The following is a 288,358-nucleotide window of genomic DNA, read 5'->3' on the forward strand; positions in this document are numbered from 1 at the left end:
AGGGGGACCATTGGTGGTGTTGGGGGTACCCTGGTTGGTGCAGCAAAAACCCCAAATAAACTGGGTTTACCGAACTATCATGTTTAGGGATGGGTTTTATCAAGCGGCAGAGGGGAAGGGTGCCCCAGAGGAGATGGTGGGGGTTGCGGCAGCTGCGACTCCGCCTTACCCGACCTCTCCTCTGGAGGGCTTGCCGGCCGAGTACAGGATGTTTGCTGATGTATTCGGTGAAAAGGAAGCTGACCAGTTGCCCCCCCATCGAAAGACGGACTGTGCCATAGAACTGCTGCCCAACACCCAATTGCCTAAACCAAAAATTTATTCCATGACGCAGAAGGAACTGACTCTGTTGAGGGACTTTGTAGACAAAAATCTGGCGCGCGGATTTATTGAGCCGGCGAATTCACCCGTGGGGGCGCCGGTTCTTTTTCGCCCAAAAAAGGACGGGACATTGAGACTTTGTACGGATTTCCGCGGATTAAATGCCGTCTCAATTTCCAACAAATATCCCTTGCCATTGATAAAGGACATGTTGTCACATCTGGCCAAGGGAAAGATCTTCTCTAAGCTTGATTTAAGAGAAGCCTACTATCGTGTACGAATCAAGGAGGGGGATGAGTGGAAAACTGCATTCAATTGCCCGTTGGGAGCCTTCCAGTATAAGGTGTTGCCGTTTGGGTTGGCTGGGGCCCCTGGGGTATTTATGCAATTAATCAATGAAGTTTTGCATGAACATCTGTTCAAAGGTGTACTGGTGTATTTGGATGATGTGTTGATTTATACTGAAACCATGAAAGAGCATGTAGCTCTGGTAAAGAAAGTATTGTGTAAACTCAGATCTGCTGAATTGTATGCCAAGCTGTCGAAATGTGCCTTTCATCAGACCCAAATTGACTACTTGGGGTATAGGATTTCAGATAAAGGCATAGAAATGGACCCTGCCAAGGTGCAGGCTATCATGGACTGGGAGAGTCCCCGCACCCGCAGGCAACTTCAAAGTTTTTTGGGGTTCAGCAACTACTACAGATTGTTCATAAGGGGGTTCGCTGAGATTGCCTTGCCCCTAACTGAGCTGCTTCGAACAAAAGGGGTGGGAGATACTAGGAGAGTCAAGAATCCCGGAGCGTTGTTGAGGTGGACGCCTGCTTGTCAAACGGCGTTTGAGCGGCTGAAAGCAGCTTTCGTCAAAGAGCCCATTTTACAGCATCCTGATCCCTCAAAGCCTTTTGTTGTACAGGCAGATGCCTCCGATTATTCTATTGGGGCATTGTTGATGCAAAAAGACGAGGCAGGATGCCTCAAGCCCTGTGCCTACTTATCCCGCAAATTCTCTGAGACTGAGAGGCGTTGGCATGTTTGGGAAAAGGAGGCATTTGCAGTAAAAGCTGCATTAGAAGCTTGGCGGCATCTGTTGGAAGGGGCAAATCATCCCTTTGAAGTATGGACTGATCATAAAAACTTGGAGGCTCTTGGTACCCCTCGAAAACTGAGCCCCAAACAGGTTCGTTGGGCTCAATTTTTCAATCGATTCAATTTTCAGTTCAAATTTATTCCGGGGAAAAAGAACTTCTTGGCTGATGCCTTGTCAAGGCAACCTCAGGACTCTGGGGCAGCGCCCGATGTGGTAAGCACCCTATGGACGGCGCCCCAATTGGGCATGCAGGCTGTGACGCGAAGCCAAACGCGCGCGCAGCAGCCGCCCACCACAAGCGCTGTTCAGCCAAGCACTTTGTCAATTCCCTCCCAGTTGCAACAAAAGTTTCTAAAAGAACTGAAAACGGATACTTGGTTGCTTGCGAATAAAGACAATGTTACGTTTGACAGAGGCTTCGCTTGGAAATCCGACCGCCTCTACGTTCCTGAAAACCTCAGAAAAGAGGTGTTACTACGTTCACACGATGACAAACTCGCAGGTCACTTCGGGTTTGTAAAAACCTTGCACCTCGTTCGGAGGCAATTCTGGTGGCCCACATTACGTAAAGATGTCAAAGACTACATTGCCTCCTGCACTGTTTGTGCAATGTCCAAGCGCAAGGTGGGCAAGCCCCAAGGACTGCTGCAGCCGGTGGCAGCCCCTTCTTCCCCTTGGGAGGAAATCTCCATGGACTTTATTGTAGAGCTACCACCCAGCCAACGCAAAACGGTCATTTGGGTGGTCAAAGACTATTTCTCCAAACAGGCTCACTTCATCCCTTGCGTGTCCATTCCGTCGGCACGTCAATTGGCTCGCCTATTCCTTGTACACGTGTACAGGCTACACGGATGTCCCTCCCGCTTGATTTCGGACAGAGGTACACAATTTACCTCGCAATTTTGGCGGGCGTTTCTCAAGCTGTTAGGCACGAAGCAAGCCCTGTCCACGGCTTGGCATCCTCAGACGGACGGGGCCACTGAGGCGGTTAACTCTACTCTAGAGCAGTACCTTCGAGCTTTTGTGAATTATCAGCAGGACAATTGGGTAGACCTCCTACCGTTTGCTGAAGTGGCTTACAACAATGCAGTGCATCAAAGCACTGGCCAAACCCCATTTCGGGTGGCTCAGGGTAAAGACTTTGTACCTATCCCTGATCTACCGCAACCTCCTGCAGGTGCAGTCACTACAGATGATTGGACAACACAACTGGCTGACTCCTGGCCAATGATTCAAAAGGCATTGGCTGATGCACAAGCGGATTATAAATTGTATGCTGATAAGAAGCGGGCCCCCCAACCTGCATTCCAAGTTGGGGACTCGGTTTACCTTTCTACCAAGTTTATCAAGTCATCACAACCTTCAAAGAAACTTGCGCCTAAATTTGTGGGTCCTTTCCCGATTATCGCTCAAATTAACCCTGTGACTTTTAAACTTGACTTGCCTCATAACCTTAAACGCTTACACCCTGTTTTTCATTGCAGCTTACTCAAACCGACTATTCCTTCTGACCGCTGGCATCGCCAACCTCCACCTCCCACCCCCATCATGATTGATGGTCAGCAACACTTCGAAGTTAAAGAAATTCTGGACTCTAGACGCCTTCGAAATACTTTGCAACCACCCACCACACTTAATTAAAGGAAACTGCAATTCCTTTTACTTGTATGCTGCAACTCCCTTGGATATAGCCACCCAATTTTTGACTTTGTTTCTTTGTGTGCCCCAGTTCATGTATTGAAGATGTGAGAGTAATAATAAAGGGAAGGTATCTTTGAGAATCTGCAGGATGACCCACTCTTGGTCTCAGGTAAGCACATCCTAAATAAGCTGGGTCAGGACACGTGCCAAGTGCAAGAGTCCTATGTTCTGTTTCCTACCACTAATTTCCAAAGGCTATTCATTGTTGCATCCAAATCCTTATCTAGAGTACTCCTTTTGTATTTCCCACAAGCTTCCTCCATAAAATAGGGATGCCAGCTTTCCAGCCAGCAACTGTAATTGTGTCTCTTTGTGGCTTGTCAAGCAATGAGCAGTTGATATTTTAGCCATGCTGTGAAAAACAACAACCACTTTTGCTTGCTGATTTCTGACCATCAAGCTGCAAAGGGAAGTATAATTTCACACTATCTAGGTATTTTCCTCCACTAAGGGTCAACCTGTACAGCAAAAAGCTGTATGGTTCCCCTCCAACCCCCTCACAAAGTTGCCTGTCTTTGCAGCTTGCTCCCCAAGGTATTTATACTATTTTTAATGTATGCATTTCTATATGTATTTAAAACAAAAATGCAGTAAAACAAAATCCTACATCTTTTACAAAAGCACAAAGAATAAAAGGGAAACAAAGGCAAAAGATGGGCATAAAAATGTAATTATACTGCTTTGTATGAATAGAGGCAAGTTGGGAAGTAGTCCCTGTGTTTTAAATCAGTATGTAACACATCTCATCCTAGTTGGGGAAGACAGTGACCGGTGACTTGTATACTGTCCAATTGTAAATGGCCACTTTTAAAGCATTCTGGTGTTTCTTCTCTTTCAACTGGATTTACACTATACTTTCACATAAAGTATGTTTTCAAATATAGGACTATTCTCTGTACAGTAGAATGAATGACTACTGTAACAGAGGAATAAAATAAAAAAGAGATAAAATCATAACATAATACAGGTAATCCTCTGTTAATGACTGCCGTGTTTAGTGACTGTTCAAACTTATGACAGCACTAAAAAAGTAGCTTTATGACTAGTCCTCAAACTTAGAGCTCTTACAGCGTCCCCACGGTCACATGATTGCCATTTGCAAGCTTCACAGCCAGCTTCTGACAAGCAAAGTCAATGGAGAAGCCAGCAGTAAGTTGCAAGTCATGGTCATGTGATGTCACGCTTAACGACTGTGGGTGATTCGCTTAACAACCACAGCAGAACTGATGTCATAAGTCTGGCGTGGTCACGTGATATTTCACTTAACAACTGTGTTGCTTAGCAGCAGTGTTGCCTGTTCCAATTGTGGTCATTAAGTGAGGATTACCTGTATTTATTCTCCACCAACCCATGTGAGAAGATGCCACATCTTCCCAGGGATAAAATAATCAATACTATTCCCTCGCTGCAGTTGTTACAAAACATAAATTAGGAATGTTCTCCATTTTGAAAAGAGGGAATAGAAGAGGCAATGGAAGAGGCAAAAGCAGAAGCTGAAACAACCATCTTACTGGAGTAGAATAACTAAGTCCTGGGGCCTGGACCTCTTCCATCATGGTCTTATCTGAGCATTTTGAAGTCACCTCTGCCTTTCAAAATTCTTGTTGGGTCATTATGTTCACTTTTTTCCAGCTGCCGTAGGATCCTATCATCAGGCAGGGCAAAAATATTTTAAATAAATAAATGGCCTGGAGAAATAAAAAGTTCTTCACCTGGTACTGATATAAATATCTGCAGGGAAAAATGGATGTACCCTGATTTATTCTGAAACTTGGGACAACTGGGATTCCAAAATGCATGGAAAGCTTAAATATGGAATCTACCACATCATTGAAAAGCCCAGATCAGCTACGTTGTAATCTGAGCAAGGACAGAGTGCCTTTTATTTCCTTGTGAGCAATCAGGGACTGCTCCATGCTTCTGGGATCACAGAGGAGATGTTCACAAGCAAGGGGCCATTTCCATGCAGTTTTAAGCTCTGCTTCCAGCTTTCCATATTATTCACATTAAGGTCTGGAATCAGAGTGCACTTTCAGATGCTGCTTTCAAATCTAGGAATGACCCTGGAATGTAATAATAATAATAATAATAACCAAGATACTCATGGTTTTTCATTGTGAAGGTGAAAGATTGGTTTCATACCAATTGCTAATCTGTTTAGGAACTTCAAGATGAGGGTGCTGTTGTTCCCTACTTGCAAGGGAACATGGTTTTACTGTACGTAGTTTTTGAGACCTTCACTTCCATTATCACTAGTACAAATTGGGAAAGGCCAATCTGAATCATACTTGTAACATTCCTGTAAGGGTAAATCTGAAAAAAAATCATATTGATTAAGATGACTTTGTAGATTCATGGCTACCCTGAAGTGTATGGTTTAGCATGAATGCATATTAGAACAAAACACAATTGAGTAAATCCTGTGGAGTCCTTGATTGTCTCTGAGCTTGGTTGTTTGCTTGCAGATGTTTCATTACCCAACTAGGTAACATCATGATCATACCAAGTTGGGTAATGAAACATCTGCAGGCCAACAACCAAGCTCAGACACAGTCAAGGACTCCACAGTTCAACCCTGAGCTACATATATTCTCTTCTATTGAGTAAACCCTGGCTAGCTTAGTACAATGGTGAACTCAGCCATGTTACTATCTTTCTCTTCCTTTCTGAAGGTGAGCATTAGAATAGGATGAGCAGAGTTCATATTCTTTTAATAGCTTTATGAAAGAGGGAAAATTGGCAGGCCAAATGTTGAATAAACTGTGATTTATTCATCATGCTAAGCCATAAATCAGAGTGACAAACCACAGTGGCTGGATTTGTACAGTCCAAACCTGAGGAAAACGTATTTTGTCTTAGTGTACTCTGGGAGCTCAGTCATTAGTGAAAACGTTGATCAGGGCCCACAGATTAGACAGAGTGAGTCTCATTATTCATGATGATTTTGGTGTCACTTTAAAAAAACGTTTTAACTTATAATTATAGGGGGTTGTTGTTGTTGTTACTCCCAGAGACTTTTTCATGGGATTGCTGCCTCAGGCAGTAAAATAAATGGGTCAATCCTGTGTTTTAACTCCCTTAATAAGGGAGAGAAGGAATATGACTGTTGCTGTTGGCTTCAGACACACAGTGTCTTGGATCAGCCTTGCTCAAGGTGCCAGAAGTGAATGGACAGATCATTAAGGAAATGGTATCCTTATGATGAGCAAGAGTTGAGTGAGATTGCTTTGTTACTATAGCCAGTTTGGTCTAGTGGTTAAGGTGCTGGCCTAGAATCCAGGAGACTGTGAGTTCTAGTCCTGCCCTTAGGCATGAAAGCCGGCTGGGTGACTTGGGGCCAGTCACTCTCTCTCAACCCAATTCACCTCACAGGGTTGTTGTTGTGGGGAAAATAGGTGGAGGAAGGACTGTTTCATATGTTTGCTGCCTTGAGTTATTTATAAAAATAATAATGGTGGGATATTAAATAAATAAATAAATAAATAGTCCAGTGTTTCTCGACCTTGGCTGTTTTAAGATATGTGGACTTCAACTCCCAGAATTCCCCAGCCAGCTTTAAGAAGTCCACACATCTTAAAATGGTCAAGATTGAGAAACACTGCTATAGTTCATTACCACCTGGAGAGTCTCGCCCCTCCCCCTCTTCAGGAGGGAACACCTGAGCAACCACATGTTGGTGTCAACTTTCTCTCCACATATCATTTCCACCTCCTTGGCCTTCTGGGAGAATTTGTGGCTTGTGTCATGGGACTCCCAGCCTTATATACCCCACTGCCTTTGCTTCAGAGAAGCATCCTTTCTTATAATAAATCGGATTCAAAGCTCTGCAGAGAAATTGCACTTTCTGTCTCTTTCTAGCCTGCTACCTGTCAAAACAGTAAGAAAAAAAAAGCTTTCTCTACTCCCACAGTTTCCTGTCCACATGGAGGAAGGCATGAGTCAGACCTGAAATGTGCAATGTTTAACCACAGTTTTAACCTGCTGTGTCATGTGAACCAGTGGAAATAATTTTTAAAGCTAGTTTTTATTAAAGAAGGTACAACATACTAAGAACTCAATTGTGCAGATCAAACAACAGATAAACGAATGGTTTAACTACTTAGAAACACATGATCATATTTACAGCGTAGGATTATTCTGACTGAAAGAATGTTATATTTTGCAGAGTTTCTTATACACTTCTGGTATTAACATTTTATCTTTTTTCTAAATCATATATTCTATAGATGACGATGAGGTCCACTCCTCCTCATTGGTGCCACTGGAAACTGCCCTCCTGCAAGGGTGGCCCTGAGCTGAACATGGACCAACCGACGTCAGGCTCAGGCAACAAGCCGGTCAGTCAATTCCTGTCTCAACCAATGGATCAACAGCCATATGAAATGCCGTTCGTTGATCACAAAAGTGGACCCTGCACCTGCGGGAAAACACAAGGAAGAGGAAGAGGAAGAGGAAGAGGAAGAGGAAGAAGAAGAAGAGGAAGAGGAAGAGGAAGAGGAAGAGGAAGAGATATTCTATAGATACCTCCCGCAGTCTCTTGAAATGGTTCTTAACTTGACCATCAGTATTTAGTCTGATGTCATATGTAGATTTTCAAGAAGAGCTACAAACCATATCTTGATGCATCATGTGTCTAAAGAAATATCTTCTAACTTCCAAGATTTGTCAATCAGTGTTCTTGCTGCAGAAAGTCTGTTATGAGAACTTTATGATTCAATGACTTATTAGAGAAAAGGAATAAGTTATAAAGCATTAATTGTGGTTCTTTACCTTTTTAAAATTTTTGCTTGGTAATCGTACTTATTTCCTCAATTACCTGATCTCCAAAGATGTTATCCTACTGCTTTTGGACATCTATGCTAATTTTAGTATCTATTAATCATTTGTAGGTTGACTTCTATCTTTGCACTGAAATCGATTGAAGTGATCTGACATCCCTAATCTTGTTCGTGCAACTCTGATCCCCAACCTACAGTCCATACAGCAGAATGAATCATCTTTATTAGAGCTACAGTACTGTATATTTAATAAAACTTTATATATTTTAGAAATAATACTTTTTAATGTGATAGAACTAATATTAATTGTTCACATTCAATTAATTCATTGTTACCCAAACAAATATTTTTATTTGATAAGAAATATGATAACTGATACCAAAACAACCATGATATTTAGGTTAATTGCATTTTTTAAATTTTATCTTTTGCACTGGAATACAGAATGTTTATTTTTTATAGAAATCTCTTAGTTGGAATAGGCTGCTTTGTTTCCATATAAAAATAAAACCTTCACTTTTTTTATTATTGATCACTATATTACTTATTTATTTATCTTCTAACTCTATCCATTAATAAATCCAAATTGTGATGCTTCATAATACAGCCAAAGGCTGGCTATACCCCATTCTCCTATACTAATCCTGTTGGGATAACAAGGAAAATTTTAGAAGGCGCGTCCTGTTGAAAATAGATGAAAGCAAAAGTTTTTGCCAATTCATAAACTGAGGTGGTGAGATCCAGCATGGCAAAGTACAATATAAATATGCAAATTCTGGCAATTCCATTTCTTTTCACTGCTGTTTTTCTGCTTGATAGTGTAAGATGAAATTTAGTCTTTTTCCCCAAATCCTGCTTGATTTTCAATTTTAAATGTTTGGTGGGGTCAATTTAAGGAAAGCAGGGGCCCAGTGCAGCAGCAGTGCAGCACCACACGTGTAGGCCCCCATATATTGCCCCAGATTAACGTTGCAGACTCCTTCAAAATGTGATGGGGAGAGCAGGAAGAGACAGTAAGTTTTGGAGAAATAGCCTCTGCACTGATGAAAAGATGTAGGACAGAACCGTGGGACTCACTATGTGGTAAAATACTGCTTAGGAGAATGACCCTGTTTGTCTAATCTACCTGTTGGCTAATATGGAGCTGTGTTAGCCTATGGGTGCACATAGCACCCCCCAAATGCCCTCAGCCAGTATAGCCATTGGCTAACAATGAGCCGCATTAGACAGTGGTAGACCAGCCCACTCAGAAATGCCATTGGACCTATCTTTGTAAGTCTATGAGTGTTCCTGCCTGCCCAAAAATCTCTTTGACCCAAGGAGGAGTTATTTCAGGGGTGGAGCAATGAAGACAGGCAGCCACAGCCTCTTCACTTTCACACCCACAGGTCACTTGCCCATAGCCACTGCCCAATGAAACTGTCTACTTTGAAGGTTGTAATTAGCCACCTGCAACCTATTAAGGTGTTTAGTGATTTGTGCATCCAAATATCTAATTTGTTAATTTCCAGCTGGAATATTCAAGAAGCTTTTAAATTCATTTTGTTTATTTGGAGGAAGATGGAAGCACATAATCTCTGAGACTGATTTTTCATTATTAATTTGGAGACCAAAGATACTACTGAAGGAATCCAATTCTGTTGCTGCTTCCTCCTCCTAAGCATTTAGAAGATAATATTTTTCTTAGATTGGTGCTCCAGTTATTTGCTGATGACCTCCTAATTTTATTGATAGAGGCTATAAAGCAAAGATAAAAAAGGAGAGGCAAGAGATAGCAGCCTTGTTTTGTTCCTGAAAATATCTCAAATGTATCTGTACATTACTGATTAAGATAGCAACCATAGATGACTGATATATATAGTAGATGTAATTGCCTCTTTGGTTTATAAAACCGGTTCCAAATTTATTAGTAATAGTAAGCAGTTCGAAAACATGCAAATGTGAGTAGATTAATAGGTACCGCTTCGATGGGCAGGTAACAGCGTTCCGTGTAGTCATGCCAGCCACATGACCACGGAGGAAGTGTCTATGGACAAACGCCGGCTCTTCGGCTTTGAAACAGAGATGAGCACCACCCCCTAGAGTCGGACACGATTGGACTTAATGTCAAGGGAAACCTTTATCTTTACCTAAATAGGTCCAGTCATCAAAAAAGTCATCAAAAGCCATCCAGAAAATATGGCTAAAGAGTCACACTGAGTTTTACAGTAATATAGTAAGTAGTAGACAGATTGGATGATATGTGCTCATTAAACATAGACATAAGGCCAGCTTGATCTTTATGTACCTATGTATGTATATACTGTATGTGTATAAATTCTGAATACTTGTGATTATTACAGGGTTTAGCCAATGAACTATTCTAGATTATTTCCATTTTCAGGCTTATTATGCTCCTCCCTCCTTCCCTTCTGTATATGGCTGCCCATCTTAAGCATATATTTCTGGACAGCTAAAAAAATCAGAAATGACAGAACCTTGAACTATCCTGGAAAATTTTGATGTAAACCCATCTGATCTGGGTGATTTATTATACTGACGTCTACTTTTTGGCTAAGAGTTTTGATACGTTATTACTATGTTCATAATACTTCTATTTTCCATATCATTTATTTTATTGTTGTGGCATTTAAATCCTATAGTTCTAACCTCTTTCTCTTCACTTCAATTATTTTGCATATTTTCAAAGAACTTGGTTGTTTTTAAAAAAAAAACTGATTTCTCTTTCTAGTTTACCAATACTCTTTTTTGCCTTTCCTACAGTGTTGGAGTTTTTTATACAGGCCTTCTGCATCACAGCTTTTAAGGCCTCCCAATGTATCTGGGTCATAGTCATAATCACAATTGTTTATTAAATAATTATTCAAACTCTCATATAAATATTTGCAATATATTTGGCTTAACAGGAAATGAAAATTAGCCTTCTTAATAGAGGTAGATAAACTAATGGAAACTGGAGCATGCTCCATAATTTTAATTAGATCAATTAAGGTTTCATCAAAACATAACAGCTATTACGCTATAGAAATTATGCTATTATGTGCTTTGGGGGGAAAAAGTAAAATTGTTCTCATCTTGATAATGTGTCTTTCAAATATGTAGATATTCATATCACATTTTGCTTATCTTTATTCTTTTTAATTCTCTTTAGAACCTGTCTTCCTTATTTATCTTTTTAATTATTTTAAAAATTTATCTCCTTCTGTTTCCATCCACTTGTCCCTATGGAAGGCCATTTTAGATTCCTGATCTATATTGGCATGCTTTACCAAAGCCTTTCACTTCTGAAATATAATGACAGAACTTTTTTTGTTGTCCTTTTTAATAATTGGGTGAGGTATCACTACATCTTAGATCCAAAACCGTTCTTAATTATTTTAAGGAAGACCTTGACTTTAATATTTACATGCCCTTGTTAGCAGTTTCCACGCCAAGTCCTCAAGCAAAGTAAAGAAAGCAACTTTTCTTTCATATCAGAAGTTGTCTGGAAATACTAGCTGGGGAACCAGGAAAGGCCCATCAGTGTTGCCTTTTAAAAGCAAAAAAAAATTGAAAAACTGTCTTCACCTGTATAAGGAAGACTTTTTCTAGTTTATATTTGGAAAACCACGGAGTCAGGGAATTTTAAAACATTTTTTTTCTTCAAAGCTAAAGATTCATTCTTGAGGAAATCAGGAATGCCATTATCTTCAAAAGGGTGTTCTTAGTCTCAGAAGTGTAAATGTTCTACAAACAGGTCAAATTTGGGCTAGACTAAGTTGGGTAAAAACATTTTGCTGCCAGAAATGCTACCTCAAACCCACTCACAGCAAAGGCATCTGCAATGAGGAGAAAAGGGGAGCTTGTGACAAAACATGTGTCATGATGTCATGATGCACAATCTGTGAGTTCTTACATCAGGTATCAGAACACGAGTAGGTAAGGGCAGGATCTGTGTTATGTCACTGTATAAGTCATCATTTTAAACTATTCTGAGTTTGCTTGAGGATGCCTCTGGTCCTGGGTCAAGGTGTTTGTATGTAAATTAGTTTGGTATCTGTGTCAGAGAAGTGCATAAGTACTTCTCCCTGAGAGTAAAAATATGATATAATGATATGATGATATGATATGATATTTATTTAAATACTTTTATACTGCTTACCAAAATCATTTGAAATTCAGCTGCTCTACATAAATACCAATCACACTGGTTAAGTAAGTTTATTGTATTGTATTATATTGTATTGTATTTTTCCCTTCGAGTCAGTGTTTTGAGTCCTGGCAACTGCCTGGACAAGTCCCTGCAGTTTTCTTGGCAAGGATCTTCAGAAGTGGTTTGCCATTGCCTCCTTCCTAGGGCTGACAGAGTGACTGGCCCAAGGTCACCCAGCTGGCTTCGTGCCTAAAGTGGGACTAGAACTCACAGTCTTCTGTTTTCTAACTTGATGCCTTAACCACTACACCAGACTGGCTCTCTAAGTTCATGCAGCATAGAAAAAGGATCTCATTAATTCTATCTAGCCACAACTGTGAGTCTTCCTCTTCCTCTCAACCCATTCTTCCTTCAAATATTAGTTTTGCAATTCGATCCACATTCATTCCAAGTCCAAACCACCTTAACATACTTCTTTCATACTGGCTGTTCACTTTTGTATTCAATCCACATTAATAAGCATCCATTTATTCTTTTTTTAATACGGATTTTATTAAGTTTCAAGCAAAGATAAAAGCTACAAAAAAAAGAACTACAGAAAAGAGAAAAAAACTAAAAAGGTGTGAAAACACAAGAGAAAATTTTTTCAAAGTTACAAAAAGAGGTGACTTCCAACTTTTAACAGCAAGGATATATAAAAATTTTTCCATTATCAATCCCTTACTCTATATTAAACCAAAACCACATTATTTCTATTCCACATTGGCACAATATAAAATCACTAAGTACAGTTACTACCTCCCCTTATGTTAAAAGAAAAAAAAGAAAAAATCATATAAACCTCCCAAACAACTTCCCCCTCCCCAAAGATAACGTTTCTTTAATTATTCCCTTCCTACTACTGTTCTATACATTTCTATCTACTGTAATAAAAATCAAACTAAAAAGCAGATAAATTGTCTGCCATTATACTTAATACTACAACATTTTTAATTATCTTAATCTTAACAAACCCAAAACCATCCAAACAGACATTTTAAATACCTTATTAATCTTAATGCAGATCGTTAAAGATAAATGAAATCAGCCAAACCCTAAAAGAAGTCCAGATAAATATTCTTTAACTCTTATCCCACTTCAAAATAAACCAGAGCATTTACATATCCCCACAATGTACAGAGTGCTTTTTTCTTGAAAAAATTGAACAGCCCAACTGCCCCCCTCAAAAACTCTGACTTCTCTTCAGAAAACCTCCCATACATAACAACCCCTTCTTTTTCATGGCATTCCTCCAGAAGATCACTTTCACTTGTGGCTTGCAAATCTCTCTCTTCCTTAAATTTCTCCAACTCCACTATCCAATCTTCATCCAGCATCTCAATAGAAATCCCGATCCCGAAGAAACTTTTCTATCACTGTTGAATTCCTCAATTTCATCCATGACATCCCCAACCGGATGACACATTTTGGACCTCATATTTTCACAATGTCCTGAATGTCTTGCATAAAAACTTGGTAGGAGTCAGAAAGAATCTGTTTAAAATCTTGGTGGAAGTCAGAGAATATCTCTTTAAAATCTTCCATGTCTCACGCAGTAGATTTGGCACCCCCTAGGAGCTTAACCAGCAAAAGTCAAAGATATGGAAGAGTTCCGCAATGTGTTTACACAAGCGAAAGTGAGATATGCAGACAGTTCCCAAAAGAAAGTAAAAACAGAAAGCTGAAGGTTCAAATCAGCTGATTCAGCGTGTAGGAAAATGCTAATATCTTCAAACTTAGTACAAAAATAATAACAGGGAGACAATTACTACTCTCAATCCTTCTTAATGTTTGGAGGGAAAACAAAATCCAAAACTTAAATATATTTTTAAAAAAAAAACAATCCCAAAAATAATAATAAGCACCAAGAGAGCCTGCTTCTCCTTGCTGTAGAAAGCCTCTCTTAGGGTACACATACTTTAAAAAATATATAAATTGAGTGAGTTAGAAATGGGGTGGCCAGTCTTAATGTCCCTTTAAGGCTACAATGCAGCTTGGAAAATGGTGACATCCCAGCCTCCCAGCTAGCTTTTACCAGTTGAATGCAAAATGCTGTTTGCAATCTTCTGGCTGCAAGAAGCTGTCCGGAGGACAGATGGGGTGATTCCAGGTCTTTTCCTTTTTTCCGGAGGACACTCCTGGGCTTCAGGAAAACCTGCCTGAGCACAAAAAAAACTGTGGCATTGTCAGTTCTGCCCGCTGAGCCTGTGGGCACAGCTGTTCTGTCCCCACCAGAAGTCCAAGCATCCATTTATTCTTGACGGTATCTCTTTTTGTTTTGCCATTGCATTCAACTTATTTATATATTTGTCTTGACACACAACCAAGTGGGCAGAAGCATGCTCTTCTACATACCCATTTTCACTTCATCATTCATTCTTTGCAACAGCATTTGAATACCTTAAAATCTCAATTTCCTACCTTTATTAGACATTCTACCCAGGTACACAAATTCATCTAGTTGCTCTAGGATTTGACATGTATGTATAACTTACATTCATTCCATTTTCTCTGTTAAACATAATGATCTTGGCCTCTAATACATTTGTTTCCAAATCCATATTCTTCACTGCAAATCTAACAAAACTATAATCTATCAAACTGCAGATCATTCAGGTTCAGCCAACAACACATACAAAAATACATGCACATTCACACACCCCAACCTACAAATCTCTAACATCAACACAAAAATTCCTTATTTATATTAATTATATTATTTATATTATATATTACATTACATTTTCTTTATCCATAAATACGTTAAACAATCATAGGGACATTATACACCCTTGTTTTACTCTCTGTTCAATGTTAGACCATTTATTAAGTGTTCCATCTATTCTCACACATGCTTGCTTCCATTATATACTGCTCTTACCTCATTCATCTCATTTGCTCATAATTCAAGCTATTCACTTCACCATTCACATTCATTTTCTCTAAATCAACAAACATACAATAAGCATTTATACATTTTTCAATGACCTACTGAAAGAGAAATAAGCTGGACTGAATACTTCTTGCCCGTCACTCTACATTTCCTAAATCTTCCTTATGGACTCCCCTTGGGCACTTCCAATCACAGTTCTGCCATGCACATTTAAACTAGACCCTTTTAGTGTCTGTATTCACTTTTGTTATCTTTCCATTTGTTCAGGGAACACTAAGAGCATTCTTCCAAACATCAAGCAGAAATTCAGTCTTCATGTGCATGTTAAACAGGTCACACATCCACTCTGTAAGAAAACCATATCCACATTTTAACATTTCTCCAATTACACCATCTACATGTGCAACCTAAATAATTTTTCAACATTCTCACAGCATTTATTTTTTAAAAATAAATTTATTGAAGGCTACATATACAGATAAAACTAATACAAACTATGAAAACTAAAAAGGTAAAAGAAAAAAAGTGCAGAGAAAAAAAGAAAAGAAAAAAAGTAAGAAAAAGAAAAAAAGTAACTTTCTCCTTCATCCCAGCCAGTATAAGCAACTTTAACAACTTATCACCATCTCTTAAAATACAACAAACAATCTCTTCATCCCATATTTCATCTCATTCTCTATAAACAAATCTTTAAAACCTCATCATCCATCTAATCAGCAAAAGTCCATTAAGGATTACCAGAAATAACAACCTATTATAAACTTGATCTAATAAACCCACTTGAATGCCTTCCTTTTACATTTATATCTTATTTTCTATAATTAAACAAATTCCCCAAACCTCATCATTCAGATCTAGACAGTACAAATCTAATAAAAGTTACAAGAGATAACAATGTAACTATTTTAACCATAATCAGATAAATTTAAAATAAACAAATGAACTCTTTCCCATAAAAGTCTTACCTGTAAACAAAACCTTAGAACATTGTCATCCAGTCCTGGTCAAAGAAAATCCATTAAAATTTTTCAGAAATAATAACCTATCTATTTTATCCTTGGTCAGATAAGCCAACTTTATATTCCTTCCCCTTGCTCCCAACAATCTTAATGTTTAGTACCTTCAAATAGTATCCAAATGGTTTCTTTCCATTTTCTCTTTGTCTCTTCTCACAAAATCACTGACAACCTTAACCTTTTGTAAATCCAATATAATAAGGTTATCTAAAACACTCTTGTGGTCTATTATTTTTAGTTATTAGAACATCAGCCGGTTTCATTTGTATATTCAGTATTTCATCTTTTTTCCACATCCTCTTGTAACTTGTCATTCTTAAGTCCACATTTAAATCAATTTCAGTCTTGTCCAGTAAAATCTGTTCTCCTTCCATAGCATGATCTAGTCTATCAATAATGGCAGAGAACTTTAAAACTAATTTCTGAGTCCATCGTTCACAAATTATCAATGCATCCATTGTTTTATTTCCTTCTGGTGCCCTTTAGTGTCCAATCTTCAAAGTCTCATCATGTTGTTTTTCCTCTGAATACAAAAACATGAATAGTTTTCTACGGGAAGGATTCTTATAATCAATTTCCAAATTTTATTAAATCCATCTGGACCCTTAGTCTGTTTATAACTTTCTAAAAACAACACTCTAATCACCCTTTTGCTATTAATTCCCTCCCCCCAATTTTTAAAAATAAATCCTTAAATATACTTAAAATGTCTTTCATAGTGGATTGAAGGAAGCTCACACAGTTAAGTCCACAAAAACTTGCCATTCCAGAGGTTCTTAATATTAAAAAGCAATAAAAAGTTAATTCCAAAGGGATTAAGATAGAACTTTGAGTCCTTAAAGGCTACATTACAATTATGAGCTTAGATGTAATCCCTCGATTCCCAGCCGCTTGACTCATGAGCCGACTGAAAAAACCTCCATTCCAGCAGTTTACTCACAAGGAGCAGCTGTCTGGAGCGTGTGTCTCCCATTCTCTCCTTTCTCCAGAGAGAGTTCACCAGTCCGGATCCTGCATCTGGCCATGGATTTCAGCTGTAACATCGTCCCCATTTTTTCAGGGATGTCTTCAGTTTGCCATGTCCTCACTGGAAGTCCAACATTCTAACAGCATTTATGACTCCCTTTTCATCAATTTTTTTTCTTGGAGACTAATATTGAGTATTCTTGCTCTCTTTGATACATTATTTAGCATTTTTTTTCTTTTTATACACATTATATAATATCTTTCTCTCATTTCATTTCTTGCAGCAATCATTCTCTTACAAGCATTTTTCTATCCACAGCATCTTCTACTTCAACATTCCACTAAACATGCTTTACTTTACACTTCCCATTAGTGTAATTTCACACTTCTTTCCATTCTGTACCATCTCTTCTTTCTTTATGCCTTTTTTCCATTCTTTCTGTTGAGACATTAATCTATCTTCTAACACTATTTCATGCAGTTTGAAAGTCATCCTATTTTCACTCTAATTTATTTCACTATTTTTCTGAAGTTCAACTCTGAGAACATCAAAAAGGGATTTGTCTCATGCTGAAAGCTTTCATCACCCTTGTATCCCTCAATAATTCTCTCCCACCTTTAATGTTTCACATAAATCTTTTAGTAAGATGGAGAAGGTATAGATTAAATTACCAGTGTTAATGATAACCCTTTCAAAGGGCAACCAAAGTCCAGTTTTATCCCAAGCATGTGCACTGTATTTTATGCAAGCTAAGATTGCTAATCAACAGTGTATTCTGCAAGCTAACACTGTTGCTTTCATCCAACAACTAGAAAGAATGTACAAGATACTGACTCAGGATGCACTATAGTACAATATTTTTTTCCATTTCAAATACAATGCAATATGTAAAGCAGTGGATAAATTAAAATAAAACATAAATCAGTGGCCATGTAGACAAGCTGTATTGTGTTGAGGTATAAAATACTGAGGTGAATAGAAATGTGTTGAGGTGAATAGAAATGTTTCAGCACATATTTGAACCTTCAGAGGCTGGTACATACTTTATCTCTTTGGGACCATCATTCAAGAGAGGGAGCACAACAGTAAAAAACAATAATAGGGGCTGAATCAAAGCACAGAAGTAAATGTACCCCTTCTTAATTCCAAGTCAAGGCAGGCAGAACCCAAAGGAACCAAATTATTTGGGTAGGGATCCTCTGTATGTCCCTTCCTGAGATTAAAAATGCATCAATCGCTGTTAAAGAAATGACAGTTTTCTGCCTATGACTCTTGGTTCAATTGCCCAAAGCTTCTGTGATGGCAGTGCTGATCTTCATAGGACATACAAGGTGCTGGAATCATCAGCTGCAAGGAAGCAGTGGAAAACAGCCATACAATACAGCTTTTTAATGTGAAAATTCCTGCCCTTAAGAAATGGTCCTTATTATGTTTGCAAACCCTGTAGTTAAGCTGAAGTGAGAATAAGAGCTATGGCTTCCTATGTTGCACAAATAGCCTACATCTATTTCTTAATCCACTTCTTTAATGAGGGCCAATCTCACATCTGCCCTTTCCCCCAAACCCTCATGGGATATATGCTGCAGTCAGAAAGTTGGGGCATCATGGCACCTTGGGGGTCCCATCCCTCTGAAAAAGTATCAAAATTTTCTAACTCCTTCCACAGTCTCAGAAAGGCTTACAACAATCTAAAAATGAAAATGGCACAATCAAAATTTCTTCATGCAATGATAAACACTGTTGAATCTATCTATCTATCTATCTATCTATCTATCTATCTATCTATCTATCTATCTATCTATCTATCTATCTATCATCTGTATGTATCTGTATCTGTATCTGTATCTGTATCTGTATCTGTATCTGTATCTGTATCTATCTACCTAACATCTACCAATCTTGCAAAACACAATGTATGGCTTCCATTCTGTAGTAAATATCTTTTGAATCACATACATTTTATAATTCCCATATAAGGCCAAGAGAAATGCAGTGCTGTGGGTGAATGTTAAGACAACTTTGTGGTCATAACACTAAATTCACAACTTAAGAAGTCTTTCCTCCAAACAGTGTAAATCTGCCAGTATCTCTAAGTGGCAATGTAAATAGATGCATGGAAAAAATTTTGCAAGCAAATTTCAAGTAATAAGGATCTATGCAATACAATATATTTCTCAGGCTTGGGTTTGTTTGGCTTTGCTTTTTTGTAAGATCATTTGAGAAAACATTTCCCCTCTTTTGGTGGGATTTATTTATCTAGCATTTATTATTGTTCAGAATCTTCAAAGACAAGAACCTCTATCATGACACTATATTTGGATGCCTCTTAAGATGATGAACCCTGGAGCACAAAGAATGGGGGAAGGAGCTACATGAATCTCTGTTTCTCCTCCTTTCTCTTACTCAGAATCACAGCTCCCATCCATCACCCTTCCCATTCTTAATGTGAGAAAACAGAACGTGTTTCTCCTATTATCACCTTCTAGGTGATGATGAGCCTCTAGGGACAGCAGGAAAGTGGAAGAAGAGAACAGAGGAGGAGGCACAGCCAAGACCCACTGCAGGAGACAGCACACCCTCCTTGTCACAATGCATCATATACTTGATACTCAACTGCAGTGCTAAGCTCCCTTTAAGCACCAGTAGGCCAGAGGGAGACCAGAAGAAAAGACTTGGTTGATCTAACAAAAGAAGTCATTAAATTGTTCAGTTTGCATGTGAGATGAGGAAGGAAGCAGTGTAGGCTAATGAGATGAAATGAAGAGAAAAGTCCTTCCCTGAGATAAAATGGAGAATCAACCAAGCTAATCAGGAGACGCTGAAAAAGACAACCAAAAGACTTCAGTATTAAAGATTGTCATGCAGAATCCATCTGAGACATCTCTTGCACAGGTCCCACTGAGTTATGCAAGACTACATTTCCACTGGGAGCATTGGGTTTCACCAAGTATTTAGTATGTTTGGACTAACCATCCTCAGCTTGGTGCTGTATATGCTGGGGTTTCACAATTACCACTGAGGCATGCCTAATTTCACTGAGATAATTTTGCTGGCTTACAACACTGATACTGATCTGTTAATGGATTCCCACGTAGATCTTCTTGGATTGTTGGGCCTTGATGCCAAGTTTCTCCAGCCAGGTGACCACTAAACATTGGGGGCAGGCTAGAGTTCCCAGACTTCTGAGTGAAAGAATTCTAGCAGGGCATTATGAGTGTTGTAGTGCCAACACATTTGAAGGATGGCTGGCTGGCTGGGAAAAGCTACGTAAGAAAAATGCTTCCCTCCCTCTCTTAAAACTCTGCCTGCTTCTACTTGGTACAGCCATGGCTCTCTCTGATATTTTGAATTCAGAGCAACCAAGGTGATAAGGAATCTGGAGGGAAATTTTTTACAAGGAATGGTTGGAGGTTTGAGATATGTTTAGCCTACAGAAGGAAAGACTGCAGAGAGACATGATAGCTGTCTTGAAGTATCTAAAGCAGTGTTTTTCAACCTTAGCACGTCAATTCTGGGAGTTGGATGTCAACTCCCAGAATTCCCCAGCCAGTCAGTTCTGGGAGTTGAAGTCTACACCGCTGATCTAAAGGAATGCCATGTAGCAGACTAGACAGAATTTTTCAGAATTCCACAAGCCAGGACAAAAAGCAATTATCTAAATCACAAGGAAGCAGATTTCAGCTGGACGTCAGGAAGAATTTCCTAATGCTAAGAGTTGTTCAACAATGGAAGGTGGTGGCCTCTCCTTTGCTGGAAATGTTTGAACAGAAGCGGGAAGGCCATCTGTCAGGAATGCTTTAGTAGTGGATTGGTACACTGGGCAGGGGGTTGGATTAGATCATCTTCAGTCTTTACATTCTATCCTTCTTAAGGTATTTCTTTGCCTCTCTCTGCTTATGGTAGATGTTTGCTGGCCTTTTAACCATACAAGCACCTTGTAACGGAGATGTGGAAGTATTTTGGAAACAGGAGACAGCCTCTCTCACCACAAATTGTGCCTGGGGCTCGTAACAGCCCTTTTCATTTCCCTGTCCCCAGTAACTGACCCCAGAGCAAGAGCAATTTCCTTTCAGAATACCGAACATTGTCAGCCTTAATCCTCAATCCCAACTGCCAATGCTTTGCTGCATATCCTGACAAAATATCAACTTGTGCCAAAGCTCAAAGGCTGGTGACCCCAAATTAAATGTGTAGACAGGCTTGGGTTGACATCCATATAGGTCTCTCCCAGATCAGAAGATGCAAGTGGCAACAGTCATGACAAGACACAGCTTTGGGGCAATGACACGTTTGGGCTTTCTTTAGTTCGTAGCAAAACGTTCTGGTTTAGGCGTGTGTGTAAATACTCAAGACGTGGAGCGTGTGGAGGGGCTGCAGGGCAAGTGATCTCTCTGTCAGGAGTTGACAGAAGTGAACTTCCTATGACATTACTATATATGACTCTTCTCCCCGCTTGGATCTCCCCTCTTCCTTTTCCTTCTCTGCTGCAGACCGTGCTTCAGCAAACCCAGCCAAGGGGGCACAGCTCAGCTGCCAGAGTTGATCAACGTTGGGGGTAATATTTTCCAAAGCGGTAAGTGGGGTTAAATTTGGGGTCATAAATATCACACATCAAGGGATGTTTGTTTCCCGGTCCGGCCTCTTCCCCTCAACCCCACTCGTCTCGCAATTTCCACTCTCCGATTAAGCTCCTGGCATCCTTTTCCTTACGCTTCTCCATCCCTAAATTGATCTGAGGCTTCTGCCCCCGTGAACTTCAGCCACACTGGCTTGCACACATGTCTCCTTGGCTGGTTGCAGGCCAGTGGCTCTGGGAAGGGAGACAGGGCCTACGGGGGCAATGCCTTTGGCAATCACCAACAGGGCATGGGATATAAAATTGCCCTACCACCACCAGCTTCCTTTCTAACAACTTTCAGTAGCATGATGCCCTTTGGCAACCAGATATACCGGCTGCTGATTTTAATGTTATTAGACCATTGCTGATACACGCCTACATTTTATCACAAGCGATCAGAAAGATAGGAGGATCAGCTTCTGAGAGGAAATAAGGCTAATTTCTTTGTTAGAGCCAGTTTGGTCTAGTGGTTAAGGCACCAGGCTAGAAACCAGGAGACCGAGAGTTCTAGTCCCACCTTAGGCATGAAAGCCGGCTGGATGACCTTGGGCCAGGCACTCTCTCTCAGCCCAACCCACCTCACAGGGTTGTTGTTGTGGGGAAATAGGAGGAGGAAGGAGTATTAGGTATGTTTGTCGCCTTGAGTTATTTATAAAAATAATAAAGACGGGATAAAAATGAATAAATAAAATGGTAATGGGATTCTATCCACACTATAGCATTGTTTTATTTTTTTAATAAGATGTATTAACCTATTTCTCCTTCAGTGCAACATGATTCTCTCCAAAGGCTTATGTCTGAGAAACAGTTTAGTTTTTAGAGCTAAGAGTTTAGATTAGCACTGGGGAATTCCAAGTTCATTATGTTGATTTTGTATTTTTAAATTTTGATTACTGATTTCCTGGTTGATGTTAAACCAGGTATGATCTCTCAGCCTAACCTATTTACAGAGTGGCTGTAAAGATAACATTGAAAAGAGAGTATTACATATTGTATTACTTGTGGATCTGGTGTCTTTCCATCATATAACTGAGTTTTATTTTATTTTTATATATTTCTTTCCATAACCACGGGTAGGATAACAATGATGCTATCAAACTTCAAAGAAATTATTTTGCTTATCCCGTCACCTTATTTGGAAAGTTGCTTTTTCTATCAGTGTGATGCACCACACTTTTGGGTACCGTGAGTCTATAGTTACAACCATGCCTTTTTCATGTTTTGCCAGATCAAGAGTAGCATATCTGCTGTAATCTAAAAGAGGATTATTCCCTTATGCATTTAGTTTTTCATCAAAACATGTGGTGGAGCTATGCTTGGGCAATTCAGTGCCTATTGCATAAAACAATGGCTGACAGTTCTTGGACAACTTTTTCCCCAAAAGAGTTGAGGGAGTACTGAGTCTTCAACTGAGTTCACACTTCAGTTCATAAAGCTTCTAAATCTTGTAAAAGCTCTACTGGATTAGAACAGCTTTCTTTCTCTGGCCAAATTCACATCAATGTATACTTAATTCACCTGGCCCATGGACTTGTTCATCAGACTAGATAAACCAATTTCTTACTTCCTGCTCTACAGGTTGGTGATCAGGCAGCCTCCATTGGTTGTTTCTCCAGTATGACCCTGGAGAAGAATTCTCATTAGTGAAGGACCAAGGATCTATGACAGTACATATTTTGGTGTGAGGAAGGGAATATCCTCCCCAAGGAGGCTGGCTCCCAAATTTAAGCCTTTAGAACTGGCTTTCAGTATTCAAAATGAATGAATGCTGAAAACGAATTTTGCACATGTTCAAATGCACTATTTTCTCACCAGTTCTAAGGCTGAAACTTTAAGGGAGTTCCAGGGATAAGCAAGGTTCAGATTAAAAAAATATATATTTGACCCAACCAAACAATTCAGTGAGAAAAAAGCAGTATTTTATCTCAGCTTTTAAAAAACCATTGTATGTAAATCTATCCCAGTATATTCAACTGCATTTCTGACTGTGAAAGGTGAAAAGTCCCCTGTGCAAGCACCGAGTCATGTCTGACCCTTTGGGGGAATACCGCTTTCGTGACGTTTTCTTGGCAGACTATAGAGGGGTGATTTGCCGTTGCCTTCCCCAGTCGTCACCTTCCCCAGCAAGCTGGGTGCTCATTTCACTGACCTCGGAAGGATAGAAGGCTGAGTCGACCTGAGCCGGCTACCTGAGAGAGAATCCAGCTTCCGCTGGGATCGAATTTGGGTCATGGGGAGAGTTTCGGTTGCAATGCTGCCGCCTACCCCTCTGTGCCACACGAGGCTCTGCATTTCTGACTACATCTTCCTAATTTGAAATAGATTCAGAATCCAACACTTCTGGCTAAGAATCTGAAGATCTGGACAAAAAAAAAATGTTTCTGTGGAGGTGTCAAAATTGAAATTTTGTGAAATGGATTGGAGTGCTGTGCATTTGTTGTCTTTGCTTAGCTCAGTTGCCCTTGAGTGCAAATATTGGGTCTCACCTGGAGCATATAAATCTTCATCCATTGCACTAGTGATCAGTGAGTGAGCTGAGCTGTCCAGAAACAAGTTTTTTTTTAGTAAGAGCATTGCAAGGCATTATTTGCCAATAGACAGTGTGAAGTGGAGGGGTGTTTAACGTGCATGATTAGCAGAATTACCTCGTGTAATATTGAATAATTATATTGCACACTGAATAAAGAGATGTGATACATCCATCTTGCATCACAAATGAAAATGGTCTCAAATTTTCCAGAAGTTGTCTGATCCCCCTAAATCCCCAGTTCATCCCCATCACAAAGGGAGTTCTTTTGCACTCTCCCAAAAGGCAAAGAAAGCTGTTTTAGTCCATAGGAATAATTCCAAAATTCATGGTTAGGTAATACAGTGTCATTACAGTATAAGCACTGACCCAAATGTCACAAAACAGTAAGCGAAAGTGCCAAATTCCGGAAAGAAGAGCATGTTCTAGCTTACAGGGCTGACCCTAGGCAGTGGATGCCCCAGGCGGTAGATAAAGTGTGGGGGGACTGCCAGCAAGATATTGAGGCTGAAGCTTTGTGTGCCACGGTGCCTAAGGAGAGAGTCCACAACTTCTGTCGGCTTGAGAAGTTAATACTTCATTTCTGGAGTTTCCTTTTTAAAAAATAAAATGTTAGTCAAAACATGAGTAACCTTTTTTCTTCTGTAAGCCACAGGTTTTTTATTATTAAGAAATTTTCAGTCCCCTTTCATTTTTGCTTGTGGGAATTTGCTTGTTATTCCCTTTAAATAAAAAATTAAAATATATACAAATTTCGTTGGTTCAGCACTGAGTTTTAGTACCATAATCTAGGTGGACTTTGGGCTGAGGATTCTATGTAGGCCATGAATTATGGATTAACCACTTCTGGACCAGTCAAGCTCACAATTTTAATTTAAAAGGGCACTATTCTCTGACATACACTATCTCACACTCTAAATAATTTTTCTACAGCTATTTTATCAAGTTTATTTGTTTGCTTATTATATATGAATGCTGCCAAATCCAACAGACCCCAGCTTAGAGAAAATCTAAAATTAAGCATCAATAGTAGTAGCATAATAAAACAGCCACAATATTCACTCATTCACATGTATTTCACATTTATGATGTAAAGCAGCTTACAGCATAACACAAGCACAAATAAAAATGAAAACTATAAATAAACTTATTATGAATAAAATCATATCAACCCAAAAACAATACAACTCCCTATCTGAACAATAGTCATTGGTGATGTTGCACACTTTATTCTGCAAGATTATATGCTAGAATTCTATTAATTTAATTTGAGACAATACTTTAGTTCAAATATTTCAGATCTGTCTTATTTTTCAAGTTTTATGTAAGAAAGAGCATTAATGAATATTTTTAAACCCTAGCCTTTCCCTCCTATTTAAGTAAATGTCTTTATGTGTAGGTTTACATGATTGGCAAAAGTTTTCTCTTTTCTTCAAGAGATTTTAACAGCTCACTTGTGGTGATTTTATGTCAACTATATTTGCATCTTTTTTGGATTTGGTCTTTCTTGACCTGGAAGAAACTACTAGGTTCTTTTAAAAACAAACCTGTACGGAGGGAATCGTAGCAGCAAAGAATTTAAAAACTGTCTTTCAGGATTGGCTGTTTGAAGCAGAACAGCAACATTTAAGAGATGCAACCTGAAAAAATGAATTACACTATAACCCTTAAATAAGAGCACCCACTCAGATATATTGGGATTATTATAGCTGTTGGATTTGTCTATTTCTGGCCACAGAATCATATTTTGACATAGCAGCTGTTCTTGATGTTGTGTGCCCCAGCCTGCATTACTGAACTTGACCCTCATTATAGCTGTCTTTTAAAACTGTCTGCCATGACAAGCCTGATGGTGAATGCTGAAACTGCCCCAAATTGGGAAGACCTACATTAAATAGCACTGAAGAGATACCCATGACAATAATCTTGGTCTGATCTTATCCCCAAACGTCTTTGATAATGACTTTGAGTCAAGTTCGGTTGCAGGGACAGCCTGTAACTGGGCAGAATGGGATGCACGTGGCTGAAGGGTTGAGCTATGGGAGCCCTAATTGTGCCCCTTGAATAAGACTGTGATGTCCTTCCGATATGGTGAAGGACATCACAGTCCCATCCTATCACCAGTGTGGAAACAAAGTGCAACTGTTTCTGTTCATGGAATGTATTTGAGGCTACCTTGCTTTTCTCTTTGGACAGCGACACATCTTGCAGACCAGAAGATCTCACAGTTCCTGATCTGCCAGATTGTCATAATGATCGCATGACACCCTGAACCACAACTACTCAACCACATTTTAGTCTGTGTGGTTAGTTTATTGTCCTTTACGCTATACAAATCCAAATAAATAAATAAATAAAATAAAAGATTAAGTGAACTGCCTTTCCATTAACAACCCAATCATTTTTTTCTGGATTTGTATAACCTAAGGGACAATAAACAAACCACACAAACTAAAATGTGGTTGAGTAATTGTGGTTCAGTGTGTCATGTGATCATTGTCACTCTACAACTAGGCTACGCTTCAGTTAACAATGAGTTGTTAACTGAAGCATAGCCTAGTTGTAGAGTCTGCTGAGAAACTCCTCAACGATTTCTCTAGAAGGATGGTTAATACACTCTGAAATTGGAATGGGAATTTGGCATCTTGATCCTGCTGGAGATGGAAGAGGACACCCTCTAAAGCTGTTGACAATTCAATTGGAATAGTCTTCAAGGCAGAGCATTACTCTTTATATCTCCTTTTAGCATTTCTTGGACAACCATCAGACTGGCTCAGAGATACCAGGACTTGGTTTAATATTTGATTTTGCAGGGTAAATTAATGGCTTCTCTGGAGAAGCAAGTTCTTAAAGTCAAGAGGTTCTAATCTAGGGAGAGCAACCTGTGGCTGTAGAACTACTTGCAGCCACCAGCCTACATTTAACAGTGCTCTGTATTCAGTTAATTCAGATCTCTGGAAAGAAATTTGTCCCTTCCCTGGCAGCCTGCTTTGTGGGAAGGAAGGTGTCAGAAAAAGAGAGAAGTAGAAAGGAGTGCCAGATAAAGGGGAAAAAAGATATTTGAAAGACCAAAGACCTAATGTTGGCATACAGTGCTGCTCCTAAAAGATTACAAAAGCTGTACTTCTGGGAGTACAGCCTTAATATTTAAAAAAGGCTGTTCAACCATCTGTTTATAGATATTAGTAGCTGTTGTTGACCTAGCCCTAAATTTCCCACAGATCCCAGTCAAGGTAATAGTACCCAGAGTCTGCAAGTTTACTCTGGCCTATTAAACAGCATATCCCACAAGCACTTTTCCATTCCTGATTTTTAAAATACAAGAACTAATGAAATAATAAACCAGTTGCTGCGCTTTTATAACATGAAATGTTGGCGGTGATGAAGCAGTTGCCTTATTCTGCCTGGTGGCACAACTGGTCCTGAGCAAGTTGAGTGGACTGGTAACAGTAGTCCACTGGGGTGGGGTGACTTCTTAGTTGAGTTTGGCTTAATTTGGAACAGAGTCATCTCTTGTTTATTTCTCCCATTTCAAACGCCAGTAAAGAAGTATTGGGAGAAGGCAGGCAAGTAGGTGGATGTACTAAGACAGGCAGAAGATCAGGTCAGCTAGCAGCAGAAAGAGATTGGTGGGTATGCTCTTTTATGAATGAACGAAGAGACTAAGGGCTCTTCCACATGGCAGCCTTAAACTGCTTGTCTTCTATGCTGCAAATGACGTAGGTTAAGAAAACACTCTCCAGATTACAAACTTTGGCGGTGATGCTGGCTAGGTCTTCTGTCCAGATGGTAATTACCACCGACCTGGATAGGTGAATTTTCCTGTTTTCTTTCCCTTCTCATCCATGCATGAATTGTGCTCCTTTCCTGTGGCTGGAACTTTAAAGATGCATGGCTTCCATTTATAGGCCTTTTCCATGAGTCCCCTCTGTTGACTCTTCTAATGCTTGAAATTTTTGAATTTATCTGTTCCATCTAGCAGCTTCCTTAGGGGTGCTGGACATTGTCTGCTCAGGAGAGTTTCACTGGTCCACCAATGGAGGAAAAACAACCTCGTCTAGCTTTGAACCAATGCATCCATACACTGGTCCATCCAAAGGGAGCTCACATTCAGCATCACACCAGTCCACCACAGAATTATCAACATTCTTGGACAAAAGTTTTCCTGTCTTAAAGAAGACTGATAGGCAGTTTTTCTGTTGTTCCTGTCCCTTAGGCTAGAATGAGAAATTGGCACACCTCTTGTCAGTTTCATCCCAGTTCCCAAATATCCCAAACCAATTAAGTATTGTAAAGAAATGCTGGCATTGACTCAAACAAACATTGTGGAAGAGAGTGATTCCAAGTGTCAAAGAGATGCATGAGTGCAAGGGTTCAATCCCCTCTTCATGCAAGCTTTCTCAGAGGGTCTCTCTTTCAGTATTGTAGTTGAGCTGTGGAAACAAGATTACTGACAGAAGATCAGGACTCTTTCCAGAATGTTTAATATTCTGCACTAATTAAGATTCTAGTGTTAAATTGTTTCTCCTAGCTGTGATTGGACAGGTAGACATCCTTCCCTAATCTGGGTGCTCTTCAATATCTGGACCTCAACCCCCAGAACTCCAAACCAGCGTGGCCTTTGATTAGAATTCTAGGGTTTGATTCCATGCAGTTCAAGGGGAATATATGTTAAGTATGACTTCTATTCTAACTAGAGACTGGTTTGGGAGGAGGATCACAGAACCCTGGTTCATATCTTCATTCAGCACAAAACCTTTTAAGCCAAACACCCTTTCCCAGCCTAGCCTGCCTCGCAGGATTTTTGTGAGGATAAAATTGGGACACACACAATGTAAGTCATCTTCAGCTCCAGGAAGGAAAGGCAAAATGTAAATAAAACATTAATCAATTAATTACATAATAGATGGAGAACAGTAGTTTATCTGCTTTAGCCTACCGTACTTAAATATAATCTTTTTCAGTGTTTATTATATTGAAGTTCCCTTAAGTACAAACTCTTCTGGGGATTGGAAAAGAAGCAGAATGCACAGTTTTAAATAACTAGCACTGCCAATCTGTCTCTTTCTCTCTCTCTTTCTCCTGCTGCCCCCTAAATATAGCCCATGCCTGGCAGGTTTCAGGAGCCAGATGCCTCAATATGAAGAAAAGGTATTTCTATTCCTCTGAACTTACAGCCCTTCTGAGGCTTGTCAGGGTGGCTGACAATCAGATGAGTGCTGTGCAATCAAGAGGGTTAAATCTCTGAACTTAATAAATGAATTTAAATGCACATGCTATATTTCCAGATACAGCAGTACATTAAATCATCAGATTTACCCCCAGCCTAAGGCTGCAAACCTCTATGAATTTATCTGGAAGTAACTCTTACAGCAGGTAAGATATCTTTCTGAATAAGTGTCTGTAGCACTGCAATGTAAAAAGTATGTTGGCATATATGATTGGCATGTAAACCTAACCCCTTTTTTTACTAATAAGCATAAGATGCAGAGGAGATGTTCTACTCACAAGTCCCACTGAAATGTATAGGAGCTTTTATACCGACTGCATTTATCTTTGGGGACTACCACCACCACCACCACACCACCACCATCACCACTGTGATCTTCCAAGCAGGCTAGTGGGTTAGAACAATGAAAATCTTATGGAAATTTAAATTCATGCTAGGCATCATTGCCCATTTGGACAGTGTGCTCTGCACTGTCTTGTTTCCCATGTACTTGGAGATAACTGAAATAATGTAGAAACAGAAGTAACCAGTGTAACCAACATACAACAGCAACATGACCAACAAGTATGGGTTTATTGCAACCTTCTTCACCAGTCCCTAAGAGTTGTTGTGGGAGCTCATCCAATACATGCAGAGGGCACCAGGGCAAGATCTACACTTGACTACACTTCTTTACATGAGATTCTGCAAATGCTCTGAGTAGGCATGTAACGGCATTGCACTAAAATGTAATATTCACTGTGCTTAGGAAGCAAACATGAAACAGTGCAACATCTGCTGCTGAAATTGCTGCCATCTTTTCTTGCTTGCTCTTTGTGGTCCAGATTTATTCCCACAAATATGCATAGGTTCAAACCACCCTTCATTGATCCTTAGCCTTTGAAGGAGGTGGAGAAGCAGCAGCAGCTCACCATTCCCCTGGGGGAGCATAGATTATGACAGTGTCACTTCCTTCCCACTATCTTCTTGATGCTTTGCCATTCTCTATTAAATTCCACAATCCACTTTTATCAAAGAACCCAGTCTAGTCAATTTCATAATCCCTTAGTCCAGTTTCCTACTCCAGGCTAGATTGTCCCTGTTTCTATATGAAGAGTGCACCCTCCCTAGCAGTAACTCATAAATAAAACTGATAGCACTGCAATTTTGAAATAAATGGTTCTTGGCAGTGCACAGAGGATGTGATCACTTGAAAGCTGCATCTTAAAAGTAATCAGTTTTTTTAAAACAGCAAATAGTGTCTGGTCAGAGCATGCATCGTGTGTTCTGTGAGGGAAACCAAAATCAGACGGATGATGAATTGCAATGCAGGGATAGCTCTTCTTCAGATCGGGGTGGGGGTAGGGTGCTGCACTGCAACTTCCGAAGCCTTTAAATGGCCTCTGGCTATACAAGCAGCATTCTTTAAACTGGAGCACAGCTTATCCCAAGGTTATGTCTGGTCACCTGGCATCTCTCCACCTTTTCTTCTCTGAGAATCTCACAAGTCTTACCATATGCCCTGAGTGTCTGAATTTCATAGCACATTTAGATCAGCCTATTTTATCTCTTGCCAGCAAACCTAGTCAATATTTTTAATCAGGTGATGCTCTCTAGGCTCACCATGCAGAGTTTTGTCACTAGAAGAGCAGAGAGATTGGAAGTGTAAGGGGTGAGTGTGGAACTTCATTGAATTACAGTTGAAATTAAAACTGCTTTTACTTCCTTCCTTCTGACCTATTTCCCGACTTGAGCATTAGTTATCCTTTCTTCTCCCCTTCCCCTCTCATCTTCCCCCCAACTTACAATGTCAGCCCAGTGCCACATCAATTAAAGCACAGAACCCATCATTTGTCACTTTGAATTTTAAGAAGCTCTTTTCCTGACATGAAGTAAAATGCCTCTCCATTTCAATTTCAAATAGAGATTAAAATCTGAATGAATCAGTCACTAGTAAACATGGCACACCTCAGATTCTTCTTAGCATTAGAGGACCGGGAAGCAATCACCATAGCTTGAGTGTTAAGCTCTGATGAAGTGATAGCTAATGGTTTGCAAGCCTTTAAAAAGGATGAGTTCAAAGAAGATGAATCTTTTAGGATTATTGGTAAGGCAGGTCACTGGAACCTTCATTTATAGAATGACATACCCTTGAATACTTGATGCAGTGAGCACAAATAAAAGGAAAAGGCATTCTATAACTTCTTCGACTTATGCTCTCATTGGACTTTCATACAACACACTCGCTTCATAATGATGGAACATAATCATCCAAACAAACCTGGATTATTTTATATCCACGCAACTGTTCCCATCAACATAAACAAAAGGAGCTAAATTCAAATAGGAAAGATTTTCCCCTGCTCTTCAGCAGGGAATTAGTTAGACTGCAAAGTCCCAGTGCAAAAAGATTTGTATCTTGTTTGTCAGATGTCTTACACCAATGTTTGCTGATCTAATAATCCTGAAGGTCAAGATCCTAGTCCATAATCCTCTAACCTTTCTGTTTCACCTGTCCAGGACCACTCCTCATTTTGGGGGTAAAAAAGAGCTGTGCTTGTCTATTCTAAACTCAGAGGTTTCTGGGTCAGATCTTTAACCTGATCTGGTCCCTCCCACCACCAAAATGCAGATCAGCCTTTCCCATTCTGAGCCAGCATAGCCGCATCTTCCTTACTACTATTCTCATTGCTAAATCACACTGAGTTATATTTCCTCTTCCCAGCAAGATTTGGGAGAGCCCCTAGTACAACATAACACCCTACTTAAGAAGGTCAAATTTGGGGGTTGAAAAATCTCAGTTTTTTACCTGGTACAAATGTGTCTTGAGGATCAGTCTTATTCACCATCCCCTTTTTTCCTGGCTTTGAACTATCTTCCCTGATGGTTAGAAAAGTTATTGTGAACTGCTGAGAGATTTAAATAGTCAGCTATTAAAAGTCAAATGAATAAATAAGTGGGAAATACATGTTTTATGAAACTTCAGTTGGTGTAACAAAAGCATTGCCCTACCTCTATGGAATTTGGTTTTTTATTTGCCTTCTGACTGAGTATAGCTTTTTCCAGGCAAGCTACTAGTAATGCATCTTTGTCAGATGCTTCCGACTTAAGTATATCAGTTTACTCAGAGGTTGAGGATCACAGTGTAGATTCTCATTCTCTCTGTGGTGCAGTACAGTCTTTTCAACTACTGGATACAATAATTGGAGAAAATCTAAAACATGCCCCTGGGAAGCAGCTTCCAACAGGCTTTCTGCACTAGAGTTTCTATGCAGGAACTGATCAGAGCTAATTTGGAAGTTCAGCAACTGTATAGATGACTATTCGTAATTCATTCAGTTAGAAAGAAGGGATGGAGAGCTGGGTGTCTACCAAGGGATCTGAAATGTTTGACACTGAGCCAACACCAGAGATAAGAGACTACCTACTTTTCATTAGTCAGATTCAATTCATTTAAACCAAATCAGTTGGCTCAAATTAGCTGGTTTAACCAATATAAAATGGATCATTCTAACTGAAATTAGAAATGAAATAGCTACTGAGTGCATGGAGAATAATTCCTTAAGTGAAAATGAGGCAGCGACCCATTCTGATGAACCAAAGCCAAAGGTTGCTTTTCATACTCTACTGTTTCCTTCCCATTCCTTTTTTTCAAGGTGATCAAATAGTACTGCATCCATTCATATGGAAAATACAGTCTTTTCAAATGTAGTTGCAAATTATGCATCTCAGGATGAATCTACCAGCTTTTGAATTGATGTAGAATAACTCACCTCCACCAAATTCCATTTTGATTTGGGACTATGGTCCATCAGGTCAGCTGGTAACTTCTGAATGGAACGTGAAGTGATCCGTCATGCTGTTTTATGCAGTAATGTTGATGGAAGCAAAAAAGGTGAAAATTAGAATCCACTATCCTCCTTTCTGTTTCCTAACTTCAATTCTTTCTTCTTATTCTATTCAGGAACCATTTCATTTCCATCCAGTTTATCTTTAAGAGTTTAGAACAGTTTAAAACAAATTAGAAACCTCAACTTTTGTCAGATTAAAAGCTCTTGTGGCATTTTCACAATAACATGTGGCTAGTTATCACATGTGCCAGGCAAAGCATGCACTGGGGAGTTCATATTTGGAATAGAGCAATTCTAACCTCACCTGCTCTGGAATTAAACATTCTTTGGTGGTAAAGAAGATAATACCAGCCTTCCCCAATCTGATATATAAATGTAATATCAAAATTCCCAGCTGCCCTAGCCAAGTCCATCTCAGTTTAAGTCATATTCCTTGTGTTCAAGTTATCCTGAACAAAATAAGGTGAAATTAAGGACAATTATCATTGAAATTTAATATTCTGGTCTCTTTCTCACTAAAATGATAACATTGAAGCTGTATTATTCCAATCCAATCTGCAAGTGATGGATTATATGAAAATAGTTGTTTTAAATTTAAAATTTCCCTTGAATATACAGTAGAAACCAGGGGAGAGTTTAATAGAACATCCCCAGCAACATTTTTTACATAAAGCAGGGGTTTTGTATGTATGTTTGTTTGTTTTAAATTTGGGAGAGTAGGGAAATCTTTGCCACATGTAGTCACTCTAAATCTTGGGTATGGCTTTCCAGAGCCGCTCTAAGATATGTCACCAATAGTAATGATTTAATATACAGAGGGGAAATTAATATATGGAGAGTGATTGTGTTAACTGCATTTCATTCACTTTATTTGCTTATAATTAAATGCAATGCCAAAGAATATCAAAAAGAAGTCAATATGTGCTTCATTGATTATACAGGTAGTCCTCGACTTACGACCATTCATTCAGCAACCGTTTGAAGTTACAGTGGCACTGAACTAGGACTGGTCCCCAAAGTTATGTCCGTTGCATCGCCCCCATGATCACATGGTCAAAACTCAGGCACTTGGCAGCCCTCCAGCACTTACAACCGCAGGGGTGCTTCAACTTCCCCCTCACCTGTCTCCCCCTCATCTATGCCCTTTTGGCCCCCTGTGCTCTGCAGCCCCTGCTGCCCTAGCTGCCCTTTGCCATCTTCTTGCTCCTGATGCTGACCAAGCATGCCTGCCCCGGCCCTTCAGCAGCAGGAGCAAGAAGATGGCAAAGGTCAGCTGGGGTGGCAGAGTTCAGGGTGGCAGGGGTCTTGGAATGCAGGACAGTGAGGGTGGCTGGGCTGGGGCAGCTGTGGCTTCCAGGGGCATCTAGGGCTTTGCAGCACACTCCTGGGCTGTGGCTTTGCACCGCAGTGCTGGGCTGTGGCTTTGCGCTGTGCTGCTGGTGTGGCTGAGGCTTCCAGAGGCAGCTGTGGCTTCACACTGCGCAACAGCTCAGGGGCCTCTTGCAGCCCCAGAGCCACAGTGCGCCAAGAAGCCCCTGAGCTGCAGCGTGGCAAGCAGCCCCAAAGCCATGCAGGGGAAATAGGGGGGGGGGGAGTTGAAGAGGAGTTCCTTACCTCACCAAGGCTTGGGGCTGGGAGGAACCAAGCCTGGAATGGCTGGGATTGGGGTATGTCCTTGGCTAATGAATGGTGGAATTTGGTTAACGACAGTAATGGGGAGTGCCAGGATTGCTAAGCATGTCATCATGGGATGTCACACTTTATGACTGCATCACTTAGTCACAGAAATTCCAGTCCCAATTGTGGTCATAACCACAATTGGACTACCTGTATTTATTCAACCTATATGCTGAATATATATTGTGGAAACCTGGTTTGGAAGAAAATTAGTGTGGTTTCAAAATTAGAGGAAGAAACATTAATAACCCACACTGTGATGATGACGATATTCTTATTGCTGAAAGTCCAAATGGTCTGGAAGCTTTAGTAATGGAAGTCAAGGAGCACAATGGGATTTCTGGTGGGGACATGGAGGACTGAACAGCTGTGCCCGTGGACTCAATGGGCAGAACGGACAATGCAGCAGTTTTTTCGGGCTCAGGCAGGTTTTTCCTGAAGCCCAGGAGTGTTTTCCAGAAAAAGGAAAACACCTGGAATCACCCCATCTGTCCTCTGGACAGCTGCTTGCAGCCAGAAGATCACAAACAGCGTTTGAGCTTGACTGGTAAGAGCTAGCCGGGAGGCTGGGATGTCACCATTTCCAAGCCACACTGTAGCCTTAAAGGGACACTAAGACTGGCCACCCCATCTCTAAATCACCCAATTTATATTTCTTTTAAGTATTCATACCCTAAGAGAGGCTTTCTACAGCAAGGAGAAGCGGGTTCTCTTGGTGCTTCTTGTTATTTTTTGGATCACTTTTTAAAAAAAAATCTTAAGTTTTAGACTTTGTTTTCCATCCAAATATTAAGGAGGATTGAAAGTAAATAATTGCCTCCCTGTTATTATTGTTGTACTAAATTTGAAGATATTAGCATTTTCCTACATGTTGAATTGCTTTTTTGAACTTTCAGCTTTCTGCTTCTACTTTCCCTGGGGAAGTGTCTGCATATCTCACTTTCACTTGTATAAACACATTCCAGAATTCTTTCATATCTTCAACATTTGCTGGTTAAGCTCCTAGGGGGTGCCATAATCTACTGCTTGAGACATGGAGGATTTTAAACAGACTTTCTCTGACTTCCAACAAGATTTTAAACAGATTCTTTCTGATTCCTACCAAGTTTTTATGCAAGGCAGTCAGGACATTGTGGAAAATATGAGGTCTAAAATGTGTCATCTGGTTGGGGATGTCATGGGTGAAACTGAGGAATTTAACAGCAACAGAAATGTCTCTCCTAAGAGTGAGATCGGGACTTCTGTTGAAATGCTGGATGAAGATTGAAGTCAAGTTGAAGAAATTTTAAGGGAGAGATTGGGTTGTAACCCATAAGTGAACTTGATCGTCTGATGGAACACCATGGAAAAGAAGGGGTTATTATGTATGGGAGGTCTCCTGAAGAGAAGTCGGAGTTTTTGAGGAGAGTAGTTGGGCTGTTCGATTTTTTTAAAGAAAAAAGCTCTGTGCACATTGTGGGGATATGTAAATGCTTAGGTTTTTTTTGAAGTGGGATAAGGGTTTAAGAATATTGATGTCATGAGTAAGGATGGCGAGCAGGGGGCTCCCATCCAGACTGTTAAGCGCATGCGTAGCACTGAGGAATTGGGCAGCCATTCAAAGAGACACAGATCGGGACCGCCTTAACTTTTGGGGTTTATATGTCTGGGTTTTTCCCACGCTTCTTCAGTTTGTTAGGATTCCTGTTATGTACAAGCAATAAAACATTAGAGACCAGTTCCTTGTCTCAGTGTGGTTCCTGGCTGTTAGGACAATTTATCTGGATTGCTTGTAGGGTTTGGCTGATTTCGTTTATCTTTAATGATTTGGATTAAGATAATTAAGGTAGAAATAAAAAAATAATAAATGTCTGGTTTTGGGTTTAATATGATTAAGATTATTAAAATTGTTGTATTATCAAATACAATGGCAGACAATTTATATGTTTTTTAGTTTGATCTTTATTATAGTAGACAGGAATGTATAGAATAGTAGTAGGAAGGAAATAATTAAATAAATGTCATTTTTAGGGGGGACGTTGATTAGGATATATATATTATTTTAATATAAGGGGAGGGAGCAACTGTATTTAGTGATTTTTATAATGTGCCAATGGAATGATTTATAGAAATAATGTGATTTTGGTTTAATATAGAGTAAGGGATTGATTATGGAAAATTGTTGTATATCCTTGCTGTTAAAAGTCAGAAGTCACCTCTTTTTGTAATTTTGAAAATTTTTCTCTTGTGTGTCTACACTTTTTTAGTTTTTTTTCTTTGTATTTTTTAGTTTTTCTGTAGCTTTTATGTTTGCTTGAAACTTAATAAAATTCTTATTAAAAAAAAAGAAAGTCAAGGAGCACAATGAAAAAATAGGACTTAAGATTAAATATAAAAAAGACCAAACTCATGACAACAGGTACAGGAACCTGCCTTAAAGTTGATAATGAAGTTATTGAAGAGGTGGATAATTTCTGCCTTTTAGGATCAGCTATCAACAGTAAAAGAATCAGCAATGAAGAAATATACAGCAGACTAGCACTCAGTAGAGTTGCCATGAACACCTTGGTAAAAAATATTCAGATGCCAGAATGTCTCTTTACTTACAAAGATCAGAATCATGCAAACAATGGTTGGAGTTTGAAGAAGCAGGTAGAAAGAGTATTGATGCTTTTGTACATTGGTGTTGGAGAAGAGTTCTGAGAATACTGTGGATAGCCAAGAAAACAAACCAATGGATCATCAAATAAATCAATCCAATATTCTCACTCAAGGCAAAAATGACCAGGCATAAATTATTATATTTTGGGCACATTATGTGAAGACCTGGCTCTCTGGAGAAAGCTCTAATGCTAGGAAAGGTGGAAAGAAAGAGAAGAAGAGGGTGACCAGCAGCAATGTGGATGGACTCAGTTATAGTAGCAATGGGTTCACCATTGGAAAATCTGAAGGACCAGGATGAAGACAGATCATTCTGGAGGAAATCTATTTATGTAGTCACTAAGAATCAACATTGACTTGATGGCACATAATCATCAATCATCATCACATGCAAATGTACTGTAAATTAAATTAAATCAAATCAAATGTAATTTTTTTTCTGGCTTTCTCCTATTGCTGTGTCCTGGCTCTATTTTCTGTACTTTTTGGAATACAGCTTCTGCACTTTAATCAAAGGACAAGTGTAACTTTGGCTTTAAGTAGTTGCATAGTCTGGTGTAGAAGAGAATGTATCCTGCCAGCCTCCATCACCACCACCTAGCAGTGATACAGCTTGGAAAAAAATTACCAGCTCTGGGGAAATAGCGTTTCAGAGAATTTATCTTTGATCATCCCATTTCTACTTCAACAAAGAATTGGGAGCCCTGTACATTGAGGGCCTTCCATTTTATCCCCATCATGGTCCTGTTTGGAAGGTAATGCAGAGAAAGGATGATTGATCCAATGGCATCCCTGAGTAAACATCATAACTAGGCATAAATATGAAATTTGGATTTTTCTGGTCCATCTGAGGCTCTTTGGTCCATTATACCAGAGAAAGAGAATCAGTGCTTTGTGAACTTTAGTCCTATCCATCATGGCCAATAGTCAGGGGTGATGGTAGATGTAGTCCATTCATATCTGGAAGACAGCAGAATTCCCCATCCTTACATTAAATCATGCTCCCCCTCCCCATGTTTCTGCCTTCTTTTTTCTGTTTATGCATAAAAATAATTCCCTGTAACTTTTTTTTTCAGAAGAGGTTTCTATGGCCCATAATGCCTGAGGGAGCCTGGCCTATGTGAGGCCCTTTTAGGCTACCTGCTGTCTTCTCATCTCTCCTTTCTGTGTCACTTTTCTGCTCTTGCCTCAGCTTTGACTTGCTGCACAGACATAAAGCAGAACTGACCACAAGTCGTCCATCCCAACACAGAAGCCCGAAGGACTGGTGTTCCCTGTCAGCTGCCCAAAGCCCTCAATGGCTACTTTGCAGCTTGAGAGGAGCTCTCCATGGTACTGATTCCTTGAAAAATGCAAAGAACTTGTTTCTTCACCTTCCAAGACCCTCTGATTATTAAAGTAACATTCCAGTTATGTGGAACTGCAATTCTCCTCATCCCTAGACAGTATGGGACCTATCTGGAAGGTGCCAGCTGGAAAGGTGCTTTAAACAAAATATGTTTATTTGAGCAAAGGATTTCTGGTCCCTCACATGACTTCAACCTTTCTCTTTTGTTGCCATTACGTGTAGAATTTCCTTTCAGGAAGCCTTAGTAAAGGCACTTTTCACTTTCTTTAAAAATCTCCTGAAAACCCATATTTGGTTGTAAATGGCTTGTCACAGCAATCCTGCTATACCTCAGTTAAAGGATGTTCAACTGCTACACAGTCATCGATCTGTGCCTGGTTTACTCTGCATTTCCTCCCCTTCCTTTCTTCTGTTGTCTCCCTTTTCTCACTTTCAGGTTGATTTCAAAACTCAATTCACATCAGTTTCAGCATAGTCAATGACAAGGGACTATGTGGGCACTGTAGTCCAACATAAGTGCCCTGCCCCAAGTATAATCTACTTTGAGGAAAAGGCCTGCCCTCTCACATTCTGTAGAGTTTCTCTGTTTTGATGGGGAACCTGCAACCAGTGTGTAGCTTAGATTGAGGCTTGGGGGCAAAGTCCAGCACACTGAATCCAAGAGACCCCAAGTGATGAACCAACGAACTGACAAGGGAGTAGCAAAGGTATAGCATAGCCTAGCAGGGTCACAACAGCTCACAGCTGCATTGTTTCTTCCTACCCACCCTCCCCCTGACATGGATTTTATAGATAGGGGCACCTGACCAGGTACATGCAGAGTTATAGATATATTTATTTATTTATTAATCACATCAATATAGCTGCCCATCTCACTAAAAGTGACTCTGGGCAGCGAATAGATGCTAATAAATTAGTTTTACAAAACAAAAGAATAAAAGGATTCCTTTTCCCCAAATAAGTTTGCTGATCAAAAGCATGTTGTGAGAGTCACTTAGGTGAGATGACCAACTATACAAATTGGAGCAAATAAATAAATAATAGCCATTTTAGTGTGCTGGTGATGCCCTATTTTAAATTTAAAATGAAAAACTGCATTTGTTCAACATTTTTAGAACCAGATTTTAGATAGTGTTTTCTCTCTCTCCCTCCCCCACTGCTGTTGTAACAAGAATATAGAAATAGCTGAGCAAGTTCCATGGTGCCTGATCTACAAGCAGAGCAACACCCAGGGTCATATAAAGGAGTGAAACCCATATGGCCGTCATGGTCCAAAGCCTACAGGTACCTCTCTGCTCCTTTTCTGGCAACCCTTGCAGGTCTCCACATCCCCCAGCTCTGCAGATTCAATGAAGCCTGCTCTGGACTCTCCGTCTCCTCCCTGGGACTTGCTTTCTCTTTCACTTGCATTGGGCACGTGTGTGTATCTGTTTGTGGAGAGAAAGCGTAGAGACAATGAGAGAGTAAGAGTGATGCAATGCAGCAAATGCAGCTTACTTTGGGCTGTGGCTCTCAGTACCTTCAGTCAGCTGTGAAATCACTTCCCTTTGAGTTAATGGCCCTTCATGGGCTCTCCATTCATGCTCTGGATTGTCAGAGAGAGAAGAGGGCTGGAACAATCAGGGGCCTGAGGCTTCAGCACAAGACAGACCTCCCTATATGTCCATCTGCCTCTTGACTTTCTCATGAGGAAGAGCAGAAGGATGATTTCACTCCTTTAGTCATGTCTTCAGCCAGCTAACCACAGCAATCCACTCCTTGATTTCCATAATGGGAGATGAGGAGCCAGTTCTGCTATTGGGGGAGATCCCTAACAAGAAAAGGAAGTACAGACTCTAACACACATTTTGAAAGGCAAAAGGAAATCACATAGAATGCCCATAGAATCTTTAAGGATAGCAACTCAGGGCTTGAATTTTCTCTTCAGCTCTTTCAGCTTGAGAAATGCTGATCATTTTCTTCCTCTCTGATTTTCTAGCTCTAGATCTTTGCATATATCATCATAATATTTTTCCTTATCTTTTCGAGCTGCCCTTTGAAATTTTCTATTTAGCTCTCTTACTTCACTCTTTCTTCCATTAGCTTTAGCTACTCGGTGTTTAAGGGCAAGTTCCAGAATCTCATCTGACATCCATTTGGATCTTTTCCTTCTTTCCAGCCTTTTTAATGACCTTTCACTTTCTTCGCATATTATGTTCTTAACATCTTCCCACAACTCTTCTGGTCTTCGGTCACCAGTGTTTGGTGCATCAAATCTATTTTTGAGGTGATCTCTAAATTCAGGTGGGATGTTTTCTAGATCATACTTTGGCACTCTTGGACTTGATTTAATTTTCTTCAGCTTCAGCTTGAACTTGCACATGAGCAATTGATGATCTGTCCCGCAGTCAGCTCCTGGCTTTGTCTTAACTGATAGTATTGAGCTTCTCCATCTTCTCCTTCCACAGACATAATCAGTTTGACTTCTGTGTAATCCATCTGGCGAGGTCCATGTATATAGTTGTTGACTGTGTTGTTGGAAAAAAGTGTTGCAAATAAATAAATCATTGGCCTTACAGAATTCTATCATGCAATCTCCAGCATCGTTTCTGTCACCAAGGCCATATTTTCCAACTACTGATCCTTCTTCTTTGTTTCCAGTTTTTGCATTCCAGTCGCCAATAATTAACAGAGCATCTTGACTGCATGTTCGATCAATTTCAGATTGCAGCACTTCATAAGTTTTTACTTTCTTCATCTTCAGCATTGGTGGTTGGTGCATAAATTTGAATAATAGTAGTATTAACTGGTCTTCCTTGTAGGCATATAGATATTAGTCTATCGCTGGCAGCATTGTACTTTAGAATTGATCTTGAAATATTCTTCTTAATGATTAATGCCATGCCGTTCCTCTTTGATTTTTCATTCCCAGCATAGTATACCATATGATTGTCAGATTCAAAGTGACCAATGCCAGTCTACATCAGCTCACTAATGCCTAAGATGTCGATCTTTAGGTTTTCCATTTCATTCTTGACAACTTCCAATTTTTCTTGATTCATACTTTGTACATTCCACATCCCAATTATTAATGGATGTTTGTAGCTGTTACTTCTCATTTTGAGTTGTGCTACATCAGCAAATGAAGGTCCCGGAGGCTTTACTCCATCCGTGTCATTAAGGTCGGCTCTACTTTGAGAAGGCAGCTCTTCCCCAGTAGAATATTGAGTGCCTTCTGAGCTGAGGGGCTCATCTTCCAGCAATATATCACAAAATGTTCTGTTGTAATCCATAGGGTTTTCATTGGCACATTTTTGGGAGTAAATTGCCAGGTCTTGCTCCCTAGTCTGTTCTTTGTCTGGAAGCTCTGCTGAAACCTGTCCACCATAGGTGACCCTTTTGGTAGTAGAACTGTCTACTATAATAAAGATCGAACTAAAAAACATATAAATTGTCTGCCATTGTATTTGATAATACAACAATTTTAATAATCTTAATCATATTAAACCCAAAACCAGACATTTATTATTTTTTTATTTCTACCTTAATTATCTTAATCCAAATCATTAAAGATAAACGAAATCAGCCAAACCCTACAAGCAATCCAGATAAATTGTCCTAACAGCCAGGAACCACACTGAGACAAGGAACTGGTCTCTAATGTTTTATTGCTTGTACATAACAGGAATCCTAACAAACTGAAGAAGCGTGGGAAAAACCCAGACATATAAACCCCAAAAGTTAAGGCGGTCCCGATCTGTGTCTCTTTGAATGGCTGCCCAATTCCTCAGTGCTACGCATGCGCTTAACAGTCTGGATGGGAGCCCCCTGCTCGCCATCCTTACTCATGACATCAATATTCTTAAACCCTTATCCCACTTCAAAAAAAACCTAAGCATTTACATATCCCCACAATGTGCACAGAGCTTTTTTCTTTAAAAAAATCGAACAGCCCAACTACTCTCCTCAAAAACTCCGACTTCTCTTCAGGAGACCTCCCATACATAATAACCCCTTCTTTTCCATGGTGTTCCATCAGACGATCAAGTTCACTTATGGGTTACAACCCAATCTCTCCCTTAAAATTTCTTCAACTTGACTTCAATCTTCATCCAGCATTTCAACAGAAGTCCCGATCTCACTCTTAGGAGAGACATTTCTGTTGCTGTTAAATTCCTCAGTTTCACCCATGACATCCCCAACCAGATGACACATTTTAGACCTCATATTTTCCACAATGTCCTGACTGCCTTGCATAAAAACTTGGTAGGAATCAGAAAGAATCTGTTTAAAATCTTGTTGGAAGTCAGAGAAAGTCTGTTTAAAATCCTCCATGTCTCAAGCAGTAGATTATGGCACCCCCTAGGAGCTTAACCAGCAAATGTTGAAGATATGAAAGAATTCTGGAATGTGTTTATACAAGTGAAAGTGAGATATGCAGACACTTCCCCAGGGAAAGTAGAAGCAGAAAGCTGAAAGTTCAAAAAAGCAATTCAACATGTAGGAAAATGCTAATATCTTCAAATTTAATACAAAAATAATAATGGGGAGGTAATTATTTACTCTCAACCCTCCTTAATATTTGGATGGAAAACAAAGTCCAAAACTTAAAAAAATAATGATAAGCACCAAGTGACCCCACTTCTCCTTGCCGTAGAAAGCCATGTGCTTAAAAGAAATATAAATTGGGTGATTTAAAAATGGGGTGGCCGGTCTTAATGTCCCTTTAAGGCTACAGTGCGGCTTGGAAATGGTGATGTCCCAGCCTCCCAGCTAGCTTACCAGTCTTACCAGTCGAGTGCAAATGCTGTTTGCAATTTTCTGGCTGCAAGCAACCATCTGGAGGACAGATGGGGTGATTCCAGGTGTTTTCCTTTTTCTAGGGAACACTCCTGGGCTTCAGGAAAATCCTGCCTGAGCCCCCAAAAATTGCCACGTTGTCAGTTTTGCCTGCTGAGCCTGCGGGCACAGCTGTGCAGTCTGCCATGTCCCCACCGGAGGTCTCTGGCAACTCCATTGCTAAGTGACATGGTTGTTAAGTGAAACATTATGTGACCAGCCCAAATTACGACATCAGTTCCACTGCAGTCATTAAGTGAATCACTCAAAGTCATTAAGTGCAATGTCATGTGACTGTGACTTGAAACTTACTGCTGACTTCCTCATTGACTCTGCTTGTCGGAAGCTGGCTCTGAAGGTTGTAAATGGCATTCACATGACCATGGGATGCTGCAGTGGCCGTAAATTCAAGGACCAGTCATAAATCTACTTTTTCAGTGTTCTTGGTTGCTGAATGAGGCAGTCATTAAGCAAGGACTACCTCTATATTGTAACTATATCCTGCTGTGGCTTTCCTCTATAGAGCTCAAGATGACTTACTTGATTCTATCTCCTCCTATCCCCACAACAGGCTTGTCAGGTAAATTGGTCAGCAAGTAGAGAACTGTGAAAAGCTTCATGGATGAGTGAGGATCTGAAAGTGGCAGATCTAGTCCAAACCCCTATCAATAATCCTGTAAACTGTTGCTTACTCAAATGTAAGCAACACAAGAGAACTTGAACAGTCAAAATTGCAACAAATTTTGCAGTGATCAAATGGGTGGCAGATCTCATCCCTGTCCGCTTTCCGCCACCTGATTAAACTCCTACAATCCCCATAAATTCTCTACCAGCACATCACACACTTGGAGGATAAAAGGTTAAGGAAACAGGGAGATTGGGGTAGGTGAGTGTTAATCTAAAAAGTCAAGATGGTGTCTGCAACCACACAATCAAGGCTCCACCCCTGTCTGTGTCACACCCCTTTCTATGTTTTTTCTGTGCACCACACATAAAAAAGATAAGGGCTTTAGGTACATGGTTGCAGCTGCTGCCTTGACTTTTATGACCCCTCTGGACTCCCCAGGTAAGAACAACTACTTCCTAGTCACTATCTTTAGCAGACTGAATGCTGAGGCCTGACAAAAGGGACAAGGCTGATTGAGGAAAATGAGAATGGAATCCATAAGAGAAAACTGGAATGCCTTGGCTAGTCTTCTATGATGAAAAGGTAACTGCAGTCTTGACAGATCGGCTGGACTGGAGCCTAGTCTGAAAAGTGCCAAAATGCTGTTCATGGCTTATTAGGCCGAAAGGCAGAGGAGGTCTTTGAGATCCTCCCAGCTTAGGTACTTTGGTAATACCTGCCATTACCTAACCAACCATTGCCACTAGAGGGAGCTATATATCTATATGGGGGTGGGGGTTAGATTAAATAAATAACAGCAATATTTGTCCTGCCATATCTCAAACCAACTTTGCTTCTTATTCCAAACTGTCAGCATTAATTCCCTGTCTTCTCCAATTAGTTTTAGAATAAAAGAGTCATAGATCTAGAATTGTCCAACACCCTGCTCAGTTTAGGAACCCAAATTAAAGTATTCCTGACAGTTATCTGCCCACCTCTGCTTAAACACATTCAGTGAAGGGAGCCCACCACCAATCTGGATAACTGGATCCAGTGTTGAACTTTTCTTATTGTTCAATTTTTTTTCCCAACAACCAATCAGAATTTCCTTCGTGTAACTTTAGACAATCATTCAGTGTCCTGCCCTCTAGGATGATAGAGAAAGGTCTTGACCCCCTTCCATGTGATTTTGCTTTCAAGTATTTGAAAGCAAACAGCTATTGTGTCTCCCTCAGCCTTTTCTTCTCAAGGCTAATGAATCCCAGTTCTTCAGTCTCTGTTCATAGTCATTAGTCTCATATCCATTGATCATCCTCTTTGACCAGTTTCAATTTCTCTGAATCCTCCTTAAAATCTGGGGTCCAGAACTGAACACAATATTTGAGATGGGCTCTGACCTATGAAAAGTAAAAGGGGATGATAATCCCCTATGATTTAAGAACTATGTTCTCGTATAATTCGTAAGTGAATTTGTAATCTACTAAGAGTCTATCCTTCCGAGGTCGGTAAAATGAGCACCCAGCTTGCTGGGGAAGGTGACGACTGGGGGAGGCAATGGCAAACCACCCCGCTATAGTCTGCCAAGAAAACGTCGTGAAAGCGGCATCCCCCCAAAGGGTCAGGCATGACTCCGTGCTTGCACAGGGGACCTTTCACCTTTCACCAAGAGTCTGACCAGGTTAGAACTTATATGGGAATCTTCAGAAATATCAAATCTATGGGCTAAATGAGGACGTTTTTTTAAAAAAAAATTCCAGAAGAAGGCAGGAATACATTCTATACTGTTGCCTAGAAAGCAACATGAATTTGTTCATGAAGTTATCAGGAGTTGAACTTGACTTGGAGATCTGATTTTTTTAAAATGTCTTTTTCACAAGTAGTATTGCAAAGCCAGGATCCCTCTGCATTAGATTTGTCCTACTGTTCTATTTTCTTTACATTTGTTTCTACTAAGTTGCAGTATTATACTAGTTAGAGTCCTTTTCTCTAACCTATCAGAATGGTTTTTAATTTTATTTCTGTCTTTCAGTCTATTATGTACCCAATGATGTATCACCTGCAAATTTATTTAGTATTTCTTCTCCTTCTTCAACAGAGAAGGAAATGGTCCACTTCATGTTTTCCCATTTTTATAAACTATTCAGTAGGGTTTAATTTTCTCTTTATAACCCCTCTATCTCCTCCCCCATTCCTATGATTATGTATAGGCCAAGATGAGGTCAGTTGAGTAGCAATCCCTGAGTCTTACAGCTGCTACCCTTGGATTTTAGGTTTCCGCTCAGCTGGACTTCATTATTATTTTTAAACGTCAATGTTATTTAGAACATTTAGACACCCTTCCCCACCCCCACTGAATCTACTGTGTATTACATCAGCACAGTGATGCCTCTCAACACTGAAAAAGTCACATGCCCTCAAAAACCAAATAATCCACCAAGGAAAAATGATTATTTATATGAATCTGTGTGTGTAGAGTAATTGCTACATGTTTAGAAATATATATATATATTTCTGCAGCTACAATTAAGATCATGGTGTTGCAATATGTTTTAAGTGAGAAGTAGTTTTTGAGAGGGGGGGGAGGGAGGAGATACCCACTTCTCTGTTAATGCCACTTGTGGTCTTAGGTACTGTATTGGGCTTGCTTGTTCCAACCCTCTACTTTCAGCAGAGGATAGCCAAATGCCTCTGGAAAGTTAATAATGATTAGGCAGCACTAACTCCTGCTGTAGATCTTCATTAACCAATATTCAAGGTACAGTGTTTTTCAACATGGAGGCTTATTTAGCTGTCCTAACTGATGGAGTAGACTTCCATGGGCAAGGCTGGGGTGGATCATCAGAAGCCCTTTCAATATGCAGAGCAAGGTTTAACTGGTGTGGGGTATAGCGGAGTGTGTGCATGATCTCACGTGTGGGCTAAAGTGGATTGGGCCCTGATTCTAGGGTGGGTGGGGGAGGTCTGTAAACCCTCCACCCACAATACCGGGGAAAAGCTGACTTGTAATGCTGTCACTACCACTTTTCTGCAAGGACTCCTTTTCTGTCCTGATTTACTTGGGAAAGGCAAGTGGAGATCTTCAGGAGTTTGATCTGATTGAAGGATTTGTGCCAAAGGCTGGTTCCTGTCCTCAGCATGTGTGTCACTAACGCATTAAGCATTCACTTTCTTATGTATAGCAAGGTCAAAGACCCAGAAGGAAGTTGAAAGGCACAACAGGAGAAAGGGGGTGGGTGCATGGGAGAAATGACAATGACTTCTGAAGAGGTTGATTTCAGTCAGCTACTTCCTCAGCCCAGGATCTCCTGCAAACACACACAGAGCTCAGATCACTGTCCATAAATGAGAAGGGATTCTATCCTGCATCTAGCTTTCATTAGTTCCTAGCTGGCTGTACTCCAACCCAAATTTCTATGGATTGGGGCTTCCTTCCTTGACTGGTATCTGTCAGCCCTTGGGGAGAACTCTGGTGGGAAAAGAAAAGAAAACAGCCAAATGAAGCCATCCCCTCCTCTCTTCAAAGAGGAACCTTCTCACACTGACCTGTTTGGCTCTTCAGAGTTGGATTTTCACAGACTTCAAATATCTCTGCCTATTTACCTGGATTGGCAGGTTAGATTTTCCTCTAACTCTTTCAGTGTCTGAAGGTCTTAGAATGGGGTTTCCTCTTATTCATTACAGGGGCTGAATTGTCCCAGACTGTGAAGCCAGCTACCTTGACTCACGACAGTTGTTGTGCAAGCCAAAACCATACACTGAATGTAAAAGATGAGGTCTAATTTGAAAGCAGAGCCAGTTTGGTGTAGTGGTTAAGGCACCAGGCTAGAAACTGGGAGACAGTGAATTCTAGTCCTGCCTTGGACACAAAGCCAGTTGGGTGACCTTGGGCCAGTCACTTTCTCCCAGCCCTAGGAAGAAGTCAATGGCAAACCACTTCTGAAAAATCTACCCAGAAAACTGCAAGGACTTGTCCAGGCAGTCTCTGAGAATCAGACGTGATTGAATGGATTAAAAAAAAAATGAAATTGAAAAAAATGGTAAACAGGGCCTGTTAGGGACCCACATATCCCTGAGGAATGAAGTAGACAATGATGAGGTTGTCTTCTTCCCACTTGGGAGAAAAGGGGAGGGGCTTCAGTTATGCACCAATATATAGCTAACTGATTCTTGCAGGATTAAATGTGGCTTGATGGGAGGTAGGATAAACATGTCTCTGTGGTCCTTCCTTTTACACGATTGCACAGAATAAATCAGGATCCTTTTATCCCCTTCTTCTATTTAACCTAGTTCAGGTTTAAAAATTATTACTTTTGTGTTTGTTTATTTATTACCTTTCTGCAGTATGTAAAACTTAACTTTCAGTTTTTCATTGCTTATGTATGTATGTATGTTATATATGTATGTATACATCCTTGGAATAATCTGTCATATACCCCTACTTCTTTTTTTCTTTTTTCTTTTTTTGGTGCCTTTGAGTCAGTGTTGACTCCTGGTAATTGCCTGGAAAGTCCCTGCAATTTTCTTGGCAAGATTTTGGAAGTGGCTTGCCATTGCCTGCTTCTTCCTAGGGCTGAGAGAAACTGACTGGCCCGAAGTCACCAGCTAGCTTTATGCCTATGGCAGGACTGGAACTCAGTCTCCTGGTTTCTAGCCTAGTGCCTTAACTACTATACTATAAATGGGCATTGCTGGTGAAATTTGGCTTTCTTCCTCAAAAGTCCTACAGATGTGTGTTGTATAAACAAGCATCCTGGATCACTTCACAACCAGTGTAGGACCATAAAAATCTCTATTAGAAATAAGCCCTATTGACTTCCCAGTAAGCATACATAAGATTGTAGCCTCAAATTGAAAATCTTATTTAGAACAGAAAACTGCAAATGATCCAGGCTGGTCAATAATACTATTGGAGTGTCCTTGGAGGTGGGAAATTTATACAGTATCTCCCATGTTAGGTAAGTGGACCACAATAGGAATTTTTCCTGCACATCCCCATCTCTCCCTTAATCCCCCTCTTCTTTCTCTCTCCTCCCTACCTTTTTTTTTTCTCACTATCAATCTTAGTGTAACTCACCCCTTGCTGTATCAATATATGTATACTGGCTGGAATAATGATATGTTGTCATGATTCTTACTGCTGTCCTTAAGGGCTAACAGAATGTATTGCCCTCATCAGTAGCAGTGGGGGGTTATTCCAATGACTGATTAAACCTGGTGTGTGTGTATGTGCACAAGCGTGTATGCACACGCAATAGAATTGAGACAATATGGTTCTGGGGCAGCTGAAGCAGGAAGAACTTGCTTGTTCAATGGTACACGAAGGATTGGCATAAGATTATTTAAATAATTGGGATGAGATAAGGCTAGTTGCATGTGGTCATGGGAGAACATTGGGATTGCCAGAATCCTACGTCCAAAATAATCTGCCAGAATCCTACGTCCAAAATAATCTGCAAGTGAAGAAAGGCTTTCTGTCTTACAAAATTTAACCAAAGTCTTGTACCTGAGGTTACCACCTTGTCTTATTTTATTGTAGGGATTCCTCTGCATTCAAAAGGAATTGTAAACCTGCCTTGTGGGAGTTGAGGCAGGGAAGAAGAGCACGTGAATTGGTTTGGGGTGGCCCACAGTTTCTCTTGCATCCCTCCCTAGGACTTCTTGTGGGGATTCTGTATGTCGTGATTAGTTTCAGAGGAAATCAGATTGTGTCTGAAATCCAGCTTCCTCTTTTTCTATAGCTCCCGGGGTTCCTCCGAGCCCCGTCACTCCCACTTAGCGTTACTCTGGAAAGCAAAATCTGTAGATGGCTAGGGGGACTGTTGCTTTCATCAGAAGGATTAAAAGGCAGGAAGTGATGGGTGCTGACCGCTAAGAACAACTGAGTACTGTTACATGTGTTACAACTTCTGACCAAAAATAAAAAAGCAAAACGGCCTTGTCACATATAGATTTCTGTTTTCTAAGAAATGGATGCTAGTGAATTTGGGCAGGTGTGGAGTTAGAATCAAGCAGCAAGAGACAGAAATGGAGTGAATGTGGACAAGGAAGAACAGAGAAAGAAATGGGACTATAAAATGGGAAAGATCCATTTCAAGGAGTATCTGATGGTATTGGTGAATACCAACATCTTACTAAGCCTTGGTTTGTTTGCCTTTGATTTACTGAATATGTACTTTGCTGGGTTTGCTCAACCATTGTTTATAAACCACTATGCTGGTTCGTAACCACTAAATTTTGATTGAGTAAAAATAGTATGGCTTGGCATTAAGTGTGGGCCAGCAATCCATGGTGTTCTTTGAAAATACAGATTTAGTAACATGTGTGCAAACATGGAGTTTGTAGTGTGTATAGGATTCAAAATCGAAAATTCAAAACAGAGGATTCAAAACAGAGAATCTTAGTCACAGGCACATACTGCAGTGCAGTTTCAATATAAGAGTGAAACTAAGGAGGAGGGTGAAATCTTAGAAGCTGGAGATGATGTTGGCAGATTTCAGGGAAATAGTCAATGTGATGCAACGATGTCTCTGTTTATGAACAGCTAAAATAGAACTGCAAAAGCAGAGCATGGATGGCAGTTTGATTGATGCACAATTCAGGTTGCAGAAGGTAGCATTCTGCATTGGAAAAGTTGAATTGTTTTTAAGCAAGCAGTATACAGAGCATCTACTGTTATCCATGAGTGTATCTCCAGTTTAGCATGGGTTAATTGAACCCTGTTTGGAACTTGCTCCGAATGCCCAATATGCTCTGAAGTGTGTAGGATTAAGAAGAGCAAGAGCGCCTCCGTGTCTGCTAGGGCCTACTTTGCCCTCGCCAAGCAGTAAATTTCTCCTCTCTTTGTCTGTTGTTACACTAGGCTGAATACTGTGTGGAGTTCAAGAGCACCTCTTAACTGCATAATAAGGAATCATAGCAAGGATGGTACCTCTTTCAGGAAAAATCACAGGTACATAATGGTGAGTCTATTTGGACCAGCATCTACTCTATCCTGTAACATAGCAGTGGGCATCTACCAAGAGGTTAGAGGTTCTAACTCAACTTCTTGACCTTCTGGAGGGCTACAGGATCAAATTGAGTGCTTTGGTGATATTACCAGAAATGATGGGGTCAATGGATCTTGGCCTGTTTTGGTAGGGCTGCAGAAATCCTGATAAATCACTAGATGGCAGTAAAAAGTTAGTGTTCTGTTGCCATCTGAAAAAAGACCCCCAAACCACCCTTTTGCTTTAGGGAATGGAGAATCAGAAGGAGAATGAGATGTTCTGGGAGGCAAGTCACTACATGTCAGCCCTACAAAGTAGACCAGATCAAGAAACAGACACTGTGTAGGCCTAAAACTACTTTTATTAGAGTGGCTACAGTAACAGAATCTTGCAAATCTGAATGTGATTCCCCTCCTCCCTCTTTTATCTTTGTGGGAATTGGGGGGGCTCTCTCTTAGGTGTTTTGATAAATCTCTTTCTTCATATGGGTTTACCCCACATGTATCTGTTCTTTGCCTTGGTCATGGATCTTCCCTTTCTCCATCAAGGCCACCCTCTAAACCAGCCTTTCTCAACCTTTTGACCCTGGAGGAACCCATGAAATATTTTTCAGGTCTTGGGGAACCCCTGCACATTCAGGATCAAATATGGGCCAGAAGTTACAAAATTATCATATTTGTTTCATGTGTAGGCCTGTATATATGCATTAAGAGTATTCCTAAACTAAAAATAATGAAACTTACTTCTTTAATGTGAAGTTGCTCAAATTTAAAATAATTTTTTGATAAATCGTGATCTTCCAGGGAACCCCTAGTGACCTCTCACAGAACTCTAGGGTTCCATGGAATCCTGGTTGAGAAACCCTGCTGTATACTGTCTACATCACCATTCTCACTCCTAAATTCCCTTCTCTTCTACACTTTACAAAGGGTCTGAAATCATGGCATCAACATTTAGCCATTTGGCCAACAAAATTTGGTGGCATGATTTCAGGCTTCATAATGGGGGTCTAGGGACCTCATGTGGTCCACAGCTTGCAGTTTACCCACCCTGCTGCAGAGAATGAAGCCACCTACATCTGGTGGGGCCAAATCAAACGTGCTTGGTTCTGGAGACCTAGGGGATGTTTCTTCAGCTATTAGCCAAAAATCATGGTTCTCTTTCTGTGTGTAGAAAAGAAAAAAAAAAGATGAAAGAAATTATGTATATTAAGTTCTGTTTATTTATTTCAGACTGACCAGCAAAAATGTAAAATAGACAAAGCAAAATAATCCAGTAATAATTTAGTACTTTAAATGTACTAAAACTAGCTTAACTTATTTAACTATTTTTAACTAAAAAATTACTTGGTCCTAGTTCTAACCCTCACCCTGGCATAATACTGTATCAAATAAGATTAAAATAAGAATTATTTGTTATCTTTTTTTAAAAAAAAGTTTATGGTAATAACATTATATTCTAAGATCAAAATACAAATGTATCATATTCCAGGCCAGTTAAAACTTATTAGATTCCTAACTTTGGCTACATTATAAGTAATAGAAAAGTCATTGTCCAAAATCATTAAATAACTATAAAACTGGTTTGTACAACCTGGTATTCTTATGAGTAATGGATGAATGAGCAAAATGCAAATATCTCTAGAGTATATAGGAGGAAGAAGAATATGTCCTGTAGTTTCTACTTGGCCATCACTACACAGATACAAACAGTCCATAAAAAGGAGCCGCCTGTATTTTTTTTCTAGCCCAGCCAAGGGAGGGGAACTGAAACGTGCCATGGTATAGGCCCTTCTATATGTAGGCCCTTCTAACTATATTAGAGGCATTTGTTTTGTTTTGTTTTGTTTTGTTTTGTTTTGTTTTGTTTTGTTTTGTTTTGTTTTGGTGCCTTCAAATCAATCATGACTGCTGGTGACTACAGGGACAAGTCCCTGCAGTTTTCTTAGCAAGAGAAGCGGCTTGCCATTGCCTTCTTCTTAGGCCTGAGGGAGTGACTGGCCCTTTTTCTCTGCCCCTCAGCACTTTTACTTATCTTTGTACCTCATACAGTCTCATAAAATGAAACAAGAAAACAGTGAGCTTCAGTGGCATTTATTCCAATATTTAAATGCAGACTAAAATGTGACTCAAATACCAGGAGGCTTTCAATGGAATAACAAAGGAGATCATCTGAACATCTGTAAAGTGTCTTCCCCTAGCATCAAGCTAACTTGCCATCATCTGGTTATCTGAATGAGATTAAATGAAAAAGTTTCATGAATGGTTAATCCATAGTTAGTTTTTGCTCTTTGACACTGTAGAACCCTGTGTAAGCCATACTGCGGTTTGTTTGAACTATGATCTGTTGACTAAGCCATAGGAGCTGAATTCACAGATGATGTCAAACCATAAGCCTTGGTTTATAAACCACAACAGCTTATCACTTAGCCAAAGCAAAAAAACTACATTATGATTTAATCCAAAATGTGGACCTAACCTTTATCTCAGGTTCAGCTATTTTTTTGTTTGTCTGAAAATGCTAGGTCTACTCTAACCCCTGAAACCTAGGCACCTCTAAGCACAGGCTACAAAAAACAGTCCTAATTTTTGAAGTCAGGTCAGACCTAGTTAATACTTGGACAGAAAACCATCAGGATGTCCCCCATAGCTGTAGCCTAGAGTGTAAGTCAAAAAAGCATCCCAGAAGGAAGCAAACCATTTCCATATCATTGCCATGAAAACAACATGAATGTGTCTGTGTCACACCAAGAGTTAAGTTCCATTCAAGGGAGGCCTTATCTTTAAGAATGATTTCTCTTCTCTCTCCCTCTCTCTCTTCAAATCATTTAATATTTTTAAAGATTTTCTACCTTTCGTATTCCTCTTCAAGCAAAGATACCGGGTGGCCTGATTAGCCCACAATGGATGTCACAATGGCAATACACTTAACTAGAGCAGCTCACAGATCCAAGCAGGCCTGCAACTAGGGTCTGTGTCACCTGGGGCAAACATGGATTCTGCGCCCATTTTGGCGCCCACCCAGTGCTAATTTTGGCGTCCCGCCAGCGTAGCACCTGGGGCACATGCTCCGCTTGCCACCCCCCCCCCCCAGCTGCAGCCCTGGATCCAAGAGCCGCATTTATACCACATGCTAAATAGTACAGAACTTAACCAAAATGAGCACAAGCCAAGCTTAAATTTGTTTAGGTTAATTTATGGTCCAGTTTTCTGGATCCATTTTCTGGATCCAGAAAACAGGTTAATTCAGTAACCATGTTAAGCATGTCCTCTGAATGTACTCGTTACGGAAATGAGGAAACTTGTAACATGATTGCCAAAAATCAGAAGGAATCTGGTAGTACATTATAGGGAAAGTGGAAGGCAAAAGGAAGAGGGGCTGACCAAGGGCAAGATGGATAGATGATATTCTAGAGGTGACGGACTTGTCCCTGGGGGAGCTGGGGGTGTTGACGACCGACAGGAAGCTCTGGCGTGGGCTGGTCCATGAAGTCACGAAGAGACAGAAGCGACTGAACGAATAAACAACAAAGGAGTAACATGGTTAGAACTGTAGATAGATATTGTTTTAATACACATTCTGCACTGATTCTTAGAGTTCACCATAGAAGAAAGAAATAATCCAATTTGCTAATTTGGGAAAGGCAAATCAACAGAGGAAGTCCCTCCTCAAACAATGTATAATCAACCTGTGCAGTTCACAGCTGCAAAACATGCCATTGGCAGAGTCTTTCACGGGGGATTAAGCAAAGTCATGAAAGTTAGGTCTGTCATCACCTATCAGTCAGGAAAATTAAACAGAACCTCTATATTCAAAGGCAGCATACTGTACCTCCAAGTACCAGCTATTGGGGACAAAAGGCAGATGAAGGCCTGTATACATTTAAGGCTGAAGTAGGAACTGATCTGTCTGTCATGTTTCAAGTCTAACACTAGAGAAGGATCTGGCTGGAATGGGATTAACCCTTTGGAATCTTCCTTCTTCTTCCCGCCAGGCTTCAAGCTGTTTTTGGATGGCATTAGCTGAACTATGCTAATAGCTTTCCTTCCTGTTCCTCTCTGTTTACACTGACAAGTATCGGATTGTGCTGTTGAAATCAGAGCTCACTTCCTTCCAGAAGATTAAGGAACCCTCACTCGTAGCCTTCTGTCCTAGGTTGTTGACAGGAGCTAAAACTAATGATGCATTATCCCAGAACAGGTTCTCAGAATGTTGCGTTTTTCAATAGAGGCAAGTGTTCCTTCTGTTACTCTGGAATGGTGTCATGCAACCTTCCCCTTTTGGCTAAATGGAGTGTGAGGAGCACTGTGGATCTGAGAAATTTTTTGGCCTGTCTGTCTGGGATCCTTTAATTTCACACAGTTGTTTCTTATTTTAAAATGTCTGAAGAAGCCTCAGTGTTTGGTCCAGTTTCTTAGTCATTCCATCCAAAATTCTGATTAAAGGCAGGAACTTGTTCAGACTTCTCTAAACAACAAAGTAAAAAATAAAGGCTTTCTCAAGCTGCGTTCTACTCCTGGTGATTCCATGTCCATGCCGGTTTCTTGGCAGCAATAAAGAAATGGTTTGCCACTGCGTTCTTCTTGGATGTTTTTGGCCTTTCTAGGTGGCAACAAAGAGAATTTTCTGTATCTAGTGATCCTCTGGATTTTTTGCAGCTGAGATATGGTAGGCCTAGCTTAACTTTTCAAGAACAGCCCAGCATTTTATTTTATTTTATTTAAGCTAATAGGCTTAATGCACCTATTCTACTTTTGAATAATCTCACCCCAACTCCCAAAGTTTCAAAAGAGCTGAAAATACTATGAAAAGGAAGAAAAACTGCCAGGAGTCCTTTTGTTGATATACAAATTTTTATTTTATTTTATTTTTATCCTGCCTTTATTATTTTTATAAATAACTCAAGGTGGCGAATGTACTTAATACTCCTTCCTCCTCCTATTTTCCCCACAACAACAATCCTGTGAGGTGAGTTGGGCTGAGAGAGAGTGTCTAGCCCAAGGTCACCCATGCCTAAGGCAGGACTAGAACTCACAGCCTCCTGGTTTCTAGCCCAGCACCTTAACCACTAGACTAAACTGGCAATAAATGCAATAAAGAAGAGGAGAAATTTATGGTTCAGCCAGAACAAGGCTATTCATTATAAGTTTTGGCTAAAAGTGAATATACTAATATTTGGTGTGAGAGCCAGTTTGGTGTAGTGGTTAAGGCATCAGGCTATAAACCAGGAGACTGTGAGTTCTAGTCCTGCCTTAGGTACAAAGCCAGGTGGGTGACCTTGGGCCAGTCATTTTCTCTTAGCCCCAGGAAGGAGGCAATGGCCAACCACTTCTGAAAAACCTTGCCAAGGAAACTGCAGGGACCAGTCCAGGCAGTTGCCAGGAGTCAACACTGACTCAAGGGCACCAAACATCCATCCATCCATCCATCTATCCATCCATCCATCCTCTCTCTCTCTCTCTCTCTTCAGAGTCAACACAGCCTGCTGCTCTCCAACTTGTCCCTGTCTGTTTCCCCTCCTATCTGACTCCACCTTCAACCATTAGATTCTCCAGGATCCTCTAGGCCTAATTAAGTTCTGCCTTCCTGTCTCAGCCCTGTCTCCTACATGAAGGCTGCACACATTTTTCCAACTCAAGGGCTGCCCTTGACCTTTGAATGGCATGTCTGGGATGGCATTCCTAAAAGTAGTGGGTGGAATCACAACAAAATAAAATGTGGATTTCATTTCATTCATATTTACATTCAGTTAAAATGACACGTAGTTGATATGATCAAGCACATGCTTAGACATTTCATCCCATCTGTGATATTAAAAATTTCACCTTAGAAACATACTTTGGAGGATTCTTGGCTGCCTCCTCTGCTGCAGGAGGTTTGGGGTTGGATATTGCTGCTCTAGATCCTCCCTTGGTAGTGAGAGGAGAGAGAGTGTGGTTAGAACAAAGAAGGATATTATCTCAGTGTGAAAACTAGAAGCTTTTTACCTGATCTTCATTACTTCCTCCAGTCTAACTTCTTGCCTTAAATCAGTGCTTCTCAACCTCAGCAACTTTAAGATGTGTGGACTCCAACTCCCAGAATTCCCCAGCCAGCATGGAATTCTGGGAGTTGCACACATCTTAAAGTTGCTGAGGTTGAGAAATGCTGAGCTAAGTAATGAAGTTGAAAATGCCCTTAGCTTCTATCCTCTTTCCAGTTATCCTCTTCTTACAGTCCTCATCTCCCTGTAAATGCCTGAACACTCTGATCCTGTCACTGTCTTCTTTCCCCTTCTTAAGAAGCAAACAGGTAACTTCAAAGTTCTTCGTGAGCCAACAGCTTAGCTCTTTGGCATCCTGCAGGGCAGAAAAGAAAAGAAAAGCAAGAAGCAGAGAGAAGCAGTTGCAGAAAGAGAGGGAAGAAGAACAGTTGCAGAAGGAGAGAGAGAGGGAAGGAAGTGGATCATTTTCCCTCCATGGGTCTGCCCTGCCCAATGTTGGCCTTGACTCCTCACAAATTATTGCAAAGGAATCTGGTCTGATGCAGGAAAAACTGAGTTTCCACCAGTTTGTTTCTCCTAGAAGGCTGTCTCTACCACCAGCTGTGGCTGCTTGTTTTCTGTTGCAACCACTGTGGGTCCAGGCCACTTCATTTATTCTCTCTTCAGTCTCTTTCCTGCAAGGGAATCTTTATGTCAAGCACAGCTAGTCAACCTGTGGCTTGTCACCTGCATCAGCTACAGAAACACAGCCTACCACTGATGAGTGACCCTCTTTTTCCTACAGCTTGTGGAAAACAGAGAGCTGCTTTCCAAGCTTCTAATGGTGGCAGGAACCCAACTTCATTGATCTTGTTCATCTGCCTGGTGGAAAGTGAGCTTCAGGATTGTAGAGGCTGTGATGACTAGTTTCCTCCACTCTGTCAAATCCTAAAGCTGCCCCAAATGGTCTTGAATGGATGACTAAATGATGTCACAGGTGTCCCACCTGCAGCATCAGCTACACAACAAGGGGACAAGTTGTGGAAGAAAAAGTAGGCCTTCCTGTTGTGCTTGTTCTTCCATGCCTTGCCTGCTCCCTGCTTAAACAGACAAGGGATGGAGAGTGGAAAGAACTGGAAGGCGCAAAGGAATTAGTATAACTGGGATTATTTACCGTTCCCAAAGCAATAGAGAAATGGGGGAGGAAGATTACTCTGACAATTCTGGAAGATGGTTAGCAAGCCAGGCTGGCTTTCCCTTACTGGTGCTTTTGTGGTTGTGGCTGCTGGGATGAAGCTGGAGCAACAATAACAGTCCTTGGGCTTCAGGCTGGGGTAACTGGGGATAAGTGAAACATGGCCTGTCTTTTACAACAGACCATGGGAACAAAGCTCCCTGCAAACTTAAGTGACTGACAGCTAAGCTTCAGTTCTTCCTCTTGCTTGGAAGGGAGCATCTCTCATGATCCCCAGATTCTCTGGATAAGGGGAGGGCAGCCTGTGCAGGCATGTCACAAGTGAGATCTGCATTTTTGTGTCCCCTCCCAAAGATCACACTTGCAACATTTGTGATAAGTTGCCACATACTGGTGGTGGTGATTTCCTGCAGATTTTCAGAAGGAAAAGAGAGGACACTTCCTGATCGCCTCTCCTTCTACCCCAGTTCCTCAAAGGCAGTTTGGAGAAAACCCACAATCATCTTCCAAAATTTGGAAGTGCTCCTTCTCTTCTCTTCTCTTCTCTTCTCTTCTCTTCTCTTCTCTTCAACAAGAAGCAAAAATAACTGCCACAGCCCTCCTCACTTCCATTCTACACAAAAGTGAATTAAAATAAATTGCTTGCACTCCTCCAGCCCCCCTCCATATCCTTATTTCATGCTGTATGTGAATGACTGTATGAAAAAAAAAATCTCAGTGCTTCTTATGAGGAATAGCTGAAGAGGTATCAGGCCATCTTTCCCTTTGAAAGACCCTGAATCTCCAGAGCCAGAAAATGCAGTGAGGCAAGAATTCTTGCAAATGAGGAAATGTACTGATCACAAACTCTGCAGAACCACAGGTTTTTTTTTAATGCTACTTCCACTGTGGTTTCAAACATACCACCACTTAGCCAGAAACAAATGGGTTCAGCTGTCAGAGACAGGTGACATCATTGGGTCTGCTTTTGAACTTGCAGGGAGCATGTGGAAGCACCCAAAGAAATAATGTGTATTTAACTTTGTCAGGATAAATTAGAAACAGTAATATTGTGTGCGTGTGTCTCATGCTATAAACATTTAGCATATGTGTACACATACATTCACTTATAGTGATCCATAGCCTCTCACATCTCATTCAAATCTCTGGTTTCAGATAAATTGAGAGATATATGAGCCAAACCAAAATAGTTTTCTCATATGTACTCACAATTTGGAGGCGGTGGATAGTAAAGGCTACACTGGAAGCACTGATGCACAACCCCTGGTCTGCAGATTGTGCACCCATGATGTAATGGATCAGCAGTTACTCTGTTTCCTGCTTGTGGTGCACGTGTAATCAGGATTAGTGTGGTTTGAGGATGGGTAATCTGTGAGTAGTACATTCTTGGCAAGTGTACAAGTCAGGTGCTGACAGCCCTTTTGCCCCTTCCCACTTCTTCTTTTAATGGTCTGGATGAAATTCTGTATGGCAAAGCCTCCTGATTGGCAAGCAGCTTCCTCTGTCTCCCGGAGTGGCCCTTTCTTAGATGAGATGTGACAACTGTATCAAAGGCAGGAAAACAGCCAATATCTTGGGGCAAGTGTCTTGCAGGAAATGGTATTCGCACACAGACAAACAGGCGCTCCACCAAGACTGAATCAAGACATCAGGCCTGGAACGAAACAATTTGTCATTCCCTTAACCTTGTAATTAATGGGTGAGTCTTCTAAGTCGCACTGTGTGTATGTATGTGTTGCATGAATGCAGTCAAGGCAGAGGGAGGCATGTGCAGAAAGGAGGCTGTGTTAAGCTTGCTTGCAGGAGAACAGCTGCCTCGCTTAGGGATATATTGCACTGCATGTACAATGACTGTTCGCAGGCAGAAATGCAAGTCCATGGGGGACTGTGGAGAAGAAAGTAACTTGAACATGATGCTACAACAGATGGGAATGGGAGTGGATAGGGGAGGGGGGAAATTAACACTTCCTGTAGATCTAGTCACATGCTACTTCATGTGTAATGCAACTCAGGCACAAACTGGAAAGCTATCTGTAGAGATGTGGAAATTAAAGGTATTTCAGATTATTAACTTCCATGCTGATAGTATGCTAACCCAAGAGGGAACTTTTTGTTCATCATATCCAGTGGTGAAATAGTACAGACACTGAGATAGTCATAAAGCAATGGCCAAGCACCTTTTTGCAACGAGTGGGCTGCAAGCTTTGTTGCTACAGTCAGGAAGTTCTCTTTGGGACTACAGCCGATTGCAAAAAAGATGAATGTGTCTAATAGTTTTATGCTTTGAACTCAAATTTAATTAACTGAAGATGTCTGTATGTTTTTAATGCCATTTTTTTGAGTCATCTGTATATATACTAAAAAGGCCTCTGGCTAGAAGCAAATACATTTTGTCATCAAAGAACATAGCTCTCTCACTTAGTTCCAAGTTTAATGTCCCACCAGGAGATACTTTATCTTCCTGCTTTTTGTGACAGTGTTCCTGGAAAGTCTTGCTCCACCAATGATTCCAGTCCAATCAAGGCACTGAGCAAAGCTATATCCAGCACCAACGAATGGAGAATTCACAGGTAGCTCCTACGGAGTGTTGTTCTGGGCAGCAACGTGGAAGAAGTTTGTGATGGAGAAGATTTGTGAAGGCAGACCTCTTTTGAGCAGGATACACAGCCACCTACTTGCAAACCTTTCTGAGGCAGGCATCATGCAGTCCTATCTCTATACTGCCCATTAGATACTTAATTCTGAGAAGAGCTTCAGGGTTTGGGTTCCCTGGTCCCCAGCCCTTTCTAGCCTTAAATGTTAAGATCAGCACTTTGAATGACACAATAAAACAGACTAGGAGCTGGTTGGGAATCATTAGGGCAATATTCCTCAAGCTGGTACCCTTCAAGCTTGAAGAACATCAGCTTGAGGAAGGCTGCAATAGAAAATGAGTTAATGTCTGAATAAACACATTACCCAACAGTAAATTAGTTTTGTGTTCCTAGTAGTAGATGAAGAAGTATGGAGGAGATAAATACAAAGAAACATATAACCAATATGGATACATAACCAAATAGCTGTGTAATGGCTGTATTACTCAACCTGCCTTCAAATTCGATTCATATGTAACTATAGAGCGTAGTACATAGAACAGTGAAAAAGTTGCAAATGAAAGTTCCTGTGTTTTCCCCAAGTTAAACAACCGAACAAGTTCAAACCCCCTCCCTTTCTCAGGCATGCAGCCCCCCTCTTTGTGCCAGTCAGTTCAGTTCCATGTAGCTGTCTTCAATGACTCGGCAGCTTGACCTTGGGTACCAGAGATAGTCCAAACAAGATGCTTTCACACTCCTGGCATGTTCCCCCTCCCAATTCTACTGACCCACAAATCCCAACATGTGTTAACTCCATTCATGCAGGCGAGTCCAATCAGATGTTCTGGGGATGTTTGATCGGGGAACATGACAAGCTGTAAAGTTGTTCAACAGCATTTCAAAACAGTCCTCCACATTCTGATACCCTTCAGATGCGTTGGATTTTCTCTTCCATAGCTTCCTACTCATACGCCCAATACCTGTGCTTTCTGAAGATTATAAGACTGAAGATGCTGGCTGGGAGATTATAGAGTAGGTGGAAATCCTACTTATGTGTGCATGCGTGTGTGTGTGTGTATCCATATCTATATCTGCACACACTTAGTTGCCTTCAGGTTGCCAGTGTTTATAGTTGAAGTTTTTGCCAGTTAACAAGTTCTGCTTTCACTAGCCTCATGAGGTTAGTAGACCAAATTTGTATGTTAGGCCAAGGATACTTGGGAAAACCACATCCCTGTGACCTTGCCTTTGAAAAATCGAAGGCTGACAATTAGGTTATACTGTAGATATGGTTTCTGAATATATGGCAGCTAGAAATATAAGCTGCTGGACTCTTGTAGAGCAGGCTAATCTCAAACTGCTGGTAGTGGATATGAATGCTGATGTGCACCTGGGCAATGATCCGGCAGCTATTTGAGAGTGGCCAATGAGTTGGTTATTTCCCGAGGGGGTTGCCAGCTCTTTCAGAGAGAAGGTTTTGTCAGTGAACAGCATCTGCTTTCACACACCTCTATGCTTAGAAATGAGAACAGTTGGGTAAATTTTGATGCAAATGCTCCCATGTGGGTTGATTCTTCCCTCCTTTTGACTTCAAGACTCAGCTTAGTCATAGTTTGTTTGGTATTTTTAATAATGAAACAAAGAACTTAATTAAGAACTTCTTCTAAGAAGAAAAAGAGAAACACCTACAGTTTCCTTCACTTTCCCCTTCACTTAAGCTTACATTCCAATCTTTATGTTGATATTAAAATATGACTGAAAGAACTTCTCTAGCTTGTCTCTTTACTTATTTACTTATCTCAGCTAATTCCCCAAAGCTGCTTAGATAATCATAAACTCTGCATCCTGAAGGTATCGAAGAACAAGAAGGACCTATGCTATATGAATAATGCCTCCCCCCATCTCCAAATTGCCTCCCTTCATTATTTCTGACAGGAAAAAAAAAATAGGATAGCTACTTTTCCTCAAATTAATAAACCAATAGAATAATTATTGAAATATGCAAGGATTACTATATTTTTAACAAAAGCCTATTTTTACAAATGACAAAAATATTTCCATTAAAATCCATCCATAGTATCTTCCAGACATTACATTTCTATTATCCTGCAGCAGTAAAATTGGTGTCGCTGATACCAAGAATATTGAAGAAAACGTAAAAAGGAAAAGAAGCCATATAAATGGGGAAAAGGGAACTGGAAAAAGCAAGAGAAACCCAAACATTGTTTTCATCAAAACTAACTTTGTTACACTTAGGTTCCACTGCAATTAATAAAACCTAAGTTGGCCTGAGTTGACTCGTGGAAGACTCCCCTTCAGAAAAGGTGATGCTTCCAGAGGAAGAATTTGGGCCTGGCTGTGCTGGGGCTAACCTGGAGAACCTCAGCTGACTTAGGGAGACATAAATGGACCTGAATATGAAGAGTTCCTGGACTTCCAGGGGGAACATGGCTGACTGAGCAGCTGCGTCTGCGGATTCTGCGGGCAGAACCGACAATGCATGCTTTTTTGAGGGCTCAGGCAAGCTTTTTCCTGGAGCCCTGAGCTTTTTCATGAATAAAGAAAACACTCAGAATCACTCCATCTGCTCTCCTGAACTCAGTCTTGCAGCCAGAGAATCGCAGTGTTCGTGATGATCTGGTAAGAGATTATGGGAGGTGGGGATGGCACCATTTCCTAGCCGCGTTTGTAGCCTTAAAGGGACATTAGGTCGAGCCACTCCATTTCTAAATCACCCAATTTATATATTTTTTTAAGTTTATGAACCCCAAGAGAGGCTTTCTATATCTAGAAAAAGCGGAATCTCTTGGTGCTTATCGTTATTTCTGGATTAAATTTTAATTTTTAAAAAAGTTTTTACTTGTTTTCCTGTTTAAAGATTGAGGACTGAGAATAAATAATTGCCTTCCTGTTACCATTTTTGTACTGAATTTGAAGGATTGAATATTTTCCTACACGTTGGATTTGCCGTTTTGAATCTTCAGTTTTCTGTTCACTTTCTACGGGACCTGCTTGTTAAAGTACTTTCTCTTGTGCCAATTTCATTCAGAACTCCTCTATTAACTCATTAACTCCTATTTGCATGAGTCAAGTATCTAGGGGGTGCCATAATCTACTGCCTGAAACATGGAGGATTTCAAAGAGGATTTTTCAGAGTTTCGTCATGAGCTTAAGCAGACCTTCAAAGAGATCTTTTCAGAGTGCTGTCAAGCTATTCTGCAGAATATTTGTGATACTGGGGAAGAAATCATTTCTAAAGTGTGTCATCTGGCTGAAGATGTTATGGAGGAAGATGAGGATTTTGGTGAAGATAGAGATGTTTTTACTGACAGTGAGATCGAAGTAATGCCAGGCAAAGTCTATATTTTGGTGTTGAAGGGATTAAAGTGACAGTGTGACCTGCAGATTACAAAGAGAGTTGTTTTTCTGGGGGGATTGTTATGGCTTTCTGAAGGATTGTTATGGGAGGGAAGAGAATTTGTTTTGTGGGAGTTTTTTTGCTGAGAAGTCTGAGTTTTTAAGGGGGGCAATTGGGCTGTTTCTTAAATCCAGGAGAGGCTGTGGACAATGCTTTCCTCAAACAAATTAGACATTTCAGTGAAGCAAGAATTAGTAATAACCTTTCCTATCTATCTATCCATCCATCCATCCATCCATCCATCCATCCATCCATCCTATCATCATCTACTCCCGCAAAATCCTGATATGCCTAGCTGACAATTTTCTGTTTCAGAGAGGAAAGGATGAGGAAAACAGACAGCTATCCTTGTTTTGATTAATGAGATTAAGATAGCAGGAAATTTCAGGGAAATAACCATTGCTGGAAGCAATGACCTTGTGAAAACCCATAATTTTGGCATAGCTGTACTTTGGATTTTGATTTTCCAGGAGCTCAAAGGAACGTCAGGAAGGAATCTATGGCTAAAGGTGCATTGTGATGTGAACTTTCTTTCACACTGTTCCTCTCCTCCCCCCCCCCCATCTTTTCTGCTGCTTGCAGATTTGCAGTATGGTTTCCACATAATCTGTTTTTGTAAGTATTCCATTCTATTGCAAAGAATACGCTGTAAATGCCAATGGGCAGCACACAGACAGGATGTATCTGGACCTCTACAAACTTTCCCTCTTTGCTTCAGTTTTCTTCCCGTTTCACCTCTGCTCTCCATTCCGCTGAACAGGGCAGTAGCTATGAACACCCACTGGTATTTTCTATATCCAACACAAATCCTTTTCCAAACCAAATCAGAATTCTGTAACCATCCATTTATTCTCAAAGTCAAGGGTTCTCCTTGAACCATTCTACCATAATACAGTATTGTATTTCTATACTTTGTGGTGATGAAAGAAGCTACTAGTTGCACCCAACCCTTTAATATTAAAACTGATGAGAACACCAAACTTAGATTAACATGCTATGGAATTGTTCTGGGGAGAGCAAATGATAATTTCATGGAGAAAATCTATGTGGTCGCTAGGAGTTGAAAATGACGTGATGGCACTTAACCAAATGATAATTTGGATGGTATCTGCTACAACATTGAATGTGCAGGGAAAGTTGGAAGTGAGGAATCAAGATAATTTTAAAGTGGCAAAAATTGTAACACTTTGGAATTCTAGATTTCCAGTGGTTTAAAAAAAGTCATGCATAAGTTTGCAAAACATATGTGCACATGTTTACAACAACTGTGCTGTTCAGGGGATGTTACAGAAAGCCAAGATATTACAAAATATCTTGTTCATCTGCTAAAATGTAACAAAATAAAAAATAGTGATGGAAAGGTGGCAGAAAATTAAAAGTCTGATTTTTTTTTTTTTTACTATGAAATGCTTTCCCTTCCCCACCCTGCCTGGTGAAGAAATCTGGAAATTTGGAAAGTTTGAACACTTTTTTCTGAGTTAGCTGACAGTAAAGGTATTGCCTTAATATGGATTTTGGCATTTTTCTTACGACCAGTGTGGGCTTCTCCTCCTCCTTGGTTCTTCAGATGGAATGTGATCAGGTGAAACAAACTTTGAAGCAGAGGATAAAGGACACCAGACATTAGGCAGATCTCAGCAAGGCAAATACAGGTGGTCCTCACTTAGCAACCACTCATTCCCCAACTGTTCCAAGTTGTAATGACACTGAACGAGTGGTACTTATGACCAGTCCTCGAAGTTCTAGCCATCACACCACCCCATGATCAGTGTGGCAACCGGCTCGCATGATGGTTGCAGCGCCCCGCAGTCACGTGATCGCCATTTGCGACCTTCCCTGCCCGCTTCCCACAAGAAAAGTCAATGGAGAAACTGGCAGGGAAGATCGCAAGTCACTCTGGTAAGTCTCCCCCACCTGGCAGCAGCCACCCCTGTACCCGAAATGGCACGTGCGTGCCACTACAGCCATGCATGCATCCCCCCAGCCAGCAGCAGCCACCCCCGGGCCCAAAATCACCCTCGCGTGCCACTTATCTGTCTGCTGGCCTGCTTACCAGCTGTCTGGGACTTGCAACTTCCTGCTGGTTTCCCCACTAACTTTGGTTGTTGGAAGCCAGCAGGAAGTTGTGAGGAGGTCCTCATTTAATGGCCCATGTTCCTTGCTTAATGATGGCAATGGGGACTGCTGGGATTGCCATCATTAAGCAATGCGGTCATGTGACGTTGCACTTTATGACCATATCGCTTAGGTGACAGGAATTCTGGTCCCAATGACCATTGTTAAGCGAGGACTACCTTTGCTAGATACATACAGTTACACCAACTCTCACACAGTTAGAAATGCCTAGCCATAGGACAGCTTTCTCCCTTGTCTGCTGTCATATTCTTCCCTCTGTAGGTTTGGGTGGTAAATATAAAAATGTAGCATTGGCTGAAAGGCTCCACCCTTGTGAGCCTGAAGAGGTGAAAACCATGGAATGTGTACTTCTCCATTGGTCCTTTTACAGAGACGATCAAACTAGATTTATCCTCCCTTCAGTCAGCAGATCTCCAGATCGCCCAGACTCGTCTTATGCCCAGATGCTACTTACAGATGAACCGCCATTTATTACAGCATACACAGCTAGGTTTTGCACTGCAACATGTAAGACCTGCTGGACTTTGACAGCTCAACCTCCTGCTACATAGATGTATGCAATGCAAATTTAGGTACAGGTGCTCCTCACTTAATGACAGTAATCAGGACCGAGAACTCAGTTGCTAAGCAATAAGGTTGTAAAGCATGATGTTGTAAAGCATGACATTGTGTGAGCATGCCGTCTTACAACGTAGTTGTGGTAGTTCCAGTTGCCATTCGTTAGGCGAATCCTGCACAGCTGTTAAGTGTGACGTCACATGATTGCCATTTGCAACCTCCTGCCGGCTTCCCCATTGACTTCGTTTGTCAGAGGCCAGCAGTGAACGTCGCAAATGGCAATCATGTGACTGCGGGATGCTGTGGCATTGTAATTGCAAGCCAGTTGCCAAGCACCTGAATCACAATCATGTGACTGTGGGGATGCTGTGGAGACCAGTCGTAAGTCTCCTCATTCAGCACTGTTGTATCTTTGAAGAGTTGCTGAACAAGTGGTCACTGAACAAGGACTACCTGATATTGTCATATTTTGTGTAATCTTAGATATTATCACATTTACAGCCCAGACTTAGATTACCTTTGTTTGCCTTTCCTTATGAGTCTTAGGCTGCTTTATAGATGTATTTCAACTTTGGTAATGAATTTTTATCTACTAGTTTCTTAAGCTAGGCTGTTATAGGTGGTTATAGGCCACTTATGGACACATTTGTTATACTGGTCTGAGATCGCAGTAAAGACTGACTGATCAACACGGCTACCTTTTCTCTATGTATGAGGGTCTATTTTAAGATGGGAATTGTTTCTATTATATAGATGGGGATTTACCCAGGACTATAAGAATTTGTAGGAAATACACTAGAAGACACAGGGAAACCCTTCCCTGAGATTCTGGGATAGAGATGAAGATAAATCCATGTCTGTATAAAAAGATGTACAAACAGTAGTAAAACAATTACTCCTTGCTAATAGCTATAGAATTATGAGCGCTGTTTTGCTTTGCTTATATAAACATGTCCAGACCAGACTACCTTAGACCAGCTGGAGCAGGGAGAGGAGAATTTTAACTCTGAGATTCTTGTGGTTTACTTTCTTCCCTTCCTGGCTGGAAGGCTTGGTTACACAAGGTATTAATTACATTTATTTTTATTTTTATTTGCCAGGGAGAAAGTAAGACTAGAATGAATTAACACATTCTTACATGAAGGAACTTTGTGCTATCGCACTTTCCTCCTCTTCTTAATGAGTTCTCACAAACAAATTCTTCCCAAATAGGGCAGGAAATTTATGGAGAGTACATTATATCCTGATGCTAAACAGAATGTAAGAGACAGAAAGACCTTTTATTAGACCCCCGTGTCTTTAAAATATTGCAAGCAAACTTCTGAGTTACACCAGAGTCTTTTTATAGAGTTTGAGGTTGAGAAATTTTCTGAAAGAGCCAGTGTGGTATTGAGAACAGAGTTCAGGATGACTCAACGTTCTGCTCTCAGCCACGAAGTACAGTAACTGTGTGCCCACTACTTAATCTACTTGATAAGAATATTGTGGAGGATTATAAAGGCGGAAGAGGCATGAACAGCATCCTGCATTCTTCCAGAAAAGATACAAGGCAATAAAATAGAAAATATAAAAATAGGTTATCCTTTCTGAACCTTGGAACCACCAGTTACAATTCTCATCATCCTCAGAAAGTGGTTGCAGTGGCCACAAGTGGTGGATCAACAACATCAGGAAGTTCAAAGTCAGGAGACAGTTTTAGACTGAGAAGGAAAGAGAGTTCTATTATTCTTAAACCTAACTCATTAAACTTATGTACCTCTCTTCTGGAAACAGTGACTCATTCTGAGATGCAACAGACACCTACCTAGGGGTCTGGTCCTTCTTTTTTGGTTTTTACCTTTGTGCAGGTGGCTTGAGATTTACTATGCTAGCATGAATGAAGCTCTAAAACTTGCTTTTTTCTCCTGCACAATGGATTATGGGTCTAGCCAACCAGAATGTTGTATATGTGTGTGGGTTTAAATCCAAGTATATCAGATTTGCCAGAGATCCTCTAAAAGAAAAAAATGATGTTGATTTCAACTGAGCAGTGTCACCTTCTTTTGCTTGTAGCTCATAATCAAGAGAAAGCCACTGCAGTTTCATCTTAAGGTAGAAAAATACCTGCTAGTTATCAATGCAGATTAGAGATAGGAGAAGAACTTTAGAATTGTGCCCTTTCTTCTACCAGGGATAGGAAGCTGGGGGGAATAGCAGATTGGGAGCATTTTGTTTTTCATCTTACACTGGAGGAGCACATTGATGAGACAGCGTGAGAATGCATGCAGCCAAGAAGAACAGAGTGAAACAGGATTGCTGCTTTGATCACCTTTGTTGCCTGCAGAAGATAGGAGTGCAGGCAGCACAGCTACACCTACAGCCTGCTAGAAAACAGTGTTGTGGATGATGACTGACACCTGCTTTATTTAATATATATGCTACATGAAGGGACCTCACTCAAAGTAAGATGTAAACCCCAGGGCCATCTCAACAGTGCCATTGGAACTGAGAAAGGTATCAAGCAAGGCTGCATATTGGCCCCACTCTCATTCAATTTCTGTATCACCTCCTCAACACAAACTTTCTCCAAAACTTGCTGGAAGATACATCTCTGTTCTACTCTACGCAGGCAATGCAGCAATACTTTCAAGAGCACCTATTGGCCTTAAAAGAGCACTGAGAGCACTAACACGGTACTGCAAGGAAGACCAGCTAGAACTCAATTATCAGAAAACTAAAATCATGGCATTTGTGAAAAGGCCCATGAGCCACTTCTGGGACATAGGTGCCACAAGATTGAGCAGGTCTTCTGTTTCAAATACTGGGAGTAGTCCTTCATTCTCCTAGCAGTAGGAAAGCCCATGGGGACTACGTTGCTGAAAATGCACAGAGGAGCTCATCTGCTATTCTTAAATTCTTTAAGACAAGAGGTGGCCACTATATACATGCAGCACTCAAATTATTTGAAGCCAAGCCAATAGCACAACTTCTCTGTGGTGCCCGGCTGGACCCTTCTCCAAATTTGCACCATTAGAACTTGTACAATCCACATTTCTAAGATTGGCCCTTCAAGTCCCAAGATGTGTTTCTAATGCCACCTTGAGACTAGAGACAGGCCTCATGAAAGTGGAAGCTAGAGTATGAGTGACCGTGCTCAACTATTGGCTCAGACTATCCGTTTTTCCTCTTGGCCTTGCCCCATTAACTATGAGTAATGATTTTCAGTCCACGTGGAAATAGGCAGTAGCAACTAAAATTTCATCCTTGGTCTTCTCTTGAGGTCTTCTACTCAACATGGGATATGATCAGGCCAAAGCACTAATTAAACAGCATGTAGCAGACTCAAGGGACGCGGTGGCGCTGCGGGTTAAACCGCTGAGCTGTCGATCGGAAGGTCGGCGGTTCGAAACCGCGCGGCGGGGTGAGCTCCCGTTGCTCGTCCCAGCTTCTGCGCACCAAGCAGTTTGAAAACATGCAAATGTGAGTAGATTAATTGGTACCGCTTCGGCGGGAAGGTAACGGCGTTCCGTGAGTCATACTGGCCACATGACCCGGAAGTGTCTATGACAACGCCGGCTCCAAGGCTTTGAAACGGAGATGAGCACCGCCCCCTAGAGTCGGACACGACTGGACTTTACGTCAAGGGAAACCTTTACCTTTACCTAGCAGACTCAGAGCACCAATTGGACCTAGCCAGGACCCCAACCTTTATTGCCACTCGAAGTACCTCAACACCGGAGGGCCTTTACTCTGGCACGATGTCATGCCCTCCCCTGACCTGTCCTTGAAGGCCATACAGGAAGATTCCTTACCTGGAGAGACATGCCCCTGTGACTCTGGACACACAGAAACAACAGAGCCTGTGCTTCATCAGTGCCTGTATTACAGAGACATTCGTACTAGCCTTATCTCACCATTACTGCCTAAATACCCAGGGCATATAGGGCAATTCTATACCTCCCTACTGCTTTCAGATACAAACCCTACTACAACATAGCCAGGTTCTGTGAATCAGCACTTAAAATTTGTCAGATGATGACCTGTGCCATAAACTAGACCTAATGAGCATCTAGTTGGTCATACTAGAGTGCTCTATAATTTGATAGATATAGTCTGCCACATTATTATTAACCTTTATGCTCCCCTACACCATCTAATGCTCCTATCCCTCCTTTTAGATTCTTTTTAGACTCTTAGTTTTATATATACTTCTGTCTTATATCTTTTAGCTTTTCATTTATTTTAGCTTTTCATTATTATGTATTTTCCATGTTTTTTAATTGACTGTACCCCAACCTCCTTATGATAGTCTATGACTGTAATAAAGATTTGATTTGAGTGTTGTGGGCTGTCTGGGTAGGTGGTGAAGTGACCTGAGGGAGGAGCCATGTTCCTTCTTAGTAAGGATGTCCCAGCAGTCACTGTCCAACAGGAGACCACAAGATCCATAAAGGAAAAGCAACACTCATAGTGATGACAAGACTGCAGGATCTAATGGGATCCTTAATGATTAAGACATTTATTATGGCAAAAACTTTTAGAATCCACTCTCTCTGAGTCATTAAAAATCAGTTGGCAAGTTCACATGGATCAGAGGGGGAAGGAAATGCAAGCTATGGAATAACCTAGCAGAGAAAGGAAAAAGACAGAGACTGCAACAATTTGACTAAAGCACAAAGAAAGAACAAGGAGATTGGTCATAATAGCTGTGAAAAAACTTGTGTTTTCCCAGAGTGAAATACAGTTCTCTCATCCTCAATCCTCACTGAGATGAGTGGGAAGACATGTAAGGAATTATACCTCTGTCTATGAGATTGGGTATCTGAGTTTCTATAATAGTAATAGTAGTAATAATAATGCGAGTCAGTTTGGTGTAATGGTTAAAGGCACTGGCCTACAAACCAGGAGACTGTGAATTCCAGTCCTGCCTTAGCCATGAAGCCAGCTGGGTGACCTTGGGCCAGTCACTCTGTCTCTCTCTCTCTCAGTCCAAGGAAGAAAGCAATGACAAACAAAAAATGTTGTTAAGCAGACTTCAGGAACTTCTCCCAGTAGTCCCCAGAAGTCAAGACTCAAAAGCACCATCATCAACATCATCATCATCATCATCTAAACTAGAGATTATGTCAGGTTAAGAGTAGAGATATTATGTCCCAGATAAGGATCTACTGCACCTGGTCCACAAAAACCTATCCCTTAATAGGTTTCTTATTTTCCATTCAATTCTTGCTCAGTTGGGTGGTCCACCATTACATGGGACTTCAGTGGTCTTAATCTGCAGCGAGGGTAATCAAATGCCTTTTGTTTTGTGTTTCTTGTGACAGACTGAAACAACTCCCCCTCAGAAAAGAGAATAGACTAAGTGAGATGTATTACTTAAATAAATAAAGATTATTAAATAAATATCGCCTGTCTCCACATTTCATGGTTCAGATTTCACTGCTGCTTTGAGGTTGGTTTGGAGGGATTTTTTTTTTGTCTTTTGGGTTTTTTTTTCTGGTTTTGCACTTGACTTCTCCTTAAGATCTGAGAATAAAACAGTTGCTTTATTGTTTCCTATATCACTTTGGTTTCCTTTTCCAGATGCAAGAATCTTATGGAGCACTGTGGAGGTTGCAGGATGCCGGAAAGGAAGATTTTGCATTCAGGAGGAAAAGGGAGAAGAAACAGCTATAAACAATTGAAGCTGTGAATGGTCTGAGATGGCTGCTAAACTCTGTCTGATGAGACAATACACAGCTTCCCTGGGGGGACAACCTGGCCCATCAAGTCCGCTCTATTTGCAGTTTCACAGGGGGGCATCCCTTGGTTTACATAGATCCAGACAGACCTTCCTGCTGGTGATTTGGATGTCTGCAAGGATTTCCTGATCTAACCTTCAAAACAAATTGGTGATTAAAACAAACAGGTGATTGTGAAATCTGCTGCAGTAGTCAAAACTGCAGGAGAATCTTTGACTGCTGGGACAGTCTCCTGGGCTCTCCCCATAAAACAGGCAGAAACTCAGTAGGTGCAGCTTTGTTAATTGTAGAACTTAATAACCCTTAAGATATATCAGTTTCCACAATAATGGGAATCAGTTTCTGAAATTTTCTTGCACTTGGAGAATTTCTGCCTGATATGTGGGCCTCTGCACAATTGTGTGTATGTCTGTGTCTGTAGATGACCTAGTGTGCTTTGGATGATCTCAGAAAGAAACTGGGCACATGAGGTTCTGAGAAACAATAATAATTAACTTTTAAAACAGAAAAAAATAAAGGGGAGGAAATACATTCTTTATAACATGTAAGTAGAAAGGCATACTGTTACACCTTACTTAGATATTATTATTGCAAATGTTTATAAACAGGAATAATCTCTCTACTGGTTTACCAATGTGATTTGTAAAAAAAAATACTTCGTAAATACGGTACTATACTGTAAAAAATATTCTGAAATTCTTACCATTTTGTCAAGATCTCTCTCTCTCACACACACACACACACACCTGCATGTCAGCCTTGAAACTTTTTTCCCCTCCCTTTTGGTCAAGCCCACTCAAAACCTCTGTAACCTTGGATGTCATCCCCAGAGACCCCAAAATTGTAAAGGAAATGAAATGTAATTTTTATCCTGGCTATATCTATAATATTTTAGAGTATAACTCCAGCATACTTCTCAAAGGGCAAGGTCATCCTGGATCAAAAGAAAAAAAAATAATAGTGCAGTGTGAACTGTGTTCATTGGAAATGAGGATTTTTCAGAATTAATGCAGGAATAAAAGGAGAAAAGCTACATATTCCTTTCAAGCTGCAAAAAGTCAGGAGTGATAGATCATCCAAGATGTAAGCATTCCCTTCCTCTGATTGGTTACTAACTATATATACAAAACAATAGGATGCTTCAGACTAATTTATATGTACGTCGGTTTCATTGAAATCAATAAGAAAAGTTAGTAAGGAGTTATTTAGGTAATCTCATTTATTTCTGCTGAAGCTGAATGCTATTAATATAGGCTTCAATCCTATGCTTGTTTTTGTGAGAATCAATTCTACTGAAATTATTACTGAGAATTATTCATCATTTTACTGAACTGAATTTAGCCTGGAAATCAGTTTTTCAATGTCATAGACCAATCTAGAAGAAAGAAAGAAGGAAACTCAGAGCTCATGCAGAGTAGTTTTATCATATTACTGAGTAATACAAGTAACCTCATTCAAGCTTGTCTTGTGAGATGTTGAATGTAAGGCTTCTCACCTAAGTGTATTCCAATGTTTGAAGGGCGATTCTTTTGAAACTTTTTTCAGCTAAATTGAGTTGATCTGAATTATTTTTTGCAATTTGGCACTGAGGCATGTCTAACCAAATCTTTGGCAACGTGTAATGTAACCACAATAAATTGTGGTTACCAACTCTCCTTCCCATAACTACTTAAATCCAGCTTCTGCAATTGTGAAAGTTGAAAAAAAAATTAAAATGGCATGGACATTTTACAGTGACTGACAATGTCAATTTAAAAAGTGCCTGCCACCACTTATTGCTTCAACTCTTCTACTTCTAGATCAGCTTTTCTCAACCTTGGTGGCTTTAAGATGTGTGGCTGGGGAATTCTGGGAGTTGAAGTCCACACATCTTAAAGCCACCAAGGCTGAGAAACACTGTTCTAGATTGACTTTATTTTAAAAAGTGTGCAAAAAGCAAGAAAGAGATGATTTTTAAAAAAGATCTACATATATCCTTCACATTAAAATGGAATGCTTTTTAAATGGGGCCTGTCAAAGCATTATAAAATCAATCTTTTTTAGTATGTCTTTGATCTGACTTCCTTCAAAAGCAGCAGGAAACATCAAGTGGATTTCCTGGTCAGCCTTAACCCCTCCCCCCATTTAAAAAAATTATTACTGTTGTATCTTCTACCAATGAAAAATAACTGGTAGCAATCCACTTGATTATCACTTGATTTCAGGCGAGAAAAAATGTCCGAATAGGCTATTCTGTGAACACAAAGCTGGTCTACAGCTTCTCATGCCTTGATATTGGATTTCTTGCATTCAGACAACAGGTACTAATTCTCAGGACAGGTTGAGTAGCTGCCACACCCCCAGCCTTGTGTCCTCACAAGCACCCTGCACACAATTGTGCCCAGGCCATGCTGTCACTAGCAAGCGTGCATATACTACTATATCACAGGTGTGCAACAATTTCAGGGCAGGGGCCCTATTTGGTCTTTAAATAACATTCTGAAGGCTTTGTTGTTGTTTATTCGTTCAGTCGCTTCCGACTCTTCGTGACTTCATGGACCAGCCCACGCCAGAGCTTCCTGTCGGTCGTTAACATCCCCAGCTCCCCCAGGGACGAGTCCGTCACCTCTAGAATATCATCCATCCATCTTGCCCTTGGTCGGCCCCTCTTCCTTTTGCCTTCCACTCTCCCTAGCATCAGCATCTTCTCCAGGGTGTCCTGTCTTCTCATTATGTGGCCAAAGTATTTCAGTTTTGCCTTTAATACCATTCCCTCAAGTGAGCAGTCTGGCTTGATTTCCTGGAGGATGGACTGGTTTGATCTTCTTGCAGTCCAAGGCACTCTCAGAATTTTCCTCCAACACCACAGTTCCAAAGCATCAATCTTCCTTCTCTCAGCCTTCCTTATGGTCCAGCTCTCGCAGCCATATGTTACTACGGGGAACACCATTGCTTTAACTATTCTGAAGGCTGCATTTTAACAATTGGAGAGGGAATGGGATAAAATGTCAATGTAACTGAAATTAAAATTCATTGACTATTAAAGTGATCAACCTCCACATGTTTAATCCTTTTTCCCTCCTGTCCCATTAGAAAGTACAGCTCAGCAACTATGTTTGGAGGGGCTCTGGGGCTGTGAAAGGGAAGAACACACAGCTCAGAGCCTCCCATAGAGTCCCCTTTGTGATAATAGCATTGGTATTAAAATCACTCCTCTTATCTATACAGTGTCTACATCTTCTCCCTTTATTTCCATCCACCTGAGAGCTTTCATGAGAACAATATGATGCTGAATAAGAAAGCAGCTTGGACTTTACTTAAAGTTTGTGGATTCTGACTTTTGGATGGGGACGTAGGGTGAAGGCCTGTCCCAGTTCTTGATGAGAGGTTGCAACCCTTATGAAAGAAGAAATGCTGCGTAGGGATTGGCCAGAGCAGGGATAAGGGAAATTCAGATTCAAATCCTCATTCAGCAATCAAACCAATCACGAACAACAAGGAGTTTCCAATCTGTCATTGGCTGTCAAGGTTCTTGTGTGGCCCTTGAAATGGGGGTTGAGGAGAAAGCATCTAGGATGGTTGAACTCACCAGTGCAGTGTTTCTCAACCTTGGCGACTTTAAGATGTGTGGACTTCAACTCCCAGAATTCCCCAGCCAGCCAGGCTGGCTGGGGAATTCTGGGAGTTGAAGTCCACACATCTTAAAGTCGCCAAGGTTGAGAAACACTGCACTAGAGAAAAGGTGAGCTATACATGTATTAAATAAACACATTCAGCTTGCATTATACTACTTTTGACTGCAGGTGTAGTCCACAGCAGGATGCAATTTACCACTGTGGAAACAAGCAAAACGCAACCCCCTTGGCTGGTCGGAAGGGGAAAATCTTGCAGATCGGTTTTCTGCCTCACGATGGAAACGGGGACCGGCGGGCTGAGGGGACCCGGTCAAATCCTTCCAAGTACTAGCGCAGCTTGCCTTGGAGGGGGAAGGCAGAGCCAGAGGGGTGGGTCTTAAAAACTCTCCCAGCCAATGGAAGAGAAGCCGTTTGCCTTTCTTTTAATGGGAGGCATGTCGAGAGCGCAGTTTTCGGAGGCGGCGAGGATGGATTGGCGGAGTAGCGAAGAAGTGATTAGTGCAGGAAAAGCCCAGCCGAGTCTTCGGAAAAGTCCTAGGGAAGGAACCCGGCGCGAGCAACTGTGATCTTGACCCCGCCGTTGCCACGATCAACCGGAGCTTGACATAAACGCAGCAAAGTAGCGAAACTTCTCTCGCTCCTTCCCTGCGTTGTTAATGACGCTGGAGAAAGTCGGGCTTTTAAGAGCCAGCCGCGAAATTAACTAACTGGCCTCGGCGCTGTTGCAATTGACCGGGAAAGTGTGAGGGCGGGCGGTGATGCGCCTTTTCCAGTCTCGATGAGACTCTGAGCGCTCGAGCGCTTCCTCCGGACTTTTTACCTTCCGCCCCCCCCCCACCCCACCCCGCTTTGCTTTGCTGCCCACTCCCTCCCGCTTTCCACCCCCACCCGCCGCCCCAAGCTGCGAACCCGTCTCGTGAGTCGTCGTCTTCTTCAATGGGCGCCTTGGATTCAATCGCCGGAGGAACTGCCAACCCGACTGCCGCTGCCCTCACCATGCTGAACGGGGCAGAGAGCCAGAACTTTGCCAAGGAGCCTCCGGACCTCCAGGGAACCACGACCAAAGACACGGGCGGTGGGGGCGAGCTGAAAATGGGCGCCCCCCAGGACCGCTTCTACTACCCCGAGCCCCCTTCGCAGGAAGGCGGCTGCAACTTAGGGCTGACCTACGGAGGCCCGGTGGTGCAAAGCGCCTTTGGGGTGAGCGACCCGGCCCCGTCGGGCAGGTTTTTGGGGCCGGCTGTGAACAACTGCTCTTCCTACCGAGCCCAGCCTCCCCCGCCTGTCCCGGCCCTGCCGTCGACGGGCCCCGCGGGGAATCCTGGCTTCTCGGTCTCAGCTGGCGAGCTCTATCCCAGCGCTGGGGATCTGTATGCTAGCGCGCCCGCCGGGGAAGGCTGCTACTCGGCGGCGGTCCAGCACGTGTTCCCGCGGGCTCCTCTCTATCCTGTGCCGGGCTATCAGGTCTCCGGAAAGATCCAGGTGGTCCTCAACAACTACCCGCTCTGGGCCAAGTTCCACAAGCACCAGACGGAAATGATCATTACCAAGCAGGGCAGGTGAGCCGCGCGAGGAGACGCCACGACAGCCCGGCTAGTGGCTGGGGCTGGGGCGCGGGGGACGGAGGAGAAGCGGGAAGGGAGTTACTGGGGCTTCGGGAAAGGGGCAAGCAGGGCTCCGGCCACGAGGGAGGAGAAGGGGAGAAAGAGCCGCGTTCTTCCTTTCCCGTCCGCTGCAAACTTCGGCCCTCGACGGAGCGCCCGGAAGAGGAGTCTCCACGGAGAAGGCATAGTCGCTTGCGGGCACCAGCTGTCTGTGCGTGCGCTTGGCTGGAAAAACAGGTGGTTGGCTCTGGCAGTTTCTATCTAGGTCTCACCGGGCAGGGACCCCGAGGATGAGGATGATGACACTGATAATCTGCCCAGATGTTTGTAGCCAAGGAAGCATCAGTCAGACTATCCAGGTGGCATGTATGTATTTCAGAGAGAGAGAATGAACATTAAGATAAATATTTAAATATTTCAGTGGTGAATTCACACATTTGAAAGATCCCATCAGTTTAGATGCTTATCACTGCGGAAGTATCTGAGCTTCCTATAGAACTTATTTTTCCTAAACCTAGGTTATATGGGAAACTTGTATCCCAGGTGGCTGCTAGGTAGATTGTCAGCAGCCCCCCCCCCCCATTCGAAACGCGTACATCCGGGATTAATTTGCAATACTGTATTGGAAACACTGCTAACAAGTTTTGGGGTGGCAAATCTGATGTGTCTCATCCCTTTGAGCAACAAAGAATGAATGCAGAATGCAGGAGAGGTTAAAAGATGTGGCTGGTCTTCTGGGGCCCCAGACTGTAATTTGTAAGGCCAAATAGTAAGGTGCACTGATTTGCTGGTATTTAATAACAGAGTAACCAAGGAAAGAAAGCTTGTAACTTTTGTTTTGTTTTGTTTAACAAGCAGTAGTGCAACAGAAACTGAAAAGGGGGACGGCAAAGTCAGTTTGGCTTTTAGGAGAATATAGTTTTCGTTTAGTGGCTTAGATTTTTCTTTTCTTTTCTTTTCTTTACAAGCAGCACGTGGTGAGTTTCTTTTTTTCTTTTTTTGTCCCACCAGAACTTCCCAAGTTCTTCCCACATTCTTGTTCAGGCAAATTCTACATGATGTTTAAAAACTACATCATGTAGAATTTGCCTGAAGGAGAATGTGCATGTGTGTGTGTTTAAACAGTTCTCTTTTGCTTTCTATGAGGTGTAATTTTTAAAATCAATTTTAACTAGCACTTTAATCAACTGAAGGTTTAATTAATTGTTCTTGATAGTTTAAATCCTAGTTACAGATTTCTTTCCCTCCATTTCAGGGCATTTTTATGCTAGTTAAAAAAAGAAAGCTTTAGCTGATTAATCAGTGAGACCAATTTTAATGAGTGTCACTAAGAGTTAGAGGCACATCTGTTTATGTTTGTTTTCATGAGGCTATTTTAGTTCTAGTATGCTACTGTAAGAGGGAATTAAAATGAAATTAAAATGAAATGTGGATTTAGAGAGAAATTATTAAAGATGGCCTTATCTTACAACAAATGGTGCTGTTATTGCTTAATTTCTGAATTACCTTATACTTCTTTCAGTAACCAAAAATGACATTAAAAAAAGAACTCTCGTTAGTTTAGAAATCCATTAATTATAACTAACTGAAACTGCATCACTATACCTACTTCTCTGGGAAAGAGCACAACTGAACTAAATAAGGTAATTTCTGGACAGAAATGTATAGGACAGTTTTGTCGGCGAGCTAACGGTAGATGGTCAGATAACGAAAACAAAAGTGAACTGGATTGGCCACATAGTCTAGATTCTAGAAAAACATCCCTGATACCAGCATTGAAACTTCATTAAACCAGAGATTTTGAGTGTGTTGAGCACTGGATTCACCACATGACATTTTGGGCTCAGGATAAGGAAGAAGAAATACCCAGGCTTCTTAGACGTTTCTGCCATGCAGCAAAAAGGACACCCTAGTCATGGAACCACTCAGATCAGACATAGCATTGCAAATACAGAGGAAAATTTAAAGTATGGAAAATGCAAAGAACAGACGCCACAGTACATTTCCCATGGTCTGAGAAGCACTTTTATTTTATATGTGGAATCTTAATTAATTTTTGGCAGTCACCTCTCTGTGGACCATCTTTTTCAAAATAATTACTCAGTTGTCCATAGGTGGATGCAATTATGTATAGGTTGCTTTAAGTTATTTTGACTTCAGTAGCCTACCCTTCCTCCAAAAAGCTCAGAGCAAGTGATGCAGCTTATAACTACTGCAAAAAACCTTTAAAGATGGAGAAAGGCAGTCTATGAATTGACCAAGAGTTCTCAAATCACCAAATCCTGGTTTACACAGCTCTAGTTTCTGCATTTTCCCACTTGACATAAAAAGTATTACAGTTGCTTTCTTGTGGTGTTTGTGGGCACCTGTTTGTCAATGCACCATTTTAAACCTTGGTTGAACATGCAATTAACCAGTGTTCTCCCACCACAGAGCCAGGAAATGCAAAATATGTATATATTTTTTCTCATGTGAATATGCCAACTGGCTTTTCAGGATCAGTCAGAAAAGAGATCAAATTTGACTCTTAAGAGATATCTTGATTTTACAGAGAGCAAGGGGCCATGGCAATGTAGACAATAAAGAAGCGGCATATTTGTGATTACTTTATTTGAACTTGATTATGGAGAGACAAAGTTAGCTCAGCCTTGTGACCTGTTTTCAAAATCAGACTGTAACATTGGAATGTCTAAGGATCACATGCGTCTGAGGAGGTGCAGAATGTTCTGTGTTTCTTTCATCCTGAGGAACTGCAGAGGGAATGAAGGATGTACTGAAGGATGTACAGAAATCACTTTTTTCTAGAAATCAACCCCTGAAAATATTAACACTCACACATTTGCCTACCTATCTCACACCATTCCTCATATTTTCTCCAGGCGATTCACTGTCAGGTTAGCAAATCTTTAAGATCATCACTGCCACCTTCTTTTTTTCCCACCTCCCTCTGTTCATTTCTGCTGAAGTTCTCTGGATATTGATGGGGTGATAAGGCATTTTCAGCTGAGCTGCAAATCCCTAGAATCTAGCAGATCCTGGGGGAAGGGAGAAGAAACATCTCAATACACATCCTAAGGAAGAGTTTCCTCCCAACCACAGTCTCTTCAGTTTCTTCCTCTTCCTTTCTTCTAAGAAGGTACGAAAATAAAGGGCACAGCGCACTGCTTTTCATGCTTACCTCTATAATTTTTTCCCCTGCATACCAACTTATTCCAGAGTGTGCTTTACGTTGCATAGTAATCAATTAGGGGAAGAACAAATTAGGAAACAGAAATTAAATGGATTCATAGACCAACAAGGTCCCCATTGCCAGGCAATAGATGCCACACAGCCTACAGAAGAAGTTGAAGATGCTGCCTGCCTCTTCCAGGCCTTTTAAAAGCAATACTGCAAAATGATTGCTTTTCTGCATTTACAGATCTTTAATTCTTCAGCAAAGAACTAACAAGTTTCAATTCTATTTCTAACTGAGGACAAATTCTCACTTCACATTTTCTAATCTGATGATACAAAATTCACACCGTGAATAGGGAATGTGACTATTGAGGCTGAAGATTCCCATGCAAAGATCAGTCTACCCTTAGGTCCAGAACCTTTTCCCACCTGCTCCTAAACCACCTACAAACATCTTTTTTCTGCCAAGACTTTGCCCTGATCTCAGCCCAGCCCATGACCGAGACAGACTTAAGTCATCCTAAGTAGTCTCTTCCAACACTGTCTAAAGACCCGCTGAGGGTTGTCAGTCACTTCATTGTGAAGAAGTTAGGAGGCTGCACTGACTTGAAACAGAGGCAGAATAGACAGGATAAGGACTGGAAAAGAAGAGAACAAATTCTACGCCCCTATACTTTTTGGCCTGTTCAAGTGGGGCTAACTTAGGAACTTAGGAACAGGGAAAGGTCGGTAGTAAAGCAGTTGCCTTAGGCAGCTGTTTTGGGGTAGAATGAAAGAGCAGCAAACTCATTCTTTTTGTTTATTTATTTGTCAAATTTAGGTAATTGCCCATCTAACCATCAAAACTCTGGGCTGTGAACAAAAATAAAAACTTGGATATATTGCAAGGAGGGTTTCTTCAAAACACTTTTTTTAAAAATTAGATAAGGCTACCAGATCTGAGCTGCAAAACTCTGACAGACCATTAGAGGGCAGCAAAGAGTTGGCATTTTCTCTGCTTCCCTCTGACCACTGGATGAAGCCTACTTATTCTAGTCAAGGGAATATTATTTGTTCTTAAAACAGAATTTCAACCAGAGGAGAATTTGAATGAAATTCTCCTGGTTGGAGTATGGTGTCTTACATTTACTTAGTTAAGTAAATACAGGGGTATTTGAATGGCTTGTCTTGCATTATTCAGTCTCTCTACTTCCCATAGGAGATAAATCCCAAAGCAAACTGGCATCATGGAGATTTCCTCCCATTGTTTTTTTCTTCTGATTGGATGTGTGTGCAGCTTGGGGGTGGGGTGAGGTGGGTGGGCTTCAGAGTGAAAGAAATATGTGAAACAGAAAACAATTACACCCAACAGTAGTACCTTCTGCTGCCTTCAAGAAGAGAAATCCAGAACCAATTTGCAAGGATCTTGAACAGACCAAGCTAAATAAATAATACACAGGAAGTGGTAGGAAAAGGCCAGGCTCAAATATTTTCCTGCATTTCTATCAGACGAAATGCACAGTATTTAAGGCCTGTCTAGTTATTCTGGCTTCTGAGAAAGAATTTCACCTAAGCATCTGTTCATAGATCAAAACATCCTCATCACTGTCATCATCATAATGCCTATTGAATACTCTTTCATGACATTGTTTTCAGACTTCAGCGAATTGTAGGGTGGAAGTAGAACAGGGGGACGGGTTCCTGTGCACAAATTTTGTTTGTGCCTGTGTGTAAGGCAGAGACTGCACAGAAGAAAGGCTCTGCGGCCTGAAGAAACCAGAAAAGAAAAAGATGTCCCTTTTGAAGCACAGACTTGACAAGATGTTGGGGAGGGGAACATAAGGTGCTGAACGCATCAGAATTGTATTATTATTATTATTATTATTATTATTATATACACAACAATGTGAAATCACAGCTGCCAGTTCTTTAGCTGGTGCTGGCCTTCATTTATCAAGTTCTTCCCAAGAACCTAGGATGGCGTAATGTATCAGTGTAGTATATGTGTGGATCCAAGCAGTGTGGCCTTTTGTAACTGACACTGGAAATTTTGTTAATGTGCAGAGTGTGTTAATTTTGTCAACATGCAGAATTTCCTAAGTGCTGTCCAAGGTTTTTTGGTATAGCAACCAGTGTGCCGATAACCACTGGGACCACCACTGCCAATATATTATTATTATTATTTATTAATGAATGCCATCAATAAGTAGAGAAGCAACATTATTTTTTTACTGACTTTTCAGTATTTTAGTTTTCTTTTTTTATAAGAATTTTATTAAGTTTCAGATAAAAGCTACAGAAAAAACAAAAAGCTACAAAGAAAAAAAACTAAAAAGTATAAAAACACAAAAGAAAAAAAATGAAAGTTACAAAAAGAGATGACTTCCAACTTTTAACAGCAAGGATATACAACAATTCTCCCTAATCAATCCCTTATTCCATATTAAACCAAAATCACATTATTTCTTTAAATCACTCCATTGGCACATTATATAAATCACTAAATACAGTTGTTACATCCCCTTATATGAAAAGAGAGAGAAGATATGTGTTTGTGTGTGTGTCAGCGTCAGTGAGCCTTGTGTGGGGCAGAGTGGTAGGTGGCAGTATTGCAACCGAAACTCTCCCCACAACCCAAATTCAATCCCAGCGGAAGCTGGATTCTCAGGTAGCCGGCTCAGGTCGACTCAGCCTTCCATCTTTCCGAGGTCAGTGAAATGAGCACCCAGCTTGCTGGGGAAGATGATGACTGGGGAAAGCAATGGCAAACCACCCTGCCATAGTCTGCCAAGAAAATGTCACGAAAGTGGCATCCCCCCAAAGGATCAGACATGACTTGGTGCTTGCACAGGGGACCTTTCACCTTTCACACACACATACAGTATATATAAACCTCCTAATCAACTATCCCCTGCAGAATAACATTCATTTAATTACTTCCTTCCTACTACTAGTTCTACTTTTGTTTTAAGCAAAATCTCTTTGTGTGGCAGCAAAGAACATGCCCTGGTGCACTTATTCAGAATGGATTATGTATTAGAAATGATCAGTCTAGAGAATGCAGATTGTCCAGGCTTCCCCAATCTGGCACCATCCAGATGGGATAGACTACAACTCTTGGAATTCCTAGAAGACCACCACAGTGGTCTGGAATAGCAGCAGATTGGAGAGTTTTGAGATTGATTATTGATTGGAATCATGTTTTGCTAGTTATCTATGGCTTCAGTAGATGATGGGCCATTTCTGAGCACAATTCAGAGTGCTGCTACCTACTTTAAAAATACTACATAGATTAGACCAGTGTTTCTCAACCTTAGCAAGTTTAAGATGTGTGAACATCTCCACACAAACCACCTGGACATACTAATTTCAAGATGGTAGTATGTCCAAACCAGGGTTTCTCAACTTTAGCAACTTTTAAGATGTGTGGCCTTCAACTCCCAGAATTTCCAAGCAAGCAAGCAAGGCTGGGGAATTCTGGGAGTTGAAGGCCACACACCTTAAAGTTGCTAAATTTGAGAAACCCTGGTTTGGACATACTACCTTCTTCCACATGAACTTGCTCATTTAGTACAATTGTTTTCTAAGACTCATTTTGGACACGTCATTTAGAAATTAAGCAAGTAGCAACAAGAGAAAGAGATTTGTTAGTGGTAGTGCTTTGCCCTTCCTCCCCAGTACCTGGTGTGTGACCTTTGGGAGACAGGATAAATAGCTTTCTTTAGGCACCTAGATATTATTTTTTCATTTCATTTATTGCTTGCTTCATTGTTATTTTATGATTATTGATTTGGTTTGATTATTTTACTTTTCTGAAATTTTGATAGATACCCTGTGCTTTAAGTCATTTATGAATCCACATATAATTATTTTATGTTTTTGAAAGCAAATTGTTGGGAGAGTTGGGAAACAATTCGGCCCTGTTAATTTTTCATCTTTAAATCTACCAATATTAAGAGTTTTCTGGATAGATATAAAGCTATAATGAGGACTAAAACTAATCAATGGTCAGAATGGGTTAATTTGAGTTTTATATTTTCTTAGAATATGCAACTATTAAACAAAATGCTTTGAAATATGTGCAAGATTAATTTTCTCTCATAAATAATTACTGCACAGCTTTTCCCATGCAAACAAGAGTTTGGAAGGCACACTGTCACATACAGGGCTTTCTGGAAACTGTAGGTCCCAACATCATTTAGAAAAAATTGCCACTGATTTCGGGCAAACTTGTCATTTAACAAAGTTTATAAAGGTATTTATTAATATTGCAACATTTAGTCAACTAATCAGGCACATTTAAAAAAAAATAAATGAAATAGAGTCCTTGATGAATTGTAATATGTAGCAAAATTGTTTAGAATATTTTTAATAGCAGTACTTTAAAAAACCCTAGAAGCATAGAATTTAAAATCACCTCTGAAATACTTCTGCTGAAATAGTGTTAACTATGACAGATGTCTGCAAAATCTGAACAGCATACGGTTTTTTTCTTCCAAACACCTGCTTTCTATTTTCACAGACTAAGTAATACTTTTTAATTAAAAGCATAAATTAAACTCTTAGGTTAATTGATTATTAATAAATAATAAACTAATAACTAATTAATAACAGTTAATGGATCAACTATGTCTTTTTGAACATGGGATAGTGTTATAACTGTCAGCACACTGTGCCTACATGTTCTATTTTACTTATTGCCATATTTTTTAAATATATACATTTGTAAGTGTTGAACAGTAAAAACACTTCTGAAACTTTCTCATTTCTTCCTGAAGCTAATATTTTATGATGGGCAAGGAAATGTGAGGAAATGAAAGTCATGATACAACGGTATAGATTTTATTATTAAGCATTGTTAAGATTTCCTGAGTTTTTTCCACTCATCAGTGTCTTCCATGACATCATGCCATATTCCTTTTCAGATTTAAAAATAAGCTACATTTTGCACACTTATAAGGGATGGCAGAAATAATAAAGACAAGAGATAGCAGACTGGGTTAAATGGCAATAGTACTAAGTATCAGAAGATTGCATCTCTGAATACTTCACACGTGAATATTGAAAGCCAGCATCTCAGGGACAGCGTTCATCTAGGTTCCTCTTATGTGCTACTTCCTTAGCACAGGATGGATTCTTTTGCTATCACCACTAAGAGAATTCATATCTACCATCCCTTATCCTTGACTGCAAGAAATAGCTGCATTTATACATGACTTTGAATGGGTAGGAATCTGATTCTGGAACCGTCCCTTTGTAGAAAACCAAACCAAATAAATAGACACCCCCTCCCCACATATATGTGTGAAAGTATTACTTTTTTATGGGAGGAGGTAAAAATGTGAAAATTCAGCCAATAATCCATATATTTTTCCTATGTGGCATCTATTAAAATGGGCCAATCTACAACTTCTTCTGAAAGAAGAGGATCTTGCCTGCCTGCCTGCCTGCCTGCTTTCCCTCCTTCCTTCCTTCCTTCCTTCCTTCCTTCCTTCCTTCCTTCCTTCCTTCCTTCCTTCCTTCCTTCCTTCCTTTCTTTCTTTCTTTCTTTCTTTTCTTTCTTCTCATATACTGCTGTTATCTGAATTGGCTCCTGATCCAACCTTGGAACTCATTAAAGGTTATAAAGAAGAAGAGCATAGACATTTGTATCTTGTAAAGATGATGATGCAAAAGGTCCATAGCTGGCAAAGTGGTGGGTCATGGGTAGGAGGAGGACCTGGGGAGGAAGGGAATAAGAAATGATAAAAGCCTGAAAAATCAGTGATCCCATATGGTTAATCAAGTCTGTTAGAATGTAGTCAAAATATAATGACGCTTAACTGTAGACATTCCACTTAGTGTTCATGAATCCATTTAACATCTTTTTAAATAACTCTGCAATAGCTTGGTGGACAGGAGATTTAACCAGGGTGGGGCATAAACTGGACCCAAGAATGTCCCTTGGCCTGCAACTGATGTGTCGAGAGACATCTTGAAAGCTAGGGTTGTGTAGTGATTAAGGTGCTAGAATAGAAGCAGCAATACCTGGGTTCTAGTTCACCCTCAGCTTAAAAGCTCCCTGAGTGACTTTGAGCAAGCTACTTCACAGGGTTGCTGTGGGGGGAAGTGGGTGGAGGCAGCACTACATATGCCAAAACAAAACATGGCCATAGTGAGGAAAAAGTATTAAATTAATACAATTGATTTCTCTCTCCATTTATTTAATATATCTCTCCTTCTGTCACATTGAAGATTGCAATCCCCTAGCAATTTCTGAATGAGTTCTGGGGGACAGGATCTAAGTTTTCAGGTTGCACAGCCCTGGTTGAACTAGACTTTTTCTTTGAGAACTTTACCAAGAAGAGAAGGGGAGAAGGGCATAATAACACTCAGAAATTGAAAGAGGAACGCACAATCGCTTTATACCAGCATTTCTCAACCTTGGCAACTTTAAGATGTGCAAGGCTGGCTGGGGAATTCTGGCAGTTGAAGTCCACACATCTTAAAGTGGCTGACGATGAGAAACACTGCTTTATGCTATATCACTTAGAAAACTTTGGGTTTTGAAACCAGAAATAAACAGATCATAGACAAGATATGAAGAGGGTTATACTCTATTATTTCAGCCCTTAACACAGTTAATAACAAAATTAATCATTATTTTCTCTCCCAAATTGCCTTACCCCCATTTCTACATTCCTAATAAAGCAGTTTTTAAAATTGCCTATCTTAATAGAATCAACCATTAGTATGTAAATCATTATGATCACAGGAATAAAATTGGCAGAATGGATTTTGTTGGTTGTAAATAACAAGTACAGATGTTTAAAAAAAGTTAATCATAAAAATATACCTTTGTAATCATGAGTAGGCTCAGCCGGATAACTCCTCTATTGTTGTTGTTGTTGTCGTGGGCGTCATCATCATGATGTTACCAAGTCTGGGGCATCGGTAGCCAGCACAGGCACTGATGGTGCACCTGTTTGCTTCTGCCCCCCTCACTTGCGCCTCTCTGGATGACTATTTGGGGCTTGTGGACCTTACCTTTAACAGATTTTTTAGGCACGGGGGACACCTTTCAATACCCCTCAAATCCAGGCATATCCTTCTCCCTTACTGCAATCACAGCTTACCTGTACAGCAGAAGGCTCTCTTCCCAAAGTGTGATCTTCATACCATCCTACCTTCCATCCTTGGCCTTGGGTGAAAAGAAAGTGATTGGCAAACAGGATGGTTATGATCACCTTCCATTTCTTATCATTTGCTGATAGGGGGAGGTGGTCAGCTGCATTTTGTTGCCGTTGCTGTAAGGTGTATTTCAAAGTGTAGCTCCATGCATATGTGAATCATAAGAAAGGCAAGCGAACAGGAGAAATGCTTGTGGCAGGGGGGAGAAAGAGACGAACAGAGAAAAGGGAGGAAGATTGAGGAGAGGGTAAGCAATATCAGAGTCTACCATTGGCCCAGATAACAATTTGCATAACAGTCAGAAAGGTATTATAGATATTATAAAATACCTATAATATAGGTATGTATTATGAGCAGTCATCATTCAGTGACTGCATTGTTTAGCAACTGTTTACAGTTACGATGAGATGAAAAAGTAAATTTGCAACCAATCCTTACATTTACAATCTTCTCAGGTCTGTAAAACAAAGGAAAGGTGAATTAAGATCATAAGCACAGTCGTGGTTTCATGTAGCGACTGCTTTGCTTAATGTCTGAGTTGCGGGTCCCAGCTGTGGTCACTAAACAAGGACAACCTGTATAGGTATTATAAAATAGGTATTATAGGTTTAGAACCCAAAAGCATTTCTCTGAGGAGTGTCACCTGTACTGGCAAAAAAATTACAATGGGCTTCCTTGCAAAGCTGTAGGTAGGGCAGAAAAGAGGAGCTCTATTGGTGTTACATTAGATTGCAAGCTTTCCAGCAAGACTTTTATATGCACAAACATGGAAAGCTGAACAAATTCCCACAAGGGAAGAATGGATGGTTAAATTAATGGAACTGGTGCAAACGGCAACATTGACAGCATTGGTAAGAGAAAATACTGTGACTGGAGTTGTTTCTCCTTGGAAACAGCTTTTTGATTATTTGCTGGTAATGGGAAAAAAGGAAGTTTTGATTTTGGGTTGTGATGATTAAATTGTTTGTTTTTATAGAAATACTGTTAGCAAAAGTTTAACTAATGGTAAGAGATTAAATTTGTACAATAAGCATTTATATCTGTGTTGGAGAAGGTTGGAAATCACCTTCTTATATTTTTCTCCTATTTCTGCACTTCCTTAGTTTTTCTTTTTTTAGTTCTGTACTCTAGCTTCTCTGTACTCTACATTTTGTATTTTAACTTTATTTTGAAATTTTAATAAAGTTCTTATAAAAAAAATTAGATTGCAAGCATTCTACTAAAAACTGGTTAAAGGAAGTATATAAAGAATTACAACACAAACAAAACACTGCTAAAAGAGATGATTCTCAGGTTCCCATCCCCAAACCTGCTTTTAAAAAGGATGGTGGAAGGCATGAACCAAAGTGTGGAGAGGGGGGCACTCCTGCCATGGAGCACAGTAGCCAATTTGGGTGCAGGTATTTGCCTGTAATGAAATGGAGCACTGCTTGAGCCAGCACAAGTAAGACTCATCACCAAAAAAGGCAGGTAGAGGCTGCCCTCCCAGGGGGCTGGGAATGGGTAAGGAAGGCCCTTGTGGGTTCATGTCTTCCAGAAGCAGACAGTGGTCTGTACTTGCATCAGGGCAAGCTGGTCATGTGGATCAACCCAAAGTGATCAGGTACCAGACCCAAGGATGAAGACAAATGAATGCCTCACTCCAGTGTGAGGCATTCTGTGTTTTTAACACACTTAACATGATCCCCTTTCCTGCTGTTTAAGATGGCAAATCGGGCATTGCCAAAACAAGAGGAAAAGATTAATATAGCCTGTATTATTATTATTATTATTATTATTATTATTATTATTCAGTGAACTGCAAGTTAGCAGATGGACACTGTCTATATATGACTATTCTATGCTGGTCTATGACGGTAATAAAGATTTGATTTGGCTGACTGTTTAAATGTACAGATGGAAATTTAGACAGAATCAATATAATTTAGATTGAAGCTCAAGACTTCTCACCACTTGGATATTTCTATTAAGAAAAGTATAGAAATAGAAGACGGCTGGACAAAATGTGCGTCTCTTCTTACGTCTCTTTCTCTTTAAAGCAAGTATTAATACGGCCAACTTTCAAATAAAGAATTTTCATGGAAAAGGCAGTTTATGGTTACTTTCCTTCTGCTGGACTGAATTCATTCTCTATTTAGGTCTGTACAAATTTGGTTTTTTTAATACGATATTTATTGAAACTTAAAAGAAGTTAAAAACTAATCCAAACGAATATAAAGTAAGGAAGAAAAAAGAAAAAGGAAGAAAGCAAAAAGAAAGCAAAAAGTGCAAGAAAAGAATTTTTTTTTTAAGTAAAACAGAAAAGAAAGAAAAAAAGATACAAAGTGGCTTCTGATATTCTTCACAGCAGTTATAAGTACAATTATATTTTAACCTCTCTCTCTAAAATTACATCATAAAACTCTTCTTTCTATAATCTATCCTGTCTGATCATCAGAGCCATAAATCACAAGTTCATTTTTTTATTTTTATGCAATATGTCCATAAGAGGTGTCCAGTCACGAATAAGTATAGATAGTATCTTTTCTCTGATCAAATAAGTTAATTTATCCATCTCACCAAGATCTGTCAATTTCACCAACCATTCCTCCATAGTGGGTAGTGTTGAATCTTTCCATCTCTGTGCATATAATAATCTCGCCGCAGTAATCATATATTGAAATACTCTTCCATGGCTTTTTTCTAACTGTATCCATTAGTCCTAAAAGGAGAAGTTCTGGCTTCAATGGAATATTAAATCTTTAAAATCCTCTGTATCAAAGTATGTATTTGAATCCAAAATTTTCTAGCTTTTTCACATGTCCACCAACCATGATAAAATGTCTCTTCATGTTATTCACATTTCCAACATACATTTGAAATGCATTTATACATTCTAGATAATTTATCTGGTGTCATATACCAACAATACATAATTTTATAAAAATTCTTTGAAGATATAACAAAATGTAAATGTCAACCCTTTTAACAATGTATTTTCCTATTGGGCCATCTGTATCTTAAAACCAAAATTCTTAGCCCACTTTATCATACATTCTTTAACCTATTCTTCCTCTGTCAAATTTCAACAAACGTTTATATGTTTTAGCAATTATATGTTCATCATAGTACACAATTGTATTTCAAATTCTGTCTTACTTTGCTCCATACCATAAATCTTTTTGTCCATTTTGAATCTTTCTGATAACTGTAAATGGGAAAACCATTGACAGCTATAGCCTTGTGCTATTAATTGTTCTCTTGATTTAATTTTAAATTCCCCTTGATGGTTTTCCAATAATTTCCGATATGTCAACCATTTGTCCTTGTCTGCTGTTTCTCTTCTATGATATACTTCTTGTATATCTGAGCTGAGATCCGTAAGGGCGTTTCTGGGCACAACCTAGGTTTATATCTATTCTATATTCTCAATATAGCACATCTAATAAAATGATTTTCGAAATCCATATTAACTTTAACTTTATGTACCATAAATATCCATGCCATCCAAACTTTAGGTCATGATCTTCTAACTCTAAAAGTCTCTTGTTTCTCAACAACATCCATTCTTTCATCCAGACCAAACAACAAGTAGCGAAATAGCATTTCAAATCTGGTAAACCCAATCCTCCTCTTACTTTGCATCTTGTAACACTTTATTTATTTATTTATTTATTATTCAAATTTAATTACCGCCCATCTCCCCCAAAAGAGGGACTCTGGGTGGTTTACAATAAAATCAAACTACAGCTATAAATATTAAAATCTCATAAAAGTCAAACACATTACAATTATAAAATGCAATAAATAAATATCAAATCCAAGAGGCTATAAAATTCCAAGCTGGTGGGAGGGAGTCTAGGGTGCAAGCCACCCCCAAGAATGGTTACCCACTTTCCTGCCCCAGGTGAGACAGCAGAACCAAGTCTTCAGGGCCTTCCAGAAGGTCAGGAGTGAAGGGGCCTGCCTCACCTCCGGGGGCAAGATGTTCCAAAGGGCATATATTTAACTCATGGTTCTTTCCCTTGCCATATAAATTTTGGTATCATTTTGCCATTGTTGAAATGGTACCTCAGTTGTCAAAACAAGTATGGTCTGAAACAAAAACATCATTCTTGGCAAAAAAGTTCATTTTTATCACAGCGGTTCTCCCCACCAGTGACCATTTTAATTTCTCCCATCTTAACACATCCTTCTTAATTTCATTCCATGTCTTAACATAATTATTTTGAAATAACATACAATTCATATTTGGCATAGTAATACCCAAGTATTTTACTTTTTTCTCAATCTTTAATACTAATGAAATACTTTTTGCATATTTATGTTATCTATTATTGCAGTATTTCCTTCTTGTAACTTTAATATCACTTTCTTTTCTTTTTCTTTTCACAACTTATATGCCAACCATCTCCCTGGTTTATTTGCAAATTCAGAGTTTCTTTGTTGTGCATAGTTCATCTTTATTTCCATCTCTCTCACTGTTATAATTGCCTCTGTAGAAGCTTAATTTGGTGAGTAATAGCTGTCATCCCTGTGGATTTTTAAAACTGTTCTTCCTTTTTTTTAATCTCATCCAAAATCATTTGTATTTTCTCTTGCCTTTTCTTTTTAAATTCACTATTATGTTGTATGAAATATCCTCTTATAAAAGCTTTACTTGCATCTCAAACTATCCTTACTTCTGTGCCTTTATTAAGATTAGTCTCAAAAAATTCCTTTAACTTCTTTTTACAATCCTCCACCCCTGTTTCTTTTTGTAACAACACCTCATTCAATCTTCACCTAAAAGATTCTTTTTTCCCTTTAAATGTTAAAGTCACTGGATTGTGATCTGAAAAAGTCTTTGGTAATGTCTCCACTTTATAAACATTATTAGCCAAAATTTTAGAAAACCAAATCATATCTATTCTTGAAAAAGACCTGTGTCTTTCAGAAAAATAAGTATATTCTTTTGAATCACCATTTTTCTATCTCCATGCATCAACAATTATCCATTAAATTAAAAAAATCTTTGATAATTTACCCTGTATTTTTAACATTTTTCTCAAAAGTTCTATCTTTTGGGGGGAAACTACTCCATTCCAATCCCTCTGGAGACACCAATTTTCTCATGTAAAATCCAAAAATTTATCCATAAAGCCTTTATAATATGCTGCTTTATCTCATTGGGAACATAAATTCCCAATATCAAAGTCTTAGCTCCCTGTAGATTAACTTCCACCCCAACATATTTGCCATAATCATCATTCAATATAAGTTTTGGATTTATATACAAGACAACTCCATTTTTTTTCAACCCTGCTGAAATAAATTCTTCTCCCAGATTTTTACAACTCAAATATTTTACATCTTTTTCCCTAATATGTGTTTCTTGTAAGCAAATCACAACTTGTTTCGGCTTTTTCAAATAATGAAAAAAAAAATCTTTTGTGGAGCATGTGCCCCATTTATATTCCACATTAAGCATTTATAATCAATAGTCAGGCCAAGATTTTAGAAAAGTCAATACCTGTAGCACCCAACGTGGAATCCTCTTCAGTGTCTTGTAACTGTTGTGGCATTTGTTTGGTCTCATCTGTCATTGCCACTCACTTTCTCATCCCAGCATCTGTAAGGCACATCTCCAGAGTGTCTGAGGTTTTCCTTCATGTTAATATATTTCAGCTGCCAACTAAGAAGCATTCTCTATATTAGAATGCAATCTTGTGCCCTTATTTGGGAGTAACCCCCTTTGAACTCTGACTTAATTTCTGAAGCAAGAAATAAATGATCAGTTGGTGCAGTTTTTGCCCTCTTTTCTCTTCCTTTTCCTTTTCCTTATCCCTTTCCTCCTCTTTTTTGCCCCTAAATCACTTACTATTTTTCTGCTCATTCACTTTGATGGTCTTTTGTTTTTCTTTCATATTCTGTTTCCACTGATACAAGACACAGTGATAATTGGTAACTGGGTTTAATACCAAAAAGATCAATGTCAGTGTATGTTGTCCAGTTAGAACCTCCATAAACAGACAAAATGCCCCATTGAATCTTAGCTGATGTCACCTTCATGGCCTGCTTAATAGCAACTATTCTAGCAAACTGGATGATGGACTAGAAGGATTTTTAGTATCACCCAGAAAGACAGTTGTGACATCAGTTGTGTTCTTGATGATGTAACTTTTCCTTTTTCAGTTGCAACCCATCCTCTCCCCCTTCCTTCCTTCCTTCCTTCCTTCCTTCCTTCCTTCCTTCCTTCCTTCCTTCCTTCCTTCCTTCCTTCCTTCCTAACAATACTTAGGATCACAAAATTGGGAGGAACCTCAATGTCATCTAATTCAACATAGAAACACGAAGTATTCATATAACACTTTTAATATTCTGAATGAAAAGCCTATTCTCAAGTGCACAATTCAAAATGGATTTATTGTCTGGATATTACTGGCAACTTCTGTGTGCAAAATATATGAGAAGTGATAACCCTAGCCCTAATCCTTGCATTCCTTTTCATTCTTTGTTTCTTTCTCATACTTTGTATAAGGTGGTCCCTTGATTATTTTTTTCTTTCTCTCTTTCTCTCATCCACCCATACTCTTCTTGTTCTTAAGCCCCAGAAAGAACGTGTCACTTTGATGCTGTAACCAACCCGCTCCAAATGTGTTGAGAGTCTAAATGCATTAAAGCCACTGCATTTCCTGTGCACCCTTCAAGATTTTTGCAATCAGAGAAAAGCCCTCCCCCATCCCTTTGCTTCAAGCCCTGGGTGGTTCAGAGACATCAAAAGAAAAAACTAGATGCCAGTTTAAGAGGACTGGATTCTAAAACAGAACAAAATATCCATACTTAGGGCTAAAACAGAATTTTGCAAACTTTTCCCTACCCAGGGATCCTACTGTTTCCAAACCACAGCAAATGGGTTGCCTTTTCTGTGGGCAGCTTCAGAGTATGTAGAACAGGATTGCTCTATCCTATTATTTTTCAGAGCAAGAACTGGACAATCAAAATTCTGAGGGCTACAACCCCCTTTTTTCTACCTCCAGTGCCCCCCCTTTTTAAAAAAATCACAAGCGGAGTTTCCTACCATTTTAAGATGGGAAATTCACAAAAACTAGTGTATGCAATAAATTGTCCTGCCCCTCTCCATCCCCCCATTTTTACCATGGCAGGGCAAACTCCTTATAATACAGATTTAAAAACAGAATATCCTGGCTCTGCTGATTTGTGTGATGTAGCTTCACCTGCTGTGCATCTTAGCTCCATCCACTGCAGCCCTCAGACTCTGCCTCCAAATGTTCTAGCTTTATGCCTGTTGTCCATCCTTCTTTCAGTGTGGGATGTGGTTCTCTTTTAAAAATCACTCTTTTAGCTCATTATGTGAGCAAAGATACTTTCCACGGCAGTTTCTATCATGGATATTTCAATTAAGCAGTGTCTGTTTTTTAATCACTCTGTGTACTGGGGCTCACAGTGGATTTGGTGGGAGGTTCAGCCAAGGCCTTATCTGCTTCTTGGAAAGAGCAGGCAACTGGGATCTTGAACCATGTCACCTCTAGGGAGCCTCTCCCTGTGTGTTGATCCTGGATGCAGAGAGTAAGGGAGATGACCTTGACAGAACCATGTAAGAAGACTTACCTAGGCAGAGGGATGAAACATTCTTTAAGTCCAGGGAAGCTAGATAACATTTGGAAGCAATATCAACACTCAGGCAAAATGATTCACTGGGATATAAGAAAGAAGGGAGGTCAAGCACAATCAGACTTGCAAGATTTTGTTATTATAGCCTGTCTCTGTGGCTCTCAAACTGTGCATCCTGGCACCCTGGGATGCTGCCGTGAATTCACAGGGTGCCATTGGATATTTTACTACTTATTAAAATCTGGATGGGAAGGAACCGTATCTGACTCAATCCTACCAAGACTGAGTGGCTGTCGATGTTAGGACCACCTAGATCTGGAGATATTCCAACTTCAACCTTATAGGATAGTACTTCTCCATTCAACAGTGGTGGAAAATTTGGGGGTCTTCCTGAACTCACAGCTCTTGCTCAATGAGAAGGTGGCAGCTGTGGCCAGGAAGACCTTTGCACAGTTTCATCTGGTGCAGCAGTTGCACACTTTCCTAGATTGGGAGACCCTTCAGACAGTCGCTCATGTCCTAATCACCTCCCAGCTTGCTTATTGTAACACGGGACTGCTCTTGAAGACCACTCAAGAGCTTCAGCTGGTTCAGAATGCAGTGGCATGGATAGCGGTGGGCATGCCTAGGTATGCCCATGTGACACCCTTGCTTCAAAAGCTGCACTGGTTGCCAGTTTGCTTCTGGTGTGATTCAAGTTACTGGTTATCACCTATAAAGCCCTACATTGCATGGGTTACTTGAGGGACCTCTTATCTTCTGTGGTATCAGCCCAGCCAATTCAAAATGACAAGGTTGGTGCGCTCCAGGTTGCTTTGACTAAGCAGTGCCATCTATCAGGACCCTGGAAGTGTGTCTTCTCTGTAGTGGCACCTGTCATGAGTAAGGATGAAGAGCAGGGGGCTCCCATCCAGACTGTTAAGCACATGCGTAGCACTGAGGAATTGGTCAGCCATTCAAAGAGACACAGATCGGGACCGCCTTAACCTTTGGGGTTTATATGTCTGAGTTTTTCCCACACTTCTTCAGTTTGTTAGGATTGATGTCCTAACAGCCAGGAAACACGCTGAGACAAGGAACTGGTCTCTAATGTTTATTGCTAGTACATAACAGGAATCCTAACAAACTGAAGAAGCGTGGGAAAAACCCAGACATATAAACCCCAAAGGTTAAGGCGGTCCCGATCTGTGTCTCCTTGAATGGCTGACCAATTCCTCAGTGCTACGCATGCGCTTAACAGTCTGGATGGGAGCCCCCTGCTCGCCATCCTTACTCATGACAGCACCTGCCCTCTGGAATCAGGTTCCCTATGAGATCCAGTGGCTCCCAAAGGGTGTTCCAAAGGGCCTTAAAGACCTGGCTTTTCTCCCAGGCTTTGGGCTGGAGTGGCTGGAGCCCTTTGCTAGATGTATGATATGTTTCTTACTGCTGACCAGATTCGCAATCTTTTTTTATTTTTTATTGTGTATTTGTTTACTTTGTTTTTGTGCTGTGAGCAGCCCACAGTTGATAAATGTTGGGTGATATCTAAGTTGAAATAAGTAAAGAAATACATAAATTGCTAAGAGAGGAAGAAAGGAGTAAAATGGCCAAAAAATAGAATCTAAGCTGGTGGTTCTTAAGGTGGGAAGGAATCCCCATGAGAAGTCTGAAAGATGGGTCTGCATTTGCCTAACTTGTCCCATACGAGACCATGTCAGCTAGCTATGGATTATGAGAGTCCCACACCTCTGGAGAGTACCAGCTTGGGGAAAGTTGACAGTTTGGTATAGTGCTTAAGGCACCAGGTTAGAAACCAGGAGAATGAGAGTTCTAGTCCCACCTTAGGCATGAAAGCCGACTGGGTGACTTTGAGCCAGTCACTCTCTCTCAGCCCAACTCACCTCACAAATATAGTCAATCTCACTGCACATGTAATCATTTCTCCCTTCTATCACATCAAAAAATTATAATTGGAAACAACATATATAGGTTATTGAAATCTGCAGATCAGGATTTGGGGGGACAAATGTGCCCGTAGGGTCTCAAGTTTTATATATCTAAGTTAGACAGACACATTAAAATATAAAGTATTGCCCTTGATATGTTTAGCAGTTGATTAAAATTGCCAACCAGTCCCCCACTATTATTTAAAATACAATTATATCTAGGACAAAATCCAGAAATTCTATAACAGCATTTTGGGCATTAGGTCCATTGCCATTCATAAGTGATTGCCAGCTGTTTCAGAATTAAGAGATACTGAATTAATCTTTCCAAACAAGCATGGCTATCTGAAGACTAGCACGTTGGGTAATACTATCCAGAAAGCATCTGAGTGGGATTTATTAGATCTACTTTTTGTCTTTTCCTTGAAGTTTAAGGCAGTGTGTATATATACATTTATTTGCAACCATAGGTTTTAGCAAAATTCATATAAAATTACAACAATCCATATCAATTCAATATATCCTCTCTAATATTAACAGCACTATTTGTCAACATCTGCTTTCCTTTCTTCCTTGCAACCATTGCAAGCAATGCAACTTGTTTAGTTACATGTTCATCAACATCAGACAACAGAAAATAGATTTTTTCTTCTAAACTAGAATGATTCAGTTGGATTAACAAAGTGTCATGAGCACCGTTGAGCTGAATGCATCAGCACAACGGCACACATAACAATACCACGGAAACAAGAGCAAGGGATTTAAAGATAAGCAAAGCGACGCACAACAATGGACACAGACCCCAAGGAGAAGGGAACGACCCCGGCTGGAAAAACCAATCAAGAGAACACAAAGGGGGAAGAAAGAGCGACAAAGACAGGGCGAGTCACGAGGCACACCTGAAGCTGTCAGCAGGAACGCAAAGGATATCGCCCAGCTGAAAGCAATCACCGGCCGGAGGAAGAAAACGATTATGAGCGAAGCCCGGGGCACCAGCAGGGGCCCCGCGACCCCTCACCTACCGGCAACGAAGCATACAGGACTTGGGGGGATGACACCACCCAAGGTGGGGGGGGGGGGGCGCTGACCGGCGCGGGCTATTTAAACCCCGTACCGGCGTGCTCCCTTCACTCTCAGCTTTTTCTAGCTATGCACTATGCTGAAATAAACCAGAACCTGATCTTCCCTGAATTAGTGTCTGTGTTTTACTCAGTAGTAGGCAGCGCATGACATAAAGCTGAGAGTCATAAACTCAGCCTCGCCAAGCCCCACCGGACAACAACGAGCCGCGGGAGGAACAGACGGCGAGAAGAACACGAGCGGAGAGCGATGGAGCCGACGCGTCGCAGCCAGGACGGGCGAGCCGCACGGCGAGAGGTGGAGGAGAACCGACAGAGGCCAGAGGCAACGCGGACCCCAGGAGCCACGGACACCCTCCCGGCCCATCCCGAGCCTCAGCCCCACCCCCGGAGGGAGGCGGAGGCGACCCGACCACGGGAGGGAGCAACGTACCTCCCAAGACCCGCAGAGACCTCCCTGCCCCACATCGCACCCCAGCCACAGGCGTGGAGCTTCAGCCCAACTGCAACAAACGCGGTGGAGGACGGAGGGACGAATCAGCCGATTCGCTCCCAAGTCGAGGGAGCTGACCAGTGGACGGAAACGCCTGACCCCCACCGGTGGCCCAACTATGCGGAGACGCCGACCGGTCCAATCACAGCCGCGGCGCGGACCTTGAACCGAGAAACGCAAGCCAGACTCACGGCCATGGAGGCCCAACTAAGGGACCTCGGGACCATGCTGCAGTCGCTGATGTCCTCCATGCCTCACATGAACATACCCGCGCAGGTACACACCCCTATTCAAACCCCGAGCGGGTCTTGGCACCCCCATAGGCCAAATGCTAACAGGCAAGCTTCCCCGGCAGAAGAAGCCATGGGACAGGATGCGAGGAGAGGGGATCCACCGAACACCAGGGCCCCAAAGGACTTCCCCATTTTCTTCAACGGGAACCCCGCGAAGCTGTCGTTTTTCGTCACGAACGCCAGGGAGTTCATGGGGCGGCACGGACACTCCTTTGACTCTGAAGCGGACAAAATCGCAGCCGTGGCAATCAAGTTGCAAGACAGGGTGGCGGACTGGTACGTCCAAATGTACGAGTCCAATTCCCCCGCCCTCTCTGACTTCCACGCCTTCATCACTGAGATGAAGCACTATTTTGAGGACCCGCTAGCCAAGGAGAGGGTTAAAAGTGTGCTTCAAGCCCTCAAACAGGGCGCACGAACTGTCGCGGACTACGCCCTCGAATTTAAAGCCCTCGCAGGGAAGATTAATGACTGGTCTGAGACTACCCTACTAGAGATGTTCAAAAGGGGCCTCAGCCGCGAGGTACTCCAATGGGCACTCTACCGGGACGACCCGGAGACACTGCAAGGCTGGATCTACCTAGCAGGGAGAGCGGAACACGCTCATCGCACTTTCTTAATGATGACGGCAGAGGACAAAACAAGCACCAGCCCAAAGGTACCCGCACCACACTTGGGGCCGGCCGGTCCCACGTACCAAAAGAAGAAGTTTGCTCGCGGACCCTGCGCGAAGTGCGGGAAAATGGGGCACAAAGCGGCAGACTGCTTCTCCAACCGAACACTAACTAGCGCTCCCAAACCCGCACCGAAAACGATGTTCAAACCAACTAACCCACTGCCGCCCCCCCACCGCCAGATGACCGGAGCCACAGCAACACCGGACGATGACTTGGACGCTTACTTGGCGGGGGAGGATGCCGAAGTCCCAGACCGGCTGGCGGGAAACGCTCCCCGCCTGCCTTAAAACGCGCCACGAGGCAGGCGGTGGGACAGGGGCACGAAACACATAGAGCGACGAAAGCTCCGTAATAATGGGGACAATCAGGCTTTCCTTCGGCAACAGAGCCACCACGGCTGCGGCGCTAGTGGACTCGGGGTGCTCCAAGAACCTGATCCACCCCGACATAGTCGCCAAGCTCAACCTGCCTTGCCTCCCCCTCCCCACACCGCTGGCTTTCCACCAACTGGACAGCTCAACAGCGGGAGGGAAACCAGCCATGACGCAGACCGAGCCTGTCACCCTACAAATGGGCACCCACACCGAGCGAACATCTTTTGTGGTAACCCACATAGGGCGGCCCATCATAGTCCTAGGAATACCGTGGCTCGCAACCAACAACCCGTGCATTAACTGGAAGACCCGCACCTTCCAATTCGACGACGGCGTGTACCGGGCGCCAGTTCCAGCGGGCAGGATCAACCCCACAGTGGGACGGGCAGAGGCAGCAGCCCAGGACAACCCAGCAACCCCAGAAGACCTACCTGAACAATATGCTGATTTCTCAGAGGTCTTCGGGGAAGAGGAGGCGGACCAACTACCCCCCCCCCACACCGCAAGACGGACTGTAGAATTGAGCTGCTTCCCGATGTCCCCTTACCCAGGCCGAAGATTTACTTCATGACCCCGAAGGAGATGACAACCCTCCGGGAGTTCATCGATAAAAGCCTGGCTAGGGGTTTCATAGAGCCGGCATGCTCACCAGTCGGAGCGCCCGTCTTATTCCGAGAGAAAAAAGACGGCACCTTACGGCTCTGCACCGACTACCAGGGCCTCAATGCGGCGTCCCTATCCAATAAATACCCCCTACCCCTCGTGAAAGACATGTTCGCCCACCTGTCCACGGGAAGAGTATTCTCCAAACTGGACCTTCGCGAGGCTTATTACAGGATCCAAATCAGGGAGGGGGATGAATGGAAAACAGCGTTCAACTGCCCCCTAGGCGCCTTTCAGTACAAGGTGCTGCCATTCGGACTAGCGGGGCCCCCGGGAGTGTCCATGCAGCTCATCAATGAGGTACTGCATGAACACCTGTTCAAAGGGGTACTAGTTTACATAGATGACGTCCTCATCTACACCCAGACACACGAAGAACACGTAACCCTAGTCAGGCAAGTCCTCGAGAAGCTAAGAAGGGCGAAACTCTATGCCAAACCATCTAAGTGCGAATTCTATAAAGCACGCCTAGACTACCTGGGGTACCGAATCTCCGGCGAAGGCATAGAAATGGACCCCGCAAAAGTCGAGGCAGTGGTGAATTGGGAACGCCCACGTAACAGGCGCCAACTTCAAAGCTTCCTCGGCTTCGCGAACTTCTACAGGTCATTTGCACGGGGGTTCGCGGAGATAGCCCTCCCCCTAACAGACCTCCTCAAAACTAAAGGAGTTGGGGACACATGGCGAGCCAAGAACCCAGGGACAGTACTAAATTGGACTCCCGCGTGTCAGACAGCGTTCAACAGACTGAAAGCGCTGTTCACCACGGAGCCAATCCTCGCACATCCGGACCCAGAACAGCCGTTCGTGGTCCAAGCCGACGCCTCAGACTTCTCCCTGGGGGCCATACTGCTCCAAAAGGACCCTACAGGAATCCTGAAGCCATGCGCCTACCTGTCAAGGAAATTCTCGGAGATGGAAAGGCGCTGGCACGTATGGGAGAAGGAAGCGTTCGCGGTAAAATCGGCGCTAGAAACATGGAGGCATCTACTGGAAGGAGCCACTCAACCATTCGAGGTCTGGACAGACCACCGGAACCTCGAGGCCCTCCAGACGCCCAGACGCCTCAGCCCGAAACAGGTCAGATGGGCCCAATTCTTCAGCCGCTTTAACTTTCAACTGAAGTTCATACCGGGCAAAAAGAACTTCCTGGCTGACGCCCTCTCCCGACTGCCCCAAGACGAAGAGCCCGTCCCAGATATGATTGGGACGGTCCTATCCGCCTCCCAGCTGGGGATGGCAGTGACCACCCGAAGCAGCGCTCAGAAACAGCTCAACCCCATGCCTCAACCGATGGCAAGCCAACCAGCGACCAGACGGCGCCACCCGCGACTGCCAGGAGGAATACGCGCGGACCTCACCGCCGCCCTCAAAACCGACCCCTGGCTACTAGCAAACCCCGACAAGGTAACAATGGAACAGGACTTAGCAGTGGGGGAAGGCAGAATATATGTCCCGGACTCGCAGCACCAGGCAATCCTGCGCAGATCCCATGACAGCAAACAAGCGGGACACTTTGGGTTCCTAAAGACCCTGCACCTAACACGATGACAATTCTGGTGGCCCGCATTGAGACGGGACGTGAAGGCCTACGTAGCATCCTGCCCGATATGCGCTATGGCCAAACGGGCACCGGGTAAGCCCCCGGGACTCCTACAAACGGTGGCGGAGCCCTCCCGACCATGGGAGGAAATCTCCATGGATTTTATAGTAGATCTACCACCCAGCCAGAAGAAAACAACAATTTGGGTGGTGAAAGACTACTTTTCTAAACAAGCCCACTTCATCCCCTGCTCATCAGTCCCGTCCGCCCAGCAGCTGGCTAAACTTTTCCTCGTACACGTGTACAGGTTACACGGATGTCCCGTACGTGTGGTGACCGACAGGGGCACACAATTCACCTTGAAATTCTGGCGGGCTTTTCTAAAACTGATTGGGACCCAACAAGCCCTATCCACAGCCTGGCATCCCCAGATGGACAGAGCCACAGAGATCCTCAATGCCACCCTAGAACAATTCCTACGCTCATATACCAACTACCACCAAGACGACTGGGTCGACCTGCTTCCGTTCGCAGAAGTCGCATACAATAACGCCATTCACACGAGTACAGGGAAAACCCCGTTCAAAGTAGTCTCCGGGCGCGAGTTCGTACCCATACCGGAGCTACCGCAACCCCCGGGACCCCAAGTGGGTGCTAGTGACTGGGGACGGAAGATAGCGGAATCATGGCCAATAATCATGGCAGCGCTGAAGGACGCACAGTCCGCCTACAAAGAACAGGCTGACAAGCACCGGCACCAGCAACCGACATTCCAGGCAGGGGATATGGTCTACCTATCCACCAAATTCATGAAATCACCTCAACCCTCGAAGAAACTGGGGCCTAAGTATATCGGGCCGCTTCGAGTAACACAGATAGTGAACCTGGTGGCAGTACGCCTGGACCTGCCGCACAATCTAAGGAGACTCCACCCAGTATTCCACAGCAGCCTCCTGAAACCAGCAACCACCTCCCGATGGCACCCAAGCACGCCTCGGCCCTCCCCAGTGATGATCGACGGCCAACAACATTTCGAAGTAAAAGAAATACTCGATTCCCGCCGTCAACGGGGCACACTATACTATTTGGTGAAATGGAAACACTTCCCCCACCTAGAATGGGTGGCGGCTCAACACGTTAAGGCACCGGACCTGACCCGAGCATTCCACACAACGTACCCTGACAAACCAAAGGGGCGCCCAGCCGAACCAGCCCCTAGGACACACTTCCCCCCTCGGGCCTCCCCCCCCACCTGGGTCGCCCCCAATGCATCAGCACAACGGCACACATAACAATACCACGGAAACAAGAGCAAGGGATTTAAAGATAAGCAAAGCGATGCACAACAACGGACACAGACCCCGAGGAGAAGGGAACGACCCCGGCCGGAAAAACCAATCAAGAGAACACAAAGGGGGAAGAAAGAGCGACAAAGACAGGGCGAGTCACGAGGCACACCTGAAGCTGTCAGCAGGAACACAAAGGATATCGCCCAGCTGAAAGCAATCACCGGCCGGAGGAAGAAAACGATTATGAGCGAAGCCCGGGGCACCAGCAGGGGCCCCGCGACCCCTCACCTACCGGCAACAAAGCATACAGGACTTGGAGGGATGACACCACCCAAGGTGGGGGGGGGGCGCTGACCGGCACGGGCTATTTAAACCCCGTACCGGCGCGCTCCCTTCCTCTCAGCTTTTTCTAGCTATGCACTATGCTGAAATAAACCAGAACCTGATCTTCCCTGAATTAGTGTCTGTGTTTTACTCAGTAGTAGGCAGCGCATGACACAAAGGCATAATGAATCTGCCTCTAGCTTCCCAATATAATTTGCAAAAATGTAAGTAATGGCTCAAATCTTCCACCTATAAGTTAATTACAAATGCATAACTGGTGTGTAGTTGGTAATCCTTTATATCTTCCATCCAGATAGGCTGTTGGCATTGTTTGAAAACAAAGTTCTGTGAAAGCTTGTCTCAGGAAATGGGATGTAAGAGATGGTAAATAATATGACATTCTTTGTCCATCTTTAAAAGATCGAAACCACTTGGCCAACTTAAGCTTACATACCTGCTCAATATCTTGTCTAAAATCTTTAAAAAATAGTCTCTCAATAGTGTATGATAATTTATGTCTTTCAACAGTTCCTGATCTAGCGATAATTGTGAAAATAGTTTTAGACACAAATTCATCCATCTATTTCTGTTAAATTGTTCGTGGAGGCATTGTTTTGCCAATAAGTATTGGGCATGAGGACTAGTCTCCTATAATATCAGATTATTGCTTATATTTCCCAAACCAGTAAAAATTGCACAGGAATTACAATGATTGTGCAAGTGATTGTGACCAGCAGCACCCAGATATATCTCACGTGGCATGCAAAATGGTGCTAGAATAGGTAAAGTGGTGCCTCTCCCAAAAGTGTTGAAAACTGTGGAAAGTACATTCACATGAAATCCCTTCTGAGCAAAAGCAGCTGAAAAATCTGCTCTTTAGGAGAACCTGTCTCTCTTTCCCAGAGAAAATCAACAGGAGTGCCAGCACTTTTTGTTTTAAATAGGTCTACTGGTTTTTCACAGGACTGCTAAACACTTCTTTAACAAAGAGGTCCACTGCTCTTCCAGAAAACTGGTGTTCCTGTGAAAATAAGAAACCTGGATAAAATGTAACAGGAGCTTTCTGAAGTACAGATTTGGTGTCTGATCTTGCTCATAGCCCAAGCCAAAATGGCCCTAGAGGGCAGTGCCCTGAGACCAGAGGGACATAGCATGGCTGCAGCACTTTCAAGGAGCCAATAGGTGCTGGGCAAATCTCACCCCTGACCACATCATTGCCAACACCATCACCAAGGTGTTGCAGACTGTTCACATGGCAAAGTTTGTGTTGGGAAAAGAGGGAAAACACCACTTTAACAGTGGAACAACTAAAGATGACTTTAGGACGGTCTCTAAAGTGGGCTGGGGGTGAGATGGAAGGCATCATGAAGACATATCCCTTAAAAACTGAGGCACCATTCAAGTTAGAGGATGGGAGGATGAATCCTTAGAATCCTTACAGATCAATGAAAGAGAATGTCCTTGCTCTACGGCTTATAATCTAAAAAGACAAGCCACAAAAAAGAGGAAAGGTTGGGTGGAGAACTGAAAAATCATTAGCCTGATAATTTCTTTGTGTACAAACCCAGACACAAACTCATGGAAAAGCTGAAGTTTGCAATCTCTCTCTTTTTGTATATGTGGCTATTTGTATGTTGCCTAAAGTTGAGGATGAAGAACAGAATTCTTAACAAAATGATTTTACTTCTTTGTTGTAAGAACGTTTGATTTTTGCCATGAGGTTTGTGCCTTCAGTTCTGCAAACTGTTTTGAGGTTTTGTGGCACAAACTCAGCAACAAAAGACAACCCAGAGAGTTAAAATTCTACAGTGCCACACACAGTGTTGTCTTATCTCAAACTGAAGCTGCGTTTCAGATTGTGGATGGGGATACTGTCTTTGGCAGTGTTCAAAACCCTGCTTGCCAGGAAAAGTCAGATGGAATTCCCATATCTTTGCAATAGGAGTGGATGAGCTTTTTTTTCCTGTCAAAGGCTGCATTCATTTTGTGGTAATTGATTGGAAGCCACGTGGTAGGCAGGGCTGAAACAAGCTGAAGTTAGGAGCAGACTTACATTTTATAAAAAGGATTGTGGAGAGATTGACTGTCCCCAGGAGATTCAGATCAAAATGATAGTAGCCATGGTGGGGGATGACATCATCTAGTTTTTTTGTTGCAAATAGCATCCAAAACACTAGATGATCCCTTAAAGAAATATTTGTACATATAATAATACCAGATAGAAGATTCACTTTGCTACCCTACTCTAAACAGCTTGTCTAAAAAAAAAATTAAAAAATCAATTCAAATTCAAATTCTTTATTACAGGTCATCGATCCAGACTAAACAAAACTTATTAAATAAAACCTACAAATTAGAGCTACCAGGTAGAACATATAGAATAAAATACAGGTAGTCCTTGTTTAGAAACTGCCTTGTTTAGTGACTATTCGCAGTTACAACAGTGATGAAAAAGTAGCTTTACAACCAATCGTCTCATTTATAACCTTTGCAGGTCTGTAAAGCAAAAGAAAGCTGAAGTAAGATCATAAGCACAGTCGCTGTTTCACTTAGCGACCACTTCGCTTAATGGCCACGTTGCCAGTCCCAATTGTGGTCACTAAATGAGGACTACCTGTAAAGCATACAAAATAAGAGACCTACAATTGTACTTGCACTATATTGCTGTCAGCAATATCTTTTACAAGCTGCAGAAACAAATTTTGCAATGGCAAGAGTTACCTTGGGGTCCTTATCTGCTGAATTTTTTTTTTAAGAAATAGGACAACTAACCAGCAGCCTCCATCATCTCATCAATGTTGACCTGTGGATACATTTAACAGCAAATTACAGTAAACCCACTGGTGCAGCTGGGGCTGGATCTAGGATGGAAGAGTCCGGGGATTGTCAAATGATGGGGAGGGGAGCAACAGGCTTAGTGTAAGCACCTGGACAGTCATGAACATTGTGGTGCTTATTAGAATGGCCACTGCTTGATGCAGCTTCCTACTTCCTTACTCTTACTTTCCGGTGGAGATCAGAAGAGATTCATTTTGCTTGATGCAGCATCCTACTTCCTTACTCTTACTTTCCGGTGGAGATCAGAAGAGATTCATTTTGCTTCCGGCACAGATCTAAGCCCATCTCTGGAATGCCCTTAGTCTACACATTCTTAGACTGACTTTGAACTGCAAGCCACATAGCTATAAGACTTGACCTTTAAAAAAAAAAACTTGGTACTTCCTCTCCAAATCTTCATATCTGTAATACTGTACCCAAGGAAGATTTCTGGAGAACCTAAAAAAGTTTGCACATTTTTTTCTGTTATTTCAGTTGATCCCAATAAATTAAGCCCAGAATGTAAGCTATCTAGCTGGTATAAAGGTAGAAACAGAAACAGAAATGCTTTATTGTGGTCATTAACCAGCACAATATAAAGGTAGAAATTATCTCTACTGTTTGCTCTGACAGTATAAATTTTTATCAGATCTGTGGCCCTGAAATGGAAGAGTAAGAGGAAGCCCATTATAGAGGGTTGATTTAATAGAAAAGATGCCATCCTGATTTGGGAAGTCCCAGTTTAGCAAGGATTTGGAACAGACAGTGTTCCTCAATCTCAGTTTTTCTCTTGTAAGTTGGGCCAAAGAGAAATCAGTTTTACAAAGTTATGTAAACTTTAAATCCAGAGAATGTATTATAATTTTAAGTAGTGGTTACAACACCTGCAGAGTTGTGTCTGCAACTGGGGGGAAGATGGGATTGGAGGCAAGGAGGAGTTGTGCTCACCGTCTCTTGAGTGGTTAATGTGGGCCAGGTCACGTTCTCCCAGCGACGTTGGCTCAGGAAGTAAGCAGCCCACCACACCATCTGCTCAGTTCTTTTGGTTGCTTTGTCAGGGTGTGATCATGTAGAGAGAATGAGTTTCAGCTCCCCTTCTGAAAGTCAGTCGAGGCGAACTGAACCCCCATCACAGCCATGGATCCAACAACAGGTTGTAGTTTGGGGCAGGAGTCAGAGATGGCAAAGAACTAGACTCTTAGAGAGACACAGAGGACAAAAACCATGACCTATTTCTTTAGGAAAGGCCTTTTCAAGTTCCTCCTTCCCATTCTGATAATTGTTTCTTCGTAATTCTTTGCTGGATGAAAATAAGTTATTTTAAATAAAAAAGTTGTATCCCCACCAAAGCATTTTTAAAAACCCAATACTTGTGTTTATTTACTACATATATATCCTGCAATTATTCCAAGAGCTCAGGGTGAATTACATAATTCTTAACCTTCCTATTTTATCTTTACAATTATCATATGATGAAAATTAGGCTGATAAATAATGGTTGGAGAGCCAGTTTGTTATAGCAGTTAAGGCACGAGGCTAGAAATCAGGAGACCATGAGTTCTAGTCCTGCCATAGGCATGAAGCCAGTGGGTGACCTTGGGCTAGTCACTCTGTCTTTCAGCCCTAGGAAGAAGGCAATGGCAAACAACTTCTGAAACCTTGCCAGGAAAACTGTAGGGATTAGTCCAGGCAGTTGCCAGGAGTCAACACTGACTTGAAGGCCTTAAAAAAAATGGTTGGGTTCACCCAATACAATTCAACTGGTTATAGAATTGACCCATTTTCTGGATTCCAACAGTGCATTGGGCTATAAACTAACTAACTGACCAACTAACCATTCTAACACAGAAACAAAATTAACCAGATTGGGTGTGTTATGTGAAAGCAGCCCAAAAGTCTTTATCTGACCTTATGAAGCATGAATCCAGCTTGTGCCTAACCCAAAGATTCATGACTTGAATTTGTGCCTTCCTACTCCTACTCCAAAATAATCACTTCACCAAGTTCCCTAACAGTGAAGAAATTCTTCCAAAGCTGTTGATTATGGTGCATTTTCAGGCTGGCAGTTCAAAATGAAAATGGAAAAGATGGTGTTTGGAGTGATGTATTTTATTTCAGTTGATCTACAATAGTCCATTCACACTTCAGATTGAACATGTCTGCTCAAATCATTTCTTAGACTCAGAATGCTCCAGCAGGTTGTAATTGTAACTCCTTTTGGCCATGAGAATTGTAGACCCAACACATCTGGGGATGCCAAATGGGGGAAGACTACTTTTACCTTACAAGTCTATTTGATATTTTTATAACAGCTAAAGTATCCCTTGTGACAGGGAACTGCAGCCTTTAAAATACAACTCACATGAACCTTGTTCTGATTTCATATGAGAGAGAGAGAGAGAGAGAGAAAGGGCCCTCCTACACCACCAATGTTTTACTTCTCAAACTCTCACAGACTGTTTAAAAGTGATCTGCCATCTCATAATCTGCAGTCTCTTCACTTCTGTCAACTGGAAATGCTGAGAGAAAGGAATGAAAATTGCCCCTTCCAGAGCTTCTGTGAGTTCCACAGCAGCCCCCCACCCCATCCCACCCTACATCTCCCCTATCACATTCCACATGAAAAGGAAAAAGAAAAGGAAAAGAAAGCACAACTATAAATCAGTAGCCTGGCACTTATCCCATGGTTCATCCTTTGCCAAAGTCAAAAGAATCAGAAACAGACAAATCTTATCAAGTTCATCCCTGTTTACTTTGGCTAGAGAGCTGAGGAGGAGCTGCCAAGCCATTCAGCCAGTATTCCCCTTATAGGGCCTGCAGCCAGGGAAGCAGTGAGACCAGAGACCACTTCAATGGGAGAACCAAGGTCAGGGACACATGTATCAAATAAAGAAACAAAACAGAAATAAGTAACAATCCTCACCCCAGGCACTGGCTTTGCTGCATTTTCAATTGCATCATAATTAATCCAGAAATAAATTGGTTCAGCTCTCCATTGCAAATGGAATCACAGGACAACACTGTGGGATCAGGGAGATGCCGAGCTTCTTTTAGACCACTGCAGAATAATGATGTCAGAGTAATTGCAAACTCTAGCCTCTGCGGGCTAGGACTCTACCTTCCATCAATTGCAGCTTTGAACATAATTTACTCTATTTGTTGATAGTGACACCATTGGCAGTTCCAGCATGCTGTGGGTTAGTGGCCCTTTATAGGAAAACTTGCAGCTTTATTTTTATTATTTATTAAATTTGTGGGCCGTCAGACTCCCAGTGATTCATGTGCATGGAGTGGGAGAGGTTGCAATCTTGATCTTTATCTTAGGCAGTAAAATCTTGTGGGTTCTTCTGTGGACATGCCACATATTTTAAGATAGTTGGATGTGGCTCCCAAGTTCAGCAGGGGGTTGGAGAGGTTTATCTTGTTAATTACAAATTGGCTTCCAAATATAGAAATCTGTATTTTCTTCTTTTTAAATTAGAACAAAACTTCCAGTTTTGTATATGAACTCCAGATACATAACACCAAAATATGATTTGCAGCTATGGTTAAACCTTAGGATCCCATTTTCATGTACAGTATTAGAAATCTGATAAGTGGGACGCATGTTTCTTATAACTGGCTAATCTTTCCTAGGTATTTGTATGTGTGTATATATATTTATAATTCGAGATTTGGATACTCTTAAGATAGTCTTTGTAATAACTTCAAAAAATCTGGGCAATCATTCTAGTGATGTGACTCCCTTGGTTGGGGTGGGGTATGACTTGATGACTATACTTGATGTGAAGATTTCTAAGTTGATATCCCAACATATTTTTAAGAAACAGTTGCTGGGAGTTTAGTTGGGATCAATGAACATGGGAATGTAACACTTTCTTCCCATGTTTCTCTGGTGTTCTTCCACTTCTTTGAAGACTCTCTGCAGGTATAAATGTACTTGTGCAGGTTGACAGGTCCTCATCTTGTAAGTGTTGTTTCACCTTTAATGGCACATCATTGCTTAAGAGGAAAGAGAACTCAGTAGAATAAAAGATTTGGAAGGGATCATTTAGGTCATTGAGTCCTGGAATCCAAAGTGAATTATTCCTCATAAACTTCTGTCTGGCTTCTGGAAAACATTTAGTGAAGGGGAACCCAGGAAGCTCCGCAGTCAAAATGCTTTTAGCAGTAGGACTCTTTCTCATTAACATTCAGTCAGAATCTGCCTTCCTGTAATTTCAGGCCATTGTTCCATAACCTTCAGATTCCCTTAGGAGACTTGAACAGGGTTAACTGTTCTTCCCCTGAGTCTTCACCCACTGGGTTCCCTCCATCACTAGTCACAGGTCTTAGCTTCCAGTCTCTTGATTATTCTCATTGCCTTTCTTTACACCTGTTCCAGTTTGTCTGAATCTCTCTTCAGGTGTGGTTGCCTAGGACAAGTGTGGGGCTTGGTTTTTCCCTCAAACATTTAGGCCAGGATCCTAAGCAAGCCCTGCTAGCTGGTTTGTTTGGTTGTTTCCTTCTTATTGATTGTAAATTGGATATTTTTACACCTCGGGCATGTGTTATGTTGATTGGTTTGAGTTCTTTCTTAATTACGTTGTCTTGGTTTTTGGTTTTAATCCTTTGTTTGTCACTCAGATGCATTGCTGTTAGATGAGCTGCCATATAAATTGTTCAAATGATCAACAAAAAACCAACTTAAGGTAGGTTCTGACACAGAATAGAAATGGCACTGCCAGAAAGTAAGGCAGGTGTGTGCTTTTCTGATTTCTTTACTGATAAACTAATAAAGATTTCTTTATTAGCACAACAGTCCTAAATATTAGAGCTCCAACTGGATTAATCAGTTAAAACTGGTTTGATCTCTGAAAGCCATAGAATGAAGGGCATTTGCTTTAAGGGGGCACAATATCTATACCAAGGTTTTGGTTTTCTGCAGATGTAATCCAACAATCTTTTTTTAAAAAAACAAGCGATTATTCTTTTGCTCTGAGATTCTTGTTCCATACTCATTAAATGTAAGCCTATGCATATACAGTGCTTGCACTAAATTTTTGCACATTGTTACTTGTGCGTTTTTTGTGATTATCTCTGGTAGTTTGTAGTGATGGATGGGAAATTTGATAAGACAACATACATTTCCATTTATGTACTGAACAGTCTAGACAATTTGTGATCTATTAGGAAAAAGACAATTCTGAGTAAACCTCACATTTTCAGTCACGCTAATATTCTGTGATTTATTTAGACCATCCCAGAGTTCAGATATTAGTCATGTGGGACATATTATTTTCCAGGAATTGGTCTGAATTTTTCATGTTCCCATTCTTAATAGTTGGGAATGTCAAAAAGCTTCATGGAGATTTCAATTCCCAGTTTGAATGGAATAATTTCCCAATATTTGCCCCTCTCAGCACTCTTTAGTTATTTATGGTATGATATGTGAAAACATGAGAGAGGACAAGAAAGAGATGCTCAGTTAGGAATATTTTGATCCTAAATGCTAGGCTTTAATTGAAGCTAATTTTTGCCTGGCCAAATTTTGGAATCTATTTTATCTTGAATCTCAGTGTAAAAGGAGCAATAAAGGACTTCTGAGCATACGTAAATTGCCCTTGTCCCATGACTAAATGACCCACGAATCTGTTCTGGCCTCTTCACTGAGTCTCATTAATCAATAAGTTCATCAGTAATAAGCCGAACATATGGGATGAAAAGAGCTAGAAGTTGCGTGGCAGATACAGCTTCTATGTGGTCCTCTCCAGAAAGATAATTCAGAAATGCTCCCCTAGGTTAAAAAAGGTTAGATTTGGGTATTTTGGTGTATATTTTATATATATCATATGTGTGGGTGCAAATGGTTACTACAATACCGTAGAGCAGGAGACTGTCCAAGCTGATATGCTATCCAGGTCTGCAACTTCATCACTGAGATGACTGGCTCATGAAACACGCAATGCATGCTCCACCCATCCTCTTGAAACTATCTCCCTTCCCCAAATTTCTGACTTCCTAGACTACTTTTATGACGGATCTGCAGAGCAATTGTAGCTACCAAGTGCCATAGGCAACTACGACAGGTTTTATGGAATGCTGGTAAGGAAACATGCATACAACATACAAAAGCAAGGAGAATCATGGAGGGAAGTGTTTTGTTCCCACATTGCGACTGATTATAGATGTGAGAACACCAGGGTGCTTCTCCACATCAACAACACTGTGCTTTCCTCTGTGCCTTGGGATGAGGGGAAAGAACACCATTTCAAAAGCCTTCCCCCAGAGTGTTATTCCTGTACCTCCAAACAAGAGGGTGGGGCTGTAGCTGCTGGAGGCTGCTGGGGGCAGGGTGGAGCGAGGTAAGGGCAAAATCCCTCATCCCCTTGTTTTTCTCCTCTCCAGCAAATGCAGAGGCTTGCTGGAAGGAAGAAAAGCCAAGCAGCAGAAGTTACCAGGAAGAATATCAACCTCATGGAAAACCTTCAGGTTGATGCTCACTTTTTTAATCTGATTCTCCGATTCTCGGAGACTGCCTGGACAAGTCCCTCAGTTTTCTTGGCAAGGTCTTTCAGAAGTGGTTTGCCATTGCCTCCTTCTTAGGACTGAGAGAAAGTGACTGGCCCAAAGTCACCCAGCTGGCTTTGTGCCTAAGGCGGGACTGAAACTCACAGTCTTCTGGTTTCTAGCCTGGTGCCTTAACCACTACACCAAACCGGCTCTCTGATATTCATACTGAAGTTGTTTGTTGGTTTGTTTTAACACTGGGGATATCTCTCCAGCAGCCAAAATAAAGATGCTAATGGAAACCAGAACCCCATGACTGGGTGGGAGGGATCAGTCCTCAACAGGTCAATTGTAGTCCTGCAGATAGCCAACCTACTTCAGACAGCTCCTCCCATCAAATCAGAACGTTTGCATAGGAGGTTGGTTTCCCTTTTTCTGATGGAAAACACCATTTTCTGACCAAATCATGTTGATCAGGCTTGTCTGCCTCAGTGGCAGACTGGCACTGAGCTGAAGGCTCCACTGTGAAGATGTGTGCCATCTCAGCACTAGAGTAATGAAGGTATGTGCAGGAGGCTTTGTAAGTGTTGCAGAAATTATTGCAGAAAAGGGCAAGGAGTAATGGAAGGGCGGGGATGCCCAGAAGTCTGCTTTCCATTAGAATTTGTGAGCTAGAAAGGATTTTTAAAAGTATTTTTTAAAAATACATTAAACGTTTAGAAACGAAAGAAAGATGCTTTGAACCTGTGCACATTCACAGGCCAATTGGATGACAGCAACTGGAGTTTGCAGTTGTGGTCTTATTGGTTGTCAGAAATAAGTGGTCAATATCTTCTGTGGTTAAAATATACGTGTCTGGTGCTTATATTTCAAACTTTGCAGGCATTTTGATGTATACAGTATTATGTCTTACTGAACAGTAACTTACTTACTTATACTGGTGGTTGTCATGGTAGTTTATAATAAATGAAAGACCTGAGGTTATAAAAAATTAAAATAACAATTAAAAATTAAACTCATCAATAAAAGGGATCTATTGTAGGTTCTGCTCAAGTTTTCATTATTAATGGGCACCATTAATGGGTTGACAATCTATTATTGTCATTGTCTCAACATGGTTCATCCATTGGTCTTAATACTCTGTTCTGTTGAAGGAGAAGAGGAAGTTTTCTTGGCAGAAGCAAACCCCTCCCCCAAAAACTTCAGTTAGTCTATAAGAAGGATATGAGAAGATACCACATCCTCCATAAAATTTCTTAAGAGTAACAATCTTGTTAGGAAATTCCCTGCTTTCTGAAAGCTGGCTGAGCAGAAGGACTTTGACCCATGAAAGATCCATGGAAAATATGATTCCGTAGCTAGAAAGTGTTTGTTTATTGGTGGTCTGTTAATTCCTCTTCCCTCCAGTTACCAATCTCAAGGGATACAACTAAGATACAATAGTGTGGGGGTCATGTGCAATCGTTCTTATTTTTTCTTTCTCTCCCTCTCCTTCATAGTGGGAATTTGGTGGAGAGTGCATCACATATTGAGCGTTAATCCAGACTCCTTCCAGCTTTTCTTGGGAGTGTAATACAGAAAGACAATAGAAGCAGTATGCAAGCCTCCCATACTGAACATGGCTCCGAGCAATAAGGGTTGCACCCACTCTCTTTTCCTTGAAGCCATTGTTCAAGCCAGATTCCCACCCTAGAATTTGATTTCTATGTCAGGGCTTTGCCTAGGAAAAAAAATTAGGTGCTTCTAGGTGCATAAATGAGATTAAAGAACAAGGCAGCCAAGATGTAACTCTGAAAATTGAACAGGAAAGAAGAGAACTAAGGAAAAAGTTGTGTGCATTCCTGTGGTTCCAGCTTTCTGATATTTCAGATAATAAGAAATTTAGGGTGGTGGGGCAATACTGTGAGCTTTGAAATATTGTTTTTGTGTGTATTTTTTTAATCTGAAATCCTTTAACTTCATAGTTGAAAATGTAATTTACTTTTATTTAGTGTTCAACTGATTTGTGTGACTTACAGTGTTCTCTCAAAATATTATGGATGCATGTCAATTGCAGCATTCTTGTATAGTCTACCTGGCTGAGTTAAACCTCAGTCCATCTAATTTTAAAATACGGGAGTCCACCTATAATCATTGCAACTGAAGTGAGTGCAGGTGGAAGAAATAATTCATTTCAACTATGTCCTTATTGATGGATTGGTTTTTAAGTTGCTGGAATACAAACCAGACTGCAAATCAAATCCTTTGACTGATTAACTGATTTTCTGTATTCATACCATGTCTTTCTTTGGAAGGAGTCAGTAAGACAAGCCAAAAGGATAAAAGCATAAATTAATGACTTAATGCAACTTCTACAGTTTAATCCTGTGCCTCAAATTACAAAATATAGTAGTAAAATCATGCAGAAAACAGAGATGGGAACATCTAAATTTCAGGATGCCAATTCAAAAGACAAAATTGTTGTTGTTATACCATTTCATCATCAGAACCTTGTTCCTAATTGTCTATAAGGTCTAGTTTAGAAATCACAAACACTGATAGAGAGCACTTCTACAGCAGACAGAGCAGCTGACACACAGATCATCCCAGTCATAGCCCTTCTTACAAAAGCAATATGCTGCCTGTGTTCCTACAACATGCTAGACCTAAGCTAGCAAGCTAACCATGATTCCTGTGTTCACATAATACACCATGTACAAATAAATAAATAAATCATATTAAAATCTAGTCCCACCTTAGGCACGAAAGCCGGCTGGGTGACTTTGGGCCAGTCACTCTCCCTCAGCCCAATTCACCTCACAGGGTTGTTGTGGGGAAAATAGAAGGAGGAAGGAGTATTAGGTATGTTCCCCACCTTGAGTCATTTATAAAAATAATAAAGGTGGGATAGAAAATAAATAAATTTAAATTGACCCAGTTCACATAGCATGCAAAGAGAAGGGGTGGGTTTCCTTATTAGACTGAACCACAAACCAACCAACCTCATTTTATCTTAGCCCAGTGTGTAGGGTAAATTTAGCCATCCTGTATCTCAGTTTAAATTACAGTAATTATTTTATTTGTTTTTATGTGTGTGTGTGCATTCATTCATTCATTCATTCACATGCATTTCATGCTAATTTATGCCAGGGGGTAGGAAGAAGTGATGAATTTCTCTATTTTTATTGGGGCACGTTCTGACACCCAAATAACTTCTCTCCTAATTTGCTATATCTGTAATGAAAAATAAATCCCACATTCTCAGAGCTGCTTTAAGGCCAACTTTTGATTTCGGTAACAGTATAATGTTCCTTTTGGTGATTTTTACAGTTAAATTTAAGAGGTAGATTGGGGAGGGGATGTGAGAGAGAAGATCTTGAAAATATGAAGACCTCTTTAATGAAGAGTGAACCTCAATTCTATCATCTTCTTTCCATTTTATCAAAGCCAAGAATCCTACCTGTTGATAGGCTGTTTCTGCTTGAGACTAAATTTACTATTTAGTGGGATTAAACTATTGACTTAGTTGGTTTCTGGGGAACTGGCCATTTGAGAACAGCTTGCTTCTTTTTGTTATGGAGATATTCCTCATTTGGCAATTAGGGGAGGGGGCCATGTCAGTGTGTTGGTAATGGAAAAAAGAAGGGCAGGGGTGTTCTTCCCAATAAAAAGAAAGTACAAAAGAAAAAAAAATATTCCATTAAATGAATGTGATTTTTAAATTATCTCTTTTATTTGGCATAATAAATACCCTGTCTTTGGGTGGAAGGAAACCATAATAATTGCATATCACTACAGATTTCTCTAGAGTAGCCCATCTCAACCTGGTGTCCTTTGGCCATTCAAGCAGGGAATTCTGGAAAGTGCCCTGAATGTTGCAGAATAACATCTTAATGAAGAAACAAGCTGGTTTTAGAGAAGAGGATCAGCACTAACTGAAAAGTATAGTTCTTGGCTTGGGGAAAACTTCATGGATTTGAAGGCAATGTTTGATTCAATACCCAGAAACAAACAATAGGACAATTTGTTTGTCTCTTCCATCCACTGACATCTCTTTGCTCTAATTATGAAATTCCATGAGAACAATACAACACAGTTCCATTGTGGCTCTTAAGTATACCATCTGTTCACCATCCCTACACCTATCCAGGCAGGGGTGAAATAAACCTGCATTCTGGTGTCTGTGTTTTAATTTACAATATAAATTCATTGGTGCCAGCTTGTCAAGACCAGAGGACATACAGTAGTACACTTTGATGGCCTTGCATCAATCAAAATAAAACTAAAGTAACTGTGTTCTCAAGAAGCTGTATTATATGCCAGCAGTTCTGGAAAACAGATTATATCAGTAACAATCAGGCTAAGTCCTTTAAATATCTTGGGGTTTCTTTCTTTGCATCAACATCCTGTAAAGAGCAGGTAAGAATTCTGTCTATGAAAATCCAAAATCTCACAAATCTTATGTTGCATTTTGTAATGGCACTCATCACAGTTCTTAAGGGCCCTGTCAGTATGACCTGCTAAGTATCCAACCCTGTTAAGGATGGAGTTGGCCTGATTTTCATTGTGGTTTGTGTGCTGCTTTGCTGCTTAAATATTGGCTTAAACTAATCTAAATTGGGGGTCTTCTGGCTTCCTTGATTCTGTGAGATGACTTTACATCTTCATAGTTAAAGAGAATAAATTCGGGTTTAATATTCTGTGGGCCCACTATTCAGTATCTGAGCTTGTTAGGTTTTGAGGGCTGAAGTTCAAACTTCAATCTATACTATTCTGGTTTATTTATTAGACTTCTTTTGGCAGTTCACTATCTCACCAACATCCTATGCCTAAGGCACAGGAGAGCTTTGACTCTGGCCAAGTATGATGTGTTGCCATTAATGTCATTGATTTTTTTTTAGGATGACCTCACACTTAAATTTTTTTAAAAGGAAGATAAAAGCTAATTCAAACTAATATAAAGCAAGAAAAAGAAAAGAAAAAGAAAGAAATCAAAGAGAAAGCTAAAAGCACAAGAAAGGGGGAAAAAGTAAAAGAAAAATAGAAAAGAAAGAAAAAAGATACAAAGAAGTAACTTCCAATCTTCTTTACTGCAGACTTATAATTAAGTACAAATTACCTGGGAATTTACCATCTTTGGTTCTGGATGAGATTGCACTGCCCCAGACAGACCCGGTCCGGAACCTGGGGTTCTCCTAGACTCACGACTCCTGCTCAAAGAGCAGGTGGCAGTCGTGGCCAGGGGAGCCTTTGCACAACTTCATGTTGTGCACCAGCTACTCCCTTTCCTGGATCGGAAGTCCTTTTGAACCATCACTCATGCCCTGGTCAGTTCCTGCATAGACTACTGCAATGCGATCTACATGGGGCTACCCTTGAAGAGTATCCAGAAGCTACAGTTGGTGCAAAATGTGGCCACGCGAGCAGTTTTAGGAGCCCCTAGGAGGGCACATATAACACTGTTGCTGTGCGAGCTGCACTGGGTGCTGGTTTGCTTCCGGGTCCAATTCAAGGTGTTGGTTATCACCTTTAAAGCCCTGCATGGCACTGGTCCAGGTTACCTGAGGGACCGCCTCACCCCCATTACATCAATCTGTCCCACCCGGTCAGGCAGAGACAGCATGTTGCGGACCCTGTCCATGAGGGATTGCTGATTGGCAGGGTCCAGGAAGAGTTCCTTCTCTGCCATAGCACCCGCCCTTTGGAACAAGCTACCCCCGGGGGTAAGACAGGCCCCCACTCTCCCAGCCTTTTGGAAGGAAGTAAAAACATGGCTATGCCACCTAGCCTGGGATGGGAGGGGGTATAGCTATTCATGGGGGTGGTTGGCCCTGTGAGGGTGCCAAGGTTAAGATCTTCCCATCTTGAATTTTATAGTTTACATTTTATATTTATATTTTGTACTTATATTTGTATTTTTATGTATTTATATTGCATTGTTTGTGATTTGTCATTCTTACTAGTTGTAAGTCACCCAGAGTTGTACATGACATGGGCGGAAGAGGAATTTAATAAATAAATAAATTTACCTCTTACTCTATGGTTACAACACGATTCTTTTCTTTCTATAATCTATCAAAACCATAAATCATAAGTTCACATTTTACACAAAAAGTCCATAAGGAGTTTCCGGTCAGCAATAAACGTAGATATTGTCTTTTCTCTGATCAAAGAAATCAATTTAGCCATCTCAACAAGTTCCATCATCTTCACCAACCATTTCTCCATTGTGGGTAATGCCGAATCTTTCCATCTTTTTGCATACACTAATCATGCTGCAGTTACAATATACAAAAACAAAGTTCCATGACTTTTTTCCAATCATTTGTCCATCAATCCTGAAAGAAAAGCCTCTGTTCTCAATTGTATATTAATCTTTACAATCCTCTGAATCGGTGTGTGTATTTGAATCCAAAATTTTCTAGCTTTTTTACATGTCCACCAAACATGATAAAATATCCCTTCTTGTTGTTCGTATTTCCAACATAAATTTGAAGTGCCTTTATACAGTCTAGACAATTTCCCTGGTGACAGATACCAACAGTACATCATTTTATAAAAATTCTCTGTAAGTTATAACATAGTGTAAATTTCAGTCCTTTCAACCACATATTTTCCCATTGTTCCATCTGTATAGTGTAACCAAAAATTTTAGCCTGCTTTATCATACATTCTTTCACTTGTTCTTCTTCTATTTCAAATTTCAATAAAAGTTTATACATCTTAGCAATTACGTGTTCATCATTTGTACATAATTGTATTTCAAACTCAGTCTTAAACTATTCAAAACCATAAACTCTTTTGTCTACTTAAAATCTTTCTAATAACTGTAGATAAGAAAACCACTGACAGCCATATCCCACTGCCACCAGTTCTTCTCTTGATTTTTTAAAAAAATATATTCCCCTTGACAAAATTCTAGTATTTCATGATAAGTTGAGAGCCTCGTGTGGCACAGAGTGGTAGGCAGCAGTATTGCAACCAAAACTCTCCCCACAACCCCCTTAGTTCGATCCCAGCAGAAGCCGGATTCTCGGGTAGCCGATTCAGGTCAACTCAGCCTTCCATCCTTCCGAGGTCAGTAAAATGAGTGCCCAGCTTGCTGGGGAAGGTGACAACTGGGGAAGGCAATGGCAAACCACCCTGCCATAGTCTGCCAAGAAAACGTCACGAAAACGGTGTCCCCCCAAAGGGTCAGACATGACTCGGTGCTTGCACAGGGGACCTTTCACCTCTCACCTCACTCATGATAAGTTAGCCATTTGTGTGTGCCCATTATTTCTCAGCTATAAAATGCTTCTTGTGCTGATAGCCACAAAGATGTTTTGGGGCGCAATCTGGGTTTGTATCTATTCCATATTCTCAATATGGCACATCTAACATAATTTTTAAAATCCACATTAACCTTGACTTTGTCATACCACATATATCCATGCTTCCCAAATCTCAGGTCGTGTCCTAACAGTCAGGAACCACGCTGAGACAAGGAATAGGTCTCTAGTGTTTTATTACTGCTACATTAGACAGAAAATCCTAACAAACTGAAGAAGCATGGGAAAAACCCAGACAGATAAACCCCAAAGTCAAGGTGGGTCTGATCTGTGTCTCTTTGAATGGCTGCTTAACTCCTCAGTACTACGCATGCGTTTTCCCCCCTGGATAGGGGCCCCCTCCTGCTCACCATCAGTACTCATGACAGGTCATGTCCTTCTAACTCCAAGAACTTTCTGTTTCTCAGCAGCACCCACTCTTTCATCCAAACCAAAGAGCAAGCTGCAAAATACAATTTCAAATCAGGTAAACCCAATCCTCCTCTTTTCTTTGCATCTTGTAACACCTTATATTTAACTCGTGTTTTTTTCCCCTGCCACACAAATTTAGATATATCCTTCTGCCACTGTTTAAATGGTGCATCAGTTGTCAAAATAGGTATTGTCTGAAACAAAAACATCATTCTAAGCAAGACATCCATTTTATAACAGAAATTCTCCCCAGCAGTGACTAGTAGTTTCTCCCATCTTAACATGTCTTTTTTAACTTCATTCCATGTCTTAACATAGTTATTTTGAAATAATATAGAGCTCATATTTGTCATAGTGATACCCAGGTATTTTACCTTCTCAGTCTTAAAACCCATTTTATCCATCAATTCTATTTGATCTTCTATCTTCATATTTTTGTTAACATCTTGTCTTCTGTTTGTTAATCTTGAAACCCGCTAATGCACCAAATTCTTTTAATTTGCCCATTAACATTTCAAATCCTTTAAAGGATCTTGCAAAACCAACACCAAGTCATCTGCAAAAGCCCTTAACTTATAAGTTTCTTCTTTAATCTTTACTCCCACAATCCTCTCATCTTGTCTTATTCGGTATTTCAAGAACCAAAAGAAACAAAAAAGGAGGCAGTGGGCATCCCTGTCTTCATCCTTTTTATATCTCACAGGGTCTTGTTAGATCTCCATTAACTTCCCGTGAGGATTCATAGCAAACTAGATGTCCTTTTTTTAGTAATAATTTTTATTAAAGTTTAAAAATGCAAACATAAAAAACTAATACAAACTAAGAAAATATAAAAAGTAAAAAAAATGGAAAGTGCAGAGAAGAAAAATGGGGAAAGAAAAACAAAGACAAAAGTTATAAGAAAAAAAGAAAAAAAGGTATATAAAGAAAGGACTTCCCCTTCATCAAGACAAGTACAGACAATTTCAGTAACTTATCACCTTCTCTAATATTGCAACCAAAGATCTCTTCTTCCCATATCTCATCTCTTATCTATAAACATATTATAAAGCCTCAACATTCAATCTTAGTCAGCAAAAGTCCATTAAGCGTTATCAGAAATAGCATACATATTTTAACCTTAAACAAATAGATCAGTTTCATAATATGTTCCTTTCCTTTTAACGCAGTATCTTATCCTTTTCTCTAAAAATAATAATAAAAAATTCTTCCCATATCTTATCTCTTATCTATAACCAAATCGTTAAAGCTGCATCATTTGTACTTAGTCAAGAAAAATCCATTAAGAGCTGCCAGAAACAGCAACAAAGTAAAAATCTTGATCTTTAAACCCTTCAAATAGTGTCCCGTGTGAATTAGATGTCCCTGAAGGAGCGGGGATGGCATTGCAGTGGCACAGTGGATTCTGGCTGGCAGTCTTTCTGCCACTGATGTCATTACTGTGCATCACTGATGTTATGAACTGAGTTTTAAATTTATTTTTTTATACTGCAGTTTTTAGGTAATCTATCTTACATGGTCATTGGTCATAAACTAAACTAAACTGAACTTGTCCCCTGTACTAATTGACCCCCAGAGAGGAGTTAAGTCTGACATATTTAATTCTACCATGAAGATGGAAAATTCACTTTGAACTTCCATGCCACTAGAATGGTACTATTTGTAGGAATCTGTGGGAGGATATTTACTAATTCCCTACTTATTATTTTTTCCTTATCTCATGCTTTGTGCTAGTGAGTGATCTATGTTAAATGTGCACATGCTTCACAAGATCTCTCGTTTTGATTTGGGCTTCTTCAAGATAAAGATGTTTCTGATTAGCTTGAATTGCTGAATCATATGTGCATCTCTGAGTTTTCAGTACTTGATAGCTCATGAATACAGGACTTTTCTGACAATGTATATGTTAATCATATATGGGGTGTGTGTGTGTTATATTTTTAGTATAATGCATGTATCTACATTTTTTTTATCATTTGCCATGTGGAGAAAGGGAAGCTTCCTTATATCTGTGATTTAATCATCCAGCCTTAAAAAAATAATGTACAATAAATAATACTTGTTATATTCACTTCCCTTCCCAGCCCTCTATTTACCTTATTCAAGATGCTGTTGTATTTCGATAGATCAAAAGGAACAAGGCAATGAATCCATTATGGGTTGGTTCAATCCTATATTTTACTTACTTAGGATTAAAATCTATTGAGCCTATTTCTAAAAAATATGTATAGAGTTGCACTGTGTGGAAATTAAAGGGACAAAGTTAAGTCCAATTTAAGCTTCTAAAATCTCAAAAGGAACTAAGTACTGAAAATTTAAAATAAATATTTGAATGGTTCTATTTTGTCCAACTTCCAACTCTTTACCATAATTCCTTCTAGCACTGTAACAAGTGTGTGTTCCTGCCAGGTGGATGATTGTGGACCTTTCTGCATGAATAGAAGCAATCAGAGTGAAGAAGTCTTATTTTGGCACATATTGAATTTAAGGCTATAAATTTAGATTCTGATCTTTGTTCTTTACCTCCCCCCCGCAACACTATATCAGTATATGTGTGGGGGAATGGGAAAAGATTCTTTAACAAATTGCACCTGGATTGGCACAATCATAGTCCATGTTATTAGGACAGATAATGCAGAATGTGTTTCAAGAAGTTAATGGATAAATTTGACACTTGCTATACCCCGATCCAGTAGGAAGTTATTTTGTACAAGTCCCATTCTAATTAATGGGAACTGTGCAGACAGGAGTTGTTAGTTTCAGTTATGCAGGAAAACTCCTTTGTGGACAAACTCCAGATTAATTAATGTCTGTATGTGTGTGATTTGGATTCTCCATTCTCAGGTATCAAACGATTTGCCCTGGGAATAAGTTTCTCATGCCATCTGACTTTTTGTCCATCTGTCTTGAGGGTTTCTCTTTCTCTCTCTCCTCTTCTCACTTTCTCTGAAAATAGTAGCAGTGTCTATTTCTGAACCGGAAATGTGGCAGGAGGGGAAGGAGGGAGGCTGGGAGGAGCCAGAGGGAAATGGTAAGGTAGAGAATTTGCTTAAGGTCAGAGGGGGTGAAAAAGAAACAGAGCTGTTGTTACATCTGTTGCAGTCAGTTCAACAGATCTTCAAGAAAGAAAATACAGAACTTGTTCCGTTCTGTTTAAGCCGCCCTGTTGGAATGAGGTGAATCAGTTGTGAATGGCCTGGAAATACAGTATGTTGGCCATTGAGAAGTAGACAAACTTTTAGGGCTAAGCGCAGCCATTGAAGAAACTGGGGGACGTATTGCACATTCAGTCACCTTGGCAAGAACAGATGGGAAGCAAAAGATTCTCTTGGTACAGCATGAGAATCCATCTCTTTCCTCTTCCCTTCTTTCTTTGGAAAAAAGATAGTTTGTTTCCTAAAGAAAAGAGATCCACATTCCTAACTAGTCAAAAGGTGAATCTTTTGTTTAAGCACTGAGCCACAAACATTTCTGTGATTAGGATGGCCCAAGATCACCCAGCTGGTTTCCATGCCAAAGGGAGGACTAGAAGCTGGGTCTCCCCACTCCTGGTCTAGCTCCTTAACCACTATACCACACTGACTCTCTTGTGTCTGTATATTTAGGTTTTCAGTCTATTGGAGTGTGTATTCATGAGTATTAATCGGTCGATTGATTGACTCATATTATATCCCACCTTTCTACTTTAGTAAAAAGCCTTTTTCATGCAAAGATGGATAGTGTATTGGTCATACGTGTTCTGCAATGAGGTCAGCTTTTTCTAACATAGACACAGAAACACAAACCCAAAGAAACACAGGTACAGATACCTAAGGAGACAGAAACTCTAAAATGCAAACATGTGCAACATAATGTACAGTATATATAACACACACAAACTGGCCACGTGCCTACATGCCACTGGAGTCACTGGAGTAAAACATGGTGACAAGAGAAGGGAGAGATAAGCAAATACTGGGAAATTAGAAGAGTGGTGGAAAATAGAAGGATAGAAAAGGAGCTGGAGAAAGCCTTGGTGGGAAGCACAAAAGGCAGTGAGAATAGAGTGGGAGGAAAGCTGAAAGAGCATGGCAGGAAGAGAGAACAGGGGTGGTGAAGCCTTTGGTGAAAGCCTGAGGAGCACGTCTGAAGTAGCAGCTTCTCCTTCCTTTGGGGTCTCCTGAAAAGCAGGGAAATGAGGTGGATGGTGTGGTGGATGGAGTAGGCATGGTGGTGCCCAGTTGTGGGTGGCTTGGCTGAGGTGATGCAGCAGAGGGTGGTGATGGGGGACAGGAACAATAGCAGAAGCAACTCTTACTCTCAAGGGTTTTCCCCTCTGGAATGACTTCTTCATGAAAAGTCTGAGAAGGAAGAAGTCCCAAAGCCAAAAAAGTAGGGTTTTCTGAACTTTAGACAGCTGAGAATAGGAGGATATCAGTACTTTTTATTATGATTTTTGTTGTTTATTTATTTATACAGTATACGGCAAACTAGGAGTTGAGCTTCCGCACATGTGTAAAGTAAGTTTTCTAAGTTTAAGGCCACTCCATCACTAGTGGCCTAAAACAAGCTATTTCTCTTCCTCTTCCTCCTCCAGCCAAGCCCCAATGGGGGTGGAGTGAGTTGCCTTGGAAATAGCAAAAAAGTCTGAAAAATAGATGGTTTTTTTCAATGTTCATGTTAGAACAGGACTTGAATGATCCTTTGAATTTTTAGATGTCCAGAAGTGTAAGTAAGTACTTCTTTCCCTTTTCCAAATTTGGTTGCCAAAAAACAAAACAAAACACCATTGATATTTGTGGAAGTACTAACATATTGATGAGAAAAAAACTCTAAATTGGGGCAGGAGACCAAAAATCTAGGGCTGGATTTTGTGGGAAACAGAAAATCAGAAAGTAGAAACAGAAAAGAGCATCTTAGAAGAGGACATGGTTGGCTAGGACCTATGCAGGAACATTCCATAAGCAATATTTTCTTTCAAATCCCACTTGTAATCTATTTATTGCAATTCAGAATTTTGCTGAAGCAATGATATCGGATGCATGGAAAGTAGGAAGTTGGTGGGAATGTATATGACATGAGTTAACTTTGTACAGTTGTTTCACTGCTGCCCTTCCTTGCGTCAAATGGCTTTCCTAATGCATTGGTGATGGGGCCAGGTAAGGACTGTGTCACCTTGTAAGTACTTTCTAGCAATGAGTAATACACAGAGAAAACTGAAGTCTGAAAGGTTGCCATAACGTTTTCTTAAAAGTCATGACTACAGGCATGTCTCAGCATACAAGCAGAGAACCAACTGAGTTTGTGGCAAACTTGTGATATGATAGCCTTTCTTTTCTCTCTTCCCTGATCCTTCTTTCTACCTCACCAATTAGGAGGATGTTTCCGTTTCTGAGTTTCAACATCTCCGGGCTGGATCCCGTGGCTCATTACAGCATCTATGTGGATGTTGTGTTAGTGGATCAGCACCACTGGCGATACCAAGGCGGGAAATGGGTTCAATGCGGCAAAGCCGAGGGAAATATGCCAGGTATAATAGAGAAATCTTCTCTTCCTTCATCTCCTTTCTCTTGTCTTCTCTTGTCTTCCTGTTCTTCTGTATAATGAGGAGGAATAAAATTCCAATCAGAATTCTGGTACAGCAAAAGTTTAAACAAACCTTCTTTTAGGTGTGTATTGTCCTTGTTCATGGACTGCTGTTTTTTTTTTTTTTAAGGCAATGACCACTCTGGGCTAAACATTGTGAATGGTTTCAAATCTAGTTTGGCCCTCAGCCCTCCATATTATAAGATGAGAGATAAAAAATCAGCAATAAGAAATAAGTGCTTCCCATCCTCAGCCCCCATAGCTATTGAACTATAGTAGCAGCATAAATGAGAAGAAGGTCCATGATAGTTTAAGCCTTTAGATAACGTACTCTGTACGATCCAAGGTAATAAAATAATAAGGGAGATGCATTCTGCATGAATCTGGAGGCTGTGCTACTAGAGGCCTGCAACGTTTCAGATTTGAGGGGGACAAGATGCTTTGTAGCATGTGGAGGTGCTCATGTAACCCCCAATGGCAACTCTTAAAGGAGCTGCATCTTTTCCCAGGGCTCCCAAACACCCCTTTCCTTCAGCTCTAAAGCACCACACAGCCATATTTCTTACATTTACTATTACTTGACATACAGTATTCCAGGGCTCACATCTGCTCAGTTCAGTCATGAATCTTGTGTCTTTGTATATAGGAATTCACATATTTAGAATATTGATCTACTGCTTTTCTACAAAGACTTCTCAAAGAGGTTTACCTGGGACAATTGCCTAATGGGCATGTTACAAGTAAGAAATTCACTGTTGCTGCCAAGATGGGCTTCTATATGTAGAGTTTCTACACTAGAACAAACCTGAAGGGTTAAATTTATGTCCAGCCCTACCATTAGGCATTAGGCGTTAATAAATAATGACGATGATGATGATGATGCCAGGAAGGCAAAGAGGTGTTTATACAAGTACCTTCTTCAGATGCTAAAAAAATTGGTTGTTCTTGTTATTATACACCTTGATGTCAGCTAAAGGAATGCTATTTAATTGCCTGAAATGGGGCTTGGGGGTGCTATGCAGGTTGGAAATTAGGATCTTAGATGGAAATTAGGATCTTAGAGGAAGCCCCATCAGGAAGCGGTTATCTCCCATCTCCAACCAATGAGACTAATAATGCCATCCTGATATGGATTGGTCTTGCTAAACAGGCCTCAGAGGCAGGTGCTAGGTATCAGTCGCTATCATTTTGGATGAATTGAAATATTAGGGCTTCTCTCTAAAAAAAATTTATTTAAACTTTTTTAAAAATAGTGAGGCAATGCCAAAACATTTGAAACAATAGTGAGGCAAGGCTGAAAACTTTGAATCTGGAAAAAGGAACTTAAATATTTAAAATGCTTCTATCACCCCATAATGCCTGCCCAGTCAGTGCGCCCTGCATTCCGTCTCCTCTGATGGCAGAAGCTGCAGTTGTTCAGGAGATCTTTATGGAACAGTTCTGTTTTCCTGCTGGCTTAGAATTTGCCTGGAGTGCTGAGGTAGAGGAAAGAGGCTTTCCTCTAGGAAAGGAATTGGAATTCCTATTTATTTAATCAACTTTTTAAAACTGTTCTAATTATTAATACTACTCAAAAACATCATAAAATCATTAGCAGATAATTTCTAAATAAAGTTGTCACACAAGGTGAATGTTGTTTAAGTTTCTCTGATTCGAACTGAAAAGTAAAAAAATTACTTTTTATTCATTGTTGCCACCCCACCATCCTATTTGCATTTCCAAATATTACCCCAATTTCAAGAACTATTGCTCCATCTGCTGCCAGAGAGGAGAAATGGTTTTGTAATCATTAAAATGCTGTTAGCAAAATGTTGGTGCAATTCGTGCAGTCCCACAGACAATACAACATTTATTATATGAAATAATAAATTAAAAGTCTTTGAGCATGTGCGAAGTGTATTTCCACCACTACCAAGAAAACTATTCTCTGTGCTCCAGGCATTTAGTGTTAAGAGCAGATCGACAAGGCCAGATGGGTTCAAATAAGGTTTACTGGATTTGAGTTTTAGAGATTAAGAATTTCTGCTAGAACTAGACCCCTTCATGAGGTTTCAGATTGTTCATTGACCCCCAAATGTTTATTATATGAAAATAATTTAATAAATATTACTTTAACTAATAGAACTATAAAGAACAATTAATAACAATGATAATTTCATTAAAATAGGTAATATTTAAAATATGAAAAATGTAAGTTTTAACATACCTTTTTTACTGAAACTGTTGATATCATTAATGGGAAAGAAGCATCTGATGAGCATCAGCAAGAACACTGATGTTTGGCTGGAGATTGGTGCGTTTTAGTCGTAAGTCACCACACTCTTCCAGGTTCAGTCTGTTCCTATTGACCACCAGCCATTTGTTGACCTCTTGGATAGTCCCATCAACCCTTGGGAGTCAATATTGACCACTTTGGGGAACCCTGAACTAGACAGAGATTTGAACATTTAGGAACCATTCCCATCCTGATTTTTGTACAGGAAGTGCTAGAGCGTTAACATGCCTTGATTTCAAAACACAATGGTTTATCTTAAAAATGATAACCTATGGCCTTGCTGCAGGCTGAGATGAATTTAAGAGAGTCTACTTACTATAAACCCCATGGCCCAAGAACCTGCCTAAAACATGCTAAGAAAATGGCATATTCAGGGGATTTCACAGTCCAGGACAGGTCACACACACACACACACACACACACACACACAGAACTTGGGAAGTGTCATTTCAGGAACAGACTGAATAAAACATAGCAGCAAAAGTAGTTGGTAAGAAGTGGCTTCAAGTAAGTTTATTTACTTATAGTTTAGTATGTGCTTTGCTCCTTACTTAAATGGCAAGATACTTACTGGAAATGTCATCCTTCTGGCAGGGAATCGGACATACATGCATCCAGATTCTCCCAACACAGGAGCTCATTGGATGCGGCAAGAAATTTCCTTTGGGAAACTGAAACTCACCAACAATAAAGGAGCATCAAACAATATCACACAGGTAATGGGGGCTCTTGAATCTGGCCTTTATCCACCCCACCAGCATTGCTATAACAAAATCCAGGAATGTTATTGGGGTGGAATATGTTTAGCTGCAACTTACAGATCATGTATGAATGAATTGTGTCCCATGTATTTGGCAGATGATTGTACTGCAGTCCTTACACAAGTATCAGCCTCGCCTGCATGTTACTGAGGCCAAGCAGGGCGAAGTGGATGAGATGCACCCCTCCATCTGCACCCAGACCTTTACTTTTCCAGAGACTCAGTTCATAGCAGTTACTGCATACCAGAATGCTGATGTAAGTTTACATGGGAAGGGGAATTGCCCCCTTTCACACTTTATATGGTGGAAGGCTGAGAAGGTGGTGGCAAAGTTGGAAAATATTTCCCTGTTTGTGGTATTCCTATCCCACCATTCCTATAAAACTTCATACAGCATTCCCCACTCCTGGCTTTCCACTCCCATTTTATACTCATGGCATTTCTGTGAGGGGTTTTAGGCCTATAGATGGTGATGGGCTCAAATTATCTACAGGTAGCCCTTCTTTAGCAACCACAATTGGGACCAGCAACTCAGTCATTAAGTGAAGTGGTTGCTAAGTGAAACCGCAACTGCGTTTACGATTTTACTTCAGCTTTCCTTTGCTTTACAGACCTGCAAAGGTCATAAATGTGGCATTGGTCAGAAAGTTACTTTTTCATCACTGTCATAACTGCGAACAGTCACTAAATGAGTCAGTTGCTAAATGAAGACTACCTGTATTGAGCAACATGACTTGGCTGGGATTTGAACCTGGATCTCCTCAATCTTAGTCTAACCTTCTAACCACTACAACACAGATTGGCTGGGGAAACTTGATAATTAATGTAGTTCAGTCAGGGAAGGCTATTCTTTAACAATCTCCCTGTTAATATATGTCCTCTTGGTAAGAGCTCATCAGCTAATTTAGAAAAGAAAAAGACAATTGTGCTTGCAGGCAAAGAATGACTGAGCACACTTGAACTTCCCTGAAGTAACGCACAGGACTGAAAATCCATTGCTATGCCATGGCATACAATAGTAATTTTTCCTGACCACCACCACTCCTATCACTATACAATGGATTTTGGTATAACAGAGGGTTGGTGGTAAAATATAAAATAGGACTGAGTTTGGCTAAAATAAATATTATATTACATCATATATTAGGATGGTAAAATTCACAGTTACTGTCTTCTCACTTTCTCCTTGATTTTCTCTAGATCACTCAGCTAAAAATAGATCACAACCCTTTTGCTAAAGGCTTCCGGGACAATTTTGATTCGTAAGTCTGCCTTGTCTTCTTTCAGTTCTGATTTGCAGTTTAGTAGATTTTGGTGCCCCACTAGGTCTGCTGTATTTTCTTTCAATTTCTTAATGTTTTCATTAGCATTTCATTACCCCTTATATTCTCTAACAACCACTTAAGCTATTTGACCATAACACTCTCTGCCTCCTTCAAGTATCTTACCAGTTTAGACATTGCATAGAAATGGTTAAAGAACTATGGCAAACTATGGTGTGATATGGTTTCTTAATTGCACAGTTATTAGTATATTACGTGGTTTGCAGTGGTGAGATTGGAGGCAAGAACAAAAGTAGATAGCCTGGTATTTTCTGGAGATTCTGAACCAGTGTTTCTCAACCTCAGGAACTTTAAGATGTGTGAACTTCTGCTGGGTGGGGAATTCTGGGAGTCGAAGTCCACACATCTTAAAGTTCCTGAGGTTGAGAAACACTTTTCTAAACTATAGCACCCATAATCCTTGAGCATTAGTTACGCCACCTGGAACATATGTGGGTTGTAATGTAAAATATCTGGAGGGCAGCCGGCTGTCCATCCTAGAGCAGGACAAACAGAAACCATGATGTGAAATAGCCTTGCAATCCAATATGGTGCCCAAGAACGAGCTACTCTGAATGTCTCTCCTAACAACCTGCTGCAGATTCCTTGTTTCACACCCATTTGCTGTTTTTCTCTCTCCACTCCCCACCCTTTGCCAGGATGTACACCACAACTGAGGGAGAACGCACAACCCCATCTCCACCCAGCGTGGCCAGCTGCCAGCAACTCCTGTCAGGCAGCCGGTTCCAGCCTTTCTTGCACGATCAGTTCCCGCTGCCCCAGAGCCGCTTCTTCAACCGGGAATGCGTCCCCCTCCCTCTGCCACCCAAGGATCCTCCCCATTGGTATTTTGCTGCACAACAGCCTCCCCCGGGCCCTCTGGAATATGGTGCCTATGAAGGAGACTTCCGAGGGAACAAATTCATGCCCTATGGGGTAAAGCCGTTTGCCCTGCAGCCGGCCTCCCATCCCTCCTTGCCCTACTATCAGGAGCACCCGTTTGGTCCGCCTCCTGCTTGGAGTTCGCCACCTCAGTACCACCACCCCAAGCCCAACCCAGGCCCCCTGAGCTGGTTCCGGCCCATGCGGGATTTGCAGTCCTTGCCTGCCGGAGAGGAGAAAGGGAAGGACAACGAGGGCTGGGCTGAGCCAGGCTCAGCAAAGTCTGCAGATTCCTCGGACTCTGGCTTGTATGAAGCTGAGTGTAAGCGTCGCCGAGTGTCTCCGTACGTCTCAAGCGCTGAAAGCTCCCCACCCCTCCGCAATGGGGAGCTCTATGACAAAGAAGGTGGTGGGGACAGTGGTTATTATGGATTCTATGGCAACTAAGAGAGGACAGAGAGGCGTATGAGGAAAGGACGGAGGCTTCCCTAGAGCTAATCCTCCTCTCCTCGTGTCAGGGGTCCCCTACAAGATGTGGGTACCATCTCCTTGTGGGGAATAGTCCACTCTTCCATGGGCACTGCCAAAAGTATTGCTAAGTCATAGAATGAGGTTCTTTTTAATCAGACTTCTTTATTCTGCCGTTTCCAGGTGCTAGTCTTCTGGTGTTAAACATGCATTCATAGAGATATTTGTGAATCTAGATGATGCAAGCTCTCATGGCAGGCCCAGATCTTGGCTCTTGGATTCCCTTATATTCATTTATAAGGGATTTTGCTTGTATGTGGCAAATGACAAGCACAGACATACTCCAGTAGGAATGCATCAACGCAACACATCTCTAGGTTCTCTTCACATAGCTATTTTCAGTTTTGCTTCCGAGCAATGCCATTCCTACATATTGTTGAGCAATGAGAAGTAATTTTATCTTTTTAAATGCGTTGGAATTTTTTTTAGCAAATCTTAAGATGTGAAATTCAGCCTGGAGGGATCTGATAAGCTCACACATGTGCACAAATACTTCTTAATCCTGAGTTTTCAGGCCATAATGTTACATATCAGCTTGCTGATTTCCGTTGATCTGATCCAGCTAGAGATCTATGCACCAAAGCAGGCTTCACCGTTAAGTATCCCCTGCTGAACTGGAAACCATGGGAATAACTCAGCTGTGCATCTGCCTGAGGATGCAGTCTCTCTGCAGTGCTTTGCTTTGAAAGGGATATGCATTTGTGCCTTTGAATGTGTGCAAACAGACCTCTTTTGTTCTTGCATAGCTAGTAACATATCAACATCTTTAACACAACTACATTTAGGACAGTGTAATCACTTTACACTCCAGTCTCTACCTATCTACCCCTCCTAAAATCCCCACATTCCACCAACATACCATTGAGATTATTGTGGATAGGGAAACTAAATTAGAATTATGGCAAGCAATTTGGAATGTGGAAAAAGTTCTTGGTACAAAACAAAAAATGCACTGTTCCTGCATTTCATTTAAATTCTGCGTGCTTGCTTTCAAAATCAAGGTTCTTTTGGTCCAAACTGCCCTGGGATTGGTAACCTCAGGTGTCTTTTTGACATTGCTCAGCATGTACTCCTGAACCCATACAGATGTGCTCTGTTGTCACTGCATTGCATTTGGTCGGATGAGTGCTTGAATTAAGGAAGTCAGCCGCTTACGCAGTACAAGAAAAGAGGAAATGTGTCACCAAAAGAACAAAAAGGATGGCATAGATATACACAAATGCATGCAGGCACACAACACATGCAAATTTGGGAATAGATACAAATAGAATGCAATATATCTCAAAATAGTGGGGAAAGCTGTGACAAGTGCACCTGTTAATCTGCTATATAAAAATATTTTGCTGTTGTTGATGGGCAGTTTTAAGGCCCTTGCTATCCCTTTGACCAGTTTTTTTTTCCATCTTTCAAATGGACTTCAGTTGGACCTCCTTTCAAACAGAGGCGGCTTTCAGAAAGATCTGACTTCCTCTGAGAGCTCTTAAAGTAGATAATTGTCATGTCTAATGTAGGTTCTATCATGACCAATCCAGGATCAGACTGCAGTTACAGCCTACACGTGCAAAAATCATAGGCTACAGTAATGATTTCCTCATTATTGTTCTTGAGCCAGAGATCACCATCTCTCAAATTAACTATGAACTAGAAATAACAAAACGTGTTTGGCAGGGGGAAAAAAAACCCCTGAGCCAAGAGTAGCTGAACCAGAGAGATGGGTCTTTGTGCACAATTTGATTTTATCCCACTTGGCTCATCTAGTGTATCGCCTCTTCAATCATGTAAAGAAATCAGAAATTAAGCCAGCTTCTAGGAACAAAACTGATACAGGTATGCAAATACGTATTTTCTGCTATGCATACTTGGGCAGTATGGACACTGCTGAAATTCTCTCCTGCTCTGTTTGGGACTCTGGGACTGTCTAAGCCATGAAGTCGCACGAGAAGATTCCATCCCCGACGCCTGGGAAGCGAAGTATTGCCGGTAAAAAGTCATGCAGCATGAATTCCTTTCCAAGGGATGAATAGCTTGTTTGTAGGTTGTCTACACTGCAAATCCTTGCTGCCATCTTTGCTTGCTGTCTTACGGCCCAGTCCACAGCCTTCAACCATGGAGAAGGGCAAAGGCCAGACGTAACCACTATACGGGAGTAGGTTTCTCAAGGAGTCTCCCCATGTCAAATGTACAAAGCCTCTGCTCTGAAAAGTGGGGTGCAGGAGAGGGGAGAAAAAATTACCTCTTGTTGTATGCAAAATCAGAAGGGTTACCATAGCAAGCCCTTTTGGTGGATTCTATAGCATTTGTCGTAACTTTCAGGCAAATGCAACAAGCACATCCTCTGATTTAGAATATTTTCCAAAGCCAAAGGCAACTGCAAAAAGGTTGCCAACCCTCAGGCCATTATCCTGTGTATGCCATTCCCCCCTCCACCGAATCCTTTTAAATGGGGCAAATATTAAAGGATATCCCAGTGGGTTGGCCCATACAATCATTTATTTAAAAAAACAACCCTATCTAAATAATTAGCTTTATGGACAATGGGCAGGGGCAGAGATAGGTTGTATTTTTATATTTCAACCTGTTCCCTTAGAAAGATTCCCCCTCTCCAACAACCCTTGATAGTAATTTATAAGCCCTGATCCTGGAAACACTTGATGGTCATTTGGTAAAGTAGATTTAATTATGCTAGACAATCGAAAGGGACACTCTCCCCTCTTAAAGTCTCTCCTTAGCCCAGTAACTTCTGCTGAATCACCTAGGGAGGGTGGTGGTGGTCAGGCTCAGCTGTTTACACTCTTAAATGTTACAAAAAAGATGATGATGATGATGTAGATGTAAAAGAGACAATGATCCTTGTGGTGTTTTGAAGTTCTCTTTTTTAACTTTATTTTTCAGGACAACAAAAACCTTTATGGTTGCAAATATTTATTGAAAGTAGTGTACAGGCTCTGTGAGGTTTGTTTTGGGCTTCAGAATTTCTTTAAATAAACTGTCACACACTGGAGTGTGTACCATGTGAACATGCATATCAGCTTTTCACTCCTCAGGGATTCCGTCATGAGGTTAATTCTATACACAATGTTGGCCATATCCTCGCTGAGAGAGAAGTGATCACCACAGCCCACATGTGCAAGGAGGTGGGGAGAAGCAACTGCTAATGGAAGAGTTTGAACCACATAGTTCATGCTGTATTCCCCAAGCAATTTTGCTCCTCTCAATGTCACAGACCACTATTGGTTTGGAAGAAAATTCACTGACCAACCTGACCTGCTTCTGAACATGTGTTTATGTGCCTGCACATGCATGAACCATACTGTCCTTCAGACAGCAAAATATCAAAGCAGCTGTGCTTCAGGGATGACTTTCACATCAGTACATATATGGTGTTAAACTCCTCAGCATCCAGTAGTCTGCTGGATGCTGTGGGTGTTTTCCAGAGACATGGTTTCAAAAACAAGAGCCTTAGGTCTTTCAGAGTTCCTCGACAGGCCATAAGGAGCTTCTAAGAGGTAAAGTTTCTTCCAAGTTGCACTCAATTCCTGGTGACTTCACAGACACAGCCATACAGTATCTTGGCAACAGAACTGAAGTGGTTTGTCATTATCTCACATTTCTTCTATTTGGATCAGGAGATAAAAACTGTTGTACCGTGAGACACCAAGAATGCCCCACTTTATACTCTTACCTAGCTCTCTCTCTCAGCAGTCTGGGGGGATAAAATCTTTGGCGTTAACATATGAAACTACAGATACAGACTTACATGACTGAATGCTTCCCCCCTCCCTGTGATTTGTATTCATACATTGTTTCCACAATATGCTTGCTTACAGTAAATTGGGGGCTAAGGTCATACAACACACTGAACCATAAACAAATCACACACTAGACTAACATATGGATGGTTAGCTTGTGTTGCATGTCACTTGAATAAGCCACAGAAAACTAGCCCACTGGGGGAAAGCCTAGACCAGAACACTCCCCTCAACAGGCAATGAATCAAACATGGTACCGTTATCATCCCTTGCTTTCTGTAGGCCAAAATCACAACTGATCAGCAAGTAGTCCATGAAATTGATGAAGGTGCTGGTCTTGGGGTTAAAATGCTGGAATTAAATTCAATAGTGCTGGAAAAGATGGAATAAGAGGGCAGACTCTCCATCAAGAGTACTGTTTTTCAATCTGCTAGGTCTGAACATGGGTTCTGGTGTTAAGTTTGTTTTGATTTTTGGCAATGGGGTATAGAGTGATTGGGTTTGCACATTACTACATTAGACTAAAATCAGGTGAGTGGTTTAACATGCTGGGGTAATCCAGCCATAGTCTTACCAAGTTATGTGAACTAGCACATCATATTAAGCTGTACTATAGTTTATTGGGCAATAGATAAGAGGGCAGCTTCTACCATACCCAACCATGTGATTGTTCTAATCTTGAGGAATGTTAGTAAATGAAAATAGTCTCATAGCAGCTAAGAGACTGGGCCACCAATAAAGAAATGCTGGGTTTCATTATAGCCACTGAAAGGATTCATCAAGTGGCCCATGCGAGCTATTTCCCCAGGCCCCATATACCACTCACTTCCTGCAATATGAGGATAAAAATATTAGATTATTTCCTTAGATTACGGTATAGAGGCAAAATACAATTATTTCCTAGTCTGTCAAAATACATCTAAAGGATATCCGGTTCTAATGCTCTGTGAGGTAGGTCTCTTCCAGCAAAACCTGTATCAGGGGACTTGCCTCCAAAACAGGATTCATAGCTGAATGGCAGAAACCAAATACCTTCAAGAGCTGCATCAACATCAGGCCTAGATATGGCAGCTCTAATCAGAATAATTGTTAGCACCTTGAGTCTATAAGGAATACAGAAATGACATGTTAAGTGCTTTGATAATTTCTAATGGCCTTCTAACTTGTTGGATTCTATTCATCTTGCAATTAAGCACAGTGATTGGAGGTGGGTAATAGAAACTGGAATCTAACAGTTCCTGGAGAGCCAGTTTCATTGCCCCTGCTGTCTGTGAATACTACGGCTGTACAAAACATTCAAAAGAGGTATAGCCGTGCCTTTTACAAGGCTGACAGGGCTGCAGCAAAAACTGCTCCTAACTCTCCCATATGCACATGCAGGCCCAGTCACTTCACTGACTGTCCTAGTACACACGCAGAAAACCAGGCACAGCTTTCAAAGCAGCATGCAAGTCTTGTAAGACACGGCGACTTTAACAATCCTAAAAGAGGTGCATTATGTTTCCAGTTTGTTCCGAACCACCTCTTTCAAATGATTTATAGGGACTGAAATAATGCTAAGTACTTATTGTTGTCGTTATTAAATTGATATTCATGAGAGAGAAATATCTGAAAGACCGGAAGCATCCATATGTCAGATTTTAAAAAATGGCTCCCACACACTGGCACTTTCCAAACTCTTTTTAATTAGACATGCCATGGATTGTTCAAGCTACAGTACAAGGTCAGAGGCCAATTAACATGAACATAAAAGATGGAACAGCGACTTGGGACCGGACCAGCCGGAAGAGGCAAATGAGCACAGGTTGGACCTGCACTTTGGAAAGACAAAACATTAAGGACACTCGAACACACAGAGAGGGACAGACTCACACAGAGGACATCTATCGGACTGTGTATGATTGAATTTTTAGGTGCAGGTCACAGGGAAAACAACATTCTCCCCTGCATGCAGCAGTCACCACATCCATTGTATCAAATAGCACAAATAAAGGGATCCAAACTGAACCCCACAAGCTAAAAGAGCTTCTTGGCCCCCAATGTAATATGGGAATCACATGGAAATAAACCCTTCCAGGACTTTTCTTACAAGCTCAGAGTCAGACTGAAGACTCAACACTACTTTACCCAAACATTGAACAAACCAATCCACAATAGCTCACAGCAAATTTGGAAGCCAAAGTACTTTCCAGGAATTCAGTGAATGATGCCGTCCCCTTCAGATACACATAAATGCTATGCTGGGTTAATAAACAAGCCAAGAAAGATGTTAGTGTGCCCAATGTTGCGGGGGGTGGGTGGGCACTGATCAGCATGGTGTTTGATATTCTGCAACCCAGCAGTGCCAGCAACAAGGCCTTCCTCCCTAATGATCTGTGGTAAAAGACTCCGTCTAACACCAAAAAACCAAAACATAAAGCTATGTAAACATTAGGCTATCCTGCCCTGCCCTGAAATTCTCCACTAATGCTGTAGAGAAACAATACAACATTGGAGGCACAGTTTTTTAATGCTGAGAAAGCATTTAAAAAGCGTAAGGACATGGGAGGTGGTCCTGAGGCCGCAGCCTAGCACAGGTCTAATACTGTGCCCAAACATGGTAGCATCATAAACGTGTGATAATTTCCAGTCACCTCCTTTCCCCAAGTTTGGAGTGCTTTGGAACAGGGGATGGGGAATAAAACAAAGCAAACATAAACCAGGAAAATAATTGTGAATGTAACCTCAGACAAATCCTGAGCAAACCAAGCTAAATCCTAACCTGAATAGTGACCCATCCAGGGCTCAATGAACTGTAGGACTGTCAAGTACCCAGCAATCTCATGAGTACAGCTGCTGGGCTGTTGTTGCATGACGACTTGAAAGCTAGGTAGGTACAGTTTTCTTCCTCCTTTGCTCCACCCATTAGAAGACAGACCCAGGTGCCCAGAACTCACACCATACTATACCCTTGCCATGCTTTGCTTTATTTTGCTTCCACAGGAGAAACCCAAAACAAGAACACTCATGCTTCCTCTCCAACCACTCTTATCAACCAGCCTACACTCGCCTTCAATTTTCATGCCACACCAGGGTCTGTCATACACAGTCTTTCCACCTTCCTTCGCTCAGTACAATCACACCTCTGACAGACCCTGCCCTGAGCTACAAAGAGCTATTAGAGGAATCCACAATCCCTCACTTAGGAGCACCAAAGTGTCTCCTCCACCCACCTGTTTTAATTATTGCTTCAAACGCTGAAGGAAATGGAGCAGAGCAGAGGGGAAACGTATTTCTCACAAAGGAGGAAGAAAGGAAGACAGACCATACAAAACATTGGAATAAGGAAGGGGTGCAGGCAAAGTCCAAGAGGTGCTTTCTTAAGGCATTCTGCCTGAAAGAGATCCTGGTTTTGCCCAGGCAGAGGTACCATTTAGACAGCAAATATCTGGCATCTTTGGGGTGGAGGGAACATCACTCCAGCTGAGGTCAAAGTTCCACCAAGGCCTTAAGAAGAGCTTTCTTCAGAGGGCTGCTGCAAATCCAATCTGCTTCCAGAGACAGAACTTCTAACTCAGCTAGGCCATACTTCATCAAAACAACGCTGATTTAGACAGCATCCAACTCCTTTCAAAGGAATGTGGTGTACAAATTTAAAAATAGTAGAAGTGTGTGTGAAAGCAGCCACCCCAGAAGGGCACTGCCAGGTAGTCAGAAGACCCAAACTTTCAGTCCCCTAACTCCTTTGTGCAAACAATCACTCCAGTGCCTCCTACCCCCAGATAGTACCCTCCCAGCACACATTGCTGTTGGGTGTTGCTGTTACTTGAACAAAAGGCAGGCTTTGAAAGTAGAACCTCCTATTTATAAGTGCTTTGGAGCAATCCGTTTGACAAGCCTTATCAAACTAGCTTTGTTCATCAAGATCCAAGCGAGATTAAAGTGCTTCCTGTTATCATCTTCATTTGTGACAATCCAGGGGTCCACCAATGTCTGCCTAACCAGCAGGCAGCAGTGCAAGCATGGCAGATGGGCATGGGTTGTCTTTCTTAAGAGTGCTGCTTTGGAAGTGGATGGCACACCACCTAAGAGACAGTGTCCCCTTCCTTCATAAGCTGCTGGTATTCCAGGGTTACATGCCTTGATCACTTTGTGCTTATCCAGCAAGAGACCCTTGCTGTCTGCTCCCCGACTTTGGGAGATGGTGGGAAGGCACTGCTGCTCTTGCAGATGCTAGCAGCTACCACAAGACTGCACTGTCCATATTGCTGAAGCCTGGCTCTGTCCTCAGCTTCCAGTAGGTGTTGTTGCTTACCCAAGATTCCTTGCCATTGGCATCCACTTGCCACCTGCCAGGAAAAAGGAAAGGAACCCATCAGCAACCAGGCTTGGCAAAAGGAAGACTCTTTAGAACAGGAATGGGGAATCTTAGAACACCGCATCTGCTGCAGAAACGTAACTTGCACATCTCCAGCCAACAAGCCCTAAGTGAGAATGCTGAGGCTTACAAATTCATCCACTTCTAATGGCCACATGCTCTTCATTCCTATTTTTAAACTTCTTATATATTCCCAGAAGTAGAAAACTAGAATGCTAAGAGACTGTAACCCACAGTCTATTTAGCTGATGCTTTTTTAAAAAAAATCAAACAAGATTACAACAGGAAATTCTGCTTAACCACGATTTATGTTTTTAAGTACTGATCACCTGTTTTTAAAATCAATCTTTGCAGTTTTAAGGATGGGGTTATTTCTTTCTTTTTCACAGTGAAAACTAAAGTTTTCAGGATGCTGAACTCTGTGTGTCCAGTACTAGACTTCGCAAGTACATAGTAAATTTGCAGAATACACTCAGTCTTACTGATTTCTTGGAATAGAGGTAGCCCAGGTTTGCTATCCAGTAATTGGGGTCTTCAGGCTTCAGATCATACCGAGGTATTGATATGCTAGGCCTTGATTTCAACCTGTCTTTGCTGTGTTTCTTTAGATAGAATTTGATTCTGTCTCAAGTGCCAAAATACTGTTATGTTTGTTGCCTTTATCTCTAGACAATAATTCCACCCTCACTTCCCTCCTGTACAAATATAATACTGTTTTCACATGCATCTGGTGAAGCGGTCTACATGCCCAAACTTCCATGCAATTGTAAATGTATTAGCTTTTTAGGTGCCACAACCCCCTTGTTTTTGCAGAGGAAGTACGCAGACAAAACTTTTTAAAGCTCCGTTTCAGAAATATCCTTTCAGAAATGCAAAAAGTGTGGCTCACCACTATCCCTTTGGTGGTGGTGGGGGGGAGTTTAAGGGGTAAAACAGATGTCTTAAGCTTGCAGATACTTAAAAGACACCACCCTACCTCCCTATCCACCCCATGTCAAACCTCTCCAGAAAACTGATCTGGCTAAACCCTCTTTGGAGTGCAATGCAACTCTTTTGATGTGACACTTCAATGGCCCTTGAGCCCATGTAAGTTGCATTGCCCCGATTTGCCTGTTATTGATGTCTTCCATCTACGGAGCTCAGCGTGACATATATGCATTTTCTATACCTTTTAATCTTTATAATAACCTTGTAAATTAAATGAAAAGAATGACCTAGGTTACCAATGAACTCCATGATTTACTGTAACTTATTGCAGCACGAAAGCTATTATACCACACTGGGTTCTTGGAGGAAGAATGACAGAAAGTAGGGGCTACACACATGGCTGAAAAGAGCAAAATAAAGCAAAGGAGGAAGCACCTGAAAAAGCGTGCCTGGTGCAGAATATTGTTATCTTCCATCACTCGACGCCGGTCTCGCTGCAACTGCTCAATCCGTCGTTTTTGAGACTCAGCAGCCTGCACATTTCCCTCTTCCAGGTACCTGGAGGAAGGAGTCCACCAAATTCAGAGAGACTGCTTTTAACTCACACAATGCATAGGAGGTCAGGATCAGCACACACATTTACAGTCACTCAAATGCAACTTAAACACTCATTCTTCTGTTGTTGGTGTATCCCTTTTATATTGGTAATTCTGTAACCACCAAAGGGTAAATTGCCTTGAGTACTTTATCAGCAGAAAGGTAGGATAACATCAATGCATCTTTTACAAAAAAGGAAAAATAAAGCAAATTAGGATTACACTCTAATCAAGGAACTATTAACTCAGGCAATCAACCAAGCAGCAAACAACAGCCCAATCAAAGAACTCCCAAGGAGAGAACAACACCCCCACCAACACAAGCAGGGCAAGCCATGGTATATAAAAGAGAGCAAGGCCCACTCCCTCTTTGCACTGAAGATGTTGCCTTGTCTGGCAATGAAACATCTGCAAGAAAACAAGGCTCAGAGAGCACCAAGGACTCCACAGTTCAACCCTGAGCTACAAATATTTGCTTCGAAATAAAGGAAAATTTGTATCAATCTCTTCCTGGCCCTCACCGTTGGTCAGGCCTCAGCCTTGTGTCCGTAGATGGCAGGAGTCGCTTCAGCTCTGGTGTTAGTTCATTCAGCTCCAGGGCGAACTGAGTGAACCCATAGTTCTTCTCTTGGTCTCGGGGCATGAGGTCTAGAAGGCAGAGGGAGACAATGCACGATGACAATCTATCACTGGATCGGGAAGGACAGTGTCAGGCCTCTTTATATCCCTTAGAGACACCCCAAGAATGGTGAGTTGTGTTGGTTATTCATCATGTAAGTAGGCCTGAAATGAAAGTGAGATCTGATCTGATGTTCCAAAAGCTGGTCAAGCAAGGTAAGCCAGTTTGATCTAGTGGTTAAGGCAACAGGCTAGAAACCAGGAGACTGTGAGTTCTAGTCCTGCAATAGGCATGGGAGCCGGCTGGGTGACCTTGGGCCAGTCACTCTCTCTCAGCCCAACCCATCTCACAGGGTTGTTGTTGTGGGGAAAATAGGAGGAGCCAGGAGGTATGTTCACCACCTTGAGTTATTTATAAAAATAATAAAGGTAGAATAGAAAATAAATAAATAAAAGCTCATTTTTTTCTGATCAAAATTGGGTGTAGCATTGTTTCAAGAGAATTTATTTTGTTTTGTTTTATTTTATGCTTGCCCCAATTTGAAGACTTTGAGGTTATTTTTTGCTTCCCAAATCACTGCATTCCCATTCACCTGTGTTTTTGCTTTTCAGCCTGATTTTGATCTAATGTCTAAGTAGTCCCTTCTTATCACACCTATATTTATTTCAGTATTTGAATAGCTATTGATTATTAGTAATACAACTGATAAATTAAAATCTTCATTTGAGGCTTTTCTCCAAAATCAGGGGAGGAGGTTCCTGAAATTGTAAGAAAAGGAGAATAAAGCACAAATACCTGTGGAAGGGGGAGAAGCAAAAATCACAATTATTTCAAAGCCGAATAATGCACAGTGACCAACAGTATGGAAGACCAACAATGCATAGTAACCCCTTGATTTAAAAGAATAATGAGGAAAATGATGTCTGTAAAGCTGAACATCCGCTAAATCTGAATGGGATATTTCAAGGTCCAAAACCCACTCACACATGAGATTACTGTATAAAATATTATTTTAATGTAATCATATCAGTAAGAATTACTAAAGTAGCACTTATCTCTATATAGGTGAGGATGGGAAATTCAGAAGAATCTGTAAACTGCCATAATTGATAGCAGTGACCCTCAACATATTATTCAACATTATTTTAACCTGGAAGTAGACAAGTGTCTTTGCTCCTCTGGTCTCATGGTAAAAGGGCACTGGGTTCAAGTGATGATTTTGGCTGACTGATTGAAGAAAGTGTCCAATTTTAACTGAGTCCTGGCAGAATGCTGCTTCTGAATTATCTCCTTAAAAGTATGTAAGTGGGAGTGATAAGGCTGGATTTGAGGATGAGATGAGGAATCAATAAACTATCAAATAATCAAGATGGGATCTGAACACTAAACTTGATTTGGGGATTTGGCAGTTCCTCCTCTTCACTACAGTACTTTCATTGTCTTGCTTCTTGCCTACCATAGGGTGTTCAACTATCTTACTCTTTGTCATCACCTGGTATCTACGATCACCTTCATCCTCCTATAACCTCAAGATAAAGTTTTGCTTTATCTTCACCAACTTTCTTTAGTGCTAGCCACTGACTTCAAATTATAAGTCTGCATCCATGCTGTAAACCAACTTCTTTCAGCCATTTGCCAGTGTTGGAATTTGGCTGGTTTCCAAGCTGCAGCAAAACTGAAGGTTGCAGACTTTTCATTTCTAAGGTTTTGTAAGGCATATTGACTTCTTGCATCTACTTCTTCATCAGATTCCTCCTCCAACACAGGAAATTTTTTTCCTATAAAGTCTTATTTGCCAGGATGATCCCCTCTCTCTGAGTTGGATGTGTCAAGTTGTACGTTTTTGGCAAAAACATGCAGATAATTTCCAATATTTTGTGCCTAAAGCATCAATGAATGGATGAGCAGAAACATGGTCTAGAATAAGGAGAGCCTAATTGCCCTGCCAAGCCCCACCAATAATTCTTCTCCTAGGACAGTGTTCTCAACCTTGGCAACTTTAAGACATGCAGACTTCAACTCCCAGAATTCCCCAGCCAGCCATGCTGGGAGTTGAATTCTGGGAGTTGAAGTCCACTCATCTTAAAGTTGCCAAGGTTGAGAAACACTGTTCTAGGAACACGCCATTTTCATACAAAGCCAAGAATTCAGTTTGAATAAATAAGATACTCTTACTGCAGCTATCAGCAACTTTAATTCCAACAAAATCAGTTTCTACAAAGGGTAAAAATCTAGTTCTATACATAGGTATGCCCCAAGGTTTAAAATCCTGGGCCTTTTTTATCCCATCCTTTGGTTGCTTGTACTGTAGTCCATTTCTTATGCTGCCTAGGTAATTGCACTTGGCCTGTGGTTACAAATCAGTCCTGTCTCGTCTCAGGCACCTCCTTCCCCATCTTGCTACCTCTAGCCCTCACACGGCCATCTTGTTTTTAGGTAATATTTCCAACCCTTCTATTTGAATTGTCTGGCTTCTGGCACAAGGTGACTGAAGAACGAGTCATGGAAAAGTGCTGATATCATCAATGTCTCCCTTGAACTAAGTTACTTTGACAATGAATGCATGTCTTTCAACATATTTGGATAATGTGATTTGAACACAATGATTGGCATTAATATATGCAATCCATTGGCATTTGCACAAGGTAACGTTGGGATCCTCTCCTTACTGCCCTTTCCTTCTGGAATCAACAGTTCACATATGAAGGCTTAAATGTTCTCAGGCAGGAACACCAGAACAAGCCAGTTCTGAGGGCAATATACATTTAAGACAGTATGATGCTATCAGCACTGATAAGCTTTTTAAATTTTTGTCCAGAATGGTTCTCTCTGTTCCGTAGGATCACCCAAAGATTTACTTGTTAATGATTCTACACCTTTTACAAATTGCCAAAGCCACCCATCACTAACTTTGAAGATTAATTTGGTGTGGTTTGCTATTATATTAGCTACATTTCTTAGTTTTACTCCACCAACATTAATAGCACATGACACTGCTAAACATTGGTATGTTTGACAAGGATTTGTCAAATGCTTCCTGTGAATTTCAAGTTTTCTTGCTCTAGTTATAGCTCTCTTACTTGCAGCATCTAGACAGACATTAATACAAACTTATATTTTGCTTTGTGGATAGCTGACATGATATACTTCTTTACTTCATACTCTTCACACACATGTGCAATGGGCATTTATGCACCTAATCTTTCAATGTAACTTGCTTTACAAGTTTATTTTTTGTTTGTTGTTTGTCCCAATTTGAAGCCATTGTTGATTAAATATTTAGTAAATAGTTACACATCATACAAAATATAGTATTCCAAATACCAACAGTCATGAAAAGGTCCAAGATACCCACTTAAATTTGGTTTATTTCATTTATTAATAATAAATATGTATATTCCTTCTCTGAGACCAGTTAGCTAGAGAATGGGATACTCTCATGTACTCTACAATAGATTTGGAGCCCCAGGTTCTCTGTTCCCATCTACTTATTATGGGAGAGTTCAATGCAAGAATATCCTTTAAAAAAAAAAATTATCCCGCCTTTATTATTTTTATATATAACTCAAGGCAGCGAACATACCTAGTACACCTTCCTCCTCCTATTTTCCCCACAACAACAACCCTGTGAGGTGAGTTGGGCTGAGAGAAAGTGACTGGCCCAAAGTCACCCAGCTGGCTTTCATGCCTAAGGCGGGACTAGAACTCACAATCTCCTGGTTTCTAGCCTAGAGCTTTACCACTAGACCAAACTAGCTCTCTCTTTTCTCCCCAACTAAGGCATTTAAGGAAACAGAAGGCTTACTTTCTTCAATGGCCTAGAAAGTCCAAAGATCCTAAAATAAATGTTGTGTTTATTCATTCTATCTAGTGGGTCATTTTGCCTCAATCATGGCTAACCGGGGCTCCACATTTTGAAAAGTTTGGAGAATACAAAGTTGTCTGTGGGGGGGAAATGACTAAAACAGTGTGGCACCACAAGCTCCGCCCCTTTTGTTTGTGCATTGTGACGTTGCACACATGTACAGAGGAGGTACAGCTTGTCTCACAATATGCTTTTGTCATTTTGATGAAAGCACTGGATATGAGGATCACTCGAGTGTGTGTGCATGGGTGTGCATACAGTGTGTGTGTGTGTGTATACACACACACACACACACACATATACATATCCTTATTTATTTGGTAAATTTATAGGCTGCCCATCTCATATACATGACTCTGGGCAGCTCACAATTAAAATAGAATAAAAGCAGTAAAAAAAACAACCACATATCCTCTCTGTGCTTAATGGAATGGGCTCCCATTATACTATTCAAAAGTAATGATCTCTAAGCTGAAATCTGGGAAGGCCTCAAGTCCTAATTCTATAATGCCAGAACTCCTGAAAACTAGTACTACTTGATTGCCCATCTTACCAATTTTATTCTGTCAAATTAACGAATCAAACTGATGCCTACATGTTGGTCCCTAGCAACTATCATACCAATTTGTTAAAAGAGGAATTGCAATTGCTTTGAATTAATTACTTCCAATTACCCACCCGTGAAATCTATTCTCAGTTGCTGGCACATTATATGCTAGCTGTCTTAATGAAAAAACGGTTTCCTGGGAAATCTGGAAGTTGAAGATATGTTGTGCCCACAGCAAGCTCGTTTAGGAGGGACGAGTCAACACTTGACTATTTTCTTGTCTTAAACTACCCAGCAGAGAGATTAAAAGAGACTTAATTTCTCTTCATCTAGACTCTACTTTAGAGCGTAATGTCAAAAGGAATATAATTTGACTAATCCCATGCTCATCACAGAAGGGACTACAGAGCTGCTTTCTTACTCCAAATCTGTTTAATTTGTATTTGAATGATCTGGTGGAGACTTGTTCATCCAACTTTTTCCATTCTCCCCAGCTGATGACACTGACATCTCAATGGCAGCTCTATGCAGATGATGCTACCTTTCTTTCTCATACTGACCACTGGGGGGTGGCAGTAAAAACACCACACAGGATATATACTGTGTAAAAAAAGAAGGGGATGGAAATCATGTAAAAACTTGTAAAATGAGGGCATGACATGATATAACATCTGTACTTATCTGTCTGAGACCTTAAGATATCTAGAAAGGTGGTCTGCATATACCATTTTAAAGATAGCCTTTCTTTCTCTAACTGATGCAATTAAAACAGGCTCCCTCAAGCTAGTGCACAGAATACTGGCTAGGGACAATGGGGGTTCTCATCCAAAGCATATGCAAAGCACTAGGTTAGAGAAAGCAAAATCAAAATATCTCTATCAGATGGCCATCCACTCCCTGCTTAATATTTCCCAATAAAGGAATTCCACACACTTCCAAACATTTACAAAGATGCACACGTATAAGTGCATGAATGCATATACTAGGTTCTGATATTACTTAAGAGGTATATATGGTGGATTTCACTGTATTATACTTAATTCATATTTAATTAAATTTTGCCATTTGTTTGCCATTCCGATAATCTGTTTTATAAGACCACCAACACATTAAAGATCAGCCTCCCTGAATCTTACATTTTACAGATGGGCTGAAATTGCATCTGTCTCACAAACTGTCACCTATGAAGTCTGGAGATTCTGAGAACTGCAGCTGAAACCCATCTGAAGCTTGTTAAGGTGGGGGAAAACTTGTCTACAAATAAACAGACAGTCCTGTAGAATTTAAGAACAGAGCCATTATTTTCATGGCTCAAACCTTTATCAGTCCCCTACAAGCAGCTGATACCCCCACACTGCCCAGCAATCCTAAGTAGAATTGGTTCCTTACTGGGCTTCCAGAAGCATTTGCCAACAGGAGCAACACCACGATACAACCCTTCATGCCACTTCCCAAAGAGTCGATGGACAACTTTGCCATTATGGCTGTGAATGGCACCCTGCACCTCGTTGATCCCGGAGCCCCAGTAGCGTGCCTGCCAGAAAAGAGATGAGGGTTAGGGTTAAGTGGGCTCTCTGTTCACCCGGTGGGAAGCCAAGGAAAAGTCGTCTGGAGGAAAAGACAATGAAGATGGGAGGACAGGGACAAATCTGAAGCTAAAAAGGAGGCAATCAGATGCAAAAAGGAAAAGGATGAAGCCTGATGACTCCAAAAAAGAAGATGGGAGGTGAGGTGAGGTGAGGTGAGGTTAGATGAGATGAGCGTGGAATGAACGCATTATGATAGTGATCAAGAATATTGGTGAAGAAATTAAAGGAAAAGAATGCAGGTACCACAAAGTAGGGCAACAAAGACTAGGAAGATGTACCAAGGCAGAAGTGGTTTTTGGAATTCTACATCAGAGAGAGAATGGGCCAGAGCTCAGTGGCTATGCACCTGCTTTGTATGCAGGAGGGGCCCAGGTTTAACACCCAGCATCTCCAGATGGGGATCCTTTCTCAGATCTATCTGAAGCTCCAGGGAATCACTTCTAGTGAGGCTGAAGACAACACTCAGCCAGATGGAACAACAATCTACTGTGGCTCAATATCAGACAGCCTCAGAGTTAGTTGACATTCATGAATGTAGAGAACAGGATGAAGTACCAGAATGAGGGGTTAAGCAGAGACCAAAGAGCCACAAAACAGGGCAGGGGTGAGGCAAAACCAGGCCCACATTGGAACTTACTTTGCAGAAAGTAAGCTTGCAGTGATATGTGCTGTCTCTTGTGTTTCGAATCAACACCTCACCGTAATGCTCAATCCAACGCTGACCACTCAGGATATTGTGAATGCAAGAAGTCACCTTGTTCCATTCATAGTGATCCCCAAACCTTTTGAATGGAGAATTAAGAAAGGATAAAAGGGGACTGTAGGGAGCAACAGAAGGATGATCAAGAGGGATGGAACGAACAGGCTTCATGACTCACCTGGGAAGCTGGACATTCACTGTACCAACTGGAATTATCTCGAGGGATTTGCCCCAGAACTTATTTTTCCACTTCATGTCTAAACAAAACAAAATTCAGGGAAAGAGAAATGAAGTGTGAAGTCACAATAACTATTCCTTTAGGATTTGCACCAAACTAAATTGGGGTGTGTAGATTACTGCACATGGGTATACAACAGCCTGCTCCAATCTGTTCACCAGATGTCCTGGTACTAAAACTCCAAAGCATCTCAGTCAGTTGTGGTCCCAACAAATCAGTTCTACATAGTGGTGTGCCCAGTTTAACACTTTTCTGGTGTTACAACTTCCATCATACCTAACTCATCTTGGAGATAACAGCTTGGGATGGTTATTCTAGGTGGCTGTTAATTTCTTCGAAAGCAAACAAAATTGACCTCTTGGACTTCCAGGCCACCTGGAAGTGGCTCATTCATTTAGGTAGACTAAAATCTATTACATCTTGAGGCCAGATACAAGAGTTTCCTTTTGGCACTCACTGGGTAAAAGAATGCACTTTGCCCATAGCAGAAAACATTTTTTACTCCTTTTCACGTTCAGATGCAGGCTTCTAAATGTGCAAAACCTACCATTCAAGGAATGGAAGTTCTGGAGAACTTTGGAATGCTCTATGTCTCCTCCAGATCTGTGGATCTAGCTGTTACAGAGATGGTCCCTTTTTCAGAAGTTATTCCTCTGAACCAAAAACGGTGACTACTGCATTCCAACAGTAGTAGATTTTGTACAGATTTTGTATAGTTCTGGGACTGAACTTTGGCAAATAATGTTGGTCTTTTTTATCAAAACAGCATGGTCAATACTGTTTTCATTAGAACGAATTCCACCCATTTTTTCCCCATTTTCCAACCACCAATGGCTTTTACCTCACCTTGCCAGAAAATGAAATTGTCGGACTCCGCATGGCAGGCAGAGACAGGAGGATGATGGCTCACCTGCAGTTGGGGTGGGGGCGGGGCAGACAAAAGAGGGCAAAAAAGTCTAAATCACTGCCTCCATAGGAATCATCTGGACTTTGTTCATAAAGATGCTTCTAAATTCCCCTTGTTTCTATTTCAAAATATTGACATTTACAGAGCATGACAGACCCCCTCACAAAATAGGTCCCATGGGAGGGAGAATCTTGCTTATTCCCAAAACCACTGCTATATTGCCCATGGATAGACATGAAAGACTAATCTGTCAAAAAGCAAATTGTTCCCTACTTCCTAATTAGTATTTTTCTTTCTTTCAAAGACTCTAAAATTAATAATAGAAGCCTCATGGGGCAGAGGTTCAATTTCCAAGCCTGGGTGCCAAAAGCACTATTCTTCCACCCACCCCACTCCATTCTCCAAGACTGGGAATTCAGCTCAGAGAAGAATGCTAAAGTGTCAGACAATCTTGTGTCAGATTTCAGCCATCTTTAATTTCTAAAAATTATTTTACTTTCACAGTGCGGGTCACAAGCACCATATTGCCAATCTTTTTGTGACATTTAGCCGAAATCTGCTTTCCTGCAATTTCCATCTGTTGGCTCTAATCCCTTCCCATAGATCAACTGAGGAAAACACTGATCCTTCTTCTACACAACAGCCTTAAAGACACTGGAAGGCTGTGATCTTTCCTGCCTGCCATATACAACAGCTCTTTGGGCTCAATTACCTGTTCACTTATGAAACGAAACCCCTTGTCTGGACGGACACACTCATATGTTTCCCCCAACACAGGGTTGAATGGCTTGCTGCCAGCACGGTAGTAGGTAGAGGCATAGGCAGATACAGCAAAAGCAGCTATGCAGAGCTGTTAGAAGGAAGCAAAAAACATTAGGGATGTACCCAGGAAAGGAAGAAGACACAGAATCAGCTAAGAAGGTACCTGGGGGTAAAGGGAGGGCCCTAGAAAGTTTATATTCTGCAAGCCACATCACAGAGGTTGATTTTCCAAAGAGGCAGAGCATTCTCAAGACACATTTTTCTAAGAACTGCTGAAATAAGAAACAGCCACAGGTAATATTAGTGCTATTCTATTGCATAGCAATGAGAGACAGAGGTTAAGTGTTGGAATACTTATGGTCTCTGTGTAACTTTTTTTGCCTTCCCCATTTGTCAGCTATTGCTGTTAGAAGTTATATATAATTATAGATTGGTATAAGTGGGAAAGCATGTTGCCTCATTAGCTGTGCTTAGGATTTTTTTATTGTGCAATTACACGATCATATTATTAAGACCCTACTGATCAATGAACTCAGATTCAGGAGGACTGATACCTATCACTAAGAACTCACAGGCAATATTTCATACCTATTATTTCCATGGCTCTAAGCTAAGCCTTAGCATTTGGAGGGTCTCAGAATTAGATGGAACTACCTGTCTCTGCAGCTTTTCCTTCTTTTTTTACTAAAGACATCCTTTTCTATCCCCAACTCCTCTCCCAAGATGAGAGGTGTGGGAGCAGGCAGGTAAGGAAACATTAGGTAAGATGGTAAACCAGAACTTCAAGGTTGCATATGATCCCTGAGTCCCCTTTCTGCAGCCCTCAAAGCCACCTCTGACCATGCTACTGAAGACACAATTTCCTTTTCAGGCAAGAAGCTCATAAAACCTGCTATGTAAACTTTAAAACAGGCATATGACACTTAAAAAAAATTCCACAAAAACCTCTCTAAAACTGCCCCTCAAAGCCCAGCCCTGCCCACCTGTATGATAAACTTCACTCACTCTGTAGCTCACAATCTAGACCTCCACTCCCAATTTTAGATGCAGCCCTTGGCCACCCACAGATGGTCCATCCCTGGTGTATGGAAAGGCCCATTACCAATCTTTCACAGGGGTCCAGACTGCGGCTGGCCGCATCCAGCAGGGCACTGTACTCCAACTCTTCACAAAGGCGTTGCAGCATGTTGAGCGGCTCATTCAACTGCACTGGCATGGACACCTTGGAGAGATCCTTGCCAATGTTGTTACGAAGAATGTTCCAGACACTGATGTCATTGGCATGGCTGTGGGAGGCTGGCAGGCAGTTCCTCCGAGATATCCCAGGTCCAGGCCCAGGAAGATACAGAGGCGGCGGCACTGGCAAACCTAGGCTCATCTCGGAAGAGTTCCCAATACACTGCATAGGGCCTGAGCCTACTGGAAGGTAGACAAAGAGTCAATTGGTGGGTTCATGGTGTGCTGAGGCCCCAAGATACCACCCTTGGTACCCATCCCATCAGGTTTCATGTCCCACATGATTTTTTTAAAAATAAGTTTCTTTAAATGAAAAACAAACAACTAAATAAACAGGCCTTTTCAGTGATGGCCCCCTCTCCTCTGGTGCTACAAATTGCCTCAACTTTACAAGAATTCCAGTGAGTCCTTTGATTGAGTGGCACCTCTGATGAATTAGTTTTTCTTTAACTTTGCTTCCTATTATATAGACAGACTTTTTAAAGGAGGGGGGGGTTGTGGTAACCCACCCAAATTCTGTTAGGATTGGGGTAGGCTATCAATTGTGCATAAAGAAATCAATAATAAAAGAAATAAGGAGTGCTCATCCTGCAAAGCAAAGCATCAGCCATTAGAAACATATGTACTTGCAGCAATGCTTGCTGTCCCAAAACATTACTCTGTTATGGTAGTGAGCATCCTAGGGTGTCAATTCACTTCCTGGTAAATGGGTATTTTACAACTGACCATGCCCACTGTGATAGACCTTTTTTTCAATTGGCCTATCTGACTTGGCAGAGAGGCATGTTCCCCAAATTCCATACATGTGATGTTGGTCTAAAACGCTGCTTGTGATTTTTATTTATTTATTCCACTTATATACTGCTAATCTACTACTTAACCCATGATACAAATCATAATAACTTGATTGACATATTACCATAAATCATAAACTGCTCTTTACTAACCACAATGGCTGTTTCCACACATCACACTAACCTAAAAACAAATAAACCACTGATATGTGACCCCAACCACTACCAGGTTTTAAAAGAGTTTTAAATCTGGCTTTAAGATTAAAGGCCAGAATCCTGTTTTCTTGATCCAGAAACAACTGCCAACAGTCTATGCCCCAAAAACACATTCCACCAGTTTACATATTTCCAAATATTCGTATCAAAAAGCCCCTGAATTACAGTAGATCAAAGGGCCATCAACCTAACCTTCTTTTCCCAACAGTGATCCGGTAGATATTTCATAGAAGCATAGAGAAGTCAAAAAGGGATCAGTTTTGCTCCAATATTTATCCAGAGCATCTGGAATTCTGCCATTATAGAAGTTCCATTATTGGCTTGTAGTTACATATAGTGGTTAAAGGCAGTAGACCCATATTTCTCACCGTTAGCAACTTGAAGATGTAGGTTCAACTCCCAGAATTTCCCAGGCAGCATGGCTGGCTGGGGAGTTCTGGGAGTTGAAGTCCACACAACTTCAAGTTGCCAACGTCGAGAAACACTGCAGTAGATTAGAAACCAGGAGACTCTGAATTCTAATCCTGCCTAGGCGTGAAGCCAGCTGGGTGGACCAGTCACTCTCTCTCACCCCTTGGAAGAAGGCAGTGGCAAATCACTTCTGAAAATGTTGTCAAGAAAACTTATTGGACTCGTCCAGGCAATCTACACATCACTTGTTATGGGAGGAAGACCACCTGGGAGACATATGAAGGCCCCTTTCAATCTACATTTCTAATTTATCTCCCAATGTTTGTTTTTAACTAACCTGCTTGTCCGTATTTTTGGAGTCACAATTTCAACACTTCAGGAGGGTGTCAGATTACAGAAAGATCATCTTTATTCTAACCTTCCACAATCTGACACTCATCCAACGTGTTGAAATGACAACTTGGAAAATTTCCAGCCAGCATGGCTAATGGATTATTACTTCTGACAGCTGAAATCCCATTATTTCTGGAAAGCATCACAATTCCCCTTGTCCCATCTTCCAACCTCAGCTCCCTGCTGAGGCTCCTCCCCCTCTAGGCACACACCTGCCCATTTCTTGGATCAAGTACCTTTGTGGCAATGGTCAGAACTTCCTGGCATATCTACCATCTCCTCTAAGATACTGTTGGTGACTTCGCTGACACAGGATTCATCATCTGTGCCCTGGAGGAGCAACAGGAGGTTACACAGACCAAGACAAGTGGGGAGCTACCAGGGAAGAGCAAAAATGGGCAAAGAAGGAAGGAGCTGGGCTGGTATGGAGGGAATTGGAGGCAGGACAACAGGCAAGAACTCTCCAAGGTGAGAGGATACTAGATCCTATGGATCCATTCTTTAATAAGTTTATGCTTAAGAAAATATTGTCCAGGTGAAGCAGATACTATCCTACCTGTAGCCTGCAAGAAGTCTCATAAACATAAGCTTTAAGCTCTAAAGAACAATTAATAGAGAACCAGGTATTTCTTTTCTCTATATAAAAAGTGAAAAAGCAGGGGAACTATTTAATTCATATCCATAAAATGCTGAATTGAAAAGCTGAAGTCAGTGCTAAGTAAGGTTGCTTCTGCTTGATACAAAATTAAATAGAGCATATTTCTCATTTTCCCCAGGCATTTGAGTCTGGCAGTTAGATGAACTCTGCTGTTGTCAATTAGCTTTTTTTTTTTTTCCTGTGAGTGGGGTTATTGTTTATCCTTGGGCACCTGGGGATATATGTTGTTGATATTTTTGTCTTCTAATCCTTGTGAGCCATCTAGTGTCACTTGTGAGAGATGGGTGCCATAAAAAAAATCATACAAATAAATAAATAAATAAATGGGCAGCCTTATACCTGAAGGGCTGAGAAGGGCAAGTCAATATTAAAAGGTAAAGAACTGTAAGAAGGGAGAACAAGGGCCTTAAAACTGCCAAACTGTAGAATCTAGATGACAGATGGATCATAGACTCAGTTCTCTCCCCACCCACTCCAAAAAGGGCATGTACAGCATTTCTATTTAAATTATGCTGATTGGTTTTAAATTTGGAGCTATAAACATACACTGAAATATTTGCAATAGCCTTGTGCCTCTTATATTCTTTTTTGTGATATGCTGACTGTTTTGAGGGGACAAGGAAGAAGGTATTGTTGGCTCAGGATGACTGAAGGGAAGGAAGACAGAGAGCAGTAACAAAGACTTCCTAGAATCCCCAAGTCTGTAACATGAAGACAGTAAAGGTTGTGATGTGGAGCTGTGTGAGAGGGGGGACAAAAAGGTCAAGTTGAGAGGCCTCTGAAAACTCAGAAAAGAAATAGCCGCTCTGTATCTTTAGGAGCAGCATGTCCTAGAGACACGGGGTTCAGCCCTAACTTTATCTCAGGTATCTAGATTTATCTCTAAGAGGGAAAAAATGGTAAAGGTGGAAAAGGCAAGATCTAAGCTAAAAGACAAAAGGTCTGGATTCTGCTAAGTTTGCACTCTTCTATCAAAAGAGGGAGCCGGGGGAGGGAAGTGCTGAAAACAACAGATTGATGAGGTGGGGTTTGGGGCGTGTGGGGCAGGCTGGTTGGAGAATGGAGTGGGGAGAACAGCTGCCAGGTGGAGGGGGGAGTGGCTTGGCTCTTTACTAATTGACAAAAGGAAGAAAGAGAAATGAAAAAATAGAGAGAAGTGATGATCACATTAATCTAAAATACAAAATACACTGTTATATTACAAGGAACATGAAATCACCCCTTTAGCCTTAGATTAAAGCTAACCTAACTAATTGATTGTTTCTAATGATTAGTAAGACAACTGTTCAGGTAAACTACAACTGAATTGTATATGTAAAATACTGTACGAACTCAATTGTGTACAGTAGTAAATTAAGCTAGGCAATGTAATTGCACATTTAGGCACATCTGATGGCTATTTCTTTAGCTGCCAGCAGGTGGGGCAGCTGCTTCACTGAAAATCTGTCCCTGCTATTGCCCTGAGTTGACCCTAAGCTCTTGCAGCTGGGTATATTTTAAACAAATTCAGTAAGAATTATGCAAATGATTGCACCTCAATTTTCAACTTTCAAAATAAATGCTCCCTTGAGATGACAGCTCCCTTACATGGCCTCTGAAAACACAGCTATTCCTGTCCAACTGCAATGTTCCCTCTATGGGCCACATTTCCACCTGCTGCTGAGACCTGCCATAAAGGCTGGGTGTCATCTGCTCGCTCTGAATAACCCCATCAAGTTTATTTATATGCTGAATTTCCATAGATCTGTTCAGAACAGCCCAAAACAGAGGTGCCCCTCTCAGCAGGGGAGAGAAGCATGCAAATTTTTGGCAAGATACCTCCAAAAAAAGACTCCTGAAACCCAATCTTTTCACAGCTATTGTCACTAACCTCATTCTCAGATGAGCTGGCTGATAGGAATACCTCACAGGCATCAAAGAACTCAGTGTGTGAATCCGAAAGAGACACAATGCTGCAATTTGAGAGCTGCTGCTCCTGTCCCTTAACCAAGAGAGCATCTGGCTGAAGGAGAGAATACAGAAATATTTAATTTTCTTGTTTTTCATTACTAAACTTACAAAAATAATAATAAAAAAGAGGTAAGTCCAAATGTTATGTTCAGATAGGTTACAAGTGTTAACTGAGACATAATCTAAATCAGTGTTTCTCAACCTCAGCAACTTTAAGATATGTGGACTTCAACTCCCAGAATTCCCCAGTCAGGAAATATAAGATGCATGGACTCCAACTTCTAGAATTCTCCAGCCAGCATGGAGAATTCTGGGAATTGAAGTCCACACATCTTAAAGTTGCTGAGGTTGAGAAACACTGCTCTAAATCACCCTTCTTTGCTCTAGCCCATTCCAAATGGACTGCGACTGAAACACCCATACCTGGTATACTTTGATATACATTTTTTTAAAACTTTTTGTTTAAAAAAAGTATTGATAGGTTTTCTCCTCCATTTCTAAGAAAACAAACTAAAGCTGCAAAAACAATTAGGAGCAATTTGATTTGGTGGGATTCAACTGACGGGACTGCCCCACCAGGAAAAAAGAGGGATGAAACCCCAAAGCTTTTCTCAGGCTTTTTTTTCTTTTTTCTTGGCATCCCAGAGATGGCGGCAGAAGTGGCCAGGCCTCAGAAGGGAGAACCTGGGGGAGGAGGGGAGGTGGGAGCTGCTGCCAGATTGTGAAAATAGAGAGCCAGTTTGGTCTAGTGGTTAAGGCAACAGGCTAGAAACCAGGAGACACAGAGTTCTAGTCCCGCCTTGAGGCATGAAAGCCCAAGCCCAACGCACCTCACAGGGTTGCTGTTGTGGGGAAAATAGGAGGAGGAAGGAGTATTAGGTATGTTCCCCACCTTGAGTTATTTATAAAAATAATAAAGGTGGGATAAAAAAAATTCAACAACAAAAAAAAAGACCCAGAGAGGCAACTGTGATGAAAATGCTGCAGGATTTCTCAAAATATAAAATAGTGTTTTTAAAAAATTGTTTCCAAGAAACAACCCCCAAACAGCACCAGTTTTTTATGCTGCTGGATTCCTATCTATGATGACTTCACACACCCCTTCTCCTGTTCAGCAGTCTCCTTGGAAAGAAGTAAGTTCTTCTCTTCCGTATTTATTTTCACCAGCTTCTTTTTATCAAACTTCTCACCTTCTGAAAGATTTGTTTTGTCACACAACTTGGCCACACAGTAAGATAAGCTGATACTTCCAGAACTGTAAAAATAACCCCCACCCGCTCCTGCTTCCATCCTCTCCGACATATATTTCTTACATACTGTATACTGTTTTTGATCTGATTACCAGATTGGGTAGGTATATCATTAAGAGTCAATTTATGATTGGAGTAGGATAGAAGCCCAATAAATAAATGAAATAAAGAATTCCTTCAGCCCTTCATGCTGAAAATTTTGGAACTTGACTCTCAATTCGTATGTATGTATGTATGTATGTATGTATGTATGAGTTGTTGCACGAGGTGGGCGATGGAGAAATTTAATAAATAAATAAATACTTATGGAAGATGACCGTAACATTAACAAAACAAAAGCTCAAACTCTGCTACTGTAGTGGCAATGCAGAAGATCCTTGTATTTCGAGGAGGAAGTGACATCTTTCAATTTCTCCTTCACATTAAGGTTATAGAAGCTTAGAGTTCATTTTGAATCATAATGTTCAGCTGGCTTGTTTTTCACTCTTGCTTGGGAATAAAGAGAAGGGAGGAACTTTCACACCATTGTAGGAGAACCTCAAGGTTATCTGTACAGTTCCCAGACGTTCCAGGGTTCAGTCAGGTCACATGATGAACAGCTGCACCATCCAGCCAAGGTCAGGTCTTGCAATCTCGGTACCATGGAAACAAGGTCACGAGGTTTAGCGTCAGACTTTGATAAGACCCTGGTATTGCCTCTTGAGCTTGGAGCTTCTACACAGATCCTGGTACCGGGTGCTGTGTGAACAGGCTGCCTTGGGGTATCTCCCCTGTCATTCCACTGGGGCTCCTGACAGCTGAAGGGAGATTGGGTATCATCTTGCTTGGTATGTTATGCTTTTGTGTGTTATATGCTTTTACGTTTGTTCAATCTGCCTGAATTGTAGTTCTGTTTAAATCTGTCTGCTAGAATTAACAATAAAGCTTAAAACCTCCTTACTTACTGGTTTGTTCGTTGTCTCTGGATCCTAAAAGAACCAATTGTCTGTACTTGGCCAGTGCCTGACAATACATCCATATGACTGCATTTGACAAAACAGAGAACTTGACAATTCCCTTCACTGCCTCTCAGGCAAGAAAAGATTCAGTTCCAACAGTGACAGGGAACATGTATTTTTATTTATTTATTTATTTATTTAAATTATATAGCCGCCCATCTCACTGCTGTGACTCTGGATGTGTATAACTGTCAGATAAAGCAGGAGAGATCCTTTTTCCCATGTGATAATTCTCTTAGCTACTCATCACACCTTTCCCATACAGCAAATGGCCATATTTGTTGCTATGAAAATAGATCCCCTGGAAGAGTAATGCAGCCTAAGAAAACATCTGTATCTTAATAAACAGCGATCATGCTAGAGATATATTAACAGTCCTGTGATTTCTGGCCATAGAGCAATTAATGTTACTTTTCAAACAGGGAAAGGCTCACCTCATCGGCGCTGAATGAGGCAAAAGAATCCAGGGTAGTATCTGAGGAGACAGAGAGAGAATGGAAGCGGCGAATACATTCAGGATTGTCAAGAGTCTGCAGAGAAGCCTGGAGGGAGTAAAAAGGGCTGTTATTTTAGCACAGGGGAATGAGGAAGTAGATGTTAAGGGGTTGTAAATTAAAGCCAGGCACTGATCATTTTCTAAATTGTGAAGAAACTATGCTCAGACTCATTTTCTGACTCAAAGTACTTCATTCAGGCAAACATACAATCAGGACCAGAAATATTGGAACAAGGATAACTGTTCTGGCATTTGGCACCACCACCACACTGAAGTTGAAAGGAAACACACCCAGATGGGAGCAAAGTCAGGACTTTCAGCTGTAATTCACGGGGTTGACAAAAGCAGGGCACTAACCATTCAGGAAGTACAGCCAGTGGCATAAACACACATCCATCACTGGTGGCTCATAAATAATGGAACGAATGGCTGACAAGTAGCTGCATGGCCAGGTGTGGCCTGTTTTCTGGGTACCCAATGACCAATCAAGCAGATACAAGGCCTGGAAGTGGTTCTGAGTGTTACATTTGCATTTGGTAGCTGTTCACTGGAACTCTCAACATGAGGTCCAAAGAGGTGTCCATGCAAGTGAAGGAGGCCATCATTAGGCTGAGAAAAAAAAAACCATCAGAGAGACAGCAGAAACATTGGGAATGACAAATACAACAGTTTGGAACATCCTGAAAAAGAAGGAATTAACTGGCAAGCTCAGCAACAGCAGAAGGCCTGGAAGACCACAGAAGACAACTAAAGTGGATGACAACAGAATTCTGCTCATGGTGAAGAGGAACCCTTTCACAACATCTAGCCAGGTCAAGAACGCTCTTGAGGAGGTAGGCATGTCATTGTCAACATCTACAGTCAAGAGATGGCTGTATGAATGTAAATACAGAGACTTCACAACAAGGTCCAAACCACTGGTAACACTCAAGAACAGAAAGGCCAGCAAACACCTAAAAAAGCCTGCCCAGTTCTGGAATAAGATTCTTTGGACTGATGAAACCAAGATTCTTGCACCAGAATAATGGGAAGAGAAAAGCATAGAGAAGGAAAGGAACAGCTCATGATCCAAAGCATACCACATCATCTGTCAAACATGGTGGAGGCACTGTTATGGCATGGGCATGTATGGCTGCCAATGGAACCACGTCACTGTTGTTTATTGATGACCTGACTGCTGATAAAAGCATCAGGATGAATTCTGAAGTGTATAGGGCTATACTTTCTGCTCAGATTCAGCCAAATGCTGCCAAACTGATAGGATGCCACTTCATACTGCAGATGGATAATGACCCAAAACATACAGCAAAAGCTACCCAAGGCAAAGAAGTGGGATGTTTTTCAATGGCCAAGTCAGTCACCTGATCTCAACCCAATAGAGGGGGCCACAGTGGCTCAGTGGTTAAGACGCTGAGTCAGAGGACAATTAAGGTTGGCAGCTCGGCAGTTCGAAACCTGAGGACACAGGCCGCATGATAGGATGAGCTCCCGTCAATTTGTCCCAGCTCCTGCTAACCTAGCAGTTTGAAAGCATGCAAATTCAAGTAGATGAATAGGTACCACTTCGGTGGGAAAATAACAGGGACATGAAAGGGCATGTCATGGCACCCCCAGGCAGCAGTGACGCCACCAGCAAATCCTTTCAATACAGAAGCGCCTTGGTAGGTGCTTCTGAAATGAAAAAAAAAACCCAGTAGAGCATGCTTTTCACTTACTGAGACAAGACTGAAGGTAGAAAGACCCAAAAACAAGCAGCAGCTGAAGGCAGCTGCAGTAAAGGCCTGGCAAAGCATCTCGAGGGAGGAAACTCAGCATTTGGTCATGTCCATGGGTTCCAGACTTCAGGCAGTCATTGACTGCAAAGGATTTTCATCCAGGTATTAAAGGTGATCCTTATATTTGTAAGGATGTTGGTTTGTTCCATTACCTATGAGCCACTAACGATGGGGGGGGGGGTGTATGCCACTGGCTGTACCTCCTGAATGGTTAGTGCCCCAATTTTGTCAACCCCCTTGAATTACAGCTGAAAGTCCTGACTTCGCTCCCATCTGGGTGTGTTTCCTTTCAACTTCAATGTGGTGGTGTACAGAGGCCAAACGCCAAAACAGTTATCCTTGTTACAATATTTCTGGTCCTGACTGTATATGGGAGTGAATACATTTGCCATGAATGAAAGGTAAAGCATTTTACCAGTTTGGTGTAGTGGTTAAGGTGATGGGCTAGAAACCAGGAGACCATGAAAGCTGGCTGGGTGACTTTGGGCCAGTCGCTCTCTCAGCCCAACCCACCTCACAGAGTTGTTCCTGTGGGAAAAACAGGAAGCAGGAGCATTATGTACACCACCTTGAGTTGTACAAAATAAAGGTAGAATGGCATCGTCTTTTGTTCCAAGCACTACTGGTTTCAAATACAGGAAATAAGAAGTGGAGGGGGGGACACGAAGTCCTTGCAGTTCATGCAAAATGGTCTGTGCTTGATTTGGGCTCGGGGTGGGTGGGTGGAGGAGTTTCTCAGCTAAACCTTAAAGCCAACACTTGATTAATCCTTTCAAATGACCATGACCCCTTACACCAGCTGTAGTAGAGTTGATGCCACCTCCATGGCCATCCTGTGCAGAAGACAGAGTGACACGCTGCAGATCTAACGTCCGCTGCAATTCTTGGAGATGGTCACGCTCGGAGGTCAGCACAGCCAGCACGCTGCTGAGAGAACCATGAACTGGCAAAGAAAAGATTGCAGACAACATTATATTCCATTAATGCAGAGGATTCTGTATCAGGGAAGGATACCAGAACCCTCAGAATTTCAGCTTCCTTGAAGAACCAACTTTCTAGCTCTAAAGGCTGTAATTATCAAAGTGGAATTAATACATGCTCAAATAGACAAGATGGTGCTCCTGGATATTTTGGGCTTCAGTCTTCATCAGTCCCAACCAGCATAAGCAATAGCAAGGAACTTTAGGAGCTGGAGTCCAAAACTTCTGGAATGTGTGTCAGGTTGCCTACCCCCAGTGAAATCTTGTGAGTTAATTTGGTGTTTGCGTGCAAGGAAGAGAGACAGCATACCTTCAAGATGGGGGGTGGGGGGAATCTCTAAAGACATAACATTACTTCCCCTTTCTGATGCCCTCTAGGTTTACTGGCTGCGCATGATGGAAGTTGTAGTCCAATATATCTGGAGAGCAGCAGATAGACAAGGGTCCTTATGCATATATTCTCCCCATTTCCAAAAGTAAAGTTAGGTATTAACAAAGCCTGTACATTTTATGCGGGTCACAAAAGGAATCAGAGCTGTCTAGATCTCAGGACTGTGACTGACTGTGATGAAACATATATCAGGCTCTAGACATGGGAAGAATTTAAGAACAGAAGAAAGCAAGAAGTCAATGTCCATAAAACAATGGTTTCATTCCTCTCCATAGTCCAAGATGGAAATCAGTGTCTCCCACTCTACCACAGTAAAAATAAGAAAGTTAAGACAACTTAACTGAGCACTGCTGATATAACTAATAATACCCGCGCTGAGCTCACCTTTCTGAGCTAAGATCCAGAAACTTCTTTGCAGTTGACTATACTCTGGAGGTACGCTAAAGATGGCCTGGTTCTGACAGGACTCAAAATACCGTGAGAGATTGGGAACGGAGCCATGCAAGCGTCCCACCTGCTAGAAGCAAAACCAATTGGTTTTAGGCACCCAGAAAAAGCAGCTTCCCAATCACAGCTTCTTTCCTCCCAGTTCCTTAAAATGACTCCCTCCTCTGTCCCAGAAAAGTACTGTGCACCTCATCCCCATAATCAACTATGCGCCCTTCCTAAGCTAGGAATGTGGTCAGTGGTCTTAAACCATGTCCATCAGGGCCACTATTGATCACACTGATTGGCAGTAATTCTTCAGGACCTTCATCCAGCCCTCCCTGGAGGTCTGAACCTGGGATCTTCTGCATGCAAAGAGCCTCTCCACTGCTGATCTCTTGCTTCTCTTACTCCATATCATGTACCCTTGAGCCAAACACTTTTTCCCTACCCCATCCATCCCCAAACCAGCTCACCCTGCCTATGGTGTCATCCTTTGCAAAGCTCTGAGTGCACCAAATCCGGGTGGATCTCTTTGCCTTTCTGGGTCTTTCTGTTCCTGTTGAGGTCTGTAAAATCAAGATGAGATCTCACACTCCACAACCATAGAAGAATAATTCCAAATCAAAATGTGAATCACGATCTAGTCTCAGGAACACTCTGATTTTGCGGTTATTATAACAGTGACACATAACCGCCCTAATCAAAGTGGTGTGAAAGTAACCTTGCAGCCTTTGACAAAAGATGTTGCATAAATAGTTCATAAATGTAAATATTTGCAGAAAAGGAATGCTACTATCACCACTGTACCTACCTGACTACTGGAGATTAGAGGGGCAGAGGGAATGCGGTGGAGAGATTCCAAACTTTGTAGCATACGGCTGAGCTCTTGAAGCCTTCCCTGACATTCTGAGAGTTCTGGAAAAAACCAAAATCATTTAAAGAAGTAGAGAAATGTTATACTTGAAAAGAATTTGCACTGCCAAGATATATGGCTCCCTATAGCAGAAGCAGACAGAAAAGGAGGAAGGCAGCACTTCCTGTTCTCTCAGAATATCAAGACAGCAGACCATCAGCCATTTGGAAGAGAACAAACGTTGAGGGAACTCTGCAAAAGGAGGGATGAATGGATGACATACAGTGAAAATGTAGTTCACCGGCCAAGCTCCCACAAGAATCTGTTCAGTGACCAAAGCCTGAGGAAAGCAGATTGGGAAGAACTTGCCTTACTGTCCCACAAGCCCACCCATAACAATAGATGCTGTACTAATGTAGGTAACTTGGTCAATCCCTTCATCAGGTATCCCCTTATTCTAATCTCCGAAGAGTAAAGTTGGCTTGGAAACAGCCAAGGATCATGCCACAACCATTGTGACTACCAGCTAGGAAAGACCTTCAAGTGGTAAGAAGGTCTTAGTCTTACCTGCTGAGCACTTGTCCAGCCCTTTGCTGGCACTGAGCCAAGAATTCACCTTTTCCCGGGGACTGGCCAGTGAAGATAAGGCAGGGGCACTTTCTGACATCAGAATGTGGTGCCGTGAGCTGCAGGCCTGCAAGTATGAAACAAGACAATACAAGAAGAATGGAAACTAGAAGCAAAGGAGTTAGGTAATTCAGTTCACTTCAGAATCTAGGGAGGGATCTTCAGTCTTTGGGGTTCTTGAGTACACTGGGAAATCTGTTAAAGATGCTACCACAGAATGGATGCCATGGAAGCCTTTCCTAACCACAAAAGTAACATAAGAAACTTGTCTAAGAAACTAAGTACAAAGTAAGGTTTGGATAGTGCCTGAATGCTAATGTTGGCTTCCATGAAATACACTAGTGGAAACAGGTCTCTTTTAAATCCAGCTAGTCTTCTGAGGACTGCATGGAATTATCCATGTCCTTTTCTTAACAACAGTTTGGAACTAGTTTGCCACTGACTTCTTCAGGGATTTTTAACTGTTGCTTTGACTTCCCACTTTAGTCTACAGCCCTAGGATTTCCTGATAGACTCCCATCCAAGTACCACAACCAGCCCTGTTTAGTTTTTCAGGGTCAGCCAAGTTCAGCTAGGTGCTGCCACCCTGCTGATAGAAGCATTAAAAAAAAAACTTATTTCAGAGATGAAGCTTGCCGATGCTCAGAAAAACCCATACAAACCCTCAGAACAACTCACACACACACCCCAGTGTTCCACACTACCTCTTCAAAAACCACCCAACTTACTAGGCAGCAGCAGCAGAATTTTTTCCCTTTCAAATGTAGTTTTAACTGGCTTTCTCATCACAATGGAAGCAGCACCTTTCAGCCACTTTACTTCTTCCTTCTCTTTTGTATGTTTTTGAGTCCATGAAGAGCTCAAAGGCATTCCAAGGAAGGGAAAGGGAAAGGGAAAGGGAAAGGGAAAGGGAAAGGGAAAGGGAAAGGGAAGATGAATCACATCCCCTGGACTAACATACACTAACTTTGAGCCTTGTTGCAAAAAAGTAATCCTTTGGGTAGAAGCTATACAAGTCTCCTCTCTCTGCATATGATCTGGAAAAACCAGTGAGGGACGCAGGAGTTAACATGCTCTGTCCATCATCACCTTTCAAAAGAGATGCCTGCCATCAAGCCATTATGCAAGAAGGCTCCATTTTATCGTGACTCACTTGTGAGGGATGAGAAGCTCTCTCGCCACCTGTCAGGAACTGTCTTTGGGATGCATCCAATTTCTCCACTTGTCGGTGCAAGCACAGCTTTGCAACCCAATTATTGAACAGCTCTTGGGATTTTATCTAAAATAAGTGAGGTGGAGAGGAGACAACAAAATATTAGGAGAATAAAAACATTTGCCCCAAACATTCTGATTCTGAGTTGAAGCAGCAAACTGCATCTTCTGCTGAAACCAAATTTTGTAAGATTGATAGACAAAGTCACAAATGTTTCATATCCCCTCCCTGTCAGCAACAGTACAGTCCTAACAAATAAAACCTAACAATCCGTTCCCTCTCACTGCAAGCAGCTTCTTCATTCATCTAAATGGTAGGGTCAACTCTGCTAGTGGGAATTACACCTCCAATCAGATGGGGATTCACATTGATGTTAGAAATTTCAGGCACTGGAAACTGATTTCTTAGATCTTTATCTGAGAGTTGGCATGATTTTGTCGATCCTGATCTTCACATGATTTTATGGCAGGAATTTGTGCCGTTTTCTGATTTTCATGACTGACAAAAGACAGCAACCTGCTAAAATCTTAAGGCTGCAGATAACAGCTGTTACTTAAGTATTATTTGATCTAGAAGATTTATAAACTGCCTCATTTCAGAAGCTTTACAAAGGCCATAGGAAGCCACAGACACCTAGACATTGTAAATAAAAATGTGCAGCCAGTGATTCAGACAGGATCAACTTGCCACATTATTTCAAAAGTGCAAGAGAATGTAAATTGGAAGCAAAGTCCTGCTTATAGCAATGGATAAACATGACCAGTCTGCAAGGTGCCATATACTCAGCTGCGCCTTGCATGCATATGCATAAATAGTCCTACCGTGCTCAGCTGGGCTTTGAATTCTAGCTACACAAAACAACAGAACAAGTGGACTCTTTATCCTTTGCCAGAGATACAAAGAACTATAAGCAGTGGCATTCACATGCAAACAAAATGCTCAGCGTAGATATTTTTATGCCTGCTACTCTACAGGCCTATATCAGATATTAGGGTATTGCTATTCTGCAAAGCATTTCCCTGTTTTACCACATGGAATAATGCTTTGTGCAGCTAACACAGTAGCTTTGCAAAAACATGTTTTCAAATATAATTTGCCAGTTCAAGACTTTCTCCATCACATACATTCCCATACCAGTTCTCAGATTTTGAGACAATGGAAAAACAACAGCTCAGCATTTGTAAGCCAGAGTTTATGGATGAAATGGCATTTGATTGCAGGACTCCAGTGATATTTTCTGTTCTTCCATCCTGGAATGAGGTAGCTCATTCTGCTTGTTACCTTAAGGTGATAAATATTATCTTCTGTGTCCAAGTCCACACGTTGGGCCTTCTTGTTGACCGACATGACTGACAAACAAACGTCTATGGAGCCATGTAACTTCCCCTTCAAGACCTAGAGGAAAAGCCATAGGTGCAGTCACACTGAGAAATAATATACACCCTTCTCTTAATTATGCTTCTCAGTGAGTTAACTCCGTCCCTTTGTCCCACCAGGATTCCTGTGAACCCTGGTACATTGACACCCAGGTATTCCATCATTCTATACTCACATCTTGGCACGTTGTGGCATATTTCAGGATGCCGTCTTCCAAAACAAAATAACGCTTAGAGAGAGAAAGGAGAAAGGGAGGGGAGGAGTAAGTCAATAATACTGGACTTCACTGAATAAAATCAATAAGTGAGATCTTACAATATGTATGTATGTATGTGTGTATTTTTCAAATTTCTGTTATCGCCCATCTGCCCCAAAAAGGGGGAGATTCCTCAAGAAGTCTTAAGAGTTGGACAATCAAATCTCAAAACTGCTTGCTATTGTGCTCACTGGTTGCTAGACTAGACTAGCCTTCTCCAACTCAACCAATGGCTATGCTGGCTGGGAATTTTGGAAGTTATAGTCCAGCACATTGAAGAAATTGATTTAGATAGTTTATGAAGAAGGGAGAATTATAAACATGACCCAGCAAGTTAAAGAGTATTTTATTATTTATTTATTGCCCAGTACAGAGCGCTTCCAGTCAAAATTCTAACCACCAGCCATGCCATCATTCAGGATGCATCATTCTATTGCTCCAGCAGTCAATATCCTCTGGTCACTAAACACACACACAATCCCAATCAGCCTATTTTGGAGGGTCATTTTCGTCCCCCTTAGATATTTTTCCCTGAGAAATTAACTGTGCTCTCGGGTTCAGCCAACAGCATCCATAGGTTCTTGCCGCTTTCTGTACCACAAACTCGGTCCCTTTGGAGTGTGCATGTGACATCATGACACACCTAGAAAAAAGCTGGGGCTTGTGCTGTCGTGCTGTAATGCTACTTGTATCACTGTAATCCACCTTGGCTCCCCACTGCTGATATGCCTTTGGGTGGTACCATTTTGACTACCTAAGAATTAGCACTTATACTTGAACCTGAGGACAGAGAGAATGATGGTGCTGTAATATAGATACACACACACACACACATATATATATATAGCCAATACGAAATGAGATATCTGCCCTAAAAAGCTGATGATCTAAAAATTGACATAGAAATAAAGAAGAAAGCTGAGTTGAGAAACCCATGAGAGAAGAATATGCACTGTTACACATACTGTATTTCTTTAGAATCATCACAACCAGTTGCAGCATAGTTTAATCCTTGGTATCTCTACTGGAAATAAGACTCATTGACTTTCAGTGAGAACTGCTCCCAGCTAAGCATGCCTAAGATTGCAGCCCAAAATCATCCAAAGCAATGCACACATATTATGGCAACAATCCTTGTAAGAACTCTTGAAAGGAGCCATCTGAGCCTGTCAGTTATCAGTCTCCTGACAGGCCAAAGTGCAACTCCTGTAATTCACAGCAGTAGCCAGCAGATTTCTGGGGGTGGGGGTGGGGGTGGGGGGCTAACATTTCACTTATCTCACTGGTTCAGGACTGACTTGGAAATGGGAGTTGTTAATTTAGTGCTATATTTATTTGCTTCAGATCACTGGGAATGGCAAGACAAGTAGAGACCATTCAGGATAACAAGTGTAAGCACTGGCACATTCAAGCATTCAAACAATAACAGTCTATAGTCCAAGCTCCTTTTACTGTTTTAGTGAAGCGAAATGACCAGCACAAGAGCAAAGCTGCGAATGGAAAGTTCCCGCGCAAACCTACATTTAAAACTACTTTCACATAATTACTTTTCCCCCACTTCCCATTAAAGTATGTCACCCCCCTTCTCCATCCAGGTGGCTCTCTGGTATATCTCCTCTCTCTGGCCTTGACATGTGAACATCATAAATTCCTTGCCATAATAATCCACTTCACACTCCAGCCCAACACCCCCTCCCATCTGGCGACACGGAGTCTGTTCCCAGTGATAAGAGACCAAAGGAAGATGCTCCAATAAGGGGTTCTGTGAACCTTTTGATCGGAGGGATCTGACAACAAGAAGCAAAGCTGCAGTTCATCCCCACCCCAGAATCACTGAAGGGAAATAGGAATCCTGCTGCCTTCTTGACACATACCTTGTGCCAGCCTTTCAGGGGCCATTTTCGCTTCTTTAGCAGGTAGCCCTCCTGCCTTTCTGGATGCTGGACGACCCCGCTATGGATGTGCAGCTCATCTATCACTTCCCAGCTTTCTGAGCTCTATTAAAATAAAAATACAAATACAAAGGTCAGAAAGGTAGGAGCTTTTATCCAAAATGAAAACTTTTGCTGACATGGGTTACAACTATCCAGGCATCACTCACTATACTGCAGCCCACTTCCAGGCTGGCTAGGGTTCAAGACCATGTGGTCTGCCAGTCTTGGAGTTGATTATATACTCTAGGGTAGAGGGGCCCTTGGATGGAGCTGAACTGCAACTTCCAACAGTCTCACAAAGTACAAACAATGGTAGGCAACATTAGAAGTTGTTGTTTAGCAGCATTAGAAAGTCACGGATTCTCCGCCCCTGACGCACCCATTCACCATAGCCTAAATAGACATGTGCATCAGGTCACATATTTGATCTGGAAGTTCTTCCCCACAATCCCAGGGACACGTAGGGATCAGTTTTGTGGACACTCAGTCGAGAGGAACCACACCTGCCAAGCAATGCTGTGTTTGGAAGACACAGTGCTGTTGGACCGGGAAGGGGGTGGTGCCCTTTTAGGAGATGACGGATCTTTCTCATGGTTACCCATCCCTGGAAGGCTGTCTCCTCTTGCCATGAACCAAGGAAGCATCAGAGATGCACCTTTTGGGACTGTGTCTTCATCTCCAGACCATCACCTTCAGAGGGCTGTGGCTATGAGGAAGGAAAACAGGCAGACTAGTACTCAGACATCCTGATTAAAATAACCCCCAAGAAAATTAGAGAGACCATGTGGTATAGTGGTAAAAGTGTTTCAGCTATTTGGAGGGGCAGAATTCTATTTTCTTAACTGATGCCCCCTGTGTTTCTTAATCACAGCTACTTTTCTGGAAACAAATACTTCCTTATTCCACAAATTTCAGCCTTTTTTCATTCATCATTCCTTGCCCACAACTCAGTTTTTTTAACTGTCCCTGCAATATTTTATGTGTCCCAGGTGTGATTATAAAATCCTAGACAAAAATTAGAATACAGATGTTTAAAAAATCCTCTTTTGCAAATCATGCTGCAAAAATCTGAAGGTGGCAAGTTTCCTCCGGTTTCAAAGCACAATCTAATGCAGGCTTACTGAGAAATTAATCCCACACCCATTTGAACTACCTCACACTTCAGGATACAGAGTTACCTTCCTTTTCAGGATCTGTTGGAAAAGGAACAATCAATTAACAAAAGGACCTAGAATCAAGGAAGAAGTATTTTCCAGCTTTTGTCATTTGATTCACTGTGTAGCCATGTCTGTGAGGATTTATCCAAGGTATTGGGAAGGCAATGGCAAACCACACTGCTCTATAGTCTGCCAAGAAAACATCACGAAAGCAGCATCCCTCCAAAGGGTCAGACATGACTCAGTTCTTGCACAGGGGACCTTTCACCTTTTTCACCCAAGGTATTAGCCACAAACTCTCCTCTTTGGCCAATAACCCACTGACTGAAAAGGATACCAGTAAGCCTTACCCCCTAACTTGCTAAGTCTGTCTTAACTGTGTCTTACATTGCAGTTCCCTCTAAAATATCTCAGCCTCCTGATTTCCAAAGTCCTAGAAACAAGGCTGCCATTGCATCATCCAAATCAGGGTTTCTCAACCTGGGCCACTTTAAGATGTGTGGACTGCAAGAGAATTCTGGGAGTTGCAGTCTACACATCTTAAAGTGGTCCAGGTTGAGAAACCCTGATCCAAATCCTTAAGAGACTGAATAATCTAGCCTTCAACTTGCCTGCATACCATCGTGCAAAAGCCGAATGCGCCTTGCTCTCTCATTCTCTCATACCCACATACACTCCAAGATTTGACAGACTCCCCCTCTCTTGAGCCTTGTTCTACTTTCATTCTTCTCCTCCATCCCTACCCAAAGCACAAGTGGTGAACAGCACCACATAAGTTGCACTGTTGGCAATGGCTGCAAGGAAGACACGAAAGCAGAGGTTGACAAACAGTGCTGTCAATATTAGAGGGGATGTAGTGAACGGATATGGATTGTTGTAACTTTATATGAACTTTGCTAAGACCTGTGGTTGCAAATAAATACATATACATACAACAGCACCATATGCACTAATGTAGAGTTTCCCTCTTGCAAAGCTTGTTGTGATTGCAAAATGTAGATTCCTCTCTTTTTCTCTTCCCGCTGCAAAATTTAACATATAAGCATAAGGATTTTTGCCAAGAGTGCAGAGAAAAAATAATCTTTAAAAAAAGAGACCGAAACCACACTGGTATTGCTATGACTGATTCACCTAATCCTCCTGTGAAGGGATGCCCAGGTGGCTCCTCTTAAACAAACCTAAGCCCCCTTTCTGCACCTTGCCCTTTGACCAGCCTCACCTGTGCAACTGTCAGCACCTTTCTGGTTCTGTTGCAACAGCTATTCAGTTACACCCTTTATGCATCAATCCTCCCTTGGCAAACAAGTTCTTAGTTTGTCACCTGCTCTTATGTGTATTTACCCAAATGTCAGCTGCCCTGAACTCAGCTGGAACAGCCATGCATAACACTGCAGCCTTAAAGTCTCCTGTTCCTGTTTCCTGCTGAAACAATGGGGCGAAAGAGAATACATCCAGCCTAGGTTCATGTTTTTCCGAAGATCAGCTGGGTTCCCTGAAGTAGATAAGGGAATCTTACAAAGGGAGGCATTGGATACATTCACACATAACAGTAAATTATGGTTCCCATTATGGAAATGAGCCTTAGGTGAGCTTCATGGGTGACCTTGTCATATATCCTGAGGCATGACACAAGGAGATAGAAGGCTTTTTCATTGTTTAACCACAGCTGAGCAGTACATTTGGACACACTACAGTTAGCCTGTCCAGGTTTTATTGACTCAAACCATTGCAAGCATTGGTTTATACAGCTAGTTAGCATCAAGGAACTATACTGGGCTCAGATGAAATAATACTGGACCAATACTTGAACGAAAAAACTGAAAGCTTCTAATCTTTCTATGGGACTACAATGAATGGGAATACTGAACCCTAAAGCTTGCTTGGGTACATTCCTACAAATTATCTTTTCTATGTAAGCTGCCAAGTCTTTTTTGATTGGGGCAGCATAGAGTTATTTTAAATAAATGGACCCTTTTCATGCTTCTAAAACTCTCTTGCTCAGAACTATATTTTTCAAATTATTTTGAACAAGTAGAAACATGAAAAAAGTCCATCCCGAGTTGTGGCCTCTGGACCTAGATTGACTAATGGGGATTTCTAAGGAGAGATTAAGTATATATTTCTGAGTTACTAGTTATACTATTTGGGTTCAGACATCATCTTCATGTTATGGTTACCCCAATTTGGAATTGGCACAAAATGAGCAGTGAGATTTTGTGGTTACCAAGTCATCTATAATACCTCCAGATGATGTCCACTAAACTTAAATATTAAATTTTAAAAGTTAAAAAATGACAAATTTAAAAGATTACTAAATCTTTTGGTTAAGGCATCAGGCTAGGAACCAGGAGACCATGCGTTTGAGTCCCTCCTTAGGCACAAAGCCAGCTGGGTGACTTGGGCCAGTCATTCTCTCAGCTCTAGGAAGGAGCCAATGGCAAACTACTTCTAAAATCTTGCCAGGAAAACTGCAGGGACTTGTCTAGGCAGTCTCTGAGAATCGGACATCATTGGGCGGATTAAAAAAAAACTTTGTAGTGTAGAGTAGTGTAGTGTAACACCAGTCTGGTGTAGTGGTGGTGCTGGCCTAGCAACCAGGAGACTGTAAGTTCTAGGCCTTCTTTAGATGTGAAAGCCATCTGGTGACTTTGGGCCAGTCATTCTCTTTCAGCCCAACTCACCTCACAGGATTGTTGTTGTGGGGAAAACAGGAGGCAGGAATATTAGGTATCTTCGCCACCTTGAGTTACATATAAAAAATGTGGGGGATAAAATGTAATAATAATAAATTTCACACCACCACCAAAATCTTGTTTAATATACACAGAGAGAGACATACACGTATATATACAGGTAGACACACAAGACCATATCTCAGAACTCTTGGAGGTTCACAAAAATCATAAAGTACAACAATAAAATGTTTAGAATAAAGTTAAAATTAAGTTAAATTAAAATCCCCTAACACAACCTTGACAATGTCACAATTCACCCCAAAGCTCTTGGGAATAACGCAGTTTTAACTAGCTTCTTTGATGTAGTGGTTAGGGGACCGGGCTAGAAACTGGGAGTCCATGAGTTCTAGTCTGGTCTTAGGCCCAAAGCCAACTGGGGGACCTTGGGCCAGTCACTTTCTCCCAGCCCTAGGAAGAAGACAATGGCAAATAACTTCTGAAAAACTTGCCAGTAAAACTGCAGGGACTTGTCCAAGCAGTCTCTGAGAATCAGACACGACTGAATGGATTAAAAAAAAACAACCCCTAGCTTCTAGAATGCTATTAACTATGGAGCCAATCACACCTCCAAAAGGAGGCCATCACACAGAAACAATACCTTTGTGCCCCTGCTCCCCTCGCTTCCTGGAAATACACCACTACAACAGTTTCTCCTGAGAGAACTACCAAAATCTTGGAGTGGGATTACTAAAATTTCCCAAGATTTGAAGATCTTGCAAGATTTTAAACATTTTAATCCCTTTTCTAATGATTGTTTTTGTGCATGATCAAGCAATGACCTAGAAAGGTAATTAACTAAAAGCTTTGCATGTGGAACCTCGATCACTGTCAGTTGTAAACCATGGTTTATGGCTTTGTGTGACATGTGAATTTAGCTACTGTGCCTTATTCAGTGAACTTTTGTTGTTCGGTTGTTAAGTCGTGTCCGACTCTTCGTGACCCCATGGACCACAGCACGCCAGGCCTTCAGTGAACGACAGTAAAACAAAACATCGTTTAGCTCAGCGTATGAACCTATACTGTTATTTGCACAGCAGGCTCACATCAAAACCATTCTGGCACACAAATTCTGTTTTCTGGACTGAATAAGTTGAGATAGATGCAATATCAGGGAATGTTTCTTTTCCTGCCCTTATTGACTAATGCAACTAACTATTATTATTCACTGTTGTCACTAACTCTGTTTTTCTTTCTCCTCCTGTCAATATATCATGCTCCATCCAAAGCTTTCAATGTTCCCAAAAATAAAAAAATAAAAACACACACAGTAGAGACACATAGCAATAATCTGAATTTGAACAGGTCAAGCTAAATTGATGTAAATGAATCCTGTTTGTAAATTTGTTTCAGTGATTTGCATAATTACATCTGCATGAAGAGAAAATAAGAGTGTCTTGTTTTGCACAAAATTTGCAGGTTTTTCCCATGCAAAAGAACAATTCCAGACTTGGAGTAAGTATTTTGCTGAGGAGCTGTCATCATAAGAGTAGAATTTGTTTATGATGTCTCTAACTTATGCTTCTGTTGCCAATCTCTAAAACATCTCAGCAAGCCAGCTACTGAGAATAGGCAATGGAAGAGAGCTCCTAGCTGTACTTCTGAATTTCCCAAAGACATCTGGTTGACCACCATAATGCAGAATCCTGGACTAGATGCGCTCCTTGCATAATTTAGCTGGATTGTTCTTATGTTCTTATAGTTTACTGAATACTACTGGCTTATAAGCAACAACGCCTGTGTTTGTCCGACACCTAACAAGGAAAGAGTGGACAGGTCTAGAAAATTGTATGTCATTTAAAACTCCTCCCAGTTTCTACAACCCTTGAAATAGCTTTACTCTGGGACACCATGGGAATTTTGGAATGATGTAAGGCTTTTCAGACCTAGCCACTGCCATCAATAAATAAGCTGTGATCAATGGTTAAGGATATGTAAGCACCATCATCTTAACCCATCCACTAGTTCCCAACTATCACCTGGTGGTTTGCCTGGAATGTGACACTATGTGAATTCAAAAACACTAGTCATTTCTGGTCCATATTAACCAGAATTGGAAACAAAAATTCTAGCCACATGCTAACTGAAAAGAAACAAATGCATGAACAGTGTTTTTCTAATCACTGATCCCAGAGGATTTGAACTTACTTTAGAAATTCGTACAGCCACCCAACTCTACAGCAACTCTGGGTGGCATACAGTAAAAACAATCATATAATACTTTTTTAAAAAAAACAACATGCCGGAAACAAAATCACCATTAAAAGACAATCAAACATGCAGGACTTAATACCCACTCTAACCCAAGGCCTGGGAAAGAGCCAGGTTTTCAGAGCGATTTTGAATACAGCCAGGATGAGAGCCAGACATCTATCGGGGTGATGGTGTTCCAGCGGGGAGCTGCTACCACTGTGAAGGCATACTTCCTAGGTCCCATCAGGTGACACTGCTTAATGGAGAGGCGTGGAGCATGCCAACTCTGTCCAATCATACAGGCTGGGCAGAAGCCACAGAAGGCAGATAGGCCTTTAAATACTAGGCCCTATTCCATGAATGTCTTTATAGTTAATAATCAGCCATTTGCATTGCACCCAGAAGTCTACTGGTAACCAGAGCAGCTCACAGAGCAAAAGTGTTATATAGGTCTGATGAAATACACCCATACTTGTCTATGCTGCTGCATTCTGGACAAGCTGAGGCTTCCAAGTGATTTCCAAGGGCAGCCCCATGTAGACTGTATTGCAGTAATCCATGTGTGAGGTCACCAAAGCATGAGTAACTGTCTGAAGGGCCTCATAGTCTAGGAAGGACACAATTGGTACACAAGATGGAGTCGTGTGAAGGCCTTCTTAGCCACAGCTGCTACTTGCTCCACAAGCAGGAGTTGTGGGTCCAAGTAGACCTTTAAATTGTGCACCAGTCCTGAAGGAAAGAGTGCAATACCATTCAGAACTAAAGATGGAACTTCCCTGGCCCTAAGTACATATAGCAACCGTAAAGTGAACTACAACCGAAGAAATCAGAAGTGAACACAAAAATTTGATCTAAAGAAAAACTAAAGATTCTTGAATGCCAGAGCTTTCAGAAAGAAAGCATCACTTGAAAAGGTTTGATTGAAACAGAAAGAACACCCTTCTTCTAGAGGGATCTAATAGAAAACCTGGTTGGGCAGTTAATCCAAGATCTGAAGGCATTTTACTAAGACAAAACCATCTGTCCTTTCATTTTTATGTGTGTTAAGGCCAGTCTATTTTATGCATGGGACCTTGTAAGATTTAAGCACTCATGACATGGGCCAGAAAAACTGTACATCATGCAATGTACCCGAACATCTTACTTATGGTTGTTTTACGTACTGTTTTTTTACAATCCTGGTGTAACATGATTTGGTACCAAATGAAGCTATACAATATGATCTGCCATACGGCAATAGTTATTTTACATTTCCTTCCCCCCTTTCCCCCTGAAATCAATAGGAGAAAGGTTTTTGCACTATAGTGACTTGTGTGCAACTCCCACAAATTTTAATGAGGATTACACAATAATGTTCCATCTGTGTAAACATGTAATTAACAAGCCATGGATCAAAAGGCTGATGCACTGAGTACTATAGATCAGGATATTCCATTCCACTCTTCATTCTGAGGACTTTTCCCCTAATAAGGTTTTATGCATATCTGCCAGCTCCACAATTTCCCCAAGTTTCCTGATTCTGCCTCCTTATACCTCACTAAGTCCATGTTTGTTCATTTATTTATGGAATTTACAGGCCACCCCAATCTGGCACAACTCTGGGCAGCTTACAGAATACAACAATAAAAAAAAACAGTGTCTACAAACAAAGAATTGCATCACCAAATAGAAAAAGCCCGGGGTGGGGGAACCTTCCAAAGACCCAAACATCACAGAAGGGATCCATCACCTGCTCTGACTGAGCCTGGGGGTAGAGCCATATTTTAAGGGTATTGACTACTTATTACACAATATTTGACTCTGATCACTGATCTTCTATTTAAACAGACAGTCGCTGAATGTGTCTATCTAAAACAGATTTAGAGTCTATCCATGATTTTTAATGTCAAGGAACCAAGCACCTGTGTAAGAACAACCCTGTTCAGAAGACTGCCACTTTTAAAAACTCCAAGCTGCCAATGATCTGTCAATTCAAAATACACTGAGTCACCTGCCTTGGGAATTAAAAATAGATTTTGGCTTATCATACACTAGTCTTGTATAGTTTAAAAAATGTCTGTGGATGCAACAAAGCAACATGTTCCTACAATACTGAGCATATGAATTGCTATACAAAACCAGCCTCACTCTTTACTTCTTTAATGCATTTCATATTTCTTTCAATGAGCTCAGGACAAAGTGCACAGTTTCACTCCCTGGCTGCCTTCCTTCTAGTTTATTCTACAACAACTCTGTAATGTAGGTTAGACTAAAAGGTAATTATTGGCTTTATCACTAAGTAGGAAATTAAAGCTAGATCTCTTCAATACTAGCTTGGAACTCCAGCCACAACACCGTGTTTTGTAATGCAAGCTCTGACAGGCAAAAAGCCTTAAAAGTTACAGTTTAGATTTGGAACCGAGAGGGAACCCCATAGTGTGCAAATAAACAAAACAAGATTTATTTATTCCCAGAAAGAAAGAATCAGGGTTTGCTTAGGAAAGATAAAAAAAATCTTATAGATCCCTTGCTAGTTTTGCTACAAAAGCCCTTTGTCGAATACACAGCCTCCACCCCCTACCCCCTCCCAGTTCATCCATTCAGTTTGTCTGGCAGGATGGCTCCAAGCAACGTTTGACCAGATTCTGCCTTTAATGAAGCTTAACAATGTTGTTCTATGGATTTAATTATGTAAGGTAGAGGAGGTTGCTTATGAAAACCATCCTTCCTGGCAGAGATGGCCTTTGCTCAGAGAGTACAGAAAATGCATTGTTAAATGGCTGAAAGGTAAGACCTTGTTGGAGTTGGCAGGTGTTCAGGGGAGAAGTAACTATTCAGGTACATTCCAAATAAGTGAAATCAAAAATACTATCAAGTGCTATATAACAAGCAGATTATAACTATCCGATTATATTCCCAGGCTGAAGACATTAACTCACCCAACCTATGCAGTTTCCCTCCCTGAGATACAATTGTCTTCTGGTTGCCACCTTTCTTTCCCATCCTAGGCACTCTCCTGATGGTATGGACTCCACTCCCAGAATTCTCAGCAACAGCCTAGCTAGTTAGGGAATCCTAGGAGTTAAATTCCATAAATCCTCAGGGCACTTAAGCTAGCTGGGAATTCCAGGTGTTGCAGTCACAACATATCTGAAAGGCACCATATTGGGGAAGGATGATATTTGTAAGCATGGAATAACAGAATCAGCCATCTGGTAGTAAAGGTAAAGGTAGAGGTTTCCCTTGACATTAAGTCCAGTCGTGTCTGACTCTAGGGGGCGGTGCTCATCTCCATTTCAAAGCTGAAGAGCCAGCATTTGTCCGTAGACACATCCGTGGTCATGTGGCCAGCATGACTACATGGAACGCCATTACCTGCCCGCCGAAGCGGTACCTATTAATCTGCTCACATTTGCATGTTTTCGAACTGCTAGGTTGGCAGGAGCTGGGACTAGCAACGGGAGCTCACCCCATCACACGGATTCAAACCACCGACCTTCCGATCAGCAAGCTCAGCAGCTCAGCGGTTTAACCCGCAGTGCCACCATGTCCCTGTACCCTCTACTAATACCACCATGTACCCTCTGCTAATATAAACAGATGCTTTCTACTGCTCACAAGGAGTAGTATATCGAATAATCTCCAATCAAATTATCTTCCAGTGCTGTAGTGGGTCAGCTATTGCAAAAATAGCTTGCTGTGTCAATTGAAACACACTTAGGCAGCAGTAGATAACCTGGAGTGCACTGACACCAATAAGCCCACTTGGTTCTCTTCAGGATTCCTGCCCCACCAACATTTTAAAGTTTAGTGTGGTTATGCTACAAAATAAAGCACCAGCCTCCAGTATTTCCAGAAATGCTGTTGGATATCACAAAGGCCCTACCATCCATGCTTAAGCGCCTTGCATGGTTGAGAATCACCCACTTTGCCTTCTATTCTGTGACTATTTTGTGACTGGCTATTTCCATTAAAGTAGCCAGTTGGACAGTGGGTCCCTCATATGTTCTCAAAATTCCAAATGTGTCCTTAGCTCAAAAAGTTGCTGACCCCTGCACTGAAGGCAACATTCCAAAGTTTCAACAAGTAGATGAGACTAAAGTGAAACTGAGGAAGGAAAAAATTCTGTTGTGATTATTATTATAGAATAATGGGGCAACACCCTTGGCTCTTAAACTAAGGATAGCTGCTGTTTAAAAATTTGAGTAACTGTTGGCATTTCTCAAATGCAGATCTATAACATTTAATTTAAATGCTGACACACTGTTGCCATAATAAACAAGGTAGATAAAACATGTAGAGCGTGGCTTCTGGAATTCTTTCCAACCTCCTTACCAGCAGTGGCTATATACTTGTTTATATGTGTGCTTTGCTCTGGGAGAGAGGCTGGAAGGAAAAAAGGATGGGGATTTAGAAAGTAGTAGTCATCAACATTCCAATATGCTGTCCAACTATCTCTCCCATAACAATGTATTTTGGATTTTTCCTCCACATCCACATATCTGATCCAGTCCATTTTCAAGCTTAATCATTCTTTTATCAACTGCTCCAAACACACCCAATTTGGCCCCATTCCGTTCAGTTTTCAGAGAGTTATCCTGGCCCCTACAGATAATTTCTTTCCAACATTTCACTGGGTTGGAATAAAAAATAACCTTCCCTGATTTCCAAAGTAAAACAATGTCAGAGACCATGACAATAGACTCAGATTTATTTCTGGTAACCTGGGAAAATAAAAGCATTTTCATTTCTTTAAATTACTATCATGTAATAGATGCAGAGACATAATATCCTATGTAGGTCAACCCAGAAGTCCTGAGGTTTCAGTTCTGGATTCTGGTTCTATGCTGCAAAAATGGACAGTGACATTTTAGTTTCTATCAACCTAAAGCATAGCATCCAGGCTCTGGGACTGAAATACAATTGCTGTATTCAATAACTGGCAAGTCTCCACTGAAAATAATAGCACAGTCAGTTCTGAGTGTCACTGTTCTAGAAAGACATGAGATAATACTGGACAGAAATCAGAAAGAAGATACATGTAATAAAAGGGATTGAAATAACGAAGTGTACAAGAAAAACTGAAGCATGACCTAGGTCTACTTAGCCTATGTAAAGTTCAGTATGAAGATATGATTTATCTATGTAAGTGTATAAATCTGTGATGGCTAGATAATGTTATCAGTACAAAGCATTTCAGTCCAAAGGCTACAATAAACGTTGAAGCTGGGTTCTACCCTCCAAGAAGTGAGTCAGGCCAAAAGTGTAGTGTCACCCAAAATCAGACTATTAAATGTTAATTTTAATTAAATTTAAATTAAGCTAATTAAATACAATTGTTATTACTCCCTGTGTGTTTAATATGCTTAAACCTTCTGTCATATTAAAAACTAAAATTCAGTGACAGCATTTGGATACAATCTAAATATGGTGCCCAAAACTTGGAGGTGAGTGAACTGCATGACGCCCTGTTCATCCTTGACTGCCAAATGTTTTAAACAAATATTTGGTCTCTATGGGTGTGAATGGATCCGACACAGAAAAAAATGAAAAACTTTCTACCTGTGACCACTGTGAAAGTTCTATCTATGGAACTGAGTTTGCAGCAGCCCATTCACATGCACCCAAATCACTGCTGCAGGATGCAATCCTTGAGCATGTGGGTGAACCATCCCAAATATACGGTGTTCTGGCATGCATGCAAATTTCAAAATATCATTTCTTTGGGGGAAAGATGCCTGGATAAGAGCCCTGCCTCAGTCTCATCCTAGCCATAGGTAGCTGCTATACTGAATCTTCCTAGAGAAATTAGGGCTACATATCCAGGCTGCAAAATTCCAGAGAATCAGGAGATAGCTGCCAACAGAAACTCTTTGCTGCCCTCTAGTGGTTGTCCTGATTTTTTGCACCCCTAGATAAACTAGGGACTTAAATCAGGGACTTTACATATAAAGCATAGCTCTGTGCCCAGCTATAGTTTTTTTTTTTTCCTTGAGGCCGTCACAGTAATCTTTTCCTTCCTCACCCACGCTCTTTTCGGTGCCACCAGTCAAACCACCACTGTATAGCAAAACTCAAATGAGCATCCCATCTTTCGTCTTCAACATCTCCCACCCCAAACCCACATCCTCTTTTATTCAGTAGGGCAAATTCCACCACTCATCTATCTCTGACTCTGAAGTCTGAGCCATTCTTATCTTCGCAATAGGGCAAAATCCTTCAAATGACATTTCACTTGTCTTAAAGAGAGATCAGAATCCTCCAGCCTTTCTTATTGCATATTAAGAGTCAAAATCCACCATTTTCCATAAATCAGCCATCTCATTTATCCCTCCTAGGAGGCAATATTAATCTTTCTTCCACAGATCTCCCTTTTAAGAGGGCCAAATCCTTCCATAGGCTTATCTGTCAACAGTTCTCTACAGCACTTTTTTGTAGAGATACCACCTGAGTAACTCAAACTCATACTCCCCCTACAACGCCACGTCACAATCCTCGGATCCATGCCGTATTTTGTAAAATCAGTATCTGTTCACCAAAGAAAAAAGAAGTAACTGCTATCGAGTTTTCCTTAAAACCTCCATCAACTTTTTGCTTTGGGGATAACATTCTCTAAATTTTCCTTGCTACGATTCCAGGACAGACTTGATAAAGTCGACTGCAATTCGATTTCCACAACCCCTCCCCAATGCTCCGCTTCGTTTGTTTCTGCCAGGTTAATACACCCACCCAAGTAAAAATAGAAGGCAGACCCCTTCATTCCCGATCTCTCCAACGATGGGGCAAACCCGCCCTAACATCTCTAATCCTGCCTCCACCTTTGCGAGATAAGGTATAGACAAATACACCGCACCCCGTGCAGAAAACAAGAAGAGGGGAAGGCAGGCTTTTTTCCCCCTCACCTGCACGCGGCTGCGAAGCTCGCCTTGCACACTCTTCCTTTTGCGCTTCTTGCGGCAACGGACACTTATTGCCGCAAACCGGAAACAGGAAGCAGCTGCCAAGCAAAGCTAAAAGAAACCCGCTTTTGCAGCTTCCTCTCAGTGGCCAACTCTAGACAATTCACCTTTTCTGCTCTTCGCTCGCCTCTGCCACCGTGCCTCTTGGAGGACTGGCTCATGAAAATCCCGGGCGAAGTTTGTGCTAGGAGAGACAGAGAGAGAAAGAGACAGAGAGAGAGAGACAGAGAGAGAAGAAAAAAAGAAAAAGAAGTATCGTGGCTTTATGGAAATATATGCGGTCCAAAATGGGATGTCGGGGGATACGTTTCTTGAGATCAGCCAGAACTTCGTAATCAGAGTGCAGGATCCCGATTTCTCCAGAACTCTTCATTAAGCGAAGCGGTGCTCGAAAGCTTGCAAGCCGCTTACTGACGGTGACATTTTGATATTAGAAGATGTATTTTGGTATCTTCCTAAGCCATGAGGTTTTCCTCCCCGGCTGTCTGCAACATCACGGCTTTTCATTTACCATACGTACCAGAAAATTTCTACATAATTAAGTGCAGTGTTTCTGCACCCATGCTGGCTGGGGAATTCTGAGGGTTAAAGTCCACGTGTCTTAAAGTTGCCAAGGTTGAGAAACACTGATTAAGTGCTTCTGAAAAGTACAACGGAGAAACAAAACCCGTTCAACAAAATTAGCAATTAGGCTTGGTGATCACACGGAATACTCAAAATGTGTGAATTGAATTAAGTTTTTTTTTTTTCCCTTTAGCCATTCTTGTATGCGGGAGTGTATGAGGAATACTTCATGCCTCTGACAAAGTAGGTTCTGGTTTATAAAAAAATTACCTAAGGACTTCGTCCTCTTTAAGGGTCCATGCTAATTCGACAAACGTTGATACCTCTATAGAAAGTGTTACGAAGAATGGTTATAATATTGGCATTATCCAGCCAAATTTCCTATGCAGAATTTAAACTGAAATGTACTCACGACAATGGGACTTGTCCACAGTACAGATTTTCTAGATCATGTTAATTTATCTCTATTAAAATGTATCAGCCACTTGCCAATCTCAATTATTCTGATAGTGAATCTAGTTCATCTGCCAGAGTCTCATTCAACTGGAACATGACAGCATTCAATTTCCTTCTAGATTACGCTTTGACAGTGCAATCGGCCTGCCTCATCACAACATTTTACAAGGGCACCAGACAGCATCATTCTTCATTTATACTCTAATGTCAGTTTCCTATTGCATCCATCTTTTTTTTCCCAGAAAAAAAAAATTAAGGAATACAAAATGAAGTCACTGCACAGTATATTTCAACTGGCAACGTTAGGAACCTACTGTTCCTTGATCAAGGAACCAACCAAGTTGCTTGATTTCTTCACTAACATTAAAACAGATTTTCCCAGGTCAGATACAAAAAGGCTTGTTTAAAGGAAGCTAAACTCCAGCAGCAGAGTTGGGGGAAGTGCTATGCCATAATTCTCATCTCTGATTTCAGTAACTATGTGGTTTACAAAGCCATGAAATGATTGCCCAGACATTGGAAATCCAATAGCCTATATGGCAAAACTTTCAATTCTCTTTTTTAAAAATGTTCAGTCCAATGGAATGCTGGAGATTATATAAAGGGGGGAAAGGAAGGACAGTATCTGCAGGGTAACTTTATAATAACGATTATTATTATTATTTAAATTTGTATGCCGCCCAACTCTCAACAACTCTGGGCAGCTTACAACAAACAAAATTACAATAAAATCAATAAAACATAAAAATAGAAGATTTTAATTTTTAAAAAAATATTTTATATAATTAATTAAATATAAATTAAAGTATTAAATTTATTTTTACTGAAAAATAGAGAGAATGGAGCCAAATTTTCCATAGAGAGAGAAACCAGTGAAACAAAGATCAAGTTCAAAAAGGGCTGAATCCAGCTAGAGGCTGCAGAGGGAAAAAAAATCTGCAACTGCTCAGATCTAAGCCAAAAATATTGGCTCAGAATGTGGCTGCTCCAATCTGAGCCACCCTCCCAGCTCCCTCCTGGTCACATAACCCATAGCAGAGTTATTTTTAAGGGGTTGGAAAGAATCCCAAAAGCCATGCTTCCCTTCCCTCATCTTATTATGCAATCAGAGGCCAAAATAAAAGAACTGACTGTTCTAATTTACAGAAGTGGTTGCGGCAGGATCGTCAGCAGTTATGGAAACCCTGTAGACATCCAGAAGCTATTGAACTCACAACATCCTTCACTGTTGGTCATGATAATTAGGAACTATAGTTCAGCAATACCAAGTGTACCACAGGTGCCCAATCTGAACAAGAGATACCCTTTTATTTCCATGTTCTATTTCATCTACCAGTGCTTTATTGTTTTGGACTAAACTGAGGCTGGGTTCACAAATCACATTAAAATAAGATGTGCTTTGCTTATTTGTGAACCCAGCTATTATGGCTTATGGTTTATCATGTTGTAGACTGGTTTATCATGTTGTACAAACCCAGCCAGTTGTCATTTATTCAGAAAACAGGGCTTAGCATGGTGGGTAATCCAGCTCAATAACTACTGTCACAGGAAGTCACACACTTTGTACCAGATCCTGAATTGTAATATTTTGGATATCTCTTCCAGTTTCCTGAGGAAACATGCTATTACAGCAGAACAAAATATTTTAAATTAGTAATTTAAAAGCCTTCTTAGCAGACAATGCAGCTTGATCTCACAGAGAATATTTCACTTAAGTAATCAAGCAGACATTTTTGGTTACAAAATATCTCAAAAACAAGCATATTTATTTTCCTAATCAAAACCTGAATGATTATATATGCTTAATTTAAACTGAAACTTACTACCTATTGCCATAGAACTACTTTGGGTCTGCATTTCTGTAGCATTTCTGTAGACTTTTAATCAAATAAGACACTTATCCCATGTAAGCCTTTAAAAGGTGTAAAGTAATGAATGCACGTTTGCTGATCACACATGCCATGCCTTTATTTATCCCGAGTTTTCCATCCAAACACACAAAAGATTATGTATCTTCTTCCCATGTTCTTTTTTATTCCCCTTCACATATTCAAGCTGCTCATATAAAAAAGGTGGTCTCATTCAGCAAACTATTTCAACCTTGTATGTTTTGCTAACTCTAACCGCACTATAGTTTGATTTATCTTGACAGTTAGAATCCCATATTCTGACAACTGAACTCTGGAAGTGATACAAAAACTGCCTATCTCTCACAGAAACTCTGCTGTCAAGACTGTAATTTCCATTCATTTCTTTTTTCCCCAATAATGTTATTAAGATTTTAAAAAGAACAATAAAAGATAATACAAAGTAGAAGAAATGCAAAAAAAAAATCAAAAGCCCCCCTTTTTAAGAAAACAACTTCTCACCCTCATCACAAGCATAAGCCATTTCATAATTTCTTCACCCCTCTTAATTCACAGATATAAAACTCTTCAGCCCATAAACCATCTCTTAGCAATAAGCAGATCAAAGAGGTGACATCTTCTTCTTATCTAATGATTAGCAAAAAGTCCAGAGCTCTAGAATATTGAAATTAATTAACAAATATAAAACTCAACTTTCCACGTCTTGATTCTTAGTTACAACCCATCACAAAAAGAGACAAACTCCAATACCCATTCCAAATACCGGGCATTCCAAAGATAACCACCACAAATAACAACATAATCCCATTCAAATAACATTCCATATCTCAACTCTAAACTATTCACAAATATAAAGTAATCCCAGCATCCTAATAATTTTTTAAAAGGCTAAAATTTAATCTAACAAAAGAGCTAGTTTCCCCCTTTAAAAAAATCACACAATTAGATACTAAGCATTTAGATACTGAACAACTAGGATACAGAAAACAGCTATAAAGTAAAAAATTTAAACACCAAATAAGCACATCCAGTCAAAATACAAAACCCGCTCCACCCCCATCCCTCTGGCAGCAACAATGCATTCAAGCAAACCACTTGATGTGCTCTGCATCACCTGGGATCCCCAAGCCCACTGGCAAAACCATGTCTTCAAGGCCTTTTGGAAGAGTATTAAGGTGGGGGCCAGTCTTCTCTCTGCAGGGATGATGTTCCACAGGGAGGGAGCCACCACAGAGAAGGCCTTTCTTCTTGGTCCCACTAGCTGGACCTCCTTAACATACCTCACTCGATCTGGTGGGTCAGGTAGATGTACAGTAACTAGGAAAAATTCCCATAAATATTTATTTATTCTTTAAAAATATTTTTTCTGAGCCCTTAGTCTTTTTAAACGTTTCTATAGCCAAAACCTTGTCTTGCTTTTTGCTGCTTATTTTACATTCTTAAGAGTTCTAAAAATAAATCATTTTCTTGTATTGAGGCTTGAAGGTATTCACTCACCAGGTTTCCAGCTTAGTCCCTTTGAAGGCGTCTAACTTGATTAAAACAATTAGCAAACAATTCCAAAGGTAGTTAGCACAGAAATTGCCTGAACTTAGTGTCCTTTGAAAAAGGCTCCGTTTCAGGCTGGAGCAATTGTGAATTCCCACGTTTCATGCTTTCCACACCACCACCCGAGATTGCTGTCTTTCAGTCTCTTCATGAGGAAAAAGGAATGACCATAGAAAGAAACCACTTGGACAGTCTTGCATCACTCTCTTTTATCCAGATGAACTGAAGGAGCCAATCTACTGACAGTTCCTTTAAAAAATCTGCTAATGTCAGCTCAGCTTCTTCACAAAGTCATCTTCAGTTGGCCATCTTCCCCCAGAAGTCCATTTCTATTCATTTCTCATTTTATTTTTATTTATTTTTCAAATTTTGCCACTGCCCATCTCCCCCCCACAAGAGGGACTCTGGGCGGTTTACAATAAAAACAATCCATTAAAACAATAACCATAAAATATAAATACATACTAATAGTGGACCACGAGTGGGAAAGGCATCTGTCCTTTAAAGAACAGCTTGTTGGTATCACAGAATCAAGAAATTTATAATTCATGCAAGGCTCTTAAAAAAGTTGGTAAAAATTATGGACTTTTAGATGCCAGAGTATATATTTTTATATTTATATATTTTAGATTTTTTTATCCAACCTTTATTTTTTTTATAAATAACTCAAGGCAGGGAGCATACCTAACACTCTTTCCTCCTATTTTCCGCACAACAGCAACCCTGTGAGGTGAGGGGCTGAGTTGGGCTTTCATGCCTCAAGGCAGGACTAGAACTCTGTGTCTCCTGGTTTCTAGCCTGTTGCCTGTTGTTAATTCAGTTCTTATAACTTCATTTTGTCAAACTACTAAAATCTATTTTGATGTTATGATATATAAACACTCTAGAATAAATACATAAGTTTCTATTACAGATTGTTTCTTGCCCAACCTAAAGCAGAAAATTATGCAAGTGTTCATATTCATATTAATAAAAATGTACATTTTATTTAGATTTTACTTCTACACATATTTTATTTAGATGACAATGCCTATGGTCCATCACATACAGCATAATTCTACAAATACTTAATACTATATCTGCAAATATTTAATATAATTCCTTAGATACTAAATTTTAGGAGGCTGTATAAGAGCAAAACATTAGGTTAAATTTAACAATTTCTTTAGTTCCCAGCCTATTCAATCTGTTGTGATGTGCTAACATAGTTTCATTTGGTTACTTAATCTTTTGAACTGCTTCCATACTGGGTGATATATACATTTCAGTATATATTTAAATCAATTATTGACTTGACATCCATATGGCAATTGTTCATGACCTAGTCCTACAGTATTTTTTTTCCACATAGTCTAATTGATACCCAGAATTTTATCAATCACACTAACTAACCCCTCCCACCAACTCATGAACATGCAACAAAGTAAACATGGCAATTTTACACTAAAGAATCAAAGGGCTTCCAATTTAGCTGATGTTCCCATCTGCTTTTCTTCAACTTTTTCACTTTCCTGTTGAACATACTGGTCCAGCAAGGAAGTGAGATGAGCAGGGCCACGCTGCAGCAGTCTGCTAGTGTGGGATGTCATGAGGGAGAACACACCTGCAGTTTCCCCTTGGGCAGCCACTAGAGATGGCAGCTTAGCATAATTTACAAAGCCTTGTTTGCTTAGGATGACATCGTCGATGCAAGCTCCTGGAAAAAATGAAATAAAACATTGATGTTAGGATGGAAATCTATTTTAAAAAATTACAAGAAAATTGCAGAATTTGAATTTTACATTTTATTTCCAGACATGCAGAATTATAAAAAGAGGTGGCTGAATGTGTTAAACATATGTCCAGAGGAAAATAAAATGCTCAGAAGACTTCTACCTAAAAGATAGTTTAAAAATACATTAAATAAATAAAATTGCATCAAATAAATAAGATAGGCAACTTGATTTTTTAGGTCAAGTTTTGATTTGTACTTGCAAGAATTAAGTGCCCAGCACTATGTACATCCACATACTCAGTGAGCCTTTTATTTATTTCCACACTGAAGCTTTCACATGGTTCTTAAGGCACTTCTCAGCTAGCAGTTTACAAGGCCATTTCTTTAGTTTTAGTAGTAGAAAGGCATCCTATGGCACAGGAATACTTGAAAGGGTTCCACAGGACTAAGGGAACAACAACGACAAGAACAACCCTGTTCACAAGAGATTAAAGGGAAAAAACACTCTGCAAGGGATGGAGAATTTTTTTTCCTAGTTCCTTGTAGGGAGTTCTTATCTACAGGGAACTAAGGGGAGTTTTTTACCCATAGTCCCTCGCATACAACTTTCCCTTAGAGACTAAGGGGAGAAAAAAGGCTTAGTCCCTTATGGAGAGCTTTTTTTCCCCCCTAGTCACTAAGGTGCAGAGGAAAGAGTGGGGTTTCTCAACTGACATTTAGAAGCCCTACCCTTCTTGATCAGGGGTTCTGGAGATTTTTTTTTTTAACAAGCAGCTTCTGCCCCGAAATTTTTTTAAAAACCCTGTCCTATGGCTTCAGAGCATGGTGTGAGCCATGTCTACTCCAGGTATCCCAACTGTACTTAGTTAATCTGCTTCTTCCACAGCTTCTTTCCCAGTGATCTAACTCCCTCATACATTAGCCTTCTCCAACCTGGATATCTCCAGATATGTGGGCAACTTCCAGAATTCCCAACCATTGGTGAGAACTCTGGGAGTTAAAGTCCACAAACATGGGAAGTGTCTAGGTTGGGGAAGGCTGCTTATCCCCTCCCATTACTCATTGCTAATCTTTTTGCTAATCAAAAAAGTTTTAAGTCCTCTCAGTAAAAAATGAACCACCAATAGTTCTGCAGTATCTCAGACTTTAAGAGTATAGTCATTGACACAATGCAGAGATCTCATCCCTTACCTAGCATGTTAATCTGTGGCACATGCTTCAGGATTCGTAGTGTTTCCTGGGCCCTTGTTTCCATACTGACAAGTAGAAGGTTGCGTTCCACAAAGAGAGGGAGGAGATTCTTATATTTAGATTCCAAAAGAAAGGGAATCATGATCTGGAAAGGTGGAGATAAAAAGCCTACTAAATGCCAAGGATTATATCAGTGTTGTCCTTACAGAGAAAAAATATCACTAATGGCAGAGGTTATAGCAGAAGGGGAAGGGAGCCATATTTCCCCCTGCAGACCCCAAAATAAGTGTTCATATTATAGTGATGGAGGGGGTTGGGGGAGGGTTGAAGGAACAAATAAGAAACAAAGATCCTCTCTCTATTCCACTACAGCAAATCGGTGCTGGATCAAACAGGAACACCACATAGAATCTCATAATGATATTGCCAAGCTATAGCAAAACTCTAGTTTTCATCCACAGAAGTAGGAGATGCTGAAACTATAACTCTTCTCTCTGCATTTGAACCTTTAAATGGAAGGTAGGACCTCTGGGTTGAAGTCTTACAACTCTACCAATGTAAACATATTAACTTCAAGAGAAGGAAAAACCCAGTCGAGATAGGGGAAGGCACCAAGAACAACAAGGCAACAAGAGTTGAGGGATAAAATCGTACCACTACATTCTACAGTCTGTGTGGGCCACTGATCAATTAAATTATTATTTGATAAGTCACTGACTAGATATTAGCTAAAGAAGAGTATAAGAGACATTTTTTCTATAGAAACTTTTTGTTAAATTAGAAATTCCTTGGATGATCCTTCTGAAAAGGCAAAATAATTTTTTCAGGGCAAGCAGAATTTTTAAGCCTAAGTGCAAATTTTATTTTTACAAGTTAAAGAGAGCAGAAGGAAAAAAGAACCCTTTAGTACATACTCCTATTACACCACTATATCTCTGAAAGGACTGCGAATACAAAACTGTACCTTATTGGGGAAAAATTTGACATGGGTATTATACTTTCGCAGCCGATGCCTCAATATTATCATATCATTTCCAGGAATGTAATTGTATTGGCACACAACAATCATTTTATTCTCAAGGAATGTTTGTTTCAGTTGACGCAATAACAGTCTTTCATAGCCAGTCTCCTAAATGGGAAAAATGTATTTGCAACCATGAGGATACAGACAAGTAAAAATTCAAAGCAGATATACAGTATATTCTGTAGTTCAAAATGCCTGTGGGCTTCAGAAACAAAAATTCTGAATTATATTCCAAGGTAGTATAATACAAACCAAAATGTTCCTCTGATTATAACAACTACTCATACTTTTTGAGAAGCAATTAGAATTTTGATTTATTTATACTTAGCCTTTTCTCTCTGTGATATCAATTAATTAAATTAAACCTGTCAACCTGCCCAGGAGCATGTTACTTCAAACTCTGTTCAAACTTAACAAGGCACAGAAGCTTGATTTAAATTTAACCTCCATTAGAATTATTGTGATTTGAAAATTAAATAGGTAACATATCCAAGAATATAGATTCTACCAATGTTTTGGAGGTGGGGGAAATTCAGACTTTTGTGTTTCTGATGTTCTTATTGTGTAAGGTTAAGCCAAACAAATAGAAATCAAGTTGCCAGATTCTGCAGGGATTGAGCTGTCATTCTGTCACAAAGGAAGGCAAAATTTCTATTTGGATGGGGATATGACAGATTAGATTTTCCTGCTGTTGAGCAAAAACAAATTCAGTCTTATTTCCATAGTCAAAATATAAGTAAACTTGGGATATTCAGATTACTGAATTCTGCTTTTCAACACTAGTATAACTTAACTGTGGCACAAAGCAGTGTTATAGCCATATAATTGTTCAAAAGTGGGGTATCTTTGGTGAGTCACCAGCACAAGGTGGCTCCAGCAATGCTACTTATATGCCAATAGTGTACAGTTTATTGTTTAGCTATTTCTATATTCATCCCGGGCCCACAATTCTGCTTATATCTTAAACTATATAGCCATATATGGCAAGGTCCAATTTATATTAACGAAACATTCCATAAAACATATTGAATAAACAATGAGAAAGCCAACAGTGATCTATTCAACTAATTATCATCTGAGTCAAGCAAATGCTTTCCTGAACATGATAAGAAAGATGGCTAAGATCTAAAAGGCTGGCCAGAAAATCTTCCCTGAACAGGATTTTCTTGAGAAAGGCATCCTTCTTTATGGCTTTACAGTTGAAAAGCAGCACAGATTAACTATGTCCCAAAGGTCAGGAAAAGAGCATAGCATCAGAAACCTAAGTCACCATTAAGATAATGTGGCTGTCCATTATAGGACAGAAATTAATGAACCCTTCCACAACTGGCAGCACTATGAAGGGCAAAGTGTAAAAAGCCTTTCAAGAATTTTAACCACAAGTGGGCCTCTACATCATCCCAACCATCCCAGAATAGAAGAATACTATTACTTCCTTAGGAAGAATGACATAGGGCTTTATACAGGTCTCTGAAATCAGAGGTTTTGGTGGGATGTACTCAGTCACTGCCATCAGCTTTTCCCTCATAATGTGCATCGGTTTCCAGTGGCGTGTGACAGATTTGGAGCCATGGCGGATAAGCTGCAGGGTGGGCAGCCAGCCTAGAGCAACAGAAAAACAGGAGAATCAGACTATAGTACAATTCCCAGATGTAGGCCTACCATTTCCAAGATAATAACTCCATAAGGAAGGATCAGAGGATCCTAATACTACAGAGAACTAAAAGTCCAGTAATATATAGATCAATTTATACAAACAATCCTCAGTAGTGTGATATGAACAGATGGTAAAGATTAAGCAATATTTAAAGAGCACATAGTTCCACATAGAATTATGTTCCATCCTGAAACAAAATAAATAAATAAATAAATAAATAAGCAAACTCCAAAACAAACAGATAAAAACTGTTACAGGGCCTAATATAATGTAATACTATGATGCATTTGTACATGTGTGCTATCATGGTACTCAGCATCAGAACTGGAAAGTACAAAATAGCAGTGCTTGGTTTTGAAATATGATTTTGTATTGTTTTCATGCAAAGAGTATAAAACATTTAAGCAAAAAGACTGTGATTAATAAGGAAGGCTTCCAATAATCAGAGATGTCCTGTGCTCATTTCCAAGATTTGAAGCAACAAGAATCCCCAACCAGAGGGAAAACATTTTTTTTATCTTCAAGAACACCCCTGAAAATCAAAACTCCTCATACTGAAGCTTTCAGTGAGGTATTTAGGTTGCACCTTACTAATCAGTAAGTCTCACTGGTATTCAATTTTGGAATGATTAGTGGTTTGCCTATAAAATCCAGCTTAAAGGTAAATCCTTTAAGACGCCCAGAATCCCTCCTCGGGGGAGATGGGTGGTGATAAATTTGATTAACCAACCAACCAACCAACCAATCAATCCAGATTTGGCTTCTGTTATCCTGAAGTATCCTCAACAAGGGAACCTTTCAGGAATGATTTAGGACAAAGAAAAATAGTACAACAACAAGCATCATTCTACTATTAAATAAATCCATGATGAGTCTAGATTTAACATATCACTTGAAATCCCATTTTCAAAAGTATATAATTGAATTGGAAAACAAATACAAAAATGAGAAAAGGTCTCTTACATTCAAAAAAGACATATAATTGAGGTTGTTTAACTTAGAAGGTAAATAGGAAAATATGAAATATTTCCAAAATCCTAAGTGGCAATAAAGCAAAACAGTTCCTTACTTTTTAAAACCAACCACTGCCAGAGGATTTAAAATAAGCAAAAAGCAAGCACCACCAGGCATAAATAGCTCATGGAACGCATTGTCACAGGAACGTTCAAGTTAGATGGACCCACAAAAGAAATTGCTCTGAATGCCTCCATCCATTCACACAGACTCCCACAAATTGCAGTTTCAGTATGACAACTAAATACAAGCTAGCCCCATGCTTATTTACAATGATCAAGGTAATGCTCTCCACAAGTCACTGGAGAAACAGTAGTTATTTTATGTTTAGGGGGAGAGAATATTAATTATTAATTAGCTGTATGGACATAAAATACTAAGAATTTGGAATCTATAAATTAATGGACAATTTATAGAAAACAAAACACAGAAGAACTACTTATATTAGGTGTTAAGTATCATAATAGGAAGTTCAAACTGCCTCCTTTCACAATTATTTAAAAAACTTTATTTTGGATACCTTGTCCATAACTAGTGTACTGTACAGCATTATACACAAATGTGGTCCATGAAGTATTTCCCAATATTTAAACCTGCTTGGAAAAAACTGATGAATCTCGTATCATGAATTTTAACTGACTGAAATACACTCAGAGGCACCTGTATTTGGGAATAATATGCCTACCTTTTTGTTTGTGACTTTTACCCTTTCTTCTGAAGAGGGCAACTGCATTCATCATTTGAATAGGGCCCAATGAAATTTCCTCAGCAAAGGGAATTTAACCATACATTTGCGCAAAACTGAAGGGCAAGGTAAATTGCTTGAGTCTGACTTTTCCAAGACTGCATGCACTACTCCGGATTACAGGAGAGGCTGCTGTCAAAAGCTCCTTCATACCTCATTCCCTCTGCTTTAAAGAGGTACGAATGGTTGAATAATCTAGCAGTCTAAACGATGTCAGCCCTAAATTTACAACCAGCTAAGTATTCTCGCGAGATGGGCGAAAGATGGGGAAAATAATGATTCAGTCTGAATTTCAACAGGGAGAGCTGCAGTGCTAGCTGCTAGATCTCTACGACACAGAAGATAAGCACGCAGCGCATGCAAGATGAAGTGATTCGCAAGCCACAAAATCAGGAAGCGGAAAAGACCTCCGGTATTTCATTTCCCTTACCAGTTTTACAGACCCTTTTACCCCAACCACTAACAGCGGCCATTTCCAAAAGGCGTGGAAACCAGAAAAGAGCATCATGGGAGTGGAGCTTTAAAGGGGAAGGACTCCTTTTCTCTCAGCCCTATCCGTCCCCAAAGAGAAAAAGGACTCTTGTCTCCTAGCAACGAAGGAGTGAGAAGCTGTCTCGTGCTCACACCTTCCTCAAGTCTCTCTCCCCCTCCCTCCCTCTCCAATTTGTATGGCCGCCCATCTCGCCAAGCGACTCTGAGCGGCGATCAAAGTTAAAAAGAAAATAAAAACAATTACTATAATAAAAAAGTCAAAATACAATAATACAAGAATTAAAATATAAGTTACTGTACTGGTAAAGCCTCTTTCCCAAATCTCATTCACCCAAACCGCCTTTCGCGGCAACCTCTGGGGAAAACAAAAGAGCTTCTCTCTTTTGGCTGCCCACATTTGGACGAGGACTAGATGGCTGGAAAGAGATACAGGAAAACCCTATCTCTTTGCTGACATCTAGAGATCGTCCGGATTTCTGCAGATATGTTAACTGTAGGGGTTGCTAGTGGCACCCGTAGAAAGTGGTGCCACGCTTCAGTTGTAAGAAGGATGGGATAAGCCTGCCTCATCATAGATCAGTATTTCTCAACCTCAGCAACTTTGGAAAGCTAGAGGCATATTATTGCCATAGATATTGCTAAGGAGGCACCATCAGTCTTTGCGTGGAAACCGACACCCATAAGGGATCCTTACAAATTCTCTTTCCAAGCTGCTGCTAAGCAAATGAATCGGCTAAGCTTTGGGGAAAAACCACAAAGCCTTTCGCACCCCGCTAAAGAGAAACCCACACATATCTCCAGCCCTTCCTAAGAGGGTCTTATGGCTGCTTCCCTACGGTTGCTAAGTAAACGCAAGAGGTTGCTATGGTGATTCTTGCCCCACTCCCTCTCCTCATGCTAGTTGCACACCGTTGCCATGAAAATTCTGAAACTGTAGCTGTCACAGGCACCCTCCCCAGTCTCTGTCATTTCTAGGCAGACTGACATTCATTTTTGGGCTTCGGGGCGACTGTATTACCGGGACCCCGATTCTTCATCAGCCATGCCGGGAGGTAAGTCCACCGCTTTGAGGGGGTCTTAAAAGTTCAAGGTGTTGGACAGCAGTTATTAGAAAGCTCAGCTAATGCCATTTTAGAACGGAAATTAGTGTTTCACCATTGTAGAGGAGCGAAAGAGTCACGTAGACAGATAAGAATGAGAAGAAAGCAACAGAGATAAGACGCACCAATTAGAAATCAGGCTATGCTTTATTAGAACAGTAAAACTTGAGAATTTTATAATCAGGCATGCGCAAACTAGTTGTTTATACCTACAGTGACCATATTTTCTTGGAAAAAATAAGACTAACCTGAAAAGGGGGCAAATCTGAGATTTATAAGCATTTTTTTTAAAATGTCAGTTTATAACTGTCATGAGTAAGGATGGCGAGCAGGGGGCTCCCATCCAGACTGTTAAGCGCATGCGTAGCACTGAGGAATTGGTCAGCCATTCAAAGAGACAGATCGGGACCGCCTTAACCTTTGGGGTTTATATGTCTGGGTTTTTCCCACGCGTCTTCAGTTTGTTAGGATTCCTGTTATGTACTAGCAATAAACATTAGAGACCAGTTCCTTGTCTCAGCGTGTTTCCTGGCTGTTAGGACAATAACTTTGCTTTACAAAGGAAAATTCAAGAGCACAACCAAGAAAATAATTAAATAAATCCAGAGGTCAGCTTTCTGAAATAAAGGGCTGTCCTTTATAATAAACGACATAAGGTCACTGAATTTATATTGACTATAAGATTGTTGCGCCCCTGGCACGGGGCCTGCTCTTGCCTTGTGTGCTAAATAAATGTTTGAACTCTGAATGGTGTCTGGTGCCTTGACCTGAACAAGGAACAAACCATAGGGAAGAAAATCTTCCAGCAAGGGGACCCCTCTGTTAATGTCTGGGTGCAAAAGAGAAAAACGGGGAAGTCTTGCAGAAGGCTTGATTCTTTGTAATATGTAGCATGTGTGAAAGATCCAAGAGCTTGAGTAGTTAAGCCAGAAATTGCTGCCATATTGTAATGGAAATGACAATTGTTGATCTGTCCAGTATGGCCATACGGTGGTGCTCTAAGGAAGATAACATGCCCCTGAAATACTAGATCTGTGAACAATGATGACATCTAATCGCATTGTGATCTTACTACACAAGACTTCATGAGAGGACACATACAAACCCCGCGTAGCTAGGAGCCTGAGGGTCTACTGAGAGGGGGTTGCTAAGCTTCAAGACTAAAAAGGATTTCTCAATCCAGGTGTTGTTTGATGGATTTATAAGGCTGTCTAACTCAAAGTGACTCTGGACAGCATACAACAAAAACGACAATATAGAAAAAGAACCATATAGCCATATTATCACTGAACAGTATGTGTATGGCTGCAAACTTCAATCACCAGTTTACAAATCAGAATGGTTCACATTCAGTTCAAAGTAAGAAAAGGAAGCTTCAGACCATTTAACACTTCTTTAATGATTAAAGATACCTGCTTTGATTAGGAAATTATATGCAAACATTATTATGCAAGTCATATGAGTTCCAGGCTGCTTCTCTGTGACAATTCCCATCCAGAAAGAAAATTGAGGCTTCATGGTGGCTCCACTCATTTTACATTTCTACATTCATTAAATCTAAAATCTAAGCCCCAGAAAACTTCAACCATCAAACCAATAAATGTATCTTGGTTCATCTATAGACTATATGTTTATTCCCTTCATGGCATGGATAAGATTAATTAAATTAGTCATTTCTGCCTATCATTTTTAAATTTTCTTTTACATTTTGTTTTCACTTTTCTGTATTTTCTTTTTTTGAATCACATTGATGACTTTTTGGAATCGTATTTTTTCTGTTTGGTAAATCAATCAAATTACTCATCCTCTTACATACTTCCTGTGAGATTTATTCTCTTAAAGTGGACTGATTGAAATCAGGGGGACTTACATTAATCACGATTAATTTGTCCCATTCATTTCAATGGGTTTACGTATGATTAAATCTGACTCTCATTAAAAGTAATCATGTCTCAGATAGTTTTTTCCAGCACTAACAAAAAAAAAACGCTGACAAGTAAAGCTATACAATACAATTTATAAGCAGAGATGTAATCAGAGTACAAGATTCTATACAAAAATAAGAATCTTCTTCCTCCTTATGGCCTTTTGGAAATATGTTTTTTATTTCCTTTTAGGGTTCTTTTTCTATAAGATCTTCCATAGGAACCTTCATTGTTAGAAACAATAACCACAATGAGGAGGGGAGGTTTGCTTTTATCATGACACACTAGCTGGTTTGCTGACTTGATGTTATGGAGATTGCAGGAGAGGAAGGAGGGGGCCCCTTCTAGGGGGAAAAGTGCACGCACAGTGTAGAAGACCTTGGGTGCCCAGCCAGGAAGGTCAGACAGGAGCCGCCTTAGAGTTTCTGGAGTTTTTCCCTTACAGCCTGCTAGTTTTGCTGTTTGGCAAGGTTCTGTTTGTATGGTAGAAACAATAAAGACTAGAGCTTCATTCCTGGCTCAGGGTTGTTTCTTCACCTTAACCCTGACACTTAAACCCAGATAAACCAGAATCCTTGTCTACTTGTTTTCAGCAAATTTACAAAGATCCCCCACTGGAGGAGTGTGCTTGACAAAATCTCTCATTGTCCAGAGGAATGTGACAATGCTGGTGGAGAAAGAGGACCCAGAGAAGATGTGAGTATTCCTATTATTTAAATTGATATCAAGTTTTCTTTCAGGTGCTGATAATACTTTGGGGAGGGGGGAGGATGGGGGAAAGGAGAAAGGGTATAATGTTTGTGAAAAACATCTCTCCAATTCCAGATCTGAAGCCTTGACTTCTCTACAGGTCCTACGGCTAGACAGGGAGAGAATTAGCTGCATTGCCGACCTACCAGATTTAAAACAGGTCCATAGCATCTATTTACAACAGGTAACATGCTCTGCCACATTCTTTGTTATTGAATACAGCACTATATTTGAAAAGTAATGTTCTTGCTTTTGGCATCAAGGCATGTGCCTCCACTATGTACCATTAGCTGTCTCCCAACTCCCTTTGACTAAAATGACAGAACTTATGTTGGGTGGGGATGATAGAATTGTCCAATACAATTGGAGGCACTGGATTAGAGAAGGCTGTTTTAAAATATTTCAGACTTCAAGACTGGGCCTGAAAGTGTATCATTATGCAGGGAGAAACTGGAAGTAGTGACAGATCACTGTTTTAGCATGATGGTTTATGTCCTCAGAGTCCTGTCTGTTTCCTTTTTTTGTTGGATTACTGAAGATACACACAAAACAATAATATTTCCTTAGCAGAACTCATGTAGGAGAAATCCAGATTTCTTGACAGGGTGAATTAGAATGTTTTGATGCTGATCTTACTTTTATTTTAAATCAAATACTTAATCCAATATTTATTTCTTGCCATGAAAGGCAAAATGTTTTACTTGGATGCAGGTTGGGTAGGGTCATTCCAAAATAAAGATAGACTGCCATTTTAATTAATACCTCCTACAATGTTTTATGCATATAACAGTGCAGCACCAGGAAAACAGGCAGCAGAGATGTCCACAAACACATATATCTGTCCATCTTTCCTATTATTTCTGATGTTTGGGATGACATCACTGTTGCTTATATAGTCAAAATAGTACTACCCAGTACTACCTAGGTGTCTCAAAGATTGTGCAAAGATCTAACATTTGTAGAAAACAGCAGCTAGGAGAAAGACTCCTTTCCCAAAGTCGACTCAAAGCTAAGCACATATATTTGTATACAGTAAATGAAACTTTCCCAATTCCTGCATTTCATAACATGTTGAGATTTGTGCTGATTTCATTTTTAGAATCAAATAGAGAAAATTGAAAACTTAAGCTGCTTTCCAAACTTGAAGTAAGTGATATTTCTCATTTTTCTGACATGATTTAAATTAAAAAGGGAAGAAGCTGGAAAATCATCCTTAGTTTGTATGGAAATGAAAGAATTCCATGTGTGTCAGATTAAGTCCAAATGGTTGTGATAAAATGCTGTAAAATACATACACTGAATGACAACAATGGATGAAACACTTCATATAAATTACGTATTTTGTTATTATCACATAAAACTAAGTATAGCTGGGTTCACATATCACATAGTCCCTCCAGCTTTTTCTATCAGCTCGCCAGTTGAGCAATTTCCTGTGGAAGTTTTGGAAAACTAATCTGCAGCTAAATAACTGAGAGGGTATAGTGTGCATATGCGTGTATGTAACAACTTGAACTAGAATGGGTTTCAGTGCCAAAAAGTAGCCCACTTTTCTCTAGGCTTGTTTATCTCAAGATAAGCCTGTATCTAGTGTATAAATGCTACATCAGCAGGTGATCACCCTTAAATTAAAAGCATTCAGTACAGAAAACTAGTATGGTTAGAAAGCTGGGAACCTTATTTTTGAGCTGCTAATTTTTTACATGAATGAAATGTATTTTATCACTTCAGTGATAACTAGGCCAATTTTAAAGACAGAGGGATTCAGTAATGGGAATCAAAAACTTGTAGTTGATTTCCAGCCCAGACAGGTAATGAAAGGGAAGCTGACAGCACCTGGTTTTAAAAGTTGGATTGCAACTCTGTCTATCTGCTGGTGAGAAGTAGATCTCATGCTTTATGACATCATCACTCATTAGTGCATCATGGTTTCAGTATATTTGCCTTTTTCTAAAAGGCAGCGTCTTACTATTGTTTTAGTCTTAAGGATTTTACAACTTCAATGTCTTGCCTTCTCACATGCTTCTAGGTTTCTATCATTAGCTGGGAATTACATCAGCAGAGTGGAGAACCTTCAGTCTCTCCTCAAGTTGAAGTTTCTGGATCTTTCACAGAATTGCATTGATATTCTAGACATAGGTTAGTTAACTATTCCTCTATTCATCTTCACCATCTATACCAGCCATCCTCAATCTGGTGTCTTCTTGATATGTTGGGATTACAACCATAGCTCTCAATAACCATTAATCATCAAACATCAGGGAACTGAGTTGTAGCCTCTACAACTAGAGGAATTGGATCAAGCAATGTTGACCTATACGTATATTCTCCCATGGGCTGTGAAAGCATTACATGGACCTATACTATAGAACACTACGTTGTTGAAATTCAGCCCTTCACTTTGATTTGTAAGATTAAACCAGATTTGTCAAGTATTTAGCAATTTAATACAATACTAAAATAGTTGTATTTTATGCTTAATAAGTAATACCTAATTAAATCATGAACCAGCCTCCTGAATTTCCAAAAAACCCCTACCATCAATCTGTATTTATTTGCACTCTCACCAGCTTCCCTGTTTCTACCTTCTGGCCTATATAGATGAGCTGCCTCTGAACCTTGCAGTCCTTGACCTGACTGGAAATAAATGCATGAATCAAAAAGGCTACAGGTAAAACCAGGAAAACAGATCATACTGATTCATAACAACTCATCCTGTAATTATCTTTTCTAGCTGCTTGCCCTTCAGGCTGAACTTGGAACTTCCTTAATCCCTGCCAGCGTAAGTATAAGAACTGGTACAACATCTCTGGAGGGTATTAGGTTGGGGAAGGTAGTACCCCATCACCAAGACTGCCCCGCATATAAATGTGTAACATCATAGAATAAGGCACGAGACATTAGTAAATAAGGTGCTCTGAATCAATTTAGAATACGGGGAAATGAAGCAATACTTTCTGGGCCAGATGGTGTAACATATAGCATCTCTTTCATTTAAAACAAGACAAAACTGAATCATTGAAATCATGAACCACACTCCTGCATCTCACTGGGAGGATTAAACAAGAGAGGAAAATCATGGACACTGGTTGAAAGCCATAATATACATGCAATAAATATTATGCACCATACAAATTATAACCATTATACATATAGCCGTTATTCTCAATTGTAATGACATTTATCTTCACCAAAGAACCTCTTATTCCCAAAGTAGAGAGGAAAAAACAATGTCTGGTAGATATTAATCTTTACATTTGAAGTATAAAGAAAACATCTTGGCTCCTGCTTTGATTAATCACCAAAGAGCAGGGCATGGAGATGAACTTTTTAATTTGACCCCAACTTCATCAGCCTTGTATTTCCATTTCTAGGGAGTCTGTGTTGGCAGCCCTGCCCCATCTGATAGAACTGGATAACAAAGGCATCTCTAACCAGAAAGCCACAGTCCAAAACAATGAAGAGGAGAATAGCTCAGAAGAGAGTGACTGTGAGGACTGTCCAGAGCTCTCTCAGCCACTGAGCACAGAAAAAGGTATCCCAACTTGCAAGGCCAGGTTTTGGATCTTACAAAAATGTGGAAGCAAAGACTTTCAGTACAGAAAGGGAAAATCATGGACACTGGTTGAAAGCCATAATATACGTGCAATAAATATTATGCACAGTAAAAAATTATAACCATTATAAATATAGCCCTCGTTATTCTCAATTGTAATGACATTTATCTTCACCAAAGAACTTCTCTTTTATTCCCAAAGAGAAGAGAAAAAAACAAGGTCTGGTAGATATTATTATCAGCTTTTAAATGAAGATAAATTACATATATTTTAATTATATTTATATCATGTTTAATATTACTATTAAAACTGCTATTCTTAAAATAAGAGACAATGGAGACTTTGAGCAACTTCCAGGCTGAGCAAGACATTTAGTCAGACTGCATTGGTTCCTCTGACGGACGCCCTGGTTATAACCCAAAGCTTAATGAGTCAGCACTCAATGAAGGAACACTCTGTACATATTGGTAGCTCTGGTGAAGAATTCTGGTGAAGTAACTTGAGCATGCACCTTCTGCTTATGTGCATCCATGTTAACAAAAGTAATTTGCAGCATTTCCCAATTCTGCAACTTCAATGCAAATTTGCTGAGAACAGCTAGGTAATTTTTTTCTGAATGGACTATGGCAACCCCAACTTTGTCCTAATTCTTCTTTTTTTTTTGCTAGACTTCTTTGTTAATCTCCATAATGAATTTACTAGTCGTTCAGCCTGGCGAAGAGAGATAGCAATGAGGGAGCACGAAGCCCGCCTGGAAGAGCTGAGACAGCGGCAGAATCTGAGGCAGCTGGTGTTCAACACCAATGAAGGTAGACCTGAAGCTCTAAGTACGCCAGAATCAAGATCCCCTGTTCTAAACAACAATTTGCCTCAAAATGAGCACCAAACCGCTTTGAATTCACTGCAAAGAACAGTGAATCCAGCACTTGATGCAGGACTGAATACGCCAAAGGGGAAAAATGAAGGCACAACCCAGACCCAGCTTAAAATATCAAAAGGTGAGATATCTAGCGCAGCTAAAACTGCAAAGAACAACATAAAGAAATGATAATTTATTGGAGTGTTCTTTTAATTAAGCAGTTCTTTATTTTATCAAACAAATATACTTCTTTCATTTGACAAGTATTGTCCATTTTTTAAATAAACAAGAAATTATGAGTTGTTGGGGCAGACAGGGAAATATGATTGCTGGTCAGAAAACTAGAAAAATGGGTAGTCTGCACAGTAACTTGCAGGACACACTTCTACTGAGAAAAAAGGACAGGAAGGTAACCAAATGTGACACCAGTTTTTAAAGGGGACCCAGGGGAGATCCCATAAGTTATGAGTTTGTCACATAACATCTGTTCTAGGCAAACTGGTAGAGATGGTAATTAAAGAAAAATAACTAAGCAATAAATACATCTGACACAGTGGAAAAAATCTTGCTGAAGGAAAATCTGCAGAGATTCCACAAAGGTAAATCCTTCACCAACCTTCTAGAGTTGACAGTTTCAGCAGCACTTATGAAAGGCTGAGTAAATTTAGCAGACCTGGGATAAGAGGACCTGCCCTTTTACGGATTGCAAACTAAAAAGACAGAAATAAGTAGGAATAAATGGGCAGTGGAGTTCCTCTAGGATCTGTGTTGGGGTTGGTGCTTTTTAATTTGCTTACAAATGGATTATCTTGAGTTAGGGGTAAACCGTAAGCTGACTTGAAATGCTGAGAATTAGGAACAGAAGTCAATGCCTCACCTCTAGCTCCTGCAGGACATGTACCAAAAGAAGTCCCCTGATGGAGGGAGGGAGGGAGGGAAGGAAATACCTTGACATTTGCACTTCGCTCAAGAGAGAAGATAGAAAATGACAGAACGCCTATCAGTTTCATCACTGCTAATTTTTCTCTGAGCTACTGATCAGATAAGTGCAAATCAATCAAACTAATAGTTCCTTTAGAGGACCTAAAGCTCAAGAGCAGGGAGCCTTCAAAAAATTAATGTTCCTTTCAGTGAAGAAACAAACTCAAAAAACACAAAACAAACGCTAGCTTTGCTCCAGTTTCATCTATACGGCAACTGAGAAAATAAATTCCGCTCTTCAGTACTGCTGATGTGAGACCCAGAGATCTGGCTCTACTTTTAAACTGGCTCAGAATCATTATGTAGGTGTACCCTAAGAAGGGAAGATTCAGACAATCTGTCAGTAACACAAGGATTAAGCCCCAACCCACCTGCCCATTAAGCCTCCATCATCTATACAGTTTGAGTTCTGCATCCACAGAATTGCAAAAGAGGCCAGCCAGTTCCTGGGGTTTCACAGTGATGGAGTCTGTCAACATGTTTCCCACACTCTCCAGAACTTGCTGCTGAAATTTTCTCATAGCCTCCTGCAGTCTCTGATGTTCCTGCTGGGAAGGGAGGAGAGAAAGGATGGTATATGAACAGAGACTATAAAACACAGTTTTTAATCACAGGATTGTTCCCCATCTTTGCCTGATGCAGGTTGGAGCAGATGAACTCCAAAAGCTGTCACAAAATGCCAGGAGAATGCAATGTGCTATAGGGTGTGGAGCCAAATCCTAGCCCATCCCCATTTAAAATCCTGAGGTGAAGCACAGAAAACTACAGATAGGAAGGTGAACAACCTAAAAATAACATAGAGACTAGAAGGAAAAGCAGTACTGAACAAATTACAAGACTCATGTTAACTCATCATCATCTTTACTCCTAAGTTATTCATGTATTCCCACCTCCTGCTCTAACGCCCAGAACTCTACCAAAAGAAAAAAACTTACTTAGTTCTTCCTGACCTGTTTTAACTGATGGTCCTTTCTAATGGAAACACAGGGTTTTTAGGTATTTAAGAGAAAAGAGAGCTATTTCAATAATGGCTCTTTTAAAGCTTCTCGGTAATGCCTCAAGCCATTCAAGGGCAGCCTCAGCTGCAGTGGACAATGAGATACAAGCAGTGGCATATGGACAGGTTCTCTGGGAACATCTAGCAGGCTGTCCTCACACCAGGCAAGAAGGCTCTGTGCCTGTGGATTGGCTGTTGCAACCAAAATATCAGATTGCTTATGCCAGAATAAATTTGTTAATCTTGAAAGCAACTGTGAAGAGGACTGCACATGTCCCACCAGGACTCCCAACTTCTTTGCTACAATTCTCCAAGCTATCTGAAACAATATCACAAACACAGATGGAATCATGAAAGGTCATTTGGTCAAAGCTCAATGCTAGTTCTACAAAGCATGATGCAATTATGGAATGCCAATCCAGCCTCTGCTTAAATGCCCCCAGTAGAGGAGCAGTCCAAGGCCCATCTGTTCCACAACCCAGCAGCTCTCACCTTTCAAGATTTAGCTAATATTTGAATTCCTGCCAATTCCATCCATACTGGCCTCTATGGGAGGTAAAGCCAGACAGCTTAAAGCTGTGAGGGCTGCATAAAACACATGGAAGTTCACCTGATTACAATCCACAGCTTCCAAGGCTAACTGATGTTGCTTGTAGAGTTCATGCCGACGGTCCACTCGGCTTTGAAATCTTGGAGTCTCCCTAATGGGGTCTTTTTCACCAAACCTTGGTGATTTCACCTGAGGGAAGGAAGTAACATTGGGAACAAAGATAAACGGTTTGAAGATAGACCTGCCAAGAAGAGAGAAAGGAAGTCCATTAGGTGCAATATTCAAGTCAGGCATTTGTATTAATTTAAAAATTTAAACTCTCTAAAGCATGAACAGGGAGCAAGGGCAGGGGGAAAAGACCAACATAGCAGTGCAACACAAGCAGTCCTTGGGTTATGCATGACTAGAGTTATATAACCCAAACTTTACATGAGGGGTGCAGAAATAGTAGTTGCTCTTTTTCACATATGTGCAGCAAGCAATCTGAAGCACAGAAGAAAATGGCTTAAGGCTAGAAAAGATGAACAGTATCTGCTCCAACATTTGCTTGGTTCCTTTCAGCTGCAGCCAAAGTAATGAAAGAACATGCTGCTTGAACGTGTTCAGAGATATTTTTCATGTATTGAAGCTTCAAGGGGAACTTTATGAAAAGCCAAGGTTGGCAGGAAGATACTTGGGCTCATTCTCATGTTACTGGGAGAGCTGTTTCACACAGTGGTAAGGAGGTTAGCAGCCATTTCCAAAACAATTTGTAGGTGCATCAAGAGAGACCAGCATCTGCTTCATTGCACCAAAACAGCACAAGAAAATAAATTAGACTCCAGCTGCTTTAAATTACTGATAGGTATGTCTCATTTGAAAGTGAAAATACTTGCCCAAATTCATGTGCTGTCACTTTTTTCCCTAATAAATCTTACTAATCTGAGCTCAGAGATACTCATTTCTTGGATACACTGTTTCCAGTCCTAATTGTTGTGAGACGTCTGATACTAACAAAGGCACAAAGATGTCCCAGTAACTGGTTTTATATGACACGTTCTCACGAAACTGTCTTTGTGTCATCCTCAGCCCACCATGGAGGGAGCTAAATGTTCCAGTTTTAAAGTAGCATTTTCCCTCTTTTCCTGACACAATTTTGCACACTTCACTGACAGTGTGGTTCATGTGATGTGATCTGAGACTGGGATCTGCCCAGCTTCTTCCAGCCACTTCAGGTTTTTGGAGAAACCCCCCTCTTGCCCCTCCTGTTTTGGGGCACTGCTTTCTATGGACATCAGCATCTGCCTAGGTAATTTCTTGCCAGGCTTGGGCAACAAGCCAGTTGGTTAATTCCTGTCGCAACCAAACGAAAAAGCAGGCCCTGCACATCCCTACACAGGAAAAATGCTAGAAATAAAAATAAAAAAACCTTTCCAAAGCACTTGTTGGGTTTATGCAACCTCCTAATTTACACAAGTTTAGCAGTATTTTGAACTGTTTTTAAAACATGGATTTAAAAATGGAGGGCTAGCTCTCTCAAGAGTGCCATTCCTGTGCTGCATAGAACAATTTAAATTGGGGCAAACAATAAAAAACAAAAAACAAAACCTGGGGTCTGCCAGCTCTGTGTTGCTGGTTTTGTCACCAATAAGCCCATTATAGGTTTCTGGCTCCTCTATCAATGAAGTATTTCACATCGCCTTACTTTTTATTGTTTTTATTAAGTATTGGGTGGGGGTGGGGATACCATTTTGACTATTCCATAGGCTAGTTCGGGGTGCTGCCAGCCACAACCACTCATGCCATTCCCATGCAGCAGTGGTTGAGGACAGAGCTTGCTCACTGCTGTTTATTCCTGCTTCACCTGGTGTCCATGGGTGCAACCTGTCAGCCAGGCTATTTTTGGACACTGGTTTAATGCTTGTTTGGAAGGGTATAAGCCCAACATTCAGATAGATAACAGGTACAGAACACCTCCATGTCTGCAATCTGTTAGTTGGGCAAATCAATTGGTAGCCACACTAGCTATTTTAAGTACCTGACTATGCTCACCCATCCCCACCCCAACCCATGTTAAACAGAAGGACTGTTATTCCCACTAGCTGGTGACACGGGGTGAGAGGGGAACAAAGCCAGTGGAATCCACCAATTACTTTCCTTAATTTGGGCCACATTAAAACAGAAGGAAAATGCTAGTTTAAAACAGAAGGAAGAGCCTCACTTGTTAGCTTTGCTACCAAGGCAGAAGAATAATCTGCAGTGATGGCAATAGAATTTATGCTGGCATACTGTTTTGCCATCTCACGAATGGGAGGAAATTCTGGCTTTGCCCTACGTATATGCATTTGAGACTCATTAAACAGAATTGCTGCTCACCTAGAAGGGTCCGGGGTGGCAGTGAAAAAATGGATGCAAGGTAGAAGGGGATCTTGAGGAAGGATGGACACCATACTTCCTGTGGTGCAGAAACCTTCAGAATCAACACAGATCCCACTGGCTTTGTCACTTAAGATGGTCATCATTGTCTCAGCAGTAATATGCCCTAAGTGATAACAAATGTTACATGAATGCCAAAGGAGAAAGAACATCAGTCATCCCATCATTTTAATTTTTTAATATTTTTAAAGTTGCTAGAATTCATATGTACCTGAAAAGAAGGTACCACTAGTAAAGGCACCATGGTAGATTTGGGGAACAATTAATGGAGGCACAGAGGAAGGTAGATAGATGTTATGGGCAGGGCACAATTTGCAAAAAAACCCACCACCCTCCAGCTGCAATGGACTTCAAATGATGTCCAAACATGTTAAGACTTCAGCTCCCAGGATTCCCAGTCACAGTAGCCAATACTGAAAGCTGAAGCTGGAGGGCACAAATTAGGAGAGGCTGCTCTGCGCTATCACAGTCCAGCACATTCCTGCTGAGCTGGGATTGGGAGAATTGGGTGGTGCTAAAGCACCTTTCCACCAATGTGGTGCCTATCAGAAGTGTTGGACTTCGACTCCCAAAATTGGTCATGCTGGGAATTCTGAGAGTTGGAATCCCACACATCTGGAGAGCACCAAATTCAGAGAGGCTGTCTCAGAGCTACCTAGACTGATTCAGTCAGTATACTGGGAGTTGAAGTTCAAAGCACTGGAGGGAACAAGGCTGGGGAAGATTGCTAGAAGGAATCCCTAAGCAGCAGGACACAATTCCTTCAGATCCCCATTTCCAAAAGAGTTTGACCTCCAATGCCCTTCCCTTCACATCTTCTGAAAGCGCACCTGAGTGTTGGTGCAGCAGCTGCTGGCCAGCAGAATACCGAGCTTTGGCTGCCTCCATGCGGATGGGCTGATGGATGAGCGAAAACACTTCTGTGAAATTGAACTCTCCTTGACCATTCCACCATCCTTGCTTTTGAGCATGTTGTCTTAGACTCATATGTTCACTGGTAATGTCAGTACCAATAGTTAGCTGGTTGGAAATGTTCCGGGCACCTTCTGTGTGGTTGAAGGAAAGACAAAACTGTTTACTAAACCAGTGGAATTGGCTCTACTGCTGGCACAGCCACCCCCTATATGCTAAGTTGTAGCTGGCTTCTTTTTAGAAGAGGCATTCTCTTTTCTTTCTCATCTCACACAGAAGGAATGTCTCTTCTAGAGTGGAACTCTGACATCTAAAGGTTTTTAAATATTGTGAAGAAAGAATGAATAACTTGTAACGATCTGCTTAAATCAGTTTGTTAACTAAGCTGGTTTTAGATGATCTGCCCTATTATATAAAAATTTAAGTCCATATATTCAGAATTAAGTCTGAATTTAATAGGTCTGTAACGTTAAGCAGGGGGACGCGGTGGTGCTGCGGGTTAAACCGCTGAGCTGCCGATCGGAAGGTCGGCGGTTCGAAACCGCGCGGCGGGGTGAGCTCCCGTTGCTAGTCCCAGCTCCTGCTCACCTAGCAGTTCGAAAACATGCAAATGTGAGTAGATCAATAGGTACCACTTCGGCGGGAAGGTAATGGCGTTCCGTGTCGTCATGCTGGCCACATGACCATGGACGGGTCCTTACGGACGCCGGCTCCGAGGCTTAGAAACGGAGATGAGCACTGCCCCCTAGAGTCGGACACGACTGGACTTTATGTCAAGGGAAACCTTTACCTTAAGCAAGATTTGATTCAGATGCCAGTCATGTCCTATGTTTACAGTATTGGCTGGATTTACTATTGCCATTATACATTTGTCATTAGCCTCATTTGGTGTAAATGCCATTTCCCTGATCTTACAGATCAGCAACCTGTAAAGCTAATGAGAGCTGGACTCCAGTAACATCTTGGTTTAAAGCCTGAAGAAATGACTAAGCAGCGTATATGTGTAGGAAGAGTTGTTTTCTCTTAGATTCTACCAGAAACCTACTTTGAAATCTCAGCTTCAAATAGCACTGAGAGGCCCAAAAGAAAACAGAAAAATACTTATGGAGAAAATAAATCAATTTGTTCTATTTGATGCTAATTCTTGAAAGAGAATCGTTACAAAATTCGGGAATCTCCCAGGGAAGATTCAACACATGCACCCTTTATAGTCAGAGAAGACAACCGGCAAAGAGACAGGGATCTTAATTTATCTTTACGGTAACTTGCCTGACATCACACATACACGAACACGTTTTCAACCAAGGATAACTTTTTGCTGGGTTGGGTACAGAAGTAAACCTTGGAGGGGATCAAAGTAGAGTGAGGATAAGAAATAGATGGATGACATCCCGTATATGGGCAAAGCAGGATTTTTCATTTTTTGTCTGTGTGCAAAGGGGTATTTGGATTTTCCTTTAAGTTTAAACAACATTAAATAATTTTCCTTCTTGAAATGCAGGATGTCATGGTACAAATTTGGCAACTGTGCTGAGGAATGTTTGTAATACTGTCAGATTGAGCCCTAGGACTGTAAAAGTAGGGCTCTGTATGACTCTCAATTTTCAAGCTGCTTGCTGAGATTTCAAACAGCCCCACGGCCCAGGAAGAACTTATTATCCTCGTAATGGAATGTCAAATGACAACTGAAAAAGCCTGTTTTGGCAAAGAGGAGGGCACAAATTTTACAGCCTGTATCTTATGCATGGCTACTCAGAAATAAAGCCACTGAGTGAAATGGAACTCTCTCTCACATAAGCAAGAAGTTTACTGCCAAAATAGTTTTTATTTGATGTTATTATCAAATTTATATTTGTTTTAGCTCAGGTCAAGGTGGTGGATGGGATATGCACATTTTGGCTTAGAGATGGACTGTTCTAACCTTACTGGAAATGTTCCACACTCAAAACAGCTATAGCTCAAGATTGAACCATGTGCTCCAAGCACAAAATGGAGCCGTTAAGGATTCTGATTGCTTCTAGCAAGGTTAGAACAAGAGTAAGACACTTCTGATAAGGTTGGAACACCACACTTTGAACTCAGAACCCTTTGCACCCTTCTAATATTTCACACTACCTCCTATATTTAAAAACAAGTAAATCAAATGCTCACCTTGGATCCTCTGAGCCACCCAAAACCGCCCAGCTGTTTCCAACACCCAGGCTTCGGTACGGTCTGCCAGGAGGAAGGTGTTATGGTAGACAAAAGGAGTTGGTGCCTCCTTGCAGCTGCCCCCTTGACCATAACTCTCCAGAAGGGCTGTTATGACTCGGACTGCTTCACCAGCACTTCTACCCCTCTCCAGACCCAGTCTGAAATGCAGCACTTCATTGTTAACATCACAAGCATGTTTAGCAACTGCTTAATTAGTATATTAATATTTTTTAAAAGCATCTATTATTTCAGTGTATATGGTAAAGGGTCTTTTGGGGAGAATGAGGAAGATAGGGCCTGTACAGGATGGCAGAGGGATATAAATTTGATCAATAAATAAAGACAGCAACAGTATTTTAATCTTTTCTTAACTCCCCTGGTTGAGCAATAGAAAACATTCCCTACATTCTGTAGCAATCCACTACATCTTAAAATACCTTCCAAAGCCCATCTGGCTTTAGTCAGACTAGAGCAGTGTTTCTCAACCTTGGCAGCTTTAAGCTTGCTGGCTGGGGAATTCTGGCAGTTGACATATATTGAACTGGGAATTCTGGGAGTTGACATCCACGCAGCTTAAAGCTGTCAAGGTTGAGAAACACTGGACTAGAGTCTCCTTCAAGTTGGAGTTAGCTGTTGGTGACATCATGGACACATCCATATGGTTTCTTGTCAAATTTGCTCTACCTTCTTTCTTGATTTTTTAAAAATTTCCTGGCCCAGCCTACAGCCTTGGGATTTCTTAGTGGCTTCTCATCTGAGTACTATTCAAGGCTGATTCTACTTTGGCTTGGAGAAACTCAGCTAAGTTTTCTTAACTGCTAACCTAAAATTAATTAAAATTAATTAAGAAAAATTGTATGGGTGCCCAACTGGCACAAATGCAACTCTGGGCAGTTACATATCAGTTAAATTAAGATTACAACAATTAAGAGAGCCAGCTTGGTGTAGTGATTAAGGTGTTGGCCTAGAAACCAGGAGAATGTGAGTTCTAGGCCTCCCTTAGGCATGAAAGCTGGCTGGGTGACTTTGGGCAAGTCACTCCTTCTCAACCCAACCCACCTCACAGGGTTACTGGGGAAAATAGGAGGCAGGAGTATTAGGTATGTCTCCACCTTGAGTTATATATATAAAAATAATGGGATAAAAATATCATCATCATCTCATCATCATCCTCGATGATCAGTATACACTACACCACACAAAGCAGGATCGCCTATCATCTTGGCCTAAGTCAACAGGTTGGGGAGATCATTCCAGAGGGCAGGCACTGCAATAGAAAAGGCATACCTCCAAGGTCCCATCAGGTAACATTGCTTCAAGGAAGGGACCTGAAGTGTGCCTATCCTATTAATGTATGTGGGATGGTGTCAGCCTGCAGATGTGCAGAAATAATCAGGGAAAGGTGATCCTGCAAATAACCTGGTCTTGTGCCATGTAAAGCTTTATCGGTGATAACCCACACCTTGAATTGCACCTGGAAACCTACAGGGACCAGCTGACAAATAGTGATATTACATGGATGTACTGAACTGCACCCATAACTATTCACACCCTGCATTCTGGGCCAACTGCAGCTTCCAGATGATCTTCAAGGGCAGGCCGTGTAGAGGTGTAGAGGGTGTTGCAATAGTCCCACCAGGAGGTAACTAAAGCATGAGTGATCTCAAACAAGGCCTCCAGATCCAGGAACACAGGGAGACGCTTGTCCTGGGCACAAAGTTAAAGAAAAAGCACACATTTTAAAATCAAATTTAGTGTAGGGAGGTAACCAGCCATATTTTGTAGTCTGTTCTAGGTCCCTTGAAAACCTCAGTTCTCAATGCATGATGCAGGCACGAACAGATCAATGCCTGGTGATATGCAGGATTGTATCTGGCAATTATACCTGCATTGCTGGCCTGCCCCAATCTTTTAGGATTAATGCACACATTTAAATTTTTGAGGAAATGTCACCAACAGCGTCACAATATGACTGTTAGGTAGATGCAATTAGTTACAAATACTTATTCTACTGAAAGGCAAAATGACAAGGCTAGAAAATAAATAATTTGCTTCAGAACCTCAAAGGGAGGCAAAGATGGGAAAGTGGCCCCCAAATACAAACTTACTCTTCTGAGCCTAGAGTTCAGCCTCTTTATTCAGAAACCATGGTTGATGTATGAATGTGGCCTTTGTCTGAGCCTGCCTTCATATCAGATCAGTAGTAAGGCAGTTCAAGTTTAGATGCTGACTTGATAGGAGGCCAGAAGGATAGGCAACATTAGCACATGATGGTCAGTGACGACACAGCATTGTGGTGAAGAGCCAAAGTGGCACTGCTACAGAGAGGCAGAGAATATGCAGGTGTTGGGTGTGGATTCTACAAGTTAAGCAACACATCACGTTGCTTCCTACCTGACCAAATCCATGCCCAGCAAGGCTTCCTCCTCCCCAACTGGTTCTCGACTCCACACGCCTTCATTGCCAATGCAGACGCCATGTTCGTTGGCACCCATTTCAGCTCCCCACAGCCACGCAGGCCGACTCAGGATCACTGCATGTGTCTTTTCTACCTGATCCACTTCGATATATGTACACTATGGAGAAAGACAGATTTTGCCACAAGCCACATCCACCAGAACTCCGAAGATAGTTTAATTCTTGCTTTAATCTCCAAGCTTGGATGACCACCACATGCTAAGTCAAAGTCCCATCTTGGAAGAATGCAATGACAAACTTCTATCTCAGGTCAAGGAAACCACACAGGTGTATTCAAATAGGTTACTAAGAGTTGTGCTCAATTTGAGGGTGACTTTGCTGTTTTTACATGATTAAGCAAACAGCTACTTACTGTGTTGTACAAACACAAGCAAAGAGCAAGAGCTGATTCTACTGGCATGCTACTCTTGGAGACGAAAATATTTATCCTTGCATCTAAATGCAGCCTTCCTATCAGGATGGGACGTGTTATCCTACAAGACTGCTCTGGATGGATTTCATTAATTTTTTTCTTGATAGCAGTTGGAATGTGTTGTGCTCTTGCCTCATCTTAGAGACTTCAGTGCATCAGACTTGAGAAGCATGTCAATCTATGGTGGATGAACTAATTATCCAGAAGGTGGTGGGCCATGCTTTTATTTGGATTCCTGTACTGAGCAAAGAGCTGATGAGGCCTAAACAACCCTTCCAACCAATCCTCTCCCCCTTCCCTGATTTCAACTCACCTGAACCTTTGTCCCTTTGGCATGACATCCAGCTGGAAAATAGACAACCTCCTGAACTTCATCTTTTGGCCGGTCTGAATTCTTGCCAAAAATGACCTCTCTGACAGAAGAGGCTGGGGGAAGTGAGACGAAGCAGTCACAGGAGGATGGTACAGGGGGGTGAAGATTGGCCATTCTATCTGTGTAAAACTACAAAGAGAGAGTTGAACATTGCAACCTTCACCTTCTGTTTTATGAACAAAAACCTCTTTATTTTCTTACATGACAGGAGGATCACCTCTCCTTCCATAACCAATAAAATTTTATTTAAAGTTAATTGATTGGCTCAAGATAGTCAAATACCTTGTTTTGTATAGGGAAAAGGAGACCACCTCTACCAAAATAGAACTGTCGATGGCTCTAGAGTGCCCAAACGGCAGGCTGGGGATGAGGTGGAGGTGGCATCACGACATGTCCCACAAAAATGGTGAGTAAAATGCTTTTATGCCACAGTAGGGAGAGCATCAGGATAAGCCTCTAGCTGCCTACTGCAACTCATTCTATGGGGCTGCCCATAGAACAGTATGGAATGCAACCCCTAAAGATGCTCGTGGGAGCCAGCTATTCCAAGAATGCAACACTGCTTCCAGGCTCAATCTACAGGGGCAGATTTTACCTCTGGGTGCTGAGGAGGTGGCAGTCAACTTCCTGCAGCCTTTCTCAACCTTTTTACCCTGGAGCAACCCTTGAAATATTTTTCAGGCCTCGGGGAACCCTTGCACATTCAGGCTCAAATATAGGCTTTAAGTTACAAAAATATTATATTTCTTGCATGTATAGGCCTGTATATATGCATTAACAGTGTTCTTAAACTAAAGAAAATGAAGAATGAAATTTACCTCTTTAACGTGAAGTTCCCCGAATTTGAAATGATTTTTTAAATAAATCATGATCTCCCAGGGAACCCCTAGTGAGCTCTCACAGAACTCTAGGCTACCACAGAAACCTGGCTGAGAAATCCCGACTTACCGTATCTGAAGGACCCTTGGAACCCGGGCAAAGCTGCCAGAGCCGCAAGGCCTCCCATTCATATCCAGCCAAAGAGCAGTCAAAATAAACAGGGCCTTCTCAGTAGTGGCTCTGTTCTTCTTGAACTCTTTCCCAAAAGCATGAATTGGCCACAGCGTCCTTAACTTGTAAACCTAACTTGTTCCAAGCTACATTGTGGGAAAAGTTTCCAATATGAAAGGATTTAAAAATTGATGTTATTGGATTGTTTTATCTGTATTTTGAATTCCACATTACTGTATGGTTTTCATTACATTCCTACAGGTCTTTGAACTGAAAGACAGTAGACAAAGAGATTATATAAATACATAAGTCAATGTTTCCTTTTGAACACCCTTCAAAACTACCTTTCTGAATAGGGTTTGGCACAAGCTCTTCCTTTAGTTCCTGGAATGTGCATTTCTCTCCAGGCTCAATCTTTCTCCTCGACCTTCCTTGATTCTCCTGCTTAGATCTTAAAGAGTCTGCTCCTTGGGCATCCTAGACTTTGTGCACTGCATCAGCAGCAACAATTTCTTTGAGGTGCCCAAATCCTTCACGCCTGTTTGCAGTAGCCAAAGCCCCCTCCTTCCATTTTTTAATCCCTCTCCTTGTGGAGTATACGCATGGATATTGCAGCGAATCTTCCTTTGCAATGCAACGCACCTCGTTTTGTCTCTCTCCTTACAGATACTCTGCAATTATCATCCAGCTCTCTACATTTTACCGCTCTCAGGCAGTGTTCGCACGATGCACCAAGCTACCAGCTAGCCAGCCACATTGAAGCCTCGTGTCTTGCGCAAATTCAGGTCATGTGGTTAGTTTACGGTCCAGAGTCCCGCGAGAATAGAGGGAATTGGATTAACTGGCTCGGTTAATCTCAGATATGCGCGTCGTGCAAACACAGTTTTTGGAGTTTCCATCTCCGTCCCCTTCCTCTTTTGCAATAAATAAACAATCCGCGCCGATCATCTACTTTTGAAATGATGGTTCTTGTTTTATGTGCAAGTAGGCGAGCCACCCGCCCCTTCCCTCCGTAATAGGAACGTAAACTGCTGAGGAAAAAGCAACCGAGCGTTACAAAAGTCACATCCCGTCCGCGCGCGCTCACGCCCCTTCCCCAGCACCGGCGCTTTCTCCCAGCCCCTTCCTCCCCTGCACTTTCAACTCACCGGCGCCTAACGCAGAACAGCCCAGACTGTTTCCCCGGCCTTCTAGCGCTGTCACGGCCCAAGGCCGGGCAACGGACTAGGGAAACTCTCGGCCGTGTTGACCACCAAACTGAATTGCCCTTGGAGCTGGTCGGAAGCTGCAAAAAGTATTTTTTTAAAGTGACCTATTCAGTTAGTGAGAGGGACGCCAGGGGGCGCCAGCAGATTATATTCAGTGAGGAAACCTTCCCAAACTGGTGCGGGGGAACGTGCTGCTGAGCGCTTTGCGTTTTGGATTAAAAAAAGAAAGTTAAATTATTATCCAGAGACTTCCAAGCTGCCTGCTTGCAAGATATCCTAAACTACAATACACCCACCAGACTCAGAGTCTGGCGCTGCAGCGTAAGCTATTTTTGATATTTGGGAAGGCAAATCCCTAAAGCAGCTCCGTGGCTCATGAGGTCCTTCTGGACGTGGTTCTCGTTCACTTCGATGGGCAGGAAAATTTGCACTCCGTGTAGCAAATGGACCACCGTGTTGTCGCTGACACCCTTCGCTTCCCTGTCCCTTTAACCTATTTCTCAAGGTCTCCTTAATACTTATTCCATTCCTTGCATATCTTTTCTGCCTTTCCTGGAAATACATAAAAATATATATTGCTGGGGAATTCTGGGAGTTGAAGTCCATGTATCTTAAGGTTGCCGAGGTTGAGAAACACTGCATAAAATCAAAATAATAAAATATATAAACGTAAATATAAAAAGACCCTAAACTTCTCTCAAAATGATTTGACACGAAGTCAGAAAGCACCACTTTTACATGGGCCACAGTGGATTGAGAATGTTACATGTCAATATTCTCCACAAAGACAGGGACAAGGTTTGCATAACTCACTAGGCTAGGCTACAAGGTAGTTGAGTAGTTTGTGGTGTTTAACGTTGTAGGAACCCCACCCCTTTCTTAGCATATTGTGAGAATCAGGCCTATCACATTAAATCATAATTTGGTTTATTTGGGCACTGCATGTTAACACAGGAAGTATGTTTTGTTAACCTGGGCTTGGCATGTTGTGTGCAAACATTATTGAGTTCTATAGAAAAGTGGTAACTTAAACCTGAATCTACCCGCAGCAGTGTCAAGTAGCAAGCCACAATGACATCAGCATGATGATGCATATGTCCTGACATCATTCCACAAATGGCATGATTGACATCACAATGTCTGATGTAAGGACATAAGTCATGTCATTTACATGATGACATCAAGACACACCTGTTATGATCTGCTTGCCCCCATGGATGCTCCCTGGTCTCAGCCTGGTGCTCTAACCGCTACATAGCACTAATTTGCTCAAACCACCCTTCTCTCAGCTGGTGCTCTTCAGATATGTTGGACTAATTATGCCAATTATGGGAGCTGAAGTCCAATCCATCTGGAGGGCATCAAGTTAGAAAAGGCTGCTTTAAGCCATCCCTTGCTCATTTGTCCATCGTATTCCTGTTGGAGTGGGAGAACCAGTTTCAACTGCTCATTGGATCATGGAGTTTACTAGGTGACTTTTTTACCATCTGTCACCCCAACTATCCAGAGCTGTAAGGATGAAAAGAACTGGCACCGCTTTAAGTCATAGAGGAAAGAAGTGCTAATAGACGTATTAATAAAATAACAATTGTATTATTTTCCCAAACTTTTGTCCCATTCTGTCCTATTTCTGTCTCTCATGTCTGAAGCAAACCCCCAAAGCAGCCATTCTCTAACATGGTGTGCAAATTGCCCACCAGCCTTGTCCAACATGGTCTTTAGCATGCCAGTTAAGAAATCTGGAATTCCAGCACAACACAAAGCACTGGGTCGGTGAAGCTGCCGCCATGTCATTCATTTCAGTAGTTCTGGTTTGTTTCAGTCAGGTTTACAAAGAAGGATACCCTCCTGGCTAGATCTTGGTTCTTGTTCTCTTTTATAGTGTCCCATTAATGGCAAACAGCACCATCTTCATCATCTCATTGCATAATGGGATCTTGGTTAGTGCTTCACATGGTGCCATCCAAAGAGAACTCTGAGGCGAAGGTTCAGGTGCGCACTCAACAGAGCAGAAGGACCCTGAAAAGGAGTGGGGTTGCTTTGCTATATTTTGAAGTAAGTGTAAGTAAGTGAGTTGCTGGGATTGTCCCAAGTAGGAACATACAAAACATTTCGAATTCAAACTGTTGTAAATCCAAAGCATCCCCTTTTGAGTAGGGAACAATTGCCTCAAGTGCAGAACAGCTGTTCTACATTTGAAATGTACTGCTTTGGTCATTTTGGAAGTAATGAGTGTGAAACAAAGTTGTTTTTTAGCTTTGAACACTTCAGGATGGGATTGAACCAGTTTATTTACCTGTTTCACACTTGAAACAATTATTTGGAACTTGAAATACCTTTCCAATTTGAAACAGATTGAATCTGAAATGTTAGCACGCTATTTGTTTGGAGTCAAAATTACCTATTTGCATCACTGTCTACCTAACCACAGACAGAGGCAATGGTTTCATGATAAAGTGAAAACAGTTGTGAAAGTATAAAAAAAGCTGCTTCACAGAAACCATAGTTTAATAAACCATAGTTTAATAACCCACAATGGCCTGATTCATACAACAGGCTAAGCCATTAATTAACAAATTGTATTGCTCCTTAGGCATGATATGTGAACCATGTCAGTGACAGCAAACTGAGTAGCAAGATAAGGATGATGGTTCAATATAAACCTTGTCTGGAAGTACCCTGATACAGAAGACACTCTGGATTATTCAGGAAGATCCCTAACAAAGATTTTATTGGGCAATTTTCTTACCTCATCAGAAACTGATGCAATGTCTAAACATCATCATATTCCACTTATAACCATTTACATTTTTCTACTTTCCCCTCTTTCCTGGAAAGAAATTTTTTTATTAGAGAATGATGGAACAGTTGCACTATTTTGATTAGTAAAATACGAACTTCCTACTTCCATCCTGTAATGGTTGCCTACCCCAAACACTCAGACTCACAAGAGGTTACTTAAATGAAATCTGATTTATTAGGGAAATTATGGCAGATACAGAGAAAGCTGAGAATGACTAAAAGCGCGCCAAATACAAACCAAAAACCCTCGGCTTCAAACGTAATCCCTCCCCCCTACCGGCCATAGCAACCACCCCCCTCCCAGGTGCTAGTAACCGTTTTCCACACATCCTGGGAAAGCAACCTTGAACACATGAGATAACCCAAACACATTCCAACCCAGCAGCCAACAGATAACAACTCCCGAAGAGGAATCTTCCTCCCTCCCGAGATCAAACACGTATCAGGCAAATGACATGCGAAACGTTACGATGTACCAAGCACATTGAAATGGTGAACATGACACATCCTCAGTGGTGGTTTTTCTGCTGTTATCTGTCAGGTAACTGCAGTTGACATTCCATATTGTGTGAGATATAGTTCTGTAAATACATCCTGCTCTGTCCTGTTGTAAACATGTTGTAGCGTTGTAGGCAAGGGGAAGTTAATTTGCCCAAGCAGGTCTTTACCAAAAATCATTGTATCTAATCCATTTTAAATCATATTTAAAGCATGCACTATTGTGTCAGTGCTATCATGTGATTGCGTCTTTCCTTTAAAAGTAGAGAATTTTAAAAGCAAAATGCAGATATACCGGGGGTTAAAAAACAAGAATGGGAAATGATGTTGCTCCTGCAAGGCCAGAAGTGTATAATCAGACACAGTCAGATTAATAATAAATAAATATTGGCAAGCCATTGCGTATTTTAATATATTGTAAAAATGGATCTGATGGGTCAATTAATCATGCTGGTATTCTAAAACGTACTTTCCTAATTGATCATAGGTTCAGCTACCTCTGTTTCCCCTATAAACTTGCCCATCTCCTTACATCAGTGGGAAATGCCCTTCTAAAGGTGCCTCTGCCGCCAGAAGCTCTGCCCTCCAATATTTAAGGAGATGGTAAAGCCATCTCTATTGCCAAGTGTTTTTATTGATTTTTTTAATGATTGTTTTTAATCTTGATTTTAATAGTATTAATTTTTGTGCTTTTTAAAAAAATTATTGAATGCTGCTTTGAGAAATAGAAACTGAATTAATTAATTAAACAAACAAAAGGGGTAAGGTATAAATTCAGAAAGAGAGTGAGACAGGAAGGAAGGAAGGAAGGAAGGACTGTGATTTTAGAGATATTCAGTTCCTAAATATTTTTTAAATTATATATAAAGTTATTTATAATGCTTAAACATAAAGAATCTTGGATAATTTTCATTTGCCTGCAGGGACATGTGTAAGGGGTGGGGGTCAAAAAAATCAAGGTGGCAGTCACAACCCTACAATCAAAGTCCTGCCCCTCTTTGATGTGTATTGCACATACAACGCATGTAAAAAAGGGGCAGACCTTCGTTGTGCAATTACAGCCACCAACTTGATTTTTTTTACCCGTTTGCCTGTTGTTGCTGTTTTTACCTTAATCCTTTCAAATAACTTGAGATGCGTTTGATGCTAAAATTTGGCAGTGTGAATTTTGACAGCAAATGAGGAAGGGGCTGCAAAACTAAAAGACTAAAAGTTTCAAGGAAGCCCTGTGTAAGTTCTCCTTCTTGTGTTAAGGTGGCCAACAACTGTGCTGTTCTTTCCTCCACAGTCAGATTTCCTGAAGCTGAACACAGGTGGAGGACAAATGGGGGGGAAAAAAGGAAGAACAATATTTGATGACAAAATCATGTTGTATAGAGAATCGGTGACAAAGTGCTGTTCATCCCAGAATCAACCTCTGGAGTGGAAGGATCCATGGATCAACAGGCCTCTGCTTCCGTCTTGCTCCTGGGCGTCTAAATTCCAAGCGTCTGCCTCATGCCCTCTGAGTGCTGCCAGGTGGGTGCGAGTGATTCTCCTGGTTGACACACACCCATTTCCCAACTGGCCTGTAATTGACATTCTCTTTCAGATGTTGCCATGATTTTGCCTTGGAGACTGGACAGAGAACTGCACCCACTTGAATCAAGTCTGAACAAGTTGTTTGGCAGCAGGGAAAGTGTCCACTTGATTTTTAAAAAAATACACTGAGGAAGAGGGTGGAAAATGCAAGTTATGGTGAGCAACACTCCCCCATTCCAGTAGCCTCCTCCCTCTGACTGTACCCAAGGCATTACTTATATGGATGCTGTTACACCCTGTTGCTTCACCTGCAGGTTTCCCTCCTCTGCAACCGGTTGGTTCAGGCAGGAGCTCACTCCGGTGTTAGCTTTCTGGGCCATGCTCTGGAATCTCCACCTTCGGCTGCTACAGATGATGAAGCCTCACCCTTTGAGAAAATTCTGTCCATTTTTTTATTCTAGGGTGACATGTGATCCTTTGCTTTCTGTTGGTAGACCTTTTGAAATTCATTACAAGTGCAGCTTCAAGATCTTGATGATTTGGGGGCACGGGAACATATTCCTTGTCCTCAAAGCAATTGGAATAAAATTAAGTTGAAAGACTGATCTGCAGCTGGCTCAAGAACAAGTTTCAGGACAGCCAAAGTTGGATAGGTCTGGTATTTAACTCTAGATCTTGCAACAGACCAGTGTCAGGTGGGAATGGAGTGGAGAGCAATTTAGGTATGGTACCAGTTTGATGGAAGAGCCTCTTTCAGTATATCTGCTAAAACTCTAGGACTGTTTTATTTTGCCTGATCTTAACAGCTTGTTTTACTCTTACTGGATTTTAGGTTTATTGCATGGCTGCTCTTTTAGCAGGCTCTTTTAATTTTATTTATTTATTTTATTTAGGCACCACCTAACTCCAGACCAACTCTGGAGTTCATTCTTGAGTTTATTTTATTTTGCTTACATTTTATGCCTTTTTATATTGTTTTTGAGAGCCAGTTTGGTGTAGTGATTAAGGCATCAGGCTAGAAACCAGAAGACCATGAATTCCAGTCCTGCCTTAGGCACGAAGCCAGCTGGGTGACCCTGGGCCAGTCACTGTCTCTCAGCCCTAGGAAGGAGGGAATGGAAACCACTTCTGAAAAACCTTGCCAAGAAAACTGCAGGGACTTGTCCAGGCAGTCTCTGAGAATCGGACACGATCGGATTAAAAAAAATGTTTTTAGGTTTTTAAAGGAAAAAGTATACAGACTAATAGAAATGAAGGCATTAAAAACAAAACAAAACAACATTGATTTTACCATTTAAATCCCCAGTTGTGTCATACTGGACTCTGTAGTTGCTATGTGACCCAACTGCACAGAGCTGGTGCTCCAGGTAAGGGTCCTAGTCAAGATGGGAAAGTAGAAAGAAAAAAACCAGAGGATGATTAAAAGAAGGCACCTGGATTCTTTGTAAAATTTTGAGTTAGAGAGTAAAGGGTACAAACAAGGTTGGTCAGAAAAGTCATGATGGGGCTGTGCCCATGTGATAAAAGCCCTGCACCCTTTTTATGTGCATCACATGCATGATACATGTAAAAAAAGGTGGGACTTCAGTCACATGGCTGCAGGTGCCATCTTGATCTTTTATTACATGACATCCAAGTGATATTGCATTTATTTATTTATTTAATCACATTTGTATAGCCACCTATTTCACATGCATGCCTTCTACTTTTTCCAAAGAAAACAAAATTATGTAGTCGGGGAAAAAAGGAAGACGTATAAGGAAAGTACAAGAGGGAAACAATTTAATAATGATACAATACAATGTCATGTAAAAAGTCTACTAACAAAGCGTGACTATCTCACTATATATCTGTAGTGTGGAAATGTCCTTTCTTAACCCCTTGTAATTTAAAACTAGCTGTTGTGAATGTGCCAGTGGTCAGATTAAAGGCATATGGGATGGGGACCTTTTTGGTTGAGGGCCTTCTAACTACAGTTTTTGGAAAGTTTCAGGGAAATGTGATTTAGTTAAAATAAGGGTGGGAGTAATATATTTCATTGTTGGCCAGTCCTTCTCCATGTAATTCAGGCACTGGGACATGCAAATACATTGTCAAATGAATTAAAAGAAACAGAGACATTATTCTCAATCAGTCTGACTTATTTGGCAAGTTAAAGTTTGCAAGGTAGCACCAGTTAGTCTGATGGAGCTGTTTGATTTTGGAATGAGTGAGCTGAAGATGTTTGTGGGGGGAGGAAAGATTTCAAGTCAGTACATTAATGTTTCTCCCTCCATTAAGACTATGTAAAAGTCAAGGGGAAGAATGCAGGCCAACAGTAAGCACAGGCTCTAGGCCGGAAGTATTTTGGTCCTGCCCAACCGGCTGATCAAGGGAGTTACTCTGATTCTTCCCCATAAATGTTTTGAAATAATAAGCTAGAGGGGGGAAAAGATCTTCCACGCATACATTGGGCAATGGAGATTGTATCTCCAGTTACTCTTCAACAGAATTATACAGAGCTTGGAAAAGGGTGGTGGTAACAGATGATTCCCAAGGTCAGAACAAACTTTCCAAATGATAATTTTAAACATGGTTTGTACAGAGTTCTGTGAATGGATTTTGGAAAGAAATGACTTTTTTCTTTGTGTAATTGAGCAAATGTGATTTGCACATACCCTATCCTCACCTGATAGTGATCGTGAGATGGAATGTGGCTTCAGGTTACAGGCACCTATTGACTAATCCCTAGGGAATCTCTAGCAAGAGGCAGGTCATCACTTTCACCATGCTTGTTCCTAAGCCCCTTTCTTAAGTAGTAAACAAACAAATGTCTTGGTCAAGTAGGAATGTTCCCTCCAAAATGATTTTTCTAGGCTTTGAAGTTTATACAACTCTCTTCTGTCCCACCCTGCCTCCATTATATTAGAATTCAGGGATATCCACCTGACAGCACAATACTATGTCTGCTAGGTCCCATTGTACCCAATAGGCTTACTTCCAAGTTAGTAGGCATATAGTGAGCCAGAACAACATTGCATACTGGTTTGTAGTAGATTCATGGTAGCCTGGAGGGACCATTTCTTTATACAAGGTGAATTCAGTGCCACAATACATGATAATGAGATGACACAAATGTGTAAAATAAAGTCAGTATATTAACATTTATTCATCTTCTACGGTTTGGTAGAAGTACTGATTGCAGAGGTTTTGAATATGTGTGTTAGCTTCCAGAGGCCTCTGGCTGGCTGCAAAGGAGCACTAAACTAGATGGTCTGATTCAGCACCATGAACCTATCACCTCAGCCACAGGTTCACAATAATTTTGATTATCAAGATCTTTGTCAATTTCATTTTTCCTTTCATATGTGAAATTGACACTATTCTTGGGAAAATACACTATTAACTGAGATAATCAGATCGAAAAAAAGATCAAGCTCCAACACATTTAAGAGCTGCATACAAGGAATTAAAATCAGATTTAGTTTGAATGACAAGCTTCACCTGCTGAAATTCCCTCTCTGATGGTGGTTATTCAAGATCACAGAAACATTCAGCTCTTCCTTTTTTTTCTTTTTTGCCTTCTACTAGTGCTAAAATCTGATGTCCAAAAAGATTTTGATATAAGTGATTGGTGTAGTATCCTTGTTGTAATTATGGCATGAGTACATAAATTCACAGAGGTAACTGTCAACCATTATCAAGAACCTTAATCCTAACCCATTTCATGGGGGGGGGAGGAGTGTGAGACAGTCATGATAAGTGGACATAATTGATTGGTGTGTGAAGAATGAAGCTCATTGGCAAGCAAAAAAGTAAGAACAGCCAAAACACTGTTCTTTTCTGTATCTTTAGGCTGACCATATGTACCATTTTGAATGGGACAGTCCTGTTTTTTTTAACATTTCCTGACCATCCTGTCATTTTAATATAAATGTCAATTTTGTCCCATTTTTTAAAAACGTTGGAGCCATTATTGGGAAAAGCAGGAAAAAGTTGAAATTGAAATTGAAAAGGAGGCTGACCTGGCAGTAGTTCTCAATCCAGCGGGAAACCTAGACCCGGAACCACAGGAATAGCTGATTGGAGGTGAGCAAGAGGAAGAGTCACTGCCGCCAATCAGTGCAGTGGAAGATGGTTGGAAAAGTATGCCCAGCAGAAAAGAAGCCAATTGGCTCTCAGGCCAAAACGGCAGGAAGAAAATAAAAGGGCGTGCCAGAGAGGAACAGGTTGTCAGGGACAACTGTTCACTAGACTGCTCCATTCCTGTTCTTCTGCCCCAGCTCACCACTGCCTCCAGCCTTCCTGCGCTTCTCCAGCCTGCTGCTGCCTCTGTTCCTGTCCGTCTGTCCCAGCTCGCCTCCGCCTTCAACTTTCCTGTGCTTCTCCAGCTGCTGCCACCTCTGTTTAACCCTGTCCCGTTTTCCCATCCCAATGTCCCGTTTTTGTCTCAAGGAAATACGGTCAGCCTATGTATCTTGCCACTCCGACCATTAACATTCATTATTATACCATCAAAAGACTCTCTAAGGCTACAGGATTTGGGTATTAAAGCTCTCATAAACCATTAGGTGGCAGCAAAGAGATACAGTGCTGTTTGCTGCCACCTAGTGTTCATCTAGATATTTGCTGTCCAGGTACAATAGTCCTACCCCATTCCATGCAAACTTTCAAAGTATCTTTTAGGTATTTTCCTCAGGAGCTTGAGAATATCATTAATGGGTGGCAAATTTCTTTGGAAGGCAGTTTGGAAAGATGACTTGCTCATCATGGTGAATTTCCCTTTACACCATGTATTCACAGTGGAAGCCATAGGTTTCTTGTATACTTCTCTGGATTTGATCCTAACTTAATCATCTTTGGAGCAAACTTAATGAAATCCAGGAGTCCAAAGTGACTTGTAACTTTTGCCTTCAGTGGGATGGCACTAAGCCTGGATCAAATTTTATTGGCTGGATTCACATAGATGCTCAGCTAAAATGTAGTTGGCTAGTTTGTGGATCAGTGTTGTTAGCAAACCACGCCAAAGTTCTACAAGAATTCAAGCAACTGGATTAATTTGATAAATATTTCTTAGTTAACAATGGGCTAGTTTGTGCACACACAGCCATTGGTTGTGTTTATGTATCATATTAAATTGTTGAATGCTTAGCTATGATTTTCTGAGCAAACACAATATGCTAAGTCACAAACAAGTAAAGCACATTTTGGTCTAGCATATTGTGTGAACCCAATGACCTTGTAGGTTTATATGGAACAATGGTGCATTCCAAAAAGCTTGAATAAGGTCCTATGATCAAGAATGCCTTGTAATAGATGGGGGTATCAAAAAGATTTGCAAATGTTTTTTAGCATTTTCCAACTAAAGAAATAAAAAAAATATCATTAAAACAAACCCTTCCTTGTTTGGAGGAAATTTATCACAAGTGTACTTTTGTACATGTGCAAACTGCCTTCTCCACCAAAGCAGAGCCACCCGACTTCTATGATTACAAGACAGAGCTTTTCCATGGCACGTCCCACAATCTCCTATTTAGCACAATTTATAGCTTTAGAGTTCTGCGTTAAAGTCAGTTTTCCAAGCACTCATTTTTCCCTGTTATGAAGAAAGTTTCTTCTGGACCAATTAGCATGTTAAAATCATCATCATCTGCCATACTGTACATCAGAGTTTCTGTATTTTAATGCATTGCCAGACCAGTTTGGCATCTCTCCTTTGAGTCAAGATGGATGACAAGTTAAATGTTCATGCTGAGATTTGCAAGGAGGGCAGGGAGCAGAGCATCTGAGGATTCCAAAAGCATCAGGAAAATGTCACCAAATCCCTGTAATTCTAGTTCCACAGAAGCCAATTCAAAACACTGTTGAGCGGGTTCCCAGCCTGGCCAGCCAGACGTTCTAGGAAAGTCATGAAGAAGGAATTGGTTGAGTTTGTACGTTGCAGTGAACCATCATGAGGTTTGTTTTGGCTTAGTGTAATTGTGTTAATAAATCACAATGTATAAATCTTGGTTTATGGCTCAGCATGTTGAACAAACTAGCCCTCATATTACAAACCCATGATGTATCTTCACTGTAATTTCTTAAACAACATTCATAATCAGTGGTTGGGTTCACACATCACAACTAAGTTGTACCGTGGTTTGTTGTTGGTTTAGTATATGTGAACACAAACATAATGGCTTAGTATTATGTATGAATGTAGCCACTATAATAAACTTGAGCTTTACAGGAATGGAATTCCAAGCAAAGCTTCTACTATTAACTCAACTTTTATGTGAATAAATTGATTATGTGCTGTCACGTCAGTATCGACTCTTAGCAACCTCATAGATAGATTTTCTCCATGATGATCTATCCCTAACCTGTTCTTTCAAGTCTCCCAACAGTGCACTCATCGCCACTGTAACTGAGTTCATCCACCTTGCTGCTGGTTGTTCTCCTTCTCTTTCCTTCCACCTTTTCCAGCATTAGAACCTTCTTCTGAGAGCCAGTTCTTCACATTATGTATCCAAAGTAGGGTAATTTGAGTCTGGTCATTTGTGCCTCACGTGAGAACTCTGGGTTGATTTGTTCAATGATCCATTTGTTTGTTTGCCTGGCTATCTATGGTATCCTTAGGAATCTTTTCCAACACCAGACTTTAACCACATGAATACCCTTTCTATCCTGTTTTTTCAGAGTTCAACTTTTGCTTCCATAGACTGTCACAGGAAAAACCTTTGCTTGTACTATTCTGATCTTTGTAGATAATAGACATATCACGGCATATGAATATCTTTTAACAATGTGAATTTGCATGAAAAACTTTTTTTTTAATTCGTTCAGTCGATTCTCGGAGACTGCCTGGACAAAGCCTTGCAGTTTTCTTGGCAAGGTTTTTCAGAAGTGGTTTGCCATTACCTGCTTCCTAGGGCTGAGAGAGAGTGACTGGCCCAAGGTCACCCAGCTGGCTTTGTGCCTAAGGCAGGACTAGAACTCACAGTCTCCCGGTTTCTAGCCTGATACCTTAACCACTACACCAAACTGGCTTTCTAGGAAAAATGTAATTTTGGCTAAAAATGGATTGTGTGGCTTAGAATTGATTTTAAGTCTATTGGATTTCATGGATGGGTGTGCATGTATTTTTAATTCTTTTGGGGGTTTGTACACATCCACCCACACATGTTTATTTATGTAATTATTTTGGTGACTGTTTAAGTGTCATAATAGTCAGCTTACATACAGTGTTCACTCTGTATTTGAAACATCGGAAGTACTGTTAAAGAGAACTGTGTCTTTAAGGACATGTAAAGTGACTCTTCCTTTGTCACTAAGGCATAGGCATCCATTCCTAACCACAAAGATGCCCAAATGATGAAACATACAATATGATGTTGGAAAACAAGCTCTACATTTTCATACTTGCAATCACAACATTGCTTGTATGTATATAAGTCTCAGCCCTTTGAGGTAGACCAGACTAGAAAACCAAAATTATGAATACTAAAACTACTTTTATTATAGGGTTACAGTAACAGAATCTTGCAAGTTGAAAGCTCCTCCCCACTCCCTGCCTTTATCTATGACAGACCTAAGGAGAGTCAAATCTGAGATGTTTTCTCAGATTACATTTCTGCTTTGGACTCAGGTGTCATTTATCTGATCGTTGTCTTGGTTGTGGCTCTTCTTCCTGTTCCTCAAGCTCATTCTCACGCCCAATTACAATAAGGGATGGATTGGCATCACAAAAGGTATTTTGTCTTTGTAGTGTGGCAGCTCTGTAGAATTTATGGTCACTGTGTTTTCCCACTGGTGGCACAGTTGTCTCACCAGCTTCTGTCAACAACTACTCTGTCTCACTGCAGAGAACTTCAGTGTCCTGACCCTGATAACTGCATGTTGACATTGTTTAAAATATACCTCCCCCTCTCCCCCAACCATACTGTATGTAACCATAGTTATAGCAACTGAGAAAAGGGCCTGGCTGCAAAGATGCCAACATGTTGCTCTTTTAATATCACAACTTGCACAGAGTGTTGAATACAGTGGGGAAACGGTGGCTTGGCAGCTCTTCCTTTTAGCAGCAGTCACCCAGATTTTCTGCAAAACAGAGAACTGCTCACAATAGGGACACTACAGCAGACATAAATAGGGGAGAAGGTAGCTTGCTTGCATTCGTTCACTCACGGAATACAGGTGAGAGGATTTGTAATGAGAGGATTTTTGTACCTGCAGGAGCTGCAGCAGCTCCAGATATGGGGGGTTGACTGAATGCAATCCTTTGCTTCTCCTATTGGTCAGCTGGAGGGAACACCAAATGGCTCATGGTGATCCCTGCATGATCTCAGAGATTTGAGATCAGTAGAAATAAAGATGACAGCTTTGGAGCTTTGAGAAGTGAGGGGAGGTGGAGTTGCAGTATGGAAAGGCCCTGTGTTACCCTGGGGAGCCCCCTCACAGCTTATATTAGAAAATTAACTTGTAGGATGTGTTTTTGCTCCTCTTCGCCCTTTCCAGATTTGATTTTTTGTTTAGAAATTTAATCTTGGAAAACAGTGTATTAAGTTTTGGTTCCTACCTCTGTGTCCCCTCCCCACTTTTTTAATACTTATAAAATAGGATGCAGACAAGGAGGGTGTTTAAAACACACAATTTTATTATGGTAGAAAATGCAAAAAGTCTTCTTCACCACAGTTTATTTCACAGCTGGACAAAATGTATAGCATGTCCTCTTCCAGGACATGTGTAAAGATAGCACTGGAAGAGGAGTGAGGAGGACACTGATGGAATAAGAGAAAAAGAGATATGAAACCAAAGGATAGGAGGTGTATTACCTTTTTGTCAGGACTGGGAACAAAACTAATAGAATTAAAATTAAATCAACATGTTATATCTTCCAGGCTCAGTGCTAGGAACAGGTTACCACTAACTAGAAATGGTTTAAAGCAGATCTGCCTGATGCACATTTCCAAAGTCATGGTCAATAAATCAAATAGTTTTCTGATTAAGCCTGGATAATGACTGTTAACTGCATGAGATGAAGTAAACATCAACCAAATCAATCAAGAGAATGAGCTTGTTGCTTTGGGCAGCCCTCCAAAGCTGGGTGGGAAAAATCGGAAGAAAAAAAAATATCTAACAAAGCCATCCCAGCATTTTGCATATCATAGTCAAACTCCACATTTAGAACACCGCATGGCTTTGAGTAATTGTAATTCCGTGATTTGACCTGAAAGTGGTGAGTCTAATGTACTGTCCTTTACACTTCTATATGTAAGACCAAACCCTACGTCTGGAATGTTTTTTCTGTTTAAGGGATAGATTTTAGCATACAGTACATTAATCATTGCATTCTGCATATAGGCTTTAACAGCCAAAACAATATATGGTATTACTCATACAGTTTGCTCTTAATCACATTTTCTTCCCTTTCAGAAAGAGTCTGCAGAAGAGGGGGGGATGTGGGGAGATCTGAATTGGGAGGACTCTAGCATGTGGTATTGGGGGGGGGTGTAGCAGTCTTCATCCAGATTAGCCCTCTGCACCCACAATTTTCAGGGGGGGAATCTCCCAACCCTTCCATCATTTTGATACTTTTGATGGGGTGTGAATATGTGGTGAAAGTCGTATTACCCTGAGGCTAGGTACAACCAATTGCCAGTTTCCAAATTGGTGACATAGTAAGTTAAGGTTGTCTGAATGTATACAGTGTATGTCTAAGTTAGCAACTTCTGTTACCTCCCTTCCCACACACCCCAAAAACCAGAAAGGTTTTTAAAAATTCTTATGTCATGCTTTAGAATAAGGTTTCTCTGTTCTCCTGCTTTCTTCACAGAATTTCATAGGGGGTACAAATCTTAACCCTATTTTATTTTTCAATTTTCTAAGAAATACTTTAAGGAAGGAAAGATGGATAGGTTCTGGGTGTTAAACAGAAGGAAATAAAACCCAAGAACAAGTGTAATTGATTTCCCCTTAATGCCAAAACAGAGACAGGATACAGTAGTAAGTGACTTGCTAAGTAACCCTAGAATTCTGATATTAATTCAGAAGGAACAACTTTTCTCTTCCAATATTCAGCTTTAGAGCTGAATAATCTTCCAATAATCTTCATCGTAAAAACAACAACAAACACAAAATGGGATTAAAACTATCTGCCAGATAGTGAGCTGCTCTGAAATTACTAATCAACTGTATTCTGTATTGTTTATTCATCTATTAGATTTTTATCCCACCTTTTGCACAAGAGCTCAAAGGGGTGTATGTAGTGCTCCCTATTTTTTTTCCCCAAAACAACAACCCTGTGAAGAAGGCTGGGTGAGAGAGAGAAACTGGCTCAAAGTCACCCAGCCACCTTCCATGGCTGAGGTTGGACCAGTGGTCCCAAGCCTTATCAGTCAGAAGATAATACAGCTCTTCCATTCTTCCCTTCTTTAATAGGTTATTGGGTGGTTGTTGTTTTTTTGATAAGATAAAAATGAAAGGATGTCTGTTTGCAAACCCAGGAAATTTACAAATGTGAGAGATGTAGTTCTTCTGAACCACCTACTTTTCTGCCACCCTAGGTTTCTGGAAGCATCATAAAAACAAAACAGGGCTTGAGACAACTGCTCCAAATACAGTACTTAAAACAGTGATGGTGCTACTGGAATGGATGTGTTTATTTGGTGAATCTACAATGCTCACAGAGCTCTACCTGATAGGGAATTACAGCTTATGCTTTCTGGCCAGGCAGGCAAGTATTCCTGGCTTCTCCTCCTGGTTGATGTAAGCTGTTGAGGTCACAAACTAGTCTTCCCTGCTTTCCTTTACACACGTATGTCTATTACCTGTGGATACCGTGCCCTCTTTTCCCATATTATCATGGGATTTTGGTAGTTTTAAGACTTCACTTGCAATTTGTTATTTGGGGAGGGGGGGTGACAGTCTACAGTGAGCAAGACCATGATGCAAAATGACAGGAAAACAAGAAAAACACAACATACATAGAGGAGGAGGAGGAGGAGTTGTTGTTCAGTATTTTCAGGTGATGACTGACACCCATTTTAGGAGAACATATTATTCCTGAAATTTAGGAGCATTATCAAACGTCTCTCTGGTGGGCTGCAAAAAGGCAGCTTGAGGGTTGCTTGTGAAATGAAGCCATAACTACCCGACTGCAAAGATCTTTTGAAAAGAAAACCATTTGCACACCACAGTCCACCCTATTCTCAGACCTAATTAACACGAACACTCAGTCACCTTATCTTCACTGGCATCAGATGTTTGCAAGCTATCCTTATTTGTAATGTTTCCAATCCTTTCATGTAGGGCTCTGTACATAGGATCTGGGTAAGGAAGGTTGGGAAAACACTGTAGTCAAGAAAACTAAATAGATAGTCCATGAAGTCTCCAGAACAGAGCTCAGCTCAAAAGAGACTACTTTTAAAGCAATTCCTACCCCTCTTTATATAGAAGTTATTTCGTTTAGAAGTGTTTGGATGTGGCATCACCTTGGATGGAAGCTTGGAATGAACCCCTGCATCCAGGTCTACCTCTCAGACTTTTTCTAATATGAGCACTGGCAAAATACAACACTGTTTGGCTGGAGACAAAAGAATTTCCCCTTGGCTTCAAGAAGGCTTGACGAAGCTGTGATTACCAGTTTGCTGTATGTTAGCCTCTATTAAACACTTCCCCACAGAGATAAGTAATGCACTTCTGCCTGTGTTATGCTATCTGGAACTACTCCAAGCAGAAATTACTTTTGGAAAATATGAAATACCTCTCACTTAATCCCTGTTCTGTTCGGCAGGTTAGGAGGATTCACTTGGGGCAGGGGAAAGCTATCACAGAGCATCTACTCTGCCCTGTAAACAAGGTGAGCTATGAGCAGGGATGCACACCTTTTTTGGGGTTCAGGGCTCCTCTGAGCCTTTGTGTGACATGTTGTCCAAAATGCAATTAAATACATTTAACATGGTTATTCCCCATGCATCCCTGTCCATCACATTAAAAATTATAATTCAGAAACAACTTCCAAAATGACTGAGGGACTGCGTCCAAAGCTCTCGCAAGTGCATGGGCTTCAGGTTTTGCAACTCTGAGCTATAGTTCTTTCAGGTGCCATATTTCCTCTGCTAATAATCCCTGGTGCTCTTTGTCTACTCACTCATCCCTTTCATTGTTTCTAACAAATGATAAGGCATGCCTTGGGAAATAAGATCCATAAAATATTTTATACATCTTGAGGCAATGCATAGCTCAGATCTAACAAGCAAAAAATGGATAAAAAGGGCCAAAGTAGGAGAATTTTTAATATTTTATGGATGGCCTCTTACTGCACTAGAAGGAATTAATTTCTATAAAGCAACCAACTTTTTTCCATAATTCTTCTGCTAGTTCTTTCCATTTTTTAAGCTACAGGCCCACCCATTCCCCGGAAGGGATTTCAAAAATATATGCAAAGCTGGCCCTGTGTATATTCACAAGCCAAGCACTAGACCAAGGCATTTTCTTCACAGGAAACCTTTTTTTTCAACTCAGCTGAAAAGGTTTCAGCCGCTCTGTTGTGTAGCTTGGAGATTCTATTCAGCTGTAACATGCATTCGTTATCTATTTGTGCCAAGGAGAGTTACTGATACATTTTTTAAAAATAGCTTTACTCCAGCAAATCAAAGCATACATAAAACCATGGGGTATAATAGGTCTAGTAGGATATTGTGGTGGTCAGGTATTGTTCTAGAACTGAGTGTCCTAGAGTTTGGTATTTTAAAAAACACAATTTCCAGCCCTCATTAATATTTCCTCTAATTATAATTTAACGGAATACCTTCATCATCTATTGTATATATTTCTATTAACTCTCCCATCTACTGCTCCAAATTTGCCCCCACAACTCCAAGGATTTATGTTAGATCACAACATAAAAACTGGGCTGGAACAAGTCATAAAGGAAACCATCATTACTGTAATAATGACTGCCATTCTTCTGAATTTGGAGACTTTGGATTTTATTTTAAAGAAAAAAGAAAAAAACCTACTAGCGTTTTGTAATATAAAATCCACAATGTCTACTTTATCATAGTAATATCACACATTTTCACGATGGTTCTAGAACTGCTGTACATTATTGTACTGATGCTGTAAAACTCTGCTTCAACACAGATCCCAGACTGGTGTCCTTCAGTGAGTTGAACTACAACCCTGAATCACCTTGGTCAGCCTCGTTCAATATCAATAGGCAGCAAGTTGGGGAAGGTCATAATGATGTTCCTAAATCATATAAGGTCTACTTTTAGGTAGAGCAAGAATGCCCCACCAAATTGGAGTATTCTGGTCATGCAGATGTGAATTACCATCAGGAATTACTACACACATCTGAAAACAAACAAGCCAAAAACACCCAGCCCCACTCAAAAGTACACATTCCTTGTTTGTATAATTTAAGCTTGGGATTTCTAAAGAGCTTCCATAAAGGAAGACATTTGGGATCTCCTTACCAGTTTCCCTTTGTCCATTAGCCAACATTTTTCATGAAAGCACAGGGGGAGGACTGTCTGTGTAACCAATTAAAGCATATCCTTTGGGAATAAGCCACTGCCTTCTGGGCTAGTCAGGTCACATGACTATGATGCAAAGCCAGCAGAGAATTTACAGTGACCACAACAGCTACTATTTCATAGTAAAACAATTGAAAAACCTTAATTTCAGCAGGACTTCTTTTGAATAAGAATGTGCTTGGGATTGCATGTTGAGTTTTTTGTATTCCCTCACATCTCAATTTTCTCTTTTGATACACCCCCCTCCCCCCCCCCCCGCAAATCTGCATGGAAAAATTTCTGTTGGGAATTTTTGCTTCCTACTGTGGTTTTTGTTAATTCTTCTGATGAACAGACATGACTTTATGACCAGCTACTCTTGAGGCTTCCCCAGGTCCTCTAACTTAGTTCCCCAGTAGTCATGGCAGCATAGTGGGTGAGGAACTGAGCAGCCAACAGCTTTAATTCTGTCGATTTGAAAGGAAGGTGAGCTCTTTTCTCCCAAAAATCATTTCCTTCTAAAATGGAGAAGTTAGATTTGCTGAGCTTTTAATAATGAAGGCAGGCATCTTTTAATACCTCATCTTCCTTTTTTGTGAAGAGAATCTTAAATTCAGAGGGTCCTTATTTTTTGATATCTCCCTCTCATTGAGAGAGATGAAAATGATGACAAGTGTTTATTACACTTAAGGGACTTATGGACTCTTGGCCCATTACAGCATTGTGAGTGGGTAAACCCGTTTGAATGATCCTTACTAGCCTCAACAAATCCTCCACAAATGTTCTTGATGCTGATTCCAGACTTGCTTGACAGATTTATTCATGCTTTCTGGAACAAATGCTTAACATGTGTAAAATTTTCACAGCTTTTCCTGAATTCCACATGCTGCAGCTAATGCTGTATTTCAAAATACCTGCAGTTAGCTATGCTTTTCTCAAGTGTATAGTTTATGGTTAGAGTATAAACCAGTCCTTAACTATACCCATTAAACCAGTGTTTTTCAAACTTGGCAACTTTAAAAATGTGTGGAAATCAACTCCCAGAATTTCCTGGCTGGGGAATTCTGGGAGTTGAAGTCCACACATCTTAAACCTTGCCAAGTTTGAAGAACACTGCATTAAACCATAGGGGATCTCTGAGTGGAACTGGTGTGTAAATTTCCCAGAATTACAAATTTTCAGAAGGGGTTCAGTCCCTTTTTTTCCATGGTAAAATTGAGATGTAGAGGAAATTACTAGGCATCCAGTATCGGGGTGAGGGATGACAAACCAGGAAATAGAAGACAGTGACCCCACAATAGGTAGTGGATGATCAAGAGTTATGGGACAACCTCTGGTAAGTATATTAGGAGTCTAAGTAAAATTGCTTCTGAGGATATGCCCAGTGCCTTTCACCATTATATAAGTATAATTTAACTTCACGCATTCAAAATTAAAAACCAGGGCTTGTGGAATGGAACTTTTTTTAAAATTCAAGTGGTGGTATGATGTGCTTAGAGGTGTCAGAAATTACAGATGGTATTATTTTAAATCAAGAAAGCCACATAGGATAACCCTGGGAAGGTAGAACAATGCTTTAGTATTGTACGCTACAATGCCAAGAGTTAAAAATGTATCTTTATGGAAGAATAAAGTTTGAGGCAAACAACAGAACTTGGTAGCACCAATTCTGAGGCTTCAACTTCCACTTAGAACAGAAGCAAGGTTTTGAGATCTGCAGACTGAGGTGGTTTTGTATTTACTTTCCTCCTTCAAATCCCTTCCTTTTAATTTCATTGCAGACATACAGCTAGCATTCCAGGTGTTGTTGTTGTTATTTGCTCAAGGGCTTTGCTGATGTTTGGGCTAGGGTGGGGTGGGTTTGTAATTGCAATAGCATTTAATACAAAATGCAACCTATTTTGTTTTAAAATAGGGCTTTTAGGTGGGAAGGGCCGAGAAAACAAGAAAGCAGCCTGTTGGCTTGTCATCGCCACATTGTTGCAAAAATCAATCTGCCCCATCCTCTGAAAGTGCAGGGGGCGAGTACAGGAAATTCAGAGTAAAACCCCGTCCCAGTTAGGGAAGAAGCCTCAACATCAAAGGTTTACAATGCTCACAAACCATCCTTACAAAACGCCAGCTGAAGTGCCTCATACTGAGCTCAGCTCACTAAAAGAAAGCTTAAAATTAAAATGTAAGGCCCGGTTTGTACAGGAGACAGGTGCAACACACCCTTTTCTGCCCCACACAATTGGGCCATTGCATTGGAATCCTTGCTGGGCCTGCTCCTCTGGCTTCTCTTCCCACCTCCCCCTTGCCTGCATCAGCTCTCCCCGGGGCAGAGAGCACGGCAGGCAAGAGAGAAGTGGGTGTGGGAAAGCAGCAGGTGTCTTAGGCTTTTGGCAGGCACTCAATGGACAGCAAGTTGCACAAAATGCACCCGGCAGATGCAGGCATGGCTTGTGGGATTTCCAGATGGGAATGGAGCCCCCCCCCCCCAAGCTAAGAGACATGTAGGCCTACCTTTACTGGCTAAGCTTCTTTCTCCTCCAGAAGGTAATATGTCATCAATAAGGTAGCCACTTAGAAACAAACAAACAAACAAATGAAGAGGCAAGAGACGGTACACATTTGTGCATTGTTAGGCCTCTCTCACGTATCTGCTATGTTGCATGCATATATTCAAATTTAAAAATAAGGACTATCATGTTAATGCAATGTATCTTCCCATAATGGAGAAGCCTTTGACCAAGGGACCAATTTGCTAGTCAATATGCTACTTAGATGAAGGGCAAACTCTTCTGTTTTTTTAAACTTTAAACCAGACTTAGACAGGAATAATCCTTCAAAGAGAGGATTGGAATCTATAAAGTAAGACACAGAGGCATCTTGTTTCTGGAGCTGGAGAGGCAATGGATGTATTCTGAACTGGAAAGTCTGGACTTGCCTCATTTTTCTACATGCACAGCAGGTGAAGACTTTTTCAGCAAAGGTTATGCCCAACGGGAAGGAGGCAGAGGTATTTTCAAATGTTAAGTGGCACATGAGGATTGCCTGTAACTCATACTTTGTGCCACAATTTGGATAAGCACATAACCACCTTAGACAGCCACTGTGGGGTGATCATGGGTGTCAAATGCTGCACATCTTTCCTTCAGAAATGCCTTTTGCTAGAAAACCTATCAGAAGGAAACTATCAACAAGGTTTAGACTTGTAACATCTTGGGATATTGTCCTGGAAGTAATCAAAGTCTCAGAATGTAAAAGGCAACAATAAGGGGAGCAGTGTTGATTCTCTCATCGCCCGGTATCAGTAGCTTGATAATGGGCATTTAGAGAGAGGAAGGGGAGGGTAAACTCATTGACTCCAACATCCTGCATTCTATCACCTTCTGGTTTCGCACAGGCAAGTAGGAAAATTGGGGAGCCTCTAAACACATGAAAAATGTCTTGCCCTTGCTATAGAACTTCCACATATATGCCTATAAAATTAGGAAGAATTTCCTCATGAAAGCCTAATAGAGTGAATTGGCTTGAGTTTATTTAAGCCAGTATTAATTTTTTGAACTCCATTAAACTGAAATTCAGTGTTCAAATTAACCACCTTATTTGCTCACTCTCTCCCTTCTCCTCCCCTTCCTGCAATATCCTCTGTTGGTGAATCTGTTGTCATTGTTGCTCAATTAATGGGAAGAAAAATTTGGAGAGCCCAATGCAAAGAAACTTCTTTCAGGATCACTAGCCTCTGCACATCTCTAGATTCATTTTAATGGATGAAGCCCATCCAAACTTGTATAATGTTATAGCTGCAGCCAGGGTCTTTGTTGCTATGCTGGGGGGCAAAAAGAGCACATTAAAAGAAAGGCACCATTATTTCCCCCCCCCCCCAAAAAAAAAGGATTCTTCCTTTGGGCTGAGTTAGGTTTTCAACAAGCACTTCCCAAGCAATTGTTATATTGCCTCCCTCCCTCGTCTTCTGGCCTGGACATGTCTGGACACCTTCATGCTGTGAGGCTGCATGAGATCCCACACGATTTTGCACTTCTCCTTAAAAGTCCTCCTGCCAATAGCATGAAGTGCACAGCATACAGTGGAAGAAAGGGCAGGAACAGCCAAGCACATTGCCACCAGCCAGAAAGTGCATGAGTTAAATCCCCACTGGGTAACAGGCAGTGTGGTTGAACTTCCCAGGTGGGGTCATTAATAAGGAAGAAAAATGCTAAGATTGTGGGGTGTAGGAAGTTACTTTGAAGAACTGAAACAAATTGGGGGTGGGTTGGAGGAGATTCTCAAGTAAATTATCCTAAATCAGATTTGCCTGCAAAACTTCAATATCTTATCTTGTTAATTAGAATATAATTAGCAGAAGATTTTATTACAATACCAGTTGGAATAGTATTGGAGTTCTGAAAAAGTTTTAGGGAGGGAAAATACAAAACTGGGGGGAGGGGGAATGTTTTGTTTTTGTGGAACAGTTAATGTAACTGTTATAGTGAAGACAATTGTGTTCAAAGTACACTTCCTAATTTTGATTTTAAAAATTATTTTAAAAATCAACCAGTCTTACCATTTATGAAGGATGCCTTTTAGCTCAAGTGGTTTACTGAGAGATTAAGGAGCAAGGACAAGGAAGTTGCTGCTGTTTGTTGTGCAAAATATATGTCAAATACTTATCTGCCACAAAAAGAATTACTAGCAATCCAGTGTGTATGGTGCAGCCCTTCCATTTTCAGTTTATGAGCAGAAAATATGCATATTACTATCCAAATTAACAAAACAAGTACACGTAAGATTTTCTTTATGCTTATATTAGGCATAATGTGAATAATTTTGGTTGCACAACAGGTATTGTAAATGCAAACATTTGCACACTTGATGTCTGACATAAAAGGCTACATCTGAAGCAAAAACAGATCTAGGGTCAGATCTGTACGATTTTAGAATCTGGGTAAAATTTGTGGAGTCAGTACTGTGAGCAAAATTTTAAGTCACTTTTTCACATAGTTGGAGATTAAGACTGGCATTGACATAAGTGAAAGATAGCCCCAATTTACCATGCCCAATTCATGTGCTTGAACTAGTTTGCCATCTGCTGTAGCAAGAAGGAAAAAAAAAATCCCTTAATTGCCAAATTTGTCCTAGGGGCAATCAGAAATCGAGTCCTAACCCAGCACTTCAGTATATACTTCCCTAGCAATGAAACCTTAAAGACATAGGGGAGTAGGGAGAAAGATTTGGAGGACTGGGAGAACAATACATTTTTGAAGTGTGTGTACAAAAAAGCGCTTGCCATTTCTATTCAATCAACACCAAATTTTATCCTTTCTATTAAGGAGATCCTCTCATCTCTGTGGAGCTAAAGAAACTCCCAATTATAAGGACGGTTTCTAGATATTAACAGATTAATTATGAATTTCCATCCTACCCCACAACCAAAAATGTTGTCTTTTTCACTGTCAGAAAAAAAATTATTTCCTTGTTCCTTCAATTTGCACATTGTAATGCAAAGTTTTTGGAAAAAAACGGGTGAGATTCAGTGATGGGGCAGATTTTTAAAAATCACATTTTAAAGGAACAATCTCCTCCCTTCTCCTCCTCCTCCCAATTGTGCAAAGCCGCACTGAGTAGTTAAATGATGCAATGGTGGTTTGCATGCAACATGCAACACAGGCATCTTTGGCCACATCAAGTTGCCAGAGAAATTAGAGTAGAGTAATTGTATTTGGCCATCTACAGTACATTGGCATCAAAAAGTGAAAAGCCAACTGTTTCCCACCCAGTCTTTGCTTTTGAAAAAAGATCAGTATAAAAGTTAGGTCATCTCAGAAATATAATTTGAAAATAAACATGTTTCTGAAGCCTATTCCTGTATTAAACTCTTTCACAAAATTGTTGAACAAAGTTCCATGGGCATAATTTTATTTATGAATTGCCACTTCCAAAAGGTGGTTTCCTAGGGCTCATAACTGATTGTTCTTCTAGTATAAATGACAACTTTGACTGCAACTAATTTTCTACACAAGTCAGGTAACCCAACAATGAAACTGTGTGTGCATTCAAGTGACCCCCTCTGTCCCATTGGCTGCAGCCTAACAGGGAGAAAGGAAGGCAGAAAAAAGATTTTGGAGATTTTTTAAAACTCTTTCCAACTCAACAGAATGTTAGAAAGTAATTATATAAAGGGGGTTGGGGCTCTGTCCATCTATCTGTCCATCAGCAGGATTCTACATTCTACTTTGAATGTGGAAAAGAATGGGACCAAACTTGGTGCAGTGGGAGAAACCTGTAAAATAAAGACTGTACTCTAAAATGGGCAGGATCTAGCCAAGAGCTCTGTAGAAAAACATTTTAAAAAATTCTCCAGTGCATTTCTATGGGAGAAACAGTAGGGTAGTAACTTGGAATGCTGCTGGCTATTCTATTCTGTGCTTCCCACCCCCTGAACATGTGTCCAGGGTACAGGATATAGAGCCTGCCCTGTGCTTCCCAGTATACACATACATAGAAACAGAAAACAGAAAACAAAGAGTAACACAACAGGAAGTTGGAGCAGAAACATGAAAAGGAAAAAGACAGGTGCCTCCTATGGCCACTGCTGGATGGAAAAAATTCATGTTAGCAAGCTTTTCCTATGTTGTTATAGAAAACATTTCTTTGCATGGTGTGCAACCAAGGGATTTAGATATCCTCTGTCCAGTTCTGTACACATCCCTATTTTGCAAGGATTTATTACGAAAAGCCCAAACCGCAGAGGCTGATAGGAAGGAAGTTGCAGGGGGGAACTAATACAAGTTTCCTACTGGTAGGCAGGGCCACAACTAGGGTCTGTGTCACCCGGGGCAAACATGGATTCCGCACCCATTTTGGCGCCCCCCCCCCAGTGCAGCGCCCGGGGCACATGCCCCGCTTCCCCCCCCCCCGTTGCAACCCTGCTTGTAGGAAGGCTTGTTTCCAACCTCAGAGGGTACAAACTGAACAATTTCTCAGAAGGAAGAAATTAGAAGGCTATGCCAGGGGATCATCAGACTGTAGTTTAAATCAAGTACTGTATTTGTTTAATATCCATGACCTTAATATGAATGCTCACAGCTATCCACAGTATGGAGAAAAAAATGTCTTTAATATTTGTTTTGGATCAAAATGGAGATGGGAAATTTTTAGTAAGAAAAAATAAAGAGCTAAATTGTAGTGTGCATGTTTGTGTGCGTGTGGCGTGTGTATACTGATTGTATTATAATGTAATAGCACTCTTTTCACCAATGCAATATTTTGCTAATCTTGTTATTTTTTAATTAAATAAGTTTAGCTTAGAAGTGTTTAATAGGAAGACAGACACTTCAAATGGTGGTAATTGGAAGCACATCTTTAGCTAAAAAGTGTTTGGATTCTAACTGAAAAATTATTTTTTAAAATTAACAGGCTTATAAAACAGTGCATAATGTAAAAGCTGCAGTTACAGGAACATCTGCAGGGGGGCTAAAAAAAGTCGAGTTTGTGACTATGATCAAAGCCCCATCCTGTTTTAAGATGCTTTCACATAGTACGCATATAAAACATAGCAGGGATTTAATCACACGGACCTAGCCATCATCTTGACTTCTGCCCTCCCCCGGCAAATGCCCCCGCTGTAGTAGATATTGAGCCACAATGGGATCACCTGCCCAGTCCATTACAACCCACATAAAAATTTATATGTTATTCCCACCCTTCTCTAACAAGTCAGAGTTCCTGTGATAAAAGAACATGACAGAAGCATCACTGAAAACACAAGAGAATTACAAATGGATGACAAAGTTGTGCAAGTTCATTGTAAAAAGTCTAAGAAGAAGACAAGGCTCTTTCTTATGTTAGAGACCTAGTGGGAAGCAGCCTATCTGTCTATCTTGCATTTTGATTTTGCTAATCTTAGAGAACAAACTATGCATGTCTTTTTGGAAAAAAAAAAGCTTTGCCAAGACAAATGGGGCTTAATCCTAAATACAGGATTACAGACCTAGAATGTTTTCATAGATAATGTGAAAATCTCTTTAAAATGTCACAGTCATTGTGTAATGTTAAAGGCATTTCTCTATCTTCTCACTCTTTTTTTTTTCGTAAGACAAGGAAATGGTCATACCTCCTGGAGAGACCAGATGCTTCATTTTTAGTTGAAAATACAAACTCAATTTTAGAAAACTTATCTTCTCACAGATAATCTAAGCAAAACACTAGCACCAAAGGTATATATAAATCTATATTTCAGCTGGGACGTCAGGAAAATTTAAAATCTGAACTATGTTATTCCATGTTATAGTAATTCACAAGTGCCACAAACTGCCATAAAAAAACCTAAACTACTTTTAGAGCCACCTGTAAGAAGAACCATAATTAAGGATGCAGTCTAAGATCTCAGATGCTTTGGGAGCAGAGTGAGGTACAGGTAGTCCTCGTTTAACAACCATTCATTTAATGACAGTTTGGACATACGATGGTGCTGAAAAAACTGACTTGTGACCAGTCCTCACACTAACAACCATCACAGTGTCCCTGTGGTCATGTGATCACAATTTGGCCACTTTTATGACCACTGCAGCATCCCGTGGTCACATGATCACCTTTTTCGACCTTCCCGGCCAGCTTCTGGCAAGAAAAATCAGTGGGGAACCATGTGATTCACTTAACGACCACATGGTTCACTTAATACCCACAGTGATTTGCTTAATGACCACCACAAACAAGGTTGTAACATTAGGTCAGATTTGCTTAATGACTGCCTCACTTAGCAATGAAAATTCTGGTCCCAATTGTGGTCATTAAGTGAGGGCTACCTGTAGCTGTCTGGCATGCAAGCCAACAATTCTACCCATGTTCCTGCCAAGAAAATCCCCAATGGAAACTGAAGTGTGGTTGACATGTTGCATACTAAACTGGAATAACCATCTTACCTTCTAAACTGTAGCCAAACATGGGAAGGTTATATCCAAACCCCTAAATCTTTAAGAGCTTACACTAAAGAGTGAGGTTCCACTATAACCATTTGCACATTTTTGTGATTCTGTGTATAGCAAAGACATGAAACCCATCATTCAAGGTGGAGAGAGGCAAGGACTGTATCCCTCCATTTATAACTGTATCCCTCAAGATGCCACTTAGCCCACCCACCTCAGCAACCATTCTTTTAAAAGCATTCTTCCCATACTTCCCAATCAAAAATATAATACGAAGACCCACCCCAAAGCTGCTAAAGGCTGGCCTTTCCAAATTGTCCTAAGAACATCGTCCTTTCCTCCTACAGAATAAATAACATCTCATTTAAGGACAGAATATTGTTCATGCCAGAGGATGTGTTGATCCTGTAGCCTTGAGTCGGAAAGACCAAGCTAACAGACCCAGGAGTGACCATTACAGAGAGATAGGAAGGGCTGGACATCCTTGATGGGGAAAAAAGGCTCAATTAGACTGTGAAGTAGCACTTGAAGAGCTTCCCTCAGGTTCCCGTTTGATTTTGGCAGGAAGCTCTGTCCCAGTTTTAGCTTCTCCTTCTGCTTCTTCCTTGGCACCATCGTGTGTCTTCATGTGCTTGCTTAGATGGTCACTTCTCATGAAGACTCGGTTGCAAACAGGGCAGGTGAATTTTTTGGTTCCTGTGTGGGTCTGAAGGTGCCTCTGCAATTCATCCGAGCGGGTGAAGCGCTTTCCACAGAACAACCAATTGCAGACAAAGGGACGGTCACCACTGTGCCACCTCAAGTGGGCCTTCAGATGGGATGTCTTGGCATATGCCTTGCCACAACCAGGAATATGACAGTTGTGAAGATGCTTTTTCTTGGAATTGTCAGGGCACTGGCCCACCCTTTCAGCTTCTTGACAGTTGGGACACCGACAAGCAGCTTGGCCAGAGCTCCGGGTCACTGAACGCCTTGAACTCTTTGGCCTTCCACTGACATCCCCAGCTTGCTCCATAGGGTGAGGCTCTTGAGTAGAATCCAGGGATTTGATAACTTCCTGGCTCATGAGGTGTGGTGCTGAAGGCAGCAGATGGTGAGGTGGGCCACAGAGTTGATGTTCTGCAGAACCATAGCCACCCAATGCTGGCTGAAGCCCACTTGTATGGCCTGGCGGTTGGAGACCACTCTGAAGATCCATCCAGCTAGATCCAGCATGGAGATCCCACCATGGATTGACATTACTGTCGTCAGTGGCATTGCCTGAATGTGTAGGCCTAAACCAAGGTTCATAATGCTGAGACATATCTGGCGTTGCTTGTAAAAGCTTAGAGTATGTCCCGGGTGGCAGCTGGCTTTCGCTGTCCAGGTCTACCCTTGAAGACCCATGCAGTTCGTAACCACTGTTACCCGAGTACTCCGTGTCAGGTGCAGCTAAAGGCAAGTGCTGGAGTTCTGTGGGCTGTAGAGGGGATGGGAAATCTCCCCCACTCTCTGGGCTGGTGTGAGGTTGATAGGTCTGCAGAGGCTGCAGCTCCAAGTGGGTTGGAGAGGAACAAGGTGTCTCTGAGCACTGGTTGCCAAGAGAACCACAGACGGCTGTGAGCATTGCAGAACTCCGGCGGTGAGTAGGTTCTCAGACACACCTGGACATGAAAGGAGAGAGAGAGAAGAAACAGAAGTGAGGCATTGCCACTGCACAGCATCCATACATTAAAATTAACTTTCTCTCTTTTAGTCAGCACAACCCAACTCTCTGGCTTGGGCTCAAACCCAAACCCTAATTCAAAACAAAACTGTTTTTGACAAAACTGAAAAGATGTGCCTAAAATGTAATGGAAACTCCTCAAATCCCAGTGCATTTCAAGCCATGGGAGTAATTTTGTGACCAAACTGTGTTAGCATTTTGTGCAAAGAATTACTTTCCCAAGGAAAAGCTTTGAATTCAAAACACACTGGGACTGGGGAGTTTCTGATAAAAACTGGTTTGTATTACTGTATTTAAAAGCTTGATCTTTTTAATGTTCTGATGGATCTTTGAAAGCTGCCCTCTCATGCTGTCTAACAGTTCTTTGTACAATAGTTTGAGCTTTTCATCTGCAGTGGAGAACTCTATGATCTTTCTTACCAATTTATTACTGGACTACAAGAAGTATTATAAAATAACAATAGTTCTGGACTACTGAGCCAGGAATTTTCTTACTCAAATCTCCTCCAGTATTAACTCTGTGGATAAATGTATGCAATTTTTTAACCTCTTACATTAAAAAAAAACCACTGGTAGAACAAGATGAGTCTTTATTTACATGAAGTCAACCTACATTGTAGCAGATCCTGTTGTAGTTTCTTCATGTCCTGGGAACTGTAGTTTGCAGCTCTGTTTACAATTACCGCTGAAAACTACAGATATTAGTCAAGAAGAAAACCAGTTTTTAAATGTGCAGTATAAATATGTCATTAGAAGACGATATGGAAGGAGTCCCAAATCCAAAGATCAATATCCTATAATGCTGAAAGTGTTCCTGTGAGTGCACATACTGTAAAGAAGTTGTCTTAGCCTCTCCACTGAGAAACATACCTGTATGACCAACATCTTTCCAAAAATTTTCTGCATTCACACATGTGTTACGGTAAAGCATGTGCTTCTGTGTATCCGCACGTACAAAGCTGCCATTAAAAGCCAGTAACTCCAAACTCTTCAGCAAAGGATCGTTACCTTGTCGTGGTGCTGGAGCTTGAGCACCTCAATGATGCCATGAGCTAAACTGTGAAGGGCTACCCAAGACGGGAAGGTCATGACAGAGAGGTCAGACTAAACACAATCCCTGGGGAAGGTAATGGCAACCCACCCCAGTATTCTTGCTGTGAAAACTAAATGGATCAGTACAACCAGAGATATGTCGGTATACCATCGGAAGATGAGACCCCCAGGTCGGAAGATGGTCAAAATGCTACTGGGGAGGAACAGAGGATGAGTTCAACTAGCCCCAGACGTGATGACGCAGCTAGCTCAAAGCTGAAAGGACGGCTAGCAGCCAACGGTGCTGGTGGTGAACGGCAAATCCGATGTTCTAAGGATCAACACACCATTGGAACCTGGAATGTAAGATCTATGAGCCAGGGCAAATTGGATGTGGTTATTGGTGAGATGTCAAGATTCAAGATAGACATTTTGGGCATCAGTGAACTGAAATGGACTGGAATGGGCCACTTCACATCAAATGACCACCAGATCTACTACTGTGGACAAGAGGACCACAGAAGAAATGGAGTGGCCTTCATAATTAATAGTAAAGTGGCTAAAGCAGTGCTTGGATACAATCCAAAAAACAACAGAATGATCTCAATTCGAATTCAGGGCAAGCCATCTAACATCACAGTGATCCAAATATACGCCCCAACCACAGATGCTGAAGAAGCTGAAGTACAGCAGTTCTATGAGGATCTGCAGCACCTACTGGACAACACGCCTAAAAGAGATGTTATTTTCATCATGGGAGACTGGAATGCTAAGGTGGGCAGTCAAATGACACCTGGAATTACAGGTAAGCATGGCCTGGGAGAACAAAACGAAGCAGGACACAGGCTGATAGAATTTTGCCAAGACAACTCAATGTGCATAACAAACACCCTCTTCCAGCAACCTAAGAGACGGCTTTATACACGGACTTCACCAGATGGACAACACCGAAATCAGATTGACTACATTCTTTGCAGCCAAAGGTGGCGGACATCTATACAGTCGGTAAAAACAAGACCTGGAGCTGACTGTAGTTCCGATCATGAACCTCTTCTTGCACAATTTAGGATCAGACTAAAGAGATTAGGGAAGACCCACAGATCAGCTAGATATGAGCTCACTAATATTCCTAAGGAATATGCAGTGGAGGTGAAGAATAGATTTAAGGGATTGGACTTAGTAGATAGGTCCCGGAAGAACTATGGACAGAAGTCCACAACATTGTTCAGGAGGCGGCAACAAAATACATCCCAAAGAAAGAGAAAACCAAGAAGGCAAAATGGCTGTCTGCTGAGACACTAGAAGTAGCCCAAGAAAGAAGGAAAGCAAAAGGCAACAGTGATAGGGGGAGATATGCCCAATTAAATGCAAAATTCCAGAGGTTAGCCAGAAGAGATAAGGAATTATTTTCAAACAAGCAATGCGCGGAAGTGGAAGAATACAATAGAATAGGAAGGACAAGAGACCTCTTCCAGAAAATTAGAAACATTGGAGGTAAATTCCAGGCCAAAATGGGTATGATCAAAAACAAAGATGGCAAGGACCTAACAGAAGAAGAAGAGATCAACGAAAGGTGGCAAGAATATACAGAAGACCTGTATAGGAAGGATAACAATATCGGGGATAGCTTTGACGGTGTGGTCAGTGAGCTAGAGCCAGACATCCTGAAGAGTGAGGTTGAATGGGCCTTAAGAAGCATTGCTAATAACAAGGCAGCAGGAGACGACGGCATCCCAGCTGAACTGTTCAAAATCTTGCGAGATGATGCGGTCAAGGTAATGCATGCTATATGCCAGCAAATTTGGAAAACACAAGAATGGCCATCAGACTGGAAAAAATCAACTTATATCCCCATACCAAAAAAGGGAAACACTAAAGAATGTTCAAACTATCGAACAGTGGCACTCATCTCACATGCCAGTAAGGTAATGCTCAAGATCCTGCAAGGTAGACTTCAGCAATTCATGGAGCGAGAATTGCCAGATGTACAAGCTGGGTTTAGAAAAGGCAGAGGAACTAGGGACCAAATTGCCAATATCCAATGGATAATGGAAAAGGCCAGGGAGTTTCAGAAAAACATCTATTTCTGTTTTATTGACTATTCTAAAGCCTTTGACTGTGTAGACCATAACAAATTGTGGCAAGTTCTTAGCGGTATGGGGATACCAAGTCATCTTGTCTGCCTCCTGAGGAATCTGTATAACGACCAAGCAGCAACAGTAAGAACAGACCACGGAACAACGGACTGGTTTAAGATTGGGAAAGGAGTACGGCAGGGCTATATACTCTCACCCTACCTATTCAACTTGTATGCAGAACACATCATGTGACATGCTGGGCTTGAGGAATCCAAGGCTGGAGTTAAAATCGCTGGAAGAAACATTAACAATCTCAGATATGCAGATGATACCACTTTGATGGCTGAAAGCGAAGAGGAACTGAGGAGCCTTATCATGAAGGTGAAAGAAGAAAGTGCAAAAGCTGGCTTGCAGCTAAACCTCAAAAAAACCAAGATTATGGCAACCAGTTTGATTGATAACTGGCAAATAGAGGGAGAAAATGTAGAAGCAGTGAAAGACTTTGTATTTCTAGGTGCGAAGATTACTGCAGACGCTGACTGCAGTCAGGAAATCAGAAGACGCTTAATCCTTGGGAGAAGAGCAATGACCAATCTCGATAAAATAGTTAAGAGCAGAGACATCACACTGACAACAAAGGTCCGCATAGTTAAAGCAATGGTGTTCCCCGTAGTAACATATGGCTGCGAGAGCTGGACCATAAGGAAGGCTGAGAGAAGGAAGATCGATGCTTTGGAACTGTGGTGTTGGAGGAAAATTCTGAGAGTGCCTTGGACTGCAAGAAGATCCAACCAGTCCATCCTCCAGGAAATCAAGCCAGACTGCTCACTTGAGGGAATGATATTAAAGGCAAAACTGAAGTACTTTGGCCACATAATGAGAAGACAGGACACCCTGGAGAAGATGCTGATGCTAGGGAGAGTGGAGGGCAAAAGGCAGAGGGGCCGACCAAGGGCAAGGTGGATGGATGATATTCTAGAGGTGACGGACTCGTCCCTGGGGGAGCTGGGGGTGTTGACGACCGACAGGAAGCTCTGGCGTGGGCTGGTCCATGAAGTCACGAAGAGTCGGAAGCGACTGAACGAATAAACAACAACTCCAAACTAATAGATTCCTCCAAATAACTCTGGAGTTGTATTGATATGAACACCTGCAACAATATCCTTAGTCCTTTAAAAAAACAATGGTTCCTAAGAGTCACTTGTTTCATGCCATGACACTTCCAATCAAGTCAGATATATATGCCCATGGTAGACATCTTATATTTAGCTTTAAAGAAAAAGAAACAAGCACTGTGGTAGAGGTTGTTGTGGTGAGAGTATGGGGTGGGGAAAAGATTTAAACATAGTTTACTCTCTTTTGCTTCTTCAAAAGCCTCTCTTAGAGACAGACCCTCTAATCGTCAGCTTCTGAGAACAGATAACAGTAATTATACCATCTGATCTGCAGCCCGTTTAGCTGCACAACTCTCACCTCAGCCCAGAGGAGGGAGAAGACTTGCCAAGTACCTAGAATCCAAAGTGTTCAGCCTGTATTTCTCCTGATAGGAGAGGGAAGGATGGAGAGATGAAGTGATGGAGGGAGGGAGAGAAGGACGGACAGAGGTTTGAGGCCTGCCAAGCATATCTCCAAAGGGTGGGAAAAGTGCTTTCAGAGTCTAATGCATCTATAGACCATCATAACATCCAGTATACAAACAATGAAAAAACTACTGCCATGTCAAGCCAGCATTTGGAAGTACATTATAATGACCTTTCTCCACTGAAGTAACATATTTAGCTCTGTTAAAAAACAACATGCAAGTGCTGGGTTTTTTTAAACAGTTCTTCACCCCCATTCTCTTGGTGGCATCTGCACAAGGTTAATACTTCATTTCAAGTTCACTGTTCCTAGAGTTTCTAAAATTTAAGGTTTTTCCTAAGATTGCATTGTCATACTAGAAAGATTCACCGGCTGAATTGCTGGCTGTCTTACCTCAGTCAGGAACAATGCCCCCTCCAAGTGGCAATCCTAATTGTGAAATGGTTGGACTGATTAATGCGACAGGAGTTATGATAAACATAAATTCAGCATCCCATTGGTAACAATTAAGCAGGGATTCTTATGTAGCTAAAATGGCATAACACAAACCAGGAAATTGGAGGATGAATATGTATGTGTATATGCTCACTGTAGGTTTGGAAAGTTAGAGCAGAAGGGAAAAAGAAACTAGAAACAGCAGAGGAAATGGAGTATCCTAAAAGAAGTCATGAATGACTGCATGGCATTACGGATTGGGGCTCTCAAAACTGCAACATTTTGGTTCAGGTCTCACTGGTTCCACAGATCCCACAGAACAAATTTTATTTATTTATTTATCACATTTCTTCACCACCCATCTCGGCAAGCGACTCTGGGCGGTTAAAATTCCTGTTTCCTACAATTCCTGTTTACTACAAGATGTACACTCCACAAGGAAGCTCAAACAATTTAAGATCTTAGATAAGATTTCCCCAAACATTTGCCATTTGTATTTCCATAACTAATTAAGAATGAAAATGTTATGAAAGTGTTATGAAAAACACCATGGTTTTCTTTGGAGGCCTGGTGATAATGGAAATGCTGGGAATAACATAATGAAACTTATTTGCCTATCAAATCTAAACTTATTTGACCTTTTTAACAACGTAAGAGGCATCTTTTATTTTAGCCAGCAAAGATATGGTACTTGGCATATTTTTAAAACTAACAGCAGTTTTATTGGGGGGGGGGTTTAGGCCACCTTTTATGGTAAAACGTTTTCCAAAGTGGTTTACGTAAAAGAGTCCTACGCTGAAAAGCCTGTCTGGTCTTCACACTGCTAAACATTTAGCAAGAAGCAAATACATTCCTTTTTCCTAAACCATTTAGACTTTATGATAGACAAACAGCTTTTTATAGTTTTAAGTTTAGACCTGAAAATTTCAAATTCTCACACTAAGTTGGTCTGGAAGCTTTAATAAGTTTCTTGGTTTTCTTTCCTGTGCTGACTATTGTTGCATTAATTGTCCACTATCTTTTTATTTTTAAACGTTTTCAGTATGGTGCTGAAAATGTAACAAAATTTTTATTATTTTAGTATTGGTGATTTTATGATGTGAGGTTTTAAGGTGAATTTTATTGTAAACTGCCCAGAGTCCCCCTTTTAGGGGGAAATGGGCGGTGAAAGAAATGTGAATGAATAAATAAATAAACCAGACAGGCCTTTCACTTGGTGTGGTCAATTGGAAGAGGACCTGTAATAACTTAGGTCAAGCTCCTAGCAATATATATAGAAACATTTGTTCTATCAACTATAGAAGGCCTTCAAAGGTCACTAGCAACATTTTGAACTGGATTCAGAAGCTACTCAGAAGCCAGTACAGCTAAAAGACCAGCAGCAGCACACAATCATAGCAATTCTATTTACAATTAATTGAAGATTCTGAGCCTTTTACAAACGAATCCCCAGGCACTATGCGTGGTACAACGTGTGACCCACAACATTTAAAAAACTTAACAGTCATACTTTACCAGCTATCTCTAACCTGATGCCTGCCAACTATTTTAGGACTATAATTCCCCAAATTCTGATTTTTTGGAGGGTTTTTTCCTGGATGTGACTGTCCCGGGCATCAAACAAGGATTCTTCTCAATAATGGTGTAATTTGTGCAGGCCTTTAAGGAGCTGTTGCTACACATGTGGATGGCTTTAGGAAGGAAATTGGTTTAGAGAAATGGTTACTAGGTTAAACATCTTTTTTTTTTCTTTTGCTATGCATAATTGGCCCCCTGATTACAAGAGGAGAAGCTTTTTTATGCCCATACTGTTTTGCCACTCTAAATTACCACCCTTATATGCTGTTCTAATTAAAAGCAGCTCTGATCAGCCTTTACCAATCTGAGCTTCTTCAGAGGAGTTGAACTACTCACCCCATCATTCCCCATAGGAGTTTTAAATTAATACAACTGGAGGATACCAAGTTGGGAAAAGCTGATCTGGTAAATAGATACAATTAGAAATTTGTAGATACATGCAAATTTACAAAGCATTATTTTGCTTGGTTCTGGTTCATAGAAGAACCATTTTACTTGAAGTGAAATCAGTGGTAGTCGTGAGATAATATCCCGTGTAAATTAGAACTAGGAAATCCTGTAACATGAGTAATCCACATCAGAAAGTGTTTGGGAAGTTCCATACAATTTGGATGCGATTTCATTAGACCACCACCAATTCATGCAGATACTCTATGGAGCACAGGGAAATCTGTATTGAATGAGCAAAAACAGAGAGGAAAGAAAGAAATGGGGTAGTCCTACCTTGAAGCCAAGTGAATTGGCTAGTTCAGACAACAGATTTAGAGGACCACAGGAAAGGGAGTGGAAAAGACACAGTCCACTGGATACAATTTTCCAGGAGATTGTTTTATGTTAGAATCCCACTGAAGGCAATCTTATTAAGCAATGTTAATCCAAGTTTGGTAATTCTACATCCTGAGAACACGAAGGAAGGAAGGAAGGAAGGAAGGAAGGAAGGAAGGAAGGAAGGAAGGAAGGAAGGAAGGAAGGAAGGAAGGAAGGAAGGAAGGAAGGAAAACCATGCTGATTCGAATTGCTGATTTATCCTTTCCCTTTCAAATATGTTTCAAATGTAATCTAGAAGGACTAAAAAAAAAAGCAAAGATGCAATTTCACAAAGAAAAAAAAGAAGAAGCAGTGACTGTTCCATGTAGAAAGTTCACTCCCATTAGGTTCTAGCCAATTACTCTTCATAGTCCAGGAGAGAGATAAGATCAGAGTTGGAACATCCCAAAGAATGCCTATCCCTTTCTCCAGAATTCCATGCTCTGACTCATTTGTGTGTCTGTGTGAGAGAATTATGCTTCCTATATTTGCATGCACCTGTGAAATCTCTATTTCTACTTATACCAGATCAGCTTTTCCCAACTTGGTGCCTTCCAGATGTGTTAGTTTACAACTCTTATGGGGAATGATGGGATTATTAACTCTTCTGAACTGCCTCATGTTGGGAAGGACCTTCAGAACTGCACAGATTCAAACCTCTTCCAATCCTCTTTCATTTAGAGCAAGTAGTTACCATAACTGGCTAATCCTCATTCTAAATAACTGGTCTGCAAACAACCTGCTTGTGCAAGCAATGAACAACCACATCCTTTCTGATGCCCAGGAGCATAGTAGCTCCACCTTCCTTTCATCTTGTCTCAATCAATAGAAGGAGACAACAAACAACAACAGAAGAGAAAGTAAAATGTCGAAGTGCCCTACGACACTTCAGTAGTTTACTCCAAAGTCCTAACGATACATGGCTATTGGAAAAACTAACTTGGTTTGCTTTTATTGTAAATCTTCATAATTTTGCATTTTAAAATCAATACCCATAGAAATATTCAAAATTTGCATTCCTTTAAATTCCATTAATCACTTTATCTAATACGTACATTAGTAAAAATAGTAATTAACAACAGCATGTATATTCAGCAAAGCAGCATACAAATATAAGTGTATAATTTGTTTTATACACTTATATTTGTATGCTGTAATTTATGTTTTATGGTTTTGTGTATTTTGTTGTAAACCGCTCAGAGTCCCCATTTGGGGGAGATGGGCAGTGACAGAAATTTGAAATATAAATAAATAAATAAAATATAAGGAGAAATGGGCACATATTAATTTTTGTAGGAACTTTAAAAAGTTCACAAGATGCAGCAGTGAAAAAACAATTTAAAAATGGATGGAAAAAATGATTGACAGATTCACCATTCCTATGTCAGCCTCAAATTTTAAACAGAACCAGAATATTCTATTTATAATTACTTTCTATTTAGTTGGAAAGAGAAACAATTATTAATTTTCTTGATAGGAATCCTTGGCTAATATATAAAGGGTCTATAATATTACTTTACACTTTAAGGTTCAACTCTGAAAGTACAATTACAGCAGGAGAAACTGGGATTACCAGTAAATTTCTGACCGAACTTCAGTAGACTGAAGTTTGTTTGTTTTTTTACCCTAATCACAAATCATGATTGGGATCTTTCATGATTGGTTTAATGGTCAATCTCTCAGCTGCAATGTTCCTTTCCCAGTTTGTCTTTGTTTATTCAGGAACTGCCCCCTCCCTCCAGTTTATTCACTGGGGCATAATCCCAAAGCTAATGCAGCAACCTATAACAGGTTTATTTTATTTTTCTTTCCCTGTGAAATTCTGGAAACTGTGCTTCGTGTGATGGTGGCGGTGAATCTCTCACTGAGAATGTTCAGCGTGACTAATAAGCGCATAAAATATAAAAGAGCTGCTTTGCTGGAAAAGGCAAATACCAGCCTTATTTTTGCTTTTTAGAAATGCCTTATAAATATTTGATTAGCATGAGCTGACATTCTGCAGGAGGATTCCAAGAGAAATCCAGACCAGTAACATGACCACTTTCCTTAGAAAGTTTTTTTAAAAGCTCGTATCTACATAAAATTTGCATGTACTTATTTTATATTTTTATTTTATATTTTTATTTTATATACATACATGCAAATCTGGAAGTTATTTAATAGACATCTCCCTAACCTTGTGTACCTTCTCAGTCTGCTACCCAAGCCTTATCTTGTTGAGGGGCAATTTCAAAACTTCTGCTTTCCCTTTTTATGGTTAATTTTTAAACTGATCTTAGAATGGGAAACCCTTCCGTAAAAGAGGATAGAGGTAGTCCTCGCTTAACAACCATTCATTTAGTGACAGTTTGGACTTATCATGGTGCTGGAAAAACTGATTTGCAGCCAGTCCTCACACTTATAACCATCACAGCATCCCCATGGACATGTGAATACAATTTGGGCACTTGGCAACCGGTTCACATTTATAACCATCACAGAGTCCTGTGATCACATGGTCGCCATTTTCAACCTACCCAGCTGGCTTCTGGCAAGCAAAATCAATGGGGAACATGATTCACTTAACGCCCATGGTGATCTGCTTAACAACCACCACAAAACGGTCGTAAAATTGGTTCTGATTTACTTAATGACTGCTTTGCTTAGCAACCCAAATTCCAGTCATGTATATGGTCACCCCACTATTAATGCATGAATGTCAAACTACTGTCTTGAGCGTAGCCATACATGTCACACTCTGCAGCTGCTCTAGTATAACTGGGAAATGTAAGGTATTATACAGTAGCATAAGTTTGAAACCATTATGAAGTAAGAGAAGTAGAAACTTCTGCAATGTGAGTATGAAGACTGAAAGAGACAAAGACAGTGATCCTTTGTTGGAAAAACTAGGAAGACAGAAGAATCTTATCTTTACCAATTAACCACTATAGAGTTTGCAAGGATATTCTGTTTGGATTAAATACAGTATGGTATTGTCACATTTAAATATAAACTGCACTCTAGGGCTATCCTGTAAAGATTAATTTAGACATATGGATCCTTCCAACTGATCATCTGGAGAAGCCTTGCAATGACAAATTCTAGCTTCCTGTAAATAAAGCAGGTATTTTAGTAAGAGTTGAAATCATCCTAGATTTATATCATTGACAGAGAGAAAGATCAGCCTTGCAAAATAAAGCTTTGTGCAACAGAGCAGTGTTTCTCAACCTCAGCAACTTTAAGATGTGTGAACTTGAACTCCCATAATTCCCCAGCCAGCATGCTGGTTAGGAAGTTCTGGGAGTTGGAGTCCATCCATCTTAAAGTTGCTGAGGTTGAGAAACACTGCAATACAGAAAGTCTTATCCAGCAATTCCTTTTGGTTCACCTAGGCACCAGTTTTAGGTCACCATTCACTTCTTCTTTGGGGAAAAAAACTGTTTAGCTACTTTCCTGCATTTGCATGAATCAGTCAGCTAGGAATTGCTAATAGGAGATATATAAGAATATTTACTATATAAACTTTAAATTGCTTTTGAGCATCTTTTATGCTACTAATACAAATGGCTATTTTTAATGGGAAAGAGAGCAGAGCTCATCCATGTGAGCATTTCATCCTGATTATACAGTATCTGCCTCTCTTGTGTGTCACACAAAACATCCCTCAATCTAATCTTCTCATGTATTTTCCTCTCTATATTTTGTTCTATGTTCTGCTTTCTTGTTTTCTTCCCCAAACCACTTTTATGAAGCTTTGTTTTGTTCTACACCCAGCCACCCACCCAAACTGTTTCTTGGTGTTACTGAGTAGTGTGCATTACAGTCTTGCACCATTATCAAAGACCTAGCTGGAGGGCTGCTGGCATTAGCAATCAAAAGACATTGTACAGTTGTATTGTCTTTTCTTCTTTTAACAGATTTTATCAGAAAAGAAAAGTGTTGGAAGTAATATAGTACTGGGAAAAGATGAGAGAGTGCAGAGTAATTACAAGTGCAGCGTAATATGGTCTGGACTTCTTGGAAACTTTTGTGCATAAGCCAATTTGATCATTTAAAAAAAAATTGCCTGGAAGCATCTTATGACTCTCAGTGGTGGGACTCATTTTGAAGCAATAAAACCTGTTTCATAGCACTTTTCCCAGTTTCTCTTTTGACCTCCTACTTTTCCCTATTTTTTTGCCATGCCCACAAAACTGCACAATTGAGAATAACTGGACAATATTTCTGTGCAGCTCTGGAGGTGGATATACATTTAATAGAATTTAAAGATGCTACCTGAAACGGTAAAACACAGAGAGACGAGACTAGAAGTATGAATAAAATTGAACTCTGTTAGAGAATTAACTGTTGAGTAACACAAATCTGCATTCCCACAGAGCTGTCAAGGGGCAGATGCAGTTACTAGAATTCAGAAAACACATTAATCTGAAAGAGTAGTAAAATATTTTAAGGACAAATTACTACTTTGTATGATTTGAAGTAAAAAACACTTTAAGAAACCTTAAAATTCAGGGAAGCCTGTTTATCTTTGAGGACGTGGTGGTGCTGCGGGTTAAACCGCTGAGCTGCTGAGCTTGCTGATCGGAAGGTCAGCGGTTCGAATCTGTGTGACAGGGTGAGCTTCCCTTGTTAGTCCCAGCTCTTGCCAACCTAGCAGTTCAAAAACATGCAAATGTGAGTAGATTAATAGGTACCGCTTCGGCGGGCAGGTAACGGCGTTCCGTTTAGTCATGCCGGCCACATGACCATGGAAGGGTCTACGGACAAACGCCGGCTCTTCGGCTTTAAAACGGAGATGAGCACCGCCCCCTAGAGTCGGACACAACTGGACTTAATGTCAGGGGAAACCTTTACCTTTACCATCATTATATAACTACTCCGTATTGATCACTTTATTTTAAAAATATTACCCACCAAACCCAAAAGTTCAATGTAGGTTATATCATTTACTCTTGTTTTTGTTTACAATCAAGGATAATATATAAGATATAATTATTAGGGATTTGCATTTTATGTGTTTTTACTGCAGTGTTTCGGGTGGTTCTATTTTTGAAGTTTATGTTTTGTTTTAATTATGTTGCAACCTGCCCACAGCCTTCAAGCTAGGGTGTGATAAAATTCTCTAAAATTTCTTCTATGTCCTGTTGCAAATCTAAGGTTAGTCTGCATTGAGAAGATAACCTCTATGAATATTTGCTTGATGGTTACTCTATGCTTACATTCCTTCCATTAGAACCAAGCCCCCAAATTATGAGTATCTTCTATACTGGGTGGCCAACAGAATGTAAAACAAAGCAACTCTACTAAGAAACAAGTCTCATTTTGTTCACTGGGCTTACTGCCAGGTACATTTGCATAAGATTAAGGTCTGAACAAGACTATGGCCTTACTTTATTACTTTTAATAATTTTAATCAACTAAAGCCAATTGATCAGGTAGTATGATGAATATAAATACCCATTCTAAAAATCTGCAGAAAGCATCATCTGAAAAAATGCATTCTTCCCTTTTTTTCCACATAGGAGGGAATACTTCTTCAAAAGCAATGCCTTTTATAAAAAATGAATTTGTCATGAAAATAAAGCAAACACTTGTTTTCCACTTCAGGTAATTGGGTTTAGATTTAGTTGACTACCTGAAGTTAGACCTAAATACCTAACATTCAACTGATTTCAGTGGTCCTGCTCTTAAGGCTGGATGAAATTCATTGTCTAAATTTTATTTAATTGTGTTGCATCCTTTCTTCCAGTATACATTTTGAAAGCAAGGGGAGGCTAGTCAGGTTCACATACATACAATCAGTGGCCACTCTACTGTAAAAACATGATGCTAGTTAGTCAAGTTCAAAATAAATCAAGGACTACGGCAAAGGGTAATTTATATATATCTTATCCCAGTCTGCTCAGAGGAGTCTTGTCAGGAAAGTACACATAAAAATACTGTTTTACTGTCATGCATACTAACTGGTCCCATATATTTATTTAAGCTTAGCTTCAAGGATAGAAAGATGATAATCTAAAAAACGCTCATTCATTATAAGCACAACAAAACCCCATATTTACTGTAGCCACTAATGTCCCATTAATTTTTAAATTTCAAAGCAGAGGTTTACTATAAAAAGACATAATGGAATCTTTAATTAGTTTAAACTGTTTTGAAGGAGAAGCATACACACTTTGGTTTTATGGCCTCTAAATCTGAATTCCACCTGACATCCTCTAATGTGTCGGATCACAAGTCCCAGACCAAGCCTTCAGCCATAATCACCCCAGATGTCTGTAGCACGCCTAGTCCAGTACGACTGCTTTAAAAGAAGATAAAAATAATGTATTTTTGAAGAACATTAAATAATGTTAACTATTGTACATTTGTTTCTTGTAAAAACCATAAGCCAATAGGTTGCAAAACATGCAACAATGACTTGATATCCCCACGAAGGAAAGAAACATGAATTTTGAACAAAATACATTCAATGCACAGAAAGCTCTACATTTTTTTTAAAGAATCAAAGGCATGCAATCAATTCTGTTTTCAATAGGGCATTTTAGTTTTCTAGAAGGAAGACACAGTAATAATGCAGTCTCCCAGGTGGACACATTCATACCATTTTGGAATTGGTTTAAGAAAGTATTACTTCAACTCAAGGAATGCCAGGACAATCTGTTCTGCGGGAAACATTTATGTGTGAATTAAATTTTAGCATCATTTTTTCTAATTAACATGTAAACCCATATTCAATCTGAAATACACATTCTTCAGGATTATTTCCTGAATTTTGTAATCTAGATCTCCACTTCATCATGTTGTATTAAAGACCAATGCAAATTATCATAAATAGAGATATGGCTCTCCAAAAAACAAAAATGCAAAACAGGGGAAACTGAGTTTCTTTATCCTAGGCAAAATTAAATACAAAATATGTATATTAGATAAATAGATTTAACATACACACCCAACAAATATTAAGACAGAAACCAGATAAAATTAATTTAAGGTGTGGAAGCACCTTAGATGGGAATTAGCAATCTTGTACTGCAAAAATCAAAGTATCTTCACCAAATTAGAAATTTCTGGAATTCTTTGGAGGAATGGTAATTCCAATAGCGATTTTGTCTTTATTTATTTTTAGGTTTGGTCAAAGTATGTAGCTAAATAAATTTTAAAAACTAACAACTGTAGCCCTAACTTGTATCTCTTAATTTGCTGGCTTATTTTTATTAAATGAAGGCAAGTTTTACTCAGTATTTTGAATGAGATCTTGAATTATTATAATTTAAAATAAGTTCAAGGCATCTGTTGTAATTTGGCTCTATTAAACTTCAACGAAGAATCTGTGATACATTTGTAGAGACATTTTTAGCCTCCCTGATGCGATGTTCTTTTTGTTACCAATGTGAATGAAATTAATTTACAAAAGCAGTATTATTTTAACTAGTCTAACATGAAAACTACTATAAACATTCACATCCTGTTGGCAGTAATTCTGCTCTACTATGTTTGTATTTTCATGCACAATATTTTGTGCTCATTAAAAAGGTACACCAGGGTGTATTAGGGACTCACTTGTCTTTTCACTTCTTAGGCATCTTTCATTCTTCATAGGCACTTTTTAAGAATTCTATTTTTGGTCCCAAGCTATTTTCTTTCCTTCCTTGATTTTTTTACCATAGCCTAAGGCTCAAATTCAGTATGATATTTACAGATAAAGTACTTACTTGGGTAAACTGTTCATGCCGCTCCCATCTCATTCAGTTACATACATCAGTTGTCCACATAATATTAGCACTCCAAATATCTGGGTGGATATGTTGGCTGGTGTGCCAGTATTGTATACTGGGGGGCAGGTATGATAAACATGTTTAAAGAGTTGCGTAAAACAGTTCATAAACCAGTCCTTTACATGCAGCCCATGTGACTTTTCATTTCACCTTAAAATTAGTACTTCTTAAACAGACAAAGTTGCATTTAGTCCCGCTGAAATCATTGGGGTTCATTTATTTAACAAATTTATATGGCTGCCCATCTCACTGAACATGAGTCTGGGCAGTGTACAACCAACAATTAAAACAATGTCACAACTGTTGTGACATTTTCTTAAATGCCACTAAGCTATACTTCCAAGTCAGTAAATAAAGAGCTTATTTACCCTTCTGGAACTTCGTAGTCTACACTGTATGTGCTGTCTGACAACATCACCATCCATTCTTCCCTTATATCACTTCAGTATATAAGCTTTTTCTCCATCACCCTGGCTAGACTTCTGTTATTGTTTGTCTTGCATATTATAATTTTATTTTTTCCTTGACAGACTTCAAACCTTTTTCTTCTTTCCTTAATTTCATTACCAAAATCATTTAGCTCTCTGTCATTTAGTCTACATCAAAGGTAAACAGTACAGTCCTCTCTAGACTTTTTAACTGGATAGTCAAATGGTCAATAGTCCAAACCCTAGTTGGCCATTTTCTTGAGCTACAATCAAGGTTCCTCAATTTTCCTCTTACTTACAATCCATTGCTTCCTTGCTCTTTCTCTGTTTTCCGTTTTTTGAACTCTACTACTCTCAAGCCATGCATTAACACCAGGGTTATGCTTTCCTACTACTTGACATTAGGATTCCCTTAGACTATTTTATTGTCTTCAGTGAAGGACAAGATGGTGCTCTGTTCCTCATTCTTTGAAGAAAAGATAACCAGACTGAATGGGTGAATTTTACTACAATACCAGGAATGAGGGGGACAAGGCTTGGAGACATTTAGAGAATAAAGAGGAAGTTAGAACATCACTCTGAAATCTCTTCCAAAACTTCTCTTACCTGCCCAATAAAATAGATTCCTATTTTATACCCTGTGGGCTTCAGAATTTGTTTTGTTGGTGATTGTTTAAGCTTTAATGCGACTACTTAGTGGATTTGGGGGAGTTGTTTACAAGTCTGTCCATCACTAGGAAACCTCTTCAATCACTATCAGAATAAGTCCTATACAAATACTTTCCACATGATGTCCTCTCACACACTGTATTCCATTGGGATTTAGCTGAAGTGTAGAAGCCCAAGGAGGCTGCATTCAGTTGGAAAGATGTTTGTTTTTATGAGATACTGTACTTGAATGGAAATCAACAATTCAATTTTCTAACGTATTAAAAGCTGAAATGAAAATATCAGTTATATATCTCATCCATGGAAGGAAGAATTGGATCATCCAGTTTTGGAAAACCAATGGATCCAGACATTTGATTCTTTGATTTAAGAATGTATTAATTCATCAGAAAATATTATTTTAGGTTTAATGGACCCTTCAAAGAACGTTTAAAAAAGGATGGATATTAGATTTCTTGTTAGCAACTGAAGAAATTTGAAGGTTGTTTAACTTCCATGATTTGATGTTGTTCTGTTTTATTTATTTATTGAATTTATATAGCGGCCCATCTCACTTGCATGTGACTCTGGGTGGTCTACACAATTAAAACAAAAACTAAACAATATAATTTTTCAATTAAAACAATTAAAGACAGTTACAGCTTTCTTCTGGTTTCAAATCAGTACATATATTAATATAATTTAATACAGGAAAAATGTTCTTTTTAAAGTTTTAATGTGATGCTAATATTCCTAAAATATGTAATTTGCCATCTCAGAAGAGCTTTGACTCTTTTGAACCTGGGGTACAGCAAAGAAGATAATCCTATGCAATTGGAAAGAAAGTCACTCTTTTTATTTTAAGGAACGGATCCAGAAGTTTGTTATCTATCTATGAAAAGTCTTTGTGCTCTAAAAATTAAAAGATAACACAGTACACTGCTATATGGCCTAGATTTAATGTTAAGCTTAACAACTGAATTAATTCCATATAGGTATTTATACTTATTATATGGATATTTCTTTATTAAGGTTTTTTTTAGTTCATTTAATTATTATAAGATTTTTAGTTTTCTTTCCTTCATTGTATAATCACTATTTAATATATATTATTTTCTTTTGTATTTTACAATTTTAACCAATAAAATGAATATTTAAAGTTGAAGAAATTATTGCACAGCAATAGACACGACACTCAAGTTCCTTGCCAAGTTATAAGCAACGTTGTACATATGAACCCCACAACACACTCACAGAATTTTGGGGGGAAGGGGGAAATGAAAGAAAATTCTTTTTATCAGATTGAACGAGACTAGTTTAAAATACGTAGAAAAAAGATTTCACACCAGAACTCTGCCTTTAAAAAAATGACAAGCATCAGTAGTCTTCAGATCTAGAACTTATTTTATGCATGCTTCTATATTGTAGCCATTGCTTAAACAGCAATTACTGCCCCCTCCCTTTCCTGACCCTTCACGATTGCCACACAGTTTGCACCAAATGCATTTTTGTACTGTTAACACTTGTCTCCATAAGTGTGCTTAAATAAAAATTGAAGCATAGGATAAATAGAATGCTTTACTTCCAAGAAAACAGATCTGTAAATCCTGTCCTTTTCTGTCACTTCCACAATCCAGGAAGAAAACTGCTTGAATTTTCTAATTAGATTCTAACCTGGAGCTTTCTTTCTTTTTTTCCTTTCAATTTAAAAATCAGTCTGAAAAATGGTAGCATTGTGTTATATCCCTCTTATGATATCAGTGTATCAGTTTCATTCCTCTATCTCATTAAAAAAAAAAGAAAAAACCAACTGCTTTCGCAAAACTCCTCTCATTCAGGCATACAAATGTTAAGTATTATGTATGTATGTGTGTGTGTGTGTATGTATGTCATTTACGCACGCACTCAGTCATTCAGCAGAAACCCTTAGTCAACCATCTGCTTGTCTCTGTTCTAACACCAATTTTTGTATCAGGCAATTAATATTAAGTCTGCCAGCAACCCAGTCTGTGGGTTAACTCTTTTAAGTCAATTTTAAGGGGGGGGGGTATTTTTTTGTTTGTCCAGAGACACATTTTTTTGAGTTAAGTGGCCCTATAAATCCATTAAATAAACATATAAGCAAACAAATTTTTCCTGGAGTCAGAACTACATTTGACTTTTCAATGGCATTATGAAGGCCAAAATGTGAATAGGTGCAGAACAAAAATTATATCTGATTTTGTTAAGTGTAAATGCTGGACACCTTGAACAGGCATTTAGAGGCTGTTCTGATATGTATGAGTCAAAGCAGGCTGACACTGAACCCAAGCAAGCTGGCATTGCTGTTTATGCAGAAAGGATCTCTGGCAGCTCGGGTAATTACTTCTCCGAAAGAGCTGGTCCATGATTTGGGTCCAGGGGGGCCTTTACCTAGCTCTGGCTGTTACATCACTTGCAGCCCTACCTAGAGTAAGAGGCCCTTGCCATAGTAACACATGCATATATCGCCACTCACTTGATTTACTGCAATGGTCTCTACCTCTGAAGATTCCTCGGAAACTGCAACTGGTACAAAATGCAGTAACTTGTGCATTAGCAAGTCCAAGTTGCTATAATCATATAACATCTGTCTTAGAGTTGGTCTACTGGTTAGCAAAAAGTTTCAGGGCAATCCAAGATGCTACTTTTAGCCTATTAAGCATTATACAGCTTGGCATCCCCACCAAGAAGAGCCCACTCAACTTGCTCAATGCACACATGCAGCCAACATCTTTTAATGGTTCCCATTAAAAGGTGCAGTGAAGACAGCGGGGCCCTGCAGATAATATTTTCAGTTGCAGCCACCATATTACAGAATAGATTCCCTCTGGGAATTATTAAATAATTTATTAACAGCTTCTGGAAAGTATTAAAAGAAATCAAGGGGCTGGGATCTGAGATTGACAGTTTGCCCCCTGAGATTAGATATGTCCCTACCTTGATATTCCAGAAGATGAAGAAAACAATTCTCTTTAAGATACCATTTGAACTTATTTGATAGTAGCGATGGGTTTATTTATAGTTTTTAAAAGTTTGGTTTATAATTTATTGGTTTTATGGATAGATTTTATTATTTCATGAATGTTTTATTTCATTCTTCATAAGCTGCCTAGAATCAGAAGACTAAACAGCATATAAATATTGGTAAATATTTAATTAATGGCAGAGCTATTCTGAATAACTTTTGCAGAATGAATGGTCACCATTATGCATATTGTATAATAATAGAGTTTTGTTTTTAATTCTGATTTTAGGTTTTTGTTTCCTGCTTTTGTAATATGACCTACTGAGAGACATTTTTTAAAATCATACATATGATTTTTTCTTCTTTTACATTAAAAATAACACTTTGCTGATAAATTTTAGAGGTCCTCTGAAGTCAGACTCAAGACTTTGAGGATCACATTCAACCTTGGGACATCTGTCTTAATCCCCTTATTCAACTTCTTCTCTTGCCCATTTCAAAAGCAATGCCCAAGCGTTTATGACTGCTTCTGTTTATATCCATCCCAGTTACCTTATCTATTTGCTGTCAAAACTTTAGACTAACATTTCCTAAGATGATTTGATTAGTCATGCTGTCTTGGCAGCAGCAGGTTGGAGAAAGATCTTTGATAATACCAGTAATAACCTCATAAATTCTGTTCTCTCACCCTCCCACACACATATATAAATGAGGCTATAGTTGATTGATCAGTGCCGCTGATTAAAGTTTTAATTGCAGATTAAATTTTGCTTCTCATATAATTTGTACGGCTGCCAGTATATAAACAGTAGTTGTTTTCTCATTAAGTAGTTATGGTCACACACTTCAAAGAAAAAGTATTCTTGCCCATCAGGAGTCTCAAAAACAGCATCTGAAGTTCATAGCATACAGATTTCATCAATTAATTAAGCTTACTAAAAACTATGATGTTAATTTAAAACAAATCCCACATAATTTTGTTCATAACTCTAGCTGAAAAAAGCACTTGAGTTAAAACTGAATCAAAGCACTTATCCAGTGCTAAACTACCTGCAGACATTTGCTGAAGAAAATGTAGTTCTATTCTTTGATACTAATGACAGGGGAAAAAAGCATCTCCTCTATTAGCTAAAAACCTTGGAATTATGTCCAAACTTTCCAGATCCTACTTCTAATCCCATTTATGCTTCCTAATCTGCAGATCATTTTGTTGTATTTACTTTTGTAGCAAAAGTATTTGATTTAGACATTTAGACAAATATTTGCTATTAATTATAACTCAAAATCAAAAAGTTTGAAGCTTCTATCAGAATAACCCACAGCATTTCTTTCTCGGAAATCAGATGGAATAATAGATCCATCTGGCAACTGTACCCCTTGGAGGTAATGTACTGTATATGTATAGATCAATCTCTACTCCAGAACAGATATTAGGTGGTATAAAACAGAAGTAGGCAGAAAGCCAAAATCAGCCAGCAGATGCTTATAATTTACTATAGATTTCTAATTCTGGTTAATAAAAACATTAAAAAAATGAGTGTCATTTTAAAGGGGTCCAGGCACCACCTTCTTCCCCTTGTGAAGTTCCTAGGTTCTTCTGCTGTTCCTTTAATCTTCTTTCTTTCTCCCCCCCTCCCACTATCCTCCCCAGAAATCCACCAAAGAGAAAAATACAACTTGAAAGTACAATTTGTCTGGTACTTTCGCCTCTCCCTTGCCATAATGGAGAAAAGTTGGTGTACGCAAGAGACTTCGTGCAGAAGCAACATAACCTTTATTCAGGTATTCAGAACAAATTCCTGGGCTTAAAACCCTTCAGTCTAGATGTATGCTTCCTACATATGCTGCCTGGAGGTCCTAATAAAAAACAAAGTACTCACTTAAAATCAACCCAGCCCTGGTCAAAATTGAGCAAATATGGCTTTGCCACAAAATAAGATTAGGAGGAGTTTGTTCAGGGGATGAGTCTGGAGTGATATTAACAGAGAAAAAAATGAAAAAGATGTGAATTGGAAGGAACAAACTTTCAAAATGTTCTCCTATGCAATGTCTGTTCAAATAAACAGGGCTGGAATCATATACATGTCTATTAAAAATTGAGTATTTCTTTTAACCTCTGGATCCAAACCAATACATGAAATGGATCGTTTTTGTAAACATGTGTTGCTTCTTGTTTCCTGTTTCATAAGCTACTTGGATGGTTCATTGTTCCTGGTTCAGTTTGCCTCTTTTCATTTCACTGCAATCACCTCACACCATATTATCTACTTTGAAGACAGCAATGTCTTTTTCTTAAAGCATCCACACTTACACAGTTCTAAACAAGAACTGTAAGGAGCATCCAAGGGACCATCCATATGACCAAACTGGTACGTACAGAAATCTTTATAGCCAAAGATTTGGGTTACTAGAAATTGGCATTGAGACCAAAATAATTAATATTTTAAGTCACTTAACCAGTTTGCAACCTCCATTTAAAATGTTCAGTTCAGTTTTAGAAACATGGCAAGGCAGTAAATTCAGATTCAGTTCTATGCATGGTAAAACAGTGACATACTGTAATGGGCCAAACTTTGCATCAGCTAAACTCTGCACAGCCTACTTTTCCAACATTGCTTTTGATGTGTGAACCAACCTCGAACATTGTCCATCATACACACATCGTGACTCTGCGAAACATATTGAATTGCCTAACTGATTTTATTATGTAGTTCCAAAGTAAAACTTTTGACAAAGTGTGTCCTGTTTCTGCTTTACTGAATATGCACAAACCAGTAAAATAAACTTTGACTTTTATATTATGCATCAAATTGTTCTTTATGTATGCTTAAAATATATTATGTTTGGAAATTTGAAAAGATATTGAAAAAAACAAAAAGAAAAAAGAAAAGAAACATATTATAGGTCACAGGATTCTGAGACTTTTGCCAAGGAGAAAGAAACTCTTTTCCTTTTAAAAAGCCATTTGAATTTTACAATGGAATAGGTAATAGAAGGCACCCCCATTGTCACTCAAGGAATATCCAGAAAGTTATATTATATTAGATCCTAAAAGGAAGACGATAACAGAGAATTCTCCCTTCTGTATTATATTTTGGGGTTATTGCAATTAATTCATTTTCATTTCATTTGGCAGATATTACTTGATAGTTTTTTTTCCTCTCACAAAAACTTTTGGGAAGATTTTGGCATACATAAATATTTTCACCTGTGGATGGTAACGGTACTAGAGTCTGATTTTGGCTAGGAAAATGCCCCAATGGTGAAAGTGTTAATGTTCTTTTCTTCCAAATGACACATTTGCTTCTATGGCTAAATACACATACTGTATGTGTGTGTTTCTCTCTCTGTCTCTGACTTCTGCCTGACAGAAGGCTAATAAGAATTCTCTTGTATCATGCCCAGCTTTGCTTTATGTATTGATTAATTCCGAGTGCTGTAATGCAATGCCTACAATTATGGAAATTTCACTAAATGAACCCACCTTCTTTCAATTTCAGTTTCACATCTCCAACACAAAGAAAATGCTACTGGCCTGTGATTCTAGGTTGTTACAGATACTACAGAGATAATATACTGTGAACATTGCAACTCATTGTGCAAATACTATATTGTTATTCTGATTAGAGCACAATAGTAACCAGAAAAGTACAGGATTTTTGTGATAGCAATATTTTTTAATAAACAAAACTACTGATAAATTTTCTTATCTTTAGACCATGGAGTTCAATTATTCTTATTTAGAGATTGCTCAGGAAATGTGACTTGCTAAAGACCAGAAAGTAAATCCCCAGAGGATCTATGCGCAAAATCCAACAGCCTGTTCCCTATCTTAACTCCCTAATTACTGGGACTCTCATACAATTCAGCTCTAAACTTTTCCTCAGAAGTTAAGATCAATAGGATTATTTCTCAGGTAAGTCTGAATTAGATTCCAATGTTAACTCTTGGAAAGTTTAAGGGAAGGGGGACGTCATTCATCACCGAGATGAATATTCTGCCACGCCAACAGAGCTTCTGCCAGTTTAATATTAAAGGAAGATATCCATGTGGTAAACATCTTACCAATTTTGCTATACAATTATCAGAAAGCCCAAGCAGTTGGAAAGCCATGCTAAAAGAGTTTTATTTGGGGTACTCTCTATGGGAAATCCAGGTATTTCCTTGGTTAGTTCAATGTTAGTCTGAAGATTGGTTTGTTAGTCTAATACAATTGATACATTTCAAGAAAAACTTTTATTCAAAGGAAATTGGCGTAACTTGGGATTTAAAAAGTGAACAATGAGTCAGGAAATATCTAGTTCAGCTTGTTTGCCAAAAGCAAACCACTGGTCTCCCAGTCTCAGCATGCACTTATAAATACTGCTGGCCTGATTAAACATTAGAATGGGATAATGCACACAACGCATCCTTGATGGGATTGCGTATGGTTTCTGAGAAGTAACCAGTTATTTTTTTTAAAAAGGAACGAGAATTAAAAATGGAAGATGATAGGCCCTCATCTGTGGTTAATCTGACATGACTATCCGAAGGATTGCTTCACCCACTACACAGCAGCATGTCTGTCATTTGGATACACAATAATTACTCAGCCACAGCCAATGCCATGTCCCCACCAAATGATTTCATAGGTAGCCCACAAATCTACACTGACCACTGTTGTAAAATAGGCAAATATTTTATAGGCACCCATTGAGAATTGAATACGCACAGGGGTTGGCAGTTTTCTTGATTTCTCTGGTTCACTCCAGCGGCTATACCACAACGCAAAGCAAGGTGGACACTTCAGGCAGCCCAGTGCTGGGCTCCATCAAGGAAAGGTCAAGGTAACAAATAGGAAGAATGCTTGGGTACATATGCTAGGAAGTTTTCAGCCAGAGATAAATGGGAAACAATACAAATTTTATACTGGAGCATTGCAGCAATGAAGGTTTACAAACTAGCACAGCAACATGCAAATTTCTGAGAATACTACATCACCCAAGACGGTGAAATGACTACAAAAATGAGAAGAAAAGGAGAATGAATCTTTTCTTTCCTTTTTTATGAATTGTTAACATCTTGTATGATAAGGAATTCTTGGGAAGCTGGAAATTTGCACACTAGTAGTTTGTCAGCCTTCAGTTGACCTAATAAATATATTGCCTCAATGTATAAATTTCCCCTTTTCATCAACCATTGCTTTTGCCTGAGGTAAATGGGAGTTGCATAACAGCACTAACTATATTCTGTGTGAGTATTCAGCATTAACAGTATCTGGGGGGGGGGGTTATCAGTAGCTCAGAATTGTTCTGTGATAAAACTTTGACCTAACCATGCTTGCAGTGGTGCAAGTTCTATCACTTAAGCTGGATTTCCACAATTCAAAGAAGAAGAAAAAAGACCATCTGGTCTCTCATCTCTCTGTCCTTATGAAAGCAACTAGTGTCTCTTCTTCACACCTGAATGGTAATTTCTTACCAATAACCTAATCATAATTATTTTAACCCCAATGCAGAGAATAAATGGCTTTCCACAGACCATTTATTAGGCAAAGAAGTGCCTCAGGATTATTTTATATAATACAGAATATTAACCTTAGGTTAGTCACTGTGTGCTCATTCAAGCAAGAACCACAGTGAATCCTCATGCCATGATGACTATATAATATTTTCAAATGTCTGTTTCTCACATCCACACATTACATTTCGGGGGTATATAACTAAGGCTTTTTAAAGGGTACTCCAATCAATATAATCTGTGAAGTTGCAAGACTGTTAGGATATAAATCTTGGTAATGCAAACACACAGTCCTAATGCTTGGTGAGTTCTCCCAATTCCAAAGGCAGACACTGTGTCAGAAACCAGTTCCTAAGATCTGAATACTTTTAATGATACAATGAAAGAGTAACCAACATCCATATAAAAACCACCTGCAGCCTAGTTCCATTTCCTTATAATGAAAGACTGAACATGTACCAGAGAACAGCTGCCAAGTTCTCTGGTTTGAGACTGTGTTTTATCCTTGGCCTTGAGCTAGGGACAGGAATTAAATCCTGAAAGCAACTAGTGTCGCTATAGATCAAATCTTGCCTAGCTGCCCCCTTTTAATTTAAATTTAATTTTAACTACTGATTTTTGATTCTAAAGGAACAACCCAAACTCATTCATAATGTCTGGAACAAATTCTATTTATCTATATAGATAGTAATACCAATATTTCTATATTAGTAATCCAATGCAATTCTGAAATATTATTTTTCAAAGTGAGGATTTTGTTGCATCTGTATGCTGGACAGACAGTTGGACTAATCCATTTTTTTCACTGTAGAGAGACTTTAAATGTTATTAATTTTGAAAAATATATTTTCATAAACCATTCAAACCAACTTAAGTGCTACCCAGATATTTTCTGAGTTTGAAATGCAAGTTTTAAAATAGGATTTTTAATCATTTCCCTATATTATCCAGCAGTACATTATTGGTCCTTGTCTCTTTTTGGCAATATTTAATATTTTAAATTTGAGCTGTATACTTAGATTTCAGTCACACATAGAGCCACATTTCTTCAGTTATTTTTATGCAACAAAATGTACAATTCAGTAAGGCTGCAATCCCATATGTACTTACTTGGAGAATGTTAGATTAAATTCAAACAAGCATAAAAATAATTATACGCAAGTTTACATTAAACTTTCCTTTTAAAAAACCATTACCGTGATACTGAAATGTAAAGAAAAGTGAGTCTGTATTAATTTCCTAATACAGTAGTACCTAATTACACAAAGCCTGCTTTCTCTGTAATCATTATTCCTTTTGGCCAATTATTATTTTCTTTGGAAAACTTATCTATGCTTTTTCAGTGAGCAGTCATACTCCATTCATTGGGACTTGTGCTCAGGCAAAACGTTGGTATACATTTAAATTTAGTTACTCCATTGTTCTGAATATTTCACAAAATAGATATAATTTTTTTAAAAATCTGGGCTAGAAGGTTTTTTTACACAGAGAGAATAAAACGACACGGTAAGGAACTCCAAACTGAAGTATCTGCCAAAAGTTTAGGACAGTTAGTAACGAGAAAGGTAGAGGCCAAAATGAATATTTCTTATCGTTTTATCCACCTGTAATCCTCGTTGTGTGGTCCTCAATCTCTGCCATTACATATTGATAGAGCAGTTTGGCTCTTCCGTAAGTTTAGCATCTCTGAGCGCGGACTTGCCCGCCAGCACGAAAGAAAAGGCAAGGGAAAGAAACCGAGAGGAAAAGAAGTTGAGTTACATACTGGTTTAGAGTTGCTGGTGGGAGCAGCGGTCCTCCAGCAGGTTTATCCACATTGGTTTGTCAGGAAAACGCGGTTGCGGTCTCCAAAGCAAAATCCAGAATCCGAAGAAGCGAGGCAGCTCGAGGGAACGTGACCGAGGGAAGCTAGACAGGTATTTGCAAGTTAAGAGCCACTCTAGGAGTGACTGGTTCAAGCCTTCACAGCAGGGAAGGACCGGGTAAATCCAAGTCACGCCCCTCAGCCCCACCCACTACCTGATGGCTTTAACCCTTCCAAGCATGGACAAGTGCCTCGGCAGCGGGCTCCTTGCAGAGAAGCTGAACGCGCGGTTTCCTCTCTCGGACGGCCCGCATTCCTAAGCAGAGCGCGCGCGCAGACGCTCTTGCTGTCGGGTACTGACAGGAACCCTTTCAAAGACCTGCATCTTTTCCTGAGCTCGCTGCCTTCAGCAGTTGGCGCCTGATCCCGGGAAAACAACGCTAGGCTGCAGGTGCTATATGCATCCCCGTCACCTTTTGCTCTTCGAAGCCGAACTGTTTCGCGCACACAGCCCGTATTCTCGTATGCAGTAAGCTCGGTTTCTCCGCTGCAGTTACGTCTCTGCCTCCCTCTTCGGTAGGCTACAGTCCACTTTGTCGTTTGCCTAAACACAAGATACTTACATTCGTGTTTTTCTCTCCTGCCCCCATACTGAGGTATCTGCCAAAGTTTAGAGCTGAACTCTTGTCTTGAGGAAGGTTTGGCCTTCTTATCTGGCAAAAATGTTCCCACTGAAGTGTTTGCACAACTCACTAGCTGGATTCTCACTAAAGGGAAAATCAGAAGTCCTGGTTAACAAATGGCTGAATACCCCCATCACACCCAGCCCTTAACCTAACAGCACCTATAATATATAATCAAAGCTTGCAGAAGTTACACATTCTGGTTCTGTAACTGCCAAATGGCAGATACTATGAGGTTGCATGGGTTGCTCTGTTTAAGATTTTGACTGAAGAGCCAAGTGTGAGTAGGTCAGTTGACTGTGTGACTGTGCTGCATGTTATGTGAACGCAGCAATCATATTCATTAAGTGTAGCTAGGAATCAACCTCAGAGCCGACATCCAGGGCCCATCGGCCAAAATATTATCTGCTGGTTTGTAGTTTGGCATGAACTCAGTCAATTGTGGTTTATTCAATAAACCATAGTTAAGCAAAGCTTGCCTCAGCTTGATGTGTAAACACAGACAGTGTATCACTAGCCATATGCATATATGGCAAATGCATTCAAATAAATAAAAGTATACACACATCAAGAAAGGTGGCTTAAAATATATAGGATGATTAACTAATGGTGAATTCATTCCCAACTCCAAAAAATTTGCTGATTATCATGAGATAAACATAAGTCTGGTATAATGGTTAAAGACACTGGACTAGAAACTAGGAGACGCTAGACATAAAGCCAGATGGGTGACATTGGGCCAGTCACATGCACTCTCTCTCAGCCCTAAGAAGAAGAGAGTGGTGAACCACCTCTGAAAACTCTTGCCAAGAAAACTGCAGGGACTTGTCGATGTAATTGCCAAGAGTCAAGACTGACCATAATAATAATAATAATAATAATAATAATAATAATAATAATATCCCCGTGATAGAGATATCTATCCTCACCCTCTTGCTCCTCACCTTCTTTCTAAAATTAAATTATATGCTTTGGGGGCATAGATCTGTCAATGGCTTAAACTATGTGCCAAAGTCAATGTATATTATTTAATTTTGTACGCTGCTCAGGTTCAGGTATGTGAGATGGGCAGCTATATAAATTTACCAAATAGCTAAATAAATTGATGATAAAATTATAATCCTTCTAAATCTAGGAAAACCTGGTTCTGAAGGCAAGAAAACAGAAATCTGGTAGCTCCTTTTCCGACTAGCAAATTTTATTAAAAGGCATAAGATTTGGTGAGCTGAAGGTCCTTTCATCAGATGCAAAGAGTGACTAGACTGATATAGGATTTAAATTGGGGTTGGGGGGGTGAAGTGTGGCATACAAATTTTAAGAATTAAAATTTAAAAATTAATTATTTATTGAACAATAAACTGAGGTTAATATTAAAGTAAGAGAAAGGAATAATTAGGTTAATTCAGATAGTTTTCTTAGTGACAAAATATAGTTACCTATGCTTAAAAGACATTAAGAGCAATCAGCATTCCAAAGAGAAAAGCCTGCGGCAAAATAAATAGATTTTAAAAACTCTGACCAACTGACTGGCTGCTGAAGGTCATGGAAAGGTCAGTTAAAAGGTCATAACTCCTGAAGAAGTATTTTTGCCTTCATCCTTCACCCCCAGTTTAACTAAGCTCAATTCATATACTAACCAGTATTTATCTCTGCTCTGTAGAACATGGAATAGAGACACGCATGAGTACTGATACCATTTTACAATGTCCCAGAAAGTTGGAAATGCAAGCTTTTGGGATATGCAGAGGCTGGGCTCGCCCATTATACCAAACTTTTCCAAAATAATTTTATTTACCCCCTATGAAATGTAGATTATGTCCATCTGAATCACACGACTTTGTGAAGACCTTCCTGTTGTGAAGACTTCCATTCTCTTCTTTGAGTGTCATCAACAGTGGTAGATGGAAGACATGAACAGGCATTTTATCAGTTTGCATCTGTTCACAATGATACAAAAAAGCTCAAACCAGAATGTAAATTTACCTTCCTGTATACAACTCAATAATTTTATAAATGGCATGAGCTTTAGCCATGGGTTTAAATCATTGGACAGTCTATACAAAGAAACCTGGTATTTGAACCTGGTATGAAAGGTGAAAGGTCCCCTGTGCAAGCACCGAGTCCTGTCTGACCCTTTGGGGGGACGCCGCTTTTGCGATGTTTTCTTGGCAGACTATTGTGGGGTGGTTTGCCATTGCCTTCCCCAGTCGTCACCTTCCCCAGTAGGCTGAGTTGACCTGAGCCAGCTACCCAAGAATCCAGCTTCTGCTGGGATCAAACTTGGGTCATGGGGTGAGTTTCGGTTGCAATACTGCCACCTACCACTCTGCGCCACACAACACACCTGGTATAGATAATGTGAATTAATTATGTCTGTTTACTCTTATGTCTGTTTATTATGCAATTATTGTTCAGCTAATTATGAGAAGCATGGAACTATACAAATCCTAACCATCATCTTCTTTTTCCATAGCACTAGACATAGCTGTTTATACTTCCCTGCCTATTATCATTGCTATAAGAAATAAAAATGTCTTTGTACTTGAAGCCAAACATCTTGGAATACTGTTTTGCTCCTAGTAGCAAATTTCTTATTTATGAAGTATGATTTTAGAATACACAGACCTTTGGCCTTTTATGTCATTTGAGAAACTGCTCTTAGTCCAATTGACAAGAGCACCACCTACTGACACCCCAGCATCACTTGCTGAAAGGACTGTGGGAAATTCCAGTTCAGGTTGGCTTTGTATATCAAAAGCTGTTATCTTCCCATGAATGACCGTGCCTACTAAACAGTAGGGATCCCTTCCTCACTAGCAGATTGCGTCAATGTCATCTTGGTGACTCCAGTATTTCCCTTGAACATATGACATTGACCTTATGTTGTCCCCTACCCAGAAATTAAACAGACCATTTTGGTTCCTGAAAACAGTTGGTTTTTCCTGCTTGAATTGACAGAAATGTGTGAAAAAACAAGTGCTTGACTACTTTTGGGGGGAATTGAGAACATGAATCTTGTAGTGTGTGACCAGAAATGTATCTTGGGAGGAAGTTGTGATCAGATCTCCTCCCTTAGATCACTGCTTGGCAGATATATTGGTCTTGTCATTGACTAGATATCGACCAATCACTTATGTGAAAACACTGGCACCTACCCATGAGGACAACAGGTTTCATTAAGAAGGCATTATGAACACAGGCTGAATACCCATTGATTGGGCGTCCAGATGTCTTGTAGCTCTTTTCACCCATTCATCAAGGTCTGAGTGACACATTAAAACTCTAGTTAGAAAAGGCTCAGGTACAGTTCTGATTTCTATAAATACAACAAAAACAGTACATCATGGAAAAATAGCCATAGGTAGCACCACATCTGTCAAAAATTACGGACATCTGGAACACACTTAAAACTGCTCTCAGAGAAGACAGGTTTTCACCTTGTGGACTAACCTGGACTGTCACCACATGAGGTATATGTATACATTTCATTGGTTTTACATATCCTGATGGGCCATATTACATTGATTCATCATAACCTGAGGATACTGCTTTATACACAACATGATTGATTCTAATAATCTTCACTTCCTCCAACATCAAAATGCAGAGAACAATGCTATGATAGGGGGAGGACAGAGCTGAGTGGAAGGATGAGGTTAGAGTTTGTACTTACTGGAGGAACAGACTGCCCACAAGCTCTCCAAAGCTGCAGCACTTAAAGACAAAAGGCCAGCTGAACTGTGATTTTGCATACTCAACAGCAAGGCAGCAAAAAATTGACTTGGTGTCTAGACACAGCCAACATTGTAGAGTTGATTTTTAACCAATTGAAGCGAATATTTGTAGCTCAGGGTTGAACTGTGGAGTCCTTGGTGCTCTCTGAGCCTTGTTGTTTTCTTGCAGATGTTTCATTGCCAGACTAGGCAACATCTTTTAACTGCTACAACAATCCCATGTGGAAGTGGCCTCAGTCGTATTATTGATCCATCTACCTCAGCTTTCACTAGGTTTCTGCACAGAAACAACTTCCTGGAAATACAGAATCTGAAGTAGAACTCTGCATTAAAAGAATATGCAAAATATGTATTTTCTTCACTGAACACACTCAGTAGAGATCTAACTTGCTCAGAGTGAAGCAATGTTAGTTTTCAATGCCATCAGAAAATGAAACTCTATTGGGATTCCACTCAATCAAATATCTAAGCTTGCATGACTGCACTGGCTACATTCACTATGGCAAGCTTGGCTCTACCTCTTGATGAGTGTGATGATTTACTGTCCTTTCCCCCCAGATTGAAGTTTGCTGGGGTTGGGTTGTCCCAGCTGCTGACTGGCTCTTCCTCTGCTTCAAAGTTAGAAAGATGGGAGTTGTTGGCTCCTGTGCCCACCAGCACCCCAAACGCTAAAGTAACATGTTATTTAACAGTTACACTTTGTGAACAGATAGTATAGGATATGATAAGTTGCTTCTCTTCAGAAAAATGTCAGCAAAACTATGATTGCCATAACTAGACTCAAATATAGTAGCCCAAAACAAAAGTCCCTGATGCTTAATCACAGAATGACTATCCAGTTTGTTGTAAGAACTACTACTCTTTCTTTTGTTCTATATACTCTGGTTATCTTCTTTCACTTTTGCTCTTTTTTTTTTTTTTACTCTGTGTTCCACTGTCAACTAACTGGCTCTCTTTGCTTTCTGGCTGCCTTCCTTATGAGGAATTGACCAGTTAATTCTTCATTGGCACTCTAGCAGAAAAACAAACTACCCTTTCACCATAGCAAGTGAAAACAAACTACGTTTTCCCACCATTGCAAAAGCACATGCTCATAAGCAATGTACAACATCATGATTGCAGACAGAACAATCACCTTTTGTGTGATTCTTGATACATTGTAGCTCAGCTAGAAATAAATGGGCTTAGCTGCCAAACACAAGTGACAGTGTGAGAGATCACATAGTGTCAGCCTTCCCAGGTAGACCAGCCAGGAAACATGACCAGATGAGCTAATTCTACTTTATTGTAAGGCTACATTAACAGAATCTTGCAAGTCTGGAAGTACAAATCTCCCACCATCTCCTTTACAGCCCAAGAAGTGAGGGAGGGTCCCTTCTGAGCCTCTTGCTCCATCCACTATGCAGCTGTGGGCTATGCCCTCTCTTATCTGACCGCTCCTTAGGCAGCATCCCTTCGCCTTGTCTCCCAAGGTCTTTCCCACATACCATTACACATAGGTGTAGAGCTATTTCTGGACTGGTACAAAGAAGTAGAAGAGCCCTCAAGTTCAAAATTCTACTCAGCCATGAAAGTTATTAAGTTACATTCTCTCCTAACTTCTTCAGTTATGAAGATAAAATGGGTGTGGTGGGCAGGGGCTGGAATTGTGTCATTTGGTGCAAATGATATAATGGATACCTGGCCTTGTAGGTGCCTGTGACCCTTCACAGTTCCTTATTGTACGTGAATGGTTCCACATAATCAGCATCATTTAAAACAAATATTCGGAGAATGAGTTTGCTCTTAGTATATAGGAATTAGAATCAATTATCACATCTGCATGTCAAATTAAGCATGGTTTAGGATTAACACGTGTTAGACAAGAACTCAGCAGACACACCTTAGTTAACTCAAGAAAATATAGCCAGATGTCCTGTGAGACACACATCTCCATTTTTATTGATATTCCAGCAACCTTTGTGGTGGTTGGCTGTTTATCATTTCTATCTCTTCTCCTTCTTCACCTTCACCTTGCAAGGGAGAACAGTGAAAACTGTAATAGACCAATTGAGGTCTGAGCCCCTATACTCAGGGCTGGGACTCAACTTGCTTCTCTGACCAAATGGAAGGCCACCGGTAACATCACCCAAAGAGTGATGATATCAGAGAAAGGAGGAACATTGTTTTATTTATTTATGTATTTATTTATCAAATTTATCCCTGCCCATCTCCCCCCTGAGGAGGGACTCTGGGTGGTTTACAATAAAACACAAAACAATGCAATATAAAACTAGAGAATAAATATAATACACAATAAAATATAAATATGATGGAAACCAGATGGCTAAAAGTTCTCTATAAACCCACAAGCAAAACAGGGCCATTCTAGGGAGCTAGCCATCCCCAGGAGTGACTATTCTCGCTCCTGCCCCAGGCGTAGTGACAAAACTAGGTCTTTAATTGTTCTCACCCAGTGGTTTCATGTAGATGTCAAAAAGGAGTGGAGAGAGTACCAAGCCCTGTGGCACCCCACAGAGTAGGGGCCATGGGCTGGATTTCTTGCGCCTATCAACACCGACTGGGACCGGCCCTGGAGGAAGGAGGTGAACCAGCCCAGAACCACAGAGCCCACCCCCTACTCCCTAAGTTGGTCCAGAAGGATACCATGGTCGATGGTATCAAAAGCCGCTGAGAGGTCAAGAAGAGCAAGAATGGATGCACTGCCTCCATCCCGCTCCTGCCAGAGATCATCCATAAGTGCGACCAATGCCGTTTCCGTCCCATAACTGGGCCTGAAACCTGGCTGGAAGCGGTCCAGATAATCTGCTTCATCTAGGATCCTCTGGAGCTGCAACTCCACCACTTTCTCAACCATGTTCCCCAAAAAGGAGAGGTGGGAGACTGGGCAAAAATTGTCCAGTATAGTAGGGTCCAGCGATGGTTTCTTGAGGAATGGGCGCACTAGCCTTGTTTTCAGGTGCTTTCAAGTATTAAAAAGTCAGAATCGAAAAGGGAAGCCTCTAAGATGGTTCAATTTTCATCCTTAAAAAGTCCACCCCCCTGGAAAAAAACAGTCCAAAATACAGTCCAAATGTAGTAGAACAACTGAATTTTAGCAATGTGAACTCAGGCTGCTGGGGGGTGGGGGTGGAGATTGCTTTTGTTTTTTCTTTTTTCCTCTGCTCCCTCTTCCACTTTTTGAGGTAAACCAATTGCACCACTAAAATTTGGCCATTGTGCTCCTAAATATAATCAATATCCTTTTTGGAATTCTAAGGTGCTGCAGAGTTATCTATGGAGTGCTACGGACAGGATCATCTATGGCTTGTGGGCTACTCTTCTTTAAGATAGGGGAAAACCAATCCTTTTCTAGAGTTTTATTTGCTAAAGGAATTTCCTAACCAAATAATCTACTGTAAGAGCAGCTCCACTACCCTTGTGTGATGGGGTAGCCTCAGTAGGTTGATAATCAGCAATGTTTGCTCATTAGCAGAGTGGAATAGCTTGCATGTTGTCCAAGCACTATCCCAGTAGAATATTTTGCAGTCGTGATGTATTGAAATGTAATGTAATACTTTATTACAGTCTTTGACCCGCCTTTACAATAAGAAGAAAAAGAAAATTGGTTTAATTCACCATTTCACTATCAGAAGAAAACAATAAAATAGTAAAACAATATATCTAGTTAAAAATTTTGCATAATTGTATAGCTTGATAAAAATATTTGGCCACCAAATACTTGTTAGTGTGAGTGAAGAATCAGCATCCCTTAAAAAGAAATAAACATAAAATCTATTGGTATGACCCACAAATTTAGAAATAATTGGGGAGATCAGAGCACTTCTTGGGGCATCATAAAAAGGACACCGTATGAGGACATGGGCAAGAGTTTCTACCTCCCTGGATCCACAAGGGCAAACTCTCTGTGAAAAAGGAGTCCCATGACATCTTCCTGCCAGCACTGCTGAGGAAAGGGCATCAAAGCGGGCTCTGGAAAAGGCCCATCTATATTTACTTAAGGAGAGGTTGTATATATACCCTGCAGTAGAGGGTTTACGGCTATCTTGAATTTGGCAACAGAATTTGGGAGCTTTAGAGATATCATTTTGACGATCGATGTCCCTAATTCTTTCTTTTAGCATTGAATTGGCCTTCTCCAGAGTTAGTTGGCCTACATATTCAGGAGAGAGGCCAAGTTTGCAAAGTTCTTTTGTGCAAGAACGCTGCCAATGGGATTGGTAGCTGTCTGACAACAGCAGAGGCATCAGGCCTGTAGGGTCAAACATAATTTTGAGTCCTGAAGTTAAAATCCTGATCCAGCCCTGAGCCTTAATGCTTGGCATGTTAGCTTCAAGCCTCAAAACTGCATTGGGGGTGCATTTTGGGGTACCAAATAAAGACCTAAGGATTTGACTGGATGGATTCATAAACCCTTAGGTTTGTGTATGGGCCAAGTTGTATCCCATACAGAAGTTGGGCAACTGTTTTGGCCATAAACAGTTTAATTGCTGCTGGGGTATAATTTGCCCCCTGTTGCCTGTAAAATTTTATTATTGCTTGTGAGCTCTTCTGTGCAGTGGAAGGGGCATAGTTTACCTGGGCTATTAATTTCCTGGAGGCCAGAAATACTGTGCCCAGGTATTTAAAACATTTAACTTGTTCTAGTTCATGGGAGTCAATTGTCCAGTTTTGCTTTTGTCTTTTATTAGAGAAAACTAGGACTTTGGATTTGTCATAATTAATTAATTGCTCCTCATTACAGTAGGATGCCAGGGTTCTTAGTGCCCGCTTCATGCCTATAGAAGACAAGGAGAGAAGAACTGCGTCATCTCCATAGAGGAAGATTGGGAGATGTCTATCGGCCAATTTAGGTTTGTGGATATCAACTCTGTGAAGAGTTTTAACCAGAGAGTTGATATAAATGTTAAACAGCAATGGTGCTAAAATGCAATCTTGTGATGTATTATTTATAGATACATTGTTAAGCCCCAGAGCTGCTAAACAGCCACAGCTTCCATCTGAAGCACCTTTGCTTAGAGATGTTGAGGAAAGGAAGGAAGAAATCACTTCATCCTAAAAATCTATCAATAAACACAGTTTTTCACCCTAAGGATCAGCTGTAAAACATGCATGGGATTTTTTTTAGGGCAGAAGCAGCTGCATCAAGGTTTTTTCAAGGCCACAGTTCCCTGGGGACAGGTAGGGACTTGCCCCCAGCTTAGGATCATCTTCAGGAAGAGAGCCGGCATCGTCTCTTTACTCAGGCCTCGCTAGCACAGAGACCACACAGGTGGAGTAAATAAAGTTAATGCCGTAGAATTACCGTCGGGGCATTTCCTTGCTGAGGAGCGTCTGAAGCACTGCGCCGTGCCTTGAAATTATGGCTAATTATAGAGGCCATTTGCATAAATTACAAGGAGCGAGGCAGTTGTCGCCAATCCTTTCCATGCACTTAGGAAGAAAGTTCCGCTTGTTGGATGGCAATAAACTGGGGAGGGGGGCTGGGCTGGAAAAGTGACCCACCCCTGAAGATGATGGGGATGGATTCAGAAGGCAGGTGGTGGTGGTGGTGGTGGTGGGAACCCATTTACAGGGCTGCAAGCTCCTGAAGTTGCACCGGAGCCCAAATTGCTTTTGGACAGAGGCCTACATGTTTTGCAAAGTGAACTGGGGAAACCTCACTTTGCAAATTGGAAATTTAAAAGTTGGCTTGTCATCATCCAAAATATGATTCCTTAGTGAACATTAATATTTTGCAGGGAGTGTGTGCATGAAGTTTTTCCTAAATTTATGAATGATAGTGGCCTACATTACAAGATCGTTGTTAGCAGTGCTAACATGATATATGTGGAGCGGTGGGCCAGTTTTTATGCTTTCACAGTTCTCTATTATATCCTCCCTGTGGAATATACATCACATCAAGGCAAAGTAAAAATTATGGATTTTTAAGCAGACTATGGCTGAAATTCCAGAGTTTCACCCCTCTAAGAGTCTGTGCCCTGCTTATAAATCAGTATGCAGCAGACCTTCATACTGATTCAGTCTGGTAACACATCTCCATTCTTCTTCTTCATCACCAGCTGTGTTTGGATATGAGGTGTGCTTTGCTATGTTAGACTGCGGGTCAGTGAGAAAGCAATAGAGCCTTTCTGTCTGCACTAACCTTCTAAGCAAGCTAAGAAATAGTTTGAGAACAAGATCTCTGCTAACTGGACTTGACAGACCAAGGGATCCTAGTTTAGCAACAGAGACCATAATTCCAGTGAAAAATTAGAATATTGGAGATCCTCCAGCTTCAATCTGTCAACATAGATCCTACACAAAGGAACGCCTATAGGTTGTATTATGAGACAGATACCTTAGAATGTTTTGTATTTTTATTGTATTGTACACTATGCGCTTCGCTTTCGTTGAATCTCAAGAGCTGTTTCGTTTCATCAGTGATCTTACTTACTGCAAATTCTGGAAGTGGAAGTCCTCACGTCTGGAGGACCTTCAGGTTGGGAAGGACTGGCTGAGGAGAAAGAGGAGTGATGTGAAGCTCAATCTGTCTAGTGCTGTCTCCCCAAAGCTGTTTATTTGACTGCTTTTGAAGACAGTTCCCCTAATCCTTGTCCTATATCAACTCTTTGTAACTTCCCTTTGAGCCTCCCCACTCTTTAGTGAAGCAGTATCTTTCAGGCCAAGAGCTGCACTGAAATTCTTGATAAGAATGATGGTTACTATAATGAGCAGAGCTGTTTTATTAAGACATTGAAAAAGTTTCAGTGCTTTTAATTATTCAGGGGCATTAAAAGTCATAATAACTCATTGGAAATACATCAGCACTAGGTTCCAGGGCCCTGCAAAAAAAGATCCTTGGGCCACCTGCATGATACAGACTACAAGTAGCCTACCTTTCCTTAGGGTTAGGGTTAAAAAACTTGTCACAGGGCCTTTTCAGTTGGGGTATCCCAAATCAGGTCAGACCTGATGAGTATCAGCTCTTGCTATGGGAAGATTTTAGGAAAGCTGCTTTCAAGCAGACTGTTTTCTACACTGACAGATTTATCTGGTCAGCAAAGATGAAGTCAGATGGTGGACATTAGTACTTCCCAGATTGCATGACCCTTGAAAAGGCTCTCCTGCAGTGCTGAAACTTTAAAACAGCCTCCAGTGACAATAATGGGGGCTATTTTATAACTTGGTGGGAACTGGGGGAAATTGCCTATCCAATCTGCTGTTGATTGGAGATAGGAACTTTTCCCTTGGAATAGGGCCTAGAAGGAGCAATCCATGAAAAAGGGCAGATCATTGGAGAGAGGATAAGCTTGAAAAGAGGGAGCATGCAGAGAAGATGAGGACTCTCTACAAATCAGTAGGCTGTAGGCTTCCAATGCTTGGATTTGTAATTCCTCCAACACAAGCGAAACTTTCCTTGCATTTAATGTGGGTCCATGCATGTCCTTGTAGCCTCTTTCTTCTGCAAAGTCCCCATGACATTGCCTTCATCTGATCTCCAGCCCATCCCTGAGGTGGCCTTTAGGAGCCCTCAGCTGTACCAATCCTAAAGCACCATTTTCTCTCATATGTCAGAACAGGTTTAACCATGGACACAATCTGATGTGCTTCAGCAACCATTCTGTTGGTGGCACACTCCACAGAGAGTGGAATCAGATTGGCACCTATTAACCACTTTAGGCTGATGCAGATATGCCCTCTATCCTTTGGTCCCTGGGCACTATCTTCAGAGCCATTCAGTTTGGGGCAGTGGGAGAATCTGATTCTGTCAAACCAGACTGTCTCTGTGTACCTGCCAGATCTCTGAGCCAATCCACAGCTCCAAGGCCTGGATCAGACTGAAGACCAGATGACCAGTACTGGCAGCAAGGTAGGGGAGGGGATGCACAGTGAAGCAGGAGAGAGGTGGTGGTGGGGTGTCTCTCTGCTCCTTCAGGGTACAATTCTACTTCCACCTGTCAGCTGTTGTCTGGGCTGCTTTCATACATAGGTTTAGGATTATTCTGAAAGAGCATTACCTCTGTGCTTGAAAGGAGTGGAATTATCAGTTGGTATCATCTGACTCAGGGTCCCTTTGAACACTCCCATACAAAACACTTGTGCAAAACCAGACTGAGTTTTGATAGATGACTAAACCCGCCAGTCAAGCCATCTGTCAGTATTCCTGTCCTGGCCCAGCCTACATTAAGGAGGGTGATTGGTGAATGTTGTCCTGTGGCTGGTGCTGTTTGGTGAGAGAGGGAAGAAATAAAGCCTGAGGAACTCATCAGTTCCTGTCCTTAATATGCTCTGTACACCTTTAAATAAGGACACACGACAACTACCATGTGTCGACGACCTGCCTATGGCAGGATAATGATCACCAGTGCAGGCATCAAACATTTTGGTGGTGTTTTCTGCCAGCTCAAAGATGAGTGAATAGCACTTTAACTTGCTATGAGCAATAGTTCTACTTGAGGGACACTGTAGGGCAGGGTTTCTCAACCTGGGCCACTTTAAGATGTGTGGACTGCAACTCCCAGAATTCCTTAGCCAACTATGCTGGCTGGGGAATTCTGGGAGTTGAAGTCCACACATCTTAAAGTGGCCCAGGTTGAGAAACCCTGCTGTAGGGAATCATAACAATGGCTTGAAAACTCAGACAACTGGACAAGTTTTAATACTGATATGCCCCATCTGTGAGCAGAGACACCAGTGGCCACCAAAGGATGCGATCCTGATGCTATTGTAGATCTGCATTTCCAGCACTGTGTAGATCATTATTTAGATTCTGCCTTTTAATACTATTTTAAACTCTTTTTAATTTTTTTCCCTTTAATTAAACAGAACTGAAAAATGAATAAAACAATAAGGAAAAGAGATAAGAAAACAGAATAACAAACATATACATAGAATGGCTTCTCATATAAAGTTTTACATAACAGTTTCAATAAAGGAGGACCATATTTCATCATGATCATCCATAGGTAATCAGCGTCTTTAATTTTCTTTCTTGCTGCTACTGTTTTTTTGCAGCCTGTTAATTACTGTTAATGTTAGGCCCTAAAAGTCTAAAATAAACTAATGTACGTTCTGTAAACGTTATAAATGTTCGAGTAGAGCATAACAAGTAGAAACTTGGCAGGACTCTTCCTTGAAGTTTCTTGCCTGGTTGCTGATCTTCCAAAGTCACTACTCGCAGTTTCAAACTTCTTTTCCTTTTAGTGACACCTCTTTGCAGTCTTCTTTGTCAGGAGCCTCCTCCTCCTCTAGAAAAGTCTTGCATCCTAATTTCTTAACTTGTTTAAAAAATAATACGGAGGCCTGCGCCATCTGGGTCACTCTCCCCCTTATTCTCCTTTAACCACCCCTCCCACCAGGTTGTGCGCTTTTTCTTTTTTCTTTTCTTGCCCGATAACAGGAAAGACCTGCACTCAGCACACGCAGCAAGGGCTTTTTGTCCTGGAGACGGCGCGTCCGTCGGTGGGTTTTTGATGTCTGCAGTTCAGAAGCCGCCCTTCCAGGTGGCTCAAAAGCATCTCTGTGGCTCAGACACATAGACTCGCGTCTGCATCTCCCACCCCACCTCAAATCCTTCTTCCTCCTCCTCTGCCGCTGCCTTAAGACTTTGCTTCCTTCCTCTCAGGGATCTGTAATTTGTTCTCTCCCCCCCCCACCTTCCTCTTTTTCTTTTGTTTTATCCCTTTTTCTCCACCACATAACAGTGCTGTAAAAAACCATAGCTGCCAAATTCTAAAGAATAAACCACCCGTACAATTCCAGGTCTACCTTTCTATCACTTTTGGTTCTTATTTCACGCCATATAATTCTAATCTTCTAGTCCAGTTGTTTTCATATGAATATTTTTCATACGAATTTCCCTAAGCATTTTTACTGAAGGTGCAATTATATTATGGGGCAGGGGTATCCAATCTTTTGGAGATGGTGTATAACTGGAATTTTTGGGGACATATAGTAGAGTGCTTTAGTAAACTAGCTGCTGCAGAGCATATGCATTCATAAAAATGCTTCCAGACATTGGTCAGGCAAAGCACAGATTTACCATGAATTCTACCTGCCTTTCCCATAGCTCCCTTTTAGGACTCTTTCTTCTGCTTCTGCTTATCTTGGTCCTTTTTTTTTTCCCCAGCAGGTTGACACACTTCCAAACAACACATTGGATGGCAGTCAACTTTTTTGGGCTTAGAAAAATTCTTGGAAATAAAGATACATCTGAAGACTTGTGCTTTGGTTTACAGCATGCCAAGTTTGCATTTATTAAAAATGTATGTCTATATTAAATGTAAAGCATCAAATGGGACAGGAAAACTGAACTAACTACAGGGATGTTAGTGCCCTGAGTACCGCATTGGTGCCTCTGCTTTGGAGTAAAAGTAGGGCTACCAGATTTGGTGGCAAAAATCCAAACGATCACTAGATGACAACAAAGAGATAGAGGGGGGGGGGGAACTCTTTTTGCTGCTCTCTAATGGCTGTCTGGATTTTTTGTAGACCAAACCTGGAAGCCCTGGGTAAGAGTTAATGTTCTTGCAATATTATATCACCTTTTTGTAAATTAGTCCATAGGAACTGAACTACTACATTAGGCAGTTATTAATATATGTTTGGCAATATTCAAGTTACTACAGCAAAGAAGAATTCCTACCAATACTATTAATTAATATTAGCTCAAGAATGATGCCAAGATTTGCCAGAGTTCCCCCCCAATGAATTTGCTGCTATTACTTTCATATGATGGCAGATACAGCACAATTTCATGAATCACAGGATTTTTGTTCTCAAAGGAATAAAGTAGATGTGAAATCTGAACTTTTAATAATGTTAAAGCTGCGTATGGTTTTATTCCTTTTACTGCTTGCCTCTGTTTCTCCACCAATGTCCAACCAAGGCCAGTTTTCTCCTGAGCCAGGTGAGATCCATGCCTAAGCATCAATTTCAAGAAGATTAGTTCCCTTATGAACCCTATCTGTGGCTTCCTGACTCAAGGACATTTCACTTACTACCAGCACCACTGCTGGTTCAGTCACCCCCATAGTTACTGTTACCTACTACTACCATCATGGTAAGACTATGGCCCCCTTGAAGACTGCCTAGGAGACTTACTGACTGTTTTATTCCAGTAAGAAAAACTTTTGGAAACTACTTTTTCCCACCATAGCTCAACAATGCCAGTCATACCCAGCAGCTATGCATTCTTGAGTTCTTTTTCAGAAAGCAAGGTATTATGAAGAAAATGGATCTCTTACTTGGTTCACTACTTCCTTGCTATGGTGGGATTTTCTTTTTTTTCAACTCCTACTAGCAGTGGCAGCAGGGCTTCTACAGTTGACTACCACTGCCTCAGATCATATGCTGCCAATATTTCAGGAATGACATTTGCATTCTTCC

The 288,358-nt window shown here is 40.7% G+C and overlaps 5 protein-coding genes across 18 annotated transcripts; 2 read left to right on the plus strand and 3 right to left on the minus strand.

The window, feature by feature from the left end:
* The first annotated feature begins 77,282 nt into the window (after positions 1–77,282).
* On the plus strand, positions 77,283–133,029 carry TBX21 (T-box transcription factor 21). Its single transcript, XM_063300759.1, has 6 exons — positions 77,283–77,953; positions 126,959–127,113; positions 130,039–130,160; positions 130,303–130,461; positions 131,405–131,466; positions 132,186–133,029. Exons 1-6 carry the CDS (start codon positions 77,331–77,333, stop codon positions 132,853–132,855), a joined length of 1,791 nt encoding a protein of 596 aa, XP_063156829.1. The 5' UTR covers positions 77,283–77,330; the 3' UTR covers positions 132,856–133,029.
* A 5,322-nt stretch (positions 133,030–138,351) lies between these two features.
* Positions 138,352–183,074, minus strand: OSBPL7 (oxysterol binding protein like 7). 11 transcript variants are annotated; one of them, XM_063300767.1, is made up of 24 exons: positions 179,665–181,046; positions 179,030–179,302; positions 170,685–170,735; positions 169,970–170,092; positions 168,015–168,068; positions 167,744–167,857; positions 166,403–166,528; positions 165,190–165,316; positions 164,581–164,684; positions 164,243–164,335; positions 163,725–163,857; positions 162,764–162,912; positions 160,133–160,240; positions 157,371–157,502; positions 155,079–155,172; positions 152,895–153,211; positions 151,743–151,880; positions 150,970–151,033; positions 150,064–150,142; positions 149,823–149,967; positions 148,986–149,130; positions 143,087–143,213; positions 142,405–142,527; positions 138,352–141,013 (listed from the first exon to the last, which is right to left on the minus strand). In XM_063300767.1, the coding sequence occupies exons 3-24, from the start codon at positions 170,703–170,705 to the stop codon at positions 140,905–140,907; spliced, it is 2,625 nt and encodes an 874-aa protein (XP_063156837.1). In that variant the 5' UTR covers positions 170,706–170,735; positions 179,030–179,302; positions 179,665–181,046; the 3' UTR covers positions 138,352–140,904. The 11 variants fall into 11 exon arrangements, with proteins under 11 accessions (XP_063156837.1, XP_063156835.1, XP_063156834.1 ...); XM_063300765.1 differs by having other exon boundaries at positions 152,895–153,208; positions 163,725–163,854; positions 170,533–170,735; XM_063300764.1 differs by having other exon boundaries at positions 163,725–163,854; positions 170,533–170,735.
* An 8,312-nt stretch (positions 183,075–191,386) lies between these two features.
* On the minus strand, positions 191,387–217,056 carry SCRN2 (secernin 2). 4 transcript variants are annotated; one of them, XR_010067809.1, is made up of 9 exons: positions 216,963–217,056; positions 214,765–214,953; positions 213,956–214,137; positions 211,520–211,719; positions 209,287–209,502; positions 208,397–208,562; positions 206,102–206,282; positions 192,847–193,016; positions 191,387–191,519 (listed from the first exon to the last, which is right to left on the minus strand). XR_010067809.1 is itself a non-coding variant. In XM_063300774.1 (9 exons), exons 2-8 carry the CDS (start codon positions 214,936–214,938, stop codon positions 204,884–204,886), a joined length of 1,278 nt encoding a protein of 425 aa, XP_063156844.1. In that variant the 5' UTR covers positions 214,939–214,953; positions 216,963–217,056; the 3' UTR covers positions 192,910–193,016; positions 204,866–204,883. The 4 variants fall into 4 exon arrangements, 3 of the variants coding, with proteins under 3 accessions (XP_063156844.1, XP_063156842.1, XP_063156843.1); XM_063300774.1 differs by lacking the exon at positions 191,387–191,519 and adding an exon at positions 204,866–205,042 and having other exon boundaries at positions 192,910–193,016; XM_063300772.1 differs by lacking the exons at positions 191,387–191,519; positions 192,847–193,016 and adding an exon at positions 203,706–205,042.
* LRRC46 (leucine rich repeat containing 46) lies at positions 196,131–203,723 on the plus strand. The gene is made up of 8 exons (XM_063300775.1): positions 196,131–196,374; positions 198,941–199,043; positions 199,173–199,281; positions 200,197–200,243; positions 201,127–201,236; positions 201,699–201,768; positions 202,472–202,632; positions 203,323–203,723. Exons 1-8 carry the CDS (start codon positions 196,365–196,367, stop codon positions 203,700–203,702), a joined length of 990 nt encoding a protein of 329 aa, XP_063156845.1. The 5' UTR covers positions 196,131–196,364; the 3' UTR covers positions 203,703–203,723.
* Positions 217,057–244,734: 27,678 nt separating the features above from the next.
* On the minus strand, positions 244,735–245,839 carry SP6 (Sp6 transcription factor). Its single transcript, XM_063302001.1, has one exon. The coding sequence runs from the start codon at positions 245,837–245,839 to the stop codon at positions 244,736–244,738; it is 1,104 nt and encodes a 367-aa protein (XP_063158071.1). The 3' UTR covers position 244,735.
* Positions 245,840–288,358: the final 42,519 nt, after the last annotated feature.

This window comes from Candoia aspera, chromosome 4 (assembly GCF_035149785.1).
Source record: "Candoia aspera isolate rCanAsp1 chromosome 4, rCanAsp1.hap2, whole genome shotgun sequence".
In the NCBI taxonomy this organism is placed as follows: domain Eukaryota; kingdom Metazoa; phylum Chordata; class Lepidosauria; order Squamata; family Boidae; genus Candoia; species Candoia aspera.

What these genes read in the sequence shown, in the direction of transcription:
- LRRC46 (XM_063300775.1), top strand. An exon ending in ATAGCATCTATTTACAACAG is followed by an intron (nt 199,282 to 200,196) that starts GTAACATGCTCT and finishes TTTCATTTTTAG; the next exon opens with AATCAAATAGAGAAAATTGA. An exon ending in AGCTGCTTTCCAAACTTGAA is followed by an intron (nt 200,244 to 201,126) that starts GTAAGTGATATT and finishes ACATGCTTCTAG; the next exon opens with GTTTCTATCATTAGCTGGGA.
- OSBPL7 (XM_063300761.1), bottom strand. Translation starts at nt 170,673, where the DNA reads ATGCTTCCTTGGTTCATGGCAAGAGGAGACAGCCTTCCAGGGATGGGT. An exon ending in TTCGTTTCATAAGTGAACAG is followed by an intron (nt 151,034 to 151,742) that starts GTAATTGAGCCC and finishes CCCCAACTGCAG; the next exon opens with GTGAGCCATCATCCTCCTGT. An exon ending in CAAATGCTTCTGGAAGCCCA is followed by an intron (nt 143,214 to 148,985) that starts GTAAGGAACCAA and finishes TCTGCCTTCTAG; the next exon opens with ACCTCATGCCCCGAGACCAA.
- TBX21 (XM_063300759.1), top strand. Translation starts at nt 77,331, where the DNA reads ATGGGCGCCTTGGATTCAATCGCCGGAGGAACTGCCAACCCGACTGCC. An exon ending in ATCATTACCAAGCAGGGCAG is followed by an intron (nt 77,954 to 126,958) that starts GTGAGCCGCGCG and finishes CTCACCAATTAG; the next exon opens with GAGGATGTTTCCGTTTCTGA. An exon ending in AGCCGAGGGAAATATGCCAG is followed by an intron (nt 127,114 to 130,038) that starts GTATAATAGAGA and finishes TCCTTCTGGCAG; the next exon opens with GGAATCGGACATACATGCAT.
- SCRN2 (XM_063300774.1), bottom strand. Translation starts at nt 214,938, where the DNA reads ATGGCCAATCTTCACCCCCCTGTACCATCCTCCTGTGACTGCTTCGTC. An exon ending in CCAAAGGGACAAAGGTTCAG is followed by an intron (nt 214,138 to 214,764) that starts GTGAGTTGAAAT and finishes CTTTCTCCATAG; the next exon opens with TGTACATATATCGAAGTGGA. An exon ending in CTGGGCATGGATTTGGTCAG is followed by an intron (nt 211,720 to 213,955) that starts GTAGGAAGCAAC and finishes GCTGCATTTCAG; the next exon opens with ACTGGGTCTGGAGAGGGGTA.
- SP6 (XM_063302001.1), bottom strand. Translation starts at nt 245,839, where the DNA reads ATGCTCACAGCCGTCTGTGGTTCTCTTGGCAACCAGTGCTCAGAGACA.